The 288,358-nt window shown below is 42.3% G+C and overlaps 11 protein-coding genes and 1 long non-coding RNA gene across 31 annotated transcripts in view; 9 read left to right on the forward strand and 3 right to left on the reverse strand.

Moving 5' to 3' along the window:
- Positions 1–3,831: 3,831 nt before the first annotated feature.
- Positions 3,832–7,015, reverse strand: LOC112218913 (vesicle transport protein GOT1B). 2 transcript variants are annotated; one of them, XM_024380154.2, is made up of 6 exons: positions 6,827–7,015; positions 6,398–6,489; positions 5,590–5,768; positions 5,205–5,286; positions 4,869–4,931; positions 3,832–4,727 (listed from the first exon to the last, which is right to left on the reverse strand). In XM_024380154.2, exons 1-5 carry the CDS (start codon positions 6,849–6,851, stop codon positions 4,893–4,895), a joined length of 417 nt encoding a protein of 138 aa, XP_024235922.1. In that variant the 5' UTR covers positions 6,852–7,015; the 3' UTR covers positions 3,832–4,727; positions 4,869–4,892. The 2 variants fall into 2 exon arrangements, with proteins under 2 accessions (XP_024235922.1, XP_024235921.1); XM_024380153.2 differs by having other exon boundaries at positions 3,832–4,931.
- Positions 7,016–7,097: 82 nt separating this feature from the next.
- On the forward strand, positions 7,098–18,834 carry LOC112218914 (UDP-xylose and UDP-N-acetylglucosamine transporter). 2 transcript variants are annotated; one of them, XM_042301814.1, is made up of 10 exons: positions 7,098–7,300; positions 7,523–7,636; positions 7,784–7,886; positions 8,032–8,081; positions 8,334–8,415; positions 8,640–8,700; positions 9,603–9,712; positions 10,418–10,493; positions 14,174–14,249; positions 17,554–18,834. In XM_042301814.1, exons 1-10 carry the CDS (start codon positions 7,224–7,226, stop codon positions 17,804–17,806), a joined length of 1,002 nt encoding a protein of 333 aa, XP_042157748.1. In that variant the 5' UTR covers positions 7,098–7,223; the 3' UTR covers positions 17,807–18,834. The 2 variants fall into 2 exon arrangements, with proteins under 2 accessions (XP_042157748.1, XP_042157749.1); XM_042301815.1 differs by having other exon boundaries at positions 7,121–7,300; positions 7,527–7,636.
- Positions 18,835–18,960: 126 nt separating this feature from the next.
- LOC112218911 (calphotin) lies at positions 18,961–30,115 on the forward strand. Of its 4 annotated transcripts, XM_024380152.2 has the most exons (11): positions 18,961–19,321; positions 23,697–24,497; positions 24,588–25,026; positions 25,342–25,438; positions 25,635–25,815; positions 26,080–26,088; positions 26,583–26,597; positions 26,783–26,866; positions 27,822–27,892; positions 29,137–29,269; positions 29,389–30,115. In XM_024380152.2, exons 1-11 carry the CDS (start codon positions 19,253–19,255, stop codon positions 29,407–29,409), a joined length of 1,920 nt encoding a protein of 639 aa, XP_024235920.1. In that variant the 5' UTR covers positions 18,961–19,252; the 3' UTR covers positions 29,410–30,115. The 4 variants fall into 4 exon arrangements, with proteins under 4 accessions (XP_024235920.1, XP_024235917.1, XP_024235918.1 ...); XM_024380149.2 differs by having other exon boundaries at positions 23,697–25,026; XM_024380150.2 differs by lacking the exon at positions 26,080–26,088 and having other exon boundaries at positions 23,697–25,026.
- Positions 30,116–66,085: 35,970 nt separating this feature from the next.
- On the forward strand, positions 66,086–76,984 carry LOC112218915 (neuroepithelial cell-transforming gene 1 protein-like). Its single transcript, XM_042301816.1, has 13 exons — positions 66,086–66,403; positions 67,669–67,735; positions 69,332–69,397; positions 69,912–69,977; positions 70,228–70,335; positions 70,535–70,702; positions 72,051–72,113; positions 72,197–72,293; positions 73,206–73,282; positions 73,794–74,051; positions 74,208–74,378; positions 74,589–74,775; positions 75,224–76,984. Exons 1-13 carry the CDS (start codon positions 66,279–66,281, stop codon positions 75,604–75,606), a joined length of 1,836 nt encoding a protein of 611 aa, XP_042157750.1. The 5' UTR covers positions 66,086–66,278; the 3' UTR covers positions 75,607–76,984.
- Positions 76,985–79,621: 2,637 nt separating this feature from the next.
- Positions 79,622–85,867, reverse strand: asb13b (ankyrin repeat and SOCS box containing 13b). The gene is made up of 6 exons (XM_024380259.2): positions 85,688–85,867; positions 82,832–83,031; positions 82,298–82,448; positions 81,885–82,019; positions 81,400–81,591; positions 79,622–80,379 (listed from the first exon to the last, which is right to left on the reverse strand). The coding sequence occupies exons 1-6, from the start codon at positions 85,728–85,730 to the stop codon at positions 80,216–80,218; spliced, it is 885 nt and encodes a 294-aa protein (XP_024236027.2). The 5' UTR covers positions 85,731–85,867; the 3' UTR covers positions 79,622–80,215.
- Positions 85,868–117,360: 31,493 nt separating this feature from the next.
- Positions 117,361–144,916, forward strand: LOC112218916. Of its 4 annotated transcripts, none has more exons than XM_042301820.1 (25): positions 117,362–117,457; positions 117,669–117,885; positions 118,477–118,625; positions 120,021–120,116; positions 120,342–120,414; positions 122,219–122,310; positions 122,780–122,917; positions 123,186–123,310; positions 123,442–123,458; positions 123,602–123,701; positions 123,947–124,041; positions 125,137–125,240; positions 125,357–125,429; positions 125,523–125,594; positions 125,721–128,048; positions 128,119–129,258; positions 129,931–130,242; positions 130,423–130,735; positions 130,958–131,423; positions 131,544–135,749; positions 135,890–136,015; positions 136,162–136,315; positions 136,562–136,667; positions 142,810–142,991; positions 144,237–144,916. In XM_042301820.1, the coding sequence occupies exons 2-25, from the start codon at positions 117,855–117,857 to the stop codon at positions 144,335–144,337; spliced, it is 10,599 nt and encodes a 3,532-aa protein (XP_042157754.1). In that variant the 5' UTR covers positions 117,362–117,457; positions 117,669–117,854; the 3' UTR covers positions 144,338–144,916. The 4 variants fall into 4 exon arrangements, with proteins under 4 accessions (XP_042157752.1, XP_042157754.1, XP_042157753.1 ...); XM_042301819.1 differs by having other exon boundaries at positions 125,721–127,126; positions 127,277–128,048; positions 129,931–130,735; XM_042301818.1 differs by having other exon boundaries at positions 117,361–117,457; positions 129,931–130,735.
- A 72-nt stretch (positions 144,917–144,988) lies between these two features.
- Positions 144,989–158,748, reverse strand: LOC112218918 (rab GDP dissociation inhibitor beta). Its single transcript, XM_024380164.2, has 11 exons — positions 158,591–158,748; positions 157,504–157,611; positions 155,882–155,981; positions 155,571–155,705; positions 154,471–154,669; positions 153,954–154,085; positions 153,580–153,679; positions 148,952–149,123; positions 148,426–148,570; positions 145,641–145,695; positions 144,989–145,525 (listed from the first exon to the last, which is right to left on the reverse strand). The coding sequence occupies exons 1-11, from the start codon at positions 158,633–158,635 to the stop codon at positions 145,370–145,372; spliced, it is 1,347 nt and encodes a 448-aa protein (XP_024235932.1). The 5' UTR covers positions 158,636–158,748; the 3' UTR covers positions 144,989–145,369.
- A 58-nt stretch (positions 158,749–158,806) lies between these two features.
- On the forward strand, positions 158,807–172,640 carry LOC112218917 (transcription initiation factor TFIID subunit 3). 2 transcript variants are annotated; one of them, XM_024380161.2, is made up of 7 exons: positions 158,809–159,159; positions 159,839–160,090; positions 160,338–162,190; positions 162,290–162,372; positions 167,774–168,035; positions 169,257–169,363; positions 169,955–172,640. In XM_024380161.2, the coding sequence occupies exons 1-7, from the start codon at positions 158,994–158,996 to the stop codon at positions 170,067–170,069; spliced, it is 2,838 nt and encodes a 945-aa protein (XP_024235929.1). In that variant the 5' UTR covers positions 158,809–158,993; the 3' UTR covers positions 170,070–172,640. The 2 variants fall into 2 exon arrangements, with proteins under 2 accessions (XP_042157756.1, XP_024235929.1); XM_042301822.1 differs by lacking the exons at positions 167,774–168,035; positions 169,257–169,363; positions 169,955–172,640 and adding an exon at positions 163,009–163,240 and having other exon boundaries at positions 158,807–159,159.
- Positions 172,641–184,566: 11,926 nt separating this feature from the next.
- LOC112218919 (CUGBP Elav-like family member 2) lies at positions 184,567–238,299 on the forward strand. 10 transcript variants are annotated; one of them, XR_006079392.1, is made up of 14 exons: positions 184,572–184,804; positions 206,760–206,950; positions 216,828–216,910; positions 223,269–223,317; positions 223,753–223,887; positions 224,905–224,984; positions 226,759–226,920; positions 228,957–229,071; positions 229,614–229,739; positions 230,301–230,459; positions 231,099–231,275; positions 232,260–232,403; positions 232,708–232,886; positions 233,768–238,299. XR_006079392.1 is itself a non-coding variant. In XM_042301824.1 (13 exons), exons 1-13 carry the CDS (start codon positions 184,683–184,685, stop codon positions 232,676–232,678), a joined length of 1,620 nt encoding a protein of 539 aa, XP_042157758.1. In that variant the 5' UTR covers positions 184,567–184,682; the 3' UTR covers positions 232,679–232,701. The 10 variants fall into 10 exon arrangements, 2 of the variants coding, with proteins under 2 accessions (XP_042157758.1, XP_042157757.1); XR_006079396.1 differs by having other exon boundaries at positions 229,614–229,721; XR_006079397.1 differs by having other exon boundaries at positions 229,614–229,721; positions 230,304–230,459.
- Positions 238,300–243,129: 4,830 nt separating this feature from the next.
- On the forward strand, positions 243,130–277,697 carry LOC112218920 (probable 2-oxoglutarate dehydrogenase E1 component DHKTD1, mitochondrial). 2 transcript variants are annotated; one of them, XM_042301826.1, is made up of 18 exons: positions 243,130–243,278; positions 247,768–247,920; positions 249,289–249,500; positions 250,270–250,464; positions 250,722–250,991; positions 251,985–252,156; positions 257,859–258,057; positions 259,785–259,944; positions 260,966–261,118; positions 265,156–265,240; positions 268,698–268,837; positions 269,942–270,092; positions 270,514–270,620; positions 271,528–271,692; positions 271,882–271,964; positions 274,701–274,867; positions 276,017–276,102; positions 276,615–277,697. In XM_042301826.1, the coding sequence occupies exons 2-18, from the start codon at positions 247,881–247,883 to the stop codon at positions 276,717–276,719; spliced, it is 2,490 nt and encodes an 829-aa protein (XP_042157760.1). In that variant the 5' UTR covers positions 243,130–243,278; positions 247,768–247,880; the 3' UTR covers positions 276,720–277,697. The 2 variants fall into 2 exon arrangements, with proteins under 2 accessions (XP_042157760.1, XP_042157759.1); XM_042301825.1 differs by lacking the exon at positions 243,130–243,278 and adding an exon at positions 244,242–244,551.
- Positions 259,943–260,610, forward strand: LOC121840093. The gene is made up of 2 exons (XR_006079400.1): positions 259,943–260,012; positions 260,074–260,610. It is a non-coding gene; the product is annotated as an uncharacterized LOC121840093 (long non-coding RNA).
- A 1,538-nt stretch (positions 277,698–279,235) lies between the features above and the next one.
- The window catches only part of LOC112219038 (calcium/calmodulin-dependent protein kinase type 1D-like), a 58,654-nt gene continuing 49,531 nt past the window's right edge, over positions 279,236–288,358 (forward strand). The window contains exon 1 of the mRNA XM_042301827.1: positions 279,236–279,881. Within this exon, the coding sequence (XP_042157761.1) occupies positions 279,787–279,881 (95 nt within the window). The 5' untranslated portion in view covers positions 279,236–279,786. The remainder of the gene's footprint in view (positions 279,882–288,358) is intronic.

A 288,358-nucleotide genomic window follows, 5' to 3' on the forward strand; every position in this document is an offset into this window, starting at 1 on the left:
GCTTCTTAACTGTCCCTGGTCCCTCATTAGCTTCTTAACTGTCCCTGGTCCCTCATTAGCTTCTTAACTGTCCCTGGTCCCTCATTAGCTTCTTAACTGTCTTCACTGGTCCCTCATTAGCTTCTTAACTGTCTTCACTGGTCCCTCATTAGCTTCTTAACTGTCTTCACTGGTCACTCATTAGCTTCTTAACTGTCTTCACTGGTCCTTCATTAGCTTCTTAACTATCCCTGGTCCCTGGTCCCTCATTAGTTTCTTAACTGTCCCTGGTCCCTCATTAGCTTCTTAACTGTCTTCACTGGTCCTTCATTAGCTTCTTAACTGTCTTCACTGGTCCTTCATTAGCTTCTTAACTGTTCCTGGTCCCTCATTAGCTTCTTAACTGTCCCTGGTCCCTCATTAGCTTCTTAACTGTCTTCACTGGTCCTTCATTAGCTTCTTAACTGTTCCTGGTCCCTCATTAGCTTCTTAACTGTCCCTGGTCCCTCATTAGCTTCTTAACTGTCCCTGGTCCCTCATTAGCTTCTTAACTATCCCTGGTCCCTCATTAGCTTCTTAACTGTCCCTGGTCCCTCATTAAGCTTCTTAACGGTCCCTGGTCCCTCATTAGCTTCTTAATTGTCTTCACTGGTCCTTCATTAGCTTCTTAACTGTCTTCACTGGTCCCTCATTAGCTTCTTAACTGTCTTCACTGATCCCTCATTAGCTTCTTAACTGTCTTCACTGGTCCCTCATTAGCTTCTTAACTGTCTTCACTGGTCCCTCATTAGCTTCTTAACTGTCTTCACTGGTCCCTCATTAGCTTCTTAACTGTTCCTGGTCCCTCATTAGCTTCTTAACTGTCCCTGGTCCCTCATTAGCTTCTTAACTGTCTTCACTTGTCCCTCATTAGCTTCTTAACTGTCTTCACTGGTCCCTCATTAGCTTCTTAACTGTCCCTGGTCCTTCATTAGCTTCTTAACTGTCTTCACTGGTCCCTCATTAGCTTCTTAACTGTCCCTGGTCCCTCATTAGCTTCTTAACTGTCCCTGGTCCCTCATTAGCTTCTTAACTGTCCCTGGGCCTTCATTAGCTTCTTAACTGTCCCTGGTCCTTCATTAGCTTTTTAACTGTCCCTGGTCCTTCATTAGCTTCTTAACTGTCTTCACTGGTCCCTCATTAGCTTCTTAACTGTCCCTGGTCCCTCATTAGCTTCTTAACTGTAACTGGTCCCTCATTAGCTTCTTAACTGTCTTCACTTGTCCCTCATTAGCTTCTTAACTGTCTTCACTGGTCCCTCATTAGCTTCTTAACTGTCCCTGGTCCTTCATTAGCTTCTTAACTGTCTTCACTGGTCCCTCATTAGCTTCTTAACTGTCCCTGGTCCCTCATTAGCTTCTTAACTGTCCCTGGTCCCTCATTAGCTTCTTAACTGTCCCTGGTCCTTCATTAGCTTCTTAACTGTCCCTGGTCCTTCATTAGCTTCTTAACTGTCCCTGGTCCTTCATTAGCTTCTTAACTGTCTTCACTGGTCCCTCATTAGCTTCTTAACTGTCCCTGGTCCCTCATTAGCTTCTTAACTGTAACTGGTCCCTCATTAGCTTCTTAACTGTCTTCACTGGTCCCTCATTAGCTTCTTAACTGTCTTCACTGGTCCCTCATTAGCTTCTTAACTGTCTTCACTGGTCCTTCATTAGCTTCTTAACTGTTCCTGGTCCCTCATTAGCTTCTTAACTGTCCCTGGTCCCTCATTAGCTTCTTAACTGTCCCTGGTCCCTCATTAGCTTCTTAACTGTAACTGGTCCCTCATTAGCTTCTTAACTGTCTTCACTGGTCCCTCATTAGCTTCTTAACTGTCTTCACTGGTCCTTCATTAGCTTCTTAACTGTCTTCACTGGTCCCTCATTAGCTTCTTAACTGTCTTCACTGGTCCCTCATTAGCTTCTTAACTGTCTTCACTGGTCCCTCATTAGCTTCTTAACTGTCTTCACTGGTCCCTCATTAGCTTCTTAACTGTCTTCACTGGTCCCTCATTAGCTTCTTAACTGTCCCCTCATTAGCTTCTTAACTGTCTTCACTGGTCCATCATTAGCTTCTTAACTGTCTTCACTGGTCCTTCATGAGCTTCTTAACTGTCCCTGGTCCCTCATTAGCTTCTTAACTGTCTTCACTGGTCCCTCATTAGCTTCTTAACTGTCTTCACTGGTCCCTCATTAGCTTCTTAACTGTCCCCTCATTAGCTTCTTAACTGTCTTCACTGGTCCATCATTAGCTTCTTAACTGTCTTCACTGGTCCCTCATTAGCTTCTTAACTGTCCCTGGTCCCTCATTAGCTTCTTAACTGTCTTCACTGGTCCCTCATTAGCTTCTTAACTGTCTTCACTGGTCCCTCATGAGCTTCTTAACTGTCCCTGGTCCCTCATTAGCTTCTTAACTGTCCCTGGTCCCTCATTAGCTTCTTAACTGTCTTCACTTGTCCCTCATTAGCTTCTTAACTGTCTTCACTGGTCCTCATTAGCTTCTTAACTGTCTTCACTGGTCCTCATTAGCTTCTTAACTGTCCCTGGTCCCTCATTAGCTTCTTAACTGTCTTCACTGGTCCCTCATTAGCTTCTTAACTGTCTTCCTGGTCCCTCAGCTTCTTAACTGTCCCTGGTCCCTCATTAGCTTCTTAACTGTCCCTGGTCCCTCATTAGCTTCTTAACTGTCCCTGGTCCCTCATTAATCTTCTTAATGGTCCCTGGTCCCTCATTAGCTTCTTAACTGTCTTCACTGGTCCTTCATTAGCTTCTTAACTGTCTTCACTGGTCCCTCATTCGCTTCTTAACTGTCTTCACTGGTCCCTCATTAGCTTCTTAACTGTCCCTGGTCCCTCATTAGCTTCTTAACTGTCCCTGGTCCCTCATTAGTTTCTTAACTGTCTTCACTGGTCCTTCATTAGCTTCTTAACTGTCCCTGGTCCCTCATTAGCTTCTTAACTGTCTTGGCTGTCCCTGGTCCCTCATTAGCTTCTTAACTGTCTTGGCTGTCCCTGGTCCCTCATTAGCTTCTTAACTGTCTTGGCTGTCCCTGGTCCTTCATTATCTTCTTAACTGTCTTGGCTGTCCCTGGTCTCTCATTAGCTTCTTAACTGTCTTGGCTGTCCCTGGTCCCTCATTAGCTTCTTAACTAGTCCCTCATTAGCTGTGAACTGGGTATCATTATATCCCATTGTGCGCTAACTGTGAACTGTCATTATTACTGATACACAAAGTTCCTCCACAGGGTGGAGATATCCGATTCAGATTTAAAAGCTTGTAAGTTTTTTTTAAATTGGAGGGGGGGGGGGAAACTCTTCCCTAAATTATGGACAGTATCCATGCAGTGATGGGGAGAATCAACATTTGATCTTTGACCTCTGAACTTTCATTAGGGCATACATAGAAAACAGTATGTATAACCTGTGTTCACTGGATTATCCCGCTTATTGTTCCTAATTATACATTTTACGAATGAAAGGGGGATACCTAGTCAGTTGTATAGGGAAAGGGGGATACCTAGTCAGTTGTATAGGGAAAGGGGGATACCTAGTCAGTTGTATAGGGAAAGGGGGATACCTAGTCAGTTGTATAGGGAAAGGGGGATACCTAGTCAGTTGTATAGGGAAAGGGGGATACCTAGTCAGTTGTACAACTGAATGCATTCAACTGAAATGTGTCTTCCGCATTTAACCCAACCCCTCTGAATCAGAGAGGTGCGGGAGGCTGCCAGAATCGACAATCCAATTTAAAAAGCAGAATTTCCGGTTATTTTAATCTACATTACTGTCATCTGAATTACATGTGTCATTAAAACAAATTTGTCTGACAAACAGAATTTTAAAAACATACTTTATTTCAAGCATGTATTTACAAAAGATACTGTACATTGAGTAAAACATCTCTCTGACAACAAGGCTCTTAATACATTAAATAGAAAGTGACTTGTAAAGCCAAGCTGTGAGACCAGCAGTATCTGGGCTGTAGAGACACATTTGTAGTATTGGAGGCATTTGATTTAGCTCGCGCAGTGCCCCGGGTGGGCGGAGATTTCCTGTAGGACCAATGGAATAGTCTAAAATTGGAAAATTCACCTCACACGGTGCCCTGGACGCGCTAAAACAAATGTACCCGTTGTGCGCTCAGGGCTATTTATCTACAACAGCTCCGGATACCATTCATGGACAGGTGTAGCAGGTGTGTATTCAGTGACGCTGAACATTCTGAACATTGCAGCTAGAAATAGAATAAGCAGAGCTGACGTAATTCTCTGACAATCATATCCGTTCTACACTATACATTTCTATCTGAGCGTTCTGTAACGCTACAGCCTCCAGAATAGGCCCCAGGTGTAAAACAAGCTGTGTTCTCAACAGCCGTACAAAATCTTCAGAGGTAACCCAAAAGGTAACCCAAAAACTATTTTCTTTGTGACGCTACAGGCACAACATTCCAATCTAGAACATATCTATCAATACAGAAGAAAGGTATCTGTAACAGATTCCAGACTCCTCCAAAGAGATGTCCATTCCAGTGATTGGTCCAGTCACATGTCAATCATCATCATCAGTCGATTAGGAACGGACAGTAACACAAAAAGGGCCCAATTCACCCATTGGGCTTCGAAATAAAGTAGTCCTTTAGTAACAATGTCCATCAATGGCAACCAGGTTACGAAGGCGTTTCCTTGTCGTCAAAATAAACTTTACGAAGCCAGTCGTATTCATACACCTGCCCAAAATAAGATTATATTTCTTTGAACAGAAAGAGGTTTTTGATTCACAGCTTTGACCTTTAACTTGTGTTGACCAATAGTAGTTGACCAGTAGGGAACAAAGTCCCCATTATAAACAGAGTTAAGCGATGTAATACCCTCCAATCCAAAGGTTGTCACTGTTATACCATATTGTTGCTGTCGCTGACTTTGTCCACCAACTGAAGAAGAGAGAATTTGATTATCAGTAAACCACAATCTTACCAATTCAGGGGCTGGTTTCCCGGTCACAGATTAAGCCTAGTCATAGACTAAAAATCAAGCTCAACGGAGAATCTCCATTTAAGCACTTTTTAGTCAAGGACTAGGCTTAATGTGCATCTGGAACCCCCCTGAGGACAGGCACAGTGATGAAAAAAAGCAATGAGACAAAACAGCTCAACAATTCTATGAACTTTGCCACATTACACACAGCAAATAAACGTGATACTTACTCCACTAATCCCTGGGAGGTTGAGTATGGACCCGAGGACAGGCACCCTCCTGATGAAGCCTACTGCCACTGGGAAAAAGCCCCTGGAAAAGAGAAGAGAGTGGAATATAGAGGTGAGAGACTGAGGAGGACTATCATTTAGGATGAAATTCAAAAGTATATTTCTTGATTCATCACATCCTTGGTACATCACACCCCCACCTTCCCAAAATATCAGAGGGAAGCAAACGGGAGAGCACTGGAGGAGAATATGTAAGGTTGTTTCTCCTCCAAAGCTCTCATCGCTTCCCTCTGATATTTTGATTAGACAAGGAGAGAGGAAGCAAGGGAAAAAACTTGAGATTAGCCCATTTTTTTTAACCAACTTTCATTTCAGACCAACTCACCTGAATAAGAGGAAAAATCCATAGATCTCCAGCACCACTCCAATGATGGGCCAGCCAATCAGAACCACGACCACGCCCCCCAGGAAGAAACTGGTGGCTTTAAATTTGTGTCTCTGGAAGAAGAATTTGAAGGTACGCTCCAAGCCGATGACAAAGGCTAGGCCTGCTACAAACAATATCTGACACACAAACACAGGGACAATAAATTAACAGAGGATTGGCAGTACTAGCCTGGCTGCATCCAAACTCATTTATACTGAACAAAAATATAAATTCAACATGCTAACATGCTAGTAATAAGCTTTTTGTGCATCTGGAACATTTCCGGGATCTTTTATTTCAGCTCAAGAAACATGGGACCAACACTTTACATTTTGAGTTAATATTTTTGTTTTGTGTTGCTACAGTTGTTTCACTTCAACAACGGTGAGGTAAAAGGTAGTGAAATCATTTTGGATGCAAAGCTAGTGCAATACAGTATGTCTTATCACTTAATTTAGCTATGCAAACTGCTGGAGGTCACATACCAATAATACAAGCTAGACAGGTCCTGACACGGTGGTTTGATCAGAAACCCTGACAATACTGCCGCTAAGGAAGTGTCGCCATGCATTACAACAGAGAATCATCAAAGGCCTCCACAACAATAGCTGAAAGTGTTTCTTCCAGAGAGGAAGGAGTATAGCAGCAGAAATGAGGCAGTCTCTTGTTACTTTACCATAAAGAAAGCTGGTGCACATACACACAGAGGGGAATCTATGGCATACGTCATAACATTATGATTATGTAGGCTTGGGCTGTAACTCACATTTCCAATGGCAAGAAGAGCTTTGTCAAAAAACAGGACCATACCGAAGAAGAGGAAGAACACGCCGAAGCCTGTCAACCCCATCCCGATCTCTGTGGAGCCAAAATAGATGTTAATACATAGTTAATTTACGCTTTCCATTGACATTGGATTGACACCTCCATCCATCCATCCATCCATCCATCCATATGGCACTCAGTCTGCAGATCAGGGAGATCAGGGAACTCATGAGCTAGCTACGAACTACAGTACAGATTCTTCTAACTAGCGATGCCTAGCTGCAATGATATGACTAGCATTGAAGCTCATAAAATAGGGCGATGGGCCCAACTGGTCCCATTCATTAAATTATAGCTAGCTAGAAGAAGTAGTTCACAAAGCGAAGAAACAAGCTTAAAACATTTCATTTATAAATTAAAATGGTCTTACTTTGTGAATCCGTTAGAGAGATCATTTTGGCTGCAGTGTAGCAATTGGCCAATAACTACTGCTCATTCAATAATCGTTAGATAGCCTCTAGCTGTCTCTGTTGTGTGAAGCTTGTTGACAGCAGAGGAGAAAAGCTGGAGCCACGTCTTCTGGATCGACGCATGTACGCTCAAATGATACGTTCGCAGGAATCAGTTATGCGCAGTGCTGCGTAAAAACTATCTTTATGGGAAATGTTGTTATCCTTGTGAAAACTACAATACCCATGCGCACCAATTTATTTATCTAGCTTTATCTCGTGCAGGAACCTGTGTTTACACAATGTCCTCGTTAGAAATACTCTTGAACAAGTAACGTATATAATTTTCGACAAAGTTTTTTATCGATAACTGCAAACATGAACACCATTTTTGCAGTACTTCTTGTTTTTGTTGGGTGCTGCAGCAATGTTGTGTTTCTGGAACTACTTGTAAGGTCAGTTATGAACTGAACGAATGAACTATTGACTGCGCTAGACTAGGCTACTAGCTTCCATGGTTAAATTAGGTTCAATCTTTTCAGTATGTCTGCATTCTTTGGTTGTATAGCTAAGATGATGTTTCGCTTACATTACACTAAAATATTATGTAGGCTAGCATATTTCCTACAAATTTATACGATTCATACACACTGTTAATGCATTCTGCCTTCTCCCAGAAAGTTTCCAGGATGTGGCAACATTGTGACCTTTGCTCAATTTGCCTTCATTGCATTGGAAGGGTTCATCTTCGAGACGAACTTTGGAAGAAAGAAACCAGCTATTCCAATGAGGTAGCCTAACGTCCTAATGTCTAGTTATCATGTTGTTGTCTGTCTGCCGGTCTGTCCGTCTGCCGGTCTGTCTGTCTGTATGTCTATTAAGAATGAGATGAGAAGCACAGTTTTCATTCAAACGTTGTGTTTATTTCTTCTTTCTAGCAACTATGTGATCATGGTGACCATGTTCTTCACAGTCAGTGTGATCAACAACTATGCCCTCAACTTCAATATCGCTATGCCTCTGCACATGATCTTCAGATCTGTAAGTATATCAATTTCCTTAGTCCAAATCAATTTCCTTATAGCCTAACTTTAACTCAATGTCTGATGCCTCATACCACCTATTACCATCTAAAAATATCTTATTGGTTGACTAAGTGTGTGCTTTGTGTGTTATATCTCCACAGGGATCATTAATAGCTAATATGATCCTGGGTATAATAATTCTGAAGAAAAGGTATACATCCCTGCCTAATATCTCTTGACACCCTAGAACCATTATTTTGATAGATGAATGCTTTGCATTTCAGTTGTATTAAGTGTTGCATCATGGGAATGTGTTGCTGCTTTTGTCACTATGTTGCATGCTCAGACTTCTGTTCATAATTATGAGCTTAACTATATTTTTTATAGATCTTATAGCTAATCTGGTTATCCAAACTCTGATAGGAAGGTTCTAAAACCAGGTACTGCATCTTTTCCCCTGCAGGTATTCAATGAGTAAATATCTCTCCATAGCGATGGTGTCTCTGGGTATCTTCATATGCACCATTATGTCCGCCAGACAAGTGGTGAGGTCCTCATTAACATGTTTCTGTTTAACCACACACTTTTCTTCCATATAAAGTGCATTGTGGGTTGCAGCTTCACAGTTGTGTTGTAGCAGAGTTGTTAATCAGATTGTTACACATCTACTCTACATGTTCATAGTGTACAGTGAGATCTTTAGCTCAACACAGAACAACATAATACATTGCACTGTGCTATTTAGTGACCTCTGTTTTTCCTTGTGCAGAACACAGGGGCCGAGGGCTCAGAGGACCAAGATGTTTATGCCTTCCTGCACTGGCTGCTAGGTAAGTTTGCCATGGGTGTGTACTGTTGGGTGTGTACAGGATTGATTTGACTGAGTCATCACTCTCACTCAGCCAGAAGTCTTTGTTGACTTGCATTTTTGATATTGAGATCGTTACCTGAGCCCAGACAAGTTGGGACTATCTTTTTTAACCGAGAACTGGCCACTTATTGTTTCAGTTGTTGACAGTTTTTATTTTTTATTTAACCTTTATTTAACCAGGCAAGTCAGTTAAGAACAAATTCTTATTTACAATGACGGCCGACCCCAGCCAAACCCGGACGATGCTGGGCCAATTGTGCGCCGCCCTATGGGACTCCCAATCAGCCTGGATTCGAACCAGGGACTGTAGTGATGCCTCTTGCACTGCGATGCAGTGCCTTAGCCCGCTGCGACACTTGGGTGGAAAAATGCTTGAGATACGCATGAACAACTCTAACAATCACATAAATAAACCACAAACCCATGTCAATGGGAAATGACTTGATTTGCATAAATTCTATTTGCGCCTACAGATCTCAAGTCAGAATTCCGCCCCTGGTGCATTACCTATCCAATTCCCTATTTAATGTTTACATACTAGCTGATCCCGAAGACTTCCAGGCATTGTGCTAATGCTTGATAGCATTGGTTTGTGAATCTACCTCAAACTTCCTTCATGCAGGGCACAGATATATAATGTGGTATCCACAAGTTCATCTGACTCTGATTCAAGCTAAACAAAACAAACTTCCTTCAGTGTTTGAAAGGAAATGGAACTCACTCAGCCCCAGCCTGAGTGTGTGCGTGTGCGTGTGCGTGTGCGTGCGTGTGTGCGTGCGTGCGTGCGTGTGTGCGTGTGTGGTATCAGTATCTCAGCCATGATCCACTTGATTTTCTGACCTAGCTTTGTTGTTATTCTAGGGATCGCCATGTTGACCTTTGCTCTGCTCATGTCTGCGAGAATGGGCATTTTCCAGGAGACCCTGTACAAGCAGTATGGCAAACACTCCAAGGAGGCTCTCTTCTACAACGTGAGTGTCAATCAGGGCTTAGACGATACCATCAACGCGATACTCTTTATTAACGCGGCAAGCAAACAGAACACAAAGTGGAAAATATCCCTGATGTTGTCATCCAGAGTCACATTTATTTATTTTATCAAGCTATAGCACACAATATTTTTTACATACAGCAGGATTTAAAGGACCAAGAGTTTTGTCTCCTTTGTGTTTTCATTTTTTTTTGCCTTGGAAAAAATATTGCCGTAGTGGTATCATCACAGCCCTTAGCGTCAACCCCAAACTCCTTTCTGCAATGCATTTCATACCTGACAGATGCCGTACACTTCTTCAGGCAAAGTAACTAACAAAAGTGATTGTCGTGTATCCCCTAGCAAGGGAGATTAAAAAGCTTTGCATCTCTCACCAAACATAATGCTCCACCATACAACAGCACACAGCCTAATCCTTAACATTTGCTGCAAACAGAGTTGCTTAATTGTCAGTGTTTTGTGTGCATTGCTTGATTTGTACTGTACCTCGTATGTATGTATGTCTCTTCTCTGCACATTTAGTTTCCTCAACGCAGATTACGTTTAGACCTGGACCAAAAAAACAATTTTAATGGAGATTCTCAATTGAGAATGTTTTCTAGTTGAGGACGAATCTTCATCTATGTCTGGGAAATCTACCTATAATCTCTGACATTGTAATATGTTTTGTTTGTTGCCCTCTCAGCACTGCTTGCCTCTTCCTGGGTTCCTGCTTCTGTCCTCGGATATCTACAACCATGGTGTCCTCTTCAGTCAAAGCAGTGAGTTAAAACACAGTCAAATATTTGAATGAAACATGTCAAAGTAACCTTGTTGAGTAGAGTTCCCAAGTTAAAAAAAAAATAATAATAATTTAGTTCCAGTTGGAGGATTCTATTCCTTTGTGATTCCAAAAAAAAAACTCTGGGATTTCTGAACAACCTGGAAAATTTGAAAATTAACAGAATTTTACAACTGGAATCCTCATTTAGTGTAATGAAAGGACTTCAAACCTCAATAATCTACGATTAAGTTTGTTGTTGTTGTCTCTGCTGACTGAAGTCATTTATGCTTTGTTGAATCTACACTGAACAAAAATATGAATGCAACGTGTAAAATATTGTTCTGACGTTTTATGAGCTGAAATAAAAGATTCCAGATATTTTCCAAACGCGCAAAAAATGTATTTCTCTCAAATTTTGTGCATGAAGTTGTTTACATCCCTCGTAGTGAGCATTTCTCCTCTGCCAAGATAATCTATCCACCTGACAGGTTTCGCATATCAAGAAGCTGATTAAACAGCATGATCATTACACAGGTGCACCTTGTGCTGGGGACAATAAAAGGAATGTCCAACAGAGCTGGTGCCAGATCATTTAATGTTCCTTTCTCTATCATAAGCGGCCTCCAATGTCTTTTAAGAGGATTTGGCAGTACGTCCAACCGGCCTCACAACCGCAGACCACGTTTAACCACACCAGCCCAGGACTATCCACATCCGGCTTCTTCACCTGCGGGATCACCTGGACAGCTGCTGAAACTGTGGGTTTGTACAACTGAAGAATTTCTGCACAAACTGTCAGAAACCATCTCAGGGAAACTCATCTGCGTGCTCGTCATCCTCACCAGGGTCTTGACAAGACTGCAGTTGGACTTCAGTGGGCAAATGCTCACCTTCGATGGCCACTGGCACGCTGGAGAAGTGTGCTCTTCACGGATAAATCCCAGTTTCAACTGTACCGGGCAGATGATAGACAGCATGTATGGCGTCATTTGGTGCGAGTGGTTTGCTCCATGTTATGTCCAGGTTATGGTATGGGCAGGCATAAGCTACGGACAATGAACACGATTGCATTTTATCTATGGACAAATTTAATGTACAGAGATATCGTGATGAGATCCTGAGGCACATTGTCGTGCCATTCATCCGCGGCCATCACCTTATGTCTCAGCATGATAATCCACGGCCCCATGTCGCAAGGATCTGTAAACAATTGCTGGAAGTAGAAAATGTCCCAGTTCTTCCATGGCATGCATACTCACCAAACATGTCACCCATTTAGCACGTTTGGGATGCTCTGGATCAATGTGTACAACAGCGTGTTTCAGGTCTCGCCAATATACAGCAACTTCCCACAGCCATTGAAGAGGAGTGGGACAACATTCCACAGGCCACAATCAACAGCCTGATCAACTCTATGCGAAGGAGATGTATCACGCTGCATGAGGCAAATGAATGGTGGTCACACCAGATGCTGACTGGTTTTCTGATCCACGCCCCTACCTATTTTTTAAGGTAACTGTGACCAACAGATGCATATCTGTATTCCCAGTCATGTGAAATCCATAGATTAGGGCCGAATGAATTTATTTCAATTGACTGATTTCCTTATATGAACTGTAACTCAGTAAAACTGTTGAAATTGCTGCATATTGCGTTTATATTTTTGTTCAGTGTGTGTGTACAGTACCAGTCAAACTTGGACACACCTATTATTTTCAAGGGTTTTTCTTTATTTGTACTATTTTCTACATTGTAGAATAATAGTGAAGACATCAAAACTATGGAATAACACATATGGAATCATGTAGTAACCAAAAAACTGTTAAACAAATCAAAATATATTTTAGATTCTTCAAAGTAGCCGCCCTTTGCCTTGACAGCTTTGCACACTCTTGGCATTCTCTCAACCAGCTTAACCTGGAATGCTTTTCCAACAGTCCTGAAGGAGTTCCCACATATGCTGAGCACTTGTTGGCTGCTTTTCCTTGACTCTGCGGTCCAACTCATCACAAACCACCTCAATTGGGTTGAGGTCAGGTGATTGTGGAGGCCAGGTCATCTGATGCAGCACTCCATCACTCCTTCTTGGTCAAATAGCCCTTACACAGCCTGGAGGTGTGTTGAGTCATTGTCCTGTTGAAAAACAAATGATAGAGCAAACCAGATGGGATGGTGTATCGCTGCAGAATGTTGTGGTAGCCATGTTGGTTAAGTGTGCCTTGAAATCTAAATAGAACACAGCCAGTGTCACCAGAAAAGCCCCATCACACCTCCTCCTCCATGCTTCACGGTGAGAACCACACATGCAGAGATCATCCGTTCACCTACTCTGCCTCTCACAAAGACATGGCGGTTGGAATCAAAAATCTTACATTTGGACTCATCAGACCAAAGGACAGCTATCTGCTGGTCTAATGTCCATTGCCCGTGTTTTTGCCCAAAGCAAGTCACTTCTTATTGGTGTCCTTTTAGTAGTGGTTTCTGTGCAGTAATTCGACCATGAAGGCCTGATTCACGCAGTCACCTCTGAACAGTTTTTGTTGACATGTGTCTGTTACGTGAACTCTGTGAAGCATTTATTTGGGCTGCAAATTATGAGGCAGGTAACTCTATAATGAACTTATCCTCTGCAGCAGAGTTAACTCTGGGTCTTCCTTTCCTGTGGCGGTCATCATGAGAGCCAGTTTCATCATAGTGCTTGATGGTTTTTGCGACTGCACTTGAAGGAACTTTCAAAGTTCTTGAAATGTGTTGGATTGACTGAGCTTCATGTCTTAAAGTAATGCTTATTTGAGCTATTCTTGCCATAATATGGACTTGGTATTTTACCAAATAGGGCAATATTCTGTATACCACCCATACCTTGCCAAAACACAACTGTTTGGCTCAACCGCATTAAGAAGGAAAGAAATTCCTCAAATTAACTTTTAACTTGGCACACCTGTTAATTGAAATGCATTCCAGAAGTTCTTGATTATCCGATAAATGGTTGATTTATGTGCAATCTTGCTGGCAGCAATATCCTTGCCTGTGAAGCCGTTTTTGTGCAAAGCAATGATGACGGCACGTGTTTCCTTGAAGGTAACCATGGTTGACAGAGGAAGAACAATGATTCCAAGCACCACCCTCCTTTTGAAGCTTCCAGTCTGTTATTCGAACTCAATCAGCATGACAGAGTGAACTCCAGCCTTGTCCTCGTCAACACTCACACCTGTGTTAACGAGAGAATCCCTGACATGATGTCAGCTGGTCCTTTTGTGGCAGGGCTGAAATGCAGTGGAAATGTTTTTTTGGGGATTCAGTTCATTTGCATGGCAAACAGGGACTTTGCAATTAATTGCAATTTATCTGATCACTCTTCATAACATTCTGGAGTATATGCAAATTGCCATCGTCCAAACTGAGGCAGCAGACTTTGTGAAAATTAATATTTGTGTCATTCTCAACTTTTGGCCACGACTGTATGTGTATATGTGTGTATATATATATATATATATATATATATATATATATATATATATATATATATATATATATATATATATATATATATATATATATATATATATATGATAGGAAAGAAGTGACTTTACATGTCTGTTGGAGTCTTTCTTGTAATATTATGTTGAGTTCTTGTCCTCTTGTTGTGCTGTAGCCTAAATGTAATTTGTCTTCCAGCTCCTGTAGAGGTTCCTGTGATTGGCCAGGCTGTTCCAGTGATGTGGCTATACCTGCTGATTAACGTAATCACACAGTATCCTTGATCAAATCCAATTGTATTTGTCACATGCGCAGAATACCGTGAAAAGTAACACAAAGTAACAATAACGAGGCAATGTACAGGGGGTACAGGTTAGTCAAGGTAATTTGAACATTTTGGTAGAGGTAAAGTGACTATGCGTAGATGATTAACAGCAAGTACCAGCAATGTAAAATCAAAGGGGGTGTCAATGTAAATAGTCCAGGTGGCCATTTGATTAGTTGTTCAGCAGTCTTATTGCTTTGGGGTAGAAGCTGTTAAGGAGCCTTTTGGACCTAGACTTGCCGCTCCAGTACCACTTGCCGTGCAGTAGCAGAGAGAACAGTCTATGACTTGGGTGACTGGAATCTTTGACAATTTTATTGGCCTTCCTCAGAGTCGGTCAGGGAGAGGTTGAACATTTCAGTGAAGACACTTGCCAGTTGGTCCACGCATGCTCTGAGTACACGTCATGGTAATCCGTCTGGCCTTGCTGCCTTGTGAATGTTGACAGGTCTTGCTCACATCGGCTACGGAGAACGTGATCACACACTCGTAAAAGTTATTTAGCTCGTCTGGTAGGCTCGCGTCACTGTGCAGCTCGTGGCTGGGTTTCCCTTTGTAGTCCGTAATAGCTTGCAAGCCCTCCCACATCTGACGAGCATCAGAGCCGGTGTAGTAGGATTCAGTGTTAGTCCTGTATTGACGCTTTGCCCTTTTGATGGTTCATCTGAGGGCATAGCAGGATTTCTCATAAGCGTCCAGATTAGTGTCCCGCTCCTTGAAAGTGGCAGCTCTTTAGCTCGGTGCGGATGTTGCCTGTAATCAATGGCTTCTGGTTGGGATATGTACGTACGGTCACTGTGGGGATGACATTGTTGATGCACTTATTGATGAAGCCGGTGACGGAGGTGGTATATGCCATTGGATGAATCCCGGAACATATTCCAGTGAAACAGTCCTGTAGCATCCGCATCATCTGACAACTTCCGTATTGAGCGAGTCACTGGTACTTCCTGCCTTATTTTTTGCTTGTAAGCATGAATCAAGAGGATATAATTATGGTCAGATTTGCCAAATTGAGGGAGAGCTTTGTATATGTCTCTGTGTGTGGAGTAAAGGTGATTGAGAGTTTTTTTTTCCCTCTGGTTGCACATGTGACATGCTGGTAGAAATGATGTAAAACGGATTTAAGTTTGCCTTCATTAAAGTCCCCGGCTACTAGGAGCGCCACTTCAGGATGAGCATTTTCTTGTTTGCTTATGGCCTTATACAGCTCGTTGAGTGAGGTCTTTGTGCCAGCATCGATTTGTGGTGGTAAATAGATGGCTACGAAAAATATAGATAGACTCTCTTGGTAGATAGTGTGGTCTACAGTTTATCATTAGGTACTCTACCTCAGGTGGGCAATACCTTGAGACTTCCTTAAAACTTCTTATGACTTAGATCCCGCTAACGGGATCGAAATGACAACAGCCAGTGAAAGTGCAGGGCGCCAAATTCAAAACAACAGAAATCTCATTAACATTCCTCAACATTTCTCAAACATCAGATGACACTCGTAGGACTTCATGTTACACAATACATGTATGTTTTGTTCGTTAAAGTTCATATTTATATCCAAAACTCTGTTTACATTGGCGCGTTTATGTCCAAATACCTCCTTTTTGTTTGAGCGTTTAGTACACAATCCAAACTCACGACGCGCGGGCAAGTCCAGGCGAAAGTTCAGAAGAAAAGTCTTATTACAGTTCGTAGAAACATGTCAAACTAATTATAGAATCAATCTTTAGGATGTTTTTATCATAAATCTTCAATAATGTTCCAACCGGAGAATTCCTTTGTCTGTAGAAATGCAATGCAAGCTAACTCTCACGTGGGCACGCGTGACCAGCTCAAGCCACTCTGGCAGACCTCTGACTCATTCAGCTCCCATTCCCCCCTCCTTCACAGTAGAAGCATCAAACAAAGTTCTAAAGACTGTTGACATCTTGTAGAAGCCTTTAGGAAGTGCAATTTGACCCCATAGACACTGTATATTGGATAGGCAATGAGTTAAAAAACTACAAACCTCAGATTTCCCACTTCCTGGTTGGATTTTTTCTCAGGTTTTTGCCTGCCATATGAGTTCTGTTATACTCACAGACATCCTTCAAACAGTTTTAGAAACGTCAGAGTGTTTTCTATCCAAATCTACTAATATGCATATATTAGCTACTGGGCCTGAGTAGCAGGCAGTTTACTCTGGGCACCTTATTCATCCAAGCTACTCAATACTGCCCCCAGCCATAAGAAGTTAATATTAGACATCGTGCAACAGCTGTTCATGAAAAATAGACACACACCTCCACCCCTCGTCTTACCAGATGTAGCTGTTCTGTGCTGCCATTGCTAGGAAAACCCAGCCAAATGTATATTATCCGTGTCTTCGTTCAGCCACGACTCGGTGAAACATAAGATATTACAGTTTTTAATGTCCCGTTGGTAGTATAGTCTTGAACAGAGATCATCCAGTTTATTCTCCAGTGATTGCACGTCAGCCAATAGAACGGGTGGTAGAGGCGGAAAACCCACTCGCCGACAAATTCTAACAAGGCACCGCGATCTCCGCCCACTCTATTTCCGTCTTTTCTTCACGCGAATATCTAGGATTTGTGCCTGGTCTCGGAGAAGCAGTATATCCTTCGTGTCAGAATAATTAAAGAAAATATCTTCATCTAGTTCAAGGTGATTAATCGCTGTTCAGATATCCAGAAGCTCTTTTCAGGTCATAAGAGACGTTAGCAGCAACATTATGTACAAAATAAGTTACAAACAATGTGAAAAAACACACAAAATGGCACAGTTGGTTTGGAGCCTGTAAAACTGCAGCCATCCCCTCCGGTGTCATTCTTTTACAGTATTATTGCAATTGTTTTATTTGTTTTTAAAGTACACCTAAAGACGAAACATAATGGACAGTAACAAAACATTAAGGACAAAAACCTCAGAAAAGTGTCCTCATAGGGCTTCACTCACGTCACAAAACTCTTACTTTGAAACACTTTGTGTCACTGAACACAAATGGGCATAATTGGTGGGAAATTCATCCCACTGTAAACTAAATAGATTAGTGTAGAGATTGATTTTATACAACTGTAAGAAAAGCACACTATTGCTCTCTGTATACTAGAAGACTATGAACATTCACCTTAAACATGTATGACTACATAGTACTCATGCAAGGATATAGAAGAGACCCCCCCCCCCAAAAAAGGATAACATTTTTATTAAACACATATCATCATCACCCTTTTGCAGTCCTTCACCTTCTCCTCAGATACGTGTGTATCCGCGGCGTGTTCATCCTGACCACAGAGTGTGCCTCTCTCACTGTGACCCTGGTGGTCACACTGAGGAAGTTCATCAGCCTCATCTTCTCCATCCTCTACTTCAAGAACCCCTTCACCGCCTGGCACTGGGTGGGCACTGCCGTCGTCTTCCTGGGCACCCTGATTTACACGGAGGTCTGGACTAGCGTCCGCATGGCACTGAGAGGAAAAGAAGAGCTGAAAGAGAAGAAGGCGGAGTGATACACAGCACTGACGTTTCACTCAATGACTGATTTCACTTAATTCCTTGCATCCTCTCTCCTTGCCTCATTCTCAAAACACATTGGAGAAGAAGGTCTAGGGAGGGACCTGAGACATTCTCTTCCAATATGATTGTAAAGTAGTAGAGGAGAGAGGATGCGAGGAAATGTCGAAAAGAGAAATTAAGATAGAGCCAATGTCACGAGAGGGCCTCTGGCCAGCACTGTTGTGTGTGTGTGTACTGTATTTGTTGTAAGTGTACTCCCCCCTTCTCTCTCTGCTGCAGTCGCAGTGGGACCACGTCTGTTTTTAATAGGATCATAATAATGTATTTTTTAGTAGGGATTTTCCTATTTCCTTAGAAAAGATGGCTTCCCAATAGGCTTCCTGCCTAACCCATTGTTAAAGACATCACCTAACAGTGGAGGCTGCTGAGGGGAGGACGGCTCATAAGAATAGCTGGAATGGCGTGAATGAACAGGCATCAAACGCATGGAAACCAGACCATTCCACTATTCTGTTCCAGCCATTACCACGAGCCCGTTCTCACCAATTAAGGTGACACCAACCCTCTGTGCTAGACAAACACTACAGTACCTATTGACCGAATAAGCAAAGGCAAGCTAAAAAATGTAATAAAAACACATATAATAATTATAATAAAAAATACATATTTGTCCTCTGAAGACAAAGGGATTCATAAAAAATAAAATAAGGCAAGCTATTGTGAAACTGAAACCGTACTGTTCTGTTAATTTTGTTTGGTGAAAACTGTAATTTATTTAACTAAATATGAAGTTGGGGATATTCTGATCTGTGTGTTAATAGTGAGTAGACAAACCACTTCATCAACAGATTCTGATGGGACACGAGTGAAAAGTGTTGTGTTAATGTATTGTGATACTTGTTCATGTTTTATTTTAGGAATATCTCATTAGGAAACTGTTTGTCCTATCAAAGTAGTACTTGGCAGGACCAGCAACTTTGTCATGAAAAACATCAATGTGAAAAACCATGCAAATGCATTTTTTTTTAAAACATGTTCCTACATTCTAGAATCATTACACCATCCATTCTCTATCTACTGAAATTGCATTGTATTATATAGTTTCCATATATTACATGTCTCTGTACGTATATTTCCATAACATGAGTCCCTGATAATGGGACATGCTGTACTTCTTACGTCATAGTTTCCGTGAAAATGAAGACCAATAGAAAGGGGTCTTGTTCAAGACGCCTTTTCTCAACCAATAGAAATTACCAATAAACATTACTCAGAAGTGGGAAGGGCAGGTACTTGCGGTTGTGTTTGTATCCGAGCTGTGAGATTAAACTGGGCGGCGTGTTCTCGGTCCAAAGACCCACGTTGTGGTACAAGATTTACACCAAACCTACCTGCACATTTCTCAATACAATTTTAGGTACTCTGTCTGTACGAAAAGGATGGGAGGCAACAGCAGCAGCCACGTCTCGTATGAAGACGAACACGTTACTTTTGTGAAGGGCATTCGGGTGAGTGAGCAACGAGATACAAAGTTTATGTAACCCAAAAACATGCAATAATGTTACGCGCACTTACTCATTAGTTACAGAAAACTGAAATTATACGGTTATGTTGCATTTGTTTTGTCTAATGTCGATATTATGCCAAAATACTGAAACGCACCACATTCGTGAAAAACATGATGCATAGGCTTCTTCCAACAGCCTCATCAAGCACGTTCACTTTCCAAGTAAATCAAAAATCTAGGTATTTTCATAAGCGGGCAAACAGACAGTTTTTACACATTGCACAACCATTTGATTTGAAAACAATGTGCTGCTACGCTCCCCCAAATTGCCCAGGCCTTTTCTAATTTGGGGAAAGGCCGTCCCCGCCCTCCATCCTCTCTCCTCCGTAACAGCAGTTACAATTTAATTTTGGACTGTATTTGTCACATGCACAGAATACAACAGGCGAAGACATGACCGTGAAATGCTTACCTGAGCCCAACAATGCAGAGTGTTTTTTTTTTTAAGTAAGAAAAAATGTGCTAAATAAACTAGAGAAAATAGTAACACTATAAAATAACGAGGTTATATACCGAGTCAATGTGCAGTGGTACTGGTTAGTCAAGGTAATTGAGGTAATATGTTGGTAGGGGTAAAGTGACTAAGCATAGAGAATAGCAGCAGCATATGTGAAGGTGTGTGTGTGTGTGTGTGTGTGTGTGTGGTTGGAGTCCAGTGAGTTGACATCAAGTCTGTGCAAGAGAGTCGGTGCAAAATATTATATTATAAATAAAAATATTATAATAAAATAAGAGGGGCAATGCAAATAGTCCGGGTTGCTATTTGATGAACTATTCAGCAGTCTTCTGGCTTGGGGGTAGAAGCTGTTAAGGAACCTCTTGGTCCTTGACTTGGTGTTCCGGTATTGCTTGCCGTGCGATAGCAGAGAAAACACTCTATGCCTTGGGTGGGCCTTCCTCTGACACCCCCTGGAAGCTCGCCCCCGGTGATGTACTGGGCCGTACGCACTACCATCTGTATCGCCTTGTGGTCGGATGCCAAGCAGTTGCCATACCAAGCGGTGATGCAACCAGTTTTATTCACGTTGAGGAAGAGCTTGTTGTCCTGGCACCACACTGCCAGGTCTTTACTCCCTATAGGCTGTCTCATCATCGTCTGTGATCAGTCCTACCACGTCGTGGTCGTGGGTGAACAGGGAGTACAGAAGGGGATTAAGCACTGTGGTGGAAGAGTTGTTTTATTTTCCACAACAGCACGTACCCCTGAGGGGCCCCCGTGTTGAGGATCAGCGTGGGAGATGTGTTGTTGCCTACCCTCACCACCTGGGGGTGGCTCGTCCCAAGGTCCTTAGCTTAGTGATGAGCTTGGAGGGCTCTATGGTGTTGAACAATGAGCTGTAGTCAATGAACAGCATTCTCACATACACTATATATACAGTGGGGCAAAAAAATATTTAGTCAGCCACCAATTGTGCATGTTCTCCCACTTAAAAAGATGAGAGGCCTGTAATTTTCATCATAGGAACACTTCAACTATGACAGACAAAATGTGAAGAAAAAAAATCCAGAAAATCACATTGTAGGATTTTTAATGAATTTATTTGCAGATTATGGTGGAAAGTAAGTTTTTGGTCACCTACAAACAAGCAAGATTTCTGGCTCTCACAGACCTGTAACTTCTTCTTTAAGAGGCTCCTCTGTCCTCCACTTGTTACCTGTATTAATGGCACCTGTTTGAACTTGTAATCAGTATAAAAGACACCTGTCCACAACCTCAAACAGTCACACTCCAAACTCCACTATGGCCAAGACCAAAGAGCTGTCAAAGGACACCAGAAACAAAATTGTAGACCTGCACCAGGCTGGGAAGACTGAATCTGCAATCGGTAAGCAGCTTGGTTTGAAGAAATCAAATGTGGGAGCAATTATTAGGAAATGGAAGACATACAAGACCACTGATAATCTCCCTCGATCTGGGGCTCCACGTAAGATCTCAATCCGTGGGGTCAAAATGATCACAAGAACGGTGAGCAAAAATCCCAGAACCACATGGGGGGACCTAGTGAATGACCTGCAGAGAGCTGAGACCAAAGTAACGAAGCCTACCATCAGTAACAGAGAATAGCCTTAATGAAGAGCTCAGTGACTTTCAATGTGGCACTGTCATAGGATGCACCTTTCCAACAAGTCAGTTTGTCAAATTTCTAGGCCACACAAGCCACAGAACGGGACCGCCGAGTGCTGAAGCGTGTGTAAAAAATCGCCTGTCCTCCATTTCAATAGTCACTACTGAGTTCCAAACTGCCTCTGGAAACAACATCAATCTGTCGGGAGCGTCATGAAATGGCTGAGCAGCCGTAACGCACGCCTAAGATCACCAATGCTAAGCATCGGTTGTAGTGTTGTAAGGTGCGCCACCATTAGACTCTGGAGCAGTGAAAATGCGTTCTCTGGAGTGATGAATCATGCTTCACCATCTGGAAGTCTGGCGGACAAATCTGGGTTTGGTGGATGCCAGGAGAACCTGTCCCAATGCATAGTGCCAACTGTAAAGTTTGGTGGAGGATGGATAATGGTCTGGGGCTTTTTATCATGGTTCGGGCTAGGCCCCTTAGTTCCATTGAAGGAAAATCTCAACGCTACAGCATACAATGACATTCTAGACGATTCTGTGCTTCCAACTTTGTGGCAACAGTTTGAGGAAGGCCCTTCCCTGTTTCAGGATAACAATGCCCCCATGCACAAAGCGAGGCCCATACCTAAATGGTTTGTTGAGATCGATGTGGAAGAACTTGACTGACCTCCACAGAGTCCTGACCTTAACCCCATCGAACACCTTTGGGATGAATTGGAATGCTGAGTCTGAGCCAGGCCAACATCAGTGCCCGACTTCACTAATGCTCTTGTAGCTGAAAGCAAGTCCCCGCAGCAATGTTCCAACATCTAGTGGAAAGCCTTCCCAGAAGAGTGGAGGACTTGATGTAATGGCATCACAGGGGACCAACTCCATATTAATGCCCATGATTTTGAACGAGATATTCATGTAGTCTAGGTGTTTCTTTTATCCGGGTGGGGAAGGGCAGTGTGGAGTGTAATAGAGATTACACAATCTGCAGATCTGTTGGGGCGAATTGAAGTGGGTCCAAGGTTTCTGGGAGGATGGTGTTGATGTGAGCCATGACCAGGCTTTCAAAGCATTTCAAATAGAAGTTTGGTAATAGTTAGGTTGTTAAGAATGCACTGATATAAGTGGATGCACATAGTATTTCGGCAACTTTGGGGGAAAAAATGACTTTATATTGGAGTTGTGCCTGTTGGCATAGGTGACTCATGGGTATAACCTGTTTTAGCATGGACATTGCCATTGAGGGCTTCCAACGTTTTTAAAATAGTCAACTGGGTGGGGTTTGCTCCCAACTCATAGGAATCAGCCAATGAAGAAGAAGAAAGCACGGGCTGTCACAGACGCTATGATGGCACAGACATAAAGATGAGTGCTCTATCTCTGTGGCCTGTTTACACTCGTATCTGCCCTCGCATTGAGTAGAATGGTCCAACCTGATATCGCTTTCTCCCACCAGCCTTCTATCTTTGAGGACATGTATTTCCATTGTTGGAGCGGTCACTCAACTATCTTGTCAATACAAAAGACAATCTTTGGTGTCAATTCATTAGTAGGCAAGCGGAAGACTGTCCTCCCCTCCTCGATATCCTCCTTTAGTCGAGGAAGCAGAAGTGTATCCTCCTTGAGTCCTTCGCAGAAGAGTTTTGCTATCTGCAACACACCCCTTGAATTAGCTATTGTTTTCTCAAAGGAGAAAAGCATGCAAACATTTAAAAACAACGTATGCTTTTATCTGCTAAATGTCTTGCACAACGAGCTACGTTTTGTTTTCATGAACAGGCAGTTAACCCACTGTTCCTAGGCCGTCATTGAAAATAAGAATTTGTTCTTAACTAACTTGCCAAGTTAAAATAAAATAAAGATAATTTGCCCGAGGACGTGCAATTGGAGAAGGAGATTCATACAAGCGTATTTTCGTCCACTTTCCCTCTCCTTGCCTCTTCTCCTTGATTACCTTTTTGACCTTTCTCTCTCTCTCAAAAGGAGGGTAGAGAGAATGGAGGAGCGAGGACCCAAGAGTTGAGCAAATCTAATTGAGAAAGTTCCCTGTCTTTACAGGGTGTGAGCTTGTGCACATCTTTGCAGGAGCTGGTGGGAGGAGGGTGCTACGCCAATATAAGCTATCAGTGTTAGTTGATTTACATGGCACACAAATCTAATTGTAATATCTTTAGTACAGTCTAGTGCTGTGTTTCTAGAAGAAAATATTATGCCGGATGACTGTTGAACGTTTGCCTTCTTTCCCTGACAGCTGACTGACAAAGTCATCAATCGAATGAGAGAGGAGTGCCAGGCCCAGAAGGTTGTCCAACCTCGCTCACAGCAGAATGGTCCTGCTTCCACGCTCTCAACAGAACCTGTGGTCCCTGTGTCCACACCGGCCCCCACAGTCAATCATTTGGTCCCCCTTCTGGTCTCCCCTTCCCTGTTTATCCCCACAGCCCCTCCACCTGCGGTCCTACCCACACCTCCGTCTCCCCCTGTTCAGCCAGTAAAGCTTACTCCTCCACCTCCTGTCACATTTGTCTCTGCTCCCTGTCCACCTGCGGCCCTACCCACACCTCCCTGTCCACCTGCGGCCCTACCCACACCTCCCTGTCCACCTGCGGCCCTACCCACACCTCCCTGTCCACCTAAGGAATCGATAGTCCGAGCTCCAGCTGTTGAACCTATTGTTCCACCTCTAGATACCAAAGTGCTTCCTCAAGGGGCAGAACCAATACTTCCTCTGGTGCCTTTAGAACCTATAGCGCCATCTTTGGCCCCATCTCCACCAATAGAAGAACCCGTACTCCTATGTACCCCTACCACTGAGGAACCTGTAGTTCTGCCGACACTGGCTGAACCTATTGTCCCACTTGTCCCTATAGAACCCGTAGTACCACCTAAGCCTGTGAAACCTATGGTTCTAGCTTCTCCAGTTGTGGAACCAATTGTGCTGCCTCCAGTGGTTGAATCTGTTGTCCTACATCACCCTGTAGAACAGGTAGACCCACTTACCCCTGACCCTTCACCTGTTGAAGCTATTGTCCTGCCACCTGTTGTGATTGAGGAAGTAGCAACACCTACCCTCGTAGAACCGGTAGTCCTGCCACCTGTTGTGGAATCTGTCACCATTACGACACCACTTGTTGTGGTTGAGGAAGTAGCAACACCTACCCTCGTAGAACCGGTAGTCCTGCCACCTGTTGTGGAATCTGTCACCATTACGACACCACTTGTTGTTGAAGAGGTTGTCCTACCCACACGTCCACCTGTAGAGCCCCTACCTGTCTCTACTCCTCCGCCTGTTGCAGAACCTCCCCCAGTCCTAGCACCTATCCCAGAGCCTATTATGGAGGAACTTCCTCCAGCACCATGTCCCTCCATGGAGCTGGCCACCCTGCCTACTGCATCGGCTGCTAGCAAACCAACTGATCTCCCTCCCCCTGTAGAAGAGCCCGTAGCTCCCCCTCCTCCTCTCTCTGCCCCAGTAGAACCCATGGCCAGCATTCCACTACTCCCTCTCATTGAAAACGTGGCTGATCCAGTCGTGGCTCCTGTTGTGACCCCCCCTGTGATCCCACTGCAACCTCCATTAGGTGAGTCTGCTTTCTCTCATTCAAGTTGTATTGACTTGTGTTATTGGTTTGTAATCATGTAGTCATGATGTATTCCTTATTGGCTGCAATAATTCAAGCGTATGTGGTTGTTGACCATGTGTACCCGATTGCAACGGTGACGTAAATGAAGACACGGAGACCTGTCATGATGCATAAGTGTGTGCTTTGTTTGACTCCTATACTACAGAATTCAATATAGACCTTTCAGACGTCTCGGATGATTTGATAAGTCAAGCAGCATTGTTTTTTACACAAAGCTCTCGCATGAAACATTTCCCTCTTTTTGTGGTTTAGTGGTAGATGAAGAAGTGCTGAGGAGGCAGATCCAAGCTGAGCTGACGAAGGGCCTGGAAGAGGAGATGAAAGTGAAGCGGCAAGAGTTTGAAAAACAGTGAGGAGACCAACATAAATCATAACCTGTGTCTGGGAAAACAGCCCTTTAAGCCGAGTACTGGACTAAAACACAAGCTCAGTGGAATATCTCATTTGAAAACGCCTTTTTAGGCAAATACTTTTTCAAAGTGGTCCTAGGAATAGCTTTTTTAGGGACATGGTCTGAACTTCTGTGTCTCTCTGTCTATCTATAGGTTGTATGAGGTGAAGGTCCAGGCCAGAGCCCAGGCTCAGGCTGTAGCCCAGGCTCAGATACAGGAGGAGGTTAAGAAAATCCTGGCTGTGGAGAAGGCAGCGCAGGGAGAGAACCTGATGGCGGCCATAGAGAAGGAACGCATGACCACAGAGGATGAGAGACTCATGGCCCAGCTCTACGTAAGACACAGCACTAGATACAGTGGTGGATGTGCAAGCTTGAATATAAGCAATGCCTGAACTAAGTACAGTCAGACTGGTCTGTCAACTTAACCAGAACTTCATAGCCATTTGCCTCGAATTGTGTTCACTAAAATATATTTGCTCTTCTGTAGTTTTAAATATTTGCATGAGGTTTGTCTGTATACTTTGTCTGATCATGACTAATGTTACAGAATACTTGGATTTATCTATCGTTTCATTCTGTCTAAAATGCTTGCGAAGGCCTTGCAAGTAAGTGTTTTAGCTGTTTCCATAAAAGGTTTGCCTGATGTTGGTAATATTTTGTGCATGACTGCTTGTGGCTTGTTTGGCGAGCTGGATTGCTCCTATTCTGTTGGCACGAGATCACGTCTTAGGGTGAGCCAGGTGATTTGCCCAGGAACACGGGCAAAGGTGCCACTCCTTACCCCCCTGCCACCACTAATGACCTTGGCTGCAGCTGGCCCATACAGCTCACCCAGATTTGTGGACAGAGCACTGGTCAGTTGACTGCCAGGCTGGCAAGTTGAGTTCAGAACAGAGCTGCTTCCTCAACCCTGACTGCCAGGCTGGCAAGTTGAGTTCAGAGCTGATCCCAAAGGGATGGCTTGTTGTTTGCTTCTGCTATGAAATAGAATGGCATGACGCTGCATCTTGGAGGTCTGCATTTCCCCTTTGACCTGTAAAGATCCTAGTTCTCACCAATCCGTCTTCATCTTCCTTCCTGTTCTGCTATCTTGTTTCAGTGGATAGAGCTTAAGGTAAGACAAGGGAGTGATCCTACTTCATGCATTCCTTGAAGATTATCTATTCACTATTCAGTTATATGATTTTCGGTGTTGAATATTTGATTTTCATTGTCATCTCACTCAGGCTGTCATTTAGTAGGAAAGAAGAAATTACTTTATGCTCCGTTACATAAATATATTATCTCTGTCCTTCTCAGGCCCACAAACTGGAGGAGAAAGAGAACCAGGTGAAGAAACAAGATGCACTCTTCAGGGAACAGGTCGCCAAGCTGGAAGAAAAGGTACATAGCACACAGACATACAAACGTCTCACACACACACACACACACACGGCCACAGCCTCTGTTATTATTTCTGTCATATTGTGTTATTACTGTACACACTGTAGAAAGGTTTGTGGTCATATGCACATCCTTAAAGGTAGGTGCTGGACTAAGGAAGGATACTAGAAAAGAATAAAGGCCCGTACACTGAATATGCTCCCAATTGCCACCTTTTTATTGACAATGTTTAGATCCAAAAAGCATCTTCTTCAGGTCAAAATGACAGGAGGGACTGGTGGTACACTTCACAAAATAGGTGGCATCATGAGGAAGGTAAATGATGTGGATATATTGAAGCAACATCTCAAGACATCAGTCAGAAAGTTAAAGCTTGGTCGCAAATGGGTTTTCCAAATGGACAATGACCCGCAGCATACTTCCAAAGTTGTGGCAAAATGGCTTAAGGACAACAAAGTCAGGGTATTGGAGTGGCCATCACAAAGCCCTGACCTCCTATAGAAAATTTGTGGGCAAAACTGAAAAAGCGTGTGCGAGCAAGGAGGCCTACAAACCTGACTCAGTTACACTAGCTATGTCAGGAGGAATGGGCCAAAATTCACCCAACTTATTGTGGGAAGCTTGTGGAAGGCTACCCAAAACATTTGACCCAAGTTAAACAATTTAAAGGCAATGCAACCAAATACTAATTGAATGTAACTTCGGACCCACTGAGAATGTGATGAAAGAAATAAAAGCTGAAATAATTTTGAATAGGATTAAATGTCAGGAATTGTGAAACTGAGTTTAAATGTATTTGACTAAGGTGTATGTAAACTTCCGACTTCAACTGTAAATGCTGACACACCACCTTACTTTCCCTACAATGCATGACAGCTCAGTAGGCACAGTCATACCAATGTCCTACAGCTTGTCAACAGTCCAACAGCTGTTGTGTTGTTCCCCTCGTTAACAGAGTGCTCAGTTCTTCAAAGTCACCACAGAGAACTTCAAGAAGGGCAGAGAGGACGCTCACAACACCTTCAAGTGAGTATCATTGTTATTGGGGCTGGGATTTGCCAGGGACCTCCCAAAATGATTGTATCGCTATACTTAGGTGCCGGTTCGATACTTTGATTTTTATTGCAATTTGATGTTCCAAACATTGCTAGGGCTGGCACAATAACCGTGTAACTGACAGTTGTGGATGAAGAAATACAATTACCACTATAACCGAACGAACAGCTGACTGAAGACGGGATGGTTAGGTATTCGTGTGGTTCAGTCCGTTTCTACGGTAACATGGACTCTTAACAACGTGATGAAGCTGTGTTACCCCTTGCTGAAACAAGCAAGGTGTTGTAGCAAACAATGAATAGACTCGGCTTGGAACCTCTAACCCTGGCAATTTGATAGGTAAACTCATGGGTACAATGACTGCCTGGTATTGTGATGCAATCATTTCCATGGTAATGGAGAATGTTCATTCAAATGATGTTAACTGATGTGGCTCCTGCAACGGAATGTTTTTATGTCCGTTGAGTTGAATCAACAAATCACAGCACATATTGATGGGTGCATTTCCTGCTTTTACGTCCTTCTTTGTTCCTATGGATACACAATGGCCGCCAGTCCACCCATTATGCCATCATTGACTTGAATTCAAACACCTGTTCTATTCATTCTATTTTTATGGAATCACATGCCGTTATGGGGAGAGGAGAAAATGTACATCCATTTTTTTTAAATTATATATATATATTCAAACTGTTATTACCATGGTAATTTGGCTGGTCAATTACCATCATCCAAAGTTCCATGACCTTCACAGAACTACGTATGCTCACCATATGTCTGCTACAGAGGTACACACGACAGCATAACAAAATTAGTTTTGATCTGTCGTGGAAATAAAAGTGCTGGAAAACATGTTGGATTATTATTTAAAAAGATGGAGAACAAGCTATAGGATGAAAAATAGCGGCGTTTTGTCGGAGCTACAGCCAACTAACTCCACCTAACAACATTTAAAAAAATAAAAATCAATACCTGGAGTCAAGTATCGATTTATAATATCGTCCAAAAATCATATTGCGATATGTAACTATCTGTTTTTGTCTCCCCATTGCTCATCATTACACTGGGTCGTGGGCTTAAGGTTTTTATTTCCTTTCCTATTTAACCAGGTAGGTTATTGAGAACACATTCTGTTGGACAAAAACGAACCGTCTTGACTGGGCAGACTATGGTATAGTAGGAAGTGTCTATAATCTCTCTCTCTCTCTTCCCAGGCGTGTTGACATCAAGCCAGTGTGTGGTGACCTGCAGAGTCAGATCCTGAAGTGCTACAGGGAGAACACTGGACAGACCCTCACCTGCTCTGGCATCGCCAACTTGTACATGAAGTGTGTGGACAACCACAAGGTCTCACACATCTTAATTTCTCCCTCTGAAAAACACACACACAGACTGAAAGTGAAACACACACCTCTATTGTGAGCTGACATTTTAGTCACGCCCTGTTCTTCTTCTTTGTTTTTCAGACTAAGAGCATTGGAGGTTAGAAGAGCCTAATTGTTCACCAATGGCGTTACTGTTTAACTAGAGGGACCGGAGCTGAACGCCATCAGCCATCGAGACGCACCAAAAACCAGTTGAACTGTTCTGAGACCATGACCACCCCAGCTGAAGACACTCCTGCTCCACCACATCCCTTCCTCCCATCCATGGTATCTGTATTACCCCCCCCCGAGAGGGTCAGGGGTACAATGACGAGCCCATGTCCTGACCCAGTACAGGCTAGAGACTGGTACTGATGTCAAAGGATGTGAGAGAGAGCGCACAATATGGTTCTTGGGTACACAAATGGACAGTGCTATTAGCACTACACTGACGGAAAATGGACATTGTTACCATGACTACACTATGGCAGGAAATGGAACCGGAAATGCAACACGTGCACTACACTGACAGAAAATGTACATTGTTACTGTGACAGGAAATGTGAGAAATGTGAGAAATGTGAGAGGTATAATATAAAATGCTTTATACATCTCCACCAATGGAAATATTGGGATTACGGTTTTGCCGTTGACAGCAGTATGAAACATAATGGAATGGCCAAGTTGTGAAAGATATTGTGCATTGTTGAGTTAATACGCACCTATGCCTTAATGTCCTATCAAAACACAAATGTTGCCTATGAGAAAAAAATATATTGTAATTTTGATCTTTATTGTTATAAAATGCAAACGGAAATGGGGGTGAAAACTGACTGTGCGTCCCAAATGACATCCTATTCCCTGTGAAGTGCGCTACTTCATAGTGCACTTCACCATTTCATAGTGCACTACGAGCAAGTGTGAGGTCTGGCCAAAACTAGTGCAAAAGTAGTGCATAGTGCGTAATTTGGGCCAGATGTCACACTTGGTTGCCACAGACCAAACCAAGACATATTTGGCACTTTGTTCATGGAGGGTGTGAATGGGAGTTGTTCTGAAACCCCCATCAACCTTCCTATTGGAATTTATATTGGTTCGCTGTAAGAATGTTTATTGGAAATATAACAAAATTGCTTTGTTTGAGTGGCACTGCCCTCCTGTGGACATGGTTAGAATTACACATTTTATTTATCATTTTATTTAACTAGGCAAGTCGGTTAAGAACATTCTTATTTACAATGATGGCCTTCCCTGGCTAAACGCAGACGACGCTTGGCCAATTGTGCGCCACCCTATGGTACTAGCAATCACGGCCGGATGTGATACAGCCTGGATTTGAACCAGGGACTGTAGTGACGCCTCTGGGGAGAGGATAACAAGTAAACAATTGACCCAAAATGTCACTCTTTAAAGGGTTGTTCTAACTTACTCACATCCAGAGTACCCTACTTGTGTGGAAATGTATCGTCTTCCGATACCTGTCGCTGCGTGTTATCTACTGCGCTCGTGTTTTGACCATTAGATCGCGCACCTTTTTCCGAATACTGCAGCATGCGGAGATCGGGCGACCCGTGTACATACTCAACTGTAGGTCTACCTATCTGTTGCATGTCGGATTTCTAATCTACCACTTCGGAGTTCCCTTAAATTTCCAAAGAGAGAAGACGCACATTATCGCATGGATACGATGACAGAATAGATACGGAAAAGCAAAGTGCGCAACGGACCACAAAAACATAGGTCAAAGCAAGCGCACGGAACGTCCCACCTCCGAACGGCATAAGTGCGGTGGACCACACCATCCGCGACTCGCGCTTCATCTGCAGGGCAAGGAGACGGACACCTGCACGGAAGCTTCGCCATTTGCTTGTAGATGCAAGTTTGACATTTTATTTTATCTTAATTTCAATTATGTAAATACAATTATTTATTGTATCCCAGTTGGATTATTTGATGCTGAAGTGTGTTTTATTATGCAGATTCTAAGTAGGCTAGGGTAATATATTTAATTGTAGCTACAATAACGGTGGCCAACGATGTTAATTTGTTTGTCTTATTAAAAAGTCTATAGAAATGTTTTTGTAGACCAGTGTGACTAGAGGAATTGATGCTGCGCAATGTTTTTGTAGACTAGTGAGACTAGAGGAATTGATGCTGCGCAATGTTTTTGTAGACTAGTGAGACTAGAGGAATTGATGCTGCGCAATGTTTTTGTAGACTAGTGTGACTAGAGGAATTGATGCTGCGCAATGTTTTTGTAGACCAGTGTGACTAGAGGAATTGATGCTGCGCAATGTTTTTGTAGACCAGTGTGACTAGAGGAATTGATGCTGCGCAATGTTTTTGTAGACTAGTGAGACTAGAGGAATTGATGCTGCGCAATGTTTTTGTAGACTAGTGAGACTAGAGGAATTGATGCTGCGCAATGTTTTTGTAGACTAGTGTGACTAGAGGAATTGATGCTGCGCAATGTTTTTGTAGACCAGTGTGACTAGAGGAATTGATGCTGCGCAATGTTTTTGTAGACTAGTGTGACTAGAGGAATTGATGCTGCGCAATGTTTTTGTTGCCAAAGGGAGGGTGTTTTCGTCAGCCGCAACACATGTCTGACACTTGGGGCATTGCCCAACGTCCGCATTCCGCATCATGTTGCGCAGATAACAAATCCAGTGCTGAAGAATTCGGAATAACCAAGCGGTGAATGTCTTTTTTGTCTATCAATACAAGAAAGTGAAGCCGTAATGAAAGCGTAAATAACTCGTGAATCTCACTGCTATTTAATGCACGTTACTCCTCAGTTGATGACCTGATAAATATATAATCCTCAAAACACTGCTTTCTACTCGAGATTTGCAGGAGACTGCCATGATTCTAGGAGATCCCAAAGTATGGGCTTCTATAGGCTATATGATGATGATTGTTTCTTCGGGTGAACCTGAAGTGTGCTAAATGTGTAGCAGCATGCTAAAATAATATCTGGCCATCAGTGGCCTTTTATTAAGGGCTGGTATATAGGTGTATTCAATGTCCACCCCGTTTTTACCGATTTAAAACAAATGTGCTGTGGTACTTGGCTGCCCCATGCTCTGTCACCAGGAGAGGGCCCTCTTTCTTAGACCCTTTTCACACTAGTGAGCCGAGCTGTACTTCACTGGCCTGGTTACACAACTAAAAGACTGAGTCAGTTTGCCTCGTTCCTCAGTCAACTCTAGCTCACCTCATCTGCTGCCGTAAAAAGCTGTGAACTCACCGGTTCTATTTTGCATCCACTGACTGATGCTTTGCCATGCCTCCTACAGAGTGAGAGTCTTGGCAGTTCTCCTGTGTGCCAGACATCAGGGCATGTCTCTGTCTCGCCATTATGCTTATGGAAGAGTGTCTGTCGGTGCATATTTCTGCCAGCAAATCTGGGTGTTTTTTAGGCTTGTGTGTTTTGAGTTGGACTGGTAGTCAATGCCCCATTATAGTACAAGCAGCATGAAGCAGATATGAGAAAAAACATAATCACATCCAAACCCATTAACCATTGCAGAATATATTATAACTGAGTGTTGTGTTGGGGACATCACACTGGTGCCATTTGTGTTTTACAAGTGTGTTTGTGAGATGACAGGAATCAGAGAAGGTGGGTGGTCCAAGTGAGTTGTACCGTAGCCTGGTAGAGGTAGTGAGAGCAGGAGGAAGCGGAAGAGGAAGTGGCTACCACATGACACATTTTAGAACACATTTTCAGTCCTTTCTCTTTTAGCATCTCTTGGCAACGAGTTAGTTGCTGAGGTGTGAAGTCGTCACTCTGCAGGACCAGTCGGTGACAAGAAGATCATGTGGTAGTTCATTGTTAGGGATCCAATGCCAGAATATTTCAAGGGGGAACAGTATTGACCACAGTAGTAGTTCTGTCTGTCTTAATAGAGCAAGTGTGTGTGCGTTTTTATTGAAAAAAATGTCTTCTGCCTCAAACACTCTCCCACAGCCGCTTATGGGCTTCCCCACCTAATAGCAGACTGGGAAAACAAAACACTAAACCAAACTGTGGTCTGCATCTCCAAAACCAGACTAGACGTCTGTCTGCGCCCTACTCCATTACCCAGAGAGGATGCTGTGGTCAGAATAACATGCTGATTTTCTGTGGCTTGTTCTGTTTGTACATCATGGTTCTGACTGGTGCGAGTTTGACTTAACTGTGTTCGTGCACACCCATGTACTCTGTGGTGTGTGTGTGTGTGTGTGTGTGCATGAGCCAGTATTATAGTAATTGCTTATAAAGACCAGCGCATACTGCTGTCACTCAACTTGTATTAGAGATTGTAAATCCTCCCCCATGTTGACCTGACTGCTCACTCAGAGGTACAGGAATTTACACATTTGAGATGTATGCAATAGCTAGATGTTGTACTGACTCGTACAATTACATCCGTGTCCATAGCAACATAACATGGGCAATGTTATGTCTTCAGATGTCAGATTTTGGTCAATTTATTCTAACAAATGTGTTCATACAGCCGTGTTTCAGTATCCCAATCCCCTGTGTAAATGTGTATAGCTGCTCCAGCTGTATAGCTGTGTTTTAGAAGAGCTACAATTGGCTATTAATATTTGGTAATGTTGGTATTTTATTAGGATCCCCATTAGCTGTTGCAAAAGCAGCAGCTACTCTTCCTGGAGTCCACATGAACCATGACATAATGCAGAACATCAATAGACAACAACAGCTCAAGGACAGAACGGCCTCATTTCATAGAGGCAGGGCGTGCCCTAGTGATTATTACCGAGGATGTATCTGTCTGCAGTCTGGAGACCACTCAGGGGTAGTATTTATTTTAGATATATATATTTACTACTGTTCAAAAGTTTGGGGTCACTTAGAAATGTCCTTGTTTTTTGAAAGAAAATATATATTTTTGTCCATTTTTAAAATAACATCAAATTGATCAGAAATACAGTGTAGACATTGTTAATGTTGTAAATGACTATTGTAGCTGGAAACGGCAGATTTAAAAAAAAAAAATAAAAAAAAAATGGAATATCTACATTGGCGTACAAAGGCCCATTTATCAGCAACCATCACTCCTGTGTTCCAGTGGCACTTTGTGTTAGCTAATCCAAGTTTATCATTTTAAAAGGCTAATTGATCATTAATAAACCCTTTTTTTAATTAGGTTAGCACAGCTGAAAACTGTTGTCCTGATTAAAGAAGCAATAAAACTGGCCTTCTTTAGACTAGTTGAGTATCTGGAGCATCATCATTTGTGGGTTCAATTACAGGCTCAAAATGGCCAGAAACAAATAACTTTCTAATGAAACTCGTCAGTCTATTCTTGTTCTGAGAAATGAAGGCTATTCCATGTGAGTGTCTAGTTTGAGAAACAAGTCCTTAACTGGCAGCTTTATTAAATAGTACCTGCAAAACACCAGTCTCAACGTCAACAGTGAAGAGGCGTCTCTGGGATTCTGGCCTTCTAGGCAGAGTTCCTCTGTCCAGTGTCTGATCTTTTTCCCATCTTAATATTTAAATTTTATTGGCCAGTCTGAGATATGGCTTTTTCTTTGCAGCTCTGCCTAGAAGGCAGGACAATGACTCTAAACACACGGCCAAGACCATGCATGAGTGGCTTTAGGACAAGTCTCTGAATGTCCTTGAGTGGCCCTGCCAGAGCCCGGACTTGAATCCGATCTAACATTTCTGTAGAGACCTGAAAATAACTGTGCAGCAACATCCAACCTGACAGAGCTTGAGAAGATCTGCAGAGAAGAATGGGAGAAACTCCCCAAATACAGATGTGCCAAGCTGGTAGCGTCATACCCAAGAATAATCGAGCTGTTATCGCTGCCAAAGGTGCTTCTACAAAGTACTGAGTAAAGGGTCTGAGTACTTATGTAAATGTGATATTTCTGTTTTTACATTTGCAGATTTTTTAATTTTTTTTTATTGCTTTGTTATTATGGGGTATTGTGTGTAGATTGAAGAGGTAAAAAAAAAACAATTTAATCCATTGTAGAATAAGGCTGTAATGTTACAATGTGGAAAAGGTCAAGGGGTCTGAATACTTTCCGAATGCACGGTATATCTTGTTTTTGAGCATATTGTATTCAACTGAAACACCATCCTATGGCTTTTGACCTTTCTTATTTTGTCACATTTTTTTAACGTATGGGTCTAATCAGCAGGGGACTCTCCAGATTTCCCTGTTTTTAATATCGCTGAGAACTGTTTGATACATGGAATGTACAGCCCAGTACATCCCTGGGGCCATGCTTCCTGCCATCCAGGACCTCTATACCAGGCGGTGTCCGTGGAAAGTCCTAAAAAGTGTCAGACTCCAGCCACCCTTGTCATAGACTGTTCTCCCTGCTACCGCATGGCAAGCGGTACCGGAGCACCAAGTCTGGGTCCAAGAGGCTTCTACTCCCCCCCCCCAAGCCATAAGACTGCTGAACGTCTAATCTAATGGCTACCCAGACTATTTGTATTACCCCTTTTTCTACACTGCTGCTACTCTGTTATTATCTATGCATAGTCACTTCAATAACTCTACCTTCATGTACATATTACCTTGACTAACCTGTGCCCCCTGTATATAGCCTCACTATTGTTATTTTACTGCTGCTCTTTAATTATTTATTATTTGTTGTTTCCCAGGTGTATTTTCCTTTTAAACAGTATGCTTTATTTGAGTTCAACCTGTAGTTGGCTCTCTTCAAAAGAAAAAGATAATATTACTACTTAAGTTAAGAATTTAAAACAAATCTTCTTACCTTGTAAAGGTTTTTGATGGTCTTTTTTATTTCATTTTAATTTCTATTTCAGATTTAACTTTTGCAGAGTATGAGATTATCATTTCTCTAATGTATGCCTTAAAAGCATCCTAAATTATATTGAGGGTCGGCTTTTCTCTGTCCTCAATGTGTACATTTGTAATGGTAAAGGTTTTCATTATTTCATGTTTGTATTTGATACATTTCAGGCTTTGAAGATGCGTCTGTTCATATTCTGTCAATTTTTTTTTTTTTTTTTTTTTTTTTGTAATTTAGCATGATCGTGGAGAATGATCCAATATCACTGTCATTTGAATTTTTTTATATTTTTTAAATCAAGTAAATTGTTGAGCATTTTTTTTAAAGAAAAAAATGTATATTTAAATAGCTTTTCTTACTTTAAGAAAAAATAGGAGTCTTTTGTAGTTGCGATAGTGAACTTCAGGTATCCTGTAAATTATTTGTAGAGAATTTTCAGCCTCTTTGGAGTTTGTTGAATTTGCCTTTTTTTGTTGCTACGTTTCAATCTTATCGAATGTAAGATTTAGGTTGCCTGCTAAAATAATAGTTTCTGTCTGGATTTGATCTAATATAGTTTGAATTCAATTTGCCCCTGGTAGGATATAAACTCAGCCAAGAAAAGAAATATCCCTTTTTCAGGACCCTGTCTCTCAAAGATAATTTGTAAAAATCCAAATAACTTCACAGATCTTCATTGTAAAGGGCTTAAACACTTTCCCATGCTAGTTAAATGAACCATAAACAATTAATGAACATGCACCTGTGGAACGGTTGTTAAGACACTAACAGCTTACAGACGGTAGGCAATTAAGGTCACAGTTATGAAAACTTAGGACACTAAAGAGTTCTTTCTACTGACATCTGCGTAAACGTGCCTTAGGCATGCTGCAAGGAGGCATGAGGACTGCAGATGTGGCCAGGGCAATAAATTGCAAAGTCCGTAGTGTAAGACGGTGCTACAGGGAGACAAGACCGACAGCTGGTCATCACAGTGGCAGACCACGTGTAACAACACCTGCACAGGATCGGTACATCCAAACATCACACCTGCGGGACAGGTACAGGAAGGCAACAACAACTGCACGAGTTAGACCAGGAATGCACAATCCCTCCATCAGTGCTCAGACTGTCCGCAATAGGCTGAGAGAGGCTGGACTGAGGGCTTGTAGGCCTGTTGTAAAGGCAGGTCCTCACCAGACATCACCGGCAACAACGTTGCCTATGGGCACAAACCCACTGTCGCTGGACCAGACAGGACTGGCAAAAAGTGCTCTTCACTGACGAGTCGCGGTTTTGTCTCACCAGATGTGATGGCCGGATTTGTGTTTATTGTCGAAGGAATGAGCCGAGGTCTGTGCTCTGGGGCGGGATCGATTTGGAGGTGGAGGGTCCATCATGATCTGGGCAGTGTGTCACAGCATCTCAACGCTATGCGTTACAGGGAAGACATCCTCTACCCTCATGGTACCCTTCCTGCAGCATGACAATGCCACCAGCCATACTGTTTGTTCTGTGTGTGATTTCCTGCAAGACAGGAATGTCAGTGTTCTGCCATGGACAGCGAAGAGCCCGGATCTCAATCCCATTGAGCACGTCTGGGACCTGTTGGATCGGAGGGTGAGGGCTAATGCCATTCCCCCCCAGAAATGTCCGGGAACTTGCAGGTGCCTCGGTGGAAGAGTGGGGTAACATCTCACGCCAAGAACTGGCAAATCTGGTGTAGTCCATGAGGAGGAAATGCACTACAGTACTTAATGCAGCTGGTGGCCACACCAGATACTGATTGTTACTTTTTGACCCTCCCTTTGTTCAGGGACACATTATTCAATTTCTGTTAGTCACATGTCTGTGGAACTTGTTCAGTTTGTCTCAGTTGTTGAATCTTGTTATGTTCATACAAATATTTACATATGTTAAGTTTGCAGAAAATTAACACAGTTGACAGTGAGAGGAGTTTTTTTTTTGTTGCTGAGTTTACAATGAAATCAATGTGTATTTTTCACCATGTAAGGTACAATTCAAAAGTAGAAAATGTCCTTTGTCCATGTGCTGGGATATAAAGGAAAAGGGTGTATTTTGGTTTTTCTGGATGCCTATACCTCTGTTGTTACCACAGTAGGTGGAAGCAGAGGCCTGTCCAACCCAGCTCCTCTTTAAATATCAAATTTCTCCTTTTTTGAAGTGTAACTCTTGCGGGAAACCACATCTGCTTACAATATCTTTAAGTGTTCAAGAACCATATACTTTTTTCCCCCATCATGGAGCCTGTACAGATTCCATGTAATAAATTGGATTTTCTTGGTCTTGTATAAAATCAAGTTAACCTTCTCTGTTCTGTCTATCATTGAAGAACTAGATCATTATTTTTATTTTTATCAGACATATGAGGGCAGTGGCCATTCTATGGAATGGAGGAGTTCTAGTACGAATACATAGTTATTATGTAATTACATACAGCTGAAGTAGGAAGTTTACATACACTTATGTTGGAGTAATTAAAACTTGTTTTTTCAACCACTCTACAAATTTCTTGTTAACAAACTATAGTTTTTTGGCAAGTCGGTTAGGACATCTACTTTGTGCATGACACATTTTTCCAACAATTATTTACAGACAGGTTATTTCACTTATAATTTACTGTATCACAATTCGAGTGGGTCAGAAGTAAACATACACTAAGTTGACTGTGCCTTTAAACAGCTTGGAAAATTCCAGAAAACAATGTCATGGCTTTAGAAGCTTCTGCTAGATTAATTGACATTATTTGAGTCAATTGGAGGCGTACCTGTGGATGTATTTCAAGGCCTACCTTCAAACTCAGTGGCTCTTTGCTTGACATCATGGGAAAATCAAAAGAAATCAGCCAAAACCTCAGAAAAACAATTGTAGACCTCCACAAGGCTGGTTCATTCTTGGGAGCAATTTCCAAACGCCTGAAGGTACCACGTTCATCTGTACAAACAACAGTACGCAAGTATAAACATTATGGGACCATGCAGCCGTCATACCGCTCAGGAAGGAGACGTGTTCTGTCTCCTAAAGATGAACGTACTTTGGTGTGAAAAGTGCAAATCAATCCCAGAACAACAGCAAAGGACCTTGTGAAGATGCTGGAGGAAACAGGTACAAAAGTATCTATATCCACAGTAAAACGAGTCCTATATCGACATAACCTGAAAGGCTGCTCAGCAAGGAAGAAGCCACTGCTCCAAAACCGCCATAAAATAGTCAGACCATGGTTTGCAACTGCAACCGTTTTTCTTTTTGGAACAACATCCTCTGGTCTGATGAAACAAAAATAGAACTGTTTGGCCATAATGACCATTGTTATGTTTGGAGGATAAAGAGGGAGAATTGCAATCCAAAGAACACCATCCCAACCGTGAAACACGGGGGTGGCAGCATCATGTTGTGGGGGTGCTTTGCTGCAGGAGGGACTGGTGCACTTCACAAAATAGATGGCTTCATGAGGTAGGAAAATTATGTGGATATATTGAAGCAACATCTCAAGACATCAGTCACGAAGTTAACGCTTGGTCGCAAATGGGTCTTCCAAATAGACAAGCAATACTTCCAAAGTTGTGGCAAAATGGCTTAAGGACAACAAAGTCAAGGTATTGGAGTGGCCATCACAAAGCCCTGACCTCAATCCTATAGAACATTTGTGGGCAGAACTGTAAAAGTGTGTGCGAGCAAGGAGGCCTACAAACCTGACTCAGTTACACCACCCCTGTCAGGAGGAATGGGTCAAAATTCACCCAACTTATTGTGGGAAGCTTGTCGAAGGCTCCCCAAAACGTTTGACCCAAGTTAAACAATTTAAAGGCAATGCTACTAAATACTAATTGAGTGTATGTAAACTTCTGACCCACTGGGAATGTGATGAAAGAAATAAAAGCTAAAATAAATTATAAAAAAGAATAAGAATTATATATTATATATATATATATTATATTATATAAGAATTATAAAGAAACAGAAACTGAAATAAATAATTCTCTCTAATATTATTCTGACATTTCACATTCTTAAAATAAAGTGGTGATCCTAACTGACCTAAAACAGGGAGTTTTAACTAGGATTAAATATCAGGAATTGTGAAAAACTGAGTTTAGATGTATTTGGCGAAGGTTTATGTAAAACTTCCGATTTCAACTGTATGTAGAGCGTGTGTGCTGAGGTGACATTTAGCATAAAACACAGAAAAAACATAAAGCACTTCGCACTCGGGAAGTCTGATGTAACACCAGTGTATATGTGGCCTCAGAGTCTCGGCCCTCAGTGGCAGGTTAAACATTATGGAAACTGATTGCGCTGTTGATTATACAGTGAATGTTCATTGTAATTATGTGCATTTTATATGTAATTGGTTTTGACAGATGAATGAAGATGCCTGTGTAAAGTGTTTCTGTGAAACTGTGTGTGAGCGTTCGTGTGAAAGAGAAAGTTCCACTTGCCAGATAATACAGCCGGTTTGTATTTTAAACAGACCGAGAAATAGAGGGGTGGTCAGGATTTCTGGTAAAAGGGTGGGGACTGTCTGTGGGACAGTAGACAGTAGACGTCAGACATTCCACACGATGCTGCGGCAGCACGCTGGTCAGAGCACACACACAGGGAGAGGCGAGGGTAGAGGAGCAGCAGCCTGTCAAAGTATAGTATTTTTAATTTATTTTTATCTTTATCCAAGAAACTATCCCTGAAACATGACGATTCTGTCACTTGTTAGTGGTCTGTGGAGGGGATGAGTGGTGGTGATGGAGGCTGATCTGGGTGAGGGGTTATGGGTAGCTGTGACTCAGCCCCCACAGAGATGGAAGATGAAAGGAGGAGAGGAAGGAGAGAGGGAGTGACTCAGCATGTGGTCAGCTGACTCAGGCCACAGGGAACAACGGGGAGCATGTGCAGCTGGAGGGGCAAGTGTGTGTGTGTGTGTGTGTGTGTGTGTGTGTGTGTGTGTGTCTCTCTCTGTGTGTGTGTGTCTCTATGTGTGTGTGTGTGTGTGTGTGTGTCTCTCTGTGTATGTGAGTGAGTGTGTGTGTGGTCTTTGACAGCCAGGGCTTCCGTTAGTTCTGTTTCCTGTCACTTGATTGGAATGCTGGAGCAGGATTCCTGTCCTGTTAGTCTCTCCCACTCACCTGTCCAACCTTCACCACCTGGATACCATTACTTCCTCTTGTCTATGTGGGACTTTCCCATTCTGTGTGGTCTGGACATAGTGAATGTCACTGGGGTTGTAGTGCGTGCGCCTGTGTATAATTGGATCTCAAGTGTCCCTGATTTTAGGGATTTATCATTTATGATGAGTCTGTCTCTCATCGAAACTATTTTTTAATGTGTTAAGTATTATTTTAAAAGGGGCTCTGATGAGAAAAAGCAAACAATGCCACCATGTGGTGAATACTGGAGTTGTCCTGTGGGTGTGTCGGACGCACTTTCAAGTGTACAGGAAGTGATTATTCTAAAAGTGTGTGAGAGTACAGTTTGTGTGTGTGTTTTAAAAGGAGAGAGAGTGTGTCATAAAGCCTGTTGACTCACAGTATAAGAATGACTTAATCTGCTTCAGGTCTGGATGAACAGATCACAGCCTCACACTTAGAGTAAAGAGGAGAGGAGAGAGGGAGGAAGGCAGAGAGAGGAAAGCAAAGGGGAGAGAGGAAAGGGAGCGAGAGGAAGGCAGAGAGGAGAGAGAGGAAAGGGAGTGAGAGGAAGGCAGAGAGGAGAGAGAGGAGAGAGAGGAAGGCAGAGGGAGAGAGGAAGACAGAGAGGAATAGAGGAAGGCAGAGAGGGAGAGAGAGGAAGGCAGGGAGGCATAGAGGAAGGCTGGGAGGCAGAGAGAGGAAGGCAGAGTGGAGAGAGAGGAAGGCAGAGAGGTAGAGAGAGGAAGGCAGAGAGGCAGAGAGAGGAAGGCAGAGAGGAGAGAGAGGAAGGCAGAGAGGGAGAGAGAGGAAGGCAGAGAGGTATAGAGGAAGGCAGAGAGGAAGAGAGAGGAATAGAGGAAGGGAGAGAGAGGGAGGCAGGGAGGCAGAGAGAGGAAGGCAGAGAGGAAGAGAGGTGAAAGATGTACAGTCTCTGGAACCTATCTTTCAGAGCATCTATTCCTCACTCTCTTTGGGCTTGTTTAGAGACAGACATGAGGGCTTAAAGAGCTACATAATTTTTCTATAGACTAGCTGGGTGGATGGGCTCCTCTCCTTTCAACCAAACAGTTTAATGTTTCTATAGACTAGCTGGATGGATGGGCTCCTCTCCTTTCAACCAAACAGTTTAATGTTTCTATAGACTAGCTGGGTGGATGGGCTCCTCTCCTTTCAACCAAACAGTTTAATGTTTCTATAGACTAGCTGGGTGGATGGGCTCCTCTCCTTTCAACCAAACAGCACAGCAACACAGGCAACATGGAGATGGCTCCTGGACCTCATGTGGCTCACAGGTTAGTGTGTCTTTGTGTACATGGTACTTATTCTACAGTATAAAATGCAACTAAAATTCACTGTTACAACAACTATGTTAAATGATGTTCAATGGCATTTAGATGGTGTAATTGGAAAAGTAACTCATGTTTTCAGTAAGATTCAGCATTTATAATGTATCTATTTATAATAACGGTTTGTCTTTTATTTTTGTCATAGATGTGGTAAACTGTGGTAAACATGTAGTAGTGGTGTGTGTTTGTGTAGTTGAGTACGTTTTTGAAAACATGTAGTGCATCTAGCAGTCAAACCGGAAGACTGTTGAATCAATCTCCTATTCTCTGGCACACTCTGACGAGACAGTTGCTAACCAACTGGGCGTCTGAGGTTTCACTAACATCTGTCATGCACTGTACTGTAGACACCAGGGTCCCCAAACACTCATAGACATCAATAGAATGCTGAGCTGTGGTATAAGGCAGTATGTAGCTACTCCCTCACGCCAAACATTTCACAGAAGCTAAGGCTTTGTCACAGAAAAACTGTCTGGAAGACATTGCCCTCACAGAAGCTAAGGCTTAGCCACAGAGAGACTGACTGGAAGACATTACCCTCACAGAATCTAAGGCTTAGTCACAGAGAGACCGGCTGGAAGACATTACCCTCACAGAAGCTAAGGCTTTGTCACAGAGAGACTGGCTGGAAGACATTACCCTCACAGAAGCTAAGGCTTCCTCACAGAGAGACTGGCTGGAAGACATTACCCTCACAGAAGCTAAGGCTTTTTCACAGAGAGACTGGCTGGAAGACATTACCCTCACAGAAGCTAAGGCTTAGTCACAGAGAGACTGGCTGGAAGACATTACCCTCACAGAAGCTACGACTTTGTCACAGAGAGACTGGCTGGAAGACATTACCCTCACAGAAGCTAAGGCTTCCTCACAGAGAGACTGGCTGGAAGACATTACCCTCACAGAAGCTAAGGCTTTTTCACAGAGAGACTGGCTGGAAGACATTACCCTCACAGAAGCTAAGGCTTAGTCACAGAGAGACTGGCTGGAAGACATTACCTTCACAGAAGCTACGGCTTTGTCACAGAGAGACTGGCTGGAAGACATTACCCACTCAAGAACATAAAGAGTAAACAATGATCTCATATTCAGTTGTAACCACACGCACGTATGCATACACACACGCACGTATGCATACAGATGGTGTGATGGTCACCTGTGAGGTGTGTGTGTGTGTTGTGTGTGTGTGTGTGTGTGTGTGTGTGTGTGTGTGTGACCCTGTTAGGTGTCATGTTTTTAGATGTGTGTATGTGTTTCACTATCAGTCTCTCTCTTGTTTGAGTGTGTGTGTGTGTGTGTTTCACTATCAGTCTCTCTCTTGTATGAGAGTGTGTGTGTTTGTTTCACTATCAGTCTCTTTCTCTCTTGTATGAGAGAGTGTGTGTGTGTGTGTGTGTGTGTGTCTGTGCCTTTTTTGTGTGTAAGTTTCACTTTCACTCTGCTTAGCTTTCTCGTTCTCTCTCGTATCCACATAGCCCGTGTTAGTTCCGGGTGATGACACCTGGATTTTGTCCTACATTGGCTGTGCACGTATATAGCTTCGGCTCTTCCTGAGTGGCGAGCCTCATTCTGTCAGTTCTACCCTGTCTGTTCAGTCCCTGATCTACAGAGTCAGTCCCTCTGTCTGTTCAGTCCCTGATCTACAGAGTCAGTCCCTCTGTCTGTTCAGTCCCTGATCTACAGAGTCAGTCCCTCTGTCTGTTCAGTCCCTGATCTACAGAGTCAGTCCCTCTATCTGTTCAGTCCCTGATCTGTAGAGTCAGTCCCTCTGTCTGTTCAGTCCCTGATCTACAGAGTCAGTCCCTCTGTCTGTTCAGTCCCTGATCTGTAGGGTCAGTCCCTCTCTGTTCAGTCCCTGATCTGTAGGGTCAGTCCCTCTGTCTGTTCAGTCCCTGATCTGTAGGGTCAGTCCCTCTGTATGTACATATGTACATTCCCTGATCTGTAGGGTCAGTCCCTCTCTGTTGAGTCCCTGATTTGTAGGGTCAGTCCCTCTCTGTTCAGTCCCTGATCTGTAGCGCGGGTGCCAAAGGTTCAGCCTAATTAACTACAAACTTTTGCTTTTCTCAGTGTAAAGTGTAGCTTAACAGTAGCAACGCTGTCTAGTTACATTACTATCCATACATTACTATCCATACATTACTATCCATACATTACTATCCATACATTACTATCCACACATTACTATCCATACATTACTATCCACACATTACTATCCACACATTACTATCCATACATTACTATCCACACATTACTAGCATTACTATCCACACATTACTTTCCATTCATTACTATCCATACATTACTATCCACACATTACTATCATTACTATCCACACATTACTATCCATACATTACTATCATTACTATCCACACATTACTATCATTACTATCCACACATTACTATCCACACATTACTATCCACACATTACTATCCATACATTACTATCCATTCATTACTATCCACACATTACTATCCACACATTACTATCCACACATTACTATCCACACATTACTATCCATACATTACTATCCACACATTACTATCCACACATTACTATCCACACATTACTATCCACACATTACTATCCACACATTACTATCCACACATTACTATCCATACATTACTATCATTACTATCCACACATTACTATCCACACATTACTATCCACACATTACTATCCAATCATTACTATCCACACATTACTATCCACACATTACTATCCACACATTACTATCCATATATTACTATCCACACATTACTATCCACACATTACTATCCACACATTACTATCCACACATTACTATCCATACATTACTATCATTACTATCCACACATTACTTTCCATACATTACTATCCACACATTACTATCCACACATTACTATCCACACATTACTATCCACACATTACTATCCATACATTACTATCCACACATTACTATCCACACATTACTTTCCATACATTACTATCCACACATTACTATCCACACATTACTATCCATACATTACTATCCACACATTACTATCCACACATTACTATCCATACATTACTATCATTACTATCCACACATTACTATCCATACATTACTATCATTACTATCCACACATTACTATCCACACATTACTATCCACACATTACTATCCACACATTACTATCCATACATTACTATCCACACATTTCTATCCATATATTACTATCCACACATTACTGTACTGGGGAGGACTCATGGCTGGCCCATACATCAGATCTTGTACTAGGAAATGCATTTGGACCTTTTCCTCCATTATTTATGTGGATATTTTGCATATATTTGCATCTCATAATGGCAAGGATTCTATACGTAGATGGCTAATATTTTAATTTATGGCCTTTACAATCTGGTTTACCTGGTGTCAGACTATGTCTCCTTTAAAGCTGTCTATTGAAATGAAAATCCATGCTATTATGCCTGATCCGTCACAATGATAGGCCAGTGATTGCTTTCTGTCTGTAGAATGCGTCGTTGCCATGTTGCGCCCGCCGCTCTGACGTCTCAGTTGAAGTGTTGACATTGGTAGAAGGAAGCAAGGCGGAGCTGGTTGGAGGAGTACATTATTACATCCTGGTTAGAAGGATGATGGGAAGGGATGGGTTTCTCCTGTCTGGCCCACTGCCCAGTCCCAGAACCTTACTGGGTTCCTGTACTGAAAGCCCCACTCAGTAACTTGAAAAAACAACAGAACGGCAGCCCCGTCCTGCTTTGTTTTCTCTACAAGAGATACGACACAGAACACACTCCTGAAGTCTCTCACTGTGAGTCAGTATCCCTAAGGGAAGTAGCGCTGGGAAAGTGTGCTGACATTTGTATCCATAATAAACTATAAGAGGACATGAAGTGGTGTTTTGAAATTATTATAAAGTAAAGTGTCCATTCTTGGTAAGTACAAGGATGAGGTCGTGGACACATTTGAAAGGAATTTGGATAAGAGCTTGTTTTGAGCTTTTTTGACTAACTGCCATTAGAATGCTGTTTGGATGTGAAATTGACTAACTGCCATTAGAATGCTGTTTGGATGTGAAATTGACTAACTGTCATTAGAATGCTGTTTGGATGTGAAATTGACTAACTGCCATTAGAATGCTGTTTGGATGTGAAATTGACTAACTGCCATTAGAATGCTGTTTGGATGTGAAATTGACTAACTGTCATTAGAATGCTGTTTGAATGTGAAATTGACTAACTGCCATTAGAATGCTGTTTGGATGTGAAATTGACTAACTGTCATTAGAATGCTGTTTGGATGTGAAATTGACTAACTGTCATTAGAATGCTGTTTGGATGTGAAATTGACTAACTGTCATTAGAATGCTGTTTGGATGTGAAATTGACTAACTGTCATTAGAATGCTGTTTGGATGTGAAATTGACTAACTGTCATTAGAATGCTGTTTGGATGTGAAATTGACTAACTGTCATTAGAATGCTGTTTGGATGTGAAATTGACTAACTGCCATTAGAATGCTGTTTGGATGTGAAATTGACTAACTTCCATTAGAATGCTGTTTGGGTGTGAAATTGACTAACTGCCATTAGAATGCTGTTTGGATGTGAAATTGACTAACTGTCATTAGAATGCTGTTTGGATGTGAAATTGACTAACTGTCATTAGAATGCTGTTTGGATGTGAAATTGACTAACTGCCATTAGAATGCTGTTTGGATGTGAAATTGACTAACTGTCATTAGAATGCTGTTTGGATGTGAAATTGACTAACTGTCATTAGAATGCTGTTTGGATGTGAAATTGACTAACTGTCATTAGAATGCTGTTTGGATGTGAAATTGACTAACTGTCATTAGAATGCTGTTTGGATGTGAAATTGACTAACTGTCATTAGAATGCTGTTTGGATGTGAAATTGACTAACTGTCATTAGAATGCTGTTTGGATGTGAAATTGACTAACTTCCATTAGAATGCTGTTTGGATGTGAAATTGACTAACTTCCATTAGAATGCTGTTTGGATGTGAAATTGACTAACTGTCATTAGAATGCTGTTTGGATGTGAAATTGACTAACTGTCATTAGAATGCTGTTTGGATGTGAAATTGACTAACTGCCATTAGAATGCTGTTTGGATGTGAAATTGACTAACTGTCATTAGAATGCTGTTTGGATGTGAAATTGACTAACTGCCATTAGAATGCTGTTTGGATGTGAAATTGACTAACTTCCATTAGAATGCTGTTTGGGTGTGAAATTTACTAACTGCCATTAGAATGCTGTTTGGATGTGAAATTGACTAACTGTCATTAGAATGCTGTTTGGATGTGAAATTGACTAACTGTCATTAGAATGCTGTTTGAATGTGAAATTGACTAACTGCCATTAGAATGCTGTTTGGATGTGAAATTGACTAACTGTCATTAGAATGCTGTTTGGATGTGAAATTGACTAACTGTCATTAGAATGCTGTTTGGATGTGAAATTGACTAACTGCCATTAGAATGCTGTTTGGATGTGAAATTGACTAACTTCCATTAGAATGCTGTTTGGATGTGAAATTGACTAACTGTCATTAGAATGCTGTTTGGATGTGAAATTGACTAACTGTCATTAGAATGCTGTTTGGATGTGAAATTGACTAACTGTCATTAGAATGCTGTTTGGATGTAAAATTGACTAACTGCCATTAGAATGCTGTTTGGATGTGAAATTGACTAACTGTCATTAGAATGCTGTTTGGATGTGAAATTGACTAACTGTCATTAGAATGCTGTTTGGATGTGAAATTGACTAACTGTCATTAGAATGCTGTTTGGATGTGAAATTGACTAACTGTCATTAGAATGCTGTTTGGATGTGAAATTGACTAACTGTCATTAGAATGCTGTTTGAATGTGAAATTGACTAACTGCCATTAGAATGCTGTTTGGATGTGAAATTGACTAACTTCCATTAGAATGCTGTTTGGGTGTGAAATTGACTAACTGCCATTAGAATGCTGTTTGGATGTGAAATTGACTAACTGTCATTAGAATGCTGTTTGGATGTGAAATTGACTAACTGTCATTAGAATGCTGTTTGGATGTGAAATTGACTAACTGTCATTAGAATGCTGTTTGGGTGTGAAATTGACTAACTGCCATTAGAATGCTGTTTGGATGTGAAATTGACTAACTTCCATTAGAATGCTGTTTGGATGTGAAATTGACTAACTGTCATTAGAATGCTGTTTGGATGTGAAATTGACTAACTGTCATTAGAATGCTGTTTGGATGTGAAATTGACTAACTGTCATTAGAATGCTGTTTGGATGTGAAATTGACTAACTGTCATTAGAATGCTGTTTGGATGTGAAATTGACTAACTGTCATTAGAATGCTGTTTGGATGTGAAATTGACTAACTGTCATTAGAATGCTGTTTGGATGTGAAATTGACTAACTGTCATTAGAATGCTGTTTGGATGTGAAATTGACTAACTGTCATTAGAATGCTGTTTGGATGTGAAATTGACTAACTGCCATTAGAATGCTGTTTGGATGTGAAATTGACTAACTTCCATTAGAATGCTGTTTGGGTGTGAAATTTTACTAACTGCCATTAGAATGCTGTTTGGATGTGAAATTGACTAACTGTCATTAGAATGCTGTTTGGATGTGAAATTGACTAACTGTCATTAGAATGCTGTTTGGATGTGAAATTGACTAACTTCCATTAGAATGCTGTTTGGATGTGAAATTGACTAACTGTCATTAGAATGCTGTTTGGATGTGAAATTGACTAACTTCCATTAGAATGCTGTTTGGATGTGAAATTGACTAACTTCCATTAGAATGCTGTTTGGATGTGAAATTGACTAACTGTCATTAGAATGCTGTTTGGATGTGAAATTGACTAACTGTCATTAGAATGCTGTTTGGATGTGAAATTGACTAACTGTCATTAGAATGCTGTTTGGATGTGAAATTGACTAACTGTCATTAGAATGCTGTTTGGATGTGAAATTGACTAACTGCCATTAGAATGCTGTTTGGATGTGAAATTGACTAACTTCCATTAGAATGCTGTTTGGGTGTGAAATTTACTAACTGCCATTAGAATGCTGTTTGGATGTGAAATTGACTAACTGTCATTAGAATGCTGTTTGGATGTGAAATTGACTAACTGTCATTAGAATGCTGTTTGAATGTGAAATTGACTAACTGCCATTAGAATGCTGTTTGGGTGTGAAATTGACTAACTGTCATTAGAATGCTGTTTGGATGTGAAATTGACTAACTGTCATTAGAATGCTGTTTGGATGTGAAATTGACTAACTGTCATTAGAATGCTGTTTGGATGTGAAATGGACTAACTGTCATTAGAATGCTGTTTGGATGTGAAATTGACTAACTGTCATTAGAATGCTGTTTGGATGTGAAATTGACTAACTGTCATTAGAATGCTGTTTGGATGTGAAATTGACTAACTTCCATTAGAATGCTGTTTGGATGTGAAATTGACTAACTGTCATTAGAATGCTGTTTGGATGTGAAATTGACTAACTGTCATTAGAATGCTGTTTGGATGTGAAATTGACTAACTGTCATTAGAATGCTGTTTGGATGTGAAATTGACTAACTGTCATTAGAATGCTGTTTGGATGTGAAATTGACTAACTGCCATTAGAATGCTGTTTGGATGTGAAATTGACTAACTTCCATTAGAATGCTGTTTGGGTGTGAAATTGACTAACTGCCATTAGAATGCTGTTTGGGTGTGAAATTGACTAACTGTCATTAGAATGCTGTTTGGATGTGAAATTGACTAACTGCCATTAGAATGCTGTTTGGATGTGAAATTGACTAACTGTCATTAGAATGCTGTTTGGATGTGAAATTGACTAACTGCCATTAGAATGCTGTTTGGATGTGAAATTGACTAACTTCCATTAGAATGCTGTTTGGATGTGAAATTGACTAACTGTCATTAGAATGCTGTTTGGATGTGAAATTGACTAACTGTCATTAGAATGCTGTTTGGATGTGAAATTGACTAACTGTCATTAGAATGCTGTTTGGATGTGAAATTGACTAACTGTCATTAGAATGCTGTTTGGATGTGAAATTGACTAACTGTCATTAGAATGCTGTTTGGATGTGAAATTGACTAACTGTCATTAGAATGCTGTTTGGATGTGAAATTGACTAACTGTCATTAGAATGCTGTTTGGATGTGAAATTGACTAACTGTCATTAGAATGCTGTTTGGATGTGAAATTGACTAACTGCCATTAGAATGCTGTTTGGATGTGAAATTGACTAACTTCCATTAGAATGCTGTTTGGGTGTGAAATTTACTAACTGCCATTAGAATGCTGTTTGGATGTGAAATTGACTAACTGTCATTAGAATGCTGTTTGGATGTGAAATTGACTAACTGTCATTAGAATGCTGTTTGAATGTGAAATTGACTAACTGCCATTAGAATGCTGTTTGGATGTGAAATTGACTAACTGCCATTAGAATGCTGTTTGGATGTGAAATTGACTAACTGCCATTAGAATGCTGTTTGGATGTGAAATTGACTAACTGTCATTAGAATGCTGTTTGGATGTGAAATTGACTAACTGTCATTAGAATGCTGTTTGGATGTGAAATTGACTAACTGTCATTAGAATGCTGTTTGGATGTGAAATTGACTAACTGTCATTAGAATGCTGTTTGGATGTGAAATTGACTAACTTCCATTAGAATGCTGTTTGGATGTGAAATTGACTAACTGTCATTAGAATGCTGTTTGGATGTGAAATTGACTAACTGTCATTAGAATGCTGTTTGGATGTGAAATTGACTAACTGTCATTAGAATGCTGTTTGGATGTGAAATTGACTAACTGTCATTAGAATGCTGTTTGGATGTGAAATTGACTAACTGCCATTAGAATGCTGTTTGGATGTGAAATTGACTAACTTCCATTAGAATGCTGTTTGGGTGTGAAATTGACTAACTGCCATTAGAATGCTGTTTGGGTGTGAAATTGACTAACTGTCATTAGAATGCTGTTTGGATGTGAAATTGACTAACTGTCATTAGAATGCTGTTTGGATGTGAAATTGACTAACTGCCATTAGAATGCTGTTTGGATGTGAAATTGACTAACTGCCATTAGAATGCTGTTTGGATGTGAAATTGACTAACTGCCATTAGAATGCTGTTTGGATGTGAAATTGACTAACTGCCATTAGAATGCTGTTTGGATGTGAAATTGACTAACTGTCATTAGAATGCTGTTTGGATGTGAAATTGACTAACTGTCATTAGAATGCTGTTTGGATGTGAAATTGACTAACTGCCATTAGAATGCTGTTTGGATGTGAAATTGACTAACTGTCATTAGAATGCTGTTTGGATGTGAAATTGACTAACTGCCATTAGAATGCTGTTTGGATGTGAAATTGACTAACTTCCATTAGAATGCTGTTTGGGTGTGAAATTGACTAACTGCCATTAGAATGCTGTTTGGATGTGAAATTGACTAACTTCCATTAGAATGCTGTTTGGGTGTGAAGTCCAGGTTACGACCTTGTTAGTCACAGCCAGGGTGTGATTTGAGCACATTGTGTCATGGAGCTTTTTTTGGTTGTACATCCAGAAAGCAGAGTCAAGTAATTTACTCCTTAATCCCTCTTCAATCCCCTGTATTACATTTGAAAGGAAAATGCTTACCCATGTTAGGAATGAAAGTTGTGCATTTAAACCCGGGAGTGTTGATGTAAGTACACTGTGTTGTATAATGTCCTAGTAGCTCATGGCATGATGAATATCAGACCTCTTCTCTGGGGCGGTTCCCTGGAATACACTTCTGTCAGCAGATTCACACTTTCCACAGCTATAGCCTAGCTTGTGCTATTAAGGATAATTGCTGTGTGTGTGTGTGTGTGTGTGTGTGTGTGTGTGTGTGTGTGTGTGTGTGTGTGTGTGTGTGTGTGAGTGTGTGTGTGTGTGTGTGTATACCCCAAGCGTGAACCCACTGCGGTATGCTAAGGGGCATTAAGTCAGACGTGAACCAGACGAGAGCCACAGCGAGCCACGTTAACTTCGACATGAACTATGGCAGTGTACAGAGACAGCTCCCTGTCCTCCCCAGGAACAGGGGATAACTCACTGTGATATCCTCATCTTTAGGGTACAGTATGATACTGTATGTGGCACTTGATAGACTATTTTATCCAATGTGTCCTACAGTATAGGGAATGCAGACATTTTGAGTCTGTTGTATGTGATCACTGTGGGAATTGAACCCACAACTTGTGTGTTCAGCGCCATGCTGTTACAAACGGAGCCTCTCAGTAGGACCACTCCTTATGGTCCAGTAAGGAGCTGATGTGACTCACTTAGACTGTATCAGGTTACGGACCAAGCTCCGATTTCCAGGATATGTTAAATGACGTGGTGATGGGAGAACTACTGATGTGATGAGTAACAAATTGGTGACTCAAAACACAAGTGCCACTCTCTCAGATTCCTGTCTGCATTAGTCAGTCATTGCTCCTGGAAATACGATCCTTTAAGTTGATACAGAGACGAAAACCCTTTCACACAAACACAATGGGTCACAGACAGACCTACTAATGTGTTGTGATGTCTGTAGAAGATTGCAGAGAAATGAATGTGTTCTTTCCTCTTACATGGACATGTACTTGTTTTGCTTTAACAGTCTCTCTGCATGACAGTTTGAACTGCTTAGACTAGGAGCTCTGACATGTACAGTTCAAGTCAGACAGACAGGCAGACAGGCAGACAGACAGACAGACAGGCAGACAGGCAGACAGACAGACAGGCAGGCAGGCAGGCAGGCAGGCAGGCAGGCAGGCAGGCACAGACAGACAGACAGACAGACAGGCAGACAGACAGGCAGGCAGGCACAGGCACAGACAGGACACAGACAGACAGAGACAGACAGAGACAGACAGACAGACAGACAGACAGACAGACAGACAGACAGACAGACAGACAGACAGACAGACAGACAGACAGACAGACAGACAGACAGACAGGCACAGACAGACAGAGAGACAGACAGACAGACAGACAGACAGACAGACAGACAGACAGACAGACAGACAGACAGACAGACAGACAGACAGACAGACAGACAGACAGACAGACAGACAGACAGACAGACAGACAGACAGACAGACAGACAGACAGGCAGGCAGGCAGGCACAGACAGACAGACAGACAGACAGACAGACAGACAGACAGACAGACAGACAGACAGACAGACAGACAGACAGACAGACAGACAGGACAGACAGACAGACAGACAGACAGACAGACAGACAGACAGACAGACAGACAGACAGACAGACAGACAGACAGACAGACAGACAGACAGACAGACAGACAGACAGACAGACAGACAGACAGACAGACAGACAGACAGACAGACAGACACAGACAGACAGACAGACAGACAGACAGACAGACAGACAGACAGACAGGCACAGACAGACAGGACCCTGGTAGGACTATTATCTACAGTTCAAGTCGGGAAGTTTACATACACCTTAGGCAAATACATTTAAACTCTGTTTTTCACAATTCCTGACATTTAATCCTCGTTAAAAAAATCCCTGTCTTAGGTCAGTTAGGATCACCACTTTATTTTAAGAATGTGAAATGTCAGAATAATAGTAGAGAGAATAATTTATTTTAGCTTTTATTTCTTTCATCACATTCTCAGTGGGTCAGAAGTTTACATACACTCAATTGGTATTTGGTTGTATTGCCTTTAAATTGTTTCACTTGGATCAAACGTTTCGGGTAGCCTTCCACAAGCTTCCCACATTAAGTTGGGTGAATTTTGACCCATTCCTCCTGACAGAGTTGGTGTAACTGAGTCAGGTTTGATGCTGCCACCCCCTTGCTTCACGGTTAGGATGGTGTTCTTTGGCTTGCAAGCCTCCCCCTTTTCCTCCAAACATAACGATGGTCATTATGGCCAAACAGTTCCATTTTTGTTTCATCAGCCCAGAGGACATTTCTCCAAAAAGTACGATCTTTGTCCCAATGTGCAGTTGCAAACCGTAGTCTGGCTTTTTTATGGTGGTTTTGGAGCAGTGGCTTCTTCCTTGCTGAGCAGCCTTTCAGGTTATGTCGATATAGGACTCATTTTACTGTTGTTATAGATACTTTTGTACCTGTTTCCTCCAGCATCTTCACAAGGTCCTTTGCTGTTGTTCTGGGATTGATATGCACTTTTCACACCAAAGTACGTTCATCTTTAGGAGACAGAACGCGTCTCCTTCCTGAGCGGTATGAAGGCTGCTTGGTCTCATGGTGTTTATACTTGCGTACGATTGTTTGTACAGATGAATGTGGTACCTTCAGGCATTTGGAAATTGCACCCAAGGATGAACCAGACTTGTTGAGGTCAATTGTTTTTCTGAGGTCTTGGTTGATTTATTTGGATTTTCCCATGATGTCAAGCAAAGAGGCACTGAGTTTGAAGGTAGGCCTTGAAATACATCCACAGGTACACCTTCAATTGACTCAAATGATGTCCATTAGCCTATCAGAAGCTTCTAAAGATATGACATCATTTTCAGAAATGTTCCAAGCTGTTTAAAGGCACAGTCAACTTAGTGTACATAAACTTCTGACCCACTGGAATTGTGATACAGTGAATTATAAGTGAAGTAATCTGTCTGTAAACAATTGCTGGAAAAACGATTTGTGTCATGCACAAAGTAGATGTCCTAACCGACTTGCCAAAACTATAGTTTGTCAACAAGAAATTTGTGGAGTGGTTGAAAAATGAGTTTTAATGACTCCAACATAAGTGTATGTAAACTTCTGACTTCAACTGTAGAGCCCATAGAGGACATATGGTGTGTCCCCGTGCAACATGATGAACTCGCCATGCCAAATGACACCGGGTGACACCCGGGGGTGGTGGTGTGTGGACCATCTGAGAACACAACCGTTATTTACATGGTTGCATTGAGATTCGTAGACACTATAACACACAACTCCTCTCTATATTACAAGCTAAGTCTATTTTCTTCTCCCTCTTACTCTCAGGAGGAGACCTCCCAACCACCCGGGAGTGTCCTGCCGTGCTTTGCTGATGCTGCACAACGGTACTGTACTGGACCTCTGTCCTCTTCAGGGAAACTGTACTCTCAAATGAATGTAGGAAGTACTGCCAACTGTAATGGTAAATGTGCAAGCTTTCAGAATATCCATGTACTGCTCCTCACTCCTCCTGAAGTAAATGGTAACCTACCCTCGTGTGTATCCAGGAAATACGACCCATTGTATTGCTAGAATGCAAGCTGGCAGAATATCTCCATGACGCATCCTCTTTGTTTCCCTGTTCAGGTTTTCATCACAACCGTTTTGGTTTCTGAATAGGTCATGTGACCAGGCCACACTCCCTGTTCTCTATCCTTTCATTTTTAGAATGGGACATGACATGCAAGACAGTGAAATGAGAGAATTAGGACAGTTTCTCTCTCTCTCTCTCTCCAACCCGTGACCAAGGTAACCTGTGATCTCTCTACTTCCTTTAATAACAAGCCGGTCTCAGCCAGGCCATCGCATTGCTCTGTAATCCACAAATAACCTACCACACCCACTGTCTGCAGACAGTGACCTCTTCTGGCAGAATGAAGAACATTTCACAGTAAAAATACAGAGCACTGAAGGTGCACTGAGTAACTCCCCCCAGAAGCTGGTTTCCTATGGTGGTTTAGATGTGAGTTCCCTGGTCTAGCACCATATGAAATCAGTGTTCTGGGAGGCAGATTAGCAGCTCATGGAAACAGACCAAATTGTAGTTTACACGTATATGATATATAGTGATGTATGGTGTATATGGTAAGTACAACCGCATGAAGTGTTTCATTGCAATTTTGTAATAAAGTTATTTCTGCCTTGATAACTATGTTATTAGTTTGGCTACTTTCTGTATAACCTCTAAAGTTATTAAAGGGAACACATGATACCAGTGTGTATGACTCCTTTATTTATGGTTGTAGTCTCTGTTGTTGTTTATTCCTGTACTCTCTCTGTTGTTGTTTATTCCTGTACTCTCTCTGTTGTTGTTTATTCCTGTACTCTCTCTCTGTTGTTATTTAATCCTGTACTCTCTCTGTTGTTGTTTATTCCTGTACTCTCTCTCTGTTGTTGTTTATTCCTGTACTCTCTCTGTTGTTGTTTATTCCTGTACTCTCTCTGTTGTTATTTAATCCTGTACTCTCTCTCTGTTGTTATTTATTCCTGTACTCTCTCTGTTGTTATTTATTCCTGTACTCTCTCTGTTGTTTATTCCTGTTGTTTATTCCTCTCTCTGTTGTTGTTTATTCCTGTACTCTCTCTCTGTTGTTGTTTATTCCTGTACTCTCTCTGTTGTTGTTTATTCCTGTACTCTCTCTGTTGTTATTTAATCCTGTACTCTCTCTGTTGTTGTTTATTCCTGTACTCTCTCTGTTGTTGTTTATTCCTGTACTCTCTCTGTTGTTGTTTATTCCTGTACTCTCTCTCTGTTGTTGTTTATTCCTGTACTCTCTCTCTGTTGTTGTTTATTCCTGTACTCTCTCTGTTGTTGTTTAATCCTGTACTCTCTCTGTTGTTATTTATTCCTGTACTCTCTCTCTCTCTCTCTCTCGTTGTTTATTCCTGTACTCTCTCTGTTGTTGTTTATTCCTGTACTCTCTCTGTTGTTATTTAATCCTGTACTCTCTCTGTTGTTGTTTATTCCTGTACTCTCTCTCTGTTGTTGTTTATTCCTGTACTCTCTCTCTGTTGTTGTTTATTCCTGTACTCTCTCTGTTGTTGTTTATTCCTGTACTCTCTCTGTTGTTATTTATTCCTGTACTCTCTCTGTTGTTATTTATTCCTGTACTCTCTCTGTTGTTGTTTATTCCTGTACTCTCTCTCTGTTGTTGTTTATTCCTGTACTCTCTCTGTTGTTGTTTAATCCTGTACTCTCTCTGTTGTTATTTAATCCTGTTTATTCCTGTACTCTCTGTTGTTATTTATTCCTGTACTCTCTCTCTCTGTTGTTGTTTATTCCTGTACTCTCTCTGTTGTTGTTTATTCCTGTACTCTCTCTGTTGTTGTTTAATCCTGTACTCTCTCTCCGTTGTTATTTAATCCTGTACTCTCTCCATTGTTATTTATTCCTGTACTCTCTCTGTTGTTATTTAATCCTGTACTCTCTCTGTTGTTTATTCCTGTACTCTCTCTCTGTTGTTGTTTATTCCTGTACTCTCTCTCTGTTGTTGTTTATTCCTGTACTCTCTCTGTTGTTGTTTAATCCTGTACACTCTCTGTTGTTATTTAATCCTGTACTCTCTCTGTTGTTGTTTATTCCTGTACTCTCTCTGTTGTTATTTATTCCTGTACTCTCTCTCTCTCTGTTGTTGTTTATTCCTGTACTCTCTCTGTTGTTGTTTATTCCTGTACTCTCTCTGTTGTTATTTAATCCTGTACTCTCTCTGTTGTTGTTTATTCCTGTACTCTCTCTCTGTTGTTGTTTATTCCTGTACTCTCTCTGTTGTTGTTTATTCCTGTACTCTCTCTGTTGTTATTTAATCCTGTACTCTCTCTCCGTTGTTGTTTATTCCTGTACTCTCTCTCTGTTGTTATTTATTCCTGTACTCTCTCTCTGTTGTTGTTTATTCCTGTACTCTCTCTGTTGTTGTTTATTCCTGTACTCTCTCTGTTGTTTATTCCTGTACTCTCTCTCTGTTGTTGTTTATTCCTGTACTCTCTCTCTGTTGTTGTTTATTCCTGTACTCTCTCTGTTGTTGTTTAATCCTGTACTCTCTCTGTTGTTGTTTATTCCTGTACTCTCTCTGTTGTTTATTCCTGTACTCTCTCTCTGTTGTTGTTTATTCCTGTACTCTCTCTGTTGTTGTTTATTCCTGTACTCTCTCTGCTGTTGTTTAATCCTGTACTCTCTCTGTTGTTATTTATTCCTATACTCTCTCACCTTCATTGTCTCCACCAAGTCTGTCCCTAAACAATTTGATTTGCTGGGTTTAAGCATTACATTTTCAAATAGCTCTTTGTTGACAGTTGCTGGGTGCTATCGTCCTCTATCAGCACCGGCCTGTACCCTACCTGCCCTAAGCTCTCTCCTGGCCCTTTACACGCTAAGTCTGAACTTGTCCTGCTAGGTGACCTAAACTGGGACATGCTTAAACAACCTGACCAAGTCCTAAATCAATGGGACTCCCTAAATATTTCTCAGATTATTACTGATCCCACAAGGTATGACTCTAAACACCCAGAAAAGGCAACTCTCCTAGATGTCATCCTCACAAATAATCCTGATAGGTATCAGTCTGGTGTTTTCTGTAATGACCTTAGTGATCACTGTTTTACAGCCTGTGTTCGTAATGGCTGCTCAGTGAAATGACCTGTCCTGATTTGTGATAGATGCTTGCTAAAAAACTTTAATGAGCAAGCCTTCCTTCATGAACTGGCTTCTGTAAATTGGTATAGAATCAGCTTGATCCCCTCTGTCGTGGAAGCTTGGACCTTGTTTTTTGATATTTTCAGTGGTATTGTTAAACAAACACACCCACATAAAGAAAATGAGCATTAAAAACAGGTTTAGCCCCTGGTTCGACCGTGATCTGGCAGTTACTCCTCCTCAAGAATTCCATTTAGGGAAAGGCTCAGCACACATACTCAGGGTGACTGGCTCTCGTTCAGGCAAATGAGAAATAAGTGCACTCAGGCTATCTGGAAGGCCAAAGTTAGTTACTTTAAGGAGCAGTTCTCTCTCTGTGGGTCTAACCCCAAGAAGTTCTGTAAAACGGTTACAGTGAAACCTCCTCACAGCTGCCCATGTCCCTTAATGTTGATGTGGTTGTTACTGACAAGGAGCACGTGGCTGAGCTCTTTAATCTCCACTTCATTAAATCCTATTTGACTCAGCAATTTTTTTATTTTATTTTTCCTTTATTTAACTAGGCAAGTCAGTTAAGAACAAATTCTTATTTTCAGCCTAGGAACAGTAGGTTAACCACTAGGCTACCCTGCCGCCCCTGCAATGCCTCATTGCCTGTCTTTCATTTCTTCATCTCCAACCCCTTATAATGTGACAAGCCCTGATGCTCTTCCCTCTTTCCCCCCCTGCCCCACTACAAAGTTTCTCCCTGCAGGCAGTCACTGAGTCCGAGGTACTAAAGGAGCTCCTTAAACTTGACCCCCCCAAAAAAACATCTGGGTCAGATGGTTTGGATCCTTTGTTCTTTAAGGTTGCAGCCCCTATCATCGCCAAGCCTATCTCTGACCTTTTTAACCTGTCTCTACTCTCTGGAGAGGTTCCCATTGCTTGGAAGGCAGCCATGGTTGTTCCTTTATTTAAAGGGGGAGATCAAGCTGATCCTAACTGTTATAGGCCTATTTCTATTTTGCCCTGTTTATCAAAAGTGTTGGAAAAACTTGTCAATAATCAACTGACTGGCTTTCTTGATGTCTATAGTATTCTCTCTGGTGTGCAATCTGGTTTTTGCTAAGGTTATGGATGTGTCACTGCAACCTTAAAAGTCATAAATTATGTCACGATTGCCTTTGATTCTAAGCGATATTGTGCTGCTATTTTTATTGACTTGGCCAAAGCTTTTGATACGGTAGACCATTATATTCTTGTGGGCCAGCTAAGGAGTATTGGTGTCTCTGAGGGGTCTTTGGCCTGGTTTGCTAACTACCTCTCTCAAAGAGTGTGGTGTATAAAGTCAGAACATCTGCTGTCTCAGCCACTGCCTGTCACCAAGGCAGTACCCCAAGGCTCAATCCTAAACCCCACTCTCTTCTCAATTTACATCAACAACATAGCTCAGGCAGTAGGAAACTCTCACATCCATTTATACACAGATGATAGTCTCATTCTTAGCTGGCCCCAATCCCGGATTTTGTGTTAACTGCTCTACAACAAATCTTTCTTAGTGTCAACAAGCTTTCTTTACAATTAACCTTGTTGTGAACACCTCCAAAAGAAATGTAAGAAGGTTTGGTAAGACGAATTCCCCTCTTCCCACAGGTGTTATTACTACCTCTGAGGGTTTAGAGCTTGAGGTAGTCACCTCATACAAGTACTTGGGAGTATGGCTAGACGGTACACTGTCCTTCTCTCAGCACTTATCCAAGCTGCAGGCTAAAGTTAAATCTAGACTTGGTTTCCCCTAGTGTAATCGTTCCTCTTTCACCCCAGCTGCCAAAATAACCCTGATTCAGATGACCATCCTACCCATGCTAGATTACGGAGATGTCATTTAAAGAAATAATACAATGTCCTCTCTTGAACAGCTTTTCCAATTAGCCCTAATTTGAAGAGTGAGTGGTTACAAAATTGATTGGACACACCTAGTAAGCAATACTATACACATTAAAAAGTGAAATACTGTAGCTTACGTTAAAATAAAAATACACCTCCAAGCTAGAATTATCAGAACACTTAGAAAGGTAGTTCTAACCTTAAATATGACTGGGAGAAGTGTCAAGAATACGAAAGCAATATATTCCATAGTACACTAGAACACAGCAAAACATGAACAACAACAGTCTAAACATAGCTGAGGGCAATTGAGCAAAATGTCCACTAGATGACAGCAAATGGACCAATCACGACCCTACAGGAAGGGTGAGAAATCCCTATCTTCATTTAAACCAGGGTACTTAGTGGCCTGTAGTTGGTAAATCCATATATTCATTTAAACCAGGGTATTTAGTGGCCTGTAGTTTGTAAATCCAAAAACGTTCCCTTTGGTTTAGTTGTTTAAGAGGGTCCTCTTTTCTAATAGAGGCCGGAACATGATCAATACCCATAGTTTGTAGGGAGGCAGGGTTGCCATGGTGTACGGACTTGTAGTGCCTTGCCATGGGGTAGGATCATTTGAACCTTTTTGATCAGAGTAGAGGTGCTGATCTAGGATCAGTTTAACCATTTTGATCAGAGTAGAGGTGCTGATCTAGGATCAGTTTAACCTTTTTGATCAGACTAGAGGTGCTGATCTAGGATCAGTTTAACCTTTTTGATCAGAGTATAGGTGCTGATCTAGGATCAGTTTAACCTTTTTGATCATGCTGATCTTAGATCAGCACTCCTTCTCTGAGAGGAGGTTAAACTGATGGGCCCCACAGGTCAGGAAATTGTTAACTTCCCACGTCATGCAGTTTATCAAAACACTTCTTGTGATGTTTTCCCATGTTGTGGTACGACTACAATACAACAAGCGATGTTAAAATGTTTACCAGAGGGCCAACATGTCCTTTCCTAATCTCCATTGTCTAATCTAGATGGGCCTAGCAATGATTGCTTGTCTGGGCCAATTATTTAGGCAGAAATGAATGCAAGAGCTGTTCTCCAGGATTACATCATCAAAATTCTTCACATTTCAGCATCCGCTGTTATCCTTTGTCTAATACTGATGAGCCTCTGGTTACTGTAGGCCTACCACACTGTCTCTGAGAGTTTGTAGAATACATAATAGGATTGTTATTGTAGACAATGCAATGCTGAATAATATCAGGTGAAACACTGTCTGAAATGGCACCCTATTCACTATGGTCATAGGGTCTGGTCAAAAGTAGTGTACTATGTAGGTAATAGCGTGTAATTTCAGACACAACCACTCTTTGTCACATGCTGGCATTCTGTAATATTCGTAAGAAAACTGAAAACAGACTATTTCAAATCTACACGTCTTTGTTCTTGGAAAAGATTAGTTCTTCGCTCCTCAACCCGAATCTATTCTAATGTCCTTGAATTACACACAGTATTAACATGTACTGTGTGTTCTCTCTGTACCTCATAAATCTGATGTGTGTCCTTTTGTTTCATAAACGGCCTTGGGGTATGAATGATTTCATTTTGTAAGAAGACTTTCTCTTTCTCTTCTGCTAGACTTAAAGTGATGTCATGCAAACGGTTGGTACTAAACACATTTCTATGTCTATGTGATGATGACCCTGTAATCATATTATGTGATTTTATTAACATAATTTCCTTGACTTTGCCTCATACATCTAATAGAATGGATCCTGCTTTTTCATAAACAACCATATTATGACCAAATGGGAGTAATGATGAGGGGTTTGGGATTTTATTTTAAACTGTTGGCAACAACTCCAACATATTAAATGCAGCACTATTATACAGTATAACGTTGGCTGTCTGTGGTCCAATCATTGAGAAATTCAATTAACCTTGAATATGTATAAAATGCATGTATTACAAAGGTATAGTAGGCTCACATTTTAATATAAACTCTACATTTGGTTTGAATAGCAAATGGGTTTGAATTTGATTACATTGGTATAGGCCATCATCAGAAAGAGTGAGGCAGGCCTGACTGTGTCTTCCAGTCAGGAGATGTTTTAGTGCTGTTCAGAGGGACATCAATTATCTTTGCATTGTTCACTGTGTCACATTTATTGGAATTCCTCTCCCAGTATTCACTGTTACTGTAACAGTTTCCCATGTTAGCTGGGAACCAATGGAATATTACAATGCACAAAGGAATGTCCCATTTGTTACCATCCACTGACCTACATGTACCCCACCACCACAACCACCCTCATTCAACGCTTCTTGTTCATTGTCCAGGGCCAGATAGTTACCATTAATTGGATCCTGAGACTGGTTTCAAAGGAAATACATATTCTATAGCATACTTTTCATAACTCTACAGGTAGGTATTTTCCCATGCTCTTTTAGAGGTTGCACCTCACAACAGATCTAGGATCAGCATTATTTGTGTTCTATATGACATGTGTATCATTACATAGGTCTACTATCAGCAGTGGCGATTTTATTATGTAAATCTTGGTGGGGCAAAAAAAAATAACTAGGTGGGGATTAGGGTTGCAAAGGGTCGGACATTTTCCAAGGGAAGTTAAGCCTGGTAAATTTGGGGAATTTTGCTTAAATTCATCAAAAAGTTACCTTATAACAGTGAACCTGGTGCAGAGATCAACAAGGCCTATGGTGTCATCACTACCGTGTCTCGCCACCTTGGCCTGGATGAGGGCAAGGTTCTTGGCAGTCTGGCGAAGTACACTTCCAAGCAAGGGCTTTGGGTTGGAGATGCAATATGGCAGTCGTGCCCACATATCTCATCAGCCACCTGGTGGAAGGAATTTCGTGGATCTGAGGCTCTTTCCCCTGTTGCCTCCATCATCCTCCAAATCCCACCAACATCAGCCACCTCAGAGCGCAACTGGTCCTTGTTTGGGAACACACACACCAAAGTACGCAACAGGCTGACCAATACAAGGGTTGAAAAATTGGTGGCCAACCTGGCAATTTTGAGTTTTTTGAATCATACAACGAGCCATTCTCAACAAGGTTGGAAAGTGACAATGAAGATGAGGCCTCAGAGTCTGATGTTCAAGAGGTGGTCATTGAGGAGGTCCAGGGAGAAGACATGGAAACCTGAGATGAAGACAACCAAAGCTTTAGTTTCTAGACTATCATTTTACAGATGTATGTTGAAAACGTTTTTGGGAGATGCGATGGATCATTGAGGGTCATTCAATATTCCCTTTCTTTTGTTGTTCAGTGACATCATTCCATGTGAAGAGTCAACTCATTTAATTAAAGTTAAATTCGTAACTAAAATGTTTTTTTAATATATATCTATTGGAAGGATTTCATCATTTGTAATTATGTCTACTTATGATAAGGTAAAAGGTTTATGTTTCTGTCTCCATATGATATGGTACATAAATCCAATGCAAAAGACATCTACATTTAAATGGTATTAACATTAATTTGCATATATTTCCGTTAATTCCCGTTAATTCCCATATATTCCCGTTAATTCCCACGGAAAGTTTCCACCTCTAAATATTTTCCAAAATGTGCAACCCTAGTTGGGATTCATGCCAGCAAAGCCACTACACAACAAAACGCAACACTGAACAATACATTAATTTAATTGCACTATACGGTGACAAACGGTGCCCACAAACTGTTAGGGCCGACATAAAGCTGTCCCAACAGCAGAGTCCCAACACCTTACCACTGCTACACCTGGCTATCAGCGGAGCCTTGTCTGGCAGCGAAACAGTTTATTCTGCCTCTTTTACTGCCTTTAAAAACATAGCTGATATGGCTGACTTGCTTAAACAAATGTGGTTTCTACTGACAATTGAGATGTACGGACTAAGGCATAAAGGGGACGACAAGCGGATAAGAGGCAATCCGTCATTTTGATTAAGACATTAATGAGCGAGCTAGGACGGACATAGTCATATAACTATTTGTTCAGCACTTTTGAAATGTACAGCGACAGAATTCGAGCTGCAACAAACACTCAACCTGGACAGTTAGCCACTGTCACTGATTCCTTCCAAACCATTCATTGTTGAATTTGCGATTTCCAACTTGTTGTTTATGTCTAATGGCCTATGAGCATCGATACATTTTATCTATCATTTCTCTTCATTATTTATCTTCATATGTTAAGGATTAAAAAGGGTTTGCCAGTAGATTGTTGACTTGATTCATAATGACTGCTAGCCAAGATTTTGAAAGTATGTTGACATGGTCAGTCCAATCAAAGCTACTGTACATATAACGGGATTTGACGTCATTTTATCTGTGGCCAATGACCTTGAGCCTTCTTGGAAAGACACTTCTAATGTAACTCTATGGCAGCACCCAAGTGGCTAGAATTTCGTAACTCTTGTCTTAGACTTGGCGGTGACATTGTGTCCCCATGAGTGACAGAACACTGAGCCAATCACAGAGCACCATATGTTCTGCTGCCTTGCCCCATCATCACAGAAAGCAGTGAGCTAGGCTGAAACACCTGCATTTTGGAGCTGCCTTACTCTAGAAAACAAAAAAGAGAATGTTTGTATGCAGCTTTGTTAATGCAAACTGATATGTGACAGGTATAAATGCCAACATAACATGTAAAACAGGCAAGCCCTGCCCCACCTGCCTTGAATAATGGGTCACCACTGCATGGCATAGATTGTACAAGTGGACCTAAACCATTCCATAAAAATGAACCCCACACCATAACACTGTATCCCTCATTTACTCAAGTGTTTCCTTTATTTGGGCAGTTACCAGGATACCTACAGTCGGGAAAAGCGTTTGTGCAGCATGCAAGCTAAATATAGTTTGTTGCATTGTGGCCACATACATATACTCCATAGAAAGGATTTGTAACCTCTTACCCTGGCAATTTGACTGCTAAACTAATGGGTACTCAAGCAAATGGATGCCAGTCCTGATTTGAATGGGAACTGCCATCTATGGATTATATTTCTATGGTTGGTTGGTGTTGTCAATTTCAAAATACAATCGCGGGAAAAACGTACAGTTTGGAAAGCAAAATGCCTTTTGCTGAATAGAGAGAACCAATAGATAAATAAAAACAATTCTCAAGAACTCCCAATTTTTTAGCTAACAGCCGCATTGATCACTTAATCGGGCCATGCTTAATCCGGCCATGCTTCTCACTGAAGTGAATTTACTGAGAGACCGCCAACGTGCGTTTCCTCAATATTCTTTTCAGTAAATTAACTCCTCCCACTCGAAATCCTCAAGCTTTTCCCTCATTGGCCGATTTGTGATATTCCGCCATATTCAAACTTCCGCCGTCACTTTTGGTTGGATTGATCGATTTACTGCAGATTTCTTTCTTTCTTTCATCCATCCATCGTTGCAATTTCCATTGTTTTGAATTAGCGATATTAGCTAGCTTCCTACTACACTCAAACTCTAAAATGGAGGAGTCAGAGGTGGGCGAATTATCTGTGGAAGACGAGCCGAAGAGACGAAGGATTTCCTTGAAGAGGACGTCCACGGTCAACTCAGAAACCTCCCCCGCCACTGTCAACAACTCCAAAAAGTAAGAAGCGATGGGTAAATATTAATATATTAAATGTGTGTTTCTAGACTTTAAAAAAATAATAATAATATTCAAGATTAGCCCGATATGCTAGCCAGATGTGGAACCTAAAATGTGTCACATCACATGGTAAATCCATGTAATAATGGTTCAAATCAATAAAATATGGATTTAGGTTGGCCTTCATGTTACTGTGGCTAGTTAGCCAAACGTATCAAGCTAGGGTCCCCTGGTTTTAACGTATGGGTCCTGTGCTCTGTTGACATTTTCTAGTAAATTAGCCTCAAACAAACACTGCATCGTTAACTATATTTCTGGATTTGCTCTCTAGTAAGTTAACGTTAGAGTAGTTAGTTAGCTAAGTTAACATGTATTGGCTATACTAACTAGTAACGTTTATGTAGCTAACTAGTTTCGTTTGATTAAAACATTTTTTTAAGACAAAACAAAATGTGAAGTTTGAATAGTCTCAAATTTGCCTAAAATAGTTTAGCTACGTCCATAGCAGTACATCTGTGGACCACCCCACAGCCCTTTAGAGGCATCTGATGCTGAACTTACTATCAATCTCCTGAGGAAAGAGTCCATCAAAAGATAACATTGTTCTTCTATATCGGTGTTGTAGGTTTATCTAGAACACCTTTTCAGGAAAGTTGTATGCTTTGCCTCAAACATACTGACGAGACCACCATCGCATGTTGATTTTTGTCCGCCCACACCAGACGCGATCAGGACACCCAGGTTGAATGAAATGTCAAAACAAACTCTGAACCAAATATATTCATTTTGGGACAGGTCAAAAAGCATTAAACTTTTATGGTAGTTTAGCTCGCTTGCTGTTGCTAGCTAATTTCTCCTGTAATATAGAAAATACTCCGATAATTAATCCACAGATAAACGGGTAAACCGAGTAGGTTTTTAGTCATCTTTCCTCCTCCAGACTTCATTTTCTTTGGACTTTAATATGGCGGTTTGCAAGCTACATTGCAATACATTTTTAACTGCTTTTCGACCTGTCCTCCAATTTAATATAGTTTGTTAAGAGATTGTTTTTTATATTTCAACATGGTTGTCGTGTCTGGTGTGGGTGGACGAAATCAACATGTAAGTCTACACTTAACACCAAAAGTATGATTTGTGTGTGTGTCTGATTTGTCAAAGAGTCAGATTCCATACGCCCTAGGTAGGGGCATTTGGGTTGAGATACAGTATGAATATCTCAAATAGTGTTTTATTTCTACCTTGTTTCCTTTCTCTCACTGTAGACCTCCACTGTGCCGAGGGAGTTCCTTCACCTTTCTGACTCCAGGAACACCATGGGACTTCAGTCTGGTGAGTAGTACTAAACTAATGTAACGCCAACATCAATCCAGCATCTATCTCTGTCTTTCTCAATTACTACGAAGTCAGTCAATAAACTTTTAACACAGTACAAAAATAATTACTTCATTTATTTCAATGTGAAATGTACAGTTCCTTGTAAAATTATTATGTCCCTTTGTTTAGACAAGCCTAAGTTTAGACAAGCCTCTGCCTGGGGCGGCAGGGTAGCCTAGTGGTTAGAGTGTTGGACTAGTAACCGGAAGGTTGTGAGTTCAAACCCCCGAGCTGACATGGTACAAATCTGTCGTTCTGCCCCTGAACAGGCAGTTAACCCACTGTTCCCAGGCCGTCATTGAAAATAAGAATTTGTTCTTAACTGACTTGCCTGGTTAAATAAAGGTAAAATAAATAAAATAAAAAAGTGTAAGGAGTAAAATGTGGCTTAACAAATCACATAAGTTACATGGATTCACTCTGTGTGAAATAATAGGGATTGACATGATTTTTGAATGACTACCCCCCCCATACATACAACAATTGTAAGGTTTCTCGGTCAAGTATTCCAAGCACAGATTCAACTTCAAAGACCAGGGAGCTTTTTGAAAGCCTCATAAATAAGGGCAGTGATTGCTAGGTAACAATAACTCATCAGACATTGAATATCTCTTCACGCGTAGTCAAGTTAATAATTATGCTGTGGATTATGTATTAAACCACCCAGACACATCAAAGATACAGTCGTCCTGAACTGAGCTTCAGGACAAGAATGAAACTAGAGATTTAGTTACCATGAGGCCGTTGGTGATTTTAAACCGGCTACAGAGTTCAATGGTTGTGATGGGAGAAAACTGTAGTGACTCACAATAATTACCTAAATGAGAGAGTGAAAAGAAGAATACAAATATACAGAATAAAAAATATTCCAAAATATGCGGGGAGGAAAAAAACAGCAAAGGAATTCACTTTTTTGGTATAAAGAGAAGCTAGGTGGGGCTAAGCAAAGACTAAATCCTAGAAGAAACAGTCTGCATTCCACCAGACACTGGGAGAGAAAATCACCTTTCAGCAGGACAATGGACTACAACACAAGACCAAATCTATACTGGTTGCTTACAAAGAAGACAATGTTTTTGAGTGGCCAAATTACAGCTTTGACTTAAATCTGCTTGAAAATCATGAACAAGTTTAGAAAATTGCTGAATAGCCATGATCCCCAACAGAGCTTGAAGAATTTTGGAAAAAATAATGGATAAATATTGCACAATCCATGTGTGTAAAGCTCTTAGAGACTTACCCAGAAGACTCGCAACTTTAATCAATGCTAAAGGTGTTTGACTCAGGGAGCTGAATACGTATGCAACTACTATATTTGTATTGATCTTTTATTATTTTTCTTCCATTTTGACATTTGAGTATTTTGTGTAGATCGTCGACAACAAAAAAATACGATTCAATCCATTGTAAATCCCACTTTGTAACACAATAAAATGTGAAGAAATTCAAGGAGGTCTGAGTACTTTTGCAAGGCACTGTATATTCACATTTTTAAATCTTGTGAAGGTTAGCAACACACTCATTCTGTACACGTGTTTATCTTTCCCACAGAAGAGGAAACATAAAGAGCCCAAGGATGATGACACTGTCAGTCTGTCCAGCTTTGACCTCAAAGTAGTAAGCCAAGGCTCCGCCAAATGTTACAAGATTTCTGAGGATTAATACACTTGCATCACACGTCCCCGTCCCCCCATGTGATATATGTATGTACAGCATGCCAGTAGGCTATATCCAGCCCCCCCCATGTGATATATGTATATACAGCATGCCAGTAGGCTATATCCTGCCCCCCCCATGTGATATATGTATATACAGCATGCATGCCAGTAGGCTATATCCTGCCCCCCCCATGTGATATATGTATATACAGCATGCATGCCAGTAGGCTATATCCTGCCCCCCCATGTGATATATGTATAAACAGCATGCATGCCAGTAGGCTATATCCTGCCCCCCCCCATGTGATATATGTATAAACAGCATGCATGCCAGTAGGCTATATCCTGCCCCCCCCCATGTGATATATGTATAAACAGCATGCATGCCAGTAGGCTATATCCAGCCTCCCCCCTAACGGCCTTGTGAGCATCACTGACTGTAGTCTCAACCTTCTCTGGTACCATCTTTACAGAAGAGAAAACGCAAAGAGAAAAAGGAGGATGACGACACCGTCAGTCTGTCCAGTTTTGACCTCAAAGTAAGTCGACAGAGAGGAATGCCTCACTTCTAGTCCTTAGGAAACTTTGCTGTGTTTTTATTTTTTATGTATTTCTTACTTTTGGCACAAGCATTTTGCTACACTCGCAATAACATCTGCTCACCATGTGTATGTGACCAATATATATGAGAAGTGGAGTAAAGCAAATCGATAGGGTCGTTAGTTATATCCCCTGGGTATGTATTCAGATTGCTCTCCGTAACAATGATTTCACTCCTCTGTATTGCAGGAGCCCAGTAACAAGCGTGTGCGGCCACTGAGCCGGGTGTCATCTCTGGCTAACCTGATCTCCCCTTCCAAGAATGGAGCCGTCCGACGCTTTGGTCAAACCATCCAGGTATGGTATATATCATGCTGTCATAACTCCAGACAGAAGCCAATGGCACTTGACCTGATAGCATATCATTTTTGTTGTTGTGTGGATTTTGTTTAATGAACAGCAGGAAGTTATAGAGAAGGAGATTGACAGTAGTGGCACGGACAGAGAAGCCCGAGACCAGACTCTGGCGTGTCTAAATTATTACTCGTGTCCTCAGAACATGTCACTGCGGGGTGACAGCAAGTCGCCGGGGACGTCCCTGAAGTCGTGCAGTAAGGCAGCGGGCCCAACACCTCCCAAACGTAGAAACAGCACTCTGTGGTCTGAAACACTGGACGTTCACCAGAAGAGCACCTTCTCCACCAAAGAGATTAAGAGACAGGAGGTAACATACAACTGTAGCATACGTTATCATCATAGTTCAATGACTTTTATAGATAATGCGTTGTGCCAAGCATAGTATAATCACAATATATCATGCCTTATTGCTTTATTATAAACGGGGCGGCAGGGTAGCCTAGTGGTTAGAGCGTTGGACTAGTAACCGGAAGGTTGCAAGTTCAAATCCCCGAGCTGACAAGGTACAAATCTGTCGTTCTGCCCCTGAACAGGCAGTTAACCCACTGTTCCTAGGCCGTCATTGAAAATAAGAATTTGTTCTTAACTGACTTGCCTAGTAAAATAAAGGTAAAATTTAAAAAATTAAAATTAAAAACTGGGTGGTTTGAGCCCTGAATTCTGATTGGTTGAAAGCCATGGTATATCAGACCTTATACCACGGATATGACAAAACATTTATTTTTATTGCTCTAATTATGTTGATAACCAGTTTATAATAGCAATAAGGCACCTCGGAGGTTTGTGATATATTGCCAATATACCACGTCTAAGGGCTGTATCCAGGCACTCCAGCCCTTAACCGTGGTATATTGATCATATACCACACCTCCTCTGGCATTATTGCTTAATTATCTATATGTAGTAGGGCTGGGTGATATAGTTAATTTAATTTATTCTAATTGATCATTTAGCGCAATATTCCAAATGCCTGTATTGTAAGAATCACGTTTTTATTTAAACATAAATGTTTTTTAGTGTTTGTCTGCTTGTTCTCATGTTGCCTTGTCGTTCTCGCTCCTGTGCTGTGTGCCACCCCCCAAGCCCCCGCCGCCCACACCAAGCCCCCGCCGCCCACACCAAGCCCCGCCGCCCACACCAAGCCCCCGCCGCCCACACCAAGCCCCCGCCGCCCACACCAAGCCCCCGCCGCCCACACCAAGCCCCCGCCGCCCACACCAAGCCCCCGCCGCCCACACCAAGCCCCCGCCGCCCACACCAAGCCCCCGCAGCCCACACCAAGCCCCCGCAGCCCACACCAAGCCCCCGCCGCCCACACCAAGCCCCCGCCGCCCACACCAAGCCCCAGCCACCCACACCAAGCTCTGCCACCCACACCAAGCCCCTCCCCCTGCCACAGATCCAGAGCAGACACTGCTGAAACGTGCGTATCAATGAACATTGATTTAGGAAAATAAGACCACGTACAGCTAACAGCAACAAAATAAACCAATATGATTTTTAGGCCGTGTCGCCCAGCCCTAGTATGTAGTAAGGGGATTGATGTCATAGTTAGCTGTTTGTGTCTGAGTTCGATATGTACTCTTTGTCTGGTATGGAATAAATGATGAATTCAGAAGTGGGAAGTCTTATTGACAACATAATGTTCTCTCTAGGCCATTCATGAGCTATCCAGAGGAGAACAAGACCTTATTGAAGACCTCCAAATGGCACGAAAGGTACAATAAATTATTCAATTAACAAGTTTGTCTCTTCCCCTCATGAAGCTGATTGACCTTAGCTTTAATTTCTTGTTCAACAGGCATATCATGATCCCATGCTGAAGCTTTCCATCATGACAGAGGAGGAGCTAACTCATATATTTGGAGATCTGGATTCGTACATTCCACTTCATGAAGGTACTAGGTCTTCATCATATTCATACATTCTACTTCATGAAGGTACTAGGTCTTCATCATATTCATACATTCTACTTCATGAAGGTACTAGGTCTTCGTCATATTCGTACATTCTACTTCATGAAGGTACTAGGTCTTCGTCATATTCGTACATTCTACTTCATGAAGGTACTAGGTCTTCGTCATATTCGTACATTCTACTTCATGAAGGTATTAGGTCTTCATCATATTCGTACATTCCACTTCATGAAGGTACTAGGTCTTCATCATGTTCGTACATTTTACTTCATGAAGGTACTAGGTCTTCATCATATTCACTACTAGCCTTAACAGGGTTGGGGGTCAATTCCAGTTCATTTTAATTTTAGTTTCAAGAATTGGAGTTGGATTTTCCATTTACTTCCTGAATTGAAATGGAATTGACCCCAGCTCTAAGCATTAGTGTCAAAAGTGCTGCCAACTCTTTATTTGAGAGTTTTTGACTTCAGGTTTAGTAACCCCCAATACGCCCTGTGGTGGCTACTGGTTTAGTAACCCCCAATACGCCCACTGGTGGCTACTGGTTTAGTAACCCCCAATACGCCATCTGGTGGCTGCTGGTTTAGTAAACTGCCATACGCCCTCTGGTGGCTACTGGTTTAGTAACCCCCAATACGCCCTCTGGTGGCTACTGGTTTAGTAACCCCCAATACGCCATCTGGTGGCTGCTGGTTTAGTAACCTGCCATACGCCCTCTGGTGGCTACTGGTTTAGTAACCCCCAATACGCCCTCTGGTGGCTACTGGTTTAGTAACCCCCAATACGCCCTCTGGTGGCTACTTAACCAGTGACTACGACAATACTATTTGAAAATAAATATCCTCTTCAAATAGAGGGCTGATGGTTTTGTTCGTGTGCTTCTCCTTGCTACAGACTTGTTGGATAAGCTTGCAAAGGGCACCGGTCCTAATGGAACAGTTGGTCAGATTGGACAGATCGTCGTGGACTGGGTAGGTGCCTCCTCTCTTGTGTATTGGGTTTATGGTTATTATCTGTGTAATTGTATATTTCTTTCTGGCTATTTTTTTTATCGCGAGAGCTCGGGTGAGTAAGATTTCCAATGTATTAATTACACTTTGCAAATAAACTTGAAATGTAAAATCTTTCTCGCATCGCCAATATTTAGAATGAATGTGTTTTGTTTATTTATGAAATGTAGTCCCAGCTTCATGCTCTCGCCACCCCAATGTTGCCTTCATCCACAGATGCCATCTTTGACCTTCTTCTCCCTGTCTTTAGAGAGAGAGTAGTCAGCTGCCATCTTGGATCATCTTCTTCTCTTTGACTTAAAAAGCAGACATGTTTCCATGATCTGAAAATGACACTTGTCTTCTTCTCTTCCAAGTTTTCCTTGTCTGAATGCGTACAGGGATGAAACTCCTTTTCTTTCATTTCTTAATGTTTTGTGGGGGGTGGGTGAGAAAGAGAATGTGTCTTCATCACCCCCCTGTCGTCCTCTAGTTGCCAGGTCTGAATGCGTACAGAGACTATTGCAGTAACCAGCTAGCTGCCAAGGCCCTGTTGGACCAGAAGAAGCAGGACAGGAAGGTGCAGGACTTCCTGCAGCGCTGCCTGGAGTCTCCCTTCAGTAGGAAGCTGGACCTGTGGAGCTTCCTGGATATACCCAGGAGCCGGCTGGTGAAATATCCCCTATTGCTGAGAGAGATACTGAGACATACACCACCAGATCACCCTGACGTTCCCTGTCTGGAGAAGGCGGTTTGTAGAGAGCACCCACACTACCCTACGCCGCTCACATCGTCACACAGTTATCAGACACATCATAAGAGTTACAAATGGCACAGCCATACATGCTAATAGAATTCTTAATGTATTAAAAGTTAAATTGACTGAAGTGTAACACTGTGATTCCAGATAGCCATCATCCAGGGTGTGCTGTCTGACATCAACATGAGGAAGGGAGAGTCAGAGAGTCAGTACTACATTAATAAGCTGGAGTATCTGGACGACAGGCAGAGAGACCCGCTCATCGACAACTGCAAGACCTTGTTGTGTCACGGAGAGCTACGCAACAAGAGTGGCTCGGTGAGCCTTGTTCAGACACGCTGTATAGCAATATAACCTGTTCTGTATGGCTTTATGCCCCCTCCAACTAACATGTATCCAGGCTTTCTGTTTTTCTTCTCTGTGTACAGTTGATTAATCAAATGTATTTATAAAGCGTGTTTTACATTAGTAGTTGTCACAGTGCTTTACAGTACCGGGCGTGTTGTGATAACTCTGTGTGTTGTGTAGAAGCTGCACGTGTTCCTGTTCTCTGAGCTGCTGGTGCTGACGAGGCCGGTGACACGTCACGAGCGGAGCTGCTACCAGGTGTACCGTCAGCCCCTCCCCATCAGAGACCTGGCTCTGGAGGACCTGCAGGATGGAGACGTACGCATGGGAGGGTCATTCAGAGGGGCCTTCAGCCAGGGGGAGAAAGGTGAGTTACTGTTCCTTATGGGAGGGCCTTCAGCCAGGGGGAGAAAGGTGAGTTACTGTTCCTTATGGGAGGGCCTTCAGCCAGGGGGAGAAAGGTGAGTTACTGTTCCTTATGGGAGGGCCTTCAGCGAGGAGTGAGGAGTTATGGTCTGGGGCTCAATTGTTTCAATTAGACTTTCTTCAATTCCTTGTGTTCTTTTTCAAAAATGCGTTGGACAAGTAGATCTCAGGATTAAATGCCCAGTTTATGAGTTGCTGACACAATATCCTGTGTGTCGTTAACACCACCTATATTTTACTGGGTTCATGATCCTATTGGGACAGATACTGAGACCTAGGAGATGTGCAGTTTCTTCCAGTTGTGCTTTAGGAGGGATTATATGTGGATGTGTTTTACCAGGAACGACAGTTTCTATCATTTTTTTTCTCCTTCTCTCGCTGTCCTCCAGCTAAGAACGTGTTCCGCGTGACCTCCCTGGACCCGACCCACGGCCAGTCTCACACTCTGCAGGTCAACGACGTCTTCCACAAGCAGCAGTGGCTCAACTGTCTCCGCAGCGCCATCGACGCCCAACCTCAACAGCAGAGGGCGCCACTCAGAGATCAGCACAGTGAGGCTACAACCATGACCAGGGCCAAGCGTCGTTCTTCTGTGGTGTCCATGTCTGATATGGTGGGGGAAGGGGCAGATGAGAATGTCTGGCACCAGGTCGGTGAGCCAATCCTTGGGTGTAAAGGCACAGAGACAATCCCCGCGTCTGGTTCTTCAAGTAAAATCAAAAGAGAGTGGCGCCGTGGTACGCAGCACAGGAGGAAAGAGACTGGGGTTTAGGAGAACGGAAGAGTCCACGGAGCCTCGTGGGATGTCTACACCTGTACACCTTCATTCATTTGTATTTTTACTGTGTCTTCTTCTTCTATGGTGTTATGTTGGACTTCTTACTTGTGATATTAATGTGTAGGCTACTTGTTTGTGAATTTCCATGACACCTGTCTGTCAAGTAGTGATTTTGCATAAAAGAGTATGTATGACAATAGCAGTGATGTACCATGACGACCATGTAGTAAGCTATGTCAAAACCGTCCAATCACATCCGTCCAGTCTGTGCACTGCAAACCAATGAAATTGAAGAGTTCTGTAAATTTCAGGAGAAAAAAAGGTATTGGTTTACTTTACAGGGGAATGATATATGTCAACCAAATTGACTAAAAATGGTTTACAGCGATTATGAGAATTAGGATTTTACACCTTTTTTTTTTTAAACTTTTTTTTTTTTTTTAATGTTAAAATGACTAACTCTGTTTTTATACAAAATAGCACTGTTTTAGCTCCTAGAATAAGAATATATGTTGCTTGGAACTGGAATTTATTAACCACTTGATTTGATTTGAAGTCATTATTTCTACAGGGTTGGTCAGTGTGTCCTTCGTTACTATTAAAAAGGCCTGTGCTGGCTTTGTTGAGATGTTTCTCTGTGTCCCAAATGACAGCCTATTCCATTTTTTGGGGGGTTCAGAGCCCTATGTGGCCTGGTCAAAAGTAGTTACACTATATCGGGTTATGGGGTGCCATTTTGAGACTGGAGCCTCTCTTTCCATGCAGCACCATGTGTTGAGGTTGATCTTCAGTAGTGTACACAGTGCAGACCACATGCAAATATTAGTCAACTGTCTGATGTGTTGTTGTGGAGACAAAGGTGACAAAGGATGAAATGAGTATGTTGTTATGAGAAGGCTCGGTAACTTGTGTGCCGATTCTCTACCCTCCTTCACAAGGAAGTGTTCACTCTCTCACATTTTAAAAGTCTTGGATTAGTGTAAGTACGGCAGAATGGAGTTTCTAACATATTCCTTAAACCAGTCCGTTCCTTTTAAATCCGTGAAGGAGAGTGCGCAAGTGTAGGGTATGAGGGCACGCCTGGAGAGAAGGGTAGAGAATTGGACTGCAACTGAGTTGTATTAATGATGGGAAAGTAAAGGTTTCGGAATGGGTTCTCTTGAGAACTGGAGGTGAGAGAAGTACGAAACTGACACCACAATCAACCACAAGCTATGCTGTGTGCAAAGAGAGGGGGAAAAGTATCACTGGAATGCTTTGTATGGATAGTGGAAAAAAGGGAAAGACCAATTAAAGATTATGTGAGGGGAAAATCTGTGAGAAGCTACCTGTGTTCCTTTTCAATTAAAAGTAAAGAGCTTTGATGTTTTAATCGATGCTGTGAGATTTCCGTTTGTCAGCTGTCACTGGTGAAGAGAACAAGACCTCTGATGTGAAGAAAGAGGAAGTCCTCTAGTGTGTGTGTGTGTGTGTGTCAGCATGCTCGGAAGCAGACAGTGACCGCTAAACCATGCTTACTTGCGCAATCGTTTTAACCCTGGAAAGCCCCTACTTCCATGGCTACATCCACCAAACAAGATGCTCCTTCCCCATTCTCCAACAGATTATTAACTGACAGTTTGTCATTTCAGATAAAAGCTCATGTTAACCACACAGTAGTTCTGTATTTCTCCTCAACAAGTATTGTGAATATGGCACTGCTTGGTGCTCGGTTTACATGTTCCAACATATAACACAATATACAGTAGCAGTTTAAAGTTTGGGCACACCTACTCATTCAAGGGTTTTTCTTTATTTTTACATATTTCCTACATAGAATAATAGCGAAGACATCAAAGTTATGAAATAACACAGAATCATGTAGTAACTGAAAAAGTGTTATATCAAAATATATTTTATATTTGAGATCCTTCAAAAGTAGAGGCTCTTTGCCTTGATGACAGCGTTGCACACTCTTGGCATTCTCTCAACCAGCTTCACCTGGAATGATTTTCCAACTGTCTTGAAGGAGTTCCCACATATGCTTGTTGGCTGCTTTTCCTTCACTCTGCGGGCCAACTCATCCCAAACCATCTCAATTGGGTTGAGGTCGGGTGATTGTGGAGGCCAAGTCATCTGATGCAGCACTCCATCACTCTCCTTCTCGGTCAAATAGCCCTTACACAGCCTGGAGGTGTGTTGAGTCATTGTCCTGTTGAAAAACAAATTATAGTCCCACAAAGCGCAAACCAGATGGGAAGGCGTATCACTGCAGAATAATGTGGTATATATTTGGACTGCAATTTCTGAGGCTGGTAGCTAATGAACGTATCCTCTGCAGCAGAGGTAACTCTGGGTCTTCCTTTCCTATGGCGGTCCTCGTGAGAGTCAGTTTCATCATAGCGCTTGATGGTTTTTGCAACTGCACTTGAATAAACTTTCAAAGTTCTTGACATTTTCTGGATTGACTGACCTTCATGTCTTAAAGTAATTTCTTTGTTTATTTGAACTGTTCTTGCCAAATAGGGCTATGTTCTGTATACCACACCTACCTGGTCACAATGCAACTTATTGGAAAAGGAAGGAAAGAAATTCCACAAATTAACATTTAACAAGGCATACCTGTTAATTGAAATGCATTCCAGGTGACTACCTCATGAAGCTGGTTGAGAGAATGCAAAGAGTGTGCAAAGCTGTCATCAAGGCAAAGGGTGGCTACTTTGAAGAATAGAAAATATATTTAGACTTGTTGAACACTTTTTTGGTTACTACATGATTCTATATGTGTTATTTCATAGTTTTGATGTCTTCACTATAATTCTACAATGTAGAAAATAGTAAAAAACAAAGAAAAACTATTGAATGAGTAGGTGTGTCCAAACTTTTGACTGGTACTGTGCATCATTTATTTTCAGTAAAGCAACAATGGAAGAGTAAAAAGTATTAAGAACAATACAATCAATTAATATGATAACAAATTCATTTCAAGGGGTGTGCACTTGACCCCTGCGACAACACCCTCATTTCTAACACTCCAACCATACAGAAGAAGACAAAATGCAACACTTATAAACTCAAAATAGACATATACAGTATTCATGGAATTTACATAAATCAAATCATTTGTATTATTTACATAGTTTATATACACATTATTCAAAATAAACATACATGTTTGATATTTACACATAATTACACAATCCTAAAAGCTTAGCTAAAAGATTTAAGAATTCAGAAAGGTTGGACAGACTAGCCTGGTCCCAGATCTGTTTGTGTCGTCTTGCAGTTGGCAAGGCACAACATCCCAAACATAAGGCAGGACAAATAGATCTGGGTACAAGCATAAGACTATGCTTAGTGGGAACGCTTAGGCCTAGATTCAATCCGTATCGTAGAGACTGCATTTAAGGTGAACGCTGCATATCTCGGCTCAATGAGAAATGACCTTTACAGATGGATAGAAATATAACCCTTCAGCGATACAGATTTGAGTATCGCCCTCCGTCTTTCGAGCATAGCTAGCTGACACCTGTCACATCAGTAAGCTTACATTCATATCCCTACTTTTCATTGTAGTTTAACTGAAACCTTAACTCAGACAAATGAGTTTGGGCTCTCTTGCTTCTAGCCTGGTCCCAGATCTGTTTGTAATTGTATAAACAACTCCTATAGTCGTTGTCAATGTGTTTTTAGCCTGACAATGACAATAGGAGTTGGCAAGAATGCGCAAACAGATCTGGAACCAGGCTACCCTGCATCTACATTCCCATCTTGTCTGAGTGCCAGTCTGTTTGTGCAATCAGCCATTGTTATGCTAATTGGTTGAAAAATGTCAGCATTACAATGAGTTGGCATTGACAAGAACACAAACAGATCTGGGACCAGGCTTATTCCTATGTGGTGGAATCGTTCGGCACAAGACAAAACAGACTCGTAAAAAGGATGGGGCTTGTTAGAAGTAGAATGGGGCTTGTTAGAAGTAGGATGGGGCTTGTTAGGAGTAGAATGGGGCTTGTTAGAAGTAGGATGGGGCTTGTTAGGAGTAGGATGGGGCTTGTTAGGAGTAGGATGGGGCTTGTTAGGAGTAGGATGGGGCTTGTTAGGAGTAGGATGGGGCTTGTTAGAAGTAGGATGGGGCTTGTTAGAAGTAGGATGGGGCTTGTTAGGAGTAGGATGGGGCTTGTTAGGAGTAGGATGGGGCTTGTTAGGAGTAGGATGGGGCTTGTTAGGAGTAGGATGGGGCTTGTTAGGAGTAGGATGGGGCTTGTTAGAAGTAGGATGGGGCTTGTTAGGAGTAGGATGGGGCTTGTTAGGAGTAGGATGGGGCTTGTTAGGAGTAGGATGGGGCTTGTTAGGAGTAGGATGGGGCTTGTTAGGAGTAGGATGGGGCTTGTTAGGAGTAGGATGGGGCTTGTTAGGAGTAGGATGGGGCTTGTTAGGAGTAGGATGGGGCTTGTTAGGAGTAGGATGGGGCTTGTTAGGAGTAGGATGGGGCTTGTTAGGAGTAGGATGGGGCTTGTTAGAAGTAGGATGGGGCTTGTTAGAAGTAAGATGGGGCTTGTTAGAAGTAGGATGGGGCTTGTTAGAAGTAGGATGGGGCTTGTTAGAAGTAGGATGGGGCTTGTTAGAAGTAGTCAAAGTCCAAGTCCAGATCTGGTGGTGGCTGATATGAGAGGTAGCAGGTGATGCGATTGGGCAAGCCCAGTTTGGACACATCGTCCAGGGCTCTTCTGCCCAGTGCTGTTCTCAGAGCTATCCTGCTGATCTGTTGTAGACTGAGGGGAGTATCTGGTAAAGAACGAAAACATGTCCGTTGAGATAATTATATTATATTAACCCTTTTCACACTGTTGTGCCAACCTGAACTGCATTGTGAGGTTCTAATATTTTCTTAAATATTTTATTTTCATATTGTCCTCTCCAGCATGGTTCCAGCAACTACGGTGGATGCATAACAACTACGGTGGATGCATAACAACCACGGTGGATGCATAACAACCACGGTGGATGCATAACAACTACGGTGGATGCATAACAACCACGGTGGATGCATAACAACCACGGTGGATGCATAACAACCACGGTGGATGCATAACAACCACGGTGGATGCATAACACCCACGGTGGATGCATAACACCCACGGCGGATGCATAACACCCACGGTGGATGCATAACACCCACGGTGGATGCATAACACCCACGGTGGATGCATAACACGGATGCATAACACCCACGGCGGATGCATAACAACCACGGCGGATGCATAACAACCACGGATGCATAACAACCACGGATGCATAACAACCACGGCGGATGCATAACAACTACGGCGGATGCATAACAACCACGGCGGATGCCACGGTGGATGCATAACAACCACGGTGGATGCATAACAACCACGGCGGATGCATAACCACCACGGCGGATGCATAACAACCACGGCGGATGCATAACAACGGATGCATAACCACGGCGGATGCATAACAACCACGGCGGATGCATAACAACCACGGCGGATGCATAACAACCACGGTGGATGCATAACAACCACGGTGGATGCATAACAACTACGGTGGATGCATAACAACTACGGTGGATGCATAACAACTACGGTGGATGCATAACAACTACGGTGGATGCATAACCACGGTGGATGCATAACAACCACGGTGGATGCATAACAAATGCAGCTCAGCTCTGCTCAGTAGTGTGAAAATCTCTCTTTGAAGGTCATATTTTCATACATAAGATAATCTCTACACTTTTCCAGTCTTTTCTACCTACGTGGCATGAATAGAAATACTTACTTTCATAGAACTCTAGGCAGATATTGGTGGGAGAACCTTGACTTGTGTAGTTGATGGGCTTTTTGCCCAGGTTGTCCCTGGCATATATGTTCCCACCGAACTCAATCAGCAGCTCGATCAGATCCACGTTCTTTACTTTGGCTGCGTGATGGAGCGCCGTCTCGTGGAGCTTGGCAGCGTTCACGTTCGCCCCTTTGGAGAAGATGAAAAGGTTTGACTTTAAAGGGAAGTGGTCGAGACTACACGTTCTGAAAACTACAACCTGAATCAAAAAAGTACAGGACATTGTTTTAACTGCAAAATGTCAAGATCTGGTTATGGTTTGAATTGATGTAATGCTTCAAATGTCAAATATCAAATATCACCTTTTTTTTTAAGGTTAGGTACTTATTTACTTGAGAGAGCACAGTCCCATTAATAGTCTTTGAATGATCAGGAGCAAAACAACATTTTGAAATAATGTTACCACAATGTGGTCCACCCACCTGCATTGAGGAGGACCTTGGCGCAGTCAAAGTGTTGTCTGGCACACGCTACATGTAACGGTGTCCCGAAGTGGCAGTCATGGGCCTCCATCAGAGCTCCCACGTCTATCATGAGCTGAACGCAGTCAGAGTTACCTGTAACACACACACACACACCCAGGTCAGTCATAGTTTGACACTTGGGTATTGAGGGGGACTAACTACACAATATCAATCAATCAAATGTATTTAGAAAGCTTTTTTATTTTTTATTTTTACATCAGCCGATGTCACAAAGTGCTATACAGAAACCCAGCCTAAAACCCCCAAACAGCAAACAATGCAGATGTATCCCATTATCCCACTGTATGTGTGTGTTCTTTATACTGTGTGACTGCCGTGCCCTCGCCCCCTCTCACAACATGAACATGTACCCCCCATGCAGGCCTCGTGGAGGGGTGAGAAGGTGAACAGCGGAGGGTTGACCGTAGCCCCATGTTGTATGAGTAGTTTCACACACTCCAGGCTGCCCGCAGCGCAGGCATCGCACAGAGGGGTACTGCCGTCAATGTTCCGCGCATCCACCTGAGTGAGACAGACAGGCAGGCACACACAAATCAACATTATAGCACCTCAATTTTTAAAAATGTTCACTGGTACCTCTCAAGAGTCCTTAAATAGAGAATCTGAACTATTGATGGTCCATTTTATAAACAGTCGTATAACAAATCAATGTGTAATTTCAAATCTAAAAACCCTTAGGCTCCCAGGGACTAGCTCCCCCTCAAATTCTGAATTTGGCTTCTGTTCAAAGGTCTCCCGGCCCTCACAGAAACAGTCACAGTTGTTTGCATGTAGGGGTTACTGCAGAGATGTCACCACCTTAAGGATTCCCCCCCATTCCAAATTCAGCAGTAGTACCATTACCGACAGACCTATCACAAGAGAAAAATAGCCCTCTGACTCACGTGAGCACCAGCGTCCAGCAGCAACCGGACACACTGTGTTTGTCCCTGTATGCAGGCCTCGTGGAGGGGGGTTATGGAGTCCACAGCCACTATGTTAACTGCTGCCCCTCCCTGGATCAGCTTCTGTAGCTGAAGAGCCTTTCCCTGGGCTGCTGCCTCGTGTACCGCCGAACGGTCTGTCCAGAACCCCAGGCCATGAGCTGCAGGCCCGGGAGGGAGGGAGAAAACCAATGAATTCCTATATATACGCTGAGGTCCGAAAGTATTGGGACAGTGACACATGTTTTGTTGTTACGACTCCCCCACTTTGGCACTTCGTCCAATAGAAATGAATGGGAAATAATTTTGGAGTCACTTTTATTGTAAATAAGAATAGAATATGTTTTTAAAACACTTCTACATTAATGTGGATGCTACCATGATTACGGATAATCCTGAATGAATCATGAATAATGATGAATGCGAAAGTTAGATGCACAAATATCATACCCCCCCCCCCCAAAAAAATTAAAAAATGCTAGCCTCCCATGTTATTGTAATGGTGAGAGGTTAGCATGTCTTGGGGGTATGATATTTGTGTGCCTGTAACTTTCTCTCTCATCATTATTCACGATTCCTTCATGACTAACTGTAATCATGGTAGAATCCACATTAATGTAGAAGTGTTTAGAAACATATTCTATTCTTATTTACAATAAAAATGTGACTCAAAATGACACAATACATTATTTACCATGAATTTCTATTGGGCACTAATTAATCTGAAACACAACCAGAACAAACATAAAATGCATCCAACAAGTTTGTAGAGTCACAAACTTGATGTGGTCATTGCGTGCTAGGAATATGGGACCAAATAGTAAAATTGTACTACTTTAATACACATATAAGTGAAATTGTCCCAATACTTTTGGTTCCCTAAAATGGGAGGACTTTGAACAAAAAGGGCTGTAATTTCTAAACGTTTCACCCGATATGGATGAAAATAGCCTCAAATTATAGCTGACATTCTACCCCTTTAACTTCATTGTCACTGTATCATTTCAAATCAAAGTGCTGGAGTACAGAGCCAAAACAACAACACAATTGGCCACTGTCCCAATACTTTTGAAACTCACTGTATGATACAGACAGTACATGCACATGTTGTAGGATGCCTATATCTATTTATTCTGCCCAATAACTGTTGATCTAATTTTCATGATACAAAGAGGGCAATTATATATTTTACAGTCAAATTATTTGAGCTCATTACACAAAGTAGGCCTTTAATGTAGGTCTGTATTTATTATTCAATAATTATTCAATAATGTCTGTTGTTGATTTGGGCGGGAGCTCACTGGAGCTGAGTACCAGTGTTGTGCCGAAAATCTCTCCCCCTGCCAGAATTCTCCCTCTATGTTTAATATAACACACATACAGTCATTATTAATCCCCCCCCTCTCTTCTATCTTGGGACTGAAAGGACTGGTACACATCATAATTATTTTGGTAGCTCATGTTGACCAGTAGTGTGTGCCACAGAAATGATTTGACTGTAGCCACAAAATTAAGGAAATTAGGGGGGTTCGGCAGGCAAGTAAATGGCCTTGCCGAAATCCCCCCTTCTAATTTCCTTAATTTTGCGGCTAGAGTCAAATAATTTCTGTGGCACTTATCAGAGTCAAATACTTTCTATAGAACAAACTTCATAGGCACCCGAAATGGGTATTGAATGTGTGTGTGTTATATTGAACACAGAGGGAGTGAAATGTAGGCAAGCAATAGATATTTCAGAACAACTACCAGTCGAATAATACATGGGAGAGATTACGAATTTTGGGAAAGAGATTGATTTATAGACTAATACACTTGAAACAAATAGCCAAACCGAAAACTGTAAACATTACTAGTGCTTCCCCCGCGATCAAACCGCCATAAAAAAAAAATGAAACAAAGCCTAACGTGATCAATGACAACTGCCTTGAAGGACACAAATAAAAAATGATTTCTGCAACTCAGATCAGTGAAATGTAGGCTAAACTAACAACGGAGTGAAGAACAGAAATCTCAACTACCAAGCAAGTCGCAACAATGAAGCATTGAGTGTGTGCAAGGGGGGTGGGGTTCGGCACAACACCGGTACCTCTCACTTTCTAACGCTTCAGCTCTTGTTCCTACTATAAATATGAGCTCGAACGTATTGTGGAGCTCCTGCACCTAAATATAAATACTAGAGGCACCGAAAATGAGTAACGGCAACTATTTCAGTCCAAGTCAAGCAGTGAAAAAACACGGTGCTAGATGTTGAGTTCTCGCTGAAACCCTTTGTAGGCTCCAGAGCAATAAATCATTGGTCCAAGACACCGCTCTCACGACACGTGAATCCTGTCATAAACCCGCAACTCCCTCCCTACGAGGCTTACCCGTTGCTGACGTCCGCTGTCTGTCTATGTGATGGTTGGTGACATGCACAGGCATAGCCCTAACCTAAATGTATTACATCTAGACAACATTGGCTAGATTAATAATCTGGTCGGCAAAAAAGCTAGATACAGCGAATGAATGTTATATAAGGATCACCCAGGTTACCTACGTAGCCCACAAAATAGTACATGCTCTAATACACTGGTCTCTAGCTTGTTATAACAAGCTTAGCTGGATGGTCTCAAATTAGGTCAGTAAAACAAGGAAGAGCAGAACGTTTTCTAATATTAGGCCTGAATAAGCCAGCTAAATAAAATACTCAACAAGGGAGAGGCATGACAAATATTTTACTATGATTTTGATTGTGGGTTAAGCGTTCATGCTGTTTACGTCATGAGCATTAGCCTCTTTGAACTTTCAGACAGGCGAGACACAAATAAAACAACTCACCTATATCTCCAAACAGCGATGGTCTGGCACGAGTAATCTCCATTTAGCTATAGATATTATATCCTCTAGTCTTGCAGAATAAATTGATGCATTTTAAAACGCAGAGAAGACCAGTGAAGCATTGCTGCAGTAACGTTGTTGATAGTGGTGGATGATGGCTTAAATTAGAAGCACACAGAACTAAAAAGAACATCAATGGCTTGTGGGATATGTAGTTTGTTGTAACCTGGTCTCAGAGTATTTCATATTATCCTGTATCAGACACTTAATTTGATATTACGTTTCTTATGGTATGTAATTCATTTGTGGTTGTCCATTACCCATTTCATATGATATGTTATGAATTACAATTCATATTATATTTTACGAATTTGCTAATTGTATATGTTAGGAATTCTCTAAACGTATGATATGTTACAAATTCTAGCTAAGTGGTTAACGTTAGCTAGCTGGCTAACATTAGCTAGGGGTTAGGGGTTAAGGTTAGGAGTTAGGTTAAAGTGTTAAGGTCACCGTTAGGGGAAGTGTTAGCTAAAAGGTTTAAGGTTATGGTTAGGGGAAGGGGAAGTAGTTGCAAAGTAGCTAAAAAGTAGCATGTTGTTGAAAAGTTGCTAATTAGCTAAAAAGCTAAAGTTGTCTGTGATGAGCAATTCAAACTCGCAACTTTTGGGTTGCTAGACATTTGCATTATACGCCTACCCATCCACCCCGACCAACCACCCCTGCTTTCGTTTTCTGTCTTAAGTATGTAGTTCTGTCTCATGTAACCATGTGAAATGTAACATATTCGAAAAGGAGTGGCCAGATTTACATACAAAATAATATGAGATGCTCTGAGACCAGGTTGCAATGAATGATGGTTCCAGACAGAAATATATATATTTTTCTTAATATTTTGTTCTGGTTCTAACATGGACCAACTTGAAAGAAAGTTGAACATCCATGCCTCTGCAGTAACTGGAAGACCAGTTCCACTCACACTTACCCCACCAGACATGCCACCAGGGGTCTTTTCACAGTCCTCATATCCAGAACAAATTAGCATACAGTATTATATAGAGCCCTTACTGCATGTAACTTCCTTCCATCGTATATTGCTCAAATAAACAGCAAACCTGGTTTAAAAAAAAACAGATAAAGCAACACCTCACGGCACAACGCCTCTCCCCTATTTGACCTAGATAGTTTGTGTGTATGCATTGATATGTAGGCCACGTGTGCCTTTTTAAAAATGTATGTAATTCAGTCCTTGAGCTGTTGTTGTCTATTGATGTTCTGTATTATGTCATGTTTCATGTGGACTCCAGGAAGAGTAGCTGCTGCTTTTGCAACAGCTAATGGGGATCCTAATAAAATACCAAATACATGAACAATATTTGTTTGTCTGTGATTTTTTTAAACTGCACCTGTGTGTGGACGATGCTGTTGTGTATTCTATTGCCCCTACTGTCGACCAGGCTCTATCTGACCTACAGTCTGCTTTCAATTGTTTTACAAAATACCATTATTGATCTTAAATTAGTATTGAATGTGAGAAAAAGCAAGTATGTGTTGTTTTCTAGAGAGCATAAAAATGACTTAAAATATTTAAGCATCTGTACCTTAGACGGTGCCCATATTGATCGTATCCCTACTTACAAATATCTTGGCATTTAGATAGATGATAAGTTGTCCTTTAATACGTTCGTTTTATACGTTCGCTGCATGTCCTTCCAATCGCTAGCTGCAGTGAACTGAAAAGAGGAGCAACCCAGGGATGTGTGTGCTTTGGGGACCTGAGCCCTAGGACCATGCCTCAGGACTACCTGACATGATGACTCCTTGCTGTCCCCAGTCCACCTGGCTGTGCTGCTGCTCCAGTTTCAACTGTTCTGCCTTATTATTATTGAACCATGCTGGTTATTTATGAACATTTGAACATCTTGGCCATGTTCTGTTATAATCTCCACCCGGCACAGCCAGAAGAGGACTGGCCACCCCACATAGCCTGGTTCCTCTCTAGGTTTCTTCCTAGGTTTTGGCCTTTCTAGGGAGATTTTCCTAGCCACCGTGCTTCTACACCAGCATTGCTTGCTGTTTGGGGTTTTAGGCTGGGTTTCTGTACAGCACTTTGAGATATCAGCTGATGTATGAAGGGCTATATCAATAAATTTGATTTGATTTGACTTTAAGAGAATGTGACTGGCAGAACGGGTGTTGTATGTGGAGGATGAGGGCTTCAGTAGACATCTCAGATAGGGGGGAGTGAGGCCTAAGAGGGTTTTTATCAATAAGCATCAACCAGTGGGTCTTGCGATGGGTATACAGAGATGACCAGTTTATAGAGGAGTATAGAGTGCAGTGTTGTAGCCGCTGGAGAGCACCCTTACCTGCCGATCTATAAATTATGTCTCCATAATCTAGCATGGGTAGGATGGTCATCTGAATCAGGGTTAGTTTAGCAGCTGGGGTGAAAGAGGAGCGATTATGTCAAAGCTGCAGGCTATGTGCTGAGAGAAGGACAGTGTACCGTCTAGCCGTACTCCCAAGGATGAGGTGACTACCTCCAGCTCTAAACCCTCCGAGGTAGTAATAACACCTGTGGGAAGAGGGGAATTCTTATTACCAAACCACATGACCTTCGTTTTGGAGGTGTTCAGAACAAGGTTAAGGGTAGAGAAAGCCTGTTGGACACTAAGAAAGCTTTGTTGTAGATTTAACACTCAATCCGGGGAGGGGCCAGCTGAGTATTAGACTATCATCTGCATATAAATGGATGAGAGAGATTCCTACTGCCTGAGCTATGTTGTTGATGTAAATTGAGAAGAGTGTGAGGCCTAGGATCGAGCCTTGGGTTGCTCCCTTGGTGACAGTTGGTGAGACAGCAGATTTTCGGACTTTATACACTGCAGTCTTTGAGAGATGCACGCACAAACAAAACGTACGCTTGAACGAATAAGACAACAAAAATGTGTCTTTTGGAAACAAACTTTAGAAGAGGAATTGGATCAGCAAGAAAACAGAATGAGATGTAACAACATGACATTATTGTCCTTACCAGAACTTTCCAGTTACGTGGTCAAACTGATAGAGGAACTTGATGTGGGTATATCACCAGAGGATTTGGATTGATGCCATAGGATCTGCATGAAACAGAAAAATTCTAAATACCCACGAATGATAATGTTCACACTTTGGAACTATCAGACCAAAGTCAACATTCTGAAAGCGCGAGGGGGGAAGGAGATCAAAATCCAAGGCCAGACCATTCGATTATTCCAGGACCTGTCTGCTAAGCTGAGAAAGGAATGTAAGGAATACCTGCCAATCAGACAGCCTCTTGAGGAAAATGGGATAAAATCTCAACTCCGCTTCCCGGCAGTGCTGTGGGTAAGGAAGGGAACGCAAAGGATGTAATTCACAAGCGCTGATGAAGCCTTAATCAAGCTGCAAGAAACCTTTCCAGTCGAAGGCCTACAAACATTCTGCATAATGGGGACCTCAGTGGACAGAGTGGAGTTCCCTGCACTGAGAAGAAGATGGAGTGGGGAAAAGCCATGAAGGCACTGTAGGTTACATACAGTGATACCTAAGACCTGCTTATCGTATGTTGTGAAAATATTATTTTCCCCTCCCCTAATACAAACTATACTCTACTTTCCCCAAACTGTTCTTCTCTATTTACAGTACCAGCCAAAAGTTTGGACATACCTACTCATTCCATAGTTTTGATTTATTTTTACGATTTTCTACATTTGTAGAATAATAGTGAAGACATCAAAACTATGAAATAACACATATGGAATCATGTAGTAAACAATAAAGTGTTGAATAAATCAAAATATATTTTACATTCTTCAAAGTAGCCATCCTTTGCCTTGATGACAGCTTTGCACACTCTTGGCATTCTCTCAACCAGCTTCTTGAGGTTGTCACCTGGAATCTGGTGCATCAGACACTTCCCTGAAGTATGAGTGGTGCCTCCACTCACCTCACTTTGCTCTTTTCGGTGGACCCACTCGCCCCATGTAGAGCCCCACCAGCCACTATACTTTCATTTAATTCATAAGAAGTACTTTCTTTATGGTTTTTGTCTGTTCCCTGTTAAATGTTTGCTCAGCCTACATGTTCACACATTCTCTATATGTAATGTATACAATAACTATGCACTCATACTATGATTCTTCCATACCCACGGGATGTCCAACACGCTCATATGGCATGTCTGCTCAAATGTTTTATCTGGTTCTTCAATGAAAGACAAGGTTAACTTTCATTCTATACAAGTAAGAGCCAACAAAATCCAACTGATTACATTGTGCACAGGGGGAAAAAACCATAAGGTTCTTGAACATTTAAAGAGATTGTCAGCAGATGTGGTTTCCTGCAAGAGTTACACTTCAAAAAAGGAGCAATTAAACATATTTAAAGAGGAGCTGTGTTGAACAGGCCTATGCTTCCACCTACTGTGGTAACAACAGAGGTATAGGCATCCAGATAAATAAGAATACACCCTTTTCCCTTATATCCCAGCACATGGACCAAGAAGGACATTTTCTACTTTTGAATTGTACAGTCATGGTCAAAAGTTTTGAGAATGACACAAATATTAATTTTCACAAAGTCTGCTGCTTCAGTGTCTTTAGATATTTTTGTCAGATGTTACTATGGAATACTGAAGTATAATTACAAGCATTTCATAAGTGTTGCCTTATGGCAAGGTGCTCCATCATGCTGGAAAAGGCATTTTTCGTCACCAAACTGTTTCTGGATGGTTGGGAGAAGTTGCTCTCGGAGGATGTGTTGGTACCATTCTTTATTCATGGCTGTGTTCTTAGGCAAAATTGTGAATGAGCCCACTCCCTTGGCTGAGAAGCAACCCCACACATGAATGGTCTCAGGATGCTTTACTGTTGGCATGACACAGGACTGATGGATGCCCCAAACAATCAGAAAGGGGATTCACCAGAGAAAATGACTTTACCCCAGTCCTCAGCAATCCAATCCCTGTACCTTTTGCAAAATATCAGTCTGTCCCTGATGTTTTTCCTGGAGAGAAGTGGCTTCTTTTCTGCCCTTCTTGACACCAGGCCATCCTCCAAAAGTCTTCTCCTCACTGTGCGTGCAGATGCACTCACACCTGCCTGCTGCCATTCCTGACCAAGCTCTGTACCGGTGGTGCCCCAATCCCGCAGCTGAATCAACTTTAGGAGACGGTCCTGGCGCTTGCTGGACTTTCTTGGGCGCCCTGAAGCCTTCTTCACAACAATTGAACCGCTCTCCTTCTAGTTCTTGATGATCCGATAAATGGTTGATTTAGGTGCAATGTTACTGGCAGCAATATCCTTGCCTGTGAAGCCCTTTTTGTGCAAAGCATTGATGACGGCACATGTTTCCTTGCAGGTAACCATGGCTGACAGAGGAAGAACAATGATTCCATGCACCACCCTCCTTTTGTAGCTTCCAGTCTGTTATTCGAACTCAATCAGCATGACAGAGTGATCTCCAGCCTTGTCCTTGTCAACACACACCTGTGTTAACGAGAGAATCACTGACATGATGTCAGCTGGTCCTTTTGTGGCAGGGCTGAAATGCAGTGGAAATATTTTTGGGGCGATTCAGTTCATTTTCATGGCAAAGAGGGACTGCAATTAATTGCAATTCATCTGATCACTCTTCATAATATTCTGGAGTATATGCAAATTGCCATCATACAAACTGAGGCAGCAGACTGTGAAAATTAATATTTGTGTTATTCTCAAAACTTTTAGCCACAACTGTACCTTACATGGTGAAAAATACACATTGATTTCATTGTATGTGGTGTTTTCAGATAGAATTCAAGCTATATTAAATCAAACCCAGACATTCATTCTTATTTTAGCAGGCGACATAAATCAGACATTCGGCAAGTTAGACAGACATAGCAATAAAAACGGGAAATTCAAGGAGCCTCCTAAGTGGCAGAAATATGTCATCTCTACAAATATTTTACAGGACCCCTGGAGATACCCAACTACAAAGTACTACTCATTTTTTTCTCAAAGTAAGAAAAGCTATTCAAGAATTGACTACATTTTTATTTCCAAAAATGCACTCAACAATATACTGGGTTCAAAAATCCATGATAAAGTGATATTGGATCATTCTCCTGTATCATGCTTAAATACACAAACAGAACATACACCTAACAATAGAAAATGGAGAATGCATCTTCAAGACCCGACATGTATAATTAAAACCTTTACCAATACAAATGTAGACATACAGGACAGAGAAAAGCCGACCCCCAACATAATTTGGGATGTTTTTAATGCGTACATTATGGCAATGATAATCTCATACTCTGCTAAACTTACATCTGAGTTGGAAATTCAAATGATAGAAAAATATAAATAAATCACTATCTTAGCCCATAAAAAATCTTTACAAGGTATAGAAGAAAATGCAATTTGTGAAATTAACCAGGAATATGATCTTCTACCTTTGAAGTGAGCTAACAACTACAGGTGCAACTCAAATAAAGCATACTATTTCATGGCAAATAAACCTGGTTATCACCTCGCAGCCATGACAAAAAGAATACACGCCAATCCAGTTAGAATTTTAAAAGATAAGGATACAAATGCTTTAATTAGAAACAACAAAGCTATTAATAAAAAATATATAGTTTCTATGAAAATGTACATAAATAAGAATTAAATAACAGTTGGATTGGTACTACAGCCTTCTTAGACTCAATAACCCTGAAGCAACTATCAGCAGACAAAAAAATAATTTAAATCACCCAAAAATAAATAATACCGGCTTTCCCCCTATTTACTCAAATTACTCTCAATTCAGTGTTTTCGAGTTCCATTTATCAAACTGTTATTTCAGCTACAGTGGGGGAAAAAAGTATTTAGTCAGCCACCAATTATGCAAGTTCTCCCACTTAAAAAGATGAGAGAGGCCTGTAATTTTCATCATAGGTACACTTCCACTATGACAGACAAAATGAGGGGGAAAAAAATCCAGAAAATCACATTGTAGGATTTTTAATGAATTTATTTGCAAATTATGGTGGAAAATAAGTATTTGGTCAATAACAAAAGTTTATCTCAATACTTTGTTATATACCCTTTGTTGGCAATGACAGAGGTCAAATGTTTTCACACACTGTTGCTGGTATTTTGGCCCATTCCTCCATGCAGATCTCCTCTAGAGCAGTGATGTTTTGGGGCTGTTGCATGCTCAGGGGCAGAACAACATATTTTTACCTTGTCAGCTTGGAGATTCGCTCTAGCAACCTTTCGGTTACTGGCCCAACACTCTAACCATTAGGCTACCTGCCACCTCCTGCTGCTAACAGTAGAGTTTCCGCCGCTGTCCCTGTCCCCATACCAAGGGGAACATTTTGGTTTTTGCCCTAACACTTATTTTACTTTAAGAATAAAAACCAAGTATAATAAAAATCTAAATGCATTTTAAGCTAAAATCTTCTTCCAGCAGTTAACAAGCTAAAAAAAAAGAGTCCTCATCCAAAATCATGCCTCCTTTATACCCTCCATTTTGGCTAACACACTGTGGCTAACACCTACCCCAATGACGCATTCAGTGGTGATCAAACACGTAAGGAGGCCATCGTTCAAAAAGGTGCTTTTTCAGCCCCCCTTAACTCCCACCTTTTTCTCACCAAAGCAGGATGTCCGCTTCAACCTCTTAACCGCTCTAAACCTAGGGATTTCCAAATCCAACTGACTCCCTTATCATACTTAATTACCTTTAACTTTTAAAACAGTAATTTATTATCATGAACCTTCCTTACTCTAATCTTACTCCAAATACTCGTATTACTTAAACATCCACCAACTTAAACATTTAATCATTACAACCTTTCATCATTACAACATTTCATCATTACAACATTTCATCATTACAACATTTCATCATTACAACATTTCATCATTACAACATTTCATCATTACAACCTTTCATCATTACAACATTTCATCATTATAACATTTCATCATTACAACATTTCATCATTACAACATTTCATCATTACAACATTTCACCATTATAACATTTCATCATTACAACCTTTCATCATTACAACATTTCATCCTTACAACCTTTCATCATTACAACATTTCATCATTACAACATTTCATCATTATAACATTTCATCATTACAACATTTCATCATTATAACAGTTCAATATGAACCTCCTAAGGCCTTGTTCATATTTTCCTCTCTTCTTTACACCTTTATTTAACTGGGCAAGTCAGTTAAGAACACGTTCTTATTTACAATGATGGCCTAGGCTTAGCAAATATAGTCTATACGCATCGTACCTTAAAGCAAACAACATTATAACATTTCATTATTACCCTCCAATGGGCCCCTAAGGTCTTGTTCCTCTAAGCTAAACAACATTATAAAACTGTTAACAATTTACTGCATTCCTCTAATGACCCTTGAATATCTTCCATAGTATATGGAAGTTTGCAACCTTGCAACCCTGTTTGCAACCTTTAACATACTTAGCCTTTAATCATTATTTTAATAAATGCCACTCCCGATTCATTCATTTTTTGATATTTTTCTTATTTTCTTTAATCAATACCAATTCCCTCTCAGAGTTCATTCTTCTTTGTACTCCATGTGTGTGTGTGTGTGTGTGTGTGTGTGTGTGTGTGTGCGTGTGAAAGTGAAACTTATTCATGACTGTTTGTGCGTGGGCGTATGCAAGTTGTGTTTTTAAAATGTCACACAGAGAGATAGGCCTTAATCTACTACTCTTGTCAATGTGACTTTATTAAGCAAATAATGACTCCTAAACTTATTTAGGCTTTTTATAACAAAGGAGTTGAATACATATTAACTCAAGACATTGCAGCTTTACATTTTTCATTAATTTGTTATACATTTTTTTTTTAACAACATTATTCCACTTTGACATTATGGAGTATTGTGTGTAGGCCAGTGACAAAAAATCTCAATTTAATCCATTTTAAATTCAGGCAACAAAAAATGTAATGTCAAGGGGTGTGAATACTTTCTGAAGGCACTATATCAGTAAAGTGAATAGGCAACAGGATAGATAACAGACAGTAGCAGCAGCGTATGTGGGGAGCGTGAAAGTGTGTGTGTGGTGTGTGTGGTCAGAATGCATGTGTGTGCATGTCATGTGTGTGTATGTAGTGTGTGTGTGTGTGTGTGTGTGTGTGTGTGTGTGTGTGTGTGTGTGTGTGTGTGTGTGTGTGTGTGCGTGCGTGCGTGCGTGCGTGCGTGCGTGCGTGTGTGTGTGTGTGTGTGTGTGTGTGTGTGTGTGTGTGTGTGCGTGCGTGCGTGCGTGCGTGTGTATAAAGAGTCCAGTGTGTGCATAGAGTCAGTGCAAGAGAGTTGTGCAGAAAAAAAGTAAATGCAGGTTGTCTGGGTAGCCATTTCATTGGCTATTTAGCAGTATTGTTCAGAAGTCTGATGGCTTGGGGGTGGAAGCTGTTCAGGGTAATGTTGGTTCCAGACTTGGTGCATTGGTACTGCTTGCCGTACGATAGCAGAGAGAACAGTCTGGGGTTTGGGTGGCTGGAGTCTTTGACAATTTTTGGGGTCTCCTCTGACACCGCTGGTATAGAGGTCCTGGATGGCAGGGAGCTCGGCCCGAGTAATGTACTGGGCCATACGCACTACCCTCTGTAGTGTACGCACTACCCTCTCTAGTGTACACACTACCCTCTGTAGTGTACACACTACCCTCTGTAGTGTACGCACTACCCTCTCTAGTGTACGCACTACCCTCTCTAGTGTACACACTACCCTCTGTAGTGTACACACGACCCTTGCGGTCGGATGCTAAGCAGTTGCCATACCAAGCGGTTATGCAGCCAGTGAAGATGCTCTCGATGGTGCAGATGTATAACTCTTCGAGGATCTGAGGGTCCATACAGAAACTTTTTAGCCTGCTGAGGGGGAAGAGGCGTTGTCGTGCCCTCTACATGACTGTGTTGGTGTATTTGGATCATGATAGAACCTTAGTGACAGTTGTGGCTGCTTCGCATGATGTATTGTTTTCTCTACCTTCTTGCCCTTTGTGCTGTTGTCTGTGCGCAACAATGTTTGTACCATGCTTTGTACTGTTACCATGTTGTGCTGCTGCCATGTTGTGTTGCTACCATGTTGTTGTCATGTTGTGTTGCTACCATGCTGTGTTTTCATGTGTTGCTGCTATGCTATGTTGTTGTCTTAGGTCTCTCTTTGTGTAGTGTTGTTGTGTCTCTCTTGTCGCGATGTGTGTTTTGTCCTATATTTTTATTTTATTAATTATTTTTAATCCCAGCCCCCGTCCCCGCAGGAGGCCTTTGCCTTTTGGTAGGCCGTCATAGTAAATAAAAATTTGTTCTGAACTGAATTGCCTAGTTAAAGGTTAAATGAAAATGTAATAAAATTAGAAATGTGGACACCGAGGAACTTCAGGAAGTCCAGGATCCAGTTGCAGAGGGAGGTGTTTAGTCCCAGGGTCCTTTACTTAGTGATGAGCTGTGTGGGCACTATGGCAAGCTAACTTAACTGCAAGGATAGCTAGCTAAAGTTAGCATGCTAACATGCTATATAACTAGGCTACTAGCTGCTAAAGCCATCCATAGAAAAAAAGTAAGCATTCATATCTTGTTATCTTAGCTCTACACATTTCCTCAAGTTCAAGGCAGAGTTTTTTTTGTTACCATTGTGGGTAAGCAGCTTGCATTGCATGATTGCACCGTCTCCTCTCCTGTGCTTGAAGGAGAACTGGTCACTGAAATGCAGCCAGGGATTCTCCTCCTCAACTTGTTTAAGGATTCTCCTCCTTGCCTTCAGACACTGGGTTGACTCTCCTCAGTCTCTTCCATCTCCATTGTTTTTCACAAACACCGCTTTAATAAAAAAGAAATGTTCCTCTCTTTCACAACTCTCTAAGTAAGTTATTTTATTAGCCTTTTTGCTACCATCAACGTTCAGTTTATGTGCACAGCTTGAGTTGATTGGCCTGTTTTGTGTGCGATGAGTCACAATCAAATGCCCACCGCATTACCTCCCTAGAGAAATGTATTTGGTTATTGTCACAGCTGTGTATATTCCCCCTCTAGCTGATACCATGACAGCTCTCAAGGAACTACACTGGACCTTGTGCAAACTGCATATCCCGAAGCTGCATTTATTATAGCTGGGGACTTTAATAAAGCAAATCTGAGGAAAACACTACCAAGTTATATCAACACATCACCTGCAGTACTCGCGCTTCAAAAACTCTCAACCATTGTTACTCTCCCTTCCGGGATGGCTACAAGGCCATCTCCCGACCTCCCTTCAGCAAATCAGATCACTACTCCATTCTTCTCTTCCCTTCCTATAGGCAGAAAGTCAAACAGGAAGTGTCCATGCTAAGGTCTTATCAGCGCTGGTCAGGCTAACTGGAATCCTTGCTTCAAGAATGTTTTGATCACGTGGATTGGGACATGTAGCAGGTTGATTCTGAAAATAATATTGACGTGTGACTGAGTTCATCAGGAAGTGTATAGGGGATGTTGTGACGATTAAAACCTATCCAAACCAAAAAACGTGGATAGATGGCAGCATTCGCGCAAAACTGAAGCCGAAGCACCGCATTTAACCTCGGCAAGTTGACTGGGAATATGATTGAATACAAACAGTCCAGTTATGTCCTCCGTAAGGAAATCAAACAGGCAGAATGTCAGTACAGAGACAAAGCGGAGTCGCAATTCAACGTCTCAGACACAAGACTTATGTGGCAGAGACTCCAGACAATCACAGATTATAAAGGGGAAACCATCCGCGTCGCAGCCCCCGACGTCTTGCTCCCGGATAAGCTAAATACCTTCTTCGCCTGCTTTGAGGATAACACAGTGCCACCGACACAGGCCGCTCCCGAGGACTGTGAGCGCTCGTTCTCCGTGGTCGTTGTGAGTAAGATATTTAAGCGTGTTAACCCTCACAAGGCTGCATGCCCAGACGGCATCCCTAGCCGCGTCCTCAGAGCATGCGCAGACCAGCTGGCTGGAGTGTTATTGGACATATTCAATCTCTCCCTATCCCAGTCTGCTGTCCCCACTTGCTTCACAAGCGTGCATACTCAGCCCACTCCTGTACTTCCTGTTGACCCATGACTTCGTGGCCACGTACGCCTCCAACTCAATCATCAACAGTGGTAGGCCTGATAACCAACAATGACAAGACAGCCTACAGGGAGGAGGTGAGGGCCATGGCAGCGTGGTGCCAGGAAAATAACCTCTCTCTCTCAACGTCAATAAAAACAAAGGAGCTGATCGTGGACAGCAGAGGGAGCACGCCCCCATCCACATCAACGGGGCCGCAGTGGAGGTGAAAAGCTCCAAGTTCATTGGCGTACACATCACTGACAATCTGAAATGGTCCACCCACACAGACAGTGTGGTGACGAAGGCACAACAGCATCTCTTCAACCTCAGGAGGCTGAACAAATTTGGCTCTACCCCTAAGACCCTCACAAACTTTGACAGATAAACCACTGAAAGCATCATGTCAGGCTGTATCACCACCCGGTGATACGGCAACTGCATCGTCCGCAATCGCAAAGGTGCGGTCAGCCCAACTCATCACTGGAGCACACTGCCTGCCCTCCAGGAGACCTACAGGAGACCTACAGCACCCAATGTCACAGCTCCTCAAATCAAATCAAATCATTGTATTGGTCACATACACATGGTTAGCATCATGTGTATCATGATGTATCATTGTATCATTGTATTGGTCACATACACATGGTTAGCAGATGTTAATGCGAGTGTAGTGAAATGCTTGTGCTTTTAGTTCTGACCATGCAGTAATATCTAACAAGTAATCTAACAATTTCACAACAACTACCTTTTACACACACAAGTGTAAAGGAATGAATAAGAATATGTACAAATAAATATGTGGATGAGCGATGGCCGAACGAGATGCAGTAGATGGTAGAGTACAGTATATACATGAGTAATGTAGGGTATGTAAACATTCTATAAAGTGGCATTGTTTAAAGTGACTAGTGATGCATTTATTACATGTATTGCATTTATTACATCCATTTTTTTAATTATTAAAGTGTCTAGAGATTTGAGTCAGTATGTTGGCAGCAGCCACTCAGTGTTAGTGATGGCTGTTTAACAGTCTGTGTACGCGACCTATAAAATGTGATTTGATTTGAAGTCAGTGGAAGGGAAGAGTGTAGGATATTGTTTGAAAGTTGCTCTTACTAGTTAGGCAAACCTGGGGAAGGTATAACACATTTAGTATTTGATCTGTTATATACCTATTTGGGTTAGTGGTCATTTGTAATGTGATTCTCTATTTGCCCTCAGTATGCATTTCTTCAACATTCTGAATTCCATTTCGCTGTACCCTGATAAATATTTCTTCAACATTCTGAATTCCATTTCGCTGCACCCTGATAAATATTTCTTCAACATTCTGAATTCCATTTCGCTGCACCCTGATAAATATTTCTTCAACATTCTGAATTCCATTTCGCTGCACCCTGATAAATATTTCTTCAACATTCTGAATTCCATTTCGCTGCACCCTGATAAATATTTCTTCAACATTCTGAATTCCATTTCGCTGCACCCTGATAAATATTTCTTCAACATTCTGAATTCCATTTCGCTGCACCCTGATAAATATTTCTTCAACATTCTGAATTCCATTTTGCACCCTGATAAATATTTCTTCAACGCTGCACCCTGATAAATATTTCTTCAACATTCTGAATTCCATTTCGCTGCACCCTGATAAATATTTCTTCAACATTCTGAATTCCATTTCGCTGCACCCTGATAAATATTTCTTCAACATTCTGAATTCCATTTCGCTGCACCCTGATAAATATTTCTTCAACATTCTGAATTCCATTTCGCTGCACCCTGATAAATATTTCTTCAACATTCTGAATTCCATTTCGCTGCACCCTGATAAATATTTCTTCAACATTCTGAATTCCATTTCGCTGCACCCTGATAAATATTTCTTCAACATTCTGAATTCCATTTCGCTGCACCCTGATAAATATTTCTTCAACATTCTGAATTCCATTTCGCTGTACCCTGATAAATATTTCTTCAACATTCTGAATTCCATTTCGCTGCACCCTGATAAATATTTCTTCAACATTCTGAATTCCATTTCGCTGCACCCTGATAAATATTTCTTTTCTGAATTCCATTTCGCTGCACCCTGATAAATATTTCTTCAACATTCTGAATTCCATTTCGCTGCACCCTGATAAATATTTCTTCAACATTCTGAATTCCATTTCGCTGCACCCTGATAAATATTTCTTCAACATTCTGAATTCCATTTCGCTGCACCCTGATAAATATTTCTTCAACATTCTGAATTACATTTCGCTGTACCCTGATAAATATTTCTTCAACATTCTGAATTCCATTTCGCTGCACCCTGATAAATATTTCTTCAACATTCTGAATTACATTTCGCTGTACCCGCTACCTATTGCTATTCTGCTTTCACACAGCTGACTTTTTTTTTCCTTCAATAGTTTTCTCGGCAGTATAGACTTGTGGCTCACAGAGTGGTCTTGGAATGAGGATTGGAAAGCGTACAGCATGGCAGCGGTCAGAGAAAAGTGTTACCCAGTTATGTCGTCAGAACCATCCGCAACAACTACCCCTCATCCACCGGTGTCTACGCTGAAGTCAAGGAGGCAGATCACACCTTCAGAATCCTTTGAAAAACCTTCCACTGATGGCCCATCGCCTTTCCCTTCCCTTAGTTTCTATCTCATTTTCTCATTCATAAATGATTTGTTGGTATACTGCAATTCTACTGCCAATGTGTACAAGATCAAATACTCCTTACTATACATGCAACACATAGCCTTGAAAAATCCAAATTGACACCTGTGCTATGGATGTATAAGAAGACCAAAAACAGTATAATCACTTCAAATTGTTTTCTGAGGGAAAACAATACATTGTATACTTGTAACATGTATAACAGTTTTATTTCACAGATGAAATAAATAATAATATATTGACAGTATCTGTAGAAATCCCCTCTGAACCCTCTCTCTGACCCTGGGAGTTTTATCATTAAAAGGCTTCATCAAGCAGCTTTACCATCCCCCCCCAATCAGAGCCTGACTATTGTTTTGCAATAGAGGGCAATTCACAATGCCGTTGTTAGGGAGGTTACTAGGGAGCCTTCTGGGAGAGTTTCAGAGATAATCACAAACTCTCCTTTACTCCCTGGGTCAAAGAGAGAGGGTTCAGAGGGGATTCTCTACAATATCAGTGCAATACAGTAGCATCAGTTAGCTAGATGGTGGTTGGTAGGATAAAATGACTGGATTTGAATCGTAAAATATATAGTAATAATGCTTACAGTAGGTTGGGTGGGTACATTGCAGTTGAGTCAAGTAAGAGGTAGTTGTTTAAGTGATAATGCCCTCGAAGACGGTTTTTGGAGGATATATTGGCATGGGTGTTGTTAGACCCGAGACGAAGTCGATGGCCAGCAAACCGTGCCAATACAGCATAACCTCCAAACACTGGTTTCGAGGGCATTATCACTTTTATACAACGGGTTACCAACATATTCAAATAATGATTGACATATTTTAATTTTTAAAAACGTTATGTTGATGTATTTATTTATACTATTTCATCCTTCCACAAGGTACAGTCCCGACACAAATCAAGGGTTGTGTCGGGACCCAAGCCGACTGGTCATTCATTCTATCGGTTCGGTTGCTAGAGATGCAACCCAGTCGTTCAGTCTTCTTGTTCTATATCTATGGACAGTTGTTCGTTCTAAATGTTCCATTTCCATACTGGCTAGGCAACGTTCTTATCCCTTGCTTGCTAGCAAGCCAACTACGGTTAACTTAGTCACTTCAATAAGTCAGGTCGCAATTGTAAATGAGAACTTGTTCTCAACTTGCCTACCTGGTTAAATAAAGGTAAAATAAAAATAAATAAAAAAGTGCAGCCAGAATAACAGCAAAGTAGTCGCATTTGCATTTGTTTAAGCTGTTTTTTAGTGACATTTATTTTGATTCATCCATAGTAATGAAATAACGAGGTGCAATTTCGCCTGGCATAGAACATTTTCTCACTCGTCAGGACACGGTTGTTCAGAGGAGCTAGCCAACAACACAGCTAACACAATCACTGTTGTTCAGAGGAGCTAGCCAACAACACAGCTAACACTATCAATTCAAACTGAAGCTGGAAAGACTGCAAACTAGCTGCACTTTGTTTAGTTTGAATGTTTTTCAATTGACAACTAAATGTTAGTATAAAAGAAATGTGAGATTATTTCAAGATGCTTTTTATAGTGGAGATCAAGTTTATAAATTGCGTGGCTGGGCTGATGAGACAGTGGATTATGCAGTCAGATGGAACAGAGTAAGCAGACATTTAAACGTCTTAGATTTAGCCGGTGGTACTTGTGGAATAGACACCGGCTAGAATGCAGATTTAACCAATCAGCATTGAGGATTGAGCATTGAGACCCACCTGTTGTATAATGTGGCATAGGTAGTTGCGCAGTAGCAACAGTTTTGTGTGTGTGTGTGTGTGTGTGTGTGAGATGTAAGAAAAAAGACAGCTTCAATCTCGACAAAAGGCAATATTTTATTACCAAGTCTCCTGTGAACATCATGCCACTCACTCACTTTTGCTCACACACATATAACATGCGCACTCACACACAGTCTTGGTCGAACAGGGAGTACAGGAGGGAACTGAGCATCCACCCCTGAGGGGCCCCAGAGTGTTGAGGATCTAGTGTGGAGACGTGTTGTTGCCTATCCTTACCACCTGGGGGCGGCTCGTCAGGAAGTCCAGGATTCAGTTGCAGAGGGAGGTGTTTAGTCCCAGGGTCCTTATCTTAGTGATGAGCTTTCTGGGCACTAGGGTGTTGAACGCTGAGCTGTAGTCAATGAACAGCATTCTCACATAGGTGTTCCTTTTGTCCAGGTGGGAAAGGGTAGTGTGGAGTGCGATTGAGATTACGTCATCTGTGGATCTGTTGCGACAGTATGCGAATTGGTGTTGGTCTAGGGTATCTGGGATGATGTCGTTGATGTGAGCCATGACCAGCCTTTCAAAGCTTTTCATGGCTACCGACGTGAGTGCTATGGGGCGGTAATCATTCAGGCAGGTTACCTTCGTTTCCTTGGGCACAGGGACTATGGTGGTCGGCTTGAAACATGTAGGGATTACAGACTTGGTCAGGGAGAGGTTGAAAATATCAGTGAAGACACTTGCCAGTTGATCCGTGTATGGTTTGAGTACAAGTCCTGGTAATCCGTCTGGCCCCACGGATTTGTGGATGTTGATCTGTTTAAAGGTCTTTCTCACATTGGCTACCGAGGGCGTTATCACACAATCGTCTGGAACAGCTGGTGCTCTCATGCATGCTTCAGTGTTGCTTGCCTTGAAGTGAGCATAAAAGCCATTTAGCTTGTCCGGTAGGCTCGCGTCACTGGGCAGCTCGCAGCTGGGTTTCCTTTTGTAATCCTTAATAGTTTTCAAGCTCTGCCACATCCAACGGGCGTCAGAGCCGGTGTAATAAGACTCAATCTTAATCCTGTATTGACGGTTTGTCTGAGGGCATAGCTCTAGCCTTTAGCTCGATGCGGATGTTGTCTGTAATCCATGGCTTCTGGTTGGATTATGTACGTACGGTCACTGTGGGGACGATGTCTTCGGTGCACTTATTGATGAAGCTGATGACTGAGGTGGTATACTCCTCAATGCCATTGGATGAATCCCAGAAGATATTCCAGTCTGTGCTTGCAAAACAGTCCTGTAGCGTAGCATCCGGGTCATCTGACCACTTCCGTATTGAGCGTGTCACTGGTACTTCCTGCTTTAGTTTTTGCTTGTAAGCAGGAATCAGGAGGATAGAGTTATGGTCAGATTTTCCAAATGGAGGGCGAGGGAGAGGTTTGTATGCATCTCTGTGTGTGGATTAAAGATGGTTTAGAGGTGTTTTTCCTCTGGTTGCACATGTAACATGCTGGTAGAAATGAGGTAAAAACAGATTTAAGTGTGCCTGCATTAAAGTCCCTGGCCACTAGGAGCGCCACTTCTGGCACTCCAAGTCTGCCTGGTGTCTATTTTCCTAAAAATATGATTACAAAGTATGCACAATGACAGTGACAAGCATTACTGGGAAAAAGGGAAATTGTGTAACTTTTACCAAGCCTACAAAATTTGAAAACAATGTGATTAGCTTCTTCCTAACCCTAGACCATATGTCTCCAGTCACCAAGGCCCTTTATAGAATCCACGACCTGTCCATTATAGAATCCATGACCTATCCATTATAGAATCCATGACCTGTCCATTATAGAATCCATGACCTATCCATTATAGAATCCATGACCTGTCCATTATAGAATCCATGACCTGTCCATTATAGAATCCATGACCTGTCCATTATAGAATCCATGACCTGTCCATTATAGAATCCATGACCTGTCCATTATAGAAGCCATGACCAGTCCATTATAGAATCCATGACCTGTCCATTGCAAAACCATCACATTTTACCTGCAGCAGTGGTTGCCTGCCAGGTGTTTTTATCCGGGGCTACAATTCAAATGTGGGATTTTAGGGAAAACACTGATCTAAGGTGTAAGATCTTAAGGTCTACAAATTCTAACACATGTTGAAAACCCGAAAACCGTTTTAAATTGGAAAGTTTATAGTTCCTTGGTGTACACGTCACGGACCAACTGAAATGGTCAACCCACACAGACAGCGTGGTGAAGAAGACGCTGTTGCGTCTCTTCAACCTCAGGAGGATGAAGAAATGTGGCTTGTCACCTAAAACACTCACAAACTTTTACACATGCACAATCGAGAGCATCCTGTCGGGCTGTATCACCACCTGGTACGGCAACTGCTCTGCCCACAACCATAAGGCTCTCCAGAGGGTAGTGCGGTCTGCACAACACATCACCGGGGGCAAACTACCTGCCCTCCAGGACACCTACACCACGCGATGTCACAGGAAGGCTACAAAGATCATCAAGGACAACAACCACCCGAGCCAATGCCTGTTCACCCCACTATCATCCAGAAGATGAGGACAGTACAGGTGCATCAAAGCTGGGACCAAAAGACTAAAAAACAGCTTCTACCTCAAGGCCATCAGACTGTTAAACAGCCATCACTAACATTGAGTGGCTGCTGCCAAAATACTGACTAAAATCTCTAGCCACTTTAATAATAAAAAAAATGGATGTAATAAATGCATCACTAGTCACTTTAAACAATGCCACTTTATATAATGTTTACATACCCTACATTACTCATCTCATATGTATATACTGTACTCTATACCATCTACTGCATCTCGTTCGGCCAGCGCTCATCCACATATTTATTTGTACATATTCTTATTCATTCCTTTACACTTGCGTGTATAAGGTAGTTGTTGTGAAATTGTTAGATTACTTGTTAGATATTACTGCACGGTCGGAACTAGAAGCACAAAAATTTCGCTACACTCACTTTAACATCTCGTAACCATGTATATATATGAACAATAAAATTTGATTTGATTTGATTTTGATGTAATCCATTCACTTGTGGTGCAACTTTATGGGTTGATTCTGGCTGACTTGGAGCAGTGGTCAATTCAGTTGAGGTTTCATGTGACATACATATTTCTTTTACATTTAATTAACTAGGTAAGTCAGTTAAGAACAAATTCTTATTTACAATGACTGCCTTTACAATGACTGCCTTTACAATGACTGCCATACACTACCATTCAAAAGTTTGGGGTCACTGAGAAATGTCCTTGTTTTTGAAAGAAAAGCACATTTTTTGTCCATTAAAATAACATAAAATTTTTCAGAAATACAGTGTAGACATTGTTAATGTTGTCAATGACTATTGTAGCTTGAAACGGCTGATTTTCTATGGAATATCTACATGGGCGTACAATGGCACGTTGTGTTAACTAATCCAAGTTTATAATTTTAAAAGGTTAATTGATCATTAGAAAACCCTTTTGCAATTATGTTAGCACAGCTGAAAACTGTTGTTCTGAATAAAAAAGCAATAAAACGGGCCTTCTTTAGACTAGTTGAGTATCTGGAGCATTGATTTGTGGGTTCGATTACAGGCTCAAAATGGCCAGAAACAAAGACCTTTCTTCTGAAACTCGACAGTCTATTCTTGTTCTGAGAAAGGTAGGCTATTCCATGCGAGAAATTGCCAAGACACTGAAGTTCTCGTACAACGCTATGTACTACTCCCTTCACAGAACAGCGCAAACTGTCTCTAACCAGTATAGAAAGAGGAGTGGGAGGCCCCAGTGCACAAATGAGCAAGAGGACAAGTACATTTTAGTGTCTAGTTTGAGAAACAGACGCCTCACAAGTCCTCAACTGGCATCTATATTAAATATTACCCGCAAAACACCAGTTGTTAAGCTAGTTGTTTACCCTATTCTGAAACACACACTTGCAAGGCTGGCTACGTAGCAAACTTTTAGCGCTAAATAGCAACCGACTCAGTGTTCCCCCTTTCATCAGTGATGTTACTTTATTAGCTAGCTAGCTAACATTATAGCATATATCTTACATGGATTTACATTTCTGCTGGTCCTTGACAGGTGCGGCAACGTCCTTCATGAGGTAGTCACCTGGAATGCATTTCAATTAACAGGTGTGCCTTGTTAAAAGTTAATTTGTGGAATTTCTTTCCTTCTTAATGCGTTTGAGCCAATCGGTTGTGTTTTGACACGGTATGGGTGGTACACAGAAGATAGCCCTATTTAGTAAAAGACCATTTCCATATTATGGCAATAGCAGCTCAAATAAGCAAAGAGAAACAACAGTCCATCATTACTTTAAGACATGAAGGTCAGTCAATACGGAACATTTCAAGTCCTTTGAAAGTTTTTTCAAGTGCAGTCGCAAAAACCATCCAGCGCTGTGATGAAACTGGATCTCATGACGACCACCACAGGAACGGAAGACCCAGAGTTACCTCTGCTGTTCATTAGAGTTACCAGCCTCAGATTTCACCCCAAATAAATGCTTCACAAAGTTCAAGTAAGAGACATCTCAACATCAACTGTTCATAGGAGACTGCGTGAATCAGGCCTTCATGGTCGAATTGCTGCAAAGAAACCACTACTAAAGGACACCAATAATAAGAAGAGACTTGCTTGGGCCAAGAAACAAGAGCAATGGAACATGTTCCGGGATTCTTCCGATGGCATTGAGGAGTACACCACACCAGTCATTGGATTTATCAGTGCATCGAGGATGTCGTCCCCACAGTGACTGTACGTACATACCCCAACCAGGGTAGGTAGCAACACATCTGCCACGCTGATCCTCAACACTGGAGCTCCCCAGGGGTACGTGCTCAGTCCCCTCCTGTACTCCCTGTTCACCCACGACTGCATGGCCAGGCACGACTCCAACACCATCATTAAGTTTGCAGACGACACAACAGTGGTAGACCTGATCACCGACAATGACGAGACAGCCTATAGGGAGGAGGTCAGAGCCCTGGCCGGGTGGTGCCAGAATAACAACGTCACGTAACCAAGACTTAGGAGATGATTGTGGACTACAGGAAAAGGAGGACCGAGCACGCCCCCATTCTCATCGACAGGGCTGTAGTGGAGCAGGTTGAGAGCTTCAAGTTCCTTGGTGTCCACATCACCAACAAACTAGAATGGTCCAAACACACCAAGACAGTCGTGAAGAGGGCACGACAAAACCTATTCCCCCTCAGGAAACTAAAAAGATTTGTTATGGGTCCTGAGATCCTCAAAAGGTTCTACAGCTGCAACATCGAGAGCATCACTGGTTGCATCACTGCCTGGTACGGCAATTGCTCAACCTCTGACTGCAAGGCACTACAAAGGGTAGTGCATCCGGCCCAGTACATCCCTGGGGCTAAGCTGCCTGCCATCCAGGTCCTCTACACCAGGCGGTGTCAGAGGAAGGCCCAAAAAATTGTCAAAGACCCCAGTCATAGACTGTTCTCTCTACTATCACATGGCAAGCGGTACCGGAGTGCCAAGTCTAGGACAAAAAGGCTTCTCAACAGTTTTTACCCCCAAGCCATAAGACTCCTGAACAGGTAATCAAATGGCTACCCTGACTATTTGCATTGTGAGCCCCCCTCCACCCTCCACCCCTCTTTTTACGCTGCTGCTACTCTCTGTTTATCATATATGCATAGTCATTATAACTATACACTCATGTACATACTACCCTAATTGGGCCGACCAACCACTGCTCCCGCACATTGATTAACCAGGCTATCTGCATTGTGTCCCACCCACCACCCGCCAACCCCTCTTTTACGCTACTGCTACTCTCTGTTCATCATATACGCATAGTCACTTTATCCATATCTACATGCACATACTACCTCAATGAGCCTGACTAACCAGTGTCTGTATGTAGCCTCGCTACTGTATATAGCCTCGCTACTGTATATAGCCTGTCTTTTTTACTGTTGTTTTTATTTCTTTACTTACCTATTGTTCACCTAATACCTTTTTTGCACTATTGGTTAGAGCCTGTAAGTAAGCATTTCACTGTAAGGTCTACACCTGTTGTATTCATCGCACATGAGAAATAAACTTTGATTTGATTTGTACATTAGACCGGTGGAAATCTGTCCTTTGGTCTGATGAGCGCGAATTTGAGACTTTTTGTTCCAACCGCCATATCTTTGTGAGACGGAGAGTAGGTGAACGGATGATCTCCGCATGTGTGGTTCCCACAGTGAAGCATGGAGGAGGAGGTGTGATGGTGTTGGGTTGCTTTGCTGGTGACACTGTGGGGGATTTCTTTAGAATTCAAGCCACACCTAACCAGCATGGCTACCACAGCATTCTGCAACGATACGCCATCCCATCTGGTTTGCGATTAGTGGGACTATAATTTGTTTTTCAACCGTACAATGACTCAAATCACCTCCAGGCTGTGTGTGCCAATGTTGGTGTTGCTTCACAGTCGCCGCTGTTCCATATGGTGTTTTTTAATCTGTTTAAAAAAAATCTAATTTCACTGCTTGCGTCAGTTACTTGATGTGGAATAGAGTTCCATGTAGTCATGGCTCTATGTAGTACTGTGGCCTCCAATAGTCTGTTCTGGACTTGGGGACTGTGAAGAGACCTCTTGTGGCATGTCTTGTGGGGTATGCATAGGTGTCCGAGCTGTGTGCCAGTAGTTTAGACAGACAGCTCGGTGCATTCACCATGTCATAAATAAAAGTAGTGATGAAGTCAATCTCTCCTCCACTTTCAGCCAGGAGAGATTGACATTCATATTATTAATATTAGCTCTCTGAGTACATCCAAGGGCCAGCCGTGCTGCCCTGTTCTGAGCCAATTGCAATTTCCTAAGTCCTTTTTTATGGCACCTGACCACACGACTTAACAGTAGTCAAGGTGGACTAAACAAGGGCCTGTAGGACCTGCCTTGTTGATAGTGTTGTTAAGAAGGCAGAGCATCACTTTATTATAGACAGACTTCTCCCCATCTTATCTACTACTGCATCAATATGTTTTGACCATAACAGTTTACAATCTAGTGTTACTCCAAGCAGTTTAGTCATCTCAACTTGCTCAATTTCCACATTATTCATTACAAGATTTAGTTGAGGTTTAGGGTTAGTGAGTGTTTTGTTCCAAATACAATGCGGCAGGGTAGCCTAGTGGTTAGAGCGTTGGACTAATAACCAGAAGGTTGCAAGTTCAAACTCCTGAGCTGACAAGGTACAAATATGTCAGTCTGCCCCTGAACAGGCAATTAACCCACTGTTCCTAGGCCATCATTGAAAATAAGAATTTGTTCTTAACTGACTAGCCTAGTCAAATAAATTTTTGTTTTAGAAATATTTAGGGAAAACTTATTCCTTGCCACCCACTCTGAAACTAACTGCAGCTCTTTGTTGAGTGTTGCAGTCATTTCAGTCACTGTATTAGCTGACGTGTAGTGTTGAGTCATCAAATCAAATCAAATTTTATTTGTCACATACACATGGTTAGCAGATGTTAATGCGAGTGTAGCGAAATGCTTGTGCTTCTAGTTCCGACAATGCAGTAATAACCAACAAGTAATCTAACTAACAATTCCAAAACTACTGTCTTATACACAGTGTAAGGGGATAAAGAATATGTACATAAAGATATATGAATGAGTGATGGTACAGAGCAGCATAGGCAAGATACAGTAGATGGTATCGAGTACAGTATATACATATGAGATGAGTATGTAAACAAAGTGGCATAGTTAAAGTGGCTAGTGATACATGTATTACATAAGGATGCAGTAGATGATATAGAGTACAGTATATACAAATGCATATGAGATGAATAATGTAGGGTATGTAACATTATATTAGGTAGCATTGTTTAAAGTGGCTAGTGATATATTTTACATCATTTCCCATCAATTCCCATTATTAAAGTGGCTGGAGTTGAGTCAGTGTCAGTGTCAGTGTGTTGGCAGCAGCCACTCAATGTTAGTGGTGGCTGTTTAACAGTCTGATGGCCTTGAGATAGAAGCTGTTTTTCAGTCTCTCGGTCCCAGCTTTGATGCACCTGTACTGACCTCGCCTTCTGGATGATAGCGGGGTGAACAGGCAGTGGCTCGGGTGGTTGTTGTCCTTGATGATCTTTATGGCCTTCCTGTAACATCGGGTGGTGTAGGTGTCCTGGAGGGCAGGTAGTTTGCCCCCGGTGATGCGTTGTGCAGACCTCACTACCCTCTGGAGAGCCTTACGGTTGTGGGCGGAGCAGTTGCCGTACCAGGCGGTGATGCAGCCCGCCAGGATGCTCTCGATTGTGCATCTGTAGAAGTTTGTGAGTGCTTTTGGTGACAAGCCGAATTTCTTCAGCCTCCTGAGGTTGAAGAGGCGCTGCTGCGCCTTCTTCACGATGCTGTCTGTGTGAGTGGACCAATTCAGTTTGTCTGTGATGCGTATGCCGAGGAACTTAAAACTTGCTACCCTCTCCACTACTTTTCCATCGATGTGGATAGGGGGGTGTTCCCTCTGCTGTTTCCTGAAGTCCACAATCATCTCCTTAGTTTTGTTGACGTTGAGTGTGAGGTTATTTTTCTGACACCACACTCCGAGGGCCCTCACCTCCTCCCTGTAGGCCGTCTCGTCGTTGTTGGTAATCAAGCCTACCACTGTTGTGTCGTCCGCAAACTTGATGATTGAGTTGGAGGCGTGCGTGGCCACGCAGTCGTGGGTGAACAGGGAGTACAGGAGAGGGCTCAGAACGCACCCTTGTGGGGCCCCAGTGTTGAGGATCAGCGGGGTGGAGATGTTGTTGCCTACCCTCACCACCTGGGGCGGCCCGTCAGGAAGTCCAGTACCCAGTTGCACAGGGCGGGGTCGAGACCCAGGGTCTCGAGCTTGATGACGAGCTTGGAGGGTACTATGGTGTTGAATGCCGAGCTGTAGTCGATGAACAGCATTCTCACATAGGTATTCCTCTTGTCCAGATGGGTTAGGGCAGTGTGCAGTGTGGTTGAGATTGCATCGTCTGTGGACCTATTTGGGAGGTAAGCAAATTGGAGTGGGTCTAGGGTGTCAGGTAGGGTGGAGGTGATATGGTCCTTGACTAGTCTCTCAAAGCACTTCATGATGACGGATGTGAGTGCTACGGGGCGGTAGTCGTTTAGCTCAGTTACCTTAGCTTTCTTGGGAACAGGAACAATGGTGGCCCTCTTGAAGCATGTGGGAACAGCAGACTGGTATAGGGATTGATTGAATATGTCCGTAAACACACCGGCCAGCTGGTCTGCGCATGCTCTGAGGGCGCGGCTGGGGATGCCGTCTGGGCCTGCAGCCTTGCGAGGGTTAACACGTTTAAATGTCTTACTCACCTCGGCTGCAGTGAAGGAGAGTCCACATGTTTTCGTTGCAGGCCGTGTCAGTGGCACTGTATTGTCCTCAAAGCAGGCAAAAAAGTTATTTAGTCTGCCTGGGAGCAAGACATCCTGGTCCGTGACTGGGCTGGTTTTCTTCTTGTAGTCCGTGATTGACTGTAGACCCTGCCACATACCTCTTGTGTCTGAGACGTTGAATTGAGATTCTACTTTGTCTCTGTACTGACGCTTAGCTTGTTTGATAGCCTTGCGGAGGGAATAGCTGCACTGTTTGTATTCGGTCATGTTACCAGTCACCTTGCCCTGATTAAAAGCAGTGGTTCGCGCTTTCAGTTTCACGCGAATGCTGCCATCAATCCACGGTTTCTGGTTAGGGAATGTTTTAATCGTTGCTATGGGAACGACATCTTCAACGCACATTCTAATGAACTCGCACACCGAATCAGAGTATTCGTCAATGTTGTTATCTGACGCAATTTGAAACATATCCCAGTCCACGTGATGGAAGCAGTCTTGGAGTGTGGAGTCAGCTTGGTCGGACCAGCGTTGAACAGACCTCAGTGTGGGAGCTTCTTTTTTTAGTTTCTGTCTGTAGGCAGGGATCAACAAAATGGAGTCGTGGTCAGCTTTTCCGAAAGGAGGGCAGGGCAGGGCCTTATATGCGTCGCGGAAGTTAGAGTAACAATGATCCAAGGTTTTTCCACCCCTGGTTGCGCAATCGATTGCTGATAAAATTTAGGGAGTCTTGTTTTCAGATTAGCCTTGTTAAAATCCCCAGCTACAATGAATGCAGCCTCCGGATAAATGGATTCCAGTTTGCAAAGAGTCAAATAAAGTTCATTCAGAGCCATAGATGTGTCTGCTTGGGGGGGGATATATACGGCTGTGATTATAATCGAAGAGAATTCTCTTGGTAGATAATGTGGTCGACATTTGATTGTGAGGAATTCTAAATCAGGTAAACAGAAGGATTTGAGTTCCTGTATGTTTCTTTCATCACACCATGTCTCGTTAGCCATAATTATACGCCCCCGCCCCTCTTCTTACCAGAAAGATGTTTGTTTCTGTCGGCGAGATGCGTGGAGAAACCCGCTGGCTGCACCGCCTCCGATAGCGTCTCTCCAGTGAGCCATGTTTCCGTGAAGCAAAGAACGTTACAGTCTCTGATGTCCCTCTGGAATGCTATCCTTGCTCGGATTTCATCAACCTTGTTGTCAAGAGACTGGACATTGGCGAGAAGAATGCTAGGGAGTGGTGCACGATGTGCCCGTCTCCGGAGTCTGACCAGAAGACCGCCTCGTTTCCCTCTTTTACGGAGTCATTTTTTTGGGGTCGCCGCATGGGATCCATTCCGTTGTCCTGGTTGAAAGGCAGAACACAGGGTCCGCGTCGCGAAAATCATATTCTTGGTCGTACTGATGGTGAGTTGACGCTGATCTTATATTCAGTAGTTCTTCTCGACTGTATGTAATGAAACCTAAGATGACCTGGGGTACTAATGTAAGAAATAACACGTAAAAAAAAACAAAAAACTGCATAGTTTCCTAGGAACGCGAAGCGAGGCGGCCATCTCTGTCGGTGCCGGAAATTGTCATCCGCATACATAGAAACTCTGGCTTTACTCAAAGTCAGTGGCATGTCGTTAGTAAAAAAAATTAAAAGCAAGGGGCCTAAACAGCTACCCTGGGGAATTCCTGATTCTAACTGGATTATATTTGATAGGCTTCCATTAAAGAACACCCTCTGCTAGACAAGTAACTCTTTATCCACATTATGGCAAGGCGTGTAAAGCCATAACACATAAGTTTTTCCAGCAGCAGGCTATGATCAATATTGTCAAAAGCTGCATTGAAGTCTAACAAGACAGCCCCCACAATCATTTTATCATCAATTTCTCTCAGCCAATCATCAGTCAGTTGCGTAAGTGATGTTCTTGTAAGTGATGTTCTTCTTTCCAGAAGTTTACTAAGGGTTGGTAATAGGCTGATTGGTCGGCTATTTGAGCCAGTAAAGGGGGCTTTACTATTCTTGGGTAGCAGAATGACTTTAGCTTCCCTCCAGGCCTGAGGGCACACGCTCTCTAGTAGGCTTAAATTGAAGATGTGGCAATATCGTCTACTATTATCCTCAGTAATTTTCCATCTAGATTGTCAGACCCTAGTGACTTATCATTGTTGATAGACAACAATAATACATGTTTTCGCCTCTTCCACACTGACTTTACGGAATTCAAAAGTACAATTCTGGTCTTTCATAATTTGGTCTGATATACTTGGATGTGTAGTGTCACATTTTGTTGCTGGCATGTTATCCCTAAGTTTGCTTATTTTGCCAATGAAAAAGTAATTCAAGTAGTTTGCAATATCAGTGGGCTTTGTGATGAATGAGCCACCTGATTCAATAAATGAAGGAGCCGAGTTGGCTTTTTTCCCCCTAAAATTTCATTTAAGGTGCCCTAAAGCTTTTTACTATCATTCTTTAAATAATTTATCTTTGTTTCATAGTGTAATTTCTTTTAATTTTTTATTTAGTTTAGTCACATGATTTCTTAATTTGCAGTACGTTTGCCAGTCAGTCGGGCTGCCAGACATACAGTGCCTTGCGAAAGTATTCGGCCCCCTTGAACTTTGCGACCTTTTGCCACATTTCAGGCTTCAAACATAAAGATATAAAACTGTATTTTTTTGTGAAGAATCAACAACAAGTGGGACACAATCATGAAGTGGAACGACATTTATTGGATATTTCAAACTTTTTTAACAAATCAAAAACTGAAAAATTGGGTGTGCAAAATTATTCAGCCCCTTTACTTTCAGTGCAGCAAACTCTCTCCAGAAGTTCAATGAGGATCTCTGAATGATCCAATGTTGACCTAAATGACTAATGATGATAAATACAATCCACCTGTGTGTAATCAAGTCTCTGTATAAATGCACCTGCACTGTGATAGTCTCAGAGGTCCGTTAAAAGCACAGAGAGCATCATGAAGAACAAGGAACACACCAGGCAGGTCCGAGATACTGTTGTGAAGAAGTTTAAAGCCGGATTTGGATACAAAAAGATTTCCCACGCTTTAAACATCCCAAGGAGCACTGTGCAAGCGATAATATTGAAATGGAAGGAGTATCAGACCACTGCAAATCTACCAAGACATAAGAATTACTACAACACTTCTTGTATTACCTCTTATACACTATATTAGGCCCTATGGAACTTTGGTTTTCATAGATATGGCTATTATATTGTGATCACTACATCCTATAGATTTGGATACTGCTTTGAAGCAAATATCTGCAACGTTAGTAAAAATGTGATCAATACATGTTGATGATTTAATTCCTGTGCTGTTTGTAACTACCCTGGTAGGTTGACTGACAACCTGATCCAGGTTGTAGGCACTGGTTACAGTTTGAAGATTTTTTCCTGAGTGGGCAGCTTGATGAAAGCCAGTCAATATTTAAATCACCCAGAAAATATACTTCTCTGATCACATACATTATCAAGTATTTCACACATATTATCCAGATACTGACTGTTAGCACTTCGTGGTCTATAGGAGCTTCCCACAAGAATGGGCTTTAGGTGAGGCAGATGAACCTGTAGCCATATTACTTCAACAGTATTTAATATTAGATAGTCTCTAAGCTTTACAGGAATGTGGTTCTGAATATAGACCACAACACTGCCTCTGTTGGCATTTCTGTCTTTTCTGTAGATGTTATAACCATGTATTGCTACCACTGTATAATCAAAGCTATTATCTAAGTGAGTTTCAGAGATAGTCAGAATATGAATGTCATCTGTTACAAGCACGTTATTGACTTCATGGACCTTGTTTCTAAGGCTACATTTTGTTAATATGGGCTATTTTTAGCACTTTTCTGGGTTGTTTGATTGACAAGCTTCCCAGTAAAGCATTAAAAACAATGGTAGACTTACTCATGTTATTTACATTGGAACTGATAGTGCAGGGTGAGCTGCATAAAGTGGTCTTCCTACTATTGCACACCGCCTCAGTGCTAACAGTGTAACTCTGGTTTATAGGCTCATGATTACTGCTTACAATAGCTGTAGGATAAACAGATGGATTTGGTGCAATTAGGGGTACATAAATTAAATGACTTACATTGTGTTTGCCAATGCCCCTAAGATCATGTACATTTGATGCAGCATTATGACGACTCATTGTCACAATGGTAGGGATTAACTGAGCTGGTCTCGGATCACTTACTGCAGTGTTTCAATGCAGCCTTGAAATGCGTGGACAGAGTCCAGGAGCCAAGATCACTTGGATGGACTCCGTCATTCCTGTAGAGTATCTTCTGTTTCCAGAAGGTATCAATAAAAGTGACTCCAGCAGAGCTACAGTAGTCTTTTAGCCAGATGTGTAATGCCACCAGTCTACTGAATCTTTCACACCCGCGGCCCAACGATGGTACTGGACCGAAATTATTGGCCATTTTTTGGAGTCTTTTAATGCTAAAATTAGTTATTTAAAATCAATTTTCAGATGTTCTGAGCTACCCCTCCTGATGTCATTTGACCCCACATGGACTACGACAGTGGCAGCTCCCGGCATCTGTGGTAGAACAGTCAGAAGCAGCCTTGTTATGTCCTGTACTCGTGCACCTGGGTAGCACAGGGTTTTTGCCTTGGGGACCGAGATGTTTCTCACCATAGAGCTGCCTATGAGGACAGCTGGTGATGTTGAATGGGCCAGTCTCTCAGGCAGCCTCACGGCCTGGTGAGGCTAGGTGCTACGAGGATCTGAACCCGAGGTAGAAGCCACCGGAGAGGTAGACTAAGCCGAGGATGAAGACGCAGGTACCTCCGGATCCGATCTTGATTGGGAAGCCACCACGGACGAAGGCGCCAGAACCTCTGGATCCAGGGCGGCAAAGCTGTTTCTGGTCTGTGTCAGTTCCGCAGAGTGAAGGAAAAGCAGCCAACAAGTGCTCAGCATATTTGGGAACTCCTTCAAGACTGTTGGAAAAGCATTCCAGGTTAAGCTGGTTGAGAGAATGCCAAGTGTGTGCAAAGCTGTCATCAAATCTAAAATATATTTTGATTTGTTGAACACTTTTTTGGTTACTACATGATTCCATATGTGTTATTTCATAGTTTTGATGTCTTCACTATTATTCTACAATGTAGAAAATTGTAAAAAATAAAGAAAAGCCCTTGTGGATAAAGTTTGGCATGACACAATTTCATGTGTACAACATCTAAAGACCTGCATCATGATACAGAGAGCTTTTCAGTCTGAAAAAATATGTATTTGGGTGTTTTTGGAGCCTTTGTTAATTATTTTTGGATGCCCTGTATCTCCTGAATGAGGCCCAGGAAGTAAATCGCTGTTGGGGCAAGTTTCTCAAAAAGAAATTAAATGATGTGTCTGAAACCTTCTATAGCATGCAATTTACATCAAAAATACTGATCAGATCCCTAAATTGTGAAAATTGTCTTTAAATCTGATGTCACCAAGCAGGCACCAACTCACTTCAACATAAATCTCTGATACATTCATATGGAAAAATACCACCACAAACTCTCTCTCTCACACACACACACAGACACACACGTGTCATCAACAATAGGATATACATAAGGTTACCCTTGAAAGTTGAGAAGGGCCTGATGCAAAGTGCACATTGGATTAATGTGATACAGATGTCAAAATAATGACTTACTATCTCATAATTATTACTTAGTATATTATTATTATGAGTTACTATTTTATAATTATGACTTACTATCTCATAACTCGTAGTCAGATATTTTTTGTGGGGGTGGCGGGAATGGGCTTCCATAACTGCGTCTACTAGCGGTAGGCGAGTGAAGAAATGAAAGCGAAGCAGTCTCGAAATGGATGCAGGTAGTTATAGCTAAGTTTCTGTTTCTTTTTTGGAAGCAATACTTCACTTTTAGTTAGGATTACATTGTTTGGTCATTATATATAAGATATATGTAAAACATATCTGAGCATAAACTCAGAAAAAAAACACAAAATATCGAAATGTGTTCTAATGGCGAAATTTTTCCTTGTGCTCTTTCTTACTTCCTGGTTGCAACATATTTTTCCTCAGCCTACCAAACTCACTGACAATGTTGAGATTTGATTTTGGCACGAAGATTGCGCCAAATCGCTCATATGGATTGGCAACATTTTCCTTGGAATAGAGAAATTAAGTGTCGAAATGTCCATGGAAGACAGAGGTGGTCTGCAAAAGCCCAGAGAAATAGAGACAAACTGATTTAATACATTTCCAACCATGGAAAGCGATAATGGTGCCGTGAGAGAAGGTGACGTTGAGTTTTGTTTTTTTGTTCTATCACAATGTTCTATCACTTTTCTATTATGGTTACTATTCATAATTTAACATTTTAACAACTCGACAATATTGGTTTTAGTCATACATCATTTGTTTTAGTTTAGCCTAAAGGATTACAGTATTTACCGTTTGAAGTATTTTATCAAGTGCGCATACTGCTCGAAAGAAGTTGACTGCCATTAGCAGCGAGAATCATGTGTTCACATGGGCGAGACATTTCTTTGTAGTTGCATACATCTTTTTATATTGTTTTTTAACAGTATGTTCACCAATGTTAGACCTACCTCAAAATATATATGTAGAATATAATCAATAAGGTTGTTGAAAATGCAAGACACCTAGTATATAATTAAATAGAATGGTATAGAAAACAATAATTGAAATTATAAATGTGTTATTTATAAATGCAATATGCATAGAATAGAATATATCAGTATGGTAGTTATAAATACAAGATGCATAGAATAGAAGATAAAATGCATGGCACCTTTTGGTAAAAACAGAACGAGTTTGCAACTCCACAGTAGTCACTTTTTAACCTTGTTTCTGTTGCAACCTCCAGGTGTGTTGGTACCTGTGCTACCAGGTTCTAAAAAGTTCGACAACAGCATTCGGCCTCCACTGCAAAACTCGTACATGTACAAGGAGTCTAAGCAGTCTTTCAGATACAACTCTGCTTTCTTGATAAACAATGCTACTCTGCAGGAACGGGTCAGTATTTCACTACAGTATATGGTAAAATTGGCCAACCGTGGCTTACTCCTTGGTGTACGGTACCCCGGCCCTGACTCTGCCCATAGAGTCCAGTTTATAGTATCTGTGCAATACTTAGTACAGGATAGTATATGTACTATTTCATGATAATATCTGTGTAATACTTGATAGTAGATGTTAGTATATGTACTGTTACATATCTGTGTAATACTTGATAGTATATTTGTGTATTACTTAAGTCATTTTGTGCTGCCCCTTAATTCATTAAGTACATATTTACAACATAAAATAATTTAACTTAATATCAGTATTTAAATGTTTTACTCTTATTATTATCTATCCTGGTGCCTAGTCATTTTACCCCTACCTATATCTACCTAAATACCTTGTACCCCTGCACATTGATCTGGTCCTGCTACTCCCTGTATATAGTTCCACATTGATCTGGTACTTCCTGTATATAGCTCCACATTGATCTGGTCCTGCTACTCCCTATATATAGCTCCACATTGATCTGGTACTTCCTCTATATAGCTCCACATTGATCTGGTACTTCCTGTATATAGCTCCACAATTGATCTGGTACTTTCTGTATATTGCTCCACAATTGATCTGGTACTTCCTGTATATAGCTCCACAATTGAACATAGCTCTAACTAACTAAAATTCCAATTTTTTTTTTGATTTGATTTGATTTGATTTATAGCTCCACATTGATCTGGTACTTTCTGTATATAGCTCCACATTGATCTGGTACTTCCTCTATATAGCTCCACAATTGATCTGGTACTTTCTGTATATTGCTCCACATTGATCTGGTACTTCCTGTATATAGCTCCACATTGATCTGGTACTTCCTCTATATAGCTCCACAATTGATCTGGTACTTTCTGTATATAGCTCCACATTGATCTGGTACTTCCTCTATATAGCTCCAAATTGATCTGGTACTTCCTGTATATAGCTCCACAATTGATCTGGTACTTCCTGTATATAGCTCCACAATTGATCTGGTACTTCCTGTGTATAGCTCCACATTGATCTGGTACTTCCTGTATATAGCTCCACATTGATCTGGTACTTCCTGTATATAGCTCCACATTGATCTGGTACTTCCTGTATATAGCTCCACATTGATCTGGTACTTCCTGTATATAGCTCCACATTGATCTGGTACTTCCTGTATATAGCTCTATTCTTGTGTATTTTATTCCTCTATTTTAATTTGTGTTATCAGTTTTAATTTTTCTTATTTGTTAAATCTGCATTGTTGTGAAAGGGCTCGTAAGTAAGCATTTCACGTTAAAGTTTACACTTGTTTTATTCGGTGCATGTAACAAATACAATTTTTATTATATTTGAGAGGCTAAACTATTACTTGTTGTTTGACAGTATGAGGCTTTCCGAACAAAGAGGAGAGACATGGGATACACAGAGGAAGAAATGGAGGAGTCCTATGGCTTCTTGCTGTTTGACGACGAAAATAAGGTAACAAAATAAACATTTCAATGTTTATCTCACAATAATGTTTATAGTCATTCATACATCTCTATTTCTGTAGAAAACGTAAAGTCACACACACACACAATGTATTCTCCCCCCAAAAATGTTTTATGGAGAAACCCTTATCTAACTTTGTGTCATAGAAAACGACCTCAAATCATTGTAATCAAGTTACCAATCGCTAATAATCAATATTCTTCTATTTTTAAGGCAAATAGAGTGGGAGAAACTGGTGTTGTCCCTGGACACAGCACATGTACCACACTTGGAGATCCTTCAAAGGGTAAATGAGCTGCGCCATATTGTGTAAATAATGAGATATCAGACAAGAGGCCTGGGTTTTGAATTCCACAGCATGGGAGTTAAATACACTAGGACAATAACGCCTCGATAAAAACAAGAACAACCTGTCTTGGGTTAAGGAAATATGAGAAAAACTGGTTTGACCTATTTCTACTGAAACCTTTTCATATTACCGAACAAGGCCTCATCTAAACAATGGAGCATTTATAAGCTTTTACATGTTAAATATAGCGGCAACTCACAGACTACATGACATGGAGTAGTCTCTAGAACGAACTTAAACTAATTCCATTTGAGTGTGGACTATATGGCTAAAGACATGTCAAAACATAAGTAGTGAGATTTAAATAAGTTGTCTTACTAGGATAATGGTGTACTGTTTCAGGTGTTCGGTTTCAGTACATGTTTGGTCAATTGTCCTTCTGCTTTTGAAAGTGAAACTGCTTTACGTACATGATAGTGTAAAGAGAAAGTGGAAGGAGAGACCAGTAGTGTTTGCTAGGACCAGATATTTAACATTAGTCTATACCTAGGGGCCTGCAGTAAAAATGTTTGAATGATGTAGAAATGAGATTTTACCTCATTGGAATGAAAGTGAGGAATGAGGGAGGAGTCTACTTTATCGACAGAATATTATGTTATGAGAGTTTAGCTCTGAACATACATACAATGAAACTCTGGTAAATATCTTTTGTTGTTTGAAGTTAGAATTCCTCAATAGAAATCTCCATTACTTCAGGTTACATAGTGAGCCAAGCTGTGTTCGGTTGCAGGCCCTAGTGGAAAAGGGGGAGGGTGGTGGAAGATTATCTACAGTTGGACAAAGTCTGCTAGTTTTTTTTTTTTATCTACTAGGCTCAGATTGCGATAACTGCCATAGTTATGGAGGAAGGAAACAGTGTTCAAAGTCCTTGTGTAGACTAGTGTTCTGTTTCATCATGTTCCAAGTTTACAGTTCTAGATGTTTATGAGATCACCATAGAACCCTGTAAGACGTGAAGTGTTTTTTCCCCCTCTATAGCAGTAAGTATAATAGTACTTTTTGTCAGCCATTTTCACTCACATATTGTTTCTTCACTTGTCCTTCAACTTCTGTCAACTTCCTGTTTTGTCACGTGTAGGTTAATCAACGTGACACAGGTTTCTTTGGTTAGATTAAATTATAAGGAAAGAGAACATCTAATCACATATCCATAGAATGTACCTGTGTGCCACAAGACAGTGTTCGCCTGCTGTGCTAAAGCCTAGGCATTCGCTTAGGGAGCCAACAAGTTCATTATGTGCATGTGGCGCCAATTCTGCCAAACCACCTCAGTTACATTATGCAGTGTTGGAACTGTAAAACCACTAAACCTAAAAAAGAAAAAGAAAAAGTAAAGTGTGAAGTTTCACAGCCTCTTCTAAATTTCTCACTTAATTGTTCTCACATAGATCTTAAACGTATGCTTACATTCAGATATACAGTACCAGTCAAAAGTTTGGACACTCCGACTCGTTCAAGGGTTTTTATTTACTCTTACTATTTTCTACATTGTAGAATAATAGTGAAGATGTCAAACTATGAAATAACACAAATGGAATCATGTAGTAACCAAAAAACTGTTAAACAGATAAAAAATATATTTGAGATTTGAGATTCTTCAAAGTGGAACAGTCACCACCCCATGTTCTTGCTGTTTTGGTTTTATCAGAAAGAGGAGGGGGGATACTGGAACAGTCACCACCCCATGTTCTTGCTGTGGAAACAAACTTGTCATTGTTGTGAATGTTCTTGTTTAACTCAGGTGTGTACGTGTCCAAGTACTCGGACTGCCTGGACTTAAACCGCTGGTACCACGGGAAGTCTGGATACATCGCCATCATCAGGCTCACCAAGGTATTTACACAGTAGCAGGGCAATAAGGGTGCTGACTAGAGGGAGTACAGCTACGACCGGAAGAACCTTTTTGTAGCAGGTTATGAGAGCATTTTAAACCGTTACCCTTTTCCCAACCTTAACCTAAATCTCCTAACCTGCCACGTTAATTATCGTAACCTACTGCGTAAGTTCTCCTAACCGGCTACAAAAAAAACAAAAAACACTTCCGGTCGTAGCTGTACTCCCTCTAGTCAGAACCGGCCACCGGGTCATAATGTTGGGTAACCTCACAGTTGGGTAACCTCCTTTCCCCCAAAGGTTTCGTTTGAGGTTTCTGCCTCCTGGCCACTGTGCGTCTGCTTCTGTTTGCGGTCTGGGCCCGGGTTACTGTAAAGCAATTTGGGACGACTGCTTTATAAATATATTTGATTGATTAGTTGAAAGGGCCTGCAATTTAATTCTCTCTCTTTTTGTGGGGTTCTTACAGGGCAGGGTCAGAGAGGTGACTGAGAACTACACAGTAAACTACACCTCTCCCTCTAATGGGTTTGACTGTCATGTATCAGAGCAGCTCAGTTCTGTGTCAGCCAACACCAGCTCCTTCCTGGCCTTCGAGAGAACACAGGTGAGACTCCTCCCTCCTTCTACCATCATCCCTCCCTCTCACATGGTGTGTTATGTTGCCTTCAATTGTCAAATATGCACCCAGTGTGTCAGAGCAATAAAACAAAAATGTTATTTAGTAAGCTACCTCTAACGAAAAAATTAAATGATGTATTATTCGTCTTTTTGCCACAGGCATTTAGCAAAGTTGATGAAATACACCTGCAGATACAGTAGTGATAAATACAACACAATAGCAAAGCTGACGAGATTTGTGTTGGTCTTTGCAGTACTACATGTATGAGCTGCCTGTTGGAGGGGCAGTCCAGCCTCCCAGCCATGTCTGCCCATTTGCTATCGTGGCTTTCTCCTATTGGGATACCAAGACACCCGCATCAGAGGAGAAGGAGAAAAGGTACACTTCCCTCTTTCCCCTCGTGGGGTTTGTCACAAACAACAATATGCTCAATAGAAAATATTAGGTGAAAAAAGGAATTAAACTGTTATCATGATTAATAAAATAAAAATGTCTCCCTGTCTTTTTAGTGAGGAAGAAAAAACAGGTGAGCAATGAACTGATGGCTACTTATCAATGTGTCTTTGTCTAGTGTGTTATCCATATGAATTTGACTTTTTGTGTGTATTGTAACACTGCACTGGTGCTTTTGGATAATGTTATGATAATGGTAATGGAATGCGATTACAGTCTTTCACTACTATCCGTGGAGGGGCCAGCTCCAAATCAGCTCTCAGATCTACCATGTGGGTCTGAAGTCCAGCACAGGACCCCTAATCCCAGCTAAACTGTAAGTTCAATGCAACCCTGTGATGGTGTACTCCCTCCCTATGATATGACTTAAAAAAATATCTTCTAAATCTATCTCCAATTGACTTGATGTGGGTCGTGTTCAGTAGGGCACACCATTGAAAAATGCAACGGGAAAATCTAAAAGCACATTTCAGTACCTCCCCATTTTATTCTGTTTTCATGTGGTAACATAACTTGAGAATGTCACATGAATCACACTTCCTTCCTTTTGGTTGATTGCAGTCCAACAATGATGTCAGTTGACGGAGCAATTCAAATGTCCGATCTGAGGCAGAAATTACCGAAGGCTATATTTGAAACCTGTTTCTCCGGTGAAGGTACAGTCATGTTTAAAATGAAAACTCTTAAGGATCCGCCCCTTTTTTCAATTTTTACTTAAAATGACATACCCAAATCTAACTGCCTGTAGCTCAGGCCCTGAAGCAAGGATATGCATATTCTTGATACCATTTGAAAGGAAACACTTTGCAGTTTGTGGAAATGTGAAAGGAGAATATAACACGATAGATCTGTAATACAAAGAATGAACCAACCGTTCTTTTGTATTTTTTTGTACCATCATCTTTGAAATGCAAGAGAAATACCATAATGTATTATTCCAGCCCAGGTGCAATTTCGATTTTGACCACTAGATGGCAGCAGTATATGTGCAAAGTTTCATACTGATCCAATTAACCATTGTATTTCTGTTCAAAATGTTGTATCAAGACTGCACAAATGTGCCTAATTTGTTTATTAATAACTTTTCATGTTCAAAATTGTGCACTCTCCTCGAACAATAGCATGATATTATTTCACTGTAATAGCTACTGTAAATTGCAGTGCAGTTAGATTAACAAGAATTTAAGCTTTCTGCCAATATCAGATATGTCTATGTCCTGGGAAATTTTCTTGTTACTTACAATCTCATGCTAATCGCATTAGCTCAACCGTCCCGTGGAAAGGACACCGGTCCCGAAGAAGTTTTGTAAATGTACTCAAAAGGGGGTTTCATTTTGATAGCATTTTGTTTGAGCAGTGTCACCACAAACAAAACCTTCTCAGGAAATGTTTAGGTGTTGCTTATCTGTAAAAGATGAAACTGTTTATTTATTCAGCTTTGATAACAGAATTTATTGAGTGTGTATGGCTCAGTGGTAGAGCATGACGCTTGCAACGTCAGGATTATGGGTTTGATTCCCGGGGCCACCCATACATGAAATATATGCACGCATGACTGTAAGTCACTTTGGATAAAAGCTTCTGCTAAATGGCATATTATATTAGCTTTACACAGATTTATTTTTCTTTCTTTACCATGGAATGCTGAATGTCTAAATTATCATCTTTTTTTCTGTATTTTGTATTTTCTTGTAATAACTAACTTTGCACACTAGGAGTACTTTATTATATTGAGTTGTACTGTTTTTCAGTGTCTCTGGAAGGAATGGGTTGCAGTCTGTATGAGCTTTCACCCAGTGAGGCTGAAGACACCTCTCTCTCTCAGCTCACACAGGGCCTCAAGGAGAAAGACCTGGTGAGCTTTCATTGTTTTTTAAAATTTGGCTCACGGACTATTGAAAGAACGGAATGCAGTATGTTGTTGCCGTGTCAGACTTTGATTCAAATGAATTCTATTTTTCTTACTAACAGGCCCTCACAATACAACTGAATGATAATGGTTTTCTTATACTGTTGCATTCATCTCACTTCCTCACATATGAAGGTAAGAAGGAACCTGTATACACAACATACTGTATTTAGATATTGTAGATAGATATTTAGCTTCTAACATGACATTATAATTGTATATTTCCAGATACTGGGTCCAGTAAGCCAGAGGTATTGCAGGGGATGTTTGTGTTTCCAGACTCCAGAGCTATACATAGAGGTGTGTGTGTGTGGCCAACTTTAATTTGTGAACACTTATGCCCTTGTATACAGTAGTGATTTTTATCTAATCTTTTGTAATGTATCTTTATGTAATGCCATTTTTATTTTTTATTTTTTACCACAGACACCAAGGTCTGCTGGAAGAAGCCCTTCCTCTCACCAGAGTGCCTCCAAGTGGTGCCTGCACTGAACTACGCAGAGACAGAGGTGGAAAAGTGCCTCCCTTCACCAAGCGGGGAGCTACGTGGTTTACTAGAGCAGCATATCCAGAGCTACGCTTCCCTCATCCACCCTGGGCTTACCATCAGTCCATCCAGGGAGGCCAGCATCTTCCCAGATCAGTTTGATGTTCCGGACGCCCTCAAATACCTATACTCCGCCCCCAAGTGGACTGAGATGGGATGGAAACGTCTCAAATCTTATTTCCACCAGCCGGGCTCCTTTGAGCTGTCGGTGTCCAGAGCCACGGAGCTTTTGGTGGCAGGGCGAGAGGAGCGAGGAGATGAGCCGGATGATGATGTCTACTACTGTCTGTCATCTCCAGAGGGGTCCCCCATGAGTCCTGCTAGTCTGGGTGGCCCAGAGGAGCAGCAGTCAGGGGGAAAGTCCCCAGGAGACACAGCTGACACAGCAGCAGACTTTAGTAAAGCACTTGCAGTGTCAATGGAGGACTTTGAGAAACCTGGTAAGACTATGGAAGACAGTAATGCACCAGACAAAGCAGTAAAGGAAGGGAATAACTTGCTTTTGAAGGAAGTGCAAGAAAGGTTGCCCTCTGATCTTAGCAAGCCTCTAATCCCTGCAGAGGATTTTGTGAAACCTGGCTTGAACAAGGCACACAGTAAAGCACCAGGGACAACTTTGCCTCCAAAAGAGGTGCAGGAGGAGCTCACCTCTGATCTTTCTCAGCCTTCTGTGTCGGCAGATGACTCTGAAAAACCTGGGAAGACCAAGGCTGACTGTAATGCACCAGGGGTAAGAACAGAGGATGAAGGGACAAGTTTGATCCCAGAGGAGGTTGAAGTTGATGTACAAGAAAAGGTGCATTCTGATCTTTTAGAGCCTGCAGTTTCTGCAGAGGACTTGAGGAAAGCTGACCTGGCAGCAATGGGCAAGGCAGACTGCAACGTACCAGAGGTAGGAGTAGCGAAGGAAGAGACTAACTTATACCTGAAGGAGGTGCAAAAGGATATGCCCTCTGGTGTTTCACAGCCTCCAGTCTCTGCAGAGGTCTTGAGGAAAGCTGACCTGGCAGCATTGGGCAAGGCAGACTGCAAGGCACCAGAGGTAGGAGTAGCGAAGGAAGAGACTAACTTATACCTGAAGGAGGTGCAAAAGGATATGCCCTCTGGTGTTTCACAGCCTCCAGTCTCTGCAGAGGTCTTGAGGAAAGCTGACCTGGCAGCATTGGGCAAGGCAGACTGCAAGGCACCAGAGGTAGGAGTAGCGAAGGAAGAGACTAACTTATACCTGAAGGAGGTGCAAAAGGATATGCCCTCTGGTGTTTCACAGCCTCCAGTCTCTGCAGAGGTCTTGAGGAAAGCTGACCTGGCAGCATTGGGCAAGGCAGACTGCAAGGCACCAGAGGTAGGAGTAGCGAAGGAAGAGACTAACTTATACCTGAAGGAGGTGCAAAAGGATATGCCCTCTGGTGTTTCACAGCCTCCAGTCTCTGCAGAGGTCTTGAGGAAACCTAGTCCGGCCCTGGCGACCAAGCCCAACAGCAAGGCACCAGAGGCAGGCGTAGAGGATAATATGAAAACTTTGCCTCAGAAGGAGGTGCAAGAGGAGGTTCCCTCTGATCTTTCCCAGCTTGCAGTGTCGGCAAAGGCTTTTGGGATAGCCAGTATGAGAGTGATGAAAAAGGCTACAGAGGTGACAGAGGTTTCAACCTCACCTGCATCAGGTAACCTCCCAACAGTGTTAGTCATCACTGCCACTGAAAGAACTGCAACCGTTTTACCTCACAATGAGTCCACCACAAATAACTCCTCCAGTTTACCTTGCGCCAAAGTACAGGATAAGGGCGGGAGTGCTCTCAATGGACAACGTGGCAAGGCCAATCAGCCTTCAAAACCCACAGAGGTCAGTCATTCCTCTATATCCGATTGGAGGAAACGGCCAAGGAAACGTCATAGATTTAGCGGATTGTGTAAAAGGATCTTGAGGTCTACAGTGGCTGACTTTGAAGAGAAAGAAAAAGAGGACATGGAAAGTATGGATTCAAGTGAAGTCCACCTATTGAAAAAGAGGAAGGAAATGATGGATTTAATTAAAGTTAACCCATTGCAAAAGGAGGAAAGGATGGATGTAACCCAAGTTCACCCATTGAAAATGCCAAGAGAACTGATGAATTTGATCCAAGATCCCCCATTGAAAAAGAAGGAAAGGATGGATGTAACCCAAGTTCACCCATTGAAAATGCCAAGAGAACTGATGAATTTGATCCAAGATCCCCCATTGAAAAAGAAGGAAAAGATGCCAAGTTCACCCAGAAAATTGACTGATGAATTTGATCCAAGATCCCCCATTGAAAAAGAAGGAAAAGATGGATGTAACCCAAGTTCACCCATTGAAAATGCCAAGAGAATTGATGAATTTGATCCAAGATCCCCCATTGAAAAAGAAGGAAAAGATGGATGTAACCCAAGTTCACCCATTGAAAATGCCAAGAGAATTGATGAATTTGATCCAAGATCCCCCATTGAAAATGAAAAGCAAGGATTTAATCCACTATCACCCATTGAGAAATAAAGAAAGTATGGATTTGATTCATGACGACCATCCTTTGAAAAAGAAGACCGAACGATGGGACTTGAAGGCAATCATCTCCGAATGTGGTAGAATTTTTGTCCCTCACGGTTCAGAAGTTATCGCCAAGGATATAGAATCTTTGAAAGTTAAGGGGAAAGTGTTAGATCACAAACAATGTGCTGACGAGATGATGGTTGAAGCTTGTATCAAAGTCCCCCAACCCATAGAAACAGGAAATGGACCTAACCTAGAGTTGAACACGTCAGATGAGAACAAAGATTTGCCCATAGGGATGTTAGACAGTAAAGACAGTCTGCATGAGGTCAAAATGGCTGATGTAGGCAAGATGGCCTCTCTGAATCCCTCAGAACTGCTCCTGAACAAAGACACGGATTCTCCTTCCTCAGGAAAACACAAAAAGAAGCGTCAATATGTCGCAATATCCCTCAGTCAACTAAAGACAGTCCTTTCAAGAGGGGGAAAGAGAAATAAACCCATCAATCCTGCTCCAGAAGATCAAACATCACCTGTGAACAAGAAAAGCAAGGCTGATACTCCTGGCATGGATGAAATGGAAAATGTTAATATCAACAAAGCCAACCCAGACAGAACCACAGGTGCTGTTGAAGTTGCAAAGGAACAGACATTTGGCCTAGACCCAAAGTTTGCACTAGTATTAGGCTTGACTCCTACGGAGTTGAATAATGATGCACACAAATCTCCAGAAAAAAGTGATATTCCATTAAAGAAAGACATTCAGAGCAGACTGGACCTGGTCCCACCTCAAGCCACATCTGACCAAACGTCTGAGGCTTTGCCTAGCTCACCTTCAACAACAGTCATCTTGGCGAGTCAGAGGAGACCATTCAAAAAGAAACACGAGCACGCAGACTCCATTAGGAAAAAATGTAAGTTTCTTTTGGGGAAGTTCGTGGTTGTTGTGAACTTCACATGTCATGCAAATAACAGAACATGCAAATGGATTTTCTTTTGTTCTCATTAAACCTAATGCTAAAATTAGATAGCAATGTTCATCATCATTGACTTGTGATTACGGTTAATATATGCGCTGAAATGTTGAAATATGAAATATGCCCTGAAATAATCCGGTTGTCTTGAATTCCTGACGATTCCGTTTCTATATTTTCTTCTTCATCTGAACTGCAAAAGCGGCATTCTGAAGTAACATGCTAATGGCCTCTTGCTTGCCTGGTCCCAGATCAGTTTGTGCCACATCCCCTATGGTCAATGTAACGCAGATGGCAAGAGAGCACAAACAGATCTGGGACCTCTTGCTGGCGCCTCTGACTCATCTTGCTGTGTGTTGATTGGCTAGCTCCCCTATTGCTGCGGTCCCCCTGTTGAACATAATGTTGCATCTATTACAGATCGTGTTAAAATTAGGTTCAGTGGGTTGGCGAGGATATTTCTTACTATTGCAAGAAAAACATCATCTTCAAAAAAGTAAAAAAATAAAAATAAAGATCTTTACTGAACAATTTGCGTGCAGGGGGACTGCTTTACAGCCATGTAGGTATTGATCATCACCATGCGCTCCTTTGTGTCTTTTGTTTCTACAGGGTGGTTGCATTATCGCTCACCAGCTGCTTTAGAAAGGGAGACAGTAGCTATATCCTCCCAACTAGTGACACTTGACCCGGATGTCAGCCGTGTTGTCAGTAGGGGTAGGCCCTGCGAAGGTGCCAGCGCTGTATCGTGCCCACCTGCAGAGTCTCTGACCCTTTTGGCCGATTTGGCTCGCAGTACCAGTAATGACAAGGTACTGGAACAACAGTCAGACCCAAAGGCTCTTGAGAAACAAGATGACCACCCAAGTTTGGTGATAAGTGACAACAGTGTCAAAGATGGCATCTCTCCTCATGATCCAGATGGTGAGCCAGAGTTTGTCCTTCCTGCTCTGCTGAAGCACCCTTCTGCTGCTAGGCTTAAACTCCCCCCTCAGTCTCCGTCACCCAAGGGGCTGGTGGTGGGGAGTGGGGAGCGGGTTGTGTTAGTCTCACAAGAGCATTCATACTCACTGCCGCCATCCTCTCTACTATTGGGTTTGTCAGGTTCAATCGTTCAAGTCCCCATTTCGGAGGGACTTCAGCAGCATCGCAAGGATATCTTTGCTGACGGAACTCAAACACTACGGGCCTTCCTGTGTCAGCAGAAGGACCAGAACAGGAAGGAACCGGGATTGGCTCGGGAATCCCTGAGCAAAGGAATCGGGTGCAGGCAGAAGTTCCATCGCTTCCGGCGATTCATTGAAAAAGATGGCTCAGTTCAAGTGACAAGGCTGTGGAAGGAAAACTATAACTTTAATTCAGACAGCAAGTTTACCAACGACCCTAAGGATAAAACAGTTATTAGAGCCCTACATGGGTATGTACTGACAATCACTAACTTAAATATTAATGTCTTCAGTTTGATTAGTTATGCATACAGTAGCTAGAAGAAAGGATAACTGAAGAGTTTGCTAGAGACCAAAAGTTGATACTATATTACTCACAGTGGTCGACTAATTGTTTGACTGGAATTGCTAATTAAAACTCTGATTTTTCTCTGTCCTTTCCCTTCATCCCTCTGCACTCCCTCTCTGTACAGCCCATGGGATTTTGACATTAAGGACACAAAGGAACAGGTTCAGCTCATTATCCACATGTGGATAGGTCTTTTCTACAGCAGGTCCACTGCGAGGTTCTGCCAGGCAGACTCAAGTCTAACATGTTTGGAAAAAAAGGATTCTATAGAAGTGGCTCATGGAATGGTACCAGCCCAGGTTCCACCTGGGACCAAGACAAGTTCCCCTGCTTATATAGCCCTCTCCAGGATACCAGAACCTGACGTTTTGGACCTTAGTAAAATGGGTCAAAAAAAAGCACAACCATTAAGCCTGGAAGCTGAGGTATTGGACCTTTCAATGAAAACAACCTCAACTGTGCTAGACTCTCTAGACACAGAGTCTAAGCGGAGAATAGATTTGAAAAATCATCCATCATACCTATCAGCAACTGGCCTGCACAAGGAAACCATCTCTTGTCCAAAACAAAGTACAGGTGTTGAGTTAAAGGTTGGAAAACAAATATATTATATATTTAAACCACATATGTTTTCCAATAAATCTTTTGAAGACTTTTTTGTTGTTGTTGCAATGATGAATTGTTTATCTTGGTGTTCTCTTTCTCTACAGGTTTACAGAGACCGTGTGGACAGCATGATGTCAGAAAAATCAAGTGACCTGGGTGATGATGAAGACTATGAAACCAACAACCATGAGAATGACAGTAAGGGTACCCTCCAAAATGGTGTGTCCCCTTACGAAAGAACTTTGGAAAGTGATCGATCGTACATACTTTTGTGTGAACAGGCAGCAAGTGTGTACATTCATCAAGAAAAGCTCCTGGAGACTCAAACTGCTCAGGTTTTGGAAGGCAACAACAAAAAGCTGGAGACTCAAACTGCTCAGGTTTTGGAAGGCAACAACAAAAAGCTCCTGGAGACTCAAACTGCTCAGGTTTTGGAAGGCAACAACAAAAAGCTGGAGACTCAAACTGCTCAGGTTTTGGAAGGCAACCACAAAAAGCTCCTGGAGACTCAAACTGCTCAGGTTTTGGAAGGCAACAACAAAAAGCTCCTGGAGACTCAAACTGCTCAGGTTTTGGAAGGCAACCACAAAAAGCTGGAGACTCAAACTGCTCAGGTTTTGGAAGGCAACCACAAAAAGCTCCTCCAAAAGGAGGAGGAGATGACGGGTGATGGAGAACCACACGCAGTGTGTCTTAAAACCATGGGCTCTAAGGATGTCAATAAGGAGCAACAACTTAAAGATAACGATTCAGTCAAAACAATGCCATGCACAGAAGTGCAGATGGATGGTGATGCTGCCAAAATGGCTGACACAGTTGAGCGTAATGCAAATGAAGCCAGAGATGGGGCTCACGTTGTCATTTGTGATGGCAGTGAGTCAAAAGAGGAGATGCACAAAGTAGATCACAACATGAAGGATTCTGTTGAAGCAGCAAAACCAGAAGCAGTGTATGCTAAGAAAGATACCACAAACAAGAAAATCACTAAAGCACAAACTGCTGTGCATGTTGGGAAGGATTTCATTGATAACGATAAGGCACTCAAAGCAGTGCACAGTGAAAATGTTCCCAGAGATCATGGAAACACCAAAGACCAGGTGCAAACTGCAATGCAGGATGGGAATGATACTAGGGATGAGACCCTACCAGTGGTGATTTGTGGAGAAGATTCAGGAGATAAAACACCACCTGTGGTGTGTGATGGGAATACGTCTGTGGCTGAGACACTACCAGAGATATCACATACTGAAAATGATTCCCAAAAAGCAACACTGGCAGTGTTGCATGGTGGAAATGATCTGAGAGATACGACACTACCTGTGAAATGTAATGGCAAGCTGTACATAGACGTAGAACCCACTGTAGTGCATGATATAAATGGTTCCACGGATGAGGAACTACCAATGGGGCAGGGTGGAGATGTTTCTGCTGGGACTAGCAGAGTACTGCCAGAGATGCATGGTGAGATTAAATGTAAAGATGTACTGCCCACGCAAGTATTTCCAGTATGCGATGGGAACATGCCTTTTGTAGGCGAGTTTGACACACTCATTCAGCCCAATAATGTTTTAGGAGTGGCTAAACATGAAATAAATGAGGCTGATGTACAAACTAAAGAACAGGAAAAAGAATTGATGCAGGGTCAGAGTAAATCTGATGATGTCACAACTCAAAGTTCCACAACATTCCCGCCAGGGTCCCAACATTCTCAAGACGAGACATTAGAAAGATTGACAGGTCAGGTAGAAATACCACTGATTCCCAGGGAAGACATCGCACACACAGATGTTCTACATTCAATAGGTGAGGCATCAGAGATGGCGCAAGGTCAGGTAGAAATTCCATTTATTGGAGTAGAAATACCATTTATTGGAGTAGAGAAGTATAGCCAGGATATCAATCACACAGAGGTGCATGATTCTCCCCCAAGTCAGAAAGAGACACTGATCACAGTCTGTGATAGTGCTAATGTGTTATCAGGTGAACTGCTAGCAAAAATATTTTCAAAGGGAACAGAATCTGTCAGTCGATGCCCAACTGTGGATGAGGTGCTGTATGGTTACATCCCCATTCCTGACATCTGCAGTGCCTCCTTGGCCATCTGTGATGCCGATGGGGTCAGCAAACCCCTCAGCACTGGGGAAGGTTACAGCAGATGCCCAACTCCTACAGAAGACGAGCCACCTTTCGTTCCAGGAATTTCTTATGACCATCACACACCAAACACTGTTTTGTTGCCCAATGCGAAAGACACCAACAGTCCCAACCTCGATAGTGGTCTTGCGCTCATTGAAAATGAAAAGGATCATCATGAACCAAGTCTTAGTCTCTATAAAGTTAGGGCTGCTACTGGGTTGCACAATCTGCATAAATCCAGCAACAATAACAAACCAAATCATCTGGAAGCCATTGATAATCGGTTCTCTCAAGTATTGGCTGATCCTCGCAAGAACCCAATCGCCACTAGCACACCTCTCAACACTCCCTCATCTTCTTTAAAGGAAAGAAGCGATTACGATCCATATTCAAATACGCGACTTGCCGCTGTTGAACCAGACCTGCATGCTCATTCAAATCGCCATTCGCTGCATAGTTTCTCTTACTCGTTTCCCAACACCCACTGTTCCTTAACAGAGAAAGCTGCCTTCTCTGTGCCATCAATCCACCCGGAAGTCCTGTCCAATGAAACAACATTAACTGGGAACTTTAGTGAAATTGCTTTAGAAAGAGAGACTTGCTTGCGTCCTGCCTTAAGTGAGCTCATCCTACAGTCCACCCGTCTGAGTATTCCAGTGGGCAGTGGACCTACAGCAGCTTCTCAGAACCTTTCAGTGCACAGTTTTACTCAGCCCCAGCCAAACAGCCAGAAACCTGCAATGGTTGTGAATGTCTCCAAGAGTGAGGACAGCAGAGGACAGTACAACTGGGAAGAAGGACAAACAGATATTGACCCTATGTCTTCAGATGTCCTAAAAAGCAAACAAACCGATACCCCTGTCCGCTCAAACACTAATGCTCACCCTTATAACACACAGTATGCCACAGAGATGAGACAGATTGCAGTTTTGCAAGATTATGAGGATGTTATGGCTGATGAGGATGTTATGGGTGATGATGAGGATGTTATGGGTGAAAATGAGGCACCTTCTGTAGATAAAGACAACATTGAATCCAGTTTAGAGAACAATTGGATATCAGATGACAAACATTTAAGAAGCAAATTCCGGTTAAATAAAACAAGACTTGACTTCATCAACTCTTTACGCCAGTCTCAGGAATGGGAGCAAAGGAAATTTGATGGGGTTTTGGACTTCAACAAGCAAGGCACTTCCTCGTCAGTCACCATCCAGTCTGAAGAATCAGACAAACTACTTTCCCACATGGAAGAGAACCAACAGGAGTGGTTAAAGTATTGTAGGGCTAAGAGGAGTGGCAGCCAGATGGATATGACCAAGGAAGAAGACTCCTCAGTGGCAAAGCCACGCTTAGTTACCGTTTTGGATCACAAAGGAAACAGAATCACCTATGAAAACTATCCCGTTTTAAAACCTACAGCAAGCATGCACACACGGACAGTTCCTGAATCGAACAGACAGGGCTTGAGCAGTTTTCTGGAGTTCTCCAAGAGGTGGGATGATACACATAACGCTGATGAATCTGATCTTACTCAGTCATCTATGGATCTGGAGACCCTCATCTTCTCAGAGAGAATGAACCAGATGCTAAAACGTAAGAGTAGTAGCAGCAGCAGGTACATCCGATCGAGACACCGCAGGTCAAACGTAGAAGAAAGAGCTTCCACCAGTAGCCCGGCTGTGACAGTGCACTTTTCCAGTCTACAGGAGGATCAGGACGGCTCCAAGGAGCACTGGGAGCAGATACCATCACTTGCAGGACAAAAGATCAGAGTGGAGATGCCTGAAAGGATGGCTATGCCTGAAGAAACAGATGGAGAACCTCAGCATCTTAAGAAACTTTCGTGTACAAAGGGCAGTGAGATGACCCATGTAAAAGTTTCAGATCTGGTTGTGGATAGTTTCAGGGTGTACCATACTATGATGACTGAGGTCTGTGCAGGCAAAAAATACCCATCCAGAACTGAGAGACTCAAGAGAGAAGACGCAAAGAGAAACAGTTCGCCAAAGTCTCGAGCTCCATGCAAAGACAAAGACTTCTGTGGACAGATGAAGGAGGACATGTATGACAGCCTGCATGATAATCTGAACTCTGTTGTGAGACAGTCATGTAAGAACAAGTTCAGGTTCTACATACTGGTGACATCATCTGACCCATTCTTCAGAGAGACGAAGGTAAGATGAATGTAAAAAACGTTATCCTATGCAGTGCAAACAGAACTGGGACTAGTCTATGAAAACCATTAGTACAATTAATGAAAGCCAAAATTTTAATTATTCCGCCACGTTTAAAAACAAGCATTTTAATTTTGTAGGAGCTGTTAGAAGCAGAGGGCCACATTGCGGTAGAACAGTCTCAATTCTGCCTTGGAAAGGATAGTCCATTGTGCCCTCTACACATCATCTTAAGGAACGAAGATATTGCTGAACACATTTGTGAGGTAAGACTGTTATACCCATTGTAGACTTATAAAAAGTATCTCAAACTCCCGGAAAAGAATAACCAATCCAGGTTCGAAATCCAACCTTTTGAATCGGTATACTTTGTCATTACATCGTCATTTTGAGATTTCTGTTCTACTCTCAGGTCCCTCACTTGCTTGAGTTGAAGAAGTCTCAGAATGTGTTGTTTGCTGGTATTGACCGTCCTGATGACATCGTGAACCTGACCCACCAAGAACTCTTCAGCAAAGGCGGTTTCGTGGTGTTTGAGGGAGCAGCTCTGCACACACTCAGTCTCAGTATGGACGCTTCTCTATTTGCAAGAGAACATATAAAAAGTGCATTTTCTACATGTTATGTTTTCACAGAGGTTATCTCTACAAGCAACTAGGATGTCCCTAGCCTGGTCCCAGATCAGTTTGTGTCATTGTGCCAACTCCTATGGCTGATGTTTGGCAAGAAACAGATCTGGGACCAGGCTATGTCCCCTCCCAACATTGCATGGAATGTGCGAGTCGCTGAGTAACTCTCGCTCTCTCTCTCAGGCAACATGAAGAAAATGTCTGGTTTCCTGGAGGGATTGAGTAAAAAAGGGAAGTGGAAATGGCTCTTGCACTACAGAGACAGCCGGAAGCTGAAAGAGAATGCACGGTAAGCTTATTCTTGCGCTTGTAAGAACCTGGTGGCTACTTTGGATGTGTGGTGACGACTAGGGCTGTTAGGGCGGTGACCTTATTACTCCCACACTGGCAGTCACCAGTCATGACACAGTCAAATTCCACTTGACTGTTTAGTCACAGTAACTAGGCTTCCAGCTCTGATGCTGCCGATGGTCATTAGTAGCCTACCAAACGTGCTAACTGCCTGGTACTCAGCACTAATCACTCTGTCCCTCTAATCACTCTGACATCAATGCAAATGTAAACAAAAATCTAATCAAACACTTCATGAGTGCCCATGAGATCATGTTGTGCAACAATTCTATAGGCTATGCAATTGCGTGAGAAAACAAGAGTGATGGCCTCTATTAAAAAGAGGAGGATCCCATCAGCTTTCTATAGGCTTGGCATACTATATTTCTCAACTTTCCTAATATTAAGCACATTGCTTCTCTTTACAAGCAGGAGTATAACCTACCTGGCTGGCATGAAAATGAACCAGGAGAAAAGCGTCCTCCATTCGCTATTCAATTGCATAGATTACGTATTTTCCCCTGCCCCGAGACAGGTGCATGTTAATGGTCCATTCTAAATCCAAACAAATCTCACACATATTATTTAGTATATGTAAAGACCAGATTAAATCAAGAATAGTCTGATGGGTGACAATATTAGCCTATCACTTGTGAATGATATACTATCACTTGTGAATGATTTCCTATCACTTGTGAATGATGCCCAGCTTGTGTGTAGTAAGGCCAGAAACAGCACATGCCTTTTTTTGGGGCGACTTTTTCAAATCATAGTAGCCCACCTCATGTAGCCTAGCCCATGGGCCTATAGGTTTTAATAAGGTTAGTATCACACCTCATGTAGCCTAGCCCATGGGCCTATATGTTTTAATAAGGTTAATATCACACCTCATGTAGCCTAGCCCATGGGCCTATATGTTTTAATAAGGTTAATATCACACCTCATGTAGCCTAGCCCATGGGCGATATGTTTTAATAAGGTTAGTATCACACCTCATGTAGCCTAGCCCATGGGCGATATGTTTTAATAAGGTCAGTATCACACCTCATGTAGCCTAGCCCATAGTCCTATAAGGTTAGTATCACACCTCATGTAGTCTAGCCCATAGTCCTATAAGGTTAGTATCACACCTCATGTAGCCTAGCCCATGGGCGATATGTTTTAATAAGGTCAGTATCACACCTCATGTAGCCTAGCCCATGGGCCTATATGTTTTAATAAGGTCAGTATCACACCTCATGTAGCCTAGCCCATGGGCGATATGTTTTAATAAGGTTAGTATCGCACCTCATGTAGCCTAGCCCATGGGCGATATGTTTTAATAAGGTCAGTATCACACCTCATGTAGCCTAGCCCATGGGCCTATATGTTTTAATAAGGTCAGTATCACACCTCATGTAGCCTAGCCCATAGGCCTATATGTTTTAATAAGGTCAGTATCACACCTCATGTAGCCTAGCCCATAGTCCTATATGTTTTAATAAGGTCAGTATCACACCTCATGTAGCCTAGCCCATAGTCCTATAAGGTTAGTATCACACCTCATGTAGCCTAGCCCATAGTCCTATATGTTTTAATAAGGTTAGTATCACACCTCATGTAGCCTAGCCCATAGCCCATGGGTTTTAATAAGGTTAGTATCACACCTCATGTAGCCTAGCCCATAGTCCTATATGTTTTAGTATCACACCTCATGTAGCCTAGCCCATGGGCCTATATGTTTTAATAAGGTTAGTATCAAACCTCATGTAGCCTAGCCCATGGGCCTATATGTTTTAATAAGGTTAGTATCAAACCTCATGTAGCCTAGCCCATGGGCCTATATGTTTTAATAAGGTTAGTATCACACCTCATGTAGCCTAGCCCATAGTCCTATATGTTTTAATAAGGTTAGTATCAAACCTCATGTAGCCTAGCCCATGGGCCTATATGTTTTAATAAGGTTAGTATCAAACCTCTTGTAGCCTAGCCCATGGGCCTATATGTTTTAATAAGGTTAGTATCAAACCTCATGTAGCCTAGCCCATGGGCCTATATGTTTTAATAAGGTTAGTATCACACCTCATGTAGTCTAGCCCATAGTCCTATAAGGTTAGTATCACACCTCATGTAGTCTAGCCCATAGTCCTATAAGGTTAGTATCACACCTCATGTAGTCTAGCCCATAGTCCTATAAGGTTAGTATCACACCTCATGTAGTCTAGCCCATAGTCCGATAAGGTTAGTATCACACCTCATGTAGCCTAGCCCGTAGTCCTATATGTTTTAATAAGGTTAGTATCACACCTCATGCAGCCTAGCCCATAGTTCTATATGTTTTAATAAGGTTAGTATCACCCCTCATGTAGCCTAGCCCATAGTCCTATATGTTTTAATAAGGTTTGTATCACACCTCATGTAGCCTAGCCCATAGTCCTATATGTTTTAATAAGGTTTGTATCACAACTAAAGTGGCCAAATAACTGCTTAAAATGAAGCACATTAATCCGCTTTGTAACCAGTGGCATAAATAGGCGGTGTGTGATTTTCAAGTCTGGGGAAGATCATTTTAACCATAAAAATGCACCTTTATAATAAAGCATTACATGTATAATTGCATGTGGTCATTTCCAAGAATGGTGTTTTCCCGCTAATTGATTGCATTTTGGAACATTCGCGCTTATAGCCTACTGCCGTGTGCGTATTGCTGCGCTTATAAAGGTGAAGAAATAGCCTAATAGTTTAGCGACATTTTAAGCAAAATGTTCTGATCTGATGTTTCAGCCTCATTGCTTTTGAAAGGTTTTTTTTGATGCAAGTAGTTGTATTAATTTGGTATTTAATCGCAACCCACAACTGTCCCAGACGATATTTGGAATATTTCTCTCTCGGACCAATAGAATAGGTCAACTTTATAACTAATGGGGGGTTGTGGGGCGGCAGATAGCCGAGTGGTTAGAGCGTTGAACTTGTAACCGAAAGGTTGCAAGATCGAATCCCTGAGCTCACAAGGTAAAAATATGTTGTTCTGCCCCTGAACAAGGCAGTTAACCCACTGTTCCCCGGTAGACTGTCATTGAAAATACGAATGAGTTATTAACTGACTTGCCTAGTTAAATAAAAAGGTCAAATGAAAAAAATTGTAGATTGACATAGGCTAGTACTTTTGCTCTTCGGCCTACTCATCTTGTTAGCTGACGAAAAGTAAACGTGGACAGTTCTAGCATCTTCAATATGCACCTCGGAATTTGATAAGATTGATTAGCGCAGTTGCGTCCTCGATGTGTCTTGTCTTCACTTGTAGCCTACTTCAGAGCTGAGATAGATGCCTGTAAGAAGAACCCGATCACGTTACGGGCATTGGCTAATAAGAATTGAGATATCTGAGAACCATGTGAGTGAAAGGTGCGTCGGAACATGCAGCTGGGAGAAGGGAATTATAATTACTATATTCAGCCCAAGGGAACAACGGCCACAAAATGCATGTTTTTATTTCAATTTTATTAGGGGGCATTACGGCCACACTAGAGGGATGCCGCCGGGAAATTCGAGGCATTATCAAGTGCTTGTCAAATTGTGAATGAGAGACTGATGAAGTGTTAACAGCCTGCTCAAAAAACAAAGAGCTCATGTCTTTCATGCAAGTCGCATCATGCAGCCTTAGAATGTATCAAAAATCAAAACATATAGCCCAACGTTTGACAACGTATCACAACTAAAGTTGCATATATACAGTTGAAGTCGGAGGTTTACATACACTTAGGTTGGAGTCATTAAAACTAGTTTTTCAACCACTCCACAAATTTCTTGTTATCGAACTATAGTTTTGGCAAGTCAGTTAGGACGTCTATTAAGTCATTTTTCCAACCTTTGTTTACAGACAGATTATAATCACAATTCCAGTGGGTCAGAAGTTTACATACACTAAGTTGACTGTGCCTTTAAACAGCTTGGAAAATTCCAGAAAATGATGTCTTGGCTTTCGAAGCTTCTGATAGACTAATTGACATCATTTGAGTCTGTGGGTCTGTGGATGTATTTCAAGGCCTACCTTCAAACTCAGTGCCTCTTTGCTTGACAGCATGCAAAAATCAAAAGAAATCAGCCAAGACCTCAGAAAAAAATTGTAGATCTCCACAAGTCTGGTTCATCCTGAGGAGCAATTTCCAAACACCTGAAGGTACCAGGTTCATCTGTACAAGCAATATTATGCAAGTATAAACACCATGAGACCACGCAGCCATCATACCGCTCAGGAAGGAGACACGTTCTGTCTCCTAGAGATGAACATACTTTGGTGCGAAAAGTGCAAATCAATCCCAGAACAACAGCAAAGGACCTTGTGAAGATGCTGGAGGAAAAAGGTGCAAAAGTACCTATATCCATAGTAAAACAAGTCCTATATCAACATAACCTGAAAGGCCGCTCAGCAAGGAAGAAGCCACTGCTCCAAAACCGTCATAAAAAAGCCAGACTACGGTTTGCAACTGCATATGGGGACAAAGATCATACTTTTTGGAGAAATGTCCTCTGGTCTGATGTAACAAAAATAGAACTGTTTGACCAGAATGACCATTGTTATGTTTGGAGGGAAAAGGGGAGGCTTGCAAGCCAAAGAACACCATCCCAACCGTGAAGCACCGGGGTGGCAGAATCATGTTGTGGGGGTGCTTTGCTGCAGGAGGGACTGGTGCACTAGAATAGATGGCATCATGAGCAGGAACATTATGTGGATATATTGAAGCATCATCTCAAGACATCAGTCAGGAAGTTAAATCTTGGTCGCAAATGGGTCTTCCAAATGGACAATGACCCCAAGCATACTTCCAAAGTTGTGGCCAAATGGCTTAAGGACAACAAAGTCAAGGTTTTGAGTGGCCATCACAAAGCCCTGACCTCAATCCTATAGAAAATTTGTGGGCAGAACTGAAAAAGTGTCTGCGAGCAAGGCCTACAAACCTGACTAAGTTACCAGCTCTGTCAGGAGGAATGGGCCAAAATTCACCCAACTTATTGTGGGAAGCTTGTGGAAGGCTACCCGAAACGTTTGACCCAAGTTAAACAATTTAAAGGCACTGCTACCAAATACTAATTGAGTGTATGTAAGCTTCTGACCCACTGGGAATGTGATGAAAGAAATAAAAGCTGAAATAAATCCTTCTCTCTACTATTATTCTGACATTTCACATTCTTAAAATAAAGTGGTGATCCTAACTGATCTAAGACCGGGAATTCTTACTAGGATTAAATGTCAGGAATTGAGATGAAATATATTTGGCTAAGGTGTTTGTAAACTTCCGACATCAACTGTAACTCTAATTGAAGCATGTAGGAGGACATGTTTCTTTGTTAAACTGCTCAACACAGAATAGCCGCATGTGTGCGCTCCCATAAGGACAATAGAGTATGCTATTCTGTTCTTCTGAAATATACTTAATTTTCTTCATATCATGTTTCTTTAGACCTGTCTAAAATAAATAATGGATTTATTGTGATGGTGTCGGCTATATTAAATTGATTTAATAGACTTTTAAAAAATGTAGATGTTCCAATGGTCTTCATCAGTGTGGAAGCCAGGAGATGCTAAAAATGTGTTTATGTTAATTAACGGTCAGTTACCTTGAGACCGGCAGTTATTTGCTTGACAATCACGGCTGACAAAATGTAATGACCGCCACAGCCCTAGTGATGACTTGATATTTTAGAGAATTAATTCTGTAAATGCCACAGATGTCAGCTCAAGCAGAAATCCCCTTTAAAAGTTGATTGCAGTGCACTCGTCATCAAAGACACTGCGTTTCATTTAATGTCGGCCAAAGTACATTTTATATTTTTTAAAAGGTACTTATCATCTTGTAAAAGATCCTTACTAACCACCAGAATTGTTCATTACACTTTTTATTATTCTGTTTGCAAAATTGTATTGTTTTACTGTAGTGTGTTGCGATTTTAAATGCACTTTTAAAAAATTCAGTTAGATTTGATTTGATACAGGTCTAGGGCAGGTAGTCAAAGACACTGCATTTGACTTGAATCTTGGACAAAGAACATTTTATATTTCAAGGTAACTAATGATCCAGTAAAATCCTAACTGCCATAAATGTTTTTACCTCCCTCTACAGGTCTAGTGCGGAAGCACAGGGCAAAAAAATCTTCATGGACATCTGCCAGGAGGCTGGAATGGTGGAGGTCTTACCTTACCATGAATGTGACGTCATTTCAAGGGAACGACCCAACTACCTCCACTGTCTAGTTCGCCTACAGGTCCAGAATGTATCGGCTCGTTTACCTGTATTTATAACTGGTGAGATATCAAAAGGTCCTATACAGAATTCGTTAAGATTACGTGTGTAGCTAATAAATATACTGAACAAAAAATATAAAATGCCATTTCTAAGATTTTACTGAGTCAGTTGAAATACAGTCATTAGGCTAGATATCACAACTGGGAATACAGATATGCATCTGTTGGTCACAGATACCTTAAAATATATATTTTTTTAAAGAAGTAAGGGCGTGGATCAAAAAACCAGTCAGTATCTGGTGTGACCACTATTTGCCTCATGCAGTGCGACACATCTCCTTCGCATAGAGTTGATCAGGCTGTTGATTGTGGCCTGTGGAATGTTGTCCCACTCCTCTTCAATGGCTGTGGGAAGTTGCTGTATATTGGCGAGACCTGAAACACGCTGTCGTACACGTTGACCCCAGAGTACCCCAAACATGCTTAATGGGTAACATGTCTGGTGAGTAGGCAGGCCATGGAAGAACTGAGACATTTTCAGCTTCCAAGAATTGTGTACAGATCCTTGCGACATGAGGCAGTGCATTATCATGCTGAAACATGAGGTGATGGCGACAATTAGACTCAGGATCTTGTCACGGTATCTCTGTATTCAAATTTCCATTGATAAAATGCAGTTGTGTTCTTTGTCCATAGCTTATGCCTGCCCATACCATAACTGGGGCACTCTGTTTACAATGTGTGGGCAAACCGCTTGCCCACACAACGCCATACACGTGGTCTGCAGTAGTGAGGCAGGTTGGACGTACTGCCAAATTCTTTAAAAACAAGGTTGAGGTGGCTTATGGTAGAGAAATTAACATTTAATTATCTGGCATCACCTCTGGTGGACATTCCTACAGTCAGCATGTCAATTACACACTCCCTCAACTTGAGACATCTGTGGCATTGTGTTGTATGACAAAGCTGCACATTTTAGTGGCCTTTTATTGTCCCCAGGACAAGGTGCATCTGTGTAATGATCATGCTGTTTATTCTTGATATGCCACACCTGTTAGGTAGATGGATTATCTTGACAAAGGAGAAATGCTCACTAACAGGGATGTAATTATTATTCTTTTTTTACCAAATTTGAGAGAAGTAAGCTTTTTGTTCATATAGGACATTTCTGGGATCTTTTATTTCAGCTCATGAATCTTGGAACCAACACTTTGCATGTTGCATTTATATTTTTGTTCAATGTACATGAGGATTCTTAGTTGCAAGAATGCTGGTTTCTGACATAATTCTTTATTTATTTTGCAGACACAACGGCAGACAAAGCGTTTGCAAAACATGGGATCTTCACAATGAATATAAACTCTTTCCTGCTGATTTCTCAGAGTGACACATGCACTATTTCTTAAGCTGATGGGGAAGCTGTCCACAGAAGTCCTCAGTACATCAAAATGCAATAGCATTCTATTTATAAAGCCCTTGTTTTAGTTGTCAGAAAGTTGTCAAAGTGATTTAAATTAACCCAACCAAGAGGCCAATGAGCAGCGGCAAAGAGATACTCTAAGGAAACCTTCAAACCTCCAGAGGAACCACTCAGAAGGGGGAGGCCCCTTTAAGAAATAAACATTTCTATTCCAAAATCAACTTTGTGGAATTCTTGGGAGTTCTCTCAGAAATGTAGTACATACTGACGATCTAACCCAGATCTAAATCATTGTAGTGTAATAATAAAATAAAAAAACTTTTAAAAAGTTGTTTATATCAAGGCTAAGAACATATACTTAGATCAACGTTTTGGTTCCTTTGTGTAAATTGCCTTTAATTTCATGTAGATATATTTATTCGTAATATATATATTTTTTTATAACAGGTAGATTGTGTATAGAATAACATCTGCTTCGGCATTATATTTCTTCAATTGTGTATTTATATGTATGTTTGTAAAGACATTTATTGTACTTTTGCGATATAAAGAAATTGAAGTAGTGTTCCTCATCTTTTCTTTTCAACCACATACATGCAACAAAAAAAGAAAAGTGACCATGGCTCTTTTCTCTATCCCAGGTAAAATACATCTTTATTTCACTTTAACAACAGAATAGTGCCTTGTGTAAAAAATACCATTTATATTGTCTATGTATAAACCCGAATAAAACCAATTATTTGTCGACATTCACATTTGTCAGAAAGTGAAGAAACCTTCATAATGTCACACAATGTGATAATTGCATGTCTTTAACTAACTGTCAAGCAAATTAGCCTACAAAACGCAGCCATCACAAATCGTTCGTTTATTAGTAAAACATATTTCATTCTTCTTTTTTCTACAAAATGTATTTCCATTGTTTTAAAGGGTCATAGATACAGATTCCAACCATACATTTGGATTATAAACCAGTTTGTTAAGATTTGGGAGTTGTCTGGACATGTTGGTTATACTATCACTGATCACCTGCGTCTCCAAAGATGTCGTTCTTCGTGCGCTCCATCTCTGCAAAGTCAAACTCCGTGCCCATCGCACGCTCGTAGATGTCCTTGATGTCGTCACAGGTGGTCTCAAAGTGGGTTGTTGCGTCATACGTACGTGAAATAAATATCTGCATAGATATCCCAGAAGCATATAAGGGAAAAATACATTTTGACCATGTATTTTTTTTATTTATTAATAAATAAAATGAAGGCCAACATGAGGATTAGGACTAGTTCACTCACCTGGCTGTCTTTTCCCATGTCAGTTGGTGCATATTGATCACTGATGCTCACAAACCTGTGAGGAGAGAAGGTTTGAACAGGGTCAGAAAACATCAACGAATGGAGGATATGTTACCAGGTCAGTGCAGTACATCTCAGTAGTGTGAAAACAGTATTTACAGCATTGTGTTCCAGTGATGAGCCCCTGTGCTAGTAGTAAAAAACAGTTCGTAGCATGGCATTGTTGAATACTCGTTTCTCATTGGCTAGAAGGGCATTCTAGAGCATGCATTATTTAAGCAATAAGGCCCGAGGTGGTGTGGTATATGGCCAATATGCCACGGCTAAGGGCTGTTCTTAGTCACGACGTAATGTGGAGTGCCTGGACACAGCCATTAGCCGTGGTATATTGGCCATATACACCACAAACCCTGAGGTGCCTTATTGCTATTATAAACTGGTTACCAATGTAATTAGAGTAGTAAAAATGTTTTGCCGTACCCGTGGTATATGGTCTGATATACCATGGCTGTCAGCCAATCAGCATTCAGGGCTCGAACCACCCAGTTTATAATTCCCTTTACCAAACGAGTGGGTCCTGAATGTTGATTGGTTTAAACCGCATTCCAGCCGGTGTCTATTCCACAAGTTACCACCAGCTAAATCTATGACAGTAAAATGCCCATTTACTCTGTTCCATCTGACTGCACGATCCACTGTCTCATCAGCCCAGACAGGCAATTTAGAAACTTGATCTCCACTATAAAAAAACATCTAGACATTATCTCACATTTATTTTAGACCAACAGTCTTCAACAGCGGAGATTTGTATAAACATTGCGGTCTGTCTCTCCGACATTTGCAACATTGTTTCAATATTCAAATTTGATCTCCAGCTGTCCCAGAGTAATGAACGTGTTGGGAGTCAGACGAGACAGACAGTCAGGCAGCGTTTTTCAGCCAGTCAAATCATGAATCAGCTGGCCTTATTTTTATGCATATATACAGTATATCACAAAAGTGAGTACATTTGAGGTATATTTGAGGTTATCTTTTCATGTGTCCCCTCAAAATAACTCAACACACAGCCATTCATGATTAAACCTCTGGCAACAAAAGTGAGTACACCCCTAAGTGAAAATGTCCAAATTGGGCCCAAAGTGTCAATATTTTGTGTGGCCACCATCATTTTCCAGCACTGCCTTAACCCTCTTGGGCACGGAGTTCACCAGAGCTTCACAGGCTGCCACTGGAGTCCTCTTCCACTCCTCCATGACGACATCACGGAGCTGGTGGATGTTAGAGACCTTGCACTTCTCCACCTACTTTTGAGGATGCCCCACAGATGCTCAATAGGGTTTAGGACTGGAGACATGCTTGGCCAGTCCATCACCTTTACCCTCAGCTTCTTTAGCAAGGCAGTGGTCATCTTGGAGGTGTGTTTGGGGTCATTATCATGTTGGAATACTGCCCTGCGGCCCAGTCTCCGAAGGGAGGGGATCATGCTCTGCTTCAGTATGTCACAGTACACGTTGGCATTCATGGTTCCATCAATGAACTATAGCTCCCCAGTGCTGGCAGCACTCATGCAGCCCCAGACCATGACACTCCCACCACCATGCTTGACTGTAGGCAAGACACACTTGTCTTTGTACTCCTCACCTGGTTGCTGCCACACAAACTTATTTGGTTCAGATGGTGTCAAGCGTGTCTTGGTCTCATCAGACCACAGGACATGGTTCCAGTAATCCATGTCCGTAGTCTGCTTGTCTTCAGCAAACTGTTTGCGGGCTTTCTTGTGCATCATCTTTAGAAGAGGCTTCCTTCTGGGACGACAGCCATGCAGACCAATTTGATGCAGTGTACGGCGTATGGTCGGAGCACTGACACACTGACCCCCCACCCCCAACCTCTGCAGCAATGCTGGCAGCACTCATACTTCTATTTCCCAAAGACAACCTCTGGATATGACGTTGAGCACATGCACTCAACTTCTTTGGTCGACCATGGCGAGGCCTGTTCTGAGTGGAACCTGTCCAGTTAAACCGCTGTATGGTCTTGGCCACCGTGCTGCAGCTCAGTTTCAGGGTCTTGGCAATCTTCTTATAGCCCAGGCCATCTTTATCTAGAGCAACAATTATTTTTTTCAGATCCTCAGAGAGTTCTTTGCCATGAGGTGCCATGTTGAACTTCCAGTGACCAGTCAGTATGAGGGAGTGTGAGAGCGATGACACCAAATTTAACACACCTACTCTCCATTCACGCCTGAGACCTAGTAACCCTAACGAGTCACATGACACCGGGGAGGGAAAATGGCTAATTGGGCCCAATTTGGACATGTTCACTTAGGGGTGTACTCACTTTTGTTGCCAGCAGTTTAGACATTAATGGCTGTGTGTTGAGTTATTTTGAGGGGACAGCAAATTTACACTGTTTTTCAAGCTGTACACTCACTACTTTACATTGTAGCAAAGTGTCAAGCCAAGCTCCACCACTATCAGTAACACTGTCAATGTTTTTATATATATATATATATATATTTTTTTTTTATATTAATTAATATATATAATATATATATATGAGTGTTACAGGGCGGTAGTCATTTAGGTAGGTTACCTTGGCGTTCTTGGACACATGGACTATGGTGGTCTACTCAAAACAAGTTGATATTACAGACCGGGTCAGGGATCGGTTGAAAATGTCAGTGAAGACCCTTTACTAACTAGACACTAGTGTAACAGTACAGTAGTATAACAGTGTATCTTATAGTAGAGTACAGTACAGCAACGTAGAATCAAAAGCCTACTTCTGTTCAATGGGCTCCAGGAGATCTAGGGCTGGCTTGAGTTCCTTCTCTGGGTCGTTAGTCTCCACTACGCTGCTGGCGATGGCAATGTACTTGCCCTGTGCTGCCACATTGTGGGCCGAGGAGATCATACACACGTAGATGTCTGCGACAAAAAAAAAACACACACAAGAGACCAGTGAGACCAGACCAGTGACAAACACCCTCAACTAAGCTCCACCGCCTTGTGTTCAGTAGGGTGTAAAAAAGTAGCAAAACATTTTGAAAACAGAAAAAAAAAAGCACAAAAAAACCCATCTGCGTTTCTTCCAGGTAGACCATCCCCGTTTCTGTTTTCCTCCGTTTGGTGCCGAATGAACACAGACGATGCCATTCAAAAAAAGTCACAACAGTGGCAACTTAATTTCACACACACAAGAATTGATGAAATGCTCATGTACTGCTTATGAATGTGGGTATGTATGGGTTATAAATGTGTTACGAAGTCCTTATGTAGGCTAGGTACCCTAGTATCCAGGGGTCTCACCATGTTTCCTGTTGACCTGGATCTGAGGGATGATGATCTGGCAGGAGTTGACGTCGCCGGTGTTCTTGATGGGGTGGCTCATGACACAGATGATACGGACCACTTGGCCAACTTTGCTGACTCTGTCCATGATGTAGCTGGGGTCACAGATCAGCTGCTTACAGCGGGCTATCTGGAGAGGAAAGGCGAGATGGTAGCGTTTAGAGTTTATAATTCATGTGAGGGTGGGTTTAGGATAGGTTCACGGTTAGCAGATGTTAATACGAGTGTAGCCAAATGCTTGTGCTTTTAGTTCCCGACCGTGCAGTAATATCTAACAAGTAATCTAACAATTTCACAACAACTACCTTTTACACACACAAGTGTAAAGGAATGAATAAGAATATGTACATATAAATATATGGACGAGCGCTGGCCGAACGGCATAGGTAAGATGCAGTAGATGGTATAGAGTACAGTATATACATATGAGTAATGTAGGGTATGACAATATTATATAAAGTGGCATTGTTTAAAGTGACTAGTGATACATTTATTACATCAATTTTTTTATTATTAAAGTGGCTAGAGATTTGAGTCAGTATGTTGGCAGCAGCCACTCCATGTTAGTAATGGCTGTTTAACAGTCCGAGGTCCTTGACATAGAAGCTGTTTTTCATTCTCTCGGTCCCAGCTTTGATGCACCTGTACTGACCTCGCCTTCTGGATGATAGCGGGGTGAACAGACAGTGGCTCGGGCAGTTGTTGTCCTTGATGATTTTTTTGGCCTTCCAATGACATCAGGTGGTTTAGGTGTCCTGGAGGGCAAGTAGTTCGCCCTCGGCGATGCGTTGTGCAGACCTCACTACCCTCTGGAGAGCCTTACGGTTGTGGGCGGAGCAGTTGCCGTACCAGGCGGTGATACAGCCCGACAGGATGTTCTCGATTGTGCAACTGTAAAAGTTTATGAGTGTTTTCAGTGACAAGACACATTTCTTCAGCCTCCTGAGGTTGTGGGTGGACCATTTCAGTTTGTCCGTGATGTGTACGCCGAGGAACAAAAAAAAAAATTCCACCTTCTCCACTACTACGGTCCCGTTGATGTGGATAGGGGGGTGATCTCTCTGCTGTTTCCTGAAGTCCACGATCATCTCCTTTGTTTTGTTGACATTGAGTGTGAGGTTATTTTCCTGACACCACACTCCGAGGGCCCTCACCTCCTCCCTGTAGGCTGTCTCGTCGTTGTTGGTAATCAAGCCTAAGACTGTCGTGTCGTCTGCAAACTTGATGATTGAGTTGGAGCTGTGCATGGCCACGCAGTCATGGGTGAACAGGGAGTACAGGAGGGCTGAGAACGCACCCTTGTGGGGCCCCAGTGTTGAGGATCAGCGGGGTGGAGATGTTGTTTCCTACCCTCACCACCTGGGTGCGGCCCGTCAGAAAGTCCAGGACCCAGTTGCACAGGGCGGGGTCGAGACCCAGGGTCTCGAGCTTAATGACGAGCTTGGAGGGTACTATGGCGTTAAATGCTGAGCTGTAGTCGATGAACAGCATTCTTACATAGGCATTTTTCTTGTCCAGATGGGTTAGGGCAGTGTGCAGTGTGATTGCGTCGTCTGTGGACCTATTGGTGCGGTAAGCAAATTGGATTTGGTCTAGGGTGTCAGGTAGGGCACTTCATGATGCTGGAAGTGAGTGCTACGGGGCCATAGTTGTTTAGCTCAGTTACCTTAGCTTTCTTGGGAACAGGAACAATGGTGGCCCTCTTGATGCATGTGGGAACAGCAGACTAGGATAGCAAACTATGATAGGGTCCGTAAACACACCAGCCAGCTGGTCTGTGCATGTTCTGAGGAAGCGGCTAGGGATGCCGTCTGGGCCGGCAGCCTTGCGAGGGTTAACACATTTAAATGTTTTACACACATTGGCTGCGGTGGAGGAGAGCCCGCAGGTTTTGGTAGAGGGCCTGTCAGTGGCACTGTATTGTCCTCAAAGTGAGAAAAGCAGTTGTTTGGTCTGTCTGGGAGCAAGACATCCTGGTCCGTGACGGGGCTGGTTTTCTTTTTGTAATCTGTGATTGACTGTAGACCCTGCCACATACCTCTTGTGTCTGAGCCGTTGAATTGCGACTCTACTTTGTCTCTGTACTGACGCTTAGCTTGTTTGATTGCCTTGCGGAGGGAATAGCGGCACTGTTTGTATTCGGTCATGTTTCCGGTCGCTTTGCCATGATTAAAAGCAGTGGTTCATGCTTTCAGTTTTGCACAAATGCTGCCATCAATCCACAGTTTCTGGTTGGGGAAGGTTTTAATAGTCACCGTGGATACAACATCACCGATGCACTTGCTAATAAACTTGCTCACTGAATCAGCATATACATCAATGTTGTCTGAGGCTATCCGGAACATATCCCATGTGATCGAAGCAATCTTGAAGCGTGGAATCAGATTGGTCGGACCAGCGTTGAACAGACCTGAGCAAGGACGTTTCCTGTTTTAGTCTCTGTCTATAGGCTGGGAGCAACAAAATGGAGTCATGGTCAGATTTGCTGAAAGGAGGGAGGGCTTTGTATGCGTCGCAGAAGTTAGAGTAACAATGATCCAGATTTTTGCCAGCCCGGGTCGCGAGTTCAATATGCTGATAAAATTTAGGGAGCCTTGTTAAAATACCCAGCTACAATAAATGCAGCCTCAGGATATGGTTTCCAGTTTACATAGAGTCAAATAAAGTTTGTTCAGGGCCATTGAGGTGTCTGCTTGGGGAGGGGGGTATACACGGCTGTGATAAAATCGAATACAATTCTCTTGGTATATAATGCGGTCGGCATTTGATTGTAAGGAATTCTAGGTCAGGTGAACAAAGACTTGAGTTCCTGTATGTTGCTATGATCACACCACGACTCGTTAATCATAAGGCATACACCCCCACCCTTCTTCTTACCAGAGAGATGTTTGTTTCTGTCGGCGCGATGTGTGAAGAAGCCGGGTGGCTGTACCGATCCTGATAACGTGAGCAATCTTTCCGTGAAACAGTGAATGTTACAATCTCGGATGTCTCTCTGGAAGGCAACCCTTGCTCGAATTTAGTCTACCTTGTTGTCAAGAGACTGAACATTGGCGAGTACTATACTCGGGAGCAGTGAGCGATGTGCCCGTCTACGGAGCCTGACCAGAAGACCGCTCTGTCTGCCCCCTCTGCGGCACCGTTGTTTTGGGTCGTCTACTGGGATCCGATCCATTGTCCTGGGTGGTGGACCAAACAGAGGATCCGCTTCGGGAAAGCCGTATTCCTGGTGGTAATGTTGGTAAGTTGACGTTGCTCTTATATCCAACAGTTCTTCCCGGCTGTATGTAATAAGACTTAAGAATAATACATTAAAAAAAAAATACTGCATAGTTTCCTAAGAACGCGAAGCAACCATCTCTGTCGGCACCATGTAAGAGATGTCGAACCGCCATCTGGAACCATTCAAATTTTGTCAGTTGTAAACACTGCCAAAAGACATTCACCGTGAAGAACTAATAGAAAACAATCATTATAAACTGGGTGGTTCAAGCCCTGAATGCTGATTGTATATATACTGTACCACGGCTATCAGCCAAATGTATCTGGACCCCCTTCAAATGAATGGATTTGGCTATTTCAGCCACACTTGTTGCTGACAGGTATAATAAAATTGAGCACACAGCCATGCAACCTCCATAGACAAACATTGGCAGTAGAATGGCCTTACTGAAGAGCTCAGTCACTTTCAACGCGCCACCGTCATAGGATGCCACCTTTCCAACAAGTCAGTTCGTCAAATTTCTGCCCTGCTAGAGCTGCCCCAGTCAACTGTAAGTGCTGTTATTGTGAAGTGGAAACGTCTAGGAGCAACAACGGCTCAGCCGCAAAGCGGTAGGCCACACAGGCTCACAGAACGGGACCGCTGAGTGCTGAAGCGCGTAGTGCGTTAAAAATCGTCTGTCCTCGGTTGCAACACTCTCTACAGAGTTCCAAACTGCAACTGTAAGCAATGTCAGCACAAGAACTGTTCGTCGGGAGATTCATGTAATGGGTTTCCGTGGCCGAGCAGCAGCACACAAGCCTAAGATCACCATGCACAATGCCAAGCATCGGCTGGAGTGGTGTAAAGCGCACCGCCATTGGACTCTGGAGCAGTGGAAACACGTTCTCTGGAGTGATGAATCACGCTTCACCATCTGGCACTCCGACTGGACAAATCTGGGTTTGGCGGATGCCAGGAGAACGCTACCTATCCGAAAGCATAGTACCAACTGTACATTTTGGTGGAGGAGGAATAATGGTCTGGGGCTGTTTTTGATGGGACCAACTCCATATTAATGCCAACGAGCAGGTGTCCGCATACACTACATGACCAAAAATATATCAGACCCGATACCACGGGTATGAATCCCAAAGATATTTGTACTGCTCTAACTAAGTTGGTAACCAGTTTATAATAGCAGTAAGGCACCTCGGGGGTTTGTGATATATTGCCAACATACCACTGCTAAGGGCTGTGTCCAGACACTCCGAGTTGCGTCATACATAAGATCAGCCCTTAGCCGTGGTATATTGGCCATATAATCACACCCCCCTCAGGTCTTATTGCTTAATTATAACATGAAAATGTGACAAAAACTCACCTCTCCCTCTGACTTTACCCCCACCACCTTTCCATTCTCCATAACAATCTCCTCTATGGGCTTGTTCAGCATGTAGGTGCCACCATAGATAGCGCTCAACCTAGAGGGAGAGAAGTCAAGTCAAAGACACTGGTGAATGGTGGAGCATGGGATGGGTTAGTTAAGCAAAAGGCTAAAAACAGTCAAATCAGGGATGTGATCAGAACCACAGAACTAGAATGATTTATACGATCAGAACAACTGAAATCAGTAGGATATTGGTTTGGGAGTAGGTTAACTTCAACTCTAGTATGTACTGAAAACGATAGCGTCAGAAAAGCAGGAATTCTTGATTAATCAGGATCAATTACATAATACGGACAAAGTCATCTTACCTGGCAAAGCCTTGTGGCAGCTCCCCCAGGCCGTAGAGAGGGTAGAGGTAAGGACTCTTGCCATATCTGGCCAGAGACTCACTGTACAGTTTGATCCTATTGATAGTGTTGATGCAGGGCTGATCCAGGTAGCTGAGAGATCACACAAATACTAGATTGTAACACAGTTACATTGTTAAAATGTTCACGAATAAGACATCAAAAATGCTTATAAATGTTTATAGATGTTACATATTTTAGATTTGACACCCCTTTAATTATGTGTACCTGCCTGAACACAGTGGACAGTTGCCCATCCTATTAATTCCCATCATTCAAGTTTCTAATAGTGTCGAGGGCAAACATCGTACTCACCCCGAGCTCTCACAATAAATAATAGTAAATAAAACACCAAATAAAACCTCAAGAAACATCCACGTGTATAGTAACGCTGATACACAAGAAACATCCACACATATCATTTTATTATAATAATGTGGGTGCCTAGATTTGTCTTATTTCAGACAAAGCCACTTACTCGTCTGTCCTGTAGAGAGCGAGGGCGTGACCAGTGAAGTCCATCACATCCTGGCCCAGGCTGAACTTCTTGTACAGGGCACGCATCGACGACTTGTTGGGGTCAACACCCTCCATGGTTTTGGGATCTTTCGTGTCGTAGTTGGCAACGAAGATCAAGAAGTTCCTAAACCGCCTCTTCTCAAAAATCCCCATCAAACCTGAGGTGTCAGGAAAGTCAGTCAGACAGAAATAGAAAAAGCTGCTGTGGTCTGAAATTAGACTAAGAATGTGGTCCTGTGTGGTTGTGAGTTCAATTGTGGATTTCATTCCTGTGGGGGTCCCATACACATACAAAACAAATGGATGCGCTCAGAAATACTGTACGTTTCTTGGGATAAAAGCTTTGGTTAAGTGGTATAGCTATAGCATAAGTTAATAGAATACGACTAACTAGACTTAACTTTTTCTCCTTGGGGAGCATAGGTCATCCACAAATAATCAACCGAGAAGATAGCATATACATACCAACAAATGTATGCACTCACTGTACTGTAAGTATCTTTGTGCTTAATGGCATAATATTATAGGAATACGCATCTGAGAATGCCATTGAAATACACTGAGTGTACAAAACATTAAGAACACCTTCCTATTGTTCTCAGAACAGCCTCAATTTGTCAGGACATGGACTCCACAAGGTGTTGAAAGCATTCCACAAGGATGCTGGCCCATGTTGATCACAGTTGTGTCAAGTTGGCTGGATGTTCTTTGGGTCGTGAACCATTCTTGATACACATGGGAAACTGTTGAGCGTGAAAAATCCAGTAGCATTACAGTTCTTGACACAAACCGGTGTGCCTGGCACCTACTACCATTTCCCGTTCAAAGGCACTTAAATCGTTTGTCTTGCCCATTCACCCTCTGAATGGCACACACAGACAATCCATGTCTCAAGGCTTAAAAATCCTTCTTTAAACTGTCTCCTCCCCTTCATCTACACAGATTGAAGTGGATTTAACAAGTTACATCAATAAGTGATCTTAGCTTTCACCTGGTCAGTCGGTCATGGAAAGAGCAGGTGTTCTTAATGTTTTGTACACTTGGTGTATATACACTCACTGGAGGCCAGTGCCTCTGTCTCAGTGACAGGCACTTTGTAGATGGCTCCCTTCTTGTAGACAAAGCTGCCCTCGATCACCTTGAAGTCCAGGTAACGGGTCACCTGAGTGATCAGCAACATCCTCACCAGCTGACCTGGGTACAGCCGAGAGAGGAAAAGAGACCTGATCATTAGGGCATGCAACGGAAAACATTTCTTATTGGACAGGGCCAGTTCGTCCCTTCCTGTTCCAGTCCCTCCCTCGTGTGATGGCGAATAAACACAACCCTGCACTCAGTATTGTATCTAGAATGCCATATTGCTTTCCTACCATTGGCCATCAGGAACTTTGGGATGAGGTCCACGCTCCAGTCCCGACCTCTTCCCATGGACTCCGGAGGTTTACCTGGAAGGCTGAAGCGCTTGTACAACTGGAGGGGGACAAGTAAAAAAATAAACAGGAATGATTAAACATTTTATTTGTTATTACTTTTTTATTACTTGTTGTTTTTATTTCTTTACCTACCTATTGTTCACCTAATTCATTTTTTGTACTATTGGTTAGAGCCTGTAAGTAAGCATTTCACTGTAAGGTCTACTACACCTGTTGTATTCGGCATTTCACTGTAAGGTCTACTACACCTGTTGTATTCGGCATTTCACTGTAAGGTCTACTACACATGTTGTATTCAGCATTTCACTGTGAGGTCTACACCTGTTGTATTCAGCATTTCACTGTAAGGTCTACTACACCTGTTGTATTCGGCATTTCACTGTAAGGTCTACTACACATGTTGTATTCAGCATTTCACTGTGAGGTCTACACCTGTTGTATTCAGCATTTCACTGTAAGGTCTACTACACCTGTTGTATTCAGCATTTCACTGTAAAGTCTACTACACCTGTTGTATTCAGCATTTCACTGTAAGGTCTACTACACCTGTTGTATTCAGCATTTCACTGTAAGGTCTACTACACCTGTTGTATTCAGCATTTCACTGTAAGGTCTACTACACATGTTGTATTCAGCATTTCACTTTAAGGTCTACTACACATGTTGTATTCAGCATTTCACTGTGAGGTCTACACCTGTTGTATTCAGCATTTCACTGTAAGGTCTACTACACCTGTTGTATTCAGCATTTCACTGTAAAGTCTACTACACCTGTTGTATTCAGCATTTCACTGTAAGGTCTACTACACCTGTTGTATTCAGCATTTCACTGTAAGGTCTACTACACCTGTTGTATTCAGCATTTCACTGTAAGGTCTACTACACATGTTGTATTCAGCATTTCACTGTGAGGTCTACACCTGTTGTATTCAGCATTTCACTGTAAGGTCTACACCTGTTGTATTCGGCGCACGTGACAAATAAACTTGGATTTGATGACTTAATTTCTTTGACAGTAAAACAGTGGTGTCAGTTTTTGAGTATCTCAAACTCAGCTGTGCCTCAACTATAATAATGAAATGTGACAGCATAGATAACATAACATGTCACTTACTCTATATCTGTGTGACAACATAGATAATAGAACATGTAACTCTATATTTGTGTGATAGCACCACATGATGTGGGCTGTTTTAGAACCACTGGTGTGTATTCATTAGTTGGATTCCGTTACAAAACATTTGGTTTACTACAAACAGAAAACGTTTTGCAACGGAAAAACAAGTTTCTATTGGACAAATTCAGGTAGGTCCCTCCCCGTTTGGTTCCGATTGGGTTCTAGAATAAATGGTAAACAGTATCCATTGCAAAACATTTTGCAAAGGATTAAAGGTTTTGCAACGGAATTCAAATAATGAATACAGCCCAGGTTAATACCCTTTCCACACTACTGATCTGAGTTGAGCCAATTACTGGGCTGGCCTAGTTAAGGCTTGACCAAAAGAAAACAGGACAGGCATGATAGCATGAAAATGGTCATCTTGTGTGCCTTCGCTTACGTCTTCCAGTGGTGTGATGGAAGCGCTCTCTGCTCCATAGTACGAGTTCCTGTCCATATGAAGCACCTTCTTCCCCTTCACTGACATAATGCCAGACAGAATGCATTCCTTAGGAAATAAATAGATAAAAGTCAGATAGGTAAAATTCGTTAAACAAAAAAATGTATGTATAAAAGTGATATTTTATGTTTTAGAGAGATGTTTAAAGAACAATGTAAATAGTATAACAGCTAACACCACAAGTAGCTAAACTGGCTACTAGTAGCTAGCTAGTGTAGCCAACTAGCTAACGTTAGCTACATTTTACCAAAGACTTTTATATAACTAAACCAAGATAGACCACAGCCTGTCGTTTCCAATGTGAACACGTGAGCCATAGTGGGCAGAACAAGCAAGGAGGGGTGAAGAGTCAGGGACGTGTGAGCGAAATCCTATTGGCGCGTTCTACCATCATCTGCATATTTCCGTTAGGGAACACTTAATAGCTCATTTCGCCTTTGCGTTCCTTCTAAACAACAATAAGTCAAATAAAATAAAAACGTTCACAAAGGGTAAAGTCTACAAACCTTGGTCCACTATGTTCATAGCATATTTTAGTTTTGGCTACAGAAAACTGTATTGAGATCAAATGTTTTTGTCGATAAGAATTTGCATAATGTCGGCCAAAATCCATCTCCTCCCACTGCCCGCCAGTGGGCTTCCTCTCACTGCCATATTTGGTAGTGAGTGGAAACGCCAAGCGGATGCTTCACATTTATACATCCTGTGAAATATCTGTCTCATTGTTCTGTGATTTTATTCTAGTTGAAAATAACAGGAAATACTAGTTATTGTACGTGAGCTGTCACTTGTTGTAGACTGTGGAAAGTATCACCACACACAGATAACACTACTGAAAAACAAAGCAGACACATTTCTGAAAATAACTTAAAATGGATATCTAACTAAAGAGAAAGCAAGCTAATTTAGCACTAGTTAGCCATGACATTAGCCTACAGATTAGCCTACACACCTAACTGTGACATGTCATGCATGAGCATGCTTCGACTATTGGAAGTTCGTACAATTGCTTTGTCCATTTTCTCACCGTTAAGCCGGTACCGAGAACGATAACATCGTATTCTTCATCCATAGCTGAGTGTCCTCCTTTACCTTATTCCTACGGTTATTTATGTCAGTGAAAATGGAATGGCTGTTTGGTAGTTGAAAAGTTTTCCGGCTTGCGCAGCGTAGGTAATGATCCCTGCGAACGTACCTTTCTTCTGTGGGTTGTCCCATGTTTTTGCGCATGTCAAATCGATGGGTTTGTCGGTGGAAACAAGATGGCGGCTCTGACAAGACCGCCAACATATTTACTCGAATAGATGTCAAAATTAACCCCCATCGAGCGTTTTGTTCGCGACCTGCATGTATTTCATGCATCATGAAGACCAGGAAGATGTTCTATAGTAGGGATTGACGAAGCCACCACCGTTACTAAAGTCAGCGTGATGTGCGAGAGCTATGCCCGCTCGCTGCTGCGTGTGTCGGTGGCGCAGATCTGCCAAGCGTTGGGCTGGGATGCGGTGCAGCTCACCGCCTGCGACCTGCTTTCCGATGTTCTGCACAGATATATCCAGCAGTTGGCCAGGGGTTGTCATCGATATTCGGAGCTCTGTAAGTACTGTATTTCTGAAATGTCTACTTGAAGTGAAAGTGATCTGGTTAGGTATTGAGTCATGTTGTTTATTCCCGGCTCTGTGACTAAGCGCCCCCTCCAACCGAGGCCTAACGTTAGTTCTAATAATATACATTTTCAGTAAACATAACCAAGCTGCTAACCAACTATGTTAGTAAGCCACATTATTTAATCAATGACCAGACTTTGTTGTGTTTGCGAGTATACATTTTCTAAGTATTGCATGTATGTAGCTGTTAGCTTAATTGTGTATGTTTTGGCCATGTGTTTCTCTAAAAACCTGTCATGCTGTGTCCGACATGGTTAGCTCAGATGTCAACACAGGGGAGTGTTCAACATGGCAGAGAAGGAAAACAGTGTGGTATCTCATTTTAGAATGTCTTTTAAGAAAATACTGTCCTATAAATGTAGTAGGTTTGTCAATAATTGTACAGGATGAAATGACAGAAAAGCAACTATTTGCTGAAGACATAACAGCTAATGGTTTAGGATATCTTCATTTTGGCTCAATCAAACCAGGATTTAAGAAAGAGGAGGATCTGTTTGACAAAGTCTCACCCCATTCAGTCTCACCCCTTGGGTTTGACCCTTAGGAAGATGCATGTAAAAGAAGGCCTTTCGTTTTGATGTCTCATGCATTCTCCTGTCTGTTCCTAGATGGGAGAACAGACCCAGTGCTGGATGACGTAGGCCAGGCATTTAGGCTGCTGGGGGTGAGTCTATCTGAGCTGGAGGACTATGTCCACAACCTGGAGCCCGTAGGGTTCGCCCAGCAGACGCCCCTCTTCCCCCTCAGCAAGAACAACGTGCTGCAGTTCCCTCAGCCTGGAGTGGGGGTCCGGTGGGACGCAGAGGAGAGGAAGGACTACATTCCAGATTATATGCCACCCTTGGTCTCACTACAGGAAGGTAAGGCTGTAGCATTGTTTGTGTTTGTGTTACACAACTTACCTCTATGGAGAACAGTTGTGCATGGAGAATGTTGTGAGATAGGGAGTGATGGGGAGAGTATGCTTCTGTATTTGTGTGTTTATGGGGTTTTGTCAAACAGATAATGTTTTTATCCTTGACCTTTAATTCAATGCCAATCAGACTCTAGAAGATTTAGTGATTGATTTAACTCAGTATTATATCTCTCTCTCTTTCTCAACTGCAGAAGAGGAGGAAGCCCTGGCTGACATGGGCACCTCTGCTGAGGCCATGCAGGTCCCGCTGGACGATACCGACGAGGATATGGATGATGACGAGGCGGTGAACGATGAGAACCACCCTGTGAAGAGACACCTGGACAGCCCCGACGCCGCCATGGGTATGATGCCCACCTCCAAGAGGCCTCGCATGCACTCTGGCTTCAGCCCCGACTGGAGCATGGAGCCCAGGGAGCCCCTCACCTCCCTCAACCCCCAGCGTGTTCCTCCAGGCATGATGGCCTCCCACTCTCACGACAGCCTGGGTTCAATGTCTATGTCCCCTGAGACACCTGGGCCTCCAACGTCGTTCAGACCCCAGCCGGTGACCCCTGGGAGACACTCAGATCATAAGTCACATGGCAGTCAAGGCCGCAAAGGGCCCAAGGGCTCATCCCCCAGCAGGCCACGGACTAAGTCCCCCAAGGGGGTCAACGCTGGTGGGGCTATGTCAGGCAGCCCCATCCGCTCTCCCAAATCTTCCAAGGAAAGGAAAAAGTCACCTTGCCGGACCAAGAGCCCTAAAAGTCCCAAGAGCCCCAAGATAGGCTCTGGAGCCAAGTCTGGGTCTCACCCCCAGGGCAAGTCTGAGGCTCAGGTCCTTGGCCTACAGAGGCTGCCCCTGTCAGCCCTCAGTGAGAGGATGGGGAAGGAGAATATCCACGTGCAGAGCCTAGAGGACCACGAGCTTGCAGGTTTCGTCTCTAGTAAACTCGTCGAACCTGGCACCAACAACGCCGATATCGACGACTCCATCGACACTGTGATCGCCAGGGCATGCGCCGAGCGGGAGCCCGACCCCTTCGCCTTCTCGTCGGGCTGCGAGTCGGAGAACGATGGCTTCTCCTCTCCCCGCAGGCTCACTATCATGGAGCCAGGAGGAATGCCTAAGCTCTCACTGGGAGCCAACACCATGGCTAAAGACCTGTCCACGCCACTACACCTCAACGCAGGTGGCGGCCCCGGGAGCTGGACCATGGACGACTCCATCAACGAGGTCATACGCAAGGTAAACCAGGGGGATCCCTCAGCAGGACAGCCCCAGGACGAATCGTACCTCTCCTCAGCGTCCGCCTCACCCCCGACGCCGGAGCCCCTCCTCAAGATGTTCCAGGAGAAGAACAAACTTGTCTCCTCGGCTGACATCAAGAAGAAACTGAAGAAGGAGCTCAAGACAAAGATGAAGAAGAAGGAGAAAGGAGAGAAACCGAAAGATAAAGAGAGGGATAAGGACAGGGGGAAGATGAAAGAGAAGAACAAGGATAAGAACAGGGACAAGAGTAAAGATTCTTTCTCCAAAGAGGCCAAGATACCATGGAAAGACCTTGGAAACAAGGACGACCTCAGGGAACACTTCCAGGGTCAGATGTCAGGGTTTGGCAGTCCGGAGGGCTCCATGATCAAGATCAAGTCCCGCGGTGGAGGGGATGGCAGCGGCAAGAAGAAGGAGAAGGACAAACACAAAGACAAGAAGAAGGACAAGGAGAAGAGCAAGAAGGACAAAGACAAGCGGGAGAAGGGCAAGGACAGGCAGAAGATATCCTCCCTCACCCCGTTCAGTTTGAGTGACATGCCTGTCCTGTTCAGCCCGTCGACGTGTCTCCGCATCCCCTCCATGCTGCCCCCTCTTCCCCCCATCCTCCAGGACAAGGATGTGAAGGGCAAGGAGAAGGACAAGAAGAAAGACGAGAAGAAGAAGAAGAAGAAGAAAGATAAAGACAAGGAGAAGGAAAAGGAGAGGGAGAAGGAGAGAGATAAAGAGGAGAAGAAGAAAGATAAGGAGAAGCGAGAGAAGGAAAAAGAGAAGATCAGACTAGAAAAGGTTTGTAGTGTAGCGTTTTATAAAACATTAGTGAAGCATCTTATGCACACACACACACAATAACAACGTTGCTCCTTCTTCTTTTCCCCACTGTTCCAGGTGAGGGTGGAGACTCCAGTGACTGTCCCGTCTCCTGTCATCCCCAGGCTGACCCTGAGGGTGGGGGCTGGACAGGACAAAATGTAAGTTTCTCAATTCAAATTAATACAACTTTAATAGTCCATTCAGAAAGTATTCAGACCCCTTGACTTTTTTCACTTTTTGTTACGTTACAGCCTTATTCTATTAAATAAAAACAAATCCTCATCAGTCTACACACAATACCCCATAGTTACAAAGTGAAAACAGGTGTTTAATATATATATTTTTTAGACAGAAATCAATTCAAATTTATTGGTCATACACGTGTTTAGCAGATGTTATTGTGAGTGTAGCGAAATGCTTGTGCTTCTAGCTCCGACAGTGCAGTAATATCTAACAAGTAATATCTAACAGTTTCACAACATGTACTCCAAAATACACCTAAATATAAGTAATACATGGATTAAGAATATATATACATATATGTCAGAGCGGCATTGGACAGTACCAGTCAAAAGTTTGGACACACCTAGTCATTCAAGGGTTTTTCTTTATTTTCACTTTTTTCTACATTGTAGAATAATAGTGAAGACATCAAAACTATGAAATAACACAAATGGAATCATCATGTAACCAAAAATGTGTTAAACAAATCAAAATATATTTTAGATTCTTCAAAGTAGCCACCCTTCTTCCTTGATGACAGCTTTGCACATTCTTGGCATTCTCTCAACCAGCTTCACCTGGAATGCTTTTCCAACAGTCTTGAAGGAGTTCCCACATATGCTGAGCACTACAAAGAGAAACTCAGCCGTGAGCTGCCCAGTGACGCGAGCCTACCGGATGAGCTAAATGCCTTTTATGCTCGCTTCGAGACAAGCAACACTGAAGTATGGATGAGCGCACCAGCTGTTCCGAACGACTGTGTGATCACTCTCTCCGTAGCCAAGACCTTTAAACAGGTCAACATTCACAAAACCGTGGGGCCAGGCGGATTACCAGGATGGACAGTACTCAAAGCATGTGCGGACCAACTGGCAAGTGTCTACACTGACATTTTCAACCTCTCCTTGACCGAGTCTGTAATACCTACATGTTTCAAACAGACCACCATAGTCCCTGTGCCCAAGAAGGCGAAGGTAACCTGCTAAATGATTACTGCCCCGTAGCAGAGTCTTTTCGTAGCAGACTCTTTTTGACTACTGCCCCATAGCATTTTTTAAATTGTACCTTCATTTAACTAGGCAAGTCAGTTAAGAACAAATTCTTATTTTCAATGATGGCCTAGGAACAGTGGGTTAACTGCCTTGTTCAGGGGCAGAACAATGGTTTTGTTTTACCTTGTCAGCTCGGGGATTTGATTTTGCAACCTTTCGGTTACTAGTCCATCGCTCTAACCACTAGGCTACCTGCTGCCCCATTCACGTCGGTAGCCATGAAGTGCTTTGAAAGGCTGGTCATGGCTCACATCAACACCATCATGCCAGAAACCCTAGACTATTTTTGGACCGATTTTGCCAATTCTTTTAAAATATATATATTTTTTTACACCTTTATTTAATCTTTATTTAACTAGGCAAGTCAGTTAAGAACACATTCTTATTTTCAATGACGGCCTAGGAATGGTGGGTTACCTGCCTCGTTCAGGGGCAGAACGACAGATTTTCCCCTTGTCAGCTCGGGGGATCCAATCTTGCAACCTTACAGTTAACTAGTCCAACGCAATAATGACCGTTGCACTCTTTGCACTCCACAAGGAGACTGCCTGTTACGCGAATGCAGCAAGCCAAGGTAAGTTGCTAGCTAGCAGTAAACTTATCTTATAAAAAACAATCAATCATAATCACTAGTTAACTACACATGGTTGATGATATTACTAGATATTATATAGTGGGTCCTGCGTTGTGTATAATCTGACTGAGTATACAAATATCTAAGTATCTGACTGAGCGGTGGTAGGCAGAAGCAGGCGTGTAAACATTCATTCAAACAGCACTGTCGTGCGTTTTGCCAGCAGCTCTTCGTTGTGCGGCAAGCATTGCGCTGTTTATGACTCCAAGCCTATCAACTCCCAAGATGCTGGTGTAACCGAAGTGAAATGGCTGGCTAGTTAACGCTCGCTAATAGCCTTTCAAACGTCACTCGCTCTGAGCCTTGGGGTGGTTGTTTCCCTTGCTCTGCATGGGTAACGCTGCTTCGAGGGTGGCTGTTGTCGTTGTGTTCCTGGTTCTAGCCCAGGGAGGAGCGAGGAGAGGGACGGAAGCTAAACTGTTACACTGGCAATACTAAAGTGCCTATAAGAACATCCAATAGTCAAAGGTTAATGAAATACAAATGGTATAGAGGGAAAAAGTCCTATAATAACTACAACCTAAAACTTCTTACCTGGGAATATTGAAGACTCATGTTAAAAGGAACCACCAACTTTCATATGTTCTCATGTTCTGAGCAAGGAACTTAAACGTTAGCTTTCTTACATAGCGCTTATTGCACTTTTACTTTCTTCTCCAACACTTTGTTTTTGCATTATTTAAACCAAATTGAACATGTTTCATTATTTACTTGAGGCTACATTTATTTTATTGATGTATTATATTAAGTTAAAATAAGTGTTCATTCAGTATTGTTGTAATTGTCATTATTAAAAATCAGCCGATTAATCGGTATCAGGTTTTTTGGTCCTCCAATAATCGGTATCGGCGTTGAAAAATCATAATCGGTCGACCTCTAATACATAGTCCCCTTGTGTACTCCCTGTTCACCCACGACTGTGGCCAAACACAACTCCAACACCATTAAGTTTGCTGACGACACAACAGTGACTGACAACGATGAGACGGCCTATAGGGAAGTGGTCAGAGACCTGGCAGTGTGGTGCCAAGACAACAACCTCTCCCTCAATGTGAGCAAGACAAAGGAGCTGATCGTGGACTACAGGAAAAGGAGGGCCGAACAGGCCCCCATTAATATCGACGGGGCTGCAGTGGAGCAGGTTGAGAGCTCCTTGGTGTCCACATCACCAACAAACTATCATGGTCCAAACACACCAAGACAGTTGTGAAGACCGCACGACAACACCTTTTCCCCCTCAGGAGACTGAAGAGATTTGACATGGGTCCTCAGATCCTTAAAAGGTTCTACAGCTGCACCATCGAGAGCATCCTGACAGGCATCAACGCCTGGTATGGCAACTGCTCAGCATCTGACCGTAAGGCGCAACAGAGGGTAGTGTGTACGGCCCAGTACATCACTGGGGCCAAGCTTCCTGACATCCAGGACCTATATAATAGGCGGCGTCAGAGGAAGACCCAAAAAATTGTCTAAGGCTCCAGTCATCCAAGTCATAGACTGTTCTCTCTGCTACCGCACGGCAAGCGGTACCGGATCGCCAAGTCTAGGAACCAAAAGGGTCCTTAACAGCTTCTACCCCCAAGCCATAAGACTGCTGAACAATTAATGAAATGGCCACCTAGACTATTTACATTGTAAATCAATGTAAATAGTTTCTCTTTTTCTCCCCCTTTGTTTTTACACTGCTGCTACTCTCTGTTTATTATCTATGCATAGTCACTTTAGAAATTACCTCGACTAACCTGTACACCTGCACATTGACTCGGTACCGGTACCCCCAGTATATAGCCTCCACATTGACTCGGTACCGGTACCCCCAGTATATAGCCTCATTATTGTTATGTTATTTTCTTGTTACTTTTTTACTTAAAAAAAAAAAGTTTTGTTACAGAAATACTTTTAGTTAATTTAGTAAATATTTTCTTAACTCTGTTTCTTGAACTGCATTGTTGGTTAAGGGCTTGTAAGTAAGTATTTCACAGTAAGGTCTCCACCTGTTGTATTCGGCGCATGGACTTGTTGGCTGCTTTTCCTTCACTCTGCGGTCCAACTTATCCTAAACCATCTCAATTGAGTTAAAGTCAGGTGATTGTGGATGCCAGGTCATCGCTGCAGAATTATGTGGTAGCCATGCTGGTTATGTGTGCCTTGAATTCTAAATAAATCACAGACAGTGTTACCAGCAAAGCTTCCTCCATGCTTCACCGTGGCAACCACACATTCGAGATCATGCGTTCACCTACTCGGCGTCTCACAAAGACACAGCGGTTGGAACCAAAAATCTCTAACTTGGACTCCAGACCAAAGCACAAATTTCCACCGGTCTAATGTCCATTGCTCGTGTTTCTTGGCTCAAGCAAGTCTCCTCTTCTAAATGGTGTCCTTTAGTAGTGGTTTCTTTGCAGCAATTCGACCATGAAAGCCTGATTCACGCAGTCTCCTCTGAACAGTTGATGTTGAAATGTGTCTTTTACTTGAACTCTGTGAAGCATTTATTTGGGGTGAAATCTGAGGCTGGTAGCTAATGAACGTATCCTCTGCGGCAGAGGTAACTCTGGGTCTTCCTTTCCTGTGGCGGTCCTCATGAGAGCCAGTTTCATCACAGCGCTTGATGGCTTTTGCGACTGCACTTGAAGAAACTTTCAAAGTTCTTGACATTTTCCATATTGACTGACCTTCATGTCTTAAAGTAATGAGGGACTGTCGTTTCTCTTTGCTTATTTGAGCTGTTATTGCCATAATATGGACTTGGTCTTTTACCAAATAGGGTTGTCTTCTGTATACCACCCCTACCTTGTCACAACACAACTGATAAGCTCAAACTCATTTAGAAGGAAAGAAATTCCACAAATGAACTTTTTAAGAAGGAACACGTGGTAATTGAAATGTATTCCAGGTGACTACCTAATGAAGTTGGTTGAGAGAATGCCAAGAGTGTGCAAAGTTGTCATCAAGGCAAAGGTTGAAAACTTTTGAAGAATCTCAAATTTATTTTGATTTAACACTTTTGGTTATTACTTGATTCCATATGTTATTTCATAGCTTTGATGTCTTCACTATTATTCTACAATGTGAAAAAAAAGGTAAAATTAAAGAAAAACCCTGGAATGAGTAGGTGTGTCCAAACTATTGACTGGTGTATGTAGGTAAATCTGTTTTATGTGGCACTATTTCTATGCTTCCCATTCTTAAAGTTACATTTTTGTGTCTTTTGATTTTGTACACCAGCTTCAAACATTTGAAAATACAATATTTTTGGTTATTGAAAATAGATTTCACAGTGGCTCAGATGGTACAATGATCATCTACACTATATATACATTGCTTGTTTTTGTCACAAATTGAAATTAAGCAAACTTTTAGATTTTTAGTAACCAGGAAATGCTGAGCAATTTCTACATATTGCACCTTCAACTTAATTTGGCTGAGGCATTCAGCTGCATCAAACATGTATAGCACACACTGACACAGGAGTAATTATACATAGATGTACAAAACAAGTGCTGTTGCTGGCCCTATGTGGTTCAGGGCCTATAATTTTGACCCCCATGAAGTAAGTTTCTCATTGGTTCTGTTGTGATGTCTCTTTCTCTTCTTCTCTCTCTCTCTCGCCTTCCCTCTTTTTCTCTCTCTCTTTCTGCCTATCTCCAGAGTTATCAGCAAGGTGGTCTTGAATTCCGAGCCGCCGCCACCGCCTAAGATGCCAGCTCCTAAGACCCCCGCCGCCAAATCTGGACCCGGCAATCGCCTTCAGCTGCCGCCACCTCCTCCAATCCTCCCTCCAATACCCTCGTTGGCACCCCCTGCATCCCATCTTCCCCCTGCCAGCCCTCCCCCTGCCATGCTCTCCCCCGCATCCTCCGGCAAAACATGTGTACGCAGCGTGGTCACTGAAACTGTCAAGACATATGTGGTGAGTGCCATGCCACTATATACTCATGTATCTCTCCTGACTATTCTGTCTTCCTGTGGGACCCCCTTAATCACTCATATACAGCTCATTTAAACAAAACGTTTTTACATTTTATTTAACCAGATGGCCAGTTGAGAACAAGTTCTCATTTACAACTGCGACCTGGCCAAGATAAAGCAAAACAGCGCGACACAAACAACAACACAGAGTTACACATGGAATAAACAAATAACGCAATAGAAAAATATACATGCAGTGAGTGCAAATGTAATAAGATTAGGGAGGAAAAGGCAATAAATAGGTCATAGTGGCGAAATAATTTAAACTTAGCAATTAAACACTGGAGTGATAGATGTGTAGAAGATGAATGTGCAAGTAGAGATACCAGGGTGCAAAGGAGAGAAAAAAATTATAATAATAAAAAACTATTAGGATGAGGTAGTTGGGTGGGCTATTTACAGATGGGCTGTGTACAGGTGCAATGATCGGTAAGCTGCTCTGACAGCTGATGCTTAAAGTTAGTGAGGGACATGTGGCTGGAAACATATGTCTTTCTACTCCTATGTGTTTTGAAATATGTTTTTATTGAAGAAGCACAACTGCAGTATACATAGTCTTGAGCATGTTCTCCTTTGCTCCGGATAGTAACAGGTAATGGATATACGCTGCGTATACCAAACATTAGGAACACCTCAGTAATATCGAGTTGAACCCCCTTTAGCCCTCGGAGCAGCCTCCATTCGTCAGGGCTCTACAAGGTGTCCAAAAGCATTCCACGTCAATGCTGACTTCCCAATGCTTCCCACAGTTGTGTCAAGTTGGCTGGATGTCCTTTGGGTGATGGACTATTCTTGATACACACTGGAAATAGTTGAGCAGTGTTGCAGTTCTTGACACAAATTGCCTTGCACTTACTACCATACCCCGTTCAAAGGCACTTAAATCGTCACCCTCTGAATGGCACACACAGACAATCCATGTCTCAAGGCTTAAAAATCATTCTTTAAACTGTCTCCTCCCCTTCATCTACACTGATTGAAGTGGATTTAACAAGTGACATCAATAAGGGATCATTACTTTCACCTGGATTCACCTAGGAAAGAGCAGATGTTCCTAATGTTTTGTACACTCAGTGTACATAGGCATACATAATAAACATAATAAATGCCTATTCTTATTGTACTCCTGAGTGTCTTGTTGCTAATGTTGTTTCCCCTGTAGGTCCGTGATGAGTGGGGAAATAAGGTCTGGATCTGTCCTGGCTGTAACAAGCCTGACGACGGCAGTCCCATGATTGGCTGTGATGACTGTGATGACTGGTACCACTGGTAAGAGAGAGGTTTGGATTCATTTATCCAGCCATTAATTCATTTATTTTATTCATTTGTTAATTTGTTTGTTCATCCATCCATTGATTAATTAATTCATTTACTGTAGAACCATAGTGAGGAACATTGACTAGTTATTACTGTAAAACCATAGTGAGGAACATTGACTAGTTATTACTGTAAAACCATAGTGAGGAACATTGACTAGTTATTACTGTAAAACCATAGTGAGGAACATTGACTAGTTATTACTGTAAAACCATAGTGAGGAACATTGACTAGTTATTACTGTAAAACCATAGTGAGGAACATTGACTAGTTATTACTGTAGAACCATAGTGAGGAACATTGACTAGTTATTACTGTAAAACCATAGTGAGGAACATTGACTAGTTATTACTGTAGAACCATAGTGAGGAGCATTGACTGGTTGATGCTGTTGACTAGTTGGAACATTGACTGGTTGTAACCTAAAGAATACAACTTATGCTACGCTGTGGGAAGCTGATCTACTCTTACTATGTATCTCTTTTTGATCGTTCTGTCTTCCCTCCTTTTTATCACTCACTGATTCCATCTTTCTCCCCCCAGGCCTTGTGTCGGGATGGTCTCGGCCCCTCCCGAGGACCAACAGTGGTTCTGTGTGAAGTGTGCCGGCAAGAAAAAGGACAAAAAACACAAGAAGAGAAAACACAAAGTGCATTGAGAGAAACTATGCAAAACATATAGGACTTAGGACTGTTCATTCGCTGGACTGACTGCTTCTTCAAGCCATCCTCTTGGAACACTCCTGGTACTGCTGTAAACAAAGACAGAAAGAAAAGTGGAAAAACATGACAGATGAGACATTCACACCTCCTGATGACTTTAGTTAATGACATGATGAGCCAATGATATGATAGTGCCCGTGTATGACTGTAGGAAACAAAGAAATACAGACTCTTTAACCAGCACATGTCCAACCGCCGTTCTGTGGGTTCCATGGTTACGACGCTTCCTTCCCCTCCCTTCTGTAAAGTGTTTTGGGGAGGGGGGAGCTTTTAAGTCTGCGTCCTGGTTTTCTACCCTTCTGTCTGTGGGCACTAGCACTCCACATCATGGATATCTACCCAAGTGTGCACTTGCACAGTCCCTTTCATGGATTGAACAATCTCTTAGAGTGTGCACTTGCACACTTGGGTAGATAATCAGGACGCAGCCTCCTGTTGATGTGAGAACCCAGCGTTCAGGAAGGAATGTTCAGGTGCTCTAATGTCGTCATGGAGATCATGCTTTTCAATCATCATGGCTTCAAACAGATAATTGTTGAGTTCAATGTTGTCAAAGAGAACAGGGTATAGAGAGAAGTCCACATTCATCTTGTTGTTGTTTACCTTAGTAATGTCATAGCCTGGTCCCAGATCTGTGTGTGCTCTCTTGCCAATTCTGATGGCTATTGTCTTGAGTTGGAGACAGCAAGACAACACAAACACATCTGGGAACCAGGCTAGTATTGTCACATAAAAGGAGGTCAATAATATCAGACTGAATGACAGATTCAGATCCTGTTTAAAATCCCCCCTCTCGGTTTTCTGCTGCAGTATCCTAAAATATGTCATGTATTCTCCCCTACGGATTTATTGAGAAAGTGAAGCTAAAACTTTTTTAATGTGACTCTATGCTCCAGCATTTTGGATTTGAGATCAAATATTTTATATGTGGTGATGACAGAATGTCCTATTTTATTTGAGGGTATTTTCATACATATCTGTTATACCGTTGAGAAATGAATGCACTTTACGTATCTAGTCCGTCCAGTTGAATTTCAACAAATTCACTTATAGTGTATTACATTTAGTCAAAACTTGACTATTTGTTTCCATATTTCTAGCACACAATGACTACATAAAGCTTGTGACTCTACAAGCGAGTTGGATGCATTTACAGTTTGTTTTGGCTGTGTTTCTGATTATGTTGTGTCCAATAGAAAGCTATGGTAAATAATGTATTGTGTCAATTTGGAGTCACTTTTATTTTAAATAAGAATAGAATATTTTACATTCATGTGGATGCTACCATGATTACGGATAATCATGACTTGAGTCGTGAATAATAATGAGTGAGAAAGTTATATTCACAAAGATCATGCCCCCAAAACACACTAACCTCTTAACCATTAACAAAAACAGGTGTTATGATATTTATGCCTGTAACTTTCTCGCTCATCATTATTCAGGATTCATTCAGGACTATCTGTAACCATGGTAGCATCCACATTCATGTAGTTGTGTTAAGAAAACATTCTATTATTATTTACAATTAAAGAGACTCCAAAATTACACAACATTGTTTACCTTTAATTTAATTTCTATTGGAACACAACATAATCTGAAACACAAACTAAACAAACTGCAAATGCATCCAACTCGCTTGTAGAGTCACAAACTTGATGTAGTCATTGTGTGCTAGGAATAATGGGACTAAATACTAAACTTTTGACTAAATGTAACACACTATAAGTTAATTTGTCCAAATACTGTATTTGTCATGACAACTTCAAATGGGGGGGCTAAATGCATAAAGTGCTTATATTTCTAAACAGGAAAACAGATTTATGAAAATACCCTCCAATAAAAAGTGACATTCTCTACTGTTGCCTCATATAAAACATTTGATCTCAAATCCAAAATGCTGGAGTATAGGGCCAAATGTAAAGGTTTTAGCTTCCCTGTCCAAATAAATACGTAGGGGATAGTATGTAAAATCACATGCATTTTGTTTTTAGGACTTTTATTCTAATTTGTTAAATCCATTTCCAGATGATTGGTTTTTAACTTGAATAATTTTCTGTAATTTCTGTATATATTTTTTTTAATGAAAGTTTGTATTTTTTATTTTTCATATAAATTGTCTCCAAATCAGTTCTACAGTAGCTGTGCTCATTGTAAAGATATCTAATTTTGCTGATATTTCATATATTAAAGCCTTACAGTCTCTGTTAACTACACATAAATCTCATTTGCCATCCTAAAAAAATGGAAAGAGTAGTTGGTCATCTTCATCTGTACCCAAGTTCTCTGTAGGCATCTGTCCTTGTGTCTATGATTCAGGTTGAGATCCCACTTCTAACAGTGTGCTTTTTATTTTACATTGATTGTTCTGTGTGCAATCCTCACCCTTTTGCCCTGAGATACATTTTTCTTACGTTGTTTTGATGCATTTAATTCATGAAAATACAGTGGAAATATTTTAACAAAACCGAAGTTTGAATTTGTTAAATGAATCTGAAATGTTTGGATAAGGAAGCAGTGTGTCATTTTTTTTTTTTTTTTTTTTTTTTTTTTTTTGCTGTCATTTGGATTTAAATTTGTCTGAGGAGTATGGAGTCATACAGCCCAAAATAAGTTGTTTCCTCTCCCTTGTCCACAGTCCCCTTCCATAAGGAGTTGGCAAGAGATTAAACAGACTGGCACCCAGAAGTCTAGTGGATAATATACAAGAAACACCTCATGGAGAATGTTAAAGTAGTAGAATCTAGCGCAGAGTGTTTACGTACAGTCTAAAGCCCAGTGTAAACTTTCCAGTAACACTTTACTTAAAGCTGACAGGTAAAATACTTTATTATTTGCTGAATACATATATGATCCTTCATAATGTCTTTATAAGACTTAAAAATCCAAGGGTAGGTAGAATGTTTTAAGAAGTAATGTCTTCCTGGTGTGGTAATACACAGTATTTAGCCAATTTAAAAGGTCTGTCCGGCACTATACAGCACAGTTTATATGTTCCATTACACAGCAATTCTTCAAATTTTGCATTTCTCCATATGACCACATGGTGTCATTCTTAATGCAGGTACTGGCAGACTTCTTCACATGCCACAACATTGAGTGTGGAGCTCTTATCCAATGTTGGATTCTGGGGTGTGAAGAAGTGGAATTCATTTTGTGCACAGAATGCTGTAGAAACCATGTGGAACGTCTCTGAGGAATAGTTTGGCCCCGAGCTGACAAGGTAAAATTCTGTCGTTCTACCCACTGTTCCCCGGGCGCCGTGGATGTCGATTCAAGGCAGCTTCCCGCACCTCTCTGATTCAGAGGGGTTGGGTTAAATGTGGAATAGACATTTCAGTTGAATGCATTCAGTTGTACAACTGACTAGGTATCCCCCTTTCCCTATACAACTGACTAGGTGTCCCCCTTTCCCTATACAACTGACTAGGTATCCCCCTTTCCCTATACAACTGACTAGGTATCCCCCTTTCCCTATACAACTGACTAGGTGTCCCCCTTTCCCTATACAACTGACTAGGTATCCCCCTTTCCCTATACAACTGACTAGGTGTCCTCCTTTCCCTATACAACTGACTAGGTGTCCCCTTTCCCTATACAACTGACTAGGTGTCCCCTTTCCCTATACAACTGACTAGGTGTCCCCCTTTCCCTATACAACTGACTAGGTGTCCCCCTTTCCCTATACAACTGACTAGGTATCCCCCTTTCCCTATACAACTGACTAGGTATCCCCCTTTCCCTATACAACTGACTAGGTATCCCCATTTCCCTATACAACTGACTAGGTATCCCATTTCCCTATACAACTGACTAGGTATCCCCATTTCCCTATACAACTGACTAGGTATCCCCCTTTCCCTATACAACTGACTAGGTATCCCCCTTTCCCTATACAACTGACTAGGTATCCCCATTTCCCTATACAACTGACTAGGTATCCCATTTCCCTATACAACTGACTAGGTATCCCCATTTCCCTATACAACTGACTAGGTATCCCCCTTTCCCTATACAACTGACTAGGTATCCCCTTTCCCTATACAACTAACTAGGTATCCCCCTTTCCCTATACAACTGACTAGGTATCCCCTTTCCCTATACAACTGACTAGGTATCCCCCTTTCCCTATACAACTGACTAGGTGTCCCCCTTTCCCTATACAACTGACTAGGTATCCCATTTCCCTATACAACTGACTAGGTATCCCATTTCCCTATACAACTGACTAGGTATCCCCCTTTCCCTATACAACTGACTAGGTATCCCCCTTTCCCTATACAACTGACTAGGTATCCCATCTCCCTATACAACTGACTAGGTATCCCCCTTTCCCTATACAACTGACTAGGTATCCCCCTTTCCCTATACAACTGACTAGGTATCCCCTTTCCCTATACAACTGACTAGGTATCCCCCTTTCCCTATACAACTGACTAGGTATCCCCTTTCCCTATACAACTGACTAGGTATCCCCTTTCCCTATACAACTGACTAGGTATCCCCTTTCCCTATACAACTGACTAGGTATCCCATTTCCCTATACAACTGACTAGGTATCCCCCTTTCCCTATACAACTGACTAGGTATCCCCCATTTCCCTATACAACTGACTAGGTATCCCCCTTTCCCTATACAACTGACTAGGTATCCCATTTCCCTATACAACTGACTAGGTATCCCCCTTTCCCTATACAACTGACTAGGTGTCCCCTTTCCCTATACAACTGACTAGGTATCCCCCTTTCCCTATACAACTGACTAGGTATCCCCCTTTCCCTATACAACTGACTAGGTATCCCCCTTTCCCTATACAACTGACTAGGTATCCCCCTTTCCCTATACAACTGACTAGGTATCCCATTTCCCTATACAACTGACTAGGTATCCCCCTTTCCCTATACAACTGACTAGGTATCCCCTTTCCCTATACAACTGACTAGGTATCCCCCTATACAACTGACTAGGTATCCCCTTTATACAACTGACTAGGTATCCCCCTTTCCCTATACAACTGACTAGGTATCCCCATTTCCCTATACAACTGACTAGGTATCCCCATTTCCCTATACAACTGACTAGGTATCCCCATTTCCCTATACAACTGACTAGGTATCCCATTTCCCTATACAACTGACTAGGTATCCCCTTTCCCTATACAACTGACTAGGTATCCCATTTCCCTATACAACTGACTAGGTATCCCCCTTTCCCTATACAACTGACTAGGTATCCCCCTTTCCCTATACAACTGACTAGGTGTCCCCCTTTCCCTATACAACTGACTAGGTATCCCCCTTTCCCTATACAACTGACTAGGTATCCCACTTTCACTTTCTGCAATTTGAACTGTTAACTAAAGTCCAGTAGCTTTTGTAGTGTCTGTCTTCAAGCCCACATGATGCAACAAACCACAGGTGCCATGGGATTGCAATAGACGAGTAAATAGATTTTCTGATTGGACCATAATGAGGCCTATATCATGCAGGGAACTATTTTGTTGCTACCCATCTGTCTAGGTAAAAAATGGCATGTGCTGTTGGCAATGTTTGATTTTGAAGAAAGCACAAAAATATTTTTGAGAAGTTTTTTTTTTCTTTCATCTTGCCCAATCCTATGACCCTTCACTTCAGAGGTCAAATAACTATATATGGCCACCCAGTGAATAGGGACTGGGTTTTTGTTTTGCCGTCGTTAATAGGATATGTGTTAATGTTCCATTTTTACTCTCCAGATCTCTCATCCTTTCATATACAGTATATAACCGTTCCTGTGACAATAATAGGAATAGCAACACCATGCAAGCAGCGAAATCATCACCATAGTAACAGGCAGTATTTTTTTTACCTCGAGTCTCTCCATGAGTTAGGAGGCAATTGGTTTGTAACTTGGATCGTGATGACATTTAAAACCAGAATCTGTCATCTGTACTCCAATGGGTCTATAATATATTATTAATTGATTGCACCTTTAAGGAGATACCTACACTATTCCTTTCTTCTGTCTCTCTCTGCCTGTCTGGCTGTGTCTCTCTCTGCCTCTCTGGCTGTGTCTCTCTGCCTGTCTGGCTCTCTCTCTTTGCCTGTCTGGCTGTGTCTCTCTCTGCCTGTCTGACTGTGTCTCTCTCTGCCTGTCTGGCTGTGTCTCTCTCAGCCTGTCTGGCTGTGTCTCTCTCTGCCTGTCTGGCTGTGTGTCTCTCTGCCTGTCTGGCTGTGTCTCTCTCTGCCTGTCTGGCTGTGTCTCTCTCTGCCTGTCTGGCTGTGTCTCTCTCTGCCTGTCTGGCTGTGTCTCTCTCTGCCTGTCTATCTCTCTCTCTCTGCCTGTCTGTCTCTCTGTCTCTGCCTGTCTGTCTATCTCTCTGCCTGACTGTCTATCTGCCTATCTGTCTCTCTCTCTGTCAGTCTGTATGCATGCCTGCCTGTCTGTCTCTCTGTCAGTCTGTATGCCTGCCTCTCTGCCTGTCTGTCTCTCTGTCAGTCTGTATGCCTGCCTGTCTGTCACAACCCGGTACATCTCATGCTGGGGGTTTCATTTTGGTCTATTTTAGGCTGCTTGAGTCAGATGATTTGGGCTCCAAATCTTGTTGAAATCTTCACAGTAAATTGAAATATTTGGCCAGGCAGAAAGCAGAACTGATGCACTATACTGTCATGCTTGGGCTGTGTTGTGTTGTATGGGTGGTGGGTGGGTGGCTAGTGTAGGTGAGTGCTAAAAATGTAATGGCGTATAGAGAGTGTTATGAGATAAAGAGTGAAAGTGTGTGTGTGTGTGTGTGTGTGTGTGTGCCACAGCTGGCCCTCGATGGGAAAGAGACAGTCTTCTGATGTGAAGAAGTCTGAGAGGAAGTGAAACAGGACCTTGGAAAAAGAGAAGTGAAAAGTGTTCTCTTGCAAGATAAGCTCTGTGCTTTGTACAGATAACTAAAAACGTGTTTTAATGGCGGCTCTCTGCCAGCTTCATCAGGTTATACAACACCATGCATTCAATGAACAATACATAGATCATTGAATGTGTAAACATTTCCCTCAAATGCCTTTCTTTATAGAAAGTGTGGTACGCTCAGATGTGCTTATAAAAAGCCAGGAAGCATTATACAGTGTGTGCAGGGTTTAAGTCAAGTCACTGTGACAGAAAGTGTAAACAGAGGGAGAGAGAGACAGAGAGTAAATGGTGTAAACAAGTTTGGCATTTGAAATTGAACTGGACTTTTTAAACTACATATCAAAGAGACCTGAGACAGGTAGATGTATTGGAGATGTGAGACCTACAGGGAGATGTATTGGAGATGTGTGAGACCTTAGGAGATGTATTGGAGATGTGAGACCTTAGGAGATGTATTGGAGATGTGTGAGACCTTAGGAGATGTATTGGAGATGTGTGAGACCTTAGGAGATGTATTGGAGATGTGAGACCTTAGGAGATGTATTGGAGATGTGTGAGACCTTAGGAGATGTATTGGAGATGTGTGAGACCTACAGGGAGATATATTGGAGATGTGTGAGACCTACAGGGAGATATATTGGAGATGTGTGAGACCTACAGGGAGATATATTGGAGATGTGTGAGACCTACAGGGAGATATATTGGAGATGTGTGAGACCTACAGGGAGATATATTGGAGATGTGTGAGACCTACAGGGAGATATATTGGAGACGTGTGAGACCTTAGGAGATGTATTGGAGATGTGTGAGACCTTAGGAGATGTATTGGAGTTGTGAGACCTACTGGGAGATATATTGAGGAGACGTGTGAGACCTACAGGGAGATATATTTGAGATGTGTGAGACCTACAGGGAGATATATTGGAGATGTGTGAGACCTACAGGGAGATGTGTGAGACCTACAGGGAGATATATTGGAGATGTGTGAGACCTACAGGGAGATGTATTGGAGATGTGTGAGACCTACAGGGAGATATATTGGAGACGTGTGAGACCTTAGGAGATGTATTGGAGATGTGTGAGACCTTAGGAGATGTATTGGAGATGTGAGACCTACTGGGAGATATATTTGAGATGTGTGAGACCTACAGGGAGATATATTGGAGATGTGTGAGACCTACAGGGAGATATATTGGAGATGTGTGAGACCTACAGGAAGATATATTGGAGATGTGTGAGACCTACAGGGAGATATATTGGAGATGTGTGAGACCTACAGGGAGATGTATTGGAGATGTGTGAGACCTTAGGAGATGTATTGGAGATGTGTGAGACCTACAGGGAGATCTATTGGAGATGTGTGAGACCTACAGGGATATATATTGGAGATGTGTGAGACCTACAGGGAGATGGCGACGTCAGGAGAAACAAGGTTATAGGAATACTTGTCACCTCTCGTGAATACCATGACTGTCTAGTCCTGTTGATCATCTTAGCCAAACGCATCTTATGGTGTTGGGTAGTTAAGATGTCCCCCCTCAACATACTGTTGGGTGTCAAGTCTCATACATTCACAGCTTGTTGCCTGGTCTTGTTGCCGGGTCTTGTTGCCGGGTCATCTGTTGCCGGGTCTTGTTGCCGGGTCATCTGTTGCATCATAAATTGTTTATCTGAGGGTGTTTATATGACCCAATTAATGCTGGTCATCACAGGGCCTGGACTGGAGGTTCTCATAGACATAGTCACTGGCCAGAAACTACCAATACCCTGAACCAATACCTACGGATGGAGCTTTCATTTCTACAAAATAATGGATAACAAGACACAGACTGACAGAAGTTTCAGAATCTGTTTTCACAATCAGACCCATGTGAAAGTGCATCCACTAATAGAAAGGGAAAGGGGCTCTAGAACAGCCTGCAGCATCCGGCCTCCCCCTACTAGAATCTGAATTCAAATGTCTACTGTTTGCTGATGATCTGGTACTTCTGTCACCAACCAAGGAGGGCCTACAGCAGCACCTAGATATTCTGCACATATTCTGCCAGACCTGGGCCCTGACAGTAAATCTCAGTAAGACCAAAATAATGGTGTTCCAAAAAAGGTCCAGTCGCCAGGACCATAAATACAAATTCCATCTAGACACCGTTGCCCTAGAACAGACAAAAAACTATACACACCTCGGCCTAAACATCAGCGCCACAGGTAACTTCCACAAAGCTGTGAACGATCTGAGAGACAAGGCATGAAAGGCCTATGCCATCAAAAGGAATATCAAATTTGACATACCAATTAGGATCTGGCTAAACACACTTGAATCAGTTACAGAACCCATTGCCCTTTATTGTTGTGAGGTCTGGGGTCCGCTCACCAACCAAGAATTCACAAAATGGGACACTGCATGCAGAATTCTGCAAAAAATATCCTCTGTGTACAATGTAAAACACCAAATAATGAATGCAGAGCAGAATTAGGCCGATACCCACTAATGATCAAAATCTAGAAAAGAGCCGTTAAATTCTACAACCATCTAAAAGGAAGCGATTCCCAAACCTATAACAAAGCCATAACCTACAGCGAGATGAACCTGGAGAAGAGTCCTTTAAGCAAGCTGTTCTTAGGGCTCTGTTCACAAACAGACCCCACAGAGCCCCAGGACAGCAACACAATTAGACCCAACCAAATAATGAGAAAACAAAAAGAAAATTACTTGACACATTGGAAATAATTAACAAAAAAACTGAGCAAACAAGAATGTTATTTGGCCCTAAACAGAGAGCACACCGTGTAACTGTGACCGACCCAAAATGAAGGAAAGCTTTGACTATGTACAGACTCAGTGAGCATATCCTTGCTATTGAGAAATGCAGACCTGGCTCTCAAGAGAAGACTGGCTATGTGTACACTGCTCACAACATGAGTGGAGGCTGAGCTGCACATCCTAACCTGCTAAATGTATGACCATATTAGAGAAACATATTTCCCTCAGATTACACAGACCCACAAAGAATTCAAAAATAAATCACATTTTGATAAACTCCCATATCTATTGGGTAAAATACCACAGTGTGCCATCACAGCAGCAAGATTTGTGACCTGTTGCCACAAGAAAAGGGCAACCAGTGAAGAACAAACACCATCATAAATACTACATATTTTTATGCTTATTTATTTTCCCTATTGTACTTTAACCATTTGCACATCGTTACAACACTCTATATAGACATAATATGACACTTGAAATGTCTTTATTCTTTTGGAACTTCTGTGAGTGTAATGTTTACTGTACATTTTTTATTGCTTATTTCCTCGTTTCTTTATTATCTATTTCACTTGCTTTGGCGATGTTAACACATGTTTCCCCCATGCCAATAAAGCCCCTTAAATTGAATTGCGAGAGAGAGAAAGAGAGGGGAGAGAGAGACTGAAACATGTCTTTCAGTAGCTTAACACAGTCGTACTACGGATGTGGTTGACTAACGGATGAGGTGGTTGACTAACAAATGATGCGGTTGACTAACGGATGATGACTAACGGTGGTGGTGGTTGACTAACGGATGTGGTGGTTGACTAACGGATGAGGTGGTTGACTAACAGATGAGGTTGACTAACGGATGAGGTTGACTAACGGATGTGGTTGACTAACGGATGAGGTTGACTAATGAATGTGGTGGTTGACTAACGGATTAGGTTGACTAACGGATGAGGTTGACTAACGGATGTGCTTGACTAACGGATGAGGTTGACTAACGGATGTGCTTGACTAACGGATGAGGTTGACTAACAGATGTGCTTGACTAACAGATGTGGTGGTTGACTAACAGATGTGGTGGTTGACTAACGGATGAGGTGGTTGACTAACGGATGAAGTTGACTAACGGATGTGGTGGTTGACTAACTAACGGATGAGGTTGACTAACGGATGTGCTTGACTAACAGATGTGGTTGACTAACGGATGAGGTTGACTAACGGATGTGCTTGACTAACAGATGAGGTTGACTAACGGATGAGGTTGACTAACGGATGAGGTTGACTAACGGATGTGGTTGACTTTCCTTTCAGATTATATTGACCTTCTGAAAAAAGTGTTACCTTTATAATGTATGTTATTTCCTGAATTATATAATTTCACTGTTTCTGTAATAGATACGGCTTTAATTTCAAAATCCCTTGAATTAGAATCAAGCCTTCTGTTGAACGTGACACTTGGATGAGACCATAGATACTACAGTGTTAGAATGTAACATTTGGATCAGAGGTATTTCAGGAAATACTAATGAAAGTTAACTTAGTGCAGGCCAAGAATCCAGGAACTTTAGCTCTCTGCTTCAAATGTTTTTAAAATATATTTTCTTTATTTCACCTTTATTTAACCAGGTAGGCTAGTTGAGAACAAGTTCTCATTTACAACTGCGACCTGGCCAAGATAAAGTAAAGCAGTTCGACACATACAACAACACAGAGTTACACATGGAGTAAAACAAACATACAGTCAATAATACAGTAGAAAAAGTCTATATACAGTGTGTGCAGATGAGGTAGGATAATGGAGGGAAGGCAATAAATAGGCAATGGTGGCGAAATAATTACAATATAGCAATTAAACACTGGAATGGTAGATGTGCAGAATATGAATGTGCAATTGCCCCTAACACAGACAGTCACAGGTAGGGAGACAGGCAGACAGACAGCATCAACACATCACAAAGACTCGCTAGTATTTCCACATAAGCGTTAAATGATTTATGTGGAAACTAAGACTGTAAGAGTAGGGCTGAAACAGGAGGGATTTATGCTCAGATCAGAAGAAGAGAGGATCCCCTTCATCATGTCAGTCTTATCTCTATGATAGCCGCACAGCCTGCATGAAGTGCACACACACTGCGCACACGCACATTGCACGCACGCACACTGCACAAACACACACATCCACATGCACTGCATTTAAATCCCTTTCCTACTTAATGAGAGAAAGAGAGAGAGAGAGAGAATGAGAGAGAGAGAGAGAGAGAGAGAGAGAGAGACCTATGGGGGTCGGAGGCCTAGATTTATTTTCTCCTGGGCTCTCAGAGAAGGATATCACAGAGCAAATCTCATTCAAAATGTCATCTTAATGTTGTGGTTAGGCGAAAGCACTAGGTTGTTCCATCACGTACCTGGAATGAAAGGAGGAGCTAAATGCATCAACAGGAACTAATATGATTTCATGTCATAGTCATAATATTTTTTAACAATGTAGTGTATAGGTGGATGAGCAATGATGAGTTGCTATGCAAACTAAGGAAATATAGTTGTAATTTGAAACTACATACATACATCAGCAGGAAATTATCTAACTTCTTGCCTGCCATACTCTTCACTTTGATAAATATGATGGCGGATGAGAAACGAGTAACTAAATTAGAGTAATAAACAAGTCATTTGAAACTAGGGTATGCCTCTTCATGTGTCACTTCCTGTTATCAGTTGGGTGATGGCCAATGGCTCCAGGGTCTGGGACAACACTATGTAAATATTTTAGTTATGGTACCTGTTTGAGTAACATATTGTGTTGGTGTGTGTGTGTGTGTGTGTGTGTGCTAATAGCCAACTTCTCTAACTCGCGTTGTCATGCCAACTGAACGCACGTTACAGGAGAAGAAACAAGCACATCTGATGACCATACAGAGATGGTCAAACAGCTAATATGCTACACTGTCAATGGGATATGATCCCGGTTGTGTCCCAAAAGGCACCATATTCCCTTTATAGTGCACTACTTTTGGCCGGAGCCATATGGGAATAGAGTCCATTTAGGATGCACACCGTGGGGATATACAGTATTTCATCTAGCAAATGTATTACAGAGATTTCTGTTCAGGTCAGGCTCAAGGTGCGGCCTGACAGACATGGCAAACAAAATGCCATCTGAGAGAGAGGAGACAAGCATAATGTTTCCTTTATTAAAAGGTACTCATGCTCACCACATTGTTGGCTTACTGACTGAACATATACGGTCCTTCCCCCACATCTCTACTCTAGTGTAATAATGACACTGTCTCTCTCTCTCTCTCTCTCTCCCCATTCTCTCAGTGTCTCTATCACACTCTCTGTGTCTCTCCTCTCTCTCTCTCTGTACCCCTCTCTCTCTCTCTCCCCATTCTCTCAATGTCTCTATCATACTCTGTGTCTCTCCTCTCTCTCTCTGTACCCCTCTCTCTCTCTCTCTCTCTCTCTCTCCCCATTCTCTCAGTGTCTCTATCACACTCTCTGTCTCTCTCTCTCTCTCTCTGTACCCCTCTCTCTCTCTCTCCCCATTCTCTCAATGTCTCTATCATACTCTGTGTCTCTCCTCTCTCTCTCTGTACCCCTCTCTCTCTCTCTCTCTCTCCCCATTCTCTCAGTGTCTCTATCACACTCTCTGTCTCTCCTCTCTCTCTCTCTGTACCCCTCTCTCTCTTCTCCTCCTGTGGCTTATCATCCATCAGTCGAGGGAATCTGGAGAATGTGACATATGCACATCCCCTCCGGTCAGACAGGAGATTATTCAGGAAGTGATGGTATGACTGGATTGGAGATGGGTTTTGGATAGGAGCCGGGCCCCAATAAATATTTACCAGTGTTAAATATGTGGTGTTTTCACAGCTTAAATATTGTGCAAAAGCCCCGCATTTAATTGCATAGTTAGTAGTTAGGAGTTTGAAAATTGTAGTTTGAAAATTGAAATATGTCAACATTTGAAGTTTGACAGATTATAAAGACATAAAAATTCCTTTATGTGTTATAAAAGAGTGTGGTGCTATTCTTTTTTTTATTGATTCTCCTGTTGGAACCAGAGACTGTGGTTGGACCAAACTTCCTGCCACAAGTGCACCTGGGGCCTAGCTCCATGTATGTGCTTCATCTCAACAACACCTGGGTTTGACCTACATTTGACCTGGGTTTGAACTACATTTATACTGTATTTCTCCTGTATCCAGGCATCATTCAATATACATGCAAAACATGAAACAGGGATTGTGCCACAATAACCTGAACCCCAGGACCTGAGTGAAAAACAGATCCAAGGATCCATGGGCAAATTATTCAGAAGTTTCCCCTTCTTTGCCCCATGTATCCCAGTGTGCCCAGTGTGACAGTAGGAACAAAACAACCCTGTCCAATTTCCTGGACTCTTCCTAATACGGTTGTCAATTAGTGGAAGAGTGCTACTGTGGCCGCAGCCTGCGAACCAGGCTGCCGCGGGCGGCACAATGCATTAGCCCACGATGAGCTGTCAAAAAGGATTATTTCAGCTACGCCCGTCAGCGAAGGGGGTGCTCTACTGCACTAAACCAGAGGAGGAGAGAAATAGAGGGGGTGGAGGGGGGCGGGAGAGAGACACAGAGAGAGAGAAAGAGAGAGACACACAGAGAGAGAGAGAGAAACAGAGTGTGTGATAGAGAGAGAGACACACAGAGAGAGAGAGAGAGAGAGAGAGAGAGAGAGAGAGAGAGAGAGAGAGAGAGAGAGAGAGAGAGAGAGAGAGAGAGAGAGAGAGAGAGAGAGAGAGAGAGAGAGAGAGAGAGACAGAGAGAGAGAGAGAGAGAAATAGGCTACCCGGAGAGAGGGAGAAAGAGTGAGAAGAAGAGAAGTGGCCATTTAAACACACACAATAAGTTGGATTTTTCTGGAAGAGCACCGTGCGATGTTGGAACACTCGTCGGATCTAGCCCTGGTGCAGAGCTTGTATGTTAACAGCATGCGCTGTCCCCCCTCTGCCTCCGCCGCTGGTGTCCCCGTCAGGAATGAGGACCTAGGATCTCTGAGGTACGTCCGTCGGGTTGGTTGGATGTTGGGTTGGCCCCTAGTTCATTCAGAAGGAATCCGATCTAAACTGGCTGGCTTGTTGTAGTTGTGGTTGTGGTTGGAGCTATAGTCAGTGATTGTAATGCTTCTTTGTTCCTGTGGTGGTGGATAATGGCTATTGTTATAGGATGGATTTGTTGTTTGCAGTATTCATTCCCATTCCATGGTGGGTTAGGGTAGATTTATGATGTGTATGTTTTTCACTGAAAGAAAAAGAGACAATCTAACTTGTGATCTGGGAGAAAATCCCCCCCCCCTGCCCGAAAATCCACCCTCCCTCCGTCATCTTTAAGAAACAGACAGACCTGAGCAGGACGCACCTATTAGTCCTATTGATTGAAGTTATCAAATCAATTGTGTAAAAAACAACAACAACATTATATTATCTGATTTAAAAACCAAAGAATTGTGTATTCAATACCAATGTATTAACAGCATCTAAATTAAAGGACGTCCCTTCTGAAGGTCAACGGTCACCCAGAAATGAAAATAAATAGAAGAAAAAGAAATGGGTCGAAGGTGCGACTCTCGTTCAGTTAAAAACTGAAGAAATGGGGCTCTGTCTGTCAGGCTGTCGGTGACGCAAACAGAATTCTACCTCCTGAAAATGACAGAGAGGCCACTGGAAAGTACAGGGCATAGTTTCTGAGAACAAGTTCCATCCATCCGGTCTCTAACGCCTCTAGTCAAAATCAGCATAAGCTCTGAGCTATCTTCTGCAAGGCACGGGACAATTTACATTAGCCAATAAGGAATTTGCATAAGCCAGTACCACAAACCTAAACTCAAACTACTCTGATAAGGTTTGTGTTAACCAACGTTACAGCCAGGCTACAACGCTGTGCATTTCTTTTCAGATTAGATTACAACATTGAGTCATACTCATATCCTCTCCTTCTCCATTTTGAGAGCACCAGCTTCAGTTGTTTGCCATTCTGCAAATGCTTTCAGAGCTAAGACAAAGTATGTCAGTCATGCAGGCAGGCAGGCAGGCAGGCAGTACGTTTAAGGCGACATTTACAAACAGACGTGACATAACCCATTTGGGTCGCTCTGTGCAGTTGGCCTATTTTCACTTGACACGCTTCACCATTGGTTTAGAAGAGGTGCAAATCAAATGCTGGATTAATTGATTTGTAGGGGCTAGGAATAGTCCGGCTCGTACCACATTACAGAGGGATACAATAGAAAAGATGTAAACAAGGATGGCATGGTATGGATTACAATAGGATTATCATAGTAATCATCTGATGGATTAAACACGGGAGGCTAGCACTGAGAGAGGCGGCAAAATACTTCCGTGCAACAATAAAACAGTATTTATTTTAATATCTCTGCACAATATGAGGGATAGTCAACCACATCCGTTAGTCAAGCACATCATCCGTTAGGCAACCACATCCGTTAGTCAACCTCATCCGTTAGTCAACCTCATCCGTTAGTCAAGCACATCCGTTAGTTTTCAAACTCCTAACTACTAACTATGCCCACAATTTAGCCTACTGTAGGCTACCCAACAGATCTCCCATGTCAGACTTGACTATATTTAGTACATTTTAGTCATTTAGCAGACGCTCTTATCCAGAACGATTTACCGGACCAATTAGAGTTTCAGTGCCTTGCTCAAGGGCACATCGACAGATTTTTTTTTTACCTAGTTGGTTCAGGGATTTGAAGCAGTGACCTTTTGGTTACTGGCTCAACTCTCTTAACCGTTGCAATATTCAGACTAACTCGTCAGATTCCACGAGACTACTGTTGAAATGTAATCTTCTTTTCTTAATGAGATTTTTGGAGATCTAATATTATTAGTCACAATTATCGGTGTCCAGTATGAAGGAATTTAGAGCTAGTTTCACGAGCCAATGCTAACTAGTGTTAGCGCGATGACTGGAAGTCTACGGGTTTCTGCATATAGATACCCATAGACTTCCAGTCATTGCGCTAACGCTACTTAGCATTGGCTTGCGAAGCTACCTCTAACTTCCTTCATACTGGACACAGAGACATAAAATGGTATCCATGAGTTCACCTGACTCTGGGGAAGTAGATAAATGACCTCATTACCAAAATCCCAAACTATCCCTTTAAGGAAGTCTCGAGGTTTTGCTAACCTGAGTTAGAATACCTTATGATAAGCTGCAAACAATACAGTTTACCAAGAGAGTTATCTATATTTTTCACAACTGTCTATTTACCACCTTAAACCGATGGTGACACTAAGACCGCACTCAACAAGTTGTAAAGGGCCACAAGCAAACAAGAAAATACACATCCAGAGGCGGTGCTCCAAGTGGCAAGTGATTTTATTGCAGGGAAACTAAAATCCGTTTTACCTCATTTTTACCAACATGTCACCTGTGCAATTAGAGGCGAGAAAACTCTAGATCACCTTTAAATCACGTTTAATACGGAAGTGGTCCAATGAAGTGGATGCTGAGCTACAGGACTGTTTTGCTAGCACAGACTGGAATATGTTCAGAGATTCATCAGATAACATTGAGGAGTTTACCACATCAGTCACCGGCTTCATTAATAAGTACTGAGTTTAAATGTATTTGGCTAAGGTGTATGTAAACTTTAGACTTCAACTGTATGTATGCGATGCATAGCAAAGCTCTTTTAAACTTTGCTTAACATAAACACAAACTGCAGTGTAGTCTGCCTTGAAAATTGTTATGGATACAGAATTAACTGGGGTTTCATAAATGGGATATTCCTTATCAGTGCTTATCAGATATTCCCAATATTATTTTAGGGGGGGATGTGAATGAGAAGCTGCTGCGAACACTATGATGAACGATTCCTGTCCAGTTGATGAAGCTACCAAACTCTCTCTGCTCCGGGTTGTATTCATTAGGCCACAACATACCAAAAAAATTGCAACAGCAAACCAAAATTAGTGTTTTTTATTAGGCAAGTTCAGGTAGCCCCTCCATCCCTCTGTGATTCAGTACATTTTCTTCCGTTGGGTGCCTAATGAATACACCCCTAGTCTGCTCTGTTCTGCTCTTGTACAACCAGTACTTGACAACCGTGGTTTCAGCCCCCCTCGGAGTGGGTTTCATATAGGAAGACCTCGCCTGGCAAGTCCAGTTCAACAAAGAAAGACAGGCTCCTCCCCCACCCAGGAAAACACCAGCAAAATCACAAAAGGGTAACATGAACTATGACCTCTATAGAAGCAAAGTGTACATCCTAAATGGCACCCTATTCCCTTTGTAGTGCACTACTTTTAACCAGGGCCCATAGACCCTATTCCCTATGTAGTGCACTACTTTTGGCCAGGGCCCATAGACCCTATTCCCTATGTAGTGCACTTATTTTGACCAGGGCCCATAGACTCTATTCCCTATGTAGTGCACTACTTTTGACCAGGGCCCATAGACCCTATTCCCTATGTCGTGCACTACTTTTGACCAGGGCCCATAGACCCTATTCCCTATGTAGTGCGCTACTTTGACCAGGGCCCCTACTTTGTAGGGAATAGGGTGCCATTTGGGATGTAGCCAAAGACTCAGGAGGCCTAGGATTTTTGTTATTTTAATGACCTTAATCACTTGGTTTTCTTCTAGGCCTATACTCACAAAGAGTCTCAGAGTAGAAGTGCAGTGCTGATCAGTTTTGCCTTTCATATCATAATGAATATGATTATTTAGACAGGGGGGGACCTGATCCTAGATCAGCACTTCTACTCTGAATACTGGCCCAGATACTAATAGGAAAGGACTGGACTTGGAGTCGAGTGGCTCAACCTAAAATCTGGAGCAATTCATTAGAATTATTGGCGAGAGGATTATAGAATGAGAATTTCCTATAGCTACTTGATTGGTAATAGTGAAGTGCTTGGGCTAAGGACTCCTCAGGGAATGGGTTTGCCATATAGCCTATACTCTCTAACCTCTTTCACAAATGGTATTGTGTCTGTAGTCAAGGTATAAGGAAGGGGTTTGGGTTGCTGTATACTTTTCCTTTCTCTGATAATATTTTACCTCTGTTACAAAATGTCAATTGCTTTCTGCTATCATCTGTCTTGGGTCTGTACTAGTCTAGCCAGGGAATGTGGGGGTCTTCATATCCTTGGATCAACACATGCCATATTTCCCAAACACATCATTTAGGTCAGATTGAGAGTCATGGTTGGTTGGTGTGAGTGAAGACACTTGTGTAGCCTAATTTAAATAGACTGACAAAAAAATAGTCAAACACATTGTGGATTCTGTGAAAGTGTAAACCAAGATGACTGGACTAGCCTACAGTATTTTTACATACTTGACATGGAATGGAAGTAGCCACGCCTCTCTAGCTATCCCTATCTGCAGTCGCTTTGAGGGGATTCGATTAACCTGGTCCGGGTAGGGGTGTTTTGCACCGGGTGAAAATGGATTGCATTCGTATTGGAACTGGGCTGCCTCCCTGGCGTGAGAGCCAGGTGCCCATTTCAAAAGTCCCTTAAAACAAAAGTGAAGTAAATAAGCATGTGGAGTAATGTGTAGGATTATGTGTGTTCACATGCAAAAGTGATTACTTTTAATAAAAACGGTTTGTCTGGATTCCCAATGAAAACTAGTTAGAAAATTCTATCATATTTTATGGCAAAGAAATGTATGTTTCTGATATTGTTCGATTTGAAAGGGCGCTCCTCCATCGCCGCTTTTGCCCGGTCACGTCATGGGCCACAGAACGGGGCCCCGCGGTTCAACATAATCGAATCCGCCCAGTTGCGCGCCTGTAGTTTATTTCAACGGGGGATTGGAGGAGAAATTAGCTGGGGATAGCAGAATACGAATGTCAAACGACTGATGATTAGTATTCGCATGCTGCTGCTCTGAGTAGAAGGCTAGAATATAACCCCCCCCTCCTGCACCTGTCCCGCTGCGTCTTGTGGTCGCGCAGGAGTTGAATCTCGAGGCGATTTCACTCGCTTTCATTGTTGACTACAGCGTGGTGGGTTCTGGTTGTAGCTCGTGAAAATGACTTCGACATACAGTGGTCTGGATTTTCATCCGGATAGGATGGTAGAAAGCCGGTTGATGATGAGCTCGGAAGATACAACGTAAGTAACTGTTTATTAGATTCTAATAACCGATATCTAAAATATTTGTGTTGTTGCATGAATTGCGTATAATAAAATAACCTCCACAAAGTTGCATTCAACGCACTGATAATTTTATGAGACAATTCACCGACATGTCTGAGTAACATAGCAAGCGAAACGGGTAGCTAGCTAGCTAGCTAGCTGGAAAAAAAAAATGTTTACTTCTTGGCTAAGGAAATGCTAGTGAAGTGACATGTGCTTCCGGAGTTAACATGTTCCAGACATTATCGGACTAGGTAGTCGTCATTCTAAAGTGTTTTAACATAGTCAGTTAGAAAGAATTGCTTGTGTGTCTCGGTGTCGTTACCGTGAGAGCGCGAGAAAAAGCAGCACACGCGGCAGCCGCCCTTTTGATTTTTTTTTTTCTTCTTCATGCCGCTTGCTTGAACGAATAGAGGAACAGAGAAGGCAGCAACGGAGTCTTCTGTTCAGTAACAGGTAGGCCATGATAGAAAATGGCTCGAAAAACAAACACGAAATTAATACACCCTATTGCAACGATTTTGATATCAAGTCGATGTATTGCATAATTCGCTATAATGTAACGTTAGGCTTTATTTTTCACGAGACAGTAAATGCATTTTATACTCGGATGTTTCACGAGGGGAAGGCAACTAACTACGTTTCTTTTGTAGCGACCGTAGTTCCCCGTTAGCAATCGATTTCCCGTAATGGAGGTTCGTGTAGGGTGTCTTGCGGAACACACGTGGTACATTATTGAGCAATTTTAATGGACATCTTGTGACCGCCGAAATAGATTGTTAGCAAAGGAAGCCAGTCAACAGCACACATACATGTTGTTTTAGAAATGCCCGGGAGGCTAATTCGGCTTACCATGACTGGATTTCAACTCTCAGCCATATAAAGGGTACACAGCTCAAGGCTGTGCGTTGCTGAGGGAGAGTACACTCTGAAATCCCCCTCCCCTAGCTAGCTCTAGAAATGGGCTTGGCCCTGTAACGTTCATGAAACACAACCTATTTAGCTACATAGCTAGCTACATACTTAAACATGTTTACAGCAGCCCCCGTAGCCCGATATTGATTGGGCCGATAAATGGATTTGCAGTAAAACATGGTGAATGGCAAATAGCATGTGATTTCCTGCTAGACGAGAACACACTGGAAGCATTAAGCGAGAGAGGGAATCCATTTTTGTTTTTGTATCTACTACAAATAGGTTTGTCATAATCCTCATGGGAACTCTTTCGAACACTAACCTGTCCAGCACGCATCTGTTGTTGTATGATGGATTTCGGAAGGATGTTACTGTCATCCCCGCCAATCACTCACTAGGTCAGCATGGTATAGAAAAAGGTGACCTAAACGAGGGATGATTATGTGAGGTAAAAGGTCATCATGGTTATCTGGCACTTGCATGATTGTGGGTCTAAAGCCTAGCAGAGCAGTGGTCTGGGACAATAGAAATGAAAGGAATCTCATCTTTTGGTTTTGGACCCACACATAGGTGATGCAATCTCAACCCAACTCATCTGTGTTCTGTGATTTGATTGAGCTTCTGATAAAGGACAGTGAGATAGATGGTGAATATCTGGGCTTAAGTGTGATCCTTTGGCAGTGAATACTGATATGGGAAGCATCCCAAATGGTGCCATTTTCCCTATATAGTGCACTACTTTTTTACCCTATGGGTCCTGGTCCAAAGGTAGTGCACTATATAAGGAATAGGGTGGCATTTGGAACACAGTGTTATCTGGGCTAAGCTACATTTGATGGTGCTGTGATCCCATTGTTGTGGATTCTGACTTTAAAAAAAATAGACTGCTATGAAAAGTATACATAAACTCTCTTGGTTAATAGTACGGTCTACAGCTTTGTCATGAGGTATTGACCTCAGGCGAGTAGAACATTGAGCCTCCCTTTTAATATTAGAGATCGAGCACCAGTTGTTAACAAAGTCACACCCTTGCCCCCTTTCTTGACGCTGTCATACGGTCTTGACGATGCAGAAGAAACCGCTAGGTGTATATTGTCCCTGTTCAGCCGTGACTCCGAGGAACATGGGAAATTCTATTTCTTCGGGTCCTGTTGATACAATAGTAGTAGTTTCGTCAGAGTGCCCGCACGTTGGCCTCTTAAGCAGACTCTTCAGAGTCTCTGGAATTGGGGCCTTGTCTGGGGTGAGCAGTATGTCCTGCGCCGCCTAAACGTTGAAGTAGACTCCTCATCCAAATCCAGGTTAGTGGTCGCTGTTCTGATGTTCAGAAGCCTTTTTTTCAGTCATAGGAAAAGATGGTGGAAACATTACACATTGCACTAAAGTTTATTGGCACATATAAACACACAAAAATTGCAGAATTGGCCAGGAACCCGTAAAACTGCATCTATTCATTGCAGCTCCATTCTATACCATACCAAAAACGCCAAAGGAACCTGTCTATGACTATTGCGCATCTCCCACCCGGACAAGAGGACCACCTATGTGACAATGCTGCAACTGGATCCTGGACTTCCTGACGTGCTGCCCCTTGGTGGTGAGGGAAGTCAACAACACATCTGCCATGCTAACCCTCAACACGGGTGCCCCTCAAGGTTGCGTGGTTAGTCCCCCTCCAGTGCTCCCTGGTCACTCACGACTGTGTTGCTGCGGCCGACAACCAACATTACGTTATCTGACGACACGACGTTGGTAGGCCTGATCACCTACGATGATGAGACTGCTTATAGGGAGGGAATCAGATACCTGGCAGTGTGGTGCCTGGACAACCTCTCCCTCAACTTCAGCAAGACAAAAGAGCTGATCGGGGATTACAGGAAATGCAGCGCCGAGCATGCCCCCATTCACATCAACGGGGCTGTGGTGGATTGGGTCGAGGCTCTTGTCCACATCACTATGATTCTATTATGACCGAGACACCAAGACCGTCGGGAAGAGGATATGATAATGCCTCTTTCTCCTCCCAGAGGCAGAAAAGATTTGACAAGGGCCCTCAGATCCTCACTTTTTTTTTATAGCTGCACCATTTTGAGAGCAACTTGATTGACCGTTTCACTGCTTGGAATGGCAACTGCTTGGCATTTGACCGCAAGGCGCTACAGAGGCCCAGTCCATCACCAAGCTCCCTGCTATCCAGGATGTCTATACCAAGGCGGTGTCAGAAGAAGGCCCTAATATTTGTATTTCTTAATTCCTTTACTTTAGATTTGTCTATTGCTAGATATTACTGCACTGTTGGAGCTAGAAATGCAAGTTTTTCGCTGCACCGTAATAACATCTGCTAAATGTATGTGACTAATCAAATTTCATTTGATGTAGGGCTGACTCTATTTAGTCGACTCTACCGATTTTGTTGGGCCAGTGTTTATAACGCGTCTTGCTTGACGCCTGTCTCAGTGGCCTAATCCATTGTGGATGGCACAACAGCATCACCAGTAGTACATTTACCGTTAATTCCCATAATTTTGAATCTACAATTTGTTTGTTTCCTGTAATATCTGTTAATGCATTCATATTTGTAGTCTTTTTTTACAGTTTTCGTTGTCTTAGTGGACACTTTGTTTGCAGAGCGCACAACCTAGGCTACACTTGTTCTATTTACGAGTTGTCAATTTATTGTGTTTGGAGCGTTCCTGTCAATGTAGAGTAAGGATGTTGGCCTGACTATACATAGAAGTGGGCCTAGGCTACCTGGCCTGCATGCAAATGTTGGCTTATAAATGTGCCCCATTTGGGGATCTGATAGTATTTCTGATTGTCTTGACTCACCACCACTCATGAGCTGTGTGGCTTCTCAAACTAAATGTTTTCTTCACCTGAAATGGCAAGTAAACCAAGTCTGTTTTTACATCCATCGAAAATACAACCTCAATGTAGCCTATTTGGAAAAAATCATTCCAGCCTTCTCCTTTTCGGTAACCACTCAGCGTGAAGGGGAAAAAAAGTAATGTGCTGATTCAGCTGAAACTTCCCAAAATAGGCCTAGGGGGAAACTTAAAAAAATAATATATAATGTTGCAAGTGCAAGCTTCTGGCTGGATGAAGTTGATTGTTGATACAATGTTTCAAGTTCCTTGCAGACGAGCCATGAGTAGCCAATGTGATTAAAAAAAAAAAAAAATCCAGTTTTTTTCCAGTTGCAGTGTTATTTGTTGGCTTTATGTCGGCAATTCTTTACATGTTTGGTGATGGCAATAGAAGTTACTTTTAGGTTTGTATAATTTGAATTTGGATGAAGCTCATAACTGGCACGCAGATTGGTAAAAACGGTGACACAAATTGGCTCTCCAAATGGAAAGGGTTGCAGACCCCTGGTGTATTACTGGCAGATTCTGCGAAAGCCAGCAGCAGCGGGAGGAGATTCGGGAACAGCCCCCCCCCCCCTGCTTGTTAGGCTTGTTAAGTTCATGTTTTAAGTACCCCAATATTTCTGTTATTACGGGGCTATCACTCAGTCTAGAGTGCGCATGAAGTCTGTTGGTTGATGGACCTGGCCTTGAGTGTAATGGTGACCTTTGATGGTGTTCATATGGTATAGTGGGTATAGTAAACTTTGTGGGTATGGTAAACTTTGTTAAATGGGAACCTTGTCGTTGTGTCATTTCGAGTTAACAAGGCTATCTTGATCTCTAGCTCCCTCTTGAGTTATCTGTTAGTGTGCTTAGTGTCAGACAAGCCCAGTAGCCTACATATAGTTGATTTCTTTAAAACATAGTCTGTGTCCTAATAATGGAAAAATACACATGGTTAAATTTCTACCTGTAGAGTGGTCAAACAAAGATTTGTTTTCTTCCGGGGACTGCCCTAGGTTCCAGCCAACAAAGTCAGACTGTTCTCTCCCTGTTACCACACGGCAAGCAGTACCTATTAAACAAGTCTGGAACCAACAAAACCTGAACAGCTTCTTATGGCAACACAAATATAAACTTAACAATTTCAAAGGAAATCAGCCAATTTGAAATGAATTGAGCCATAATCTATGGATTTCACACCTGGGCAGGTTTGAGAGAAATAAGCTTTTTGTGTGTATGAAAAATGTATATTTGATTTCAGTTCATGAAACATGGTCCCAACACTTTACATGTTTCATTTATATTTTTGTCGGGTGTAGTTTGGTTATCTATCTGCATTTACCCTTTTTTTGCACTAACTGTTCTGACTTGTCACTTGTTTACCTGTCCTGTTGCCTTTTTAGTCAATTACCTCATACCCCTGCACACCTACTCGGTACTGGTACCCTGCGTACAGCACCAGTCAAGTTTGGACACCTACTAATTCAAGGATTTTTCTTTCTTTACTATTTCCTACATTCTGGAATAACAGTGAAGACATAAACTATGAAATAACACATGGAATCATGTAGTAACCAAAAAATGTGTTGGAACAAAATATGAGATTCTTCAAAGTAGCCACCCACCCTTTGCCTTGACAGCTCTGCACACTCTTGGTATTTAATCCATTTAAATGAATTTGTGTAATGTCCTTTCTTTCTTTAATGCCTTTGAGCCAATCAGTTATGTTGTAAAAAAGTAGGGGTGGTATACAGAAGTGAGCCCTATTTGGAAAAAGGCCAAGCATACAAGTATTTTACACCATTTTAAAGAAACTTGTTGTTAATCCCACCAGTGTCTGATTTCAAAAAGGCTTTACGACGAAAGCGTACCATGCCATTATGTTAGGTCAGCACCTAGTCACAGCAAAACACAGCCATTTTTCAAGCCAAAGAGAGGAGTCACAAAAAGCAGAAATAGCGATAAAATGATTCACTAACCTTTGATCTCCATCAGATAACACTCATAGGACTTCATGTGATACAATACATGTATGTTTTGTTTGATAAAGTTCATATTTATATCCAAAAATCTCAGTTTACATTGGCGCGTTACGTTCAGTAATGTTTTGCTTCCAAAACATCCGGTGATTTTGCAGAGAGCCACATCAATTTACAGAAATACTCATAAACATTGAACTTCTCCTTAATGCAACCGCTGTGTCAGATTTCAAAAAAGCTTTATGGAGAAAGCACACCATGCAAAAATCTGAGTACAGTGCTCGGAGACCAAAACGAGCCACACAGATACCTGCCATGTTGTGGAGTCAACAGAAGTCAGAAATAGCATTATAAAGATTCACTTATCTTTGATCTTCATCAGAAGGTACTCCCAGGAATCCCAGTTCCACAATAAATGTTTGTTTTGTTCGATAAAGTCCATTTATGTCCAAATACCTCCCTTTTTGTTCACGTTTAGTTCACAAATCCAAATTCACGAAGCGCAGGCCAGACAAAAAAAAATCCATTACAGTTCGTAGAAACATGTCAAACGATGTATAGAATCAATCTTTAGGATGCTTTTAACATAAATATTCTATAATGTTTCAAAATTCCTTTGTCTTTAGAAAGGAAAAGGAATGCAGCTAACTCTCACGGGTTCGCGCGAGACTGAGCTCATGGCATTCTGCCAGACCTCTTACTCAATCAGCTCTTGTTCTCTCCTCCTTCACCGTAGAAGCCTCAAACAAGGTTCTAAAGACTGTTGACATCCAGTGGAAGCCTTCGAAAGCAATATGACCCCATAGACGCTGTATATTGGATAGGCAAAGACTTGAAAACCCACCAACCCCAGATTTCCCACTTCCTGGTTGGATTTTTCTCATGTTTTTGCCTGCCATATGAGTTCTGTTAATAAACTCACAGACATCATTCAAACAGTTTTAGAAACTTCAGAGTGTTTTCTGTCCGAATCTACTAATAATATGCACAGCTTAGCTTCTGGTTAGCTTCAGCTTAGCATTCATGTTAGCAGGTAATATTATTTAAGGAAATTGTCACTTCTCTTGCGTTCATTGCACACGGAGTCGGGGTATATGCAGCAGTTTCGGCTGCCTGGCTCGTTGCAAACTAATTTGCCAGAATTTTACATAATTATGACAACATTGAAGGTTGTGCAATGTAACAGCAATATTTAGACTTAGGGTTGCCACCCGTTTGATTAAAATACAGAACGGTTCTGTATTTCACTGAAAGAAGAAACGTTTTGTTTTCGAGATGGTTTCCGGATTTGACCATATTAATGGCCAAAGGCTTGGATTTCTGAATTTATTATAGTTAAGTGTATGATTTGATCGAGCAGTCTGACTGAGCGGTGGTAGGCAGCAGCAGGCTCATAAGCATTCATTCAAACTTGACTGTGTTGCCAGCAGCAATGTTTGAATCACTGCTCTGTTTATGACTTCAAGCCTTTCAACTCCAGAGATTAGGCTGGCAATACTAATGTGCCTATTAGAACATCCAATAGTCAAAGGTCTATGAAATACAAATGGTATAGATAGAAATAGTCGCCGCGTCATCATAACTATAACCTAAAACTTTTTAATTGGGAGTATTGAACCACCAGCTTTCATATGTTCTCATGTTCTGAGCAAGTAACTTAAACGGTAGCTTTTTTTTTTACATGGCACATATTGCGCTTTTACGTTCTTCTCCAACACTTTTTTTTGCATTTCAACCAAATTGAGCATGTTTCTTTATTTATTTGAGACTGAATAGATTTTTATTTATGTATTTTATTAAGTGTTCATTCAGTGTTGTAATAGTCATTATTCCAAACTTTATATAATCGGTATCTGTTTTTGGTTCTCCAATCGCTATCTCCGTTGAAAAATCATAATCGGTTGACCTCTAATTCCAGGTGACTACCTCATGAAGCTGGTTGACAGAATGCCAAGTGTGTGCAAACCTGTCAAGGCAAAGGGTGGCTACTCTGAACAATAAAATGTATTTTGATTTGTTTAACAATTGGTTACTATATGATTCTGTGATATTTTATAGTTTTGATGTCTTCACTTACTCTACAACGTAAAAATAAAGAGACCCTTGAATGAGTAGGTATCTACTTTTGACTGGTACTGTATGTAGCCACATTATCTTCACTCATTGTATTTATTACTTTATTTCTATTTTCTTTCTCCATTGTTGGGAAGGGCCTGTGCGTAAGCATTTTACTTAGTCTACACCTGTTTACAAAGCATGTGACAAAATGTTTTTGAGCTGGCTGTCTGTTGATCTTGTCAAAGTGTGGCCCCTTGGCATGGAGTCCTGGGGCTGACGGTGGTGGCCAGCTGTTCTCATAGTGTGTGTGTTCAAGAGGGAGAAAGGGAGCCGTGCAGACAGATGTTGACGGCTGAGAGGACTCCATTCTGGCTTATCACCTGTTCTGCTGCTGGTGTGATGTTGGATATGCACCCCGTATCGCGGTTAAATTAAAAAAATAAAAGTTGTCTACTCTGGTCCAAAACCAGTTTGGCTGAAGATGTAGATCTAGATCAAACTGCATATGCTGTGGCCTACATCGACTTCAAACCGCTCTCCTGAGTTTTGTATGCTTAATTTAAAATTTTTGTCTGGAAAAATATGGTTGGTGGTGTCGTCCTGGCCCTAGCTGGTACTCTATAGAGCACGGGGACAGGAAATAGAGCCTACTTTCACATTACATGCTCCGTGTTAGATTTGGAAATGGAAAACATTGAGACAGGAAGGTGTCTTGGATTCGACCCGTGCCAAAGTAAATCAAAAAATCCCGTTTGTATGGAAGTTGGAACATCCCATATGGCACACACACACACAAGTGGCACGTTATGATATAGGAAGCTAAGCCTTGCTAATAAAATCTTGAGGATTGCAATGGCATGAACTTGATCTACCAGGTGACCATAGACTCATGGTACACAGCACATGGGATGAGTTGTCAAAGTTGAGTGGAATCGGCTGCCAGGCCAAAGTTGTTTATGATTGGGTGTACACAATGAAAAATGTTTTCCAATGGAAAGTGAAAATAAGAATTTCTTATTGGACAAGCCCAGGTAGTCCATTCCCTTCCTGTTTGTCTTTTTTTTTTTAAATTTTTAATTTTTTTTATACAGCTCAGTGTAGCCCCTCACTATTTCAGGCATTTGTGTTGGATAGGTTTCAGGAACCAGGGAAGTGTGTAGGCAGGTTGACCTCTCCCTGTTGGACAGTGGCCTAAGTGGAGCAGAAAGCTGCTAGCTAGCTAGCTAGCTGGTGACACTTTCAAGAAGCGCTGGAAGGAGCGCATAACTGTTAGGGATGCAGGATATATCTGTGAACATATCGGAGTCTGACGATATTAACCAAAAATGCCAACTGTATCGTCCTGATGTCTAGTTTGCCGCTGACGCTAAAAACCCGGATGTCAAAGCTACCGTGCATACCTATATAACGTAGGTACAGGACGTAATGACGCCACACAAAATTTTGCGCTACACGTGCCACACAGCATTCCTAACCTAGCCCACAATGTCTGCTGTGTGGATTGAGCAGTCAAGTTGGGCAGTCATTTGAAAGAGTTGTCTCGCTGAAATTATCTTAAAGGGGAAATCCATTAAAGCCAAAATAATAGAATTCGTTGCCCTTGACAATCAACCATTCTCCGTCGTGGGTGATGTTGGCTTTCGCCGACTTGCCGAGCACCGGTACACACTACCAAGTGCTCTATTTTTCGGATATTGCCCTACCGGAGTTACACAGTAATAGAGTCACTGCTATTAGCTTCACAACATGCATACTATGGAGCAACAGTTGGTGTCTTTGTGTGTCAAAGATAGTAGCACTGTCAAAGCTGTACAAAAAAAGTCAGCAAACACTGGCCACGAATGATGTGTTTACGCTACCGCGTTGGTAATTAAGCATAATTTTCAACTTCTGGGGTAGCTAGCTTTAGATTGGTACTTAGCTAGCACCAATACAACCAGCCTGAAGCAATGTCCAGTAGAAACTGCAGTCATTTTCATTATTCTTAGCAATGATTGAGGAATCCTTGTAATTGTTATTGTTCGCCTATTGAAATTGAACTTCAGTTCATGAATATAAATAGCTAGCCAGCTAACCTTGTTGCCCAAAGCTAACGTTATAAGCAGCCAGCTAGCTATTGAGGCTCGACCGGACCGGGTTGTGAAGCTAGCCAAAATAGTGGACTTTGTGGTTAACCGTCAAAATAAAAGTATGTCATTGACAGTGATGCAAACATTAATACATAGTGTTATGCCATACTTTTTTATTTTGAACGCTAACCACAAGTCCGCTATTGTGGCTAGCTTTACATAGATGGGTCCGACCACCATTAATCAAATAAGAACGGTCTTATAAATTAGGGGTATTTTAGACGACACCTAGCTAACTATAGCTACTGAAACCGATTTATATTGTTTTGCTATGTTTTTGAGGAAGAACATTGTGTGCATCCATGAGCTAGCCAGCTTTTTTTTTAATGACCAGCACTGTAGGTGCGCTAGACAACTTGACCAGCATTATAGCATACATGCATCTTTTTTTGATACGCAAAGACCCAAACGCCGTTCCATAGAAATCCTGGTTTAGAATGAAACGACTAAACAACAAAACAGCACAGTAAGTGAAAGAAATGGGTTTTGATTATGTTTTACTGGTAATGGGGACATGCGTAAATGGCAACAAAATAACTTTTTGGTGTGTGTGACGTTTATTTAACTAGGCAAGTCTGTTAAGAATATTCTTATTTACAACGGACGATGCTGGGCCAATTGTGTGCCGCCCTATGGGACTCCCAGGAATGTTCCTCATGTGATGCAGCTTGGTTTCGAACCAGGGACTTTAGTGACACCTCTGCACCCATTCACACCCTGACGCAACTCTTAATTGGCATCCCCTCCTCCGGCCTTAATCACAGTCACCCAGGGACACTCACTTATTCATTTCATTCCATTCATTCTTTAATTTCATTCCATAACCACGGTCACCAGGGACACTCCGGTTAAGAAGCTAATGGGGTAGGTCTTGTCATCAGGCCATGGCTGCTTGTTGTTTAACATGGGGCTCTAGTCGCCGCCTGTTAACATGGGGCTCTAGTCGCCGCCTGTTAACATGGGGCTCTTCTAGTCACAGCCTGATGGGACACATCTTTCTTCATCAGGGGAAATGCAACAATGAAAATGAGGCCATATTGAGGCAGAATTGGAGTTAATGCTGGGAGGAAAACGTCTTTAATGGGGCCCTCATCGGAGCACCGATGTACTGATTATAGACCAGGACAACAGTCCTTTCAGCAGTCTGCAGCACCTTGTATGGAATTCAGACGAGATATCAGACTGAAGAATGTGTGTGTTGCGCCTTGCTGTAGTGACTCGAGGTGCAGGCTGCCCTTCCTGTGTGTCGTTGTTTAATGTAATCGTTGTGGTTTACAGCCTTGTAGTGCTGGGGCAAGACACACACACACACACACACACACACACACACACACACACACCAGAAACCAACTGCTGCTATTTCTGTGTCGCTTGTCATGTGCCTTGCTGGAGTGAGAAGTGGTGCATCATGCTCTGCTTGTGTGATCTAACCAGTCCGAGGCTGTCTCCTACTGCCAAGTGACTCCTGAGGGAAGGGAGCATCAGTTATAACCCAACGAAGGAGAGCCTCTTGTTAACATGGCTATTTATGCGAACTCCCTTTACCATAACTATGAATTGAACCAAAACATGAAGCAACGCTGCATGATATCACAGGGTGTGGATGGACCTATGAATTTTAAAACTTAATTTATTTTAAAGAATTCTTTGAATTTTTAAGGTAGTCGAGTGATCATACATTCCCAACCAAGCCTAGGAAAAGCCTTAGGCTTGTATTTCAAGTTAAACTGGTTGGTTTTAACGCTCCATTTAATTTAGGATTCATACAGAACCCAACGACGCCAGGTGACACCTTTTTGAGAAGATGGTTGACATGTAGTCTAGGGTATATAGCCTTATATTGGTGACTGGTGCTGCCTCCGCGACAGTCTCGCTATAATGGGAGCTACTAGGAAAGGTGAAGCAGCAGTGGAACTGACATGCTTCTGCGGTCAGACCCCAGCAAACGGCCGGGCATATGGTCCCGGTAAATCATGTTATTTTATGGGAAGAGCAACAGCAGGTATGCTAATTTCAGACTTGGGCCTTGGAGTCCTCTGGAGCCCAGGCGTCAGCTGTTCCCGGGTGTCTTTGGGACAGGTCACCTGCCACATCATAGGGCCGCCAGGCCTCACGTCTTTCCCTGGTCTGGGTCGTAATCATTGGGGTACAACATATGTAGCGAAACGCTTTGCAACTTAAAAGGGCACGTGGTTTTTTTCTTCCTATTGGATACTTTGGAGACTTCTGTTAAAAAAAAAAAAAATTGAATATCACCTTCTCTCCCCCCTTTACTTGGAGAGTGCCCTCAAGTGACTAATCACGAAGTTTCCTCCAAGGAATTATTAAACAATCAGAATGGGGGACAGACCCATGTTTTTAAATATCACTTAGCATTTACAGTGCCTCAAGTATTCATACTGCTAGATTTATTCCACGTTTTTGTTAGACTGATTTCAAAATGGATCAAATGTATTTTTTTCTTCTCACTCATCTACACACAATACCCCATAATGATAAAGGGTAAACTTTTTTTTTTTTTTTTTAATTTTTAGCAAATATATGAAATTAAATGCAGATCTAATTGACATAAGCATTCACAACTATCTGCTATGACACTCCAAATTGTGCTCAGGTGCATCCAATTTCCCTTTGATCATCCTTGATGTCAATACAATTTGATTGGTGTCCACCTGTTGCCAATTCAATAGTTTGAACATGATTTAGAAATGTACCTCTGTCTATCTATATAAAAGGTCCCCACAGTTGACAGTGCATGTCAAAGCAGAAACTATAAACTGCAAATCCTTGATGCAAACCTGCTGCAGAGCACAAACAAGCTAAGAATGAGGGTGAAGTTACATTGCAGCAGGACAATGACCCCCAGAATACAGTCAAAGCAACCTGGGAATGGCTAAAGATTTAGAATCTGGATGTCCCTTTGAGTGACCCAGCCAAAGCCCAGACTTAAATCCCAATGGAAATCTAACTGACTTGTCTAGTTAAATAAAAAAATTGGTTTGAGGTCGGGTTACTACATGATTCCATATGTCTTCACTATTCTACAATGTAGAACATTGTAAAAAAATAAAGAAACCCTGGAATCAGGTGTCAACATTTCACTGTTATTGTATGTAAATAAGATGTATGTCATTAATATTTTTTTTTAATACATTATCAAAAATGTCTAAACCTGTTTTTGCTTTGTCATTATGGGGTATGATTAGAGGGTATGTGTAGATTGCTGAGAATTGTTTTATCCATTTTAGAATAAAGCAGTAACGTAACAATGTCGAAGGGTCTGAGTACTTTCCTAATGCCTTCTGAACCCATACATGTACAGTGCAAGTCACTCGGTAAAATGGCGTCAAGCTGTCTGGTTACTAGATAATGGTGTCACACGACACAATGCCCGCTGGTTTAGTTAGACGTAGCGTTAAGTGGGAGGATTACAAAGCGTCCTTCTGACTCACTGAAGGCCCATTGTTATCGTAGAGGGTAGCTGTGAAGTGTTCTCTCCAGCATCTGAACAATATGCGCTTGTTTCCCCTGCTGCTGTGCTGGGGATGGCATAGAAAAATAATTTGTAGAATGGAACCTGCCATCATAGTAGGTTGACTTGGAATGGGGGTATGTCCATTCTAAGAATTCTATGTCTATGGAACGCTAGTAGGTTACTCCCTGTTCCATCGCCAACCCAACCAATGCCTGAGGAGTGACATGGTGATGGTTTACAGGCAACAGTCCTCTGCTTACTGAACTCTGTTTTTAGAGGGTAAAACATTATGTATGGAAATACAAAATGATTTTTTAGTTTTTTTGGACAAGTTCAGTCCTTCCTGTGTTTCAGCCTGCTATCTTTCAATTTGTGCTGACTGACCCTACTGTGCTGGGCCCTTCCTGCTCAGAAGATTCTGTGTAGCTAGCTGTCGGGATGGGTGGCGGGTGTAGTGAAGTCGCCCCATGACTTTGTGGACTGTAAAGCGTCTTCTTATGCTTCCAATTCCAGTCGTGTGTTAAAAAAAATGTATATATATATTATATTTTTGTAGCTGTGTATAGCTGCTTGGATGAGTTGACTCCAGTAGGATGGTTTGTGCCTCTATTTTTCCCACCCTAAAATGAGTGTGATTTAGTTAACAAGTGTTGGATTTGGGTGTTTTCTAAGAGGTGGATTTCCAAAGAAAGAGTCGCTAAGGGACTTGTCAGTAAGCATGTCGTTTAGGTCGTCCCTTGGTGTGTCGGCCGAGCGTTTGGGCTCTGTGTGTAAGAGATGGATGGCTCGTGTCCAAAGGTCTGTATACTTACCCTCTATCATTTTAATTTTAGCCTAGTCATCTTAACCCTGTTTTCCTCGGGCCCTCTGCTTACTATCCCATTAGAATTAATCGGTGTGTGTCGCCAGCTTGCTATCCACTAGGAGTCCCTCTGCTCATCTGGCACTCATCTGACACACACACACACACACACACACACAGACACACACACACACGTGTTTTCTTCAAGCTCACGTGTGCTCTACTGTGAGTGAACAATAACTTCTCGTTGGCATTACCTGTACCTAGGAGACTGTAGGGCAGGGATCAACTAGATTCAGCCACGGGCCGATCATTTTTATTTTATTTTTCATTGTTTTTCTGAACTGGATGGTCAGCGGCGAGGGGGCTGCAAATTTGACTGCAAGAAGCCTAGAAAGACTGAAACAGTCATTTCAAATCTAGCTTCCATCTTGTGTACGATAACCTGTCTCGTGAGAATACTTGAACAGATTTCTTTAATTAAATCACTTTGAGGTGATTTCCATTTTTTTTTTTTTTTTTTTTGCCATGGGCCTCCAGTTGGGGAACCCTGCTGTAGGGCCATAATCACAATGAACTCCCTTCCCTCCCAGCTAAATGTAGGACCAGAGTCCTGGCCCTCTTCCAGCCTGGCTGAGTCAGGAAGGCTATGGTCAGAGATTGTGAGATGCTGCCCCCTCAGCTTCCCAGTCTAGCTCAGTGGAGGCATGTGCTGAGAGAGGCTTCTGCTGTGTTGTAGTGGACTGTGTGATACTGGTACGCTCACAACGTGGTCTCTGCGTCCTAGTTGGGGGTCTGTGAGGTATGCTCCTGTGCTGTGTAGAGTCCTGAGCTTAATCAGTCCCAAGTCTAGCCTTAACTTAATCACCCTGAGAATGCTGATCTCCTCTCAGGGCCCATCGAGCTGCCTTGCGTTGGCGCTGACCCACCCTGAGAGAAGAGCGGAGGGGGGAGGGGGGTGGTGTGTCTGTGTGGCTTGTGTTACCGTCTCGCTGAATTGTTTAACAGTGCAAGTTGAAGTACTATTTCATTGGATGGTAAAAGGAATCTAGGAACCGACTAGAATGCTAAAGGTTAAAACAAGGATTAAAAGTACAAACTATTAGCTCAATATTAAACACACACTCTCCACTTCATCCTTGTGACTAGCCACTCAAATTAATACACCAGTTTCCAATCAACTCCAAGTGGTGGGAGGGGCCAATAATTAGGCTACCTCGGTCATTAGCCAATGACTGAAAAATGGGACCCGTCAAGAAACACTAACACGTTAGCATACATTCAATGATTAACGATGGGTCTTGTCCAGTCATTTTGAAGAGGATGTGTGATTATTTTTCATCAGCGTCTACTTTTATTTCCTGTCAGCCAGACTTGTTAGTTATGTGCTCTAAAATGTATGTTAACCTCTAGTGACACCCCATCCCGTGAGCAGGACCGTTGTCATCTGACACTAATTAGCATAACGCAACGGACATAAATCTTCCTAGAAAAATCTTCCTATTCATGAAAATCACAAGTGAAATATATTGGAACACAGCTTAGCCTTTTGTTAATCACCCTGTCATCTCAGATTTTCAAAATATGCTTTACAGCCAAAGCTAGACAAGCATTTGTGTAAGTTTATCATAGCCTAGCATAGCATTATGCCTTGCTAGCAGCAGGCAACCTTGTCACAAATCAGAAAAGCAATCAAATTAAAACTTTTACCTTTTGAACTTCGGATGTTTTCACTCATGAGACTCCCGGGTAGATAGCCAAAGTTTATTTTTCTCCCAAATATTATTTTTGTAGGCAAAATAGCTCCATTTGTACGTCACGTTTGGCTGAGAAATCGACCGGAAATTGCGGTCACGACAACGCTGACAAAATATTCCAAATTAGCTCCATAATATCGACAGAAACATGGCAAACGTTGTTTAGAATCAATCCTCAAGGTGTTTTTCAAATATCTATTCAATAATATATGCACCGGCACAATTGGTTTCTCAGTAGAAGCGATTGGAATAATTAATGGCTACCTCTGTACTTTATGTGAGATTATCTCCGGGAGCATCATGTGACCACTTGCGCAATGTAGCCCCCTACGGGTATTCTTCAACATAAATGCGTAAAACTACGTCACAATGCTGTAGACACCTTGAGGAATACGTTGAAAGTGTAAGCTGGTTCATAGCACATTCACAGCTCAATGGGGACTCATTGGCACGCAGCGCTTTCAAAATATGGGGCACTTCCGGATTGGATATTTCTCAAGCTTTCGACTGCAACATCAGTTCTGTTATACTCAGACAAAATCTTTACAGTTTTGGAAACGTTAGAAAACACTATCCAAAGCTGTCAATATATGCATATTCTAGCATCTTGTCCTGACAAAATATCCCATTTAAAACGGGAACGTTTTTCCCCCAAAAATGAAAATACTGCCCCTAGAGTCACAACAGGTTTAAAATAAAAAATAAACATGGTACAGATGTGACAAACTATCGCTAGGGAGCAATTGTTCTGCTAATACTGCAGCACAAATTAACTGCTTTAGTGCCAGGCAACTGTACCAGCCTGGTGGACCCAAAAGTATGTTTCAGGTTCTGGTACAGTCTAATAATCTCTCACCTCTCCCCCACAGCAACGGCAGCAAGATGAACGGTTCCATTGAGAACCTGGAAACACCTGACCATGACTCCATCAAGATGTTTGTTGGCCAGATACCTCGCTCCTGGACAGAAACCGAGCTCAAGGAGCTGTTTGAGCCCTACGGCGCCGTGCACCAGATCAACATCCTCCGAGATCGCACCGCCACACCCCCCCAGAGCAAAGGTAAGGGGGAGACGGGCACAGAGTGAACACACACACACACACACACACTGCAGACACACACACTGCACCCAGACACCCGCAGAGCAAATAATCCATTTAAAATATCTCTAATGAAGCCCTTTCTATACCAGCATAAATACCTTTACTATAGCCCAGGCCCTAGAGGCCAAAGAGGACTGAAACACAGACAGAAAGACAAGGTGCCAACGCCATTCATTGTCAAGTGTTGACGGCAAATACCTCTGAGCCAGGCTCTGCAAGCTGTTTGTGCACACAGTTGTCTATTACTTAAAATACAGCATTCGGTTCTAATGTATTATTACGGGTTAAATACCAACCCTCTTTACACTTGTGCATTATGGGAAAACATAGTCTTTCCCTCTGGTGAGAGGGAGAGATTATTTTCCATTTTTAAAGACTATCACCTTCTAAGAGTGCCTGAGTTGAGCCGTTTCGTTTAGCCTCGCAATTAGACAAGACGGCGATGTGGAAGCCTGTAGTTGTTGTTGTTGTTGTTATTATTATTATTTAAAAAAATAAAATAACTAAATTATATTACACCGTTACATAACACCTAACAAAAACATAACACCTAACAATACAGCACCTTTCAACCATATATCAGTGGAATATTAAATGGCAAACTACTGATAATGATACATAAAATAGAACGCCCATTACACATCTGTTCTAACTTAAGCCCCTAGCTTCTCACCCGCACGTCCGGGCCCTTATATATAATTCAGAAAGTGTTTCCATATCATACAACATTTCGCTATCATTGATTCATAAGATGCAGTCTCTGCCATTTAAAGCCAATCCGCTCTCTTCCAGTTATGTAGTACAAGTCTAGCTGCAGTAAGAAAACCCGCTGAGGCAAGACCAAACTCTTATTTTGCTCATACGTGGTGGTTATAATAGATTAATCCTCTGTGGGGACACAGCTGTGGGGACTTTGGGATAGGCTGTGCCACCCATTCTTCAAGCTTTTTAAGAACCTCCTTCCAGAAAGCAAGCACAATGGGACATCCCCATATAGCATGCAGAAAGGTACCTACTTCACCCTTGCATTTCCAGCATGAAGTATTTAGCAACAAACCCATTTTATCCGAGGTCCAGTAGTATCTGAACAATCTAATGTATAAATGTATCCCTGGTACACCACCCTACATTGGAGAAACATATTTTTCCATACATTTGATATACTGAAGAATATACGTAACTGTCTTATGATTTATATTATCTTGTTTGATATTGTAAATTTAAGATCCATCTGCCAAATCAACCTTAAATTCTCAGTTCCCATGTTGTGCGTGACTCTTTTTATAAAATACTGTAGCTGACTGTGATATTTCTTCAGGTCCTGATAGGATATAAGCACTATAATTCTGCAATGTTTGGTTGTATTAGAGAGTGTCTTAAATCATTTTCCACACACAGTCTGTGCCGGTATTTTGTTTTCATGCTAGTGAGGGCCGAGAATCCACTCGCATAGGTACGTGGTTGCAGCGTGTCTTAACAGCGTGATTTACCAAGGCAGGACACTCTGAGCGCAGCCCTATCCAGAAATCTGGCAGTGGCTTCTGATTTAAATTCAATTTTAATAGAATCGCTTGTTGCAACTTCGATGAGGCTCTCTTGTTCAGAGATCGGTAAAAGGACTGGAGGCAGGGCGTGAAAGGGAGAACAAATCCAGTTTGTTGTCCGTTTCGGGAAAGTACCTGTGTAATTGCTCACTACGGTGCTTTGCTATATCACATTTGACTTTGTCCGTAAGCTTGTTCATTTGCACACACAAATCATACAATGATGGAAAGACCTGTGTGTTGTCCTTGTTAATGCAGACAAAAAAAGAGCTCCAGCTTCTTAATCACAGCCTCAATTTTGTCCCGCACGTTGTATACAGTTGCGGAGAGTCCCTGTAATCCTAGATTCAGATCTTTCAGGAGAGGAAAAACACATCACCCAGATAGGCCAGTCATGTGAGAAACTTGTCAGACAAGTGAAAATTATGGTCATTAAAGAGAACTTTAAGCTCGTCTCTCAAGTAAAAAAAATGGGACAATACTTTGCCCCTTAATAACCATCGCACTTCTGTATGTTGTAAAAGCGTTACATGGTCGCTGCCCATATCATTTGCATAATGCAGAAAATACATAAGAGTTCTGGGGCCTTGCTTTAACAAAGTTAACCATTTTCCACTGTAGTGTCCAAGACGTCTTTCAAGCTGTCAGGCATTCCCTTGGCAGCTAGAGCCTCTCGGGTGGATGCTGCAGTGTAACCAAGTGGTATCAGGAGCAACTGCTTGCACACGCGTTACCGCTCCACTATATCTCCCGGTCATGGCTTTTGCGCCTCCAGTACAGATACCAACACATGTTGACCACAAGTCCATTTGACGTCACAAAGCTGTCCAGTACTTAAAATATCCTCTGACTTCGTCCTGGTTTGCAGAAGAGGATGTCTTCCTTAATTGACCCCCCCCCCCATAAACATAATGGACATATACCAGGAGCTGTGCCAGGCCCCCCACATCGGACTCATCCAGCTGTAACTCATAGAATTCACTGGCTTGTATGTGAAGCAGTAATTGTTTCAAAACGTCTTCTGCCATGCCACTGATGCGTCGTGAAACAGTGTTGTTTGATGAAGAAATTGTCTGTATAGTTTTTTTTGGGGGGGGGGGCTTTTCCCCCAGCATTGTCCCAGCCATGTCTGCAGCAGCAGGAAGAATTAAGTCCTCCACAATAGTATGGGGCTTGCCTGTCCTAGCCACTCGGTAGCTCGCCGTATAAGACCCTTGTAGCCCCTTATTAATGGTATCTGTTGCTTTTATACATGTCTTACTAAAGTCTTTATTCTCGCTCAAACTCCTGTGGCTTATTTTTCTGCAAGAGTAATGGTTCATGTGATTGGATGTTAATTATTATTTGACGGTGCTATTTCAAATATAAAGCCCTGTTGGGAAGTATAAATGTTTGAAAATGTGAAGCACATTTTTATTTGGCGTACCCTCACCACCATTGTGCGTACCCCTGGGGGGAATACCTGCCCTAGTGCATGCAGGCATTATCTAAGCCATTCCTCCCAGATAAATTAATGTTTTCCTATGTCAACTGATGGGTTGTGCCATATGGAAGAATATTTTTTGTTTATACCGGGAAATTCCAAGCGTCTGGGGCGGCAGGTAGCAGCCTAGTGGTTAGAGCCTTGGGCCAGTAACCGAAAGGTTACTGGATTGAATCCCTGAGCTGGCAGTTAATCCACTGTTCCTAGGCCGTCATTGTAAATAAGCATTTCTTCTTAACTGACTTGCCTAGTTAACTAAAAAGAAATTATGAATGTTAACCCATACCTCTCAAATGTTGTAGGATTGGGTTAGCCTCTTCAGTTGGCTGTCTCTGAAAATGTTTTTTGTGTGTTTAAGGTCTCAATAGGCTTAAACGAGGCTGTGAGACCTCTCAATCGGAGTCCATCCCCAAATGGGAATCATAATTTCCACCGGGTCTTGCCAATTGAAATACTTCAAATGATATGTTGTCTGGTTCTACGTTGGGTGATGCTAGTCCTCCTTTATCCCTTGGAGCATGTCACTTTAAAAAAACAGCTTATCAAATGTATTTATTTAGCCCTTACATCAGCTGATGGCTCAAAATACTGTACAGAAACCCCAAACAGCAAGCAATGCAGGTGTAAAAGCACGGTGGCTAGGAAAAACTCCCTAGAAAGGCCAAAACCTAGGAAGAAACCTAGAGAGGAACCAGGCTGAGGGGTGGCCAGTCCTCTTCTGGCTGTGCAAAGGTGGAGATTATAACAGAACATGGCCAAAGATGTTCAAATGTTCATAAATGACCAGCATGGTCAAATAGTAATAATCACAGTAGTTGTCGAGGGTGCAGCAAATCAGCACCTCAGGAGTAAATGTCAGTTGGCTTTTCATAGCCGATCATTAAGAGTCTAGAGACACCAGGAGCGGTAGAGATAGAGTTGAAAACAGCAGGTCTGGGACAGGTAGCACATCCGGTGAATAGGTCAGGGTTCCATAGCTGCAGGCAGAACAGTTGAAACTGGAGCAGCAGCACGGCCAGGTGGACTGGGGACAGCAAGGAGGAGTCATGCCAGGTAGTCCTGAGGCATGGTCCTCGGGCTCAGGTCCTCCGAGAGGGAATTAGAGAGAGAGCATACTTAAATTCACACAGGACACCAGATAAGACAGGAGAAGTACTCAAGATATAACAAACTGACCCTAGCTCCCTGACACAAACTACTGCAGCATAAATACTGGAGGCTGAGACAGGAGGGGTCAGGAGACACTGTGGCCCCATCAGATGATACCCCCGGACAGGGCCAAACAGGAAGGATATAACCCCACCCACTTTGCCAAAGCACAGCCCCCACACCACTAGAGGGATATCTTCAACCACCAACTTACCATCCTGAGACAAGGCCGAGTATAGCCCACAAAGACCTCCGCCACGGCACAACCCAAGGGGGGGCGCCAACCCGGATAGGAAGATCGCGTCAAGTGACTCAACCCACTCAGGTGACGCACCCCTCCTAGGGACGGCATGAAAGAGCACCAGTAAGCCAGGGGCGGTTCGTTGCTCCAGAGCATTTCCGTTCACCTTTACACTCCTGGGCCAGACTACACTCAATCATATGACCCACTGAAGAGATAAGTCTTCAGTAAAGACTTAAAGGTTGAGACCGAGTCTGCGTCTCTCACATGGCTAGGCAGACCATTCCATAAAAATGGAGCTCTATAGGAGAAAGCCCTGCCTCCAGCTGTTTGCTTAGAAATTCTAGGGACAATTAGGAGGCCTGCTCTCTGGCACCTCCCATCACTCGTTTTGATTCCTGAATCAGCTCTGATTGCTGCTGTCAAGGGCTCAAAAAATATATAGTGAAAAGGAGAGGTGTGAGAGGACTACCCTGCTGGATTCCCCTCCAACAATAAAATAGATCATACCAGACTGCTGCTTATGGATTGGAGTATAAATACCTTAACCCAGAAAGAAAAAGAAAAACATTTCTTTGGCCCTTGATTTTTCAAGGGTGTATGTGAAAAAGCCCCACTCCACCCTATCAAATACCTTCTCCGCATCTAGGTAATGTATCGTCTTTTTCACTCAGCCACGTGAGGTGAAGCAAATGTCTTAAGATTCTGTGGCGATACTACTTTTTTTATTTTTTACAAATCCCACCTGATCTGTGTAATATGAGGTACCACCTTCTCCAGCCTCATGGCTAGTACTTTGGAGAGCACCTTGCAATCAACTTATAATACTCAACCGGGAAGCCGTCTAATCCTGGTGACTTTCCAGACTTCATTGAGGTGATGGATGTTCTTATCTCAGATTCTAGGGGGGGGGGGGCATTACATTTAGCTAGGTATAAGTTACATTCAGACTTATAAAGCGTTGAGTAAAAGTCACACCACATTGTTCATATCTTTTGTACTCACTTCCAATTTTGAAAACCGGTATCTTTTTGTTTCATTTGTCTAGCCAATTTGACTTTTTTCACCATTTTCGAAAGTTTGTCCTCAGCCGAAACAGCATATCTAACCTTTTTTTTGTTTGTTTGGTTAGATCTTATGTAATTGAAACTTCAGATCAGACTTGTTTCAATAGTGACTCAGTATTTTTCCTTGATTTCACTTTTTTTCCCCCAGCTCTTTAATTTGAGTTGTTCAACTCTTTCTCTACCTTCTTTCTACTGGTTTGCTATTATTTTGCTTCTAACATAAGCTTTAGAGGCCATTGCACACCATATTCATTGTATCAGTGTAATGTTTGAAAAGGGGAGAGAGAAAAAACAACTTGGTCTTCATCGAGGGGTAAAGATGAACTGTTTGGTCTTGGAATAAGGATGTGTTCAGCCTCCATTTAAGGCTTTTCTTAGCCTTATCAGCCTCCATCTAAGGCTTTTCTTGGCCTTATCAGCCTCCACTGCTATAAATAATTCCGTTGCGTGGTCAGTCAATCTATCACGTCTTTAGTCATACTCTTGTAAAACTAGGACGTTATCTATCCTGGAATAAGATTAATGGTTATGTGAATAAAATATATTTTCCTTCTCTCTTTAGGGATTGACAAGTCTCCACACCCACATCCCTCATTGGTGTGTATTGCTGCACTGACACTTGGTACAGTCCAGTGACCAAAATAGCGTTGTAGCTATACAGTCTAAAATGGCTAAGTACTGTAGCTATTAGTTTGCTGAATTGTGATGTCACCGTTTCTTTGCGATAGTGTCTCTGACACAGACTATCCCGTATAGAACTCACTGGACAATATAGCTATACCCTTATTTCTGGTCCTCTGAGTTTTTCTTCAGGAATTCCTGCGATAGTCATCGAAGCTCTTGTCTTTCACCCTTCCGTGTAAAGCGTTAGCACAGCTAAGTAGGTGGGTCCTACTAGGTACATCAAACTCATGAAGCCTCTTCCTTGTGAAAAAAAAAAAACTGATCCGCCAGCTCCGTGGTCCTATTGGGAAAGAAGGATAGAGTGCAGCCCTTCCAAGTCACCCCCCCCCCTTCTGATATATTCCCTTCGCAGCGATGATACACAGAATGCAGAAATCGCAATTTTTTTCCGCCTTTTTTTTCTTCAGTTTCCTGGTTACAAAAATGAATAGTAAGCTTTTAATTTCAGTTTGTGACAAAGCAAGCAAGTACTGTAGACTATCATTGTACCATCTAAACGGCTTTGAAAGGGCTTTTGCATAACCAAAAATATTGTGTTTGACGCCCGTGTATATAACCGAAAGTAAAAGACTGCAAAGACTGGAACTTAAGAACAGGAAGCATAAAAATAGAGCAGATCTACTGCTTTGTAGACTTGCTTTCAATGAGAATGACGGCCCTAACACACATTTCTATGTGAATTTGGTCAGATCGCCCAAAAAGTGACATATTGCAGCTTTTTAAGTGTAACTATTAGAAATCTGAGATTATTATTAGCTCAGGCCTTCAGCTATGCATTTGGTTTGCTAAGTGGCTAGATGTCAAGATCATCATCTTGGTTACAGCAGAAACATTCAACCCCTTCCTGGATCAAGATCCCTTTGACCTACATAATTTTTAATTTTTTTTTTAAATAGTGCCCCTTGTGTGCACTTTTTGTAATACGGGGTGGCAGGTAGCCTAGTGGTTAGAGCGTCGGACCAGTAACCAGAAAGTTTGCTAGATTGAAACCCAGAGCTGGCAAGGTAAAAAATCTGGTATTCTGCCCCCTGAGCAAGGCAGTTAACCCACTGTTCCCCGTTAGGCTGTCATTGTCAATAAGAATTTGTTCTTAACAGACTTGCCTTGTTAAATAAATAAAAAATTGTACAGTACAGAAACGGTATGATAATCTGCATACCCCCCAATCCCTGCCATTGAAAGTAACCCAGCCTCCAGGTGAACGTGAGAACACAACGACAGCTCCTCTGCTATCTATGGTCTATGGAAAAAAAACTTTTTTTTATTTTTATGTGGCTTGTTGAACCTTCATTGGTGATGGGATTTTGTCTGGGATTTTGTCTGGGGAGTGGACTATCTGGAAGTGCCAGTGCCTCAGAGCTGGGCGGGGAGTTGTAAGGCTAGGCCTAATCTTAGTTGCAGTCTGGAATTTTCTCAGGTATCTTGTTCCCGCCTCCGAGCTATAATAATATAGTCTTCTGCACTGTTCTAAGCAAGCGCCACCTAAAAGTGAACTACTCTCTCCATTCTGTTATTAAATGTACATCATGATTAGGCTTCAGTATAAACGTCTAGATGGGCTACATGGATGGATACCTGGGCATCTGTGTACTTAATGGTCAGACCAGTGTCTGCTAGATACTGCTGAATATAGAGCACATTGTGTGTCTTGGTGTGAGAGGATGAAGAGTTCAAAGCAGAGGAGCTCTCGCTCCTCGGCATAGAGTAGTGTCAGCTGTGATGGCCCATTGACATGTTAATTTAATGGTAATTTATTCTAATAGATAATCAGGGTTGATCACAGCAGCCCTTTGCCTCTGCTGACTTTATGTGAGGTTTATTCTGAATTGGAGGATGGAGGCTCACTCTTCCCTTCTCTTCCTCTGCCCCCCCTCCCCCGTGCGCTCTCTGTTCTCCTCTAGTCAATTCAAAGGGTTTTTATTGGCATTGGAAAACATGTTTACATTGCCAAAGCAAGTGAAATAGATCATAAACAACTGAAATAAACAAAGAAAAAAAAGAAATTGACAGTAAACTTTACACTTCCAAAGGGAATAGATATTTCAAATGTCATATGGCTATTTATGGTTCCTCTTGACCCCCCCCTCTCTCTACTCGTCTACTCTCTCCCCTCTTGCTCTCGCCCCTCTTCACAATCTCTTTCACCATCATAGCCTGGGGGCCTGGACCCAGTAGTCCTACCCCCTGTTGGGTGAACTGGGGAGTTTCATCAAGGGGCTTTGGTGACGCCCGTGCTGCGTTTTATCCCCCCTCTCCCTCCATCGGGGTTTTGTTTGAATAATCCTGGTTCTGTATCTATATTGAGCAGTCAGATTTGAAGTGCTGTGTTTATTTTAGGTCATGTTGACTCCAGGGTATCTTTGTGAGAAATCAGAAGGTAGAGATGGGTCTGTTTTTATTTATTTATTTATTTAGCCTCATCCATGTGAGTGGCTGTGCTGAACAACGGAAAGGGGTGGGGTGGGGGGTACACTCAGCTGCCTTTTTGGAGAGAGGACATCGAATGGCTCGACGCGATACTCTTTATATGCATCTCTCTACACAGCGCGGCCTGGGTAGGAGAGCGGCGCTTCCACACTACAGTAACGGCATCACACACACACACACACACACACACACACACACACATCCTGTGAGGGAAGAGAGCTGCACTCTGCAGTAGCAGCATAAAACAACATTATGTAGGTCAGAGACGCTGCAGTGCTCCACTTCTGTGTGTTTTTGTGCGCTTGCTCTCTACCAAGCTCTGTGCTCCCAGCTCAGAGAAACTGACAGGATGGAACGCCACTGGCGGTCTACTGGGGCGGAAGGATGAGAATTTTTCTCCCACCATCCCCTCTTTCTCTCTCGTTCTCTCTCGGCCCCCCTCTCTCTTGCCCCCTCTCTTGTCGTTCTCTCGTCGTTCTCTCTCGCCCGTTCTCTGTGCCATTGTGTGTACTGTACTTGCCTTTCTAAATGTGTATTCGCAGCACTTCACACTGATGTAATGGAGTGCCGTTCTCTGTTAGTGTGGGTGGACGGTACAGTGGCCCTCTACCACTGATCAGTGATCCTGACCGACAGCTAGCCCCTTGGTCTCCTGCTCTCTGCCCTTTCTGTGACGGGACAGTCGTCATGTGTGTCAACTGTAGCCTTCACCCTCGGCCCTGTCGCTTTATCTAGCCCATCTGCCAGCTAGGAGCCACTGCCTGTCCTTTGCCTGATGTACTGTATGTTCAACCGTGGTGCTGAAAATAAAGTGGCACGTGTTGTGAACGTGTGACGCGGTGCGCGCCGTGTTGTGAACGTGTGACGCGGTGCGCGCCGTGTTGTGAACGTGTGACGCGGTGCGCGCCGTGTTGTGGAAGTGTGACGCGGTGCGCGCCGTGTTGTGGGAGTGTGACGCGGTGCGCGCCGTGTTGTGGGAGTGTGACGCGGTGCGCGCCGTGTTGTGGAAGTGTGACGCGGTGCGCGCCGTGTTGTGGGAGTGTGACGCGGTGCGCGCCGTGTTGTGGGAGTGTGACGCGGTGCGCGCCGTGTTGTGGAAGTGTGACGCGGTGCGCGCCGTGTTGTATTTTACCTTCCATTTCTTGTCTTGGAACGGTGTTGCTGTACGAGTTACGTTACTGGTCTCTCATTGAGTTCTGTTTTTCTCTCCTCTCCTCCCCGCCCCCCTTCTCTCCTCTAGGATGCTGTTTTGTAACGTTTTATACCAGAAAAGCTGCCCTGGAGGCCCAGAATGCATTGCACAACATAAAGACCTTAACTGGGGTGAGTAAGCAGGAAGCGTGTGTTGGGGGTAACCACATTTACTCGACTGGTCGGATGTTTGGTCGATAGGCTTAGTCGACCAATATGTTTTTTCATATTTTAAATGTTATATATTCTTTTGGAGCAGTGACAAAAAATTAAAAAAGTTATGCCACATGAGATGCCTGTCTGATTCACGCCTGTCTGATTCACGCCTGTCTGAGTGAACTAATCCATTGCGAAGGTCATGGGGATGGCTCACCAGTAGTACATTTCACTGTTAATTCGATTATATTATTGCAGTCTTTATCATTGTCATTGTAGGAGTGGACACGTTGTTTGCAGCGCGCACAACCCATGCTACACTTGTGTGAAGTATTTTTTAAATTTATATATATACAGTGCCTTGCGAAAGTATTCGGCCCCCTTGAACTTTGCGACCTTTTGCCACATTTCAGGCTTCAAACATAAAGATATAAAACTATTTTTTTGAAGAATCAACAAGTGGGACACAATCATGAAGTGGAACGACCTATATTGGATATTTCAAACTTTTTTAACAAATCAAAAACTGAAAAATTGGGCGTGCAAAAACTTCAGCCCCCTTAAGTTAATACTTTGTAGCGCCACCTTTTGCTGCGATTACAGCTGTAAGTCGCTTGGGGTATGTCTATCAGTTTTGCACATCGAGAGACTGAAATTTTTTCCCATTCCTCCTTGCAAAACAGCTCGAGCTCAGTGAGGTTGGATGGAGAGCATTTATGAACAGCAGTTTTCAGTTCTTTCCACAGATTCTCAATTGGATTCAGGTCTGGACTTTGACTTGGCCATTCTAACACCTGGATATGTTTATTTTTGAACCATTCCATTGTAGATTTTGCTTTATGTTTTGGATCATTGTCTTGTTGGAAGACAAATCTCCGTCCCAGTCTCAGGTCTTTTGCAGACTCCATCAGGTTTTCTTCCAGAATGGTCCTGTATTTGGCTCCATCCATCTTCCCATCAATTTTAACCATCTTCCCTGTCCCTGCTGAAGAAAAGCAGGCCCAAACCATGATGCTGCCACCACCATGTTTGACAGTGGGGATGGTGTGTTCAGGGTGATGAGCTGTGTTGCTTTTACGCCAAACATAACGTTTTGCATTGTTGACAAAAAGTTCAATTTTGGTTTAATCTGACCAGAGCACCTTCTTCCACATGTTTGGTGTGTCTCCCAGGTGGCTTGTGGCAAACTTTAAACGCCACTTTTTATGGATATCTCTAAGAAATGGCTTTCTTCTTGCCACTCTTCCATAAAGGCCAGATTTGTGCAATATACGACTGATTGTTGTCCTATGGACAGAGTCTCCCACCTCAGCTGTAGATCTCTGTAGTTCATCCAGAGTGATCATGGGCCTCTTGGCTGCATCTCTGATCAGTCTTCTCCTTGTATGAGCTGAAAGTTTAGAGGGATGGCCAGGTCTTGGTAGATTTGCAGTGGTCTGATACTCCTTCCATTTCAATATCGCTTGCACAGTGCTCCTTGGGATGTTTAAAGCTTGGGAAATCTTTTTGTATCCAAATCCGGCTTTAAACTTCTTCACAACAGTATCTTGGATCTGCCTGGTGTGTTCCTTGTTCTTCATGATGCTCTATGCGCTTTTAACGGACCTCTGAGACTATCACAGTGCAGGTGCATTTATACGGAGACTTGATTACACACAGGTGGATTGTAATTATCATTAGTCATTTAGGTCAACATTGGATCATTCAGAGATCCTCACTGAACTTCTGGAGAGTTTGCTGCACTGAAAGTAAAGGGGCTGAATAATTTTGCACGCTCTATTTTTTTAGTTTTTGATTTGTTAAAAAAGTTTGAAATATCCAATAAATGTCGTTCCACTTCATGATTGTGTCCCACTTGTTGATTCTTCACAAAAAAATACAGTTTTATATCTTTGTTTGAAGCCTGAAATGTGGCAAAAGGTCGCAAAGTTCAAGGGGGCCGAATACTTTCGCAAGGCACTGTGTGTGTGTGTATATCACACACACACACACACAGTGGGGCAAGAAAGTATTTAGTCAGCCCCCAATTGTGCAAGTTCTCCCACTTAAAAAGATGAGAGGCCTGTAATTTTCATCATAGGTACACTTCAACTATGACAGACAAAATGAGAAAAAAAATCCAGAAAATCACATTGTAGGATTTTTAATTCATTAATTTGCAAATTATGGTGGAAAATAAGTATTTGGTCACCTACAAACAAGCAAGATTCTGGCTCTCACAGACCTGTAACTTCTTCTTTAGGAGGCTCCTCTGTCCTCCACTCGTTACCTGTATTAATGGCACCTGTTTGAACTTGTTATCAGTATAAAAGACACCTGTTCACAACCTCAAACAGTCACACTCCAAACTCCACTATGGCCAAGACCAAAGAGCTGACAAAGGACACCAGAAACAAATTGTAGACCTGCACCAGGCTGGGAAGACTGAATCTGCAATAGGTAAGCAGCTTGGTTTGAAGAAATCAACTGTGGGAGCAATTATTAGGAAATGGAAGACATACAAGACCACTGATAATCTCCCTCGATCTGGGGCTCCACGCAAGATCTCACCCCGTGGGGTCAAAATGATCACAAGAACGGTGAGAAAAAATCCCAGAACCACACGGGGGGACCTAGTGAATGACCTGCAGAGAGCTGGGACCAAAATAACAAAGGCTACCATCAGTAACGCACTACGCCGCCAGGGACTCAAATCCTGCAGTGCCAGACGTGTCCCCCTGCTTAAGCCAGTACATGTCCAGGCCCGTCTGAAGTTTGCTAGAGAGCATTTGGATGATCCAGAAGAAGATTGGGAAAATGTCATATGGTCAGATGAAACCAAAATATAACTTTTTGGTAAAAACTCAACTCGTTGTGTTTGGAGGACAAAGAAGGCTCAGTTGTATCCAAAGAACACCATACCTACTGTGAAGCATGGGGGTGGAAACATCATGCTTTGGGGCTGTTTTTCTGCAAAGGGACCAGGACGACTGATCCGTGTAAAGGAAAGAATGAATGGGGCCATGTATCGTGAGATTTTGAGTGAAAACCTCCTTCCATCAGCAAGGGCATTGAAGATGAAACGTGGCTGGGTCTTTCAGCATGACAATGATCCCAAACACACCGCCCGGGCAACGAAGGAGTGGCTTCGTAAGAAGCATTTCAAGGTCCTGGAGTGGCCTAGCCAGTCTCCAGATCTCAACCCCATGGAAAATCTTTGGAGGGAGTTGAAAGTCCATGTTGCCCAGCAACAGCCCCAAAACATAACTGCTCTAGAGGAGATCTGCATGGAGGAATGGGCCAAAATACCAGCAACAGTGTGTGAAAACCTTGTGAAGACTTACAGAAAACGTTTGACCTCTGTCATTGCCAACAAAGGGTATATAACAAAGTACTGAGAAACTTTTGTTATTGACCAAATACTTATTTTCCACCATAATTAGCAAATAAATTCATTAAAAATCCTACAATGTGATCTTCTGGATTTTTTTTCTCATTTTGTTTGTCATAGTTGAAGTGTACCTATGATGAAAATTACAGGCCTCATCTTTTTAAGTGGGAGAACTTGCACAATTGGTGGCTGACTAAATACTTTTTGTGTGTGTGTATTAATTTAAAAAATAAATTGTGGAAACTAGTGGAATGGAAAAAAATATATATATGTACATTCCATGAGTTGTCAATGTATTTATTGACACGAGTACTCCAAACAAAACACAATCTTGAGTAAGGACACGCGCCTGATCACACCGTGAAGTGGGCCTAGGCTACCTGGCCTGCACACAAATGTTTACCTATAAATGTGCCCATTCAGGTTTATGATACGTTTTCTGACTTGTCTTAAGTTCTTGACGCACCCATCCCTTTAGCGGGATCATTTTCATCAACACCTGCTGAATTGCAGCGCTTCAAATTAAATTACAAAAAATATGACATTTTCATGAAATCACAAGTGCAATATAGCAAAACACAGCTTAGCTTGTTGTTAATCCACCTGGTAGGTCAGATTTCAATACAGCTGTTCGGCGAAAGCATAACAAGCGTTTATGTAAGAACATCTCTCTCAGTAGACAAAATATTACAAACACTAGCAGCCAAGTAGATTGGTTACGAAAGTCAGAAAAGCAATAGATTAAATCGCTTACCTTTGATCTTCGGGTGTTTGCACTCACGAGACTCCCAGTTACACAAATGTTCCATAATTATTTTTATATCCAAAATACCTCTCTTTGTTTGGCACGTTATGTTCAGAAATCCACAGCGATCACGACATCGCAGACAAATTCCAAATAGTATCCGTAATGTCCACAAACATGTCAAACGTTTTTTTATAATCAATCCTCAGGTTGTCTTTAAAATATATAATCGATAACATATTATTATTTTGACAGTTTTGGAACTTTTAGAGTTTTCCATCCTAATCTGACAATTGTATGCGTGTTCTAGTTTCTGGCCCTGAGAAATGGGTACTTTATTTTTTGCCAAAAATGAAAATCCTGCCCCCTACCCTCAATAAGTTAACTGGCCTTCACTGTGCAGGTTCTCCAAAGTAATCTTTTTCTTCGCCTCCAACATCAAGTAAACAAAGTCTGTTTTCACATCCATTGAGAATGATAATAGTTCCTTAAAACAACATCTGCTGAAATGGCAGAGCGCGAAATAAAAAATTTGGGGGGGGAAATATTTAACTTCCATACATTCACAAGGGTAATACACCAACTTAAAGCGTAACCTCTTGTTCATCTAGCCATCGCTCAGCCAGCCAGTCATGCTGCTCCTTACCTCAGCCAGCCAGTCATGCTGCGCCTGGCATTGACTGGAGTCCCATGGCGCGTCAGTGGAAAAGCTTGTGTCCCTGTCTGTTGCTAGACCTGGGTTCAAGTACAAGTACTATTTAAAACAATTTCAAATAGTTGAGCTGTTCTTGAGCTTGTTGCAATGGAACCAACCTGCAAAACCTGTCCTGGCCACCCATTTTGGCACACCGGGCAGGCTAATGGAAAGGCTCAGTTATTTGAAAGATTTCAAATAGTATTTGAATGCAGGTAGGCCTGCCTGTCGCACTGACTCTGTGCCTTCCTCTTCTTGGTGAGTGACGCCGGTCCTCATACTGAGAGGGCCATCTGTCGATTTTATCTTAGTTCCCTTTCCTCTCATAAAAATAAAAAAAATCATAACCGCATGACTGCCTTTTTGTTTTTATCATGAGTGCTCAGGCGAGGGAGTAAAATTGTCATCAATACACAGCAAACACATTTTTAAACTTAAAGCCTAGACATATTTCTCATGGTTCCCTTCTCTAGAAAAAGAAAACATTTCATACAGCCAGCCTAGCCTCCCTTGTGTGTTTTGCTTTGATATTGAAAGCTTTGCTCGAGTAAGATATCCAATCCATTTCCATGACAACTAATAAACTTAACTTGAAACCTTGCAACCTCACTCATATTTCTATTCCCCTTAGTTCAAATTGACTCACTATGCTCTATGTTCCTTCAATTCCCTTTCCTGCTGTCTCTGGGCCAACATAGCAGGTGTAGATTGCTAATCCAAGAGGCTAACTCTTCAGATCCACTTCTCCCACAGCGTATTGGAGGATCTAATGGAACTGCCATGGGAAATAAGTTGCAGGTGGAAATATGTAATTTGGAGACTGATTGGATTTTCTACCAGCTTCTTTGTTGGAAGCTTGAGCTATGGCGCTCATTTTTTTTGGAGAGTGTTAGCAATGCTAGTGGAAATGGATGGTGTTTTAGTTAGCGTTCCGTTCACTTTAAAATGCCAGTAAACATTTTTAGAAGCAGACCAGAGGAGACCAACACTTGTGAAGTAAAATGAATCCTGAACGGATGTTCACATTCCCTAGATAGTCCCGGTCAAAAAATAAATTGGATCTGAGGATTTGAGCCCCACCTCTAGCCAGTGGACATATTCACTTCCATAGCTGACTGGAGTGTTGGAGATGATGGGGTTGGAGAGCGAACAATGGAGACATGGTGAAAGAAAAGGACGAAGGGGAAAGCAAGAGGGCAACATGGGTTGTTCCTAAATTCTCAGTCTGTCACCTTCCCTTCACCTGTACTGTTTGGGAAAGACTTGACAAACCCTGTGAAAACAATATGACGGAATCAAGCTCATCGTTAGGCTGGCTTTCACCTTACCAGTTCAGTTCCGGTGGAGAGAGGGAGGCTGGGAGAGGACAGGTTTTTAAACTATTGAGAGCCAAGGGGGAATCATCAGCCAAGCGGCACCTGGTCCGTTCGTCGTTGGGAACTAACGGTTGTTGGCGCCGTTGTGATTGTGGTGACAGGTGTGATGATGGCGTGATAAACATGTTTCTTCCGTGTTCTCTTCCCAGATGCATCATCCCATCCAGATGAAACCCGCCGACAGTGAGAAAACAAACGGTGAGTGACATCACCGCAGATACGCCGTGGCACTGGCTGAAGTGTGTAAGCAAAACATGACTTCTGACCGGTTAAATAGAGTGGGGCTGTGTTTCAAATAGAACCCTATTCCTTATGCACTGCACTACTTATGACCAGGGCCCATAGGGAATAAATAGGTAATAGGTTTCTATTTGGGGGGCAACCTGAGAACAGAACACAGCTAATGTCTTCTACCATGAAATCCCAGAGTGGAAATTACAAGGGGGTGACCTAATTTTTTTTTTTAAATAAAGGGGACTTAAATATATATATATTTTTAAATCCAAATAAAAGATGTATGTGTTGTATAATGACCGGTGTCTATGTTCAGTGTTTGGTGCAGAGATGAACAGAGTGCGTTTTTCAGTTTAGTTCAATGATTATATCAACTATTGTTTTACATCTCCATTTCAGCGGTGGAAGACAGGAAACTCTTTATCGGAATGGTGACGAAGAAATACGGCGAGAATGAGGTTCGGCTGATGTTCTCTGCTTTCGGCCAGATAGAGGAATGCCGAATTCTCCGTGGACCCGACGGTCTGAGCAGAGGTGGGTTGTGGGTAACTCGGGGTGTCACTCTCCACGCTTCCTTTTTATACCAAGTGGTCCTGTGTTCAGTGAACGAGTTGGTAAGAGTGTGGGGATATTAACACCCAGAGGTCTTGGGTTCAATTCCCGCAAAGGTAACATCAATGCACGTAGTCAAAATATATGCATGTCAAATGTACTGCGATATACTTTGGATACAAATCTGATTGGTTAGGTATAATGGTAGTGGTTTCCTCTTTAAATGCCCCCCCCACCAGGTCCCCCTCCCCGCAGAGTGAGGGGGCCGCACCACCGCCTATAACAATAGTCCCGGCCGTCGCCATGGCAACCCCTAGCTGCTGGTGTTCTGGGCCGGGCTCAGCTGGCAGGCAGACACACACACACACACACACACACACACACACACACACACACACACACACTCACACAGAGTACTGCACCGCCCCCACTATGCTCCACAAAGGATGGGATTACTCCTGTCTGTCTGTGCCGCAGAAGACGCCATAAAAGCCAATGAACTGAAAGCAGAGCAGAACATGCAGAGCTCAAACTGTCACTGCACCCTGTGGCTAGATGGTAGCCATGTTGAGTGTCTGTCATTGTAGCATGTGATGTTGCCATGCCATTTAAAAAAAAAAAACAATTTTTTTACACACAGATCTATTAATTTACGCCATCCCTATCCGTTATCACATCCACGTCGCCCCCATCCTCAGCTTCTCTTAATTGTGATATAATACGTCTGTTACTGTTACGTTACTGTGCTCATGTGATTGTTGTTGTGACTGTCGTCGTTGTTGTTTCTTCCATGTACTAACCAGTGAGAGCGGTCCCTTCTGTCGGTGTGCTTGGAGTGCCGTTCATTCTGCTATGGTGTTACTGTAATATGTAATGTTTCATAACGACGTGTCCAAATACCTTTTTTTTTTTTTTTTTTTTTTTTTGTGTGTGTGTCTGGTTTTGTTTCTTCTTTGTCCCTCCCTCCCCCTCTTGTTCCCTCTCCCTTCCCCCTTACAGGCTGTGCGTTTATCACATTTTCTACCAGGGCTCAGGCTGCGAATGCAATCAAATCCCTGCATCATTCTCAGACAATGGAGGTACTGTACCCCTCAGCACATATTTACCTTTTTTAAAAATCTGTTTTAGAGGAAGCCTAATGAATCCATACTGTCCCACAAAATAGTATTGATAATGTGACTGGTCATGTTGCAAAGCACCATTCAGTCTCTTAGATAAGTATTTACCAAGGTTTTACATGGTAGAACATTAGCCCTCCCCTCTATCGAATAGGTTGTTTAACTGAAATATAGGCTACCTTATTAGAGTATTTGTCCCACTAAATCTGTTCAAAATAGGGGCCGGTATTCCTGTTGAGTCAGTTCAGTGCTTAGGAACTGGAGCAGAAGTATTGTGACGGTCAACATGTCAGCTGCTCCCTAGTGAAGCGTCCAACCAATCCCTAATTAGGAACAACTCATTAAATCTAGCTCATCTCTGGGCCTCAGAGATTAGAACTAGGCTCTGCTAATGGTGGCAGCCTTAGGGTTGCTGTGAAATTCTGGAACCCCTTTTAAAATTCCCATGTTTTCTAGAAATCACGGTTGAAGGGGTTTCCCTTTTTGATTCTGCATATCCTCTGACTGGGATTTTTGGGGACTTTGGGAACGTTTCCAGGAATTTTACAACCCTGGTTGTCCCTTTACTGTCTGTTACCCCCTGGTGCTATTGGAGCTGCTACTAGTGTAGAAAGTCATATTCCCGATCAAGCCTGGTCCCCTCATCTGGCACTCTAACACAGATACCTTCCGCATGTCTACGTCTGGTCTCTCCAGTGATACGTCAATATCTGGCTTGTAATGTCTGTCCGTTACGGAGGAACGCAGTGCTGTCTTATGTATGCCTTTTGTTGTGACAAAATGTTTTATCTAGTTATGTCTTGACTTGGAAGTACACGTGTGTGTGTGAGAAGTCGACTCTCCTCCGCCTCAGTCCCTCTCGTTTAGCCCAATAGTCATTTTGAGCCATATCCTTCAGTGTTACAAAGTTTAATTGTCTGTCTGTGAACACGATCCCTTCCTGGGTCTGTGTCTGTCTGTGAACACGATCCCTTCCTGGGTCTGTGTCTGTCTGTGAACACGATCCCTTCCTGGGTCTGTGTCTGTCTGTGAACACGATCCCTTCCTGGGTCTGTGTCTGTCTGTGAACACGATCCCTTCCTGGGTCTGTGTCTGTCTGTGAACACGATCCCTTCCTGGGTCTGTGTCTGTCTGTGAACACGATCCCTTCCTGGGTCTGTGTCTGTCTGTGAACACGATCCCTTCCTGGGTCTGTGTCTGTCTGTGAACACGATCCCTTCCTGGGTCTGTGTCTGTCTGTGAACACGATCCCTTCCTGGGTCTGTGTCTGTCTGTGAACACGATCCCTTCCTGGGTCTGTGTCTGTCTGTGAACACGATCCCTTCCTGGGTCTGTGTCTGTCTGTGAACACGATCCCTTCCTGGGTCTGTGTCTGTCTGTGAACACGATCCCTTCCTGGGTCTGTGTCTGTCTGTGAACACGATCCCTTCCTGGGTCTGTGTCTGTCTGTGAACACGATCCCTTCCTGGGTCTGTGTCTGTCTGTGAACACGATCCCTTCCTGGGTCTGTCTGGAATGTTGCCTGGCTTTGTCATGCATGGCAGTGTTCCATCTCTGTTTACTATTTGAATGCAACATTTTGGCAACTTATTTAAATAACTATATTTCAGATTACCACAGGATGTAGTCCATCCCCTAAAATGGATTCCTGACAAATGGCCTTGCAGATTTTACTCTGTTATAGTGATGGTGTTTCTGGATGTGAATTTCACTGGGTGACATCTACCCCCCACAGGGCTGCACTTCTCCCATGGTGTGTAAGTTTGCGGACACTCAGAGGGACAAGGAGCAGCGGCGCCTGCAGCAGCAGATGGCCCAACAGATGCAGCAGCTCAACAGCGCCTCCACCTGGGGAAATCTGGCAGGGTTGGGAGGCCTCACGCCACAGTACTTAGCCGTAAGTACAGCAAACTTCTTGTGACTCTCAAACCCGGATCCGGGAGCGTAATCATAGCCTCAAACGAATTAGCATAACGCAGTGGACATAAATCTTCCTATTCATGAAAATCACAAATGAAATATATTGAGACACAGCTTAGCCTTTTGTTAATCACACTGTCATCTCAGATTTTCTAAATATGCTTTACAGCCAACGCTAGACAAGCATTTGTGTAAGTTTATCATGGCATAATGCTATGCTAGGCTCTGCTGGTAGCAGGCAACATTTTCACAAAAATAAGAAAAGCAATCAAATTAAATAATTTACCTTTGAAGAACTTTGGATGTTTTCACTCAGGAGACTCCCAGTTAGATAGCAAATGTTCCTTTTTTCCATGAAGATTATTTTTGTAGGCGAAATAGCTCCCGTTTGTTTGTCACGTTTGGCTGAGAAATCGACCGTAAAATGCAGTCACTACAGCGCCAAACTTTTTTCCAAATTAGCTCCATAATATCGACAAACATGGCAAACGTTGTTTAGAATCAATCCTCAAGGTGTTTTTCACATATCTATTCGATAATATATCTGTCGGGACAATTGGTTTCTCATAAGAAGCGATTGGAAAAATGGCTACCTCAGTACTTTACACAAGATTTTCTGCGGGAGCCATCATGTGACCACTTGCTCAATGTGGTCCCTTACGGCTATTCTTCAACATAAATGCGTAAAAAGACGTCAATGCTGTAGACACCTTGGGGAATACGTAGAAAGCGTAAGCTCATTCGTAGCCCATTCACAGCCATATAAGGAGTCATTAGCATGAAGCGGTTTTAAAAAATGCAGCACTTCCTGATTGGATTTTTATCTGGGTTTCGCCTGTAACATCAGTTCTGTTGCACTCACAGACAATATCTTTGCAGTTTTGGAAACGTCAGTGTTTTCTATCCAAAGCTGTCAATTATATGCAAAGTCTTGTCGTGACAAAATATCCCGTTTTAAAACTGGAACGTTTTTTTATCCAAAAATTCAAATACTGCCCCCTAGTCATAAAAGGTTAATACCAGGTTTGGGGTCATTTCAGAAAGTAAACCCAATTCCACATTTTCCTCATTGAAAAAAGCATTGAGGAGAATTGGAATTTCAGTGTACTTCCTGAATTGAAATGGAATTGATCCCGATCCCAACACTGCTTAATACTCCGTAGTACACTATATTAACAGCCAGTGGAAGTGCAGGGCACCAAATTCAAAACAAAAATCTCATAATTAAAATTCCTCAAGCATACAAGTATTTTACACCATTTTAAAGATAAAATTCTCGTTAATCCATCCACAGTGTCTAATTTCAAAAATGCTTTACAGCGAAAGCACCACAAATGATTGTTAGGTCACCACCAAGCCACAGAAAAACACAGCCATTTTTTTCCAGCCAAAGAGAGGAATCACAAAAAGCAGAAATAGATCAAATGAATCACTAACCTTTTGATCTTCATCTGATGACACTCATAGGACTTCATGTTACAAAAAACATGTATTTTTTGTTTAAGTTCATATTTGTATTTAAAAAAATCTGAGTTTACATTGGCGCGTTATGTTCAGTAGTTCTAAAACATGCGGTGATATTGCAGAGAGCCACATCAATTTACAGAAAGACTCATCATAAACATTGATAAAGTTACGACTATTATACATGGAACTTTAGATAAACTGCTCCTTAACCTGGGAGGCCTCACACCACAATACCTGACAGTAACTGTAAACCATCAACATACTTTTTAATAAATATACACACATTTTATCATTGTTGGAAAGCATGTCATTGATGTAATGGACTCGTTCTCATTTTGTTTTTCCTCGGGTTCTTGTCATCTCTCCTAGCCTTATTTCTTAAACCGTATTTGAGGAGAAGATCCGAGGGCCCTCTCGGACCTTCTCCTCAAGTGAGTTTTGAGGAGAGAGGACACGAGGAATCACAAAGCCTGAACTAATTGAGAAAGTGCACAAGTCTCTCCTTTGCTCTATTGTTCTAGAACTTTCTTTCGCTTTGTTTTACAGTTGCTCCAACAGGCGACGGCTACCAGTAACCAGAGTACTTTTGGCAACCAGAGTACTTTTGGTAACCAGAGTTTTGGTAACCAGAGTAGTTTTGGTGGCATGCAGAGACTAGGAGGTGAGTCACTCACTGTCCCTGTTCATGTCCCCCCATAACTACAACCCACTTGAAGAAACAGACAACTGTTTATGTAAATAACCTTCTGACTCAGCACGTCACTCCCACATAGTTTCACAACCACTGACATCACATTACCCTTGAATGAGATCATCGTTGGGAAGATTAATCAGAGTAGCTATTGTAGGAGACATAAGTCTGCTGGGGGACAAACTTAAAGGGTTGAATATCAAAAACCTTTGGAGTGCCTCAAGGCAGTGTGCTAGGGTCACTTATTTTCCTGTTATATGTAAATAATATGAAGTCTGCTTGTTGTTGCCATCTCCTTCTGTAAGCTGATAATTCCGCTCTTCTGGTCTGCCATAAGGACAGCTGATGCAGCTCCATTTCCCCCTCTCGGTTGTCATTGCAAATAGGAATCTTTTCTTAGTTACATTTATCGAGGTATAGCTGTTCTCTCCTCCCATGTTAGCTGATCATGACAATATTACTTTTTATAATGACGATAATAATAAACTTCCCCGCTCTGTGTTCTCTTCCAGGTGTGAACCAGCTGCAGCTGCAGAACCTGGCCACATTAGCAGCTGCCGCCTCTGCAGCCCAAAACTCAGGCGGCTCCACCAACACCCTGTCAGCCAACGGCGCTTTAGGTAATCTCTATAACTCAGGTAAATATGGTACATCACTTTTCCTTTTCACGTCCAGGTTCAAACCTTTTCTCATGACTTTCGTCATTTTCAAAAGTCGCCAGACCCCCAAAAGATTACTGCTACAAGTCTCTTCGTCTTGCCTGGGTTCTATCCTCCAGCGGATGGTCGGGGGGGCCGTAACATAGTTATAAATAATTTGTACACGTCGATCCCAAACGGATATAGTATTTGACAAACGGAATAATTTCCAACCTTCATTACATTGGGATACGATCAGATATGCCTCTCTAGTTATGCGGGAGTACTTCAACTGATTTCCTCAAATAAAATCACTTTAAGCTGATTTCCTGGTGATTATTAGTCTTCTGTCCAACAACGAAAATGATAATAAAATAAAAATTGTCCGCCCAAATAAAATAACCAGGCTTACCTATTGAGGAGCCCTGCTATACGCAGTAGTTTATTTGCTTTTTGTTATCTTTAATTTATTTACGACTATGTGAGTTAATCAGTTGAGTTGATAGATTTAGTTTGTGTAGTGAGTGAGTCTCGGTTTACCTACTGGAGATCTCTCCCCAGCAGCAGGCCAGACTGCAGGTTCCAGCGCGGGTGCAGCCATGAACACCCTGGCCTCTCTGGGCCTGACCCAGGGCCTTGGCGGCGGTCTGACGGGCGCCTCCATGGGCCTCAACAACCTCAACGCCCTCACTGGGGGGGTCAGCGGTGAGTATGCCCTCAGTGAGTACCGCACACAAAAAAAAGAACAAAAAAAAAAGACTTTACTACCTTTTCTTCAGCCCTCTTGTTTTCTGTCTTTCAAATCATACCTTCATTCTGTTGGTGTTCTTCAGGTATCTGGTTGGTTTCATGGACACAGATGGCCTGGTCCTGGCTTTGGAGAATCTCCATAAATTGTCCAGGACTAGGCTAGTGTCTGGGAACCTAGCCACTAGTCCTGATTGAATCTGAAATGTATGACTACATGTATGGTAGGCCCCGGACCATACCGGTATTGCACAATTATTTTTCCCCATGGAAAACGTGAAGCAGACCACTCTTTGGTCCTTTTAAAAAAACAAAAAACACTTACTGTGCTATTAGCTTGGAAAATAAATGCATGTGACTGGATGACAACATAATGATGTTTGTTTCCAACATTAGGGCTTTTTATCTAAAGAAGTGAAATCTGCTTCGTGTTTCGTTTTCTAGCCACGATAGTAAAGGTTATCACAATACTGGTATCCCTCCGGCCCTACTGTACGGTAGAGAGGACTGTAGGTGTCGAAGCCTCTCTGGCAGTTGTATTCACTTGCGTGGATGTAATCTATATTTTTTTGAATGGTCAAATAAATTCTATGTTTCCGTCTACTGTGTTAGGTATGGCTGCTATGAACGGGGGCCTGGGGGCCTCGATGGCTAATGGCTCTGGAGCGAGCTCCATGGATGCCCTGACCCAGGCTTACTCAGGGATGCAGCAGTACACTGCGTCTGCCCTGCCTTCCCTCTACAGCCAGTCCCTGCTGCAGGGTGCAGCCGGCGGGAGCCAGAAGGAGGGTGGGTCTCAGGCCACACACCAATTACCAATATTGTTTTGATCCTGTGTGTCAACTAGTCTCTTGCCAGCCCATATGGTTGATTGAAGTTATTGGATATGATAAAAAAAAAAATAAAAAAACATTGGTCATTTAGCAGACATTGTTATCCAGAGCGAATTATAAGTAGTGAGTACTTTTACATTTTCCTACTGTCTTTTGTACTGCCCCCCCCCCTTCCCCCCGTGGGAGTCGAACATATGCAGACAGACAAGTTGTAATACCATAACAAAGTCAATTACTTATTTCCATTGGGATCCCTTTTTAAATGTACACACCAGTTACCCGTTTTGATCACACGTGTGTGTGTGTGTCCAAGGGTCATGTAAGTCCATATGCGCTGGGCACCTATCTAAAAGGTGTATGATGTTTTAACGAAAATGATTGATTAGCCATAGGGCACAGTGTCACATGTTTACTGAGTACCACCACATTATCTGCCTCTTTCTAAAATACAAAGTGCATCATCTACTTCCTTGATCCTTTAGCCAGGAGCCAGAGGGAGAGTCAGTCCAGTCACAGTAAGCACACCTGAGTTCCGTTAGTATTGTCTTTCTTTCAAATACTTTGAGTAGTTGCTTGAGACTGCCACAATATTGTAAGTTAACCCCTAAACTTTAATCTTGGGTCAGTTTTGCTTTTCCCCCCAATAATGGTTACGGTTAGGATTGGGGGACGGGAAGCTGATCCTAGATCTGTACTGAGGGGAGATTTTACCAGGGAACCCTTGATTGGCAGATGGGCAGGCTTTGCATTTTGGGACTATTCCATTGTCCCAAGCAAGCTCAATCAAGCACAGATTGAGTATTGGAAAGATTTTAAATACTGTTTTGAACCTAGGTCGGTCTGATGGCTACGTTGGTGTTTCTTGATCTGTAAAAATGTTTCTTCCGTTGACCTTAGTCTTACCTTTCTCACATCTCTCTCTTTCCATCTCTTCCCACAGGTCCTGAGGGGGCTAACCTGTTCATCTATCACCTGCCCCAGGAGTTTGGAGACCAGGATGTCCTTCAGATGTTCATGCCTTTCGGAAACGTTGTCTCTGCCAAAGTCTTCATTGACAAACAGACCAATCTGAGCAAGTGCTTCGGTATGTATGATCGTCTTCTACCCCCTAAACATGAGCAAGGAGATGGCCATCGTAAAATAATTTGTTGCTCCAATTCTAAAATGCATAGATCAATGTTTTACCACAAACTTCTCTCTCGCCAACTTGCTTTTTGCATTGTTGGTTATATATGAAATATAACTTTTTAATGGCTGTTTACTAGTATTCTCTATTCCTCAGGGTTCGTCAGCTACGTCAATCTAGTATTTATCTTTCCCTCATCCATTCCTCAGGGTTCGTTAGCTACGTCAATCTAGTATTTATCTTTCCCTCATCCATTCCTCAGGGTTCGTCAGCTACGACAATCCAGTGTCGGCGCAGGCCGCCATCCAGGCCATGAACGGCTTCCAGATCGGCATGAAGAGGCTCAAGGTGCAGCTGAAGCGCTCCAAGAATGACAGCAAACCCTACTGATCGTACCCAGGGCAGGGGCCTTCCCCCTGGCTCTGTGTTAGCACTGCTAGGGTAAGTCTAAGTCTGCCCAACCAGTTAGCCAACCCACGACTAGAGCCCGAGGCCATCCGATCAACACAGCAGAGACTTATTTCACTGGGGTGTGGCTGAATGGTGCTGTTGGTGTCACACCAACTCTCACCACTTGCGTCGTCGATTTATTATTCTCTTAACAGTTACGATCTTATCTCTCTACGCGTTTAGTACACCATCCATTCCTTACAGTTTCATGTCATTTTTAAAAGTTATTTTTTTTAAATTGATTTATTTATAGCTATCAATGGAGCCAATGTTCAAGGGGGTCCTCTGTGTCGACTGCTATAAGAGGGAGCATCCGATTGAATTATTTCCATACCATTTCATTACCTCTACAAAGTTGTTTGTTTAAAATACAGGTCGACTAAGGATCAGACACGCTTGTTACTGTCAAAGCTCTTGGTCTTCATTCTGTCACATTGATCTGTATGTGAAGCTCCCTTTTATGTTCTCTCTCTGCTTCCATCTTTTTCTCTCTCTTTCTCAATCTAATCCATGTCAAGCTGCTGGGGCTACCTCTGCTCTCCTCTCTCTCTCAACTTCTTCCAATCATTCCATCCATCTGTCCAAGTCTTCCCTAAAGGGACTGACTGGTTGGAGATGGATCAGTGTATGTCTTAGTCTACCATACATCTAGTGATGTCATTTCCTGTGTCAAACCTGTGTATTGTTCTGTGTGTGGGGAAAGCTTGTTCCTGATTTGCAGTTATGTTATGTGTGGTGACTGGCAGTTGGTTGATTGTGCCTCATGGTTGAAAGGTTATTGTGCTGTGGCTCTGTCTAACTTCTCTTTCTCTCCTCTCTTTCTCTCTCCTCTCTACATCTCTCTCTCCGTGTTTTTTCTTCCCTTTTTTTAGAACAAATCTTCATGCCTGTTTGCTCATCGTTAGCCTAGCATGTCCTCATGGTGTTGAAAACCGACTCCAAACTCCTCTTCCTCCCGGCTACTCCTCCTCATCCTCCCACCATTGTCTCTAAAGCTCGCCTGACCAATAGGCTACCTGGGCACACACCCCGCTGACCTTTGACCTATGACATTTGACCTTAGCTCAACATGATTGGGTGTATCCAAAATGGCACCCTGCTCCCTATATGGTGCACTGTTTCTACCCAGAGCCTTTTTGACCAGTGCAAGTTACTGCACTATATAGGGAAGAGGCTGCCATTTTGGAAACATAGCTGTTTTTTTGCATGCAACTTCGTTTTTCTTTGTTCCTGTATAAAATGTGAGGGGAGGTCGGTCAAGCAAAATCAATGTGAAATCTTACCTGAGCTCATTTCATTTAAAAAATACTTTGTTTTTGTACATTTTCTGCAAATGCGCAAAAAAAAAAAAAAATTGTTTTAAAAGCCTGTGGGATTGTTATTTTTGTTGTTTTGTAATTTGCTTGTTTCTGTTGCTTGTTTCTTTTTTTTTACCTCTTCTCTCAGTATAAAGTTCACTTGAAAGTTTGAATACAGGGACTAGCACAGCGATGTGCTACTTTGTGCCATTAGCAATATGTCTGCTTCTGAAACAACAAAATAATGCTGTGTCCAAAATGGCACCCCCGTCTCCTATGTAAATTCACTACTTTTTACCCGGGCCTTGAGCTCTAGTCAAAATTAGTGCACTATGTAGGGAACAGGGTACCATTTTAGACCGCACCCTAAGACCACTCGACTCGCAACACTTATAAAAACTAGTCTGAATATCAACCAGAATTGCCCCTCAGTGCTCTGTTAGGTTTTTCACATTTTCAATTGTCACCAAGGCTGTTTAAAAAAAATATAAAAAAAGACTCTTGGCTTTCATTTAATGATTGTGTATTTGCCTATTTTTGTTTTATAATTTTTTTCAAAAATATTTGACGGCACAACGGAGGTAGATTTGCTCTTGACTACTAGGGGAAATTACTACCTACTACGAGTCTGAACTTTTTTTAGAAATGATTCACAAATAGACAATCTGTGGTTTAAATGCACACTTAGATTACCTATATTTTATACCATTTGAATCTATAGAAGTTTAAAGCTAAGTAAAACAGAAACCCAGGTTAACTTTGGGGTTTCTTTTTGTAGATTATGTTGTAATGTCATCTAGGGTCTAAGTGTATATGTTTTTAAATGGGTTGGGGGGGGTCAACAACACAGCCTTTCAAAAAAAAAAAAAAAAACTCGTTACTAGCGGTGATGTAATTGATACTTACACGTGTTGTCAGAATTCCTTTCTGGGTTATTTGCTATTTTTAACCTCTGCAACTTTTTTTCCAGTTAAGTAGATTGTCATTGTCTCATCTTGGGGAATATATATGACTAAATTTGTTTTTTTCCCCCTACATTAACAGAAAATAGTTTAAATTTAGTGTTAAATTCTTATGGTGTTGAGATTTTTTTTTTTTTTTTAATTTCTTGTTGATGATTTCGTAAATGGATGTTTTTGCTTATGGATGCCTCGTATTGCAAGATCATGTCTGTTACCACAGAAGACAGACAGGGTGTTTTTGTTTAAAGTGCCCATGTGTCAAACTCTCAGTTTTATTTTTTTTTGAACTTTCTTACAATATGCTTTCATGTGAGTGCCCAATTTCTCAACACACACTTTGTTCTGTGACAGTAAGAACACTGGGAGCCCCTGAACGTGAAATCACACTGGGGAATTTTTATTAGATCTCACACTCACACACACACACACAACATATTTGTTGGTGATAAGATAGTTGAAATCCAACATTTAAAAAAATAGAAAATTCCTTTCATTTTAACCGGTCACACAGAATCTGTGTTAACACTGTTGAACCCCCCCCACACCAAAAGTGTTGGTTTACACAAGCATTCCATGTTTCGGCATAAAGTTTACTACTCAGAACAGAAGTGTCTTTATTGGGTTGATAATGGACCAGCCTACTTTCTGTTAGTTGTACTGCAGAGATGATGGGACAGCGCAAATCATTTACATCCAGCCCCCCCGCAATGTTGTTCTCCGCCCCAAAGAAAAGTTCCCCCAAAAATATGCGTACCTGGTCCCATATTCACAAAGCGTCTAGGATCAGGTTCCACCTGTTCATGTAATCTTATTCATTATATGATACAAACTCTAAAGCTGATCCTAAATCGGCACACCTACTCTTTGGCGCTTTATGAATACGACCCAGAAGGCGCTGAACAAGGGTCGTCAACTCAGGGTCCTTCGTGTTTGAGATTCAGCTCTGTGTGGAAGATGCCAAGCACTGCCTACGGTGTCCTTTTCTCAACAGACTTGGGATTAACAAGCCACAAAATGCATTTTTCAGTTTTGGTTAGTTTTTTTTTTTTTTTTTTTTTTTTTAAACTTGCAAATCACCCAAGATGGCACTAGTTTTGTTGTTTTTTTTAGCTTGAAAGTTCTAGCAGCACGTGAGAAGTTTTGAAGTGGTTGTTGAATGGTAGCGATTTGGTTTTGTCTGTTTATAAGCAGAAATATTGGAGGCAATGTAAACTTCTTTTTTTTTTTTTTTGCAAATCTGTTTTTGTTTTTTTGAAGCATGGGTTGGTGGCACTTCCCAGAACTACCAAGGTACCACTAATAAACATTATTTTATGTTGAATAAGATGGGGAATGTGCTTTTTGCAGTGAGTTTTTCTATCCCAATATACAACACTCAGTGCCATATATCTAGAAACTGCCTACACAGATGCTATTAGGCCATGGTTTAGGGACTAGAGATTACTGCAGTTAGGAACGCTCAGTTTGCTTTTCTTATAATATACATACCAGTGTGTCATTAAGGCTAAATCACCCGCTGATGTGTTTTTTCACTTTGTGATGTTATTGCTTGAACTGGTACGTGATTGTACTGAATTTTAACACATTGGCAAGTAATTTTGTGAATATTATCATACATTGAACAACCCAAACCTTTGTTTTTGAAGACAAATCATCCTGTTAGTGAGTGGACAAAGTTGAGTGCTTTGCGGTACAGTCACAGACAATGTATTGCTATAATATGAATGCCTAGTTGTCGGGTCAAATGGTAAAGTTACTGTATATTGATTTTGATTTATTGATTATAGAATAGTAATCCTTTTCACGTTAACCAAAACCTGGGTAGTGTCGCATTATTAACATTGACTATATAACAGTTTGTTAAACAATTTGGTATGTAGGCTACAACAAACTGTTAACAAATGTTAGTAAATATTTTAATTGATTATAATGGGTAGTTATACAACTGTATTGTAAAGTGTTACCGTAAATGTTGAAATATAAGCACAATATAAATCACACATGGGTCAGGGTATAGGAACTAGAAACTCTCACTTCGGGGGCTTCCGTCACAACCATTTTTTTTAGGACTAATTCGAAATGTCACCCTATTCCCTGTGTAGTGCACTACTTTTGACCAGGGCCCATTAATCTGGTCAAAAGTAGTGCACTATGTAGGGAATAGGGTGCCCCTTGGGACTTTTCTCAGTATCTCTATCACTGGTCACCATTTTTTCTATTCTCATACTCTGAAGTGCTGTTTGACAAAGTGTGGTAGCTTTGCATCGCTTAGATATTGTCATGGTCAAAAAATCTCTGTCCTTTTTATTTTTATTTCTCTGTACCATTTTTTTTCTCATATCTGATGATTTAATAATTGATAGGACTTCATGTTCTTCTCCACATAAATTATTTGATAGATGTTTGTTGTCTTGAGAAAAGCCAAAGTCGCGGTCCATCTTCATGTTGATCTGTAAAACATTTACAGTAGTGATTTTGTTTTTAATTAAACTTTTGAAATTTGGGTGGGATTTGAAGAAAAAAAAAAGAAAAAAAATGACAAACTGGCTCTTTCCAATTTCTACAATACTGGTTGTGCATATGTATTTTGTACCAGTGAAGCTTTTTTTATATTGGAAATAATTAAAGAAAAAAATATATATTGGAAAAAAAAATGTCTGTCCTCTCTAAGGCCCTCGCCTTGAATGTGCTAGTCTTGAGTTTGGCTTCTTGGTGGTTGTCAGTGAAAACATTTCTGATAAGTTTTTTTTTCTTAAATAAATAACCTTAATTTTGATTTAATTACCTTGCTTTCTACATGTTCCTCACTTCGTTATTGTTTCTATATTGGGGGGTGGGTGGGGGGTGGGGATCCTCTAAAATCGTGGTCAGTTTCATGTTAGTGCTGTGCTCTGTCCACATGGTTATTATAAATGACCATCTGGGCTTATTATAGACAACTTGTATGGATAGATAAATGTCTTAGTTTAATATTTGTTTAGTTTCTGGGCTTTTTCCTTTTACCTGTTGGTAGATATTTCAATTTCCCATAGAAGCAGTGGTGTGTAGTTGGAAATCAGTCAATGTTTTATTTGGTAAATGTTTGTTCATGTGTGGTGTGTTTCTTTGCCTCTGTCTCCAAAATTAAACCATTTTTCCCTAATATTCAATGTGTCTGTGTGTTGTGTAGTCCCAGTGCCTGTCCAGTGACGTGACAACATTTACAAACTCCCCAGTGTCTGTCTTCCTAACTTGTTTCTTTCCATTGTCCTCTTTGCTTATTTATTTTGTTTCTAAGCATTTGCTGATTTTTTTAAAAATATTTTTTTATCATTTGAGTTTACTGCTATATTATTACTAATATACAGTAGCCTATGGACATAACATATTTGTGGGGCCGTGAGTGATTGTGTTCTGTTTTTGTTTAAAAAGAAGCCCTGCAGGTGAAGTACTCCCATTGTCTGAGGATGCCACCAAATATCTTATTCAAGATGTTTACAAAGTACTGAACTACAAGAACCTCTGCTTTAAGTACTACTGAATAAAGGGCAATGAACAACTGATGTACCGTTTGCCCACACACTATTGGACAAGGCTTTTGTGTTTACGCCTTTGGACTATGCTCAGAAAGACCCAGAGGCAGGCATGTGTTGTGTACCCATGATGACCACATTACTATTTTAAAACAAGTTATTGTAGATCATGATGACTGCACTGAAGTGGCCATTTCACAGGCAAAAAAAAAAAAAAAAAAATGGGACCAAATGGGGTTAATGTCTAAAAGTACACATTTCTAAACTTTCATTACATTCTGATTGTGTTCGGTTACTAATAGTTTATATAGTATCATGAACGTAAATTAGCTGCTTTGTGGTGGAACTGGCTACTAAGTAAACATTAAGAAGCGAAATAAGTTATATAATAAAAAAATAACAATGAATGGTAAAAACGCTGGTTTTGCCCAATGCAATGTGTAGATGGCACCAGGCTACATGCTATGTTGTTGGAATAGTTATTTCACAAACTGTAGGCTAATACACAGTCAATCTATAGCTACTCAATTTCCTGTGAGCTGCAGTAGGCCTACTATAAGTGGTTAGATATGGTGATTGCTGTCACGGTGCAGCTCTAATGGCTACTTCAAATAAACTTATTTCCATAATGTAGGCTAGGTAATTCATTAATGTAGGCTAGGTAATTCATTAATTCCCTTTGGTCAGGACATTGAACACAACACTGTCAGTGAGAGAGCGTGTTCTGACATAGTAGGTCTAACATCTTTAATTAAAAATATTTCTTATATTTGCTACCTTCTGTAGTCTTTTTGCCTTTCATGAAAGCCCATTTGGATTTGTTTCTGAACCTTATGCCATCTTTGCACTTGTTTATGCCAAGTTTCTCAACTGAGATTCCCTTCAGCTTAACTGAAGACCTGGAAAAAGAGATGAATAAAGATAGTCAATATTACACCAGCATTATAAACCAGACACGATCAAGCTTATTACACTGTTTGATTTACCTTCTTCTCGGCTCCTGAAAAACGTCTTCGTTGCTCTGGTTCCAAAATGAGAATGTCCATCGGCCTGTCCGCTTGCTGTGGAACTGCTTGAAAAGATTGTCCCTGGTCCCCCGTCTTCAACTCTGAAACGCCACAGATGTATCCACAAGCTGTGGATTTTTTTCTCATAGTCCCCCCAGGTGATTGACGTCTTTGGAAGGTTTGAACCTAACAAGAACAATCATATAACCATGTCATTCCCCCAAATACCATACCATATATTGATCTGTAAGGTTGTGCCTCAAAATTCTTATGGCTGTTCTGTACAATAGATTCACTCTAGTCAATGGCCAATAAGAGTCCTCTAGTTTACATTTTGTTACTTGATGTGTAACCCTTTACAAATTTTAAATGAATTTATTTAGTTTAAAATCATACAGCAAGATGTGCAGTGTATTTGCAGAGGATAACACTGAAACATTAAAACACTTGTTTCCAAAGTTGTCCTCAATGATAATGGTGTCTATTCATTGGGGCTTCCAAGGGCAAAAAAATGGTGTCAGACATTTTTTAGGTACAATTCTACTAACAGCATACATAGTTCATGATTCAGTCTGTATGTGGAAAAAAGTATGGAAATGCATGCTTTAAAATGGTTGGACCTGGGGTATGGACTGTGGAGGAAGAGGTTGAGACAGTGTATGGGGTCGCTGGGTGCCGGAGCTATGTCGCTGTTGTCGTTAGATTAGAAAACTGTATTATGCTCCAATTAAGAAATGATTTGTGCAGCATAGACAACAATCAACATACATACAAAAACAGAAGTTGAATCACAAAAGTTTTTTTTTAAAACAAGACCTGCAACATGATTTAAAAGAAGTGCATTACACCTCAAACGTTTGCTTTTCTTCAGTCTGGGGAAAGGTGTTCTGATGTCTGGCTGCTGTAGCAGGGCCAGGAATTTACTGCAGGTCTCACCATCCTTACTGGTGTGTGTATCCAGCAAAGGGGCTGATATACTGAAGATTTGCAGCTTCCTGTATTCGTGTAAAGTCACCAGTTTCTGCTCGTCTACATGCTGAAGGATGTGACTGGGGTCCGCTGACAGGACATCCGTCAGAAACGTCTTAATCTCTCTCAATTTATCCATGCTGGACCTGAGACAGAGAGATGGACACCTTGTGGGTGTTTTAGAACCTACGGAATGGGACGCAACTGAATTGAAGAATTTAACTGAATAAAATCAATATATATATGATTGGAGTTTAATAGATTATAGCCTACAATAATTAGTCTAGGTAGTTAGGGGTACTTTTTAATTGGGAAAAAAACTTTGCTTTACCCCAGTTCCTCGAGTTTATATGATTGATTATGATTTTTCCGAAGAATTGCGTTGGCGGACAGTTAGACTACGAGCTCGCGGTGTCACAAAACTCATACAAGTAGGCCTAAATTATGTTTTCCCTTTTACTCAAAGATTAGGCTACCATATGCCGATAAATATGTTATGCTATGCCTATTAGATTAGATATTGACATACTTGACAAAGATTAGAAGCTTTTACCTCGAAGAAAACCTATATAGGGGACTGCAGAAAGATATGTATGTAGGCTACCATATGTATTTGTGATCAGAATTTCCTTTCGCTTTGATTATATTTTAAATATGGAAATACCTTATAGACTAGGCCTACTCGTCATAGCTCTGCATTTGACCAATCATCGCCTACAGGGAAGTTAAGAGAGATTCAAAATGGTAATAACCATAGCTCAACTCAGACAGCTACACTGTAGGTTAAACGAGACACAAATACACTGTCACCATCTATTGTTGACAAGTGTAACTACAGTTAATATACAGTATAAATTGATGGATGAATCATAAGGATATAGTAATGAATAAGAACTGTTTCTTACCCAGTTCCCTAATCTCTGATCACCTACAAAACCACAACTCATATATCATGATGTGTTTTTCATTCAAATAAAAAGTAGAAAATATCTACTTGAGTTATCAAGAACAACCTCAACCTCTCCCTCAACGTTAGCAAAACAAAGGAGCTGATTGTGGAATTCAGGAGGATCCCAGCTGGACACGCCACCATCCTTATCAACCTGGCCGCCGTGGAGACAGTCAATAACTTCAAACACCTCGGCGTACACATCTCTGAAAAGCTGAAATGGTCTAACCACACGGACACCGTAGTGAAGCCACGTCTGCGACTCGTCAACCTCAGGGTGCTGAATAAATTACTGAAGGCTATACGTGCAGCCTAACGCGCCATTTGTGCACACTGCCTGTCCTACAGGACACCACCACCAGGTGTCGCAGGAAGGCCAAGAAGATCATCAGAAAAGACTGGCCAATAAATGTTTCTTCCCTCAGACCATCAGGCTGCTGAATAGCCTCCACCCCCTTCCCATAATAAACATTCTTTCTCCTGCTGCCCCCCTTAATAATATAGGTTAGGCAAATTAACGTAGCAGGTTAGGAGGAGACTTAGGTTAATGTTAAGGATAGGGTTAGTTAAAATGCTCGCCTAACCTGCTACGACAAGTAACTTCCGGTCATAGCTTTACTCCATCTAGTCAGATCCTGCAATGTGTATTTGGGTCTGAGTGCATGTCTGTGGGAGAATCTCAATTGCAGACTCCTCGCATCCTCGCCTCCTTATCTAAACCCATTGGATGAGAAAACCAGAGGTCCGTCTTCTCTGAACTTCTCATCCAATGAGTTTTGAGAAGGAGGAGAATTCAATAGAGTTCGCCAGCTTGTAGTTCTAATAACCGGAAATGAGTTACCTCCAGTTCGTTCCGCTATTCCTATTGGGAAAATGAATGCGGAAAGAATATGATTTTGGGATAAAAGCCGAACATAAGGTCTGAGGTTAATACAGGCTTTGGAGATCTCATAAGTTGTGTTCTATGAGATAATATCAGTCAGTTAACATGACCTTTATGAATTATGAAGCATTTGTGTTTTTTTCTGATTACATAAATTATTCAAAATTCACAAAAAGTGAGGTCAGCTGATGAAGATTATCTGACAGACGTATAACAAAACGTATACGGTCTCCTAAGCCTGTGTTTAACACATATCTTATTTTCGGCATTCCATTCATTTCCCTATAGAGCCCCACAGTGGAGGTGTCGTAATACCCATAAAACCAACGGTCAAACAGGGAAATAGTTCCAATAGTTTTTCCACCATTCATTTTTCCCATAGGGAGTTTTAGAAACACTTAACATGAGGGCTGTGTTTCGTGTAGGCCTACTCTGGCGTGACATTTTCATAACACGTCCAGTGTAGCTGATTTCTGTCATTCTGATTTTGCACTTGCCCTTATTCAGTTTCAAATTGATGCTCCTCAGTATGTCTAGTAGCTGTCTCAGTCTCCGGTCGTGTTGCTCTGTGTCATCACCCCAGACAATAATGTCATCCATGACGTTTAAGACACCTTCCAGACCTTTCAAATGCTCTGCGAAGCACCTTTGGAAAAAACCTCTGGAGCGGACGTGATTCCGAACAACAATCTCTTGAAGGAATACCTCCAAAACGGTGTATTGAACGTGCAGAACGTCCTTGGTTCGCATCAACAACTGAAAATACCTTGGCGTTCGGGATTTCCGCAACTACCTCTTCAATGGTACGTAAAGGATTACGTTCTCTCTTGATGGCTTTGTTTAGATCTTGTGGTTTCATGCATACCCGTATTGTGTTTGGCTTCACGATTGTCCCCAAGCTGTTTAGCCATCCACTAGGCTCAGTTTGCTTAAGGATGACATCCATCTTTTCCTTGTGGTTAAGTTCCTTTTCAAGTTTTTATTTTAGTGCTACAGGCCCTTTTCTGGTTTTCTGAGATGCCACTGGCGATGAAAGTTTAAATATGCAACATATTCTTACATTTAAAAAGTTATACTAAGGAAAGCTCAACATTACGAAACAGAGCAAATGATACCACAAACTACTCTGATCCTAGAGGGAAAACTTGGAGAGTTTGAATCCAGAAACATAGGCTGAATTTTGCTCAAATGTTGTTTTACTTCCGACACCATGCAATAATACATCGCACAATGAGGCAGGGATACCGTTAAAATAACAATGTTTATCTGATGTCATGAGTCAATTACCAGTAGAGATGAACACTTACTAATTAGTAACAACGCCACCCTCAGGCAGTCCAGGTCAGAACATGTACGTACATTACAAATCTGATTTACTTTTATTTGAGGAGAGCGAATCGATATACAAACCCGAAGTCAGCTGTAACTGTCAATAGTAAAACAACGTTTAAAACAATGTTTGAGTGAACCTGAATGAAAGAAAATGAATGGTGAAGTCGATGTCATCAATACACGGTAGACGCCTCCTCACCACTCTGTAGTGGCCTAGGGCAAAATGTGGAGGTTTACGAGGCCAAACCCAACAGTGCGTGTTTGATGGAGGCACTTGTTGTTGTAATCATCTGGACCGTCAATCATACGTGATATAAACGTGAAAGTACATTACAATCTGATTCAACAGGCTGGCTACACGTGCACTTTAGTTGATTCAACATTAAACTATATAACCTCTGCGCTTCCGCGAAACACGCCGTCGGCTCAACCAATCAGCTTGAAGTACGGTGCCACCTCCTATCTATCACAGCAGTGTGGCTGCTGCTCTGTCGTGTGTGTAACGGTCTAGATTAACTAGCTACGTCGTTTTTTACTTATTTTATTCATTTAAAATCATGTCAGCGATACTTTTCCTGAAAAACTTGCACCGCGTCAGCAGAGTACCTCTCAGTGTCGCTCGACCGGTCGTCGGTTGTCTGTATCATACCCGGAAAGGAGTCTACGGTCACCGACCCAAACAAAGCCAGGGGGACACGAAGTTGCACAGTGACCCAGTCTCGTATATCACTGCACTCAATCGAGGTCAGTAAGTTTTTCCAGATAATGGACATGTTGGACAACATTACCAGTGGGCAAAACCAGGTTGAAAAGACATCCGTATGACGTCTTATTCTGGTCGCAAACTGTTTTTATCCCCCGACTTTTTACTGACCCGAATTACGTATTTTTCTGACCACCATATTGACCACCACCATGACCTGTATATTATGTGGTCATAGTTAAGACCTCATCATAACCTGGTAACGACTACCTGACTACAGCGTATTACCTACTGTATAAAGTATTGCAGAGTATAAAGTTTGATATTGAAAATATTGTTAATTACATTTCTATTTATCTCTATAGTAACCAATTCAAGTTTAAATCTGCAACGTATTCTTACATTTAAAATAGATCAAGCAGTGGCAGAAACAAATCTACATCAAACATTTTGGACATCTGCATACAGTAATGTTTCATAATTCAACCACACACATTACATGCATAGAAATACTGGGACACAGAGTATATAAAGTTAAAATGTTCTATATTTATTAATGATTAATAAGAGTGATGTGATGGGGGGTGGATCCTCATCAAGGACCTTTGAGCACAGAAGGAGATCTGGAGCCTAGTGGTCCTCTTGAAGAGTGGTGTTATGGGTCAGATCTGGAGCCTAGTGGTCCTGTTGAAGAGTGGTGTGATGGGTCAGATCTGGAGCCTAGTGTTCCTGTTGAAGAGTGGTGTGATGGGATTAGGTGTTTCCCCTAACCCGGACAACACTGGGCAATACTTATGTAAATTGGTTTATTTATTTTTAATACATTTCTAAACATTTCTAAAAACCTGTTTTTGCTTTATCATTATGGGTTATTGTGTGTAGATTGATGAGGGATAATCGTATTTAATCCATTTTAGAATAAGGCTGTAACGTAACAAAATGTGGAAAAAGGGAAGGGGTTGGACTCGGGAAGAGCTCGGCCTGCATGAAGCCCTCTGATGCCTAGTCCCTTGAATCTCAAACAGAATAGGTCCGAGCCTAGCATGTTGACTGGGTACAGTGAGCCACGAGACCCTAACCCGCTTTCTTCCACCAAAAAAACAGATTTCAACCAAGTGTTTAGTTTTCGCCAGGCACAATGGGACCCATGTCGTTCAAAAAGTTACACTTTTGAATCATCTGTCCATAGAACATTCTTCCAAGAGTCTTGATGATCATCCAGGTGCTTTTTGGCAAACTTGAGTAAACATTTTGGATAACATGGGTCCCATTTATGCCTGGTGAAAACCAAACCCTGCATTCCACAGTAAGAACCTCATACCAACGGTCAAGGATGGTGATGGTACTGTGATGGTTTGGAGGTGGACCTGGACGACTTTCCTTAATAGAAGGAACCATGAATTCTGCTCTGTATCAGAGAATTCTACAGGAGAATGTCAGGCCATCTGTCTGTGTGCTGAAGCTGAAGTGCAGCTGGGTCATGCAGCAAGACAATGACCCAAAACACACAATTATGAAAATGGCTAAAAAGCAACACATTTAAGGTTTTGAATGGCCTAGTCAAAGTCCAGACCTAATCCCAATTGAGATGTTGTGGCAGGACTTAAAATGAGCAGTTCGTGCTTGAAACCCCCCTAAGACAAGTATTTCCGACCTCATACATATATGGTTGAAAACCCACAAATGTTGCTGAGTTAAAGTAGTTCTGGATGCAAGAGCAGGCTCCAATTCCTCCACCGCAATGTGAGAGACTGATCAACAACTACAGGAAGTGTTTGGTTGCAGTCATTAGAGCTAAAGGTGGCACAACCAGTTATTGAGTGTAAGGAGGCAATTACTTTTTGCACACAAGGGGAATTGGGTGTTGCATAACTTTTGTTAATAAAATAAGTATATACTTTTTAATTTTTTTAAAATTGTAAACTCAGGTTCACTTTATCAGATTTATTAGATTTTGGTTGAAGATCTGTTCAAATTCAGTCTAAAAAAAATATGGAAAAATCAGAAAGTGGGTAAATACTTTTTCATGGCACTGTTCATTCACCTATTGTTATTGGAGAACAGATGAAGTGTTGTTGTTGTTGTCACTACGTATCACAGCTACACTTTTACTACTTGCTTTAATTAGCATTTAACTGGAAATTTGTCTAATGCTTGTCATTAGACTATGGATATCCTTCTACCCCCCCCCTTCCCATGTGTTTACATAAAAAAGGCTGTTGTTTTGGAACAGTCTTTGTCCCTGGGTAAATTCATATGAATTAAATCCCTTTTTGACAGTATCCCTTTTGATTTAAACAAGTGTAGTTTGTCAAATGGGCACGTACACAGCTTGTGGATCTTTGCAAAACTGCTAGAGTAAGTATATATGTTTTTTTATTTGAATTTTTTTTTTCTTGCTGATATCGACATATGTTTTGAAAACCATTATGAAAGCGATGATTATAGACGTTAAAACAGCGTTGGAATTGTAGTTGACATGGAGCCATGTGGGCGACTGTACCTGCCAGCTGTGACACAGCCTGGGAACGAACCCGGGTCTGTAGTAACACCGATGCAGTGCTTTAGACCGCTGCACTACTCGGGAGGCCAAATTGATTTTAAAAACAATTGATCCCCCCCCAAAAAATGCGGCCCCTCCGTTGAATTTCAAAATCCCGATGTGGCCCGCGAGCCAAACAGTTTGCCCACCCCTGCCCTACATCATCTGAGGTTTTTGTGTTGTGCCTGTCACCGGGTGAGACACACCATGCTCTTGAATACAGGATGGGTTGTCATTTCAGTCATAGAAATAGAACTAATAGAATGGATCTATCCCTTCAGACCACTGCACTTTAGCTGGTACACCTTTTTAAATTGAAATGTTAACTTGTAATTACTACCATAAACATGATCGCTGGTCCACCCACTGTTGAACGCCAACTTAAATGGTCACGTCTATTCTATTATCTATATTTCTGTGATTACAATAGGTTTCCTATGGATGATTGACAGTATCATTTAAAACAACAGATATTCCCATTCTATAAAATGAGTACCACAAAGATCACTGTTGAACGTTTCCAGTGTTGAAGACATGGATGTCTCATGCTATGGTGGGGTATGCCAAATAGGTCAACTTTGAGCTGCTGTATCTCTTGAATGTTTTGGCCTTCAGGTCCAAAAGGTCACTTTGTGAACACTTCTACAATGGGCAAATATGTATGGAAGGTTTAATTCAAATCAAAATGGATTTACCCCCCCCTCTGTTTACACAGACCATGGGCTAGCACGCCTGGTGGAGGCTTACCGAGCACATGGACACAAGGCTGCTAAAATTAACCCTCTACTGCCTAATGACCCAGTGGAGGACAGTGTGCCAGAGATCAACATGTTGACTGGAGCTGTACAAGGACCCCTGAACACATCAGGTAGGCTATGTCTATGTTGTCTATTGACTTCTTCATTAAATACATTTCTAAAGGGAGAACACGTCGTTGATTAAATCAATCTATCAATAAATACACTTCACATTGATGATGCATAGCAGTGTTTTCTAGTATCTTCCTACTACTACTAGGCTACTAGCTAGATACTACTAGGTAGTAGGGAAGCCTTATGGAGAGGTCAATGTTAAACCCATCACCAAACATTTGAATTGCTAAACCAACCATACCAATTAAATGGGAAGCGCCAGGAAATGGCTCGCAGCACTTCAATTTAACAATAACACATCAACTTAACGCAGGCTCTCTGCATGGTGTCGCCTGGGATGAAGAATTTTCAGTGACAGTCAATAATAATATCTCATACCTCCGTTTTTACAGTTTATACCATGGCATTGTTTATGACTAATTTCTGATTGGTTTGAAGGGCATTCTAGAGTGTGCTTTATTTCCCTATAATGCACAAGGTATATCCTCAGCACAGTATATTTCAACGGCTATAGTTCATTCTTACATGTTCTATGTTTGAGCTGCGTTTGAAAGCAAAAGTTGAGTTGAAAACATTATTGTCATTGTTGAATTAGATTTTCATAATAGCAAGTTAGAACCCAAAGATTTTTTAAACTAAACTGTCATTGATCTATCTGTGATAGGACTGATGGATTGATTAGCTAAACTATCAAGTCTATTTGTGTAGTTACTAAGGCAACTGCTGTAGCTATCTAGTAAACTTGCTAGGTACTTCAGTGGATCTTGAAAATGTCTATTTTCAAATTAACACATTTCTAGCGGTACATTTGTTAAATTATAGCCATGATATAAAAAAAGGATAATGAACTCGGGACTCAATGCGTTCTTTGGAAAATAATACAACTCCGTAGAAGATTAGTTCCACTCCGCCAGCTAGCACGTCGAGAAGCACACCATCCACGTTGTTCATTATTTTCCAGAGAACGCATAGCCCCTCGTTGGTTATCACTTACATAATCACTCCTAAATAATAGACCACTCAAATGCAGGTAATACACATGAATTAGTGGATATGATTCAGAGGGTAAAATCACTTTCTGAAAATTGGGGATGTAAAAAGGGCTTTATAAAATACATTTGAGTTATTCAGGGTGTCTATAATATCCATCACCTGTAACCCTACATGGAGATAAGGAATTCATAATCGTCTCCTCCATGTACACAATTGCCTCACATGAACAACACACCTACATGTTCTGTCCTGCATACTCCAACATGTTTGCTACCAAACAGATCTTACTCGGGCAGGGTTCACCTGATTTAAAAAAAAAAAATACAAATCTTCAAGAGGAGACTCTTAGATATGAACTCCTTTTCGTCCAGGACTGCGGCATTTTGGTAAAGCGGAGGCGTCGGTGGAGGAGGTGATTGGATACCTGGAGGAGTCCTACTGTGGCCACATTTCCATAGAGACCAGTCAGCTGACCAGCCTGGAGGAAAGGGAGTGGCTCGCAGACCGCTTCGAGCAGCTGAAGAAAGAGATGTTTACTGCGGAGGAGAGGATAAAGTTGGCCAAGCTCATGCTGGAGTCACAGGTAGATGGATGGAGGGAAGGTTGATGGATAATTGGAAGGAGACCTCCACTGAGGAGAGGAGAGAACTGGCCAAGCTCATGCTGGGGTCACAGGTAGATGGATGGAGGGAAGGTTGATGGATAATTGGAAGGAGACCTCCACTGAGGAGAGGAGAGAACTGGCCAAGCTAATGCTGGGGTCACAGGTAGATGGATGGAGGGAAGGTTGATGGATAATTGGAAGGAGACCTCCACTGAGGAGAGGAGAGAACTGGCCAAGCTAATGCTGGGGTCACAGGTAGATGGATGGAGGGAGGGTTGATGGATAATTGGAAGGAGACCTCCACTGAGGAGAGGAGAGAACTGGCCAAGCTACTGCTGGGGTCACAGGTAGATGGATGGAGGGAGGGTTGATGGATAATTGGAAGGAGACCTCCACCGAGGAGAGGAGAGAACTGGCCAAGCTAATGCTGGGGTCACAGGTAGATGGATGGATGGAGGGAGGAATGGATAGATTGAGAAACGTTGTCGTACTGTATTTATAGTCTAATTAGCTTTAATTGCCTAAATAATCAAAACTAGTATCTTATCTAATATCAGAATAAAGTGATTATTTTATTAGCGAGGATGAGGTGCTATTGTTTTTATCGATGTTACTCTTCTTTTGGTCCCATTTCCAAGAAAGACCGAGACAGATCTTGCTGACTTATCTCTTGATGTATTTTGCCAGAAGTCATTGAGAACACATTCTCTTTTACAATGACAACCTGTTTCTTCTTGTGTTACCTCAGGAGTTTGATCACTTTCTAGCCTCCAAGTTCTCCACGGTGAAGCGTTATGGCGGTGAGGGAGCAGAGAGCATGATGGGAGTGTTCTACGAGATGTTCCGTCTGTCTGCCCACAGCGGGGTGACGGACATCGTCATGGGGATGCCTCACCGCGGGAGACTTAACCTCCTCACAGGGCTTCTGCAGTTCCCACCAGAGGTCAGGGTTTAGACATCTTCGAGATCAAAGGTCATGGCTGTAATGGCTACCATGAATGACCCTGTGGGATAACTAATAAAGATGGTCTCACACTACCAGTCATATGAATGAACAAATGTTTTGGCACCAATTGCCTTCCTCAGGGTTCACTCCTGGGACTTTTAAACTTTTATTTATTCACATATTGATTGATTAATTGATTGATTTGATTGATATTTATTTGGGATGTGTGACTCCTGTCTCCCCTTCACCTCCAGCTGATGTTCCGTAAAATGCGTGGCCTCAGTGAGTTCCCAGCAGACTCTCCCTCTATCGGCGATGTCCTCTCCCACCTCACCTCCTCTGTAGAGCTGGACTTTGGTGCTGCCCACCCCCTCCATGTGACCATGCTGCCCAACCCCTCCCACCTGGAGGCCATCAACCCAGTCACCCAGGGGAAGACCCGTGCCCGTCAGCAGCTCAAACAGGAGGGAGACTACTCCCCAGACGAGAACGCTCAGCCTGGTGATAAAGTTGTCTGTCTCCAGGTATCGTACTGAGACCATAGACATAGCCCAATTTAGACATGCTGATATACATACGTAGACATGGCTCAACAGGAGGGAAACTTACTCCCCAGAAAGACAATGTTTAGCCTGAGGACAATATAACTGGTGGAGTTTTGTCTGGGAAGCCAATATAACTGGTGGAGTTTTGTCTGGGAAGCCAATATAACTGGTGGAGTTTTGTCTGGGAAGCCACTATAACGTGTGGAGTTTTGTCTGGGAAGCCACTATAACGTGTGGAGTATTGTCTGGGAAGCCACTATAACGTGTGGAGTATTGTCTGGGAAGCCACTATAACGTGTGGAGTATTGTCTGGGACGCCACTATAACCTGTGGAGTATTGTCTGGGAAGCCACTATAACCTGTGGAGTATTGTCTGGGAAGCCACTATAACCTGTGGAGTATTGTCTGGGAATGCCAATATAACCAGTTTGAAGTGTGGCCCTTTGGACCTCGGTGGGCAAAAATGAGTTTGACACCTTAGAGGAATATACTACAAAGCAGGATCAAGGAGTTAGCCAGCTAACTTGCCTAAATATTATGAAATAACTTTTATATTTTTGAGAAATTTAAGCTTGAAATGGGTGTGGTCTAATTGATTTGACAACCAAAAACTCTTGTCAAAGTTTATCTTTCTTAATGAACCAGGAATCAGTAGTTGTTTCTGGTTGTTTATCAAAGTCAGCTGGCTAACTCGTTAATCCTGCTTATCCCTTTGAACTGGAAACACTAACTCGGTCAAACTTCTGTAGAAAAGGATACTTCATTGCTCTCTAGTGAATTTGCCTTGCACAATTGAAAAGCACTTTTACTACAATTATATAATTAAGGGGTCTAGTAGAAAGGGATTATGACACTGAAGTCCAGTTTATGGTGATATACCGACATTGTCCAACGTTGACATCAATTATTTTCCAACTTTCAGGCCTGAAAAGAACTGGTGATCATTGTGGAACCTTTCCTTCATTTTTTTAGGTCCATGGGGATGCCTCATTCTCGGGTCAAGGAATTGTTCCGGAGACATTCACCATTTCACTACTCCCCCACTTCAGAGTCGGTGGGAGCATCCACCTCATTGTAAACAACCAAGTGGGCTATACCACTCCGTCTGCGAGAGGGAGATCATCTTTGTACTGTAGCGATGTTGGTATGTAAACTGTATCACTTTATCTATCAATCTTAATTGGAATAATAATATATCTATTGGAATTATATATATATACACACACACACACACACACTGCATTCGGAAAGTATTCAAACCCCCTTTCCCACATTTTGTTACATTAAAACCTTATTCTAAAATCTATTAAATACATTTTGTTACATTAAAACCTTATTCTAAAATCTATTAAATACATTTTGTTCCTCATCAATCTACACACAATACCCCATAATGACAGTGAAAACAATTCTTTTTAAAAATGTAAAATGTTTTTTTTGCAAATGAATAAAAAAACAGAAATACCTTATTTACATAAGTATTCAGACCCTTTGCTATGAGACAAACATTTTCTCAGGTGTGTCCTGTTTCCATTGATCATCCTTGAGATGTTTCTACAACTTGATTGGAGTCCACCTGTGGTAAATTCAATTGATTGGACATGATTTGGAAAGGCACACACACCTGTCTATATAAGGTCCCACAGTTGACAGTGCATGTCAGAGCAAAAACCAAGCCATGAGGTCGAAGGAATTGTCCGTAGAGCTCCGAGACAGGACTGTGTTGAGGCACAGATCTGGGGAAGGGTACCAAAACATTTCTGCAGTATTGAAGGTACCCAAGAACACAGTGACCTCCATCGCTCTTAAATGGAAGAAGTTTGGAACCACCAAAACTCTTCCTAGAGCTGGCTGCCCGGCCGAACTGAGCAATCATGGGGGAAGGGCCTTGGTCAGGGAGGTGACCAAGAACCCAATGGTCACTCTGACAGAGCTCTAGATTTCCTCAATGGAGATGGTTGTCCGTCTGGAACGTTCTCCCATCTTTGCAGCCCTCCACCAATCAGGCCTTTTTGGTAGAGTGGCCAGACGGAAGCCACTACTCAGTAAATGGCACATGACAGCCCGCTTGGAGTTTGCCAAAAGGCACCTAAAAACTCTGACCATGAGAAACAAGATTCTCTATTCTGATGAAACCAAGATTGAACTCTTTGGCCTGAATGCCAAGCATCACATCTGGAGGAAACCTGGCACCATCCCTAAGGTGAAGCATTGTGGTGGCAGCATCATGCTGTTGGGATGTTTTTCAGCGTCAGGGACTGGGATACTTGTCAGGATCGAGGCAAAGATGTAGCAACGCTCCCCATCCAACCTGACAGAGCTTGAGAAGAGCTGGAGAAAAGAATGGGAGAAACTCCCCAAATACAGGTGTGCCAAGCTTGTAGCGTTATACCCAAGAAGATTCAGGGCTGTAATTGCTGCCAAATGTGCTTCAACAAAGTACTGATTAAAGTGTCTGAATACTAATGTGATATTTCAGTTTATTTTTTTATAAATGTGCAAAAATGTCTAAACCTGTTTTTACTTTGTCATTATGTGTTATTGTGTGTAGATTGAGAGAGACAAAAACTAGTTAGAATAAGGCAGGAACCTAACACAATGTGGAAAAAGTCAATTGGTCTGGATATATTCTGAAGGCACTGTATATGTACAGTACCAGTCAAAAGTTTGGAGATACCTACTCATTCAAGTGTTTTTCTTTATTTGTACTATTTTCTAGATTTAGTATAATAGTGAAGACATCAAAACTATGAAATAACATACAGTGGGGCAAGAAAGTATTTAGTCAGCCCCCAATTGTGCAAGTTCTCCCACTTAAAAAGATGAGAGGCCTGTAATTTTCATCATAGGTACACTTCAACTATGACAGACAAAATTAGAAAAAAAATCCAGAAAATCACATTGTAGGATTTTTAATGAATTTATTTGCAAATGATGGTGGAAAATAAGTATTTGGTCACCTACAAACAAGCAAGATTTCTGGCTCTCACAGACCTGTAACTTCTTCTTTAGGAGGCTCCTCTGTCCTCCACTCGTTACCTGTATTAATGGCACCTGTTTGAACTTGTTATCAGTATAAAAGACACCTGTCCACAACCTCAAACAGTCACACTCCAAACTCCACTATGGCCAAGACCAAAGAGCTGACAAAATTGTAGACCTGCACCAGGCTGGGAAGACTGAATCTGCAATAGGTAAGCAGCTTGGTTTGAAGAAATCAACTGTGGGAGCAATTATTAGGAAATGGAAGGCATACAAGACCACTGATAATCTCCCTTGATCTGGGGCTCCACGCAAGATCTCACCCCGTGGGGTCAAAATGATCACAAGAACGGTGAGCAAAAATCCCAGAACCACACGGGGGGACCTAGTGAATGACCTGCAGAGAGCTGGGACCAAAATAACAAAGCCTACCATCAGTAACGCACTACGCCGCCAGGGACTCAAATCCTGCAGTGCCAGACGTGTCCCCCTGCTTAAGCCAGTACATGTCCAGGCCCGTCTGAAGTTTGCTAGAGAGCATTTGGATGATCCAGAAGAAGATTGGGAGAATGTCATATGGTCAGATTAAACCAAAATATAACTTTTTGGTAAAAACTCAACTCGTCGTGTTTGGAGGACAAAGAATGCTGAGTTGCATCCAAAGAACACCATACCTACTGTGAATCATGGGGGTGGAAACATCATGCTTTGGGGCTGTTTTTCTGCAAAGGGACCAGGACGACTGATCCGTGTAAAGGAAAGAATGAATGGGGACATGTATCGTGAGATTTTGAATGAAAACCTCCTTCCATCAGCAAGGGCATTGAAGATGAAACGTGGCTGGGTCTTTCAGCATGACAATGTAAGTATAAAGTATAAAGTATAAAGTATAAGTATAAACACCGTTGGAACCACACAGCCATCATACCGCTCAGGAAGGATAAGCGTTCTGTCTCCTAGAGATGAACGTACTTTGGTGCGAAAAATGCAAATCAATCCCAGAACAATAGCAAAGGACCTTGTGAAGATGCTGGAGGAAACAGGCACAAAATGATCTATATCCATAGTAAAACGAGTCCTATATCGACATAACCTGAAAGGCCCCTCAGCAAGGAAGAAGCCACTGCTCCAAACCACCATAAAAAAGCCAGACTACGGTTTGCAACTGCACATGGAAACAAAGATCGTACTTTTTGTAGAAATGTTCTCTGATCTGATGAAACAAAAATAGAACTGTTTTTCCATAATGCCTATCGTTATGTCTGGAGGAAAAAGGTGGAGGCTTTCAAGCCGATGAACACCATCCCAACCGTGAAGCACGGGGGTGGCAACATCATGTTGTGGGGGTGCTTTGCAGCAGGAGGGAATGGTGTACTTGACAAAATAGATGGCATCATGAGAAAGGACAATTATGTGGATATGTTGAAGCAACATCTCAAGACATCAGTCAGGAAGTTAAAGCTTGGTCGCAAATAGGCCTTCCAAATGGAGAATGACCCCAAGCATACTTCAAATATTGCGGCAAAATGGCTTAACTTCTCTGGGATTTGTGGGACTGTAGTGTCCCACCTCGCCAACAGCCAGTGAAATTGCAAGGCGCCAAATTCAAAACAACAGAAATCCCATAATTAAAATTCCTCAAACATACAAGTATTATACACCATTTCAAAGATAAACTTCTTGTAAATCCAGCCACAGTGTCCGATTTCAAATAGGCTTTACGGCGAAAGCACACCAAACGATTATGTTAGGTCAGCACCTAATCACAGAAAACCATACAGTCATTTTGTGAGAGGGCTCACAAAAGTCAGAAATAGCAATTAAGTTAATCACTAACCTTTGATGATCTTCATCAGATGGCACTCACAGGACTTCATGTTTCACAATAAATGTGTGTTTTGTTCGATAAAGTTAATCTTTGTCCAAAAACCTCATTTGAAATTGGTGTGTTATGTTCAGAAATGCATTGTCTCAAACAAACATCCGGTGAAAGTGCAGAGAGCCACATCAAATTACAGAAATACTCATAATAAACATTGATATGCATGGAATTATAGATTAACTTCTCATTAATGCTGTGTCAGATTTCAAAAAGGCTTTATGGCAAAAGCACACCTTGCGATTATGTTAGGTGAGCACCTAGCCACAGAAAAACATACGGCCATTTTCCAAAGAAGGAGAGGTGTCAGAAAAGTCAGAAATAGCATTATAAATATTCACTTACCTTTGATGATCTTGATCGGAATGCACTCCCAGGAATCCCAGTTCCACAATAAATGTTTGTTTTGTTCGAGAAAGTCCATCATTTTATGTCCAAATACCTCCTTTTTGTTCGCGTTTAGCCCAGTAATCCAAATGCTCAATGCACGATCGCTTAGTTCCGACAAAAAGTTAAAAAAGTTATATTGCAGTTCGTAGAAACATGTCAAACGATGTATATAATTAATCTTTAGGATGTTTTTATCATCAATCTTAAATAATGTTTCAACTGGACAATTCCTTTGTCTTTAGAAATGAAAAGGAACGCCGCTACCTCAAGGCCACGCGCATGATTTAGCTCATGGCATTCTGCCAGACACCTGACTCAAACAGCTCTCATTCGCTCCCCCTTCACAGTAGAAACCTGAAACGAGGTTCTAAAGACTGTTGACATCTAGTGGAAGCCTTAGGAAGGGCAATATGACCCCATAGACACTGTATATTAGATAGGCAATGACTTGAAAAACTACACACCTCAGATTTCCCACTTCCTGGTTGGATTTCTTCTCAGGTTTTTGCCTGCCATATTTATTTTTTTATTTTTATTTAACCAGGTAGGCTAGTTGAGAACAAGTTCTGATTTGCAACTGCGACCTGGCCAAGATAAAGCATAGCAATTCGACACACAACAACACAGAGTTACACATGGAATAAACAAAACATAGTCAATAATACAGTAGAACAAAAGAAAACAAAACGTTTATATACACTGAGTGCAAATGAGGTAAGATAAGGGAGTTAAGGCAATAAATAGGCCCTGGTGGCGAAATAATTACAATATAGCAATTAAACACTGGAATGGTAGGTGTGCAGAAGATGAATGTGCAAGTAGAGATACTGGGGTGCAAAGGAGCAAGGTAAATAAATCAATAAATACTGGATGAGATAGGTAGATAGATGGGCTGTTTACAGATGGGCTATGTACAGGTGCAGTGATCTGTGAGCTGCTCTGACAGCTGGTGCTTAAAGCTAGTGAGGGAGATGTGAGTCTCCAGCTTCAGAGATGTTTGCAGTTCGTTCCAGTCATTGGCAGCAGAGAACTGGAAGGAAAGACGACCAAAGGAGGAAGTGGCTTTGGGGGTGACCAGCGAGATATACCTGCTGGAGCACGTGCTACGAGTGGGTGCTGCTATGGTGCCCAATGAGCTGAGATAAGGCGGGGCTTTACCTAGCAGAGACTTGTAGATAACCTGTAGCCAGTGGGTTTGGCGAGGAGTATGAAGCGAGGGCCAACCAATGAGAAAATACAGGACGCACTGGTGGGTAGTGTATGGGGCTTTGGCACTGTGATAGACAACCCATATGAGTTCTGTTATACTCAGACATCATTCAAACAGTTTTAGAAACTTCAGAGTGTTTTCTATCCAAATCTACTACGAACTTCTGACGTCAACGTATGTGTGTGTGTGTGTGCGTGCGTGTATATATATCGATGTGTGTGTGTATATATGTGTGTGTGTGTGTGTGTGTAAATAATATAAAAATGGGAATTATGATATCTTTAACATATTTCAAGAATATCTCTTTGGGAATTAGAATCCGTAATATACGGGAACGTCAATACATCGGTAATATCTCACTCTGTGTGTCTTGTCCCCTCTCCAGGTAAGATGGTGGGCTGTGCGGTGATCCATGTGAACGGTGATCATGCGGATGAGGTGGTGCGAGCCACGAGGCTGGCGGTGGAGTACCAGAGACGCTTTAGGAAGGATGTTATCCTGGATCTGCTCTGCTACAGACAGTGGGGACACAACGAGCTGGACGAACCCTCCTTCACTAACCCTGCCATGTACAAGATCATCCGGTAGGTTGTTGACTATTTTTATTTATTTTTTCTTCTTTTTTTTACCTTTATTTAACTAGGCAAGTCAGTTAAGAACAAATTCTTATTTTCAATGACGGCCTAGGAACAGTGGGTTAACTGCCTGTTCAGGCGCAGAACGACAGATTTGTACCTTGTCAGCTCGGGGGTTTGAACTTGCAACCTTCCAGTTACTAGTCCAACGCTCTAACCACTAGGCTACCCTGCCGCCCTCTGCCCTCTGAGGTATTTAACAATCAATTCATTGGACAGGGTTCTACTAATAAGTTCATTTCTGGAAAGTGCAAACTTCTAACGTAAGGCTCTCCAATGATTTATCCAACCAGGTATCCTAAATCATTGAGAACTAGATTAAGGCAGCCCCCCCCCCGCTCCTCTCTGATTCAGAGGGGTTAAATGCGGAGGACACATTTCAGTTGAATGCATTCCGTTGTACAACTGACTTGGTATCCCCCTTTCCCTATACAACTGACTAGGTATCCCCTTTCCCTATACAACTGACTAGGTATCCCCCCCTTTCCCTATACAACTGACTAGGTATCCCCCTTTCCCTATACAACTGACTAGGTATCCCCTTTCCCTATACAACTGACTAGGTATCCCCCTTTCCCTATACAACTGACTAGGTATCCCCCCTTTCCCTATACAACTGACTAGGTATCCCCCTTTCCCTATACAACTGACTAGGTATCCACCTTTCCCTATACAACTGACTAGGTATCCCCCTTTCCCTATACAACTGACTAGGTATCCCCCTTTCCCTATACAACTGACTAGGTATCCCCCTTTCCCTATACAACTGACTAGGTATCCCCTTTCCCTATACAACTGACTAGGTATCCACCTTTCCCTATACAACTGACTAGGTATCCCCCTTTCCCTATACAACTGACTAGGTATCCCCTTTCCCTATACAACTGACTAGGTATCCCCTTTCCCTATACAACTGACTAGGTATCCCCCTTTCCCTATACAACTGACTAGGTATCCCCTTTCCCTATACAACTGACTAGGTATCCACCTTTCCCTATACAACTGACTAGGTATCCCCTTCCCTATACAACTGACTAGGTATCCCCCTTTCCCTATACAACTGACTAGGTATCCCCTTTCCCTATACAACTGACTAGGTATCCCCTTTCCCTATACAACTGACTAGGTATCCCCCTTTCCCTATACAACTGACTAGGTATCCCCCTTCCCTATACAACTGACTAGGTATCCCCCTTTCCCTATACAACTGACTAGGTATCCCCTTTCCCTATACAACTGACTAGGTATCCCCTTTCCCTATACAACTGACTAGGTATCCACCTTTCCCTATACAACTGACTAGGTATCCCCCTTTCCCTATACAACTGACTAGGTATCCCCCTTTCCCTATACAACTGACCAGGTATCCCCCTTTCCCTATACAACTGACTTGGTATCCCCTTCTCTAATTCTCTTTGCAACAAGATGGTTGCTGATGTTTATTTCCTTGAACTGTATACTTGATTACAGTATAACAATGGCCTGTATACTTGATTACAGTATATCAATGGACTGACCATGAAGCCATCTTATCTAATCTTTTCAAACAACACCTCATCAACTCTAACCTTCCTAATATATAGTATTTGCTTTAGACTGTTTGCCCTTATATAGCCTTGATTACAGAACAATGTCCAAATAACATCAAATACTTACCCTCTCCTCATCCCCCCCAGCTCCAGGAAGAGCACCCCAGACTCTTACACTGACCAGCTGATCTCAGAGGGCCTGATGACAGAGGAGGAGCGTGTTGCTATCAGGACAGCCCACTACGGCATGCTGAACGACAAGCTGACTAACATGATCTTCTACAGCCCTCCACCCATGAACCTGCAGGTAACATGACCCTCTACAGCCCTCCACCCACCAGGTAATATGACCCTCTGCAGCCCTCCACCCACCAGGTAATATGACCCTTATGACCCTATACAGCCCTCCACCCACCAGGTAATATGACCCCTACAGCCCTCCACCCACCAGGTAATATGACCCTCTACAGCCCTCCACCCACCAGGTAATATGACCCTCTACAGCCCTCCACCCACCAGGTAATATGACCCTCTACAGCCCTCCACCCACCAGGTAATATGACCCTCTATAGCCCTCCACCCACCAGGTAATATGACCCTCTATAGCCCTCCACCCACCAGGTAATATGACCCTCTACAGCCCTCCACCCACCAGGTAATATGACCCTCTACAGCCCTCCACCCACCAGGTAATATGACCCTCTATAGCCCTCCACCCACCAGCCCTCCACCCACCAGGTAATATGACCCTCTACAGCCCTCCACCCACCAGGTAATATGACCCTCTATAGCCCTCCACCCACCAGGTAATATGACCCTCTATAGCCCTCCACCCACCAGCCCTCCACCCACCAGGTAATGTGACCCTCTACAGCCCTCCACCCACCAGCCCTCCACCCACCAGGTAATATGACCCTCTACAGCCCTCCACCCACCAGGTAATATGACCCTCTACAGCCCTCCACCCACCAGGTAATATGACCCTCTACAGCCCTCCACCCACCAGGTAATGTGACCCTCTACAGCCCTCCACCCACCAGGTAATATGACCCTCTACAGCCCTCCACCCACTAATCTGCAGGTTTGTGATATGAAATCATTTCAAATACTTTAGCTGGGCTTGATTGAGTTTGCATCGTACGATGGAACCAATAGAATATGTTGACACCACAGGCAGATTAAAGCAAACGCTCAAAATATGTGACCATTTGTACCCGGGTCTGGTGACGAGAGCTCCCTGGGGTGTTGAGAAACGGAGCAGAATACATGTCTCTATTGTTTGCTGTAGCAAATAGACTAATACAGTTGTATTGTTGTTGTTGTTGCAGGGGCGCTGGGGAGGTCTGGAGGAGCCCCAGGCCAGGGTCACTCACTGGGACACCGGGGTGCCTGCTCCTCTGCTGCAGTACGTAGGGGCCAAATCTGTGGAGATCCCCGAAGGAGTCCAGCTACACAGTCACTTGGGGAAGATGCATGTGACGGTAATAACAATTATAATATATATATATATACTTACATTTGTGTGTATAAGGTAGTTGTTGTGGAATTGTTAGATTACATGTTAGATATTACTAACACGGTTCGCTACAATACAGTGCTTTTCTTTTTGTGTGGAAACAATTATTGTTTCTCCTTGCATATCCTAGACAATTACAGTCTCAAGATACAATACACATGTACAGTTCTATAGGAGAAAACAAACAAAGGAAAGTAAACAATACTGTTGTACAAATACTGTACAAATGAAAAAGGACAAAACCGATTTTGAAGACCAAATACAGTATGTTTCCACTGAGGTCTACTACACCTGTTGTATTCAGCATTTCACTGTGAGGTCTACTACACCTGTCGTATTCAGCATTTCACTGTGAGGTCTACTACACCTGTTGTATTCAGCATTTCACTGTGAGGTCTACTACACCTGTTGTATTCAGCATTTCACTGTGAGGTCTACTACACCTGTTGTATTCAGCATTTCACTGTGAGGTCTACTACACCTGTTGTATTCAGCATTTCACTGTGAGGTCTACTACACCTGTTGTATTCAGCATTTCACTGTGAGGTCTACTACACCTGTTGTAGTCAGCATTTCACTGTAAGGTCTACTACACCTGTTGTAGTCAGCATTTCACTGTGAGGTCTACTACACCTGTTGTATTCAGCATTTCACTGTAAGGACTACTACACCTGTTGTATTCAGCATTTCACTGTGAGGTCTACTACACCTGTTGTATTCAGCATTTCACTGTGAGGTCTACTACACCTGTCGTATTCAGCATTTCACTGTGAGGTCTACTACACCTGTTGTATTCAGCATTTCACTGTGAGGTCTACTACACCTGTCGTATTCAGCATTTCACTGTGAGGTCTACTACACCTGTTGTATTCAGCATTTCACTGTGAGGTCTACTACACCTGTTGTATTCAGCATTTCACTGTAAGGTCTACTACACCTGTTGTATTCAGCATTTCACTGTGAGGTCTACTACACCTGTTGTATTCAGCATTTCACTGTGAGGTCTACTACACCTGTTGTATTCGGCATTTCACTGTGAGGTCTACTACACCTGTTGTATTCAGCATTTCACTGTGAGGTCTACTACACCTGTTGTAATTCAGCATTTCACTGTAAGGTCTACATCTGTTGTATTCAGCATTTCACTGTGAGGTCTACTACACCTGTTGTATTCAGCATTTCACTGTGAGGTCTACTACACCTGTTGTATTCAGCATTTCACTGTGAGGTCTACTACACCTGTTGTATTCAGCATTTCACTGTAAGGTCTACTACACCTGTTGTATTCAGCATTTCACTGTGAGGTCTACTACACCTGTTGTATTCAGCATTTCACTGTGAGGTCTACTACACCTGTTGTATTCAGCATTTCACTGTGAGGTCTACTACACCTGTTGTATTCAGCATTTCACTGTGAGGTCTACTACACCTGTTGTATTCGGCATTTCACTGTGAGGTCTACTACACCTGTTGTATTCAGCATTTCACAATAAGGTCTACTACACCTGTTGTATTCAGCATTTCACAATAAGGTCTACTACACCTGTTGTATTCGGCATTTCACTGTGAGGTCTACTACACCTGTCGTATTCGGCATTTCACTGTGAGGTCTACTACACCTGTCGTATTCAGCATTTCACTGTGAGGTCTACTACACCTGTTGTATTCAGCATTTCACTGTGAGGTCTACTACACCTGTCGTATTCAGCATTTCACTGTGAGGTCTACTACACCTGTTGTATTCAGCATTTCACTGTGAGGTCTACTACACCTGTCGTATTCAGCATTTCACTGTGAGGTCTACTACACCTGTTGTATTCAGCATTTCACTGTGAGGTCTACTACACCTGTCGTATTCAGCATTTCACTGTGAGGTCTACTACACCTGTCGTATTCAGGTCTACTACACCTGTTGTATTCAGCATTTCACTGTGAGGTCTACTACACCTGTTGTATTCAGCATTCCACTGTGAGGTCTACTACACCTGTTGTATTCAGCATTTCACTGTGAGGTCTACTACACCTGTTGTATTCAGCATTTCACTGTAAGGTCTACTACACCTGTTGTATTCAGCATTCCACTGTGAGGTCTACTACACCTGTTGTATTCAGCATTTCACTGTGAGGTCTACTACACCTGTCGTATTCAGGTCTACTACACCTGTTGTATTCAGCATTTCACTGTGAGGTCTACTACACCTGTCGTATTCAGGTCTACTACACCTGTCGTATTCGGCATTTCACTGTGAGGTCTACTACACCTGTTGTATTCAGCATTTCACTGTGAGGTCTACTACACCTGTCGTATTCAGGTCTACTACACCTGTCGTATTCGGCATTTCACTGTGAGGTCTACTACACCTGTCGTATTCAGGTCTACTACACCTGTCGTATTCGGCATTTCACTGTGAGGTCTACTACACCTGTCGTATTCAGCATTTCACTGTGAGGTCTACTACACCTGTTGTATTCAGCATTTCACTGTGAGGTCTACACCTGTCGTATTCAGCATTTCACTGTGAGGTCTACTACACCTGTCGTATTCAGCATTTCACTGTGAGGTCTACTACACCTGTCGTATTCAGCATTTCACTGTGAGGTCTACTACACCTGTCGTATTCGGCATTTCACTGTGAGGTCTACTACACCTGTTGTATTCAGCATTTCACTGTGAGGTCTACTACACCTGTTGTATTCGGCATTTCACTGTGAGGTCTACTACACCTGTTGTATTCAGCATTTCACTGTGAGGTCTACTACACCTGTCATATTCAGCATTTCACTGTGAGGTCTACTACACCTGTCATATTCAGCATTTCACTGTGAGGTCTACTACACCTGTCATATTCAGCATTTCACTGTGAGGTCTACTACACCTGTCATATTCAGCATTTCACTGTGAGGTCTACTACACCTGTTGTATTCGGCATTTCACTGTGAGGTCTACTACACCTGTCGTATTCGGCATTTCACTGTGAGGTCTACTACACCTGTCGTATTCGGCATTTCACTGTGAGGTCTACTACACCTGTCGTATTCGGCATTTCACTGTGAGGTCTACTACACCTGTCGTATTCGGCATTTCACTGTGAGGTCTACTACACCTGTTGTATTCAGCATTTCACAATAAGGTCTACTACACCTGTTGTATTCGGCATTTCACTGTGAGGTCTACTACACCTGTCGTATTCGGCATTTCACTGTGAGGTCTACTACACCTGTCGTATTCGGCATTTCACTGTGAGGTCTACTACACCTGTCGTATTCAGCATTTCACTGTGAGGTCTACTACACCTGTCGTATTCGGCATTTCACTGTGAGGTCTACTACACCTGTCGTATTCGGCATTTCACTGTGAGGTCTACTACACCTGTCGTATTCGGCATTTCACTGTGAGGTCTACTACACCTGTCGTATTCGGCATTTCACTGTGAGGTCTACTACACCTGTCGTATTCGGCATTTCACTGTGAGGTCTACTACACCTGTCGTATTCGGCATTTCACTGTGAGGTCTACTACACCTGTCGTATTCGGCATTTCACTGTGAGGTCTACTACACCTGTCGTATTCGGCATTTCACTGTGAGGTCTACTACACCTGTTGTATTCGGCATTTCACTGTGAGGTCTACTACACCTGTCGTATTCGGCATTTCACTGTGAGGTCTACTACACCTGTCGTATTCGGCATTTCACTGTGAGGTCTACTACACCTGTCGTATTCGGCATTTCACTGTGAGGTCCACACCGGTCGTATTCGGCATTTCACTGTGAGGTCTACTACACCTGTCGTATTCGGCACACGTGACAAACTTTGATTTGATTTGCTTTCAGCAATATAGCGCTTTTCTAAAGCCCAAATGTAGTTGGGTGACGGCAGGCCTCACTAGTGTGAACAGTGCAGTCTGTTGTTCTTTGCTCGAGCTGGATGAAACTCGCTGTTCTCGTTTTAAAAGACTCTCTGAAGCTCTATGAAAACAGATCTGTTGTGTTCTTCTCTCAGGGTCGCCTTGCGAAGGTGGAGAATGGAACTAATCTGGACTGGTCCACTGCTGAGGCCATGGCGTTTGGCTCTCTGCTCTGCCAAGGTCAGTCAGACTCCATGGCTTTTTACACCACAGAGCCAAACCAAGCTGTACTGAGCTGGCCAGTTTACGTATCCACCATATACAGTTGAAGTGAGAAGTTCACATACACTTAGGTTGGAGTCATTAACTTGTTTTTCAACCACTCCACAAATTTCTTGTTAACAAACTATAGTTTTGACAAGTCGGTCAGAACATCTACTTTGTGCATGACAGAAGTAATTTTTCCAACAATTGTTTACAGACAGATTATTTCACTGATAATTAATTGTTTCACAATTCCAGTGGGTCAGAAGTTTACATACACTAAGTTGACTGCCTTTAAACAGCTTGGAAAATTCCAGACAATGATGTCATGGCTTTAGGAGCTTCTGATATGTTCATTGACATAATTTGAGTCAATTGGAGGTGTACCTGTGGATGTATTTCAAGGCCTACCTTCAAACTCAGGGCCTCTTTTCTTGACATCATGGGAAAATCAAAAGAAATCAGCCAAGACCTCAGAAAATACATTTTAGACCTCCACAAGTCTGTACAAACAATAGTACGCAAGCATAAACTCCCTGGGACCACACAGCCGTCATACCGCTCAGGAAGGAGACGCGTTCTGTCTCCTAGAGATGAACGTACTTTGGTGCGAAAAGTGCAAATCAATCCCAGAACAACAGCAAAGGACCTTGTGAAGATGCTGGAGGAAACGGGCACAAAATTATCTATATCCACAGGAAAACGAGTCCTATATCGACATAACCTGAAAGGCTGCTCAGCAAGGAAGAAGCCACTGCTCCAAAACCGCCATTAAAATAGCCAGACTATGGTTTGCAACTGCACATGGGACAAAGTTCGTACTTGTTGGAGAAATGTCCTCTGGTCCGATGAAACAAAAATAGAACTGTTAGGCTATAATGACCATTGTTATGTTTGGAGGGAAAAGGTGGAGGCGTGCAAGCCGGTGCTTTGCTGCAGTAGGGACTGGTGCACTTCACAAAATAGATGGCAACATGAGGAAGGAAAATGATGTGGATATATTGAAGCAACATCTCAAGACATCAGTCAGAAAGTTAAAGCTTGGTCACAAATGGGTCTTCCAAATGGACAATGACCCCAAGCATACTTCCAAAGTTGTGGCAAAATGGCTTAAGGACAACAAAGTCAAGGTATTGGAGTGGCCATCACAAAGCCCTGACCTCAATCAAATCAAATCAAATCAAATTTATTTATATAGCCCTTTGTACATCAGCTGATATCTCAAAGTGCTGTACAGAAACCCAGCCTAAAACCCCAAACAGCAAGCAATGCAGGTGTAGAAGCACGGTGGCTAGGAAAAACTCCCTAGAAAGGCCAAAACCTAGGAAGAAACCTAGAGAGGAACCAGGCTATGTGGGGTGGCCAGTCCTCTTCTGGCTGTGCCGGGTGGAGATTATAACAGAACATGGCCAAGATGTTCAAATGTTCATAAATGACCAGCATGGTCGAATAATAATAAGGCAGAACAGTTGAAACTGGAGCAGCAGCACAGTCAGGTGGAAGTTGAAACTAGAGCAGCAGCATGGCCAGGTGGACTGGGGACAGCAAGGAGTCATCATGTCAGGTAGTCCTGGGGCATGGTCCTAGGGCTCAGGTCAGTTGAAACTGGAACAGCAGCATGGCCAGGTGGACTGGGGACAGCAAGGAGTCATCATGTCAGGTAGTCCTGGAGCTCAGGTCCTAGGGCTCAGGTCCTCCGAGAGAGAGAAAGAAAGAGAGAAGGAGAGAATTAGAGAACGCACACTTAGATTCACACAGGACACCGAATAGGACAGGAGAAGTACTCCAGATATAACAAACTGACCCCAGCCCCCGACACATAAACTACTGCAGCATAAATACTGGAGGCTGAGACAGGAGGGGTCAGGAGACACTGTGGACCCATCCGAGGTCACCCCGGACAGGGCCAAACAGGAAGGATATAACCCCACCCACTTTGCCAAAGCACAGCCCCCACACCACTAGAGGAATATCTTCAACCACCAACTTACCATCCTGAGACAAGGCTGAGTATAGCCCACAAAGATCTCCGCCACGGCACAACCCAAGGGGGGCGCCAACCCAGACAGGATGACCACAACAGTGAATCAACCCACTCAGGTGACGCACCCCCTCCATGGACGGCATGAGAGAGCCCCAGTAAGCCAGTGACCCAGCCCCTGTAATAGGGTTAGAGGCAGAGAATCCCAGTGGAAAGAGGGGAACCGGCCAGGCAGAGACAGCAAGGGCGGTTCGTTGCTCCAGAGCCTTTCCGTTCACCTTCCCACTCCTGGGCCAGACTACACTCAATCATATGACCCACTGAAGAGATGAGTCTTCAGTAAGGACTTAAAGGTTGAGACCGAGTTTGCGTCTCTGACATGGGTAGGCAGACCGTTCCATAAAAATGGAGCTCTATAGGAGAAAGCCCTGCCTCCAGCTGTTTGCTTAGAAATTCTAGGGACAATTAGGAGGCCTGCGTCTTGTGACCGTAGCGTACGTGTAGGTATGTACGGCAGGACCAAATCAGAGAGATAGGTAGGAGCAAGCCCATGTAATGCTTTGTAGGTTAGCAGTAAAACCTTGAAATCAGCCCTTGCTTTGACAGGAAGCCAGTGTAGAGGCTAGCACTGGAGTAATATGATCAAATTTTTTGGTTCTAGTCAGGATTCTAGCAGCCGTATTTAGCACTAACTGAAGTTTATTTAGTGCTTTATCCGGGTAGCCGGAAAATAGAGCATTGCAGTAGTCTAACCTAGAAGTGACAAAAGCATGGATTAATTTTTCTGCAATCCTATAGAAAATTTGTGGGCAGAACTGTAAAAGTGTGTGCGAGCAAGGAGGCCTACAAACCTGACTCAGTTACACCAGTTCTGTCAGGAGGAATGGGCCAAAATTCACCCAACTTATTGTGGGAAGCTTGTGGAAGGCTACCTGAAACGTTTGACCCAAGTTAAACAATTTAAAGGCAATGCTACCAAATACTAATTGAATGTATGTAAACTACTGACCCACTGGGAATGTGATGAAAGAAATAAAAGCTGAAATAAATCATTCTCTCTACTATTATTCTGACATTTCACATTCTTAAAATAAAGTGGTGATCCTAACTGACCTAAGACAGGGAATATTTACTAGGATTAAATGTCAGGAATTGTGAAAAACTGAGTTTAAATGTATTTGGCTAAGGTGTATGTAAACTTCTGACTTCAACTGTACCTAAGCCAGCATAGTTTGGTGTGTTTTTTGGCATGATAGTGTAAACAAAAAAGGGATTGATTTTTATTGTATTTCTTATATTATATTTTACAGAAATTGCTTGATAGATTTAGGTTTTCCAGACTGAACATTTTCATAAAATGTCAATACTTACAACAACACATTGTTTTATTGTTGTCAATTCTATGTGTAATTCGCTCATGTTTTGTAAGAATGTGTTTATCCTGTTCTGCAGGGTTCAACATTCGCATCAGTGGGCAGGACGTTGGGAGAGGCACCTTCAGTCAGAGACATGCCATGATAGTTTGTCAGGACACAAATGATATGTACATCCCCCTAAACCACATAGACACTGAACAGAAAGGATTCATGGAGGTATTTAACACATAGATGATGACTATGTACTATCCCCCTAAACCACGTTGTCACGTTCTGACCTTTAGTTCTTTTGTTTTAGTATGGTCAGGGCGTGAGTTGGGAGGATTGTCTATGTTAGTTTGTCTATCATTTTCTATTTCTGTGTTTGGCCTGGTATGGTTCTCAATCCGAGGCAGCTGTCAATCGTTGTCCCCGATTGAGAACCATATTTCAGTAGCCTTGTTTTCCATTGTGTTTTGTGGGTGGTTGTTTTCTGTCTTTGTGTGTCTGCACCAGATAGAGCTGTTGTTGTTTTGTTATTCAGTGTTCAGTTTACATTAAATAAGATGAACACGTACCACGCTGCGCATTGGTCCTCATCTCCTTCCCCAGACGACAAGCGTTACAGTTGTAAAGATTCCTGTCAGTAATACTGCTGCAGGCTAGGCAACTAGAATCAGCGTTACAACTAAAGATTCCTGTCAGTAATACTGCTGCAGGGTAGGCAACTAGAATCAGCGTTACAACTAAAGATTCCTGTCAGTAATACTGCTGCAGGGTAGGCAACTAGAATCAGCGTTACAACTAAAGATTCCTGTCAGTAATACTGCTGCAGGGTAGGCAACTAGAATCAGCGTTACAACTAAAGATTCCTGTCAGTAATACTGCTGCAGGGTAGGCAACTAGAATCAGCCTCTGGATGCTTTTTTTTTGTTGGTGCGGATGGTTGGAGGACCAGAAATATAATTATAATAATTTGTACACTGCAAATATACCACAACTAATCCTAAAAAGAGATTTGTTCTTTTCAAATACATACATTTCATACCTTGAATTACATTGAGACACGATCACATGTATCTCTCTTGGGAACAGGTTTCCTATTTTAAACAATTTTTTTCAACTGAATTCCTGGTGATTTTGGTTTTGTGACTAAAAACTAAAATAATAATATATAAAAATAATTTACTAAAACTTTTCAGCAGGGCCAAGAAAATCCCTCCTGTTGCCCACCCCTGTACAACTGAAACAGTCACATGTTCATTATAACTAAACCATTCTCTTCTACTGTATACTGGTTAAACTTGTTATAAAGCGCGTGTGTGTGTGTGTGTCACCCAGGTGTGTAACAGTGCTCTGTCTGAGGAGGCCGTGCTGGGCTTTGAGTACGGCATGGCCATCGCCCAGCCTAAACTCCTGCCCATCTGGGAGGCTCAGTTTGGTGACTTCTTCAACGGAGCTCAGATCATCTTCGACACCTTCATCTCCGGAGGTATGATACTCTGGTTAATTATTGGAATTAATGTCACTTCCTATAGCCAAGGGCTATTTTTAGGTTAGTTCCTGTATTTACAGACAGTTGTACATGATGGACCGGGTTCATTCTAACCACTCGTGGTGCACAGTATACCTATCGGGACGGTTTCCTGGACACAGATTAAGCCTAGTTCTGGACTAAATAACATGTTTACCATTTGAAAGTGGTTTTGAGTCCAAGACTTGATTAATACTACATAGATGCACTCACAGATAACTCTGAGCTGTGTTTGCGGTTCCTACTCCAATAGGTTTAGTAGCTGCTGCATTGTGGGATACGTAAAGGCTTCATATAGCTTTCATAAAACCTTCATAATCACTAGATGGAGGCTGGTTTCATTAGGGGTTGATTGAAATGTTTTCCCTGTCTCTCCCAGGTGAGGCTAAGTGGCTGCTGCAGTGTGGGATGGTGATCCTGCTGCCCCATGGTTATGACGGAGCCGGACCTGAACACTCCTCATGCCGTATAGAGAGGTTCCTACAGGTGAGGAGGACAGCCGGTCCCAATTTGTTTGGCTGGGCTTCTTTTGTCAAACGTCTTTCCTCTTCAGTTTCTCTGCTCTCCTCACTTCCTTCTCAAAATCCCAATAGGGGAGGAGGTGAGGAATGAGGGGAGAGGAGGAATGAGGAGGTGAGGAATGAGGGGAGAGGAGGGGAGGAATGAGGAGGGGAGGAATGAGGAGGGAGGAATGAGGAGGTGAGGAATGAGGAGGGGAGGAATGAGGAGGTGAGGAATGAGGAGGGAGGAATGAGGAGGGGAGGAATGAGGGGAGGAATGAGGAGGTGAGGAATGAGGAGGGAGGAATGAGGAGGGAGGAATGAGGAGGTGGGAATGAGGAGGGAGGAATGAGGAGGTGAGGAATGAGGAGGTGAGGAATGAGGGGATGGGGAGGTGAGGAATGAGGGAGGTGAGGAATGAGGGGAGGTGAGGAGGTGAGGAATGAGGGGGTGAGGAATGAGGGGGTGAGGAATGTGGGGGGTGAGGAATGGAGGTGAGGAATGTGGGGAGGTGAGGAATGTGGGGAGGTGAGGAATGTGGGGAGAGGAGGTGAGGAATGTGGGGAGAGGAGGTGAGGAATGTGGGGAGAGGAGGGGAGGAATGACTTTTGATTAAGAACCTGGGTCAACTACCTCTGTTATTGGGGCGGCAGGGTAGCCTAGTGGTAACTAGTAACCGAAAGGTTGCAAGTTCAAATCCCCGAGCTGACAAGGTACAAACCTGTCGTTCTGCCAACTGTTCCTCGGCCGTCATTGAAAATAAGAATTTGTTCTTAACTGACTTGCCTAGTTAAAAAATATATATATATTAAAATAGCTAATAGTATGATGATCATTGAAACATATGGTTTCTCGTCTATCTAAATAACCATCATCTCTCGCCATCTCCCCAGCTGTGTGACAGTAAAGAGGAGGGGGTGGATGGTGACAATGTCAACATGGGCGTTGTCAACCCTACGACTCCAGCACAGTATTTCCACCTGCTGAGACGACAAATGATACGCAACTTCCGCAAGCCGCTCATCGTGGCCGGGCCCAAGACTCTGCTCCGATTCTCTGTAAGACATTCAAATATTCAACCTCTAATACAATCAAGCCATACAGTAGTCATTTAGGCTATTTGAGGAGATCCGTTTGGGCAAGGAGAGGTGCAGAAACACTCATCTTCTCACATAGTGACTAGTTATTTATAGATCAGGAGATATTTAATGACTGAGTTGTATTTCCTTCCCGTTTTCTACCTGTAGGGAGCAACATCCAGTCTGGTTGACATGGCTCCTGGTACATATTTCAAGCCTGTGATTGGTGACCCCTCAGTCACACCAGCAAGGTAAAGAAGTACCCACAATACACTCTCCATCAAATAGTACACTGTCAGAAAATAATTTAAATTTGGAACCAAAAAAAGGGTCTAGGATGTGATAGATACAGTGCATTCGAAAAGTGTTCAGACCACTTGACTTTTTCCACATTTTTGTTACGTTACAGCCTTATTCTAAAATGGATTAAATACAACATTTTCCTCATCATTCTACACTTAATACCCCATAATGACAAAGCAAAAAAAATTAATATTTTTTTTGCACATTTATAAAAAATTCTAAACAGAAATACCTTATTTACATAACTATTCAGAACCTTTGCTATGAGACTCAAAATTGAGCTCAGGTGCATTCTGTTTCCATTGATCATTCTTGAGATGCTTCCGCAACTTGATTGGTTCGGCACACACCTGTCTATGTAAGGTCCCATAGTTGACAGTGCATGTACCAAGCCATGAGTAAATACCAAGCCATGAGGTCAAAGGAATTGTCCATAAAGCTCCCAGACAGGATTGTGTCGAGACACAGATCTGGGGAAGGGTACCAGAAAATGTTTGCAGCATTGAAGGTCCCCCAGAACACAGTGGGCTCCGTCATTCTTAAATAGAAGAAGTTTGGAACCACCAAGACTCTTCCTAGAGCTGGTCGCCCGGCCAAACTGAGCAATCGGGGGAGAAGGGCCTTGGTCAGGGAGGTGACCAATAACCTGATGGTCACTGACAGAGCTCCAGAGTTCCTTTGTGGAGATGAACAACCATCTCTGCAGCACTCCACCAATCAGGCCTTTGTGGTAGAGTGGCCAGACTGAAGCCACTCCTCAGTAAAAGGCACATGACAGGCTGCAAGGACACTCAGACCATGAGAAACAACACTCTCTGATCTGATGAAACCAAGATTGAACTCTTTGGCTGAATGCCAAGTGTCACGTCTGGAGGAAACCTAGCACCATCCCTATGGTGAAGCATGGTGGTGGCAGCATCATGCTTTGGGGATGTTTTTCAGCGGCAGGGACGGAGAGATTAGTCAGGATCGGAACGGAGCAAAGTTCAGAGAGATCCTTGATGAAAACCTGCTCAAGAGCACTCAGGACCTCAGACTGGGGTGAAGGTTCACCTTTCAACAGGACAACGACCATAAGCACACAGCCAAGACAAGGCAGGAGTGGCTATGGGACAAGTCTCTGAATGTCCTTGAGTGACCCAGCCAGAGCCCCACCTTGAACCCGATCAACCATCTCTGAAGAGACCTGAAAATAGCCGTGCAGCGACATTCCCCATCCAACATGACAGAGCTTGAGAGGATCTGCAGAGAAGAATGAAAGAGACTCCCCAAATACAGGTGTGCCAAGTTTGTAGCGTCCTACCCAAGAAGACTAGAGGCTGTAATCGCTGCCAAAAGTGCTTCAACAAAGTACTGATTAAAGGGTCTAAATACTTTTTCAAGTCCTGTGCATTCAGGTTGTTTCACAAGCAAAGTAATTTGTATCATTTCACTTTGTGAAAACAATTAGCACAGACAAATCTGATTAGGCTTAGCCAGAGTCATTTATTTCTTAACATATGTCTCTGGGTGTAGCTTATACCACAGCCTCTGCCGTAGAAACAAACGGAGCATGGCTTGGTCCCAACTTTACAATGCAAAAAAACAAAACAAAAACGCTTGTCTGTAGCCAAAACAGTTCAAAACTAAAAACCTGAATAAAAATTCTGGGCAGATTCTCGGGATGCTTTTATCATCATGAGTTAAGGAACTATGAAAATATTTCAAATAAACCCTATTTAATTTATATAAAAATATTTGTCACAGGGAAATATTAGGTTAATTTAATAGTGAAATCTTTGGTTAATTTAATAGGGAAATCTTTGGTTAATTTAATAAGGAAATCTTAGGGTTGCTGCAGAATTTTATATCCCATCAAGGTGTGTCATGGTTCCAAAAAGTTTGAGTGACAAAACATTAAGAACACCTTCCTCATATTGAGTTGCTTCCCCCTTTTGTCCTCATTACAGACTCAATTCATTGGGGGATGGACTCTACAAGGTTTTTGATTTATTTTATTTAACCTTTATTTAACTAGGAAAGTCAGTTAAGAACAAATTCTAATTTACAATGACGACCTACCCTGGCCAAACCCGGACGATGCTGGGCCAATTGTGCGCCACCCTATGGGACTTCCACGGCCGGTTGTGATACAGCCTGGAATCGAACCAGGGTCTGTAGTGAACCAGGGTCTAGCACTGAGATGCAGTGCCATAAACCGCTGCATCACTCAGAAGCCCAAGGTGTCGAAAGCGTTCCACAGGGATGCTGGCCCATGTTGACTCCAATGCTTCCCACAGTTGTGTCAAGTTGGCTGGATGTCCTTTGGGTTGGTGGACCATTCTTGATACACACAGGAAACTGTTGACATTGACAAACCCAGCATCGTTGCAGTTGTGGACACACTCAAGCCGGTGCTCCTGGCATCTACTACCATACCCCTTCTAAGGCTCTTAAATATTTTGTCTTGCCCGTTCACTGTCTGAGTGGCACACATACATAATCCATGTCTTAATTTCTCCTCCCCTACATTTGCACTGATGTGGATTTAACAAGTGACATCAGTAAGGCGTCATAGCTTTCACCTGGAATTCACCTGGTTAGTCTGTCATGGAAGGAGCAGATGTTCCTAATGTTTGGTCCTCTGTGTATAATATTGCTGTCCGGGTTTGATTTTAATAATCCTGTTCCGTCTATCCCTGTAGTGTCCAGCGGGTGGTGTTGTGCTCAGGAAAGCACTACTATGCCCTGTTAAAGCAGAGGGAAACGTCAGCTGCCAGTCAGACCACAGCACTGATCCGACTGGAGGAGCTGTGTCCCTTTCCTCTGGAGGCCCTGCAGCAGGAGCTGAACAAGTACACCAATGCTAAAGGTAGGCTGTACCTGACCTGGCCACTACTTACCTCAAACGCTACTGCATCAAAGCTGGGACCGAGAGACTGGAAAAACAGCTTCTATCTCAAGGCCATCAGACTGTTAAACAGCCATCACTAACATTGAGTGGCTGATGCCAACATACTGACTCATCTCTAGCCACTTTAATAATGAAAAAATGTATGTAATAAATGTATCACTAGCCGCTTTAAACAATGCCACTTTATATAATGTTTACATATCCTACATTACTCATCTCATATGTATATACTGTACTCTATAGCATCTATTGCATCTTGCCTATGCCGTTCGGCCAGCGCTCGTCCATATATTTATATGTACATATTCTTATTCATTCCTTTACACTTGCGTGTATAAGGTAGTTGTTGTGAAATTGTTATATTACATGTTAGATATTACTGCACGGTCGGAACTAGAAGCACAAGCATTTTGCTACACTCACATTAACATCTGCTAACCATGTGTATGTGACCAATAACATTAGATTAGATTTTTACTATCATATAAAAATGTATTGGTGGCGTACACATATTTTGCAGATGTCTAGCTCAGTGCAGTAATACCTAACAATACACACAAATCTCCAAAATGTATCGAAAGGAATTAAGAAATATTAGAACGAGCAATGTCAGAGTCCCGACTATAAATATATGTGTATATTTATTTATTTAAACATGATTAAAGGATGGTGTGTGTATAGACATTTGTGGATGTGAATAGAAAAGGTATGTACAGCAGTAGTTATATAGAATAAGCCTTGACTAGAATACAGTATATACATGTGAAGTGGGTAAAACAGTATGTAAAGTGTTCCATGTCTGTGTACATAGGGCAGACGTCTCCTAAGGTGTAGGGTTGAGTATCTAAATCTAAAATACTGTTTAGCAGTTGCTTTTATCCAAGTACACCGACGCTTAAGGTACCCTGACCTGACCTCAACCTCACCTGGCTTGGCCCATGCTGGGTCATCACTAATTACCACAGACACCATAGGCTGATTTTCTCAGACACAGATTAAGTCTCGACCTGGTCTAAAAAGCTATTTCAAAGGAAATTCTCCATGGAGCATGTTTTTTTTTTTTTTTGAATAGACAAAGACCTTGGTTTTTGTGTGTGTCCCATACAGAGTTCGTGTGGAGTCAGGAGGAGCCCCAGAACATGGGCCCCTGGTCGTTTGTGGCCCCCAGGTTTGAGAAGCAGCTGGCCTGCAAGGTGAGCCCTGTCCCTGTCTTTGGTTGGTTGTTTTTGTGTGTGGATATTTGACACTTTCATTGAGACCGTTTAGAAATCAGACTGGGATACAGGTAGGTGGGAGCAACCGTGTGAAGGGCGGACCCGGTCGATTGAATCCCGGTGGGGAGTCGTAGATATAACTTGTGCTGGAGAGTGTTACCATTGAAGACACATTTCAGTTGAAGACAACTGACTAGGTATCTCCCTTTCCTTTCCCATTACACCATGGCTCTGCATGCCCTGTCCCTGTCTGAAGGACCAGGAAAACACAGTATAGATTTAACTGGGTTTACATCTTTGGATATTACTTACCCTGCTTGGAGAATACTAACTTACTTAGGCTAATCTCCTTCGGCCCTATTTGGGACACAAGGTCACAATGAGTTAGAAATCTCTGGACGTTATATCTAGTCTGTTCTCACAGTGTCTCCCACATGGGTGAAGTGCCATGTGAGACTAAATATTAACTATGGATTTCTTCTCTCCCCCAGCTTCGATTGGTCAGTCGGCCTGCTCTGCCCGCCCCGGCTGTGGGCATCGGAGCGCTCCACCAGCAGCAGAACGAGGCCGTCCTCACCGCCACCTTCTCCTCCTGAGCCACTGGAACAACTGAGGCCCAAGATGGACGCTGTTGGGCCCCAAAATGGAAGCTCACTCCCAGCACTACTTCATGAAGCTCCAGTAAAAACCACATGACATCTCTCCTCTATCTTGGAAAATCCAGACTGAATTCAGATCCGTTTTATGTTTTTTTAACTTGTTTCACTGTCGTGATTCAGTCTGGAAGCTAGGCTACCTCTTCTCATCCTCTCCATTCAAAATGTTGTCAAAACACCAGTGCTAAAGGCCGGCTTTCAATGTGGCGGATTCAGTTGCTGTTTGGCGGTTCGTGGGGATGGGTTTAGCATTATGAAATGGAGTTGGAACTACAAAACAACGTGATGTACACAGTCAGAAATTGCGTAGGGCAATTATTATTATTATTTTTAGTATTTTTTTGTTGTTGTGTTCAATTCACTAGCTGTACTATTGGGTTACTGACAAATAGCAAAACCTAAATATGGTTCAGATTGAATTACGGCATTAGACACTAAGTTTAGAGCATCATTGTTTTATACATTGATTTTTTTGATTGATCACACAGCCGAGTATTATGATTTGATTTCATTAACCTGACATATGACTATCATCTTGTTCAGTCTATCATCTTGTTTCTTCGAGGTAGAAGATTGTCTCAGGTTGTCAATCAAAAGGGCTTAGGCATTCATCAGTGTTGCCCGCATGAGCTGCTGTAGTTTTTCTACTGTTTTCAATGTCAGCCTCAACATCAGTTTGTTATAATAAAATGTCAAAATACTGTTAAAGTGTGACATTTAAACTTCAAAAATGATTGTGTATTTTTGTTTGTGTGTAGAAATCCAAAGATTTTCATTGTGCTTAAATTGTGAAAAAAACACCAAGCGAACAACTACTGCACAAATGTGCCTTTCAGCACCACGGCTATTTAATATTTCTTTTGGAAAGTTAGGGCTGCTATTTCTCTACAAATTAGTCAAATTAAAATATTAATCCCATCTCAGTAGCAGTTCTGTTTCATTTTCAGAAGGTTGCATTTGTTGTGGATTCTGTCTTTACTGCTACAGGTACGATTTAAACAGTCTGATGTGAATACTGACCATTACTGTATTAGAGTTCTAATTTACTATCTAGTGGTACAAAACTAATGCCCCACTCAGACCACTTCCAGACAGTCCAAGCAAAATTCTTGCTTGAGAAATTGCTCTTTGCTAAGAAGGTTTTTTTTATTTTATTTTTTTACTTTAATCGAAAACTATCACAGTAAAGGTACTTAATTGGTACCCAGAAATGTTTTGATATTTTAAAAAATGGCTACATTGGACTTTTTAAAGGGTAGTTCACACCTGCATAACACATTTTTGTCCATGTAGTTTATTTAGTAGCTACCTTCCATGTAATTACAAAATAGCACTGAATACTTTCCTCAAACAGTTGTGCATATGTTGTGGGAATATTTCTTCTGGTTATCTAAAGCAGACGTTAGATCTAGTCTTGTAATTCCTCTGTTCTTCTTCTTGTCAGTAATATAGTAGCATCCTTGCGCTTCTTGAGGGTGACTCAGTTGTACTATGAATTCAAATCAGCACCGAACCACTAAGCCCTTTCTGAGAGGATTGGTGTAAACAATATGGCAGTAAATCCATCTTACTCATGAGACAAGTGGAATTGTTGCTATACTTACTTATCTCCTTGCTTACACCCATCAAATCCTCTCAGATATCCACAGGTATCTGGGTGTACAGGCTAGGCCCTCATTTGGGATTCAGGTCTGCCCAGAAAACACAGTATTTTCTGTGAGACGGTATTCAAACTTACTCTGAATCCAGTGCATTGGGGGTAGGTGCCAGGGATTGTTTCTGGGCATGGCCTAAAGCTCCAGAATGGTACATTTTAATTTCAAGGTCTACTGTAGTAGCAAGGGGTTGATTTGGGATTCAGGGGCCCAGAAATGAATCAGTCTGTCAAGGGAGACAGACAGGAGAGGCTACATCATCCCATTAACACCTTCAAATAGAACAGAAGACTCATTTCACTTCCTTTGAGATTTTCTGACACTATAACAGATCTAATTGGTTTTCTAAATAGACAGCCATTGCATTTAACTGAGAGTAGTCTGTCCCTTTTTTGTTTTGTGGAGAGAGGGAAAAAAAAGATCCTCATAAGTAATTATGATAACTGTTGAACGTGATCTATTCTAAACAGGGGCCAGGCAGGCAGTCCGTGACAAGCCTTTTGGATTGGCTGAGGACATGCATGTTGGATGTGCTTTCCGTTCTATTATATGCATAAGTAGGAATGGCCTAGGGCAAAAGCAATGCCAGGGGATTTTTAAATACTCCCTCCAGGTTGCCATTTTGTTGTGAGGACTAAACATAGTTCAATGTCATCATCGTTTTATTCATGTGAAAGCCGTCACTTGCATTGTCCACTATATATATATATATATCTCCATTACTTGCTCCAATGACACGAGTCGGGGATTTGGTGCAATGCCAACACTAATCGTTCACTCATACATCCTCATCACGCACACTTTCGGCTACATGGGCATGAGAGGAGAGCGGCCTCCCCAGCCACCCACTCCTTATTGCTATAACAACCAAAGGCGCGGTCAAGCAGGCAGCGTGACTCAATAGAATAGCGTTTCAATTCAGACGGACACCGACCGACCCCTCCAACGGGAGTTATCTTTCTGTCAAGTAAACATAGCCTAAACAGAATCCAGAGAGCTATAGTTCATTGTTGCAAAGCGAATGAGACAGAATAGCGAAGGAGCTCCCCGTCTGTTACGTGAAGATTAGACTAGTGTTATAACCTGTAGGTAGGCTGCTACTGGTGGTAGGGCTGTAGCCTACTGGGGAGTAGGACACCTTTGCTTTCGCAGCGCAGCGGTTGTATGGACGGGCTGAGTAAAGCAAGGTTTAAAACTAACTGGGCGACAATCAGGAAGAAACCCTATTCAGTCCTACTTTTTTTTGTCGACTAGAGACGGGGCACCATCCCCACTGAGTCAGCACGAGAAGGTGACATTCTTTGTGAAGCGGTACCTCTAATCTTCTCACGTCTGTCTTCCCCGGTGACGACATGGCGAGTGAGAACGGACAGTCTGGGGGGGGATCTTGGAAAAAGAATGTCGATGATATCAAGAAGGTATTCGAGTTCAAAGAAGTCCTTGGAACGTGAGTAATACATGTGTGGTCTATAGAATCTTGTAACAGGTCCTTAAATTACAACTTTGTTGTCGGCTGTCAAGGGGGTTTACACTAGATAGCACAGCCACAAAGTATATCGTAAAACTTAATGCATTTTTTTTTTCGCTTTTTGGTATTAATTTAAGGATAAGGTTAGCAGTTTGGTTAGAGGTAGGTTTAAAATCACATTTTATTAAGATAAATTGTTTTTAAAAAATGGGCATGGTTTATGACTTTGTGGCTGTGGTAACTAGTAACGACCGCTGTCAAACGATTATACAGTGTAACAGAAGCGGAAATGGCAATTGTCTCTACTCTTGTCAACGAAGCTTAGACAATACGACATGTGATATTGCCGGCGTACGTGCGATTTTTGCAAATACTAACGTTTTGAATGATGCTTTATTATGTCCTACAAACGGTTATGACATCGACAGTTACTAGATGCAACAATTCAAAAGCACGTTGCCAAACTGTCAATAATAGGTATATTCTGTGGCAGGAGTTCGATGGAAAAGCGGTCGGGTCCGCCTCTATAGATTTCGACAGTTACCTCTAGGTTACGTTTGGTTTAGTTGGTAGCGCAACGCCAGGGTTGTGGGTTCGATTCCCACGTGGGACCAGTACGAGAGAAAATAATTCTAAAAATGTTTGCACTCACTACTGTAAGTCGCTGTGGAAAAGAGCGTCTGCTAAATGACAATTTAAAAATATATATATTTATCAATATCAGAGATCAAAGGGTTATAAAGCAGGTCCAAGGTGATGTGTCAAGGCACCTGCATTACAGAATAGATTATCTTGAGGTTTTCTTATTAATTTGCATATCGTATGTAATCAGAAATACATTAGTTAGCATCTGTTATTAAATGCATTGACAGGACTCTGTGAATGGTAGTCATTGTTTCAGCATCAAAATGGTCAGGAGAATTGGATTGTCAGTTGCTGCCTGCTGTTGAAAATGTGTCTTCTGATGTCTAGTCAGACTGGATAACATTGAATAGATACAGAAGATTCCTGGTGCTGAATTATGATCATGTCTAATCTGTATTTAATTGTGATAATACGAAAGGCACTTGTCCACCGGGCAAGTCAGTATATATTGTTTACCCAAAGATTATGACCACTTCACTTGCTCAAAAATGTTTTTAAAAAGTAGCTATTTTCACCTACAAAAAGGGGGAAAAACAGAAAGATCGACTACTGGATTTCTTTACATTTAGGTTGTTATTAGAATAAAATATGACCTGCCCAATAGGGACAACCTCAGAGCAGGCTCAACTGTTCACGTCATTTGCCACTGGCAATACACTCTTAGGGGGGGAAAAGGTGCTATCTAGAACCTAAAAGGGTTTTTTCGGATGTCCCCATAGGAGAACTCTTTTTAGTTCCAGGTAGAACCCTTTTGGGTTCCATGTAGAACCTTTTCCACAGTGGGTTCAACGGTTCTACATGGAACCTAGAAGGGTTTTACCTGGAACCAAAAAGGGTTCTCATATGGGGACAGCTGAAAAACCATTTATGAATTATTTTGTCTTTCTAAGAGTGTATGGTCAACTGCTATAATATCATCTTTAGTCTGACATGTTTCCTGGCATTTTACAGCTCCCTCTGGGAGTATGGAACATTTTCATTATCTTTATCATCAGAGACTAACTTACAAATATATATATATATATACACACACACAGACACACACAGACACACACACACACACACAGACACACAGACACACACACACACACAGACACACACACACACACAACCTTGCAACAAGTTGGTATGAAGCTGTTGATGTTCCTGCATGGCTTTCATCAGCCGTGTAGTTCTTCATTCTTGTTATTCTCTTGTGCTTCCACTACTGTACTACGTCAGAGCAGGCAAATTCCTCCAGAGTTTATTTTGGTCCTCCAGTTAGTGCTGCCTGACTGATGGCAGTTTTGCTGTGGGTGAGTTATGATGCAGACAGGGAGCATGTAAGTACTCACTTTGAAGGGCAAATTCCCCAAATGGAGCCTGGAAGACAAGCCTTCCAAAAACTCTCTCTGCCTCTAAACTATTTTTCAAGATTTTCGTCAAGGGCGGGGTGTTTACATTCATCAGCTAAATAGCGCTGCTTGGTTCCCTCTCCGTTGAATTGATAAGCTGTGTGTTCTAGAAAGTGAAAAACAAAGTCCTTTCACCTACAGATGTTTTCTTCTATTTAATTCCCTCCATGTGGGGCGGCAGGTAGACTAGTGGTTAGAGTGGAGGGGCGGCAGGTAGACTAGTGGTTAGAGTGGAGGGGCGGCAGGTAGACTAGTGGTTAGAGTGGAGGGGCGGCAGGTAGACTAGTGGTTAGAGGGGTGGCAGGTAGTCTAGTGGTTAGAGTGGAGGGGCGGCAGGTAGCCTAGTGGTTAGAGTGGAGGGGCGGCAGGTAGCCTAGTGGTTAGAGTGGAGGGGCGGCAGGTAGACTAGTGGTTAGAGTGGAGGGGCGGCAGGTAGACTAGTGGTTAGAGTGGAGGGGTGGCAGGTAGTCTAGTGGTTAGAGTGGAGGGGCGGCAGGTAGCCTAGTGGTTAGAGTGGAGGGGCGGCAGGTAGCCTAGTGGTTAGAGTGGAGGGGTGGCAGGTAGCCTAGTGGTTAGAGTGGAGGGGTGGAGGTGAGGTACAGGCTGTCCTTCTCCTGAGGTACAGGCTGTCCTTCTCCTGAGGCAGGTGAGCCTGAGGTGGTTAGAGGCTGGAGGTACAGGCTGGCAGGTAGCAGGCTGTAGTGGTTGGGGTGGAGGCTGTCCTTGTCCTGGGGTACAGGCTGTCCTTCTCCTGGGGTACAGGCTGTCCTTCTCCTGGGGTACAGGCTGTCCTTCTTCCGAGGTACAGGCTGAGGTACAGGCTGTCCTTCCCGAGGTACAGGCTGTCCTTCTCCCGAGGTACAGGCTGTCCTTCTCCCGAGGTACAGGCTGTCCTTCTCCCGAGGTACAGGCTGTCCTTCTCCCGAGGTACAGGCTGTCCTTCTCCCGAGGTACAGGCTGTCCTTCTCCCGAGGTACAGGCTGTCCTTTTCCCGAGGTACAGGCTGTCCTTTTCCCGAGGTACAGGCTGTCCTTTCCCGAGGCACAGGCTGTCCTTCTCCCGAGGTACAGGCTGTCCTTCTCCCGAGGTACAGGCTGTCCTTTCCCGAGGTACAGGCTGTCCTTCTCCCGAGGTACAGGCTGTCCTTCTCCCGGGTACAGGCTGTCCTTCTCCCGAGGTACAGGCTGTCCTTCTCCCGAGGTACAGGCTGTCCTTCTCCCGGGGTACAGGCTCTCCTTCTCCCGAGGTACATGCTGTCCTTCTCCCGGGGTACATGCTGTCCTTCTCCTGAGGTACAGCCTGTCCTTCTCCTGAGGTACAGCTTGTACCTCTCATCACCATCGGGGAGGAGCAACTTGTTCTCATTGACTTGAACACACGACTGTGACCTCTGGCTTGGGTCAAACGAAGCCCTAACACAATTCCATTCCACTCTATTCCTTCCCACTTCATTCCACACCATTCCCTTCCACTCCATTCTATTCAACTATATTGTCCTTGCAGGGAAATTCATCCAGGAGTACATAAGACCATTGAGGTTGGTTACAAGTTTGTATTTGAAAACCACTTCTAAGACACATACGTTCCGAACTCACTTCAGTCACACTAAAGAGGGACTGGACTGGGGACTGGACTGGTAACTGGCACATACACAGATCAAGACACCGCTGGAACGCCCATTAAGGTGATTATGTCCCAATCATTTGAAAGATTGTTCAGAAAACTAGGTGTTTTAATCGGCGTGTGCTTACTTCGATTTTGACCTTACGCCGATTAGGATAAGCAGAGTAAGGTGTTTACGTGACTATTGCATAATCTGCCTAATGCCATAATCTGTTTAATATTGAATTATTACTGTGCATGTAAACATATTTAATGAAGTACACAGTTAAGAATAACATGTGTTGCATAATCAAATAGGCACAGTGGAAAAGACTCCAGTTGTATACAGGGAGTGGGCGATCGTAATGGCAGGAAGTTGCCATGCCCTCATCTGTTTTTATTCTTAGCTGTGGATGTGAATGGCCTCTTCTAAACACCTGTGAATCATCATCATGAGTTGCTGTCTTAACAGTGGATAGGTTAAACACCAGTCTTCTCTACATCTCAACATGTCCCTGCCTGTCTGCCCAGCTCATTTTTTTTCTGTTGAAAAACTTTTTTTTTTAACACACCGCACCTCAAGTCCCATGTCAACACCACAGGGGCCCAGGCCGGCCGCTCCTGCTCCCGGTAGCTCCTGCTGTGTTGTGTATAAGCAGACCCAGTAGGTAGTGTGTTGTGTTGTGTAGTGTGTGTACTGTATGCAGTGAGTTAGCTGCCAGGTTGAGACAGTCCTGGCAGCTATTACATATATACACACAGCACTGTCTCCTCCTCCCGGTCCCTCGTTCAGCCAAGAGGCTTTGACTACTTGGGGATTAAGAATAGACTGATCTAGGAAGGAGGAGTGAGGCACAGAGACAGGAAGAGACTCAGATTATCTCCTTCCCCTCCTCCTCCACTTCAGGCTTTCCCATCAGTGTCCAATAGGGATCATCTGTTCTCACTTGTCCCTGACTGAACCACCTCAAACCCCTAGCATCTACCCTCTCTAGGCCCGAGACACTTTTAGACCAGAAAGGTTGGATAGTTTATTAGGTAGACCTATGAGCCATATGGTAAAACCTTCAGAGTAGTTTATTACAGGGAAATGTTCAACTACCACCATAATACTCATACCTATTCAAGCCTTTAACATCTAGGAGCTAGTGTGTAGGGGTTATGGTATGAGCTAGTGTGTAGGGGTTAGGGTAGGAGCTAGGAGCTGGTGGGTAGGGCTTAGGGTGGGAGTTAGGAGCTAGTGTGTAGGGGTTAGGGTAGGAGCTAGTGTGTAGGTGCTAGGGTAGGATCTAGTGGGTAGGGGTTAGAGTAGGAGCTAGTGTGTAGGGGTTAGAGTAGGACTAGGAGCTAGTGTGTAGGTGTTAGGGTAGGAGCTAGTGTGTAGGGGTTAGGGTAGGAGCTAGTGTGTAGGTGTTAGGGAAGGAGCTAGTGGTTAGGGTAGGAGCTAGTGGTTAGGGTTAGGGTAGGAGATAGAGTATAGGGGTTAGGGTAGGACTAGGAGCTAGGAGCTAGGAGCCAGTGTGTAGGGGTTAGGGTAGGAGCGAGTGTGTAGGGGTTAGGGTAGGAGCGAGTGTGTAGGTGTTAGGGTAGGAGCTAGTGGGTAGGGATTATGGAAAGACTAGTGGCTAGTGGTTAGGGGTTAGGGTAGGAGCTAGTGTGTAGGGGTTAGGGTAGGAGCTAGTGTGTAGGGGTTAGGGTAAGAGCTATTCTGACCTATTCTGTCCTGACCTGTTCTGTCCTCTCCTATTCTGTTCTATTCTGTCCTGACCTGTTCTGTCCTCTCCTATTCTGACCTATTCTTTCCTGACCTGTTCCATCCTCTCCTATCCTGCCCTATGCTGACCTATTCTCTCCTGACCTGTTCTGTCCTCTCCTATTCTGTCCTGGCCTGTCCTGACCTGTTCTGTCCTCTCCTATTCTGTCCTATTCTGTTCTGACCTATTATGTCCTGACCTATTCTGTCCTCCCCTATTCTGTTCTGTTCTGACCTGTTCTGTCCTCTTCTGTCCTGTTCTGTCCTGACCTGTCCTGACCTGTTCTGTCCTCTCCTATTCTGTCCTATTCTGTCCTCTCCTATCCTGCCCTATGCTGTCCTATTCTGTCCTGACCTGTTCTGTCCTCTCCTATTCTGACCTATTCTTTCCTGACCTGTTCCGTCCTCTCCTATCCTGCCCTATGCTGACCTATTCTCTCCTGACCTGTTCTGTCCTCTCCTATTCTGTCCTGGCCTGTCCTGACCTGTTCTGTCCTCTCCTATTCTGTCCTATTCTGTCCTCTCCTATCCTGCCCTATGCTGTCCTATTCTGTCCTCTCCTATTCCGTCCTCTCCTATTCTGTCCTATTCTGTCCTCTCCTATTCCGTCCTCTCCTATTCTGTCCTTACCTGTCCTGACCTGTTCTGTCCTCTCCTATTCTGTTCTGTCCTCTCCTATTCTGTTCTGTCCTGACCTGTCCTATTCTGTCCTCTCCTATTCCGTCCTCTCCTATTCCGTCCTCTCCTATTCTCTCCTATTCTGTCCTGACCTGTTCTGTCCTCTCCTATTCTGTCCTGTTCTATCCTGTCCAGTTTGTGTTGAGAAACAGAATGGATTGCACCTGTCAGCCAGCCATTCAACTGGTCTGTAGGAGAGGAACAATATTATAAAGTAGATGTCAGGGTCCGTGGATCAATAGCAGAATGTTATTATGTTTGTGAACACCCTCCGCAGCACAGCAGCTGTGTCTGCCGGTGCATCCCAAATGGCACCCTAATCCATATAGAGGGCCTTGGTCAAAAGTAGTGCATGCTGTAGGGAATAGGGTGCCATTTGAGATGTAGACCATATAGATAGCCCTGTAATGGTGTTACGGTATGTTTTCATCTGTTCTCATGCTGTTAGTCACTCGTTATCTAATGAGATCTGCTGTGTCACTAAAGCCATCAAGTCTATCACCGTCACAGTCTCTCTCTTTCTCTCACTGTCTCTCTCTCTGTCTCTCTCTTTCTCTGTCTCTCTGTCTCTCTGTCTCTGTCTCTCTCTTTCTCTCACTGTCTCTCTCACTGTCTCTCTCTCTGTCTGTCTCTCTGTCTCTCTCTCTCTTTCTCTGTCTCTCTCTATGTCTCTCTGTCAATTCAATTAAATTCAATTCAAGGGGCTTTATTGGCATGGGAAACATGTGTTAACATTGCCAAAGCAAGTGAGGTAGATAATATATAAAGTGAATTAAACAATACAAATGAACAGTAAACATTACACATACAGAAGTTTCAAAACAATAAAGACATTACAAATGTCATATTATATATACAGTGTTTTAACAATGTACAAATGGTAAAGGACACAAGTTAAAATAAATAAGCATAAATATGGGTTGTATTTACAATGGTGTGTGTTCTTCACTGGTTGCCCTTTTCTTGTGGCAACAGGTCACAAATCTTGCTGCTGTGATGTCACACTGTGGAATTTCACCCAGTAGATATGGGAGTTTTTCTAAATTGGATTTGTTTTTGAATTCTTTGTGGATCTGTGTAATCTGAGGGAAATATGTTTCTCTAATATGGTCATACATTGGGCAGGAGGTTAGGAAGTGCAGCTCAGTTTCCACCTCATTTTGTGGGCAGTGTGCACATAGCCTGTCTTCTCTTGAGAGCCATGTCTGCCTACGGCAGCCTTTCTCAATAGCAAGGCTATGCTCACTGAGTCTGTACATAGTCAAAGCTTTCCTTAATTTTGGGTCAGTCACAGTGGTCAGGTATTCTGCCGCTGTGTACTCTCTGTGTAGGGCCAAATAGCATTCTAGTTTGCTCAGTTTTTTTGTTAATTCTTTCCAATGTGTCAAGTAATTATCTTTTTGTTTTCTCATGATTTGGTTGGGTCTAATTGTGCTGCTGTCCTGGGGCTCTGTAGGGTGTGTTTGTGTTTGTTTTTGTTTGTTTTTGTTTTTGTTTGTTTTCTGTCTCTCTCTCTTTCTCTCTGTCCCTCTCTTTGTCTCCCTTTCTCTCTTTCTGTCTCTCCCTCCCTCTTTCTATCTCTCCCTCTCTCTTTCTGTCTCTCTCTCTCTTTCTGTCTCTCTCTCTCTCTTTATGTCTCTCTCTCTCTCTCTCTCTCTCCCTCTCTTTTCCTGTCTCTCCCTCTCTCTCTTTCTGTCTCTCTCTCTCTCTTTGTCTCTCTCTCTCACCCTCTCTCTTTTCCTCTCTCCCTCTCTCTCTTTCTGTCTCTCTCTCTCTCTCTTTGTCTCTCTCTCTCACCCTCTCTCTTTTCCTGTCTCTCCCTCTCTCTCTTTCTGTCTCTCTCTCTCTCTCTTTATGTCTCTCTCCCTCACCCTCTCTCTTTTCCTGTCTCTCCCTCTCTCTCTTTATGTCTCTCTCCCTCACCCTCTCTCTTTTCCTGTCTCTCCCTCTCTCTCTTTATGTCTCTCTCCCTCACCCTCTCTCTTTTCCTGTCTCTCCCTCTCTCTTTCTGTCTCTCTTTCTGTCTCTCTTTCTTTCTTTCTTTCTTTCTTTCTTTCTTTCTTTCTTTCTTTCTTTCTTTCTTCAGGTCTAATTCCAGTGCTTTAAGCTGTTGGTATTTTCAGGTAGTGAATAAGTGTCCTCAGCAGTGAGCCCTGCTCCAGATACCATGTGAGCTGACCTAAATGGTTAACTGACGATGCAGCCCGGTCACAGATCGGTGCCTGCTCTTGCGTTCTCCCTTGCTGCTGTTGTCAAGAGAAACATGCTTGGCTCTGCAATTCCATAAGGAGTTGGTAAGAGAGCAGAGACCGGCTAATGATGATGATGATGATGATGATGCACTGGTCAGAGAAACATTTAGAATAATGAGTTAATACATACTC

This window comes from Oncorhynchus tshawytscha, linkage group LG19 (assembly GCF_018296145.1).
Source record: "Oncorhynchus tshawytscha isolate Ot180627B linkage group LG19, Otsh_v2.0, whole genome shotgun sequence".
NCBI classification, from domain to species: domain Eukaryota; kingdom Metazoa; phylum Chordata; class Actinopteri; order Salmoniformes; family Salmonidae; genus Oncorhynchus; species Oncorhynchus tshawytscha.

Excerpts from the sequence above, each read along its gene's own strand:
- LOC112218916 (XM_042301818.1), top strand. The coding sequence starts at position 117,855 with ATGGAAAGCGATAATGGTGCCGTGAGAGAAG. Across the intron at positions 118,626-120,020 it reads ATGCTACTCTGCAGGAACGG|TATGAGGCTTTCCGAACAAA; the intron begins GTCAGTATTTCA and ends GTTGTTTGACAG. Across the intron at positions 129,259-129,930 it reads AGACTCCATTAGGAAAAAAT|GGTGGTTGCATTATCGCTCA; the intron begins GTAAGTTTCTTT and ends TTGTTTCTACAG.
- LOC112218918 (XM_024380164.2), bottom strand. The coding sequence starts at position 158,635 with ATGGATGAAGAATACGATGTTATCGTTCTCGGTACCGGCTTAACG. Across the intron at positions 157,612-158,590 it reads TTCTCGGTACCGGCTTAACG|GAATGCATTCTGTCTGGCAT; the intron begins GTGAGAAAATGG and ends TTATTTCCTAAG. Across the intron at positions 145,696-148,425 it reads CTGGAGCCCATTGAACAGAA|GTTTGTGAGCATCAGTGATC; the intron begins GTAGGCTTTTGA and ends CTCTCCTCACAG.
- LOC112218913 (XM_024380154.2), bottom strand. The coding sequence starts at position 6,851 with ATGATCTCTCTAACGGATTCACAAA. Across the intron at positions 5,769-6,397 it reads CTCTTCTTGCCATTGGAAAT|ATATTGTTTGTAGCAGGCCT; the intron begins GTGAGTTACAGC and ends TTTGTGTGTCAG. Across the intron at positions 5,287-5,589 it reads GGATTTTTCCTCTTATTCAG|GGGCTTTTTCCCAGTGGCAG; the intron begins GTGAGTTGGTCT and ends TCTCTTTTCCAG.
- asb13b (XM_024380259.2), bottom strand. The coding sequence starts at position 85,730 with ATGGAGATTACTCGTGCCAGACCATCGCTGTTTGGAGATATAG. Across the intron at positions 83,032-85,687 it reads ATCGCTGTTTGGAGATATAG|CTCATGGCCTGGGGTTCTGG; the intron begins GTGAGTTGTTTT and ends CCGGGCCTGCAG. Across the intron at positions 82,020-82,297 it reads CCACGAGGCCTGCATGGGGG|GTAACTCTGACTGCGTTCAG; the intron begins GTACATGTTCAT and ends TGTGTGTTACAG.
- LOC112218919 (XM_042301823.1), top strand. The coding sequence starts at position 184,683 with ATGTTGGAACACTCGTCGGATCTAGCCCTGGTGCAGAGCTTGTATGTT. Across the intron at positions 206,951-216,827 it reads CACACCCCCCCAGAGCAAAG|GATGCTGTTTTGTAACGTTT; the intron begins GTAAGGGGGAGA and ends TCTCTCCTCTAG. Across the intron at positions 226,921-228,956 it reads TCACGCCACAGTACTTAGCC|TTGCTCCAACAGGCGACGGC; the intron begins GTAAGTACAGCA and ends TTTGTTTTACAG.
- LOC112218920 (XM_042301825.1), top strand. The coding sequence starts at position 244,365 with ATGTCAGCGATACTTTTCCTGAAAAACTTGCACCGCGTCAGCAGAGTA. Across the intron at positions 261,119-265,155 it reads TGGGGAAGATGCATGTGACG|GGTCGCCTTGCGAAGGTGGA; the intron begins GTAATAACAATT and ends TTCTTCTCTCAG. Across the intron at positions 276,103-276,614 it reads AGAAGCAGCTGGCCTGCAAG|CTTCGATTGGTCAGTCGGCC; the intron begins GTGAGCCCTGTC and ends TCTCTCCCCCAG.
- LOC112218911 (XM_024380149.2), top strand. The coding sequence starts at position 19,253 with ATGGGAGGCAACAGCAGCAGCCACGTCTCGTATGAAGACGAACACGTT. Across the intron at positions 26,867-27,821 it reads TCGCCAAGCTGGAAGAAAAG|AGTGCTCAGTTCTTCAAAGT; the intron begins GTACATAGCACA and ends CCTCGTTAACAG. Across the intron at positions 27,893-29,136 it reads GACGCTCACAACACCTTCAA|GCGTGTTGACATCAAGCCAG; the intron begins GTGAGTATCATT and ends CTCTCTTCCCAG.
- LOC112218914 (XM_042301814.1), top strand. The coding sequence starts at position 7,224 with ATGAACACCATTTTTGCAGTACTTCTTGTTTTTGTTGGGTGCTGCAGC. Across the intron at positions 8,082-8,333 it reads ATAATAATTCTGAAGAAAAG|GTATTCAATGAGTAAATATC; the intron begins GTATACATCCCT and ends TTTCCCCTGCAG. Across the intron at positions 14,250-17,553 it reads CTGATTAACGTAATCACACA|ATACGTGTGTATCCGCGGCG; the intron begins GTATCCTTGATC and ends CCTTCTCCTCAG.
- LOC112218915 (XM_042301816.1), top strand. The coding sequence starts at position 66,279 with ATGGAGGAGTCAGAGGTGGGCGAATTATCTGTGGAAGACGAGCCGAAG. Across the intron at positions 67,736-69,331 it reads CACCATGGGACTTCAGTCTG|AAGAGGAAACATAAAGAGCC; the intron begins GTGAGTAGTACT and ends TCTTTCCCACAG. Across the intron at positions 73,283-73,793 it reads GACAGATCGTCGTGGACTGG|TTGCCAGGTCTGAATGCGTA; the intron begins GTAGGTGCCTCC and ends GTCGTCCTCTAG.
- LOC112218917 (XM_024380161.2), top strand. The coding sequence starts at position 158,994 with ATGTGCGAGAGCTATGCCCGCTCGCTGCTGCGTGTGTCGGTGGCGCAG. Across the intron at positions 162,191-162,289 it reads AGAAGATCAGACTAGAAAAG|GTGAGGGTGGAGACTCCAGT; the intron begins GTTTGTAGTGTA and ends CCACTGTTCCAG. Across the intron at positions 162,373-167,773 it reads GGGGCTGGACAGGACAAAAT|AGTTATCAGCAAGGTGGTCT; the intron begins GTAAGTTTCTCA and ends GCCTATCTCCAG.